Below are 288,358 nucleotides of genomic sequence, written 5' to 3'. Positions count from 1 at the left end.
GCCAGCGGAGACACTGAGGCCTATAGTACCCCCATTCAGTTCCACCGGTGCTTGCACCTCTGGAATTAGGCCAAGCACCTAGGGCCCCATCCCCTGTGGCATACAGCGAGGATGAAGGTCCCTATGACCCGTGGGGGGATGATCAGACTGAGTCCTCCAAGGACTCAGATGTTCTCCCATCAGACCCTTCTCCTCCAGATGAGTGAAGGAATTATCTGCTAGAGGACCTAACCTTTGCAGGATTTGTGAGGATAATGGAAGCAATCCCATTCCAGCTTTTGTCAGGCACAAAATGCTTGATATCCTTCAGTTTATGGAGCCTCCTAAGGGGAGATCATGATGGTCCTGGTACAAGAGAACCTTAAGGAGTTGCTGAGGATTTGGGAACACCTCCTCACAGTGCCTCACATTAATAAGAAGGTGGACGGGGTTTATCTCATCCAGAAGGCTACCGGATTCAATAAGCGTCAGCTGCCTCACTAGTGGGTGGTGGTCGAATCTGCCCTCAAGAGAGCCAAGCGTTCTCAGACTCATTCCTTGGAGCCTCCGGGGAAGGACCACAGAGTGATGAACACTCTTGGGAGGAAGGTGTTCCAAGGCGCCATGCTTATTGCCCGCATCACTGCCTACCAGCTCTACATGAGCCAGTACTCGCAAGACATCTGGAAGCAGGTACCAGGAGGTCATTGAGCAGCTGCCTCAACATCAGCAAGACACCTTCATGTCATTGGTGCACAAAGGTCTGGAGTATGGAAAACACAAGGTCTGTGTGACCTATGATGTTTTCAAGACAGCATCGAGACTCTCTATAGCGGGAATCAGCGCCCATAGACTGGCATGGCTGTGGGCCTCTGATCTCCAACCGGAGATAGAGGAACGACTCACTGCTGTGCCGTGTACAGGAGAGAATCTCTTCAGAGATAGGGTGATGGATGCTGTGATACTCTCCACCAGTACTCCGTGTCCTCCTCTTCCAGGAGGTTGTTGAGGCCGGGGTCAGGGAAGTTTTTCTTTTGCCAAAGAAAGTAGTATCCTCCGCCTCCTCACTCCCTTCAACACCATCAGAGCTCCTATGGTCATCCCAGGCAGCAGAGAGCTCCCAAGCCCAGCTGGCCCTTCAGTAAAATCTGGGAACGGGGTTTTGACTGGGCCACAGGGAGTGGAAGTCGGTCGCATGTACCCGGGACGATGGCCCCACTGGTCGGGGGCAGGGTGTGGTTCTTTGCGAACTAGTGACCCAGTTAACCTCGGACCAGTGAGTTCTGTCCATCTTCCGACAGGGGTACCAATTGAATCTATTAGGTGTCCCGCCAAATTGCCCTCTCTGCCCATATTGGGCCATTTGTGCATCAGGTGGTACTTTCAATGGAGCTATCCTACCTCTTAATGGCCAGAGCGGTCGAGCCAATGCCACCAGAGCAAAGAGGGCAGGGACTCTACTTCAGGTACTTCCTGATTCCAAAGAGAACAGGAGGACTCCGTCCCATCCTAGACCTCTGAGGGCTTTGAACAAATTTCTAAAAAAAGAAAAGTTCAAGATAGTTTCACTGAGCACCTTGATCCCCCACTTTTACAAAAAGGGGATTGGCTATGCTTTGTCGACCTAAAGGACGCATACACCCATATCAAGATCTTCCCCGGTCACAAGAAGTATCTCCGATTTGTGGTAGGAAAACAGCACTCCTAATACTGGGTGTTGCCGTTCGGACTCATGTCCACCCCATGGGTTTTTACAAAATGCCTGGCCGTGGTGAGGATGCACCTCCACAGATTGGGAGTGCATGTCTTCCTGTATCTGGATGATTGGCTGGTCAAGAGCATGCTTCAGGTGGGGGCCATCCGGTCCATGTGCTTGATCATTCGGGTATTGGAGTCACTAGGGTTTGTCCTCAACTACCCAAAGTCCTGTCTCGACCCATCACCTCAATTGGACTTCATAGGAGCCCTGCTAGACACAGCTCAGGTCAAGGCCTTTCTGCCTCATCAGAGGGCCATCGCTTTTGTGACCATTGCGGCAGAAGTTCAACAGAGTCAGCAGGTGACAGCCTGGCACATGTTAAGACTGTTGGGCCACATGGCTGCAACCGTCCATGTCACTCCCTTGGCACGCTTACACATGTGCAGAGCCCAATGGGCCCTGAGGTCACAGTGGCGCCAAGCCACTCAGAACTTCCAGGATTACATCCAAGTCACTATGTCTCTCAGGGACTTATTGTCCTAGTGGCAGGTATTTTTTAATCTGGACTAGGGGATCTCCTTTTGGAGTCCCTACTCAAATTGTGCTAACCATGGATGCATCTACCATGGGGTGGGTAGTTCCTGGCGTTCAGGGCGATCATTTACACACTATAGGCTTTCAGAGATCGGCTGTCCAACAAAGTTGTCCTGATCCAGACCGACAACCAAGAAGCCATGTGGTATGTCACCAAGCAGGGAAGCACCGGATCATACTTCCTGTATCAGGAAGCAGTCCAGATCTGGTCGTGGGCCCTGTCCTATGGGATGGTGCTCAGGGCCGTGTACCTGGGCGGGACAGAGAACATAGTAATGGACAGACTGAATCGAGCCTTCAGACCTCACGAGTAGTCCCTGGTAACAAATCGGATGTTCCACCTCTGGGGGAGCCCAGACATAGTTCTGTTTGCGTCCCCTTGCAACAGGAAGGTGCCTTGATTCTGCTCCCTGTACAGGTCAGACAGCAAACTAGCCTTGGACACCCTTACCCGTCATTGGGACAAGGACTTCTGTACACACATCATCCAATTCCCTTAGTGGCAAAGACTTTATTGAAGCTTCGCAAGGACAAAGGGCTATGATCGTCATAGCTCCTCATTGGCTGAGACACATCTGGTTTCCACTCCTACAGGAGTTGTCTATCCGGAAACTGATCAGTCTGGGGACTTGCCCAGAGCTCATCACACAAAATCAGGGCAGGCTGCAACATCCCAACCTCCAGGCCCCTGTCGTTCACAGCCTGGATGTTAAGAGGTTAATCCTGCAGCCGCCTGATCTTTCAGAGGATGTGTCTCGGGTCTTGGTGGCTTCTAGAAAGCCTTCCATTAGAAAGTCCTATGGACCGAAGTGGAGGAAGTTTTCCATGTGGTGTGAGCAGAAGGCCCTAGATCTATTCTTCTGCCCCACACAAAAACTGCTTGATTACCTTCTACACCTATCGGAGGCTGGCTTTAAAAAAAACAACTCTGTTAGATTTCATCTTAGTGCAATTGGTGCATACCACCACAGTGTAGATGCTATACCAATCTCTACAGCCTATAGTTGTATGTTTTATGTGGGGCCTACTTCAATTGAAGCCTCCACTAAGGCCACCTGCTGTGTCTTGGGACCTCAAAGTGGTGTTAGCTTGGCTGATGAAAGCTCCTTTTGAGCCACTGCACACGTGTGATCTGAAGTACCTGACTTTGGAAGGTCATGTTTTCGGTGGTGGTCACTCCAACATGCAAGGTCAGCAAGCTTTTTTATTTATTTATTTATTTAAAAACTTTTCTATACCGTCGCTAAGCTATGTAACATCGCAACGGCCTTAGTGACTTATCCACCTTATACTAAGTTTTATCATGCAGGGTGATCTTGCAAATGCACCCTAAGTTCCTGCCTAAGGTGGTGCCTGATTTTCATCTTAATCAGCCAATCGTCCTGCCAGTTTTCTTTCCTAGGCTTCATTCACACCAAGGTGAGCGAGCACTGCTCAGTTTGGACTTCCAAGTGAGCCTTAGCCTTCTTTCAGAGTGAACAGAAGCCCATAGACAGACAAGCCAACAAGAGGAACCTGGCTTGGACACATGGTATAGGGCATGCTGAGTATGCTCAGTGTGCCTACTTAAAGTTCTAGAAACTTAGACATAAGTTTTCTATATCAGGCTCCATCTGATGATGTCACCCATGTGTGAGGACTAACATCCTGTTGTCCCCGGAGAACACCTGTTACAGGTAAGCAACTCTGCTATCCCTTTGCTCGAGAGGGTGCTCCACTTCCCAGCCCTCATGGATACCCACCTCCCTCCTTCCCCTTCCCTTCCCTAGCCCACCACTGTTTCTCTCCCTTGCTCCTTCCAGTATTGCTGCTGTTTCCCTCCCCAGATTCTCTGTTATGGTTGGAATGGAAATCAAACTCAAGGTCTTAAAGATTTTTTTGCAAGATGAGATTTTTCAGAAGATATTACTGGGCGAAAGGGGTGTATGCTAGAATTTTTGTGTAACATTCACTGCTACCCAAGAAGAAAGGTTGTGCATCAGTGAGTCAAAATTTGTGAAGTAATTTTTTTTTTTTACAGTAAGATTGATTGCGTATGGGCCAGCCCAGCAGCTCAGAGCCAGTTCTGCATGCTACCATGCAGATGACCCGGATTTGATGCGCTGTTAGCATTCACAGTCCCCCCCAGGGCTCTCAATAAAAACACATATTGGTTGGACTTGGGTGCACACAGAGTGAATTCCAATGGAAGCTGCAATCTGCGGTCCCTAGCCAAGGACTCGCACTGCAATGGCTGGGATAGGTGGGGGCAAATCCCTGCAACTGTGAATGAAGGCTCATGGTACTTATCAGGCCAGAAAAAAGTCAAAAGAATGATTACATAAACATTTTTCTAGCCTTTTTATGTCAAGTCTGTTTCTTTCCATCTTATTGTTGTCTTTGTCTATCTTTTATTCCTTTTATAGTTTTTTACCCCTTTTATTTTCATCTCTCTCCCTTACTATCATCTTCCTTTCTTCTTTTCCAACCCTCCCTCACTTCCTTCTCTCCACAATTTTTTCTCTTCCGTTGACCTTTCTCTCTTCCCTCCATAACTTATTTCTCTTCCATTATTCCTTGTTCTTCAACTTTCTCATTCCTTCCCTTTTTCTTTTAAGCTTTTTGTTCCCTCTCTTCCTTCATTCTGCTAGTGTGGATGGGGGTGCTGTGATTTGGGGAGTAAGCTGTCCATTTTCTTTTAAGCTCTCCAACTTCTCTAACAATCCCCTCCCACCACCCCCATTCTAATCTCCGCCTATGCCTCAATCTCTTTTTCGGTCTTTTCTCTCTTCCCGTTTACCCACCCCATTTAGTTCTCTTCCCCTTCTTCCTCCCCTTGGTGTAGACCCCCTTTCAGGACCTCGTTCTTTTCTGCTTCAAAGATCTGCTTTCCTTCCTCCAGGGTCCTCTTCTCTCCCCTCCCCCTTCAAGCTCCTGATCTGTCTTCCCTCTCCATCACTTCAGGGTCATGTCCTTTCATCCATAGCCCACCTTTAGGGGTTTTACCTTTCTCCTACCTTCCAGGTCATGCAGCCTCTTCCACTTTCTCCCTCTTTCAGATTCCTTTCCTCCCCCTCCTCTTTTAAGGCCCTCTCCTCTCCTCCACAGCAGACTCAACTGGAGAAGGGGGCATCACAATTTATGTACAATATCAGTATGTGTGTGAGAGAGGGGTGTGAGAGAGCATGGGAGATGGGGGGGGGGGGGGGGATGCTTGTGTGTGGGTGCCAGAGAGTGGGAGCCTATATGAGGAGATTGTAAAGGAGTGTGGATGTGTGTGAGAGATTGGGAGCTTGTGTGTAGGAAAAAAGGGTCGTGTGTATGTGTGAGACAGTCTGTGTGAAGGGGTGCATGAGAGAGAGGCATAGGTAGCCTGTGTGAGGATGTATGTGTGAGAGAGAAATGGAGCTTGTGTGGGTGTGTATGCAGGAGAGAGGGACCCTGTATGAGGAGATGAGTGTGTGCGAGAGAGTGAGGGAGCCTGAATGAGGGGATGTGGTATGTGATCTGTACTGGGACCCATGCTTTTCAATATATTTTTTTTTTCTTTAACATTTTTTATATACCAATGTTAGTTGTGGACATCACATTGGTTTACATTAAACCTGAATGCAGCCGGGGGGGCTTTACAGAGGAATGAACATTATAACAGTGTGTAAAAATGTTTATAACAATGATTATAACAATGATTATATTAAAACAATGATTATAGCGATGATTCGGCACGGAGAGTGCAGACAGTGGGAGGAAGCTAACTATTATTATGGACAAAAGATTTGTACATACCGTATAGGGATATTTACAGGGGGTATTAGTCTATATAGTGTAATTTTTTTTTGTTCTATACAGAGTAGGAGGAACCCAGGGGTTTATAAATATATTTATATAAATATATATATTTATAAATGATCTGGAAAGGAATACGATGAATGAGGTAATCAAATTTGCAGATGATACAAAACTATTCAGAGTAGTTAAATCACAAGCTGATTGTGATAAATTGCAGTAAGGCCTTGTGAGACTGGAAAATTGGGCATCCAAATGGCAGATGAAATTTAATGTTAAGTGCAAGGTGATGCATATAGGGAAAAATAACCCATGCTATAGTTACACAATGTTAAGTTCCATATTAGGAGCTACCATCCAAGAAAGAGATCTAGGCATCATAGTGGATAACACATTGAAATCATCGGCTCAGTGTGCTGCAGCAGTCAAAAAAGCAAACAGAATGTTGGGAATTATTAGAAAGGGAATGGTGGATAAAACGGAAAATGTTATAATGCCTCTGTTTCGCTCCATGGTGAGACCACACCTTGAATACTGTGTACAATTCTGGTCGCCACATCTCAAAAAAGATATAGTTGCGATGGAGAAGGTACAGAGAAGGGCAAACAAAATGATAAAGGGGATGGAACAGCTCCCCTATGAGGAAAGACTAAAGAGGTTAGGACTTTTCAGCTTGGAGAAGAGACGGCTGAGGGGGGATATGATAGTTATTTAAAATCATGAGAGGTCTAGAACGGATAAATATGAATCGGTTATTTACTCTTTTGGATAATAGAAGGACTAGGGGGCACGCCATGAAGTTAGCATGTGGCACATTTAAAACTAATCGGAGAAAGTTCTTTTTCACTCAACGCTCAATTAAACTCTGGAATTTGTTGCCAGAGGATGTGGTTAGTGCAGTTAGTGTAGCTGGGTTTAAAAAAAGACTTGAATAAGTTCTTGGTGGAGAAGTCCATTACCTGTTATTAATCAAGCTTGACTTGGAAAATAGCCACTGCTATTAGTAGCATGGGATCTAGTTAATGTCTGCGTACATGCCAGGTACTTAAAGCCTGGATTGGCCACTGTTGGAAACAGGATGCTGGGCTTGATGGACCCTTGGTCTGACCCAGTTTGGCATGTTCTTATGTTCTTCTTAATTTATAAACAGCAAGCCACCTATTTACTTTATAAAGCAGAGTGCTATAACATCTAGATTGTAATTTTCCAAGGGACTTGTGCATGTAAAAATCATATTTTCCAAGTAGAAATGGTCTTTTTACAAAATTTCCCTCCCAGTATGTTGCTAAATTTAAGTACCTATATCATGTTCACACACAAAACCTGGTTCGAGCAGCATCCCTGTGGCAGGGTTGGGATTTGCACACATGAACATAAAGTTTCCCGAAAAGTTTCTGCGCACAATTGAGCAGGTAAATCCTGTGCAGGTAGTTCTGGTAGGATGCTTTTCCCCAAAGGAAAGCTTGCATGCATACTTTTCCCTTTGAAAAGTGATGAAACTATGTGCATGATTGCCATCTAATTTATGCGGACTGTTACAAATTTAACCCTTTTGTTTCCAAAAAGCTTCCAGTCAGCAAAAGGTATCTGCAGATGTGAAAATGGAATTTGTAGGTTCTACGAAAGCTTTTTCTTTAAACACAAGCCCAGCTTTTCTCACGTGATCTGATATATACTTATCAGATATTTGATTGTGTGTTTTTTGTTTTCTCTCTGGTTTAGCCTTCTTCAGAGCGCTGATAAAGAAGTGGCAATGAATGTCAGGAGTGGACTGAGGAGCCTTGTACCAAAACTGCAAAGCAATAAAAATATAAAAGGCATAGGTGCTTTACTAGATCGATTGAGTTCTTCATAATACAGCACAATGCGACAAGAAAGACTTTTTGTCTGTGCTATGTGATTTCCCTGCAGGGGGGGGGGGGGGGGGGAGAGCAAATGTATTTTTAGTCCTTATATGTAAAATTCTTATATTTATAAATAAACTGCTATACCAATATGAACTGAACCATTTATTTCAGTGTTTAAAGTTTCTTCCTTTTTGGCATCCTGTGGCTGACAGGATTAAGATCTAAATGTGCCTCATCCATGAGCAGATTACACAAGATTAATGCAAGTGTCCATTACTGAGCCATCAATTGCCTCAAACCAAATTAGACACCAGTAGTTAAATTTTTGTATAGAGAAACTGCTATGTAGCTACACAGCTCCAGCAAGGCCTGCACTACAGTATTTCCTATGGCCCACTTGCTCTTATCTATGTAATAGGAGTTTCTGTCTATGTAGAACAGACGTAGGGCCCAGTATGGCTTCCATTGACATCTACATGCAGATAATGCAGAGCAGAAACCTTGGAAACTAGATTATTCACTTGCTTTAAATACCGCAGACAACAAACAGATGGAATGTTTTATTCAGTACTTTTTACCAGTTGAATAAAAACAAAAATTCCTCTGAAATAGATTAAAACTATGTTAATCTCTATAATGAAGAAAAGCAGAGTTGAATGTAAGAATTGCATACTGTTTCAGAAGTGCTGAAGTCTCTTTCCTGTGCTCTACTCCAGTACCATCTCATCTTGCTCCCCCTCTTCCTGCTGCTTACAACTGCCTTACTAGCAAAACCTTTTTAGATTATCCAACTAGCAGCTAAAATCACAAAAAAAAACCCTCCTTGAACTCTTTTCACTCATTGTGTTTTTCATTCCAAATGAGATGTATTTTAAAGTTTTCTGAAAGCATCTGCTCAGGGGCAGCTTCTGTGCAACATGTAGCTGGCCTGGTGGCCCGGTCCTATGCTATGCATGGGCAGAGGACACACACAGACACACACACACACACACACACACACACACACACACACTCCTCTGGAAGCACAAGGGCAGCAGCAGCTTCCTCCTTTACCTTCCTGGCCAACAGGATGACTTCTTTAGATATAGGATTCCAAGCTTCTATGCCTTCTGCTTTTGCTTACACGACGACTCTTTTCGACTATGCCATCAATACTGCTCTTCCTCCTGCTCTTCTCGGCCCACACAGCTGACTCTGCTCTGGGGTCACCTCCTTTCAGCCAGCAAAGCAGATGCTGCTCCATCCCTTGCTCTTCTTGTTCTACGCAGCCAACACTGCCCTGGGGCCCTTCTCCTTTCGGTCCGCACTGCTCTGCCTCCTCTTCTCGGCCTGTGCAGCCAATGCGGCTCCGAGTCCACCTCCTTTCTGCTGCATGGGCCCACGTTGCAGCCTGCGCCTGCCAGCGACGGCATTTTCTTCCCGCCCGTGCCATTGCCGCCACCCACAGAACTGCGCCGCTAGTGCTTCTACCTGCCCAGTTTATCTGCTCTATCCCTTCAAGGTTAATTTAACCTGTTTTTGCTTGTGGAGGAGATCCTCCTTTTGTCTAGTTTAAATGTCAGTAGGACTTGAAGCCAACCCCTCATGGTTGGATGTAAACCATCCCATTTAGAAAGATCCCTATCGTCCCAGATACATCTCTGGTCTCTTCATTTACCCAAAACCTTCCCTACACAAATCTTTCAACTATGAACGAAAGTTCTTTGTGAGGGCAATTCCTTCTTCGACCTTGTTGGAGGCAGGTAACGGGCACTTCTGAGAAGGTCCTGTCCAGCATCCCTTTCCAAACTCGAAGCTTCAACAGTTTAGAACCTTTACTAAATTATTTGTACTTCGAGGTATGATATCCACTTCATCGCTTCATATTTATCTAGTTTAACTTCTGGCCTTTCTGCCCATCCCTGCAAACTGAGGCACCTGGAAGGCAAATACAATTCTCTGTCCCCACAGCTTTATATCCCTCACTAGTGATGTTCATTTGTTTGAAATTAAACTGAAAATGTTTAAAAACAAAAAATTCCCATTTTGTTTCAATTTATTTTTAAAACAAAAGAAAACCAAACAGTTTTGTTCCTTTTACTTCATTTCTATTTTAAAAAAAAGGTTGTTGCTGAGATAAAACAAAAAACCTATCTGGCCACTCCTCTGATTCCTCCCCTCCCTCCCCCCCCTTTTTTTTTTTCTTCTTTTTATGGGGTAGGAGCAATCCAGCAGTCGTTCTGGCCCCACCAGAGGTTTTCTTAGATATAATGCCGGCAGACTGAGACTGGCACAATTGTTAATTCTTCCATAAATGGTTCTGGCCTGAGTCTGGGTCTGCCTGGCGCCATTGTTAAATGTATTCATACAATATGGTGCTGGGCTCAGCCAGCCGGGATCCTTTCTAAGCATACCGCCTGCAGGGTAGGAGTAATCAGGAATAATCAGAAATTCTTGCCCTATAAAAAAAAAATATAATAAGGGTTTTTTTTCCAATGAACCTCATATTTGGTGTGGGTTTTTTGTTTGTTTTTTTAATTTCATTTGCTGTTTGTTTTGGGTATTTTCATTTAAATAAGAAATAAAACAGGAACAAAACCAAGAAAAATCTGTACATCTTTGCACACCCCTAACCCTTCACTATAAATCTTCTATCAGAATTTGATTTTCTTTTGGGTTCCTCTGCTGTCTTTTATAAAGTCCTTACTACAGCAGATTACCTCATCAACCGTAACCAAAGATGATCTGTTCTCGTCATCCTGTCATGCATTCCAGGTCCCCTATATGGATCTTCAATTTGGATGCACATTGGTGGTAGGAAATTTGAATCAAACAATTACCACCAAGGGTCCTGAACTTGGTGGGTGAAACAGATAAGTATGGGAAAACAAGTGTGGGAGCTTGCTGGGCAGATTGGATGGGCCATTTGGTCTTTTTCTGCCGTTGTTTCTCTGTTTGATTCCAAAGCCCCCAAACGTGCCCAGCTACCTTTTTATCACTGTTCCACAGGGCAGCAGTTCTCGGGTCTTACTGTCAAACTTTTAAAAACTGTATTTAGCATAAAATAAAATGCAGCTACTCACATTTTTGTTGGCTTTAGTGATATTTTTAACTTAATTATTCTGTTAATTTTAGCCTTCCCATGAAGCTGTGGTCACCCAAAAAAAAACCACTATGGGTGACTATATTTAAGAAATGCTATACTAAAAAGCATGGATTAGCAAGTTAAAACTAAATCAATGGGTAGAAACAAGAGGCATCTCTCCTCACAGCCAAAAAAAAAAGTGCAACACCCAAGACTTCTCTTGCTTCTACCCACTGATTAATTTAGCATGCTAATCCAAAGCTGTGAGTAGCTCAGTGAACAATAACATTCATTCACTAGCAGCAGTGCTCTGCACATTAGCTTAATTAAGAACTTTGGTGTGTGCATGAAAACTACAAATAGAACAAATGCATCACCCCATTAACCCAGTTTACATCTCTTCAAGGAGTAAGATTCAGCTAACTGTATCCCTGTGCTCCTATTTAGCCAAAAACCAAATGGCAGAAAACACATAAAGTTAATCCCACTTACATCTAACAGGTAGTGAGTGACCTGAAATGTGCAGGGCTCAGTTACCGCAGGGCTGTTTCAGTTCATCATCGCCTCTAACAGGATTTTCATTGCGACGGATCCAGATAAATTAATTGGCAGCAGCTAAGGAGTTGAAACTGCCGTAAAGTATTTTGCTAAGTCTTTTTTTTTTTTTATAGCCCTCCAGAACCCAAACCCAGCTGAAGTAATCCATGTACATTTTTAAAGCTGCAGCTCAGCACGTTGTAGGTGAAATGATTTTTTTTTTTTTTTTGGATGTTAAAACTCAGTGTAATGAACCTTTTTTACCTTTAATAGAAGGCTAAAGATTTTCAATAAAAGAAGTTGCTGGTTTGTGCAACACATTAGATTGCAGCTGCCTCTTTCCAAAACAACTCTGCTGTCATTTCTTTTGATATATATTTTTGTTTTTCAAATATCAATGTATTAACCGACCAGCTACTGCCATCATTGCTGGAATGGAGAAAAATACATTCAACATTTACTCTATGATCACCCTAAATTTAACCAATAGCTATCAAGCCAGAAGATGAGGCATATGGCCATGAATGTAGTCTAGGTTAAGCAAATTGTAGAAATAATGAAAAGGAATAATAATCAACCAAACATTTCCCTTCCCCTAAGCAGTGTTTGCACATTCTCAAATCCACACCACTTTAGTAAGGGTAATTTGCGGTAGGTAACTACTTCCCAATAAAGATAGAAGTTCTTCAGAGTTTAACTCTGGTTTTCTCACTTTGTTCCACTTACTCAAAAAATAGTCCCCATACTAACACACAATTGTAGGTGTGGTCCAGCCTTTGGTCAGTAAGCTTTTCTATAATGAGTGCCTCACAAATTTTACTGAACCAATTTTGTTCCCCAGGAGTTTGTGGTGTGTTCTAAAATCACACAAGTGTACGGTATAAGGCAACAAGGAGGTGAGAGTAATTTCTCTTCCTTCTATCATGCATCCTTCCTACGTCCAGGATGAAAAAGAATCTAGATTATCATTATACATATATATATTATATAATACATTATATATATACACACATGCAAGGAGCAATTTCAGTGAGGTGGTGTCTGTCTCTGGAATAGCTTACCCATTGCTCTTTGTGATCTGGCAGATTTTAAATTGTTCCATAAACATGTTAAATCAGCCATTTTTCAGTAAAGGTTTTGCTTCTTTTTAATTTTATGTATTGTTTGTTGCATATTGTTGGGTATCATAAATTGTAATCCGCTTAGCCTAACATTGTTATATAGGCGGAATAGAAGAATTTGTAGTGAATAAATTGTTTTCCAGCATTTCCATTTTTAGCTTATTAACCAACCACCAAAGCTAAGTGATGATGACACTACCACCAAATATATGCACCATTATACCAGTCTCCCCACAACCTCTCCAGCACAACAACTATCACCTCAAAATGTTAACCTGTTTGTTGAAAGATAGCAACTTATAAAGAATGGTATAATGGTTTCCCTTAATTTGAACATAGATGACAGTTCTCCTGATTCCCAGATGTCCAACCAGATCCCTCTCACTGGCAGATACCCCCAGCTCAGATTTCCACCCCCACCCCCTATAAAGGAATGGCCAAACTTCAGTTCTTGAGGCAATAGGATTTTGTACTGTTCCAAGCAGTTGTTTCCCCTCTCTCCGGTCATAAAAGATGCAAAGGGATTGGCCCAGAAGAAAATATAGAATATTCTATAGTATGGTTAGAGGAGGGGATGTTGGAAAGATTTGTTTAAGAGATGGAGTAATCCCACATTCTAAAAGTAAATTAGCTGATTACTATAATCTTCTACCTGAAACCTACTGAGCATTCAACAGAGGATATGTGCCCCCCCCCCCCCCCCCCTCAAGCAAACAGTAGCCCTCTGTCCCCCTGTCATGCATCCCCTGGCTACCCAGGCCCATGCCAGTAAGCCGCCCCTCTCCACCCACCTGCTGCAAACATCCTTGTCGTTCCTGCCTGCTGGTCCCACTGCCTACGTCTAACCCTGTGGCTGTTTCTGCTTCCATGTGGCTTCCCCTTTCCACTCTCCTGCTGCAAACAGTCTTCTTCCATCCTGCCTCTGGCTCTGCAACTGTTTCCCATCATGTGCGTTCAGCACTGGAAGAGCTTTGCAAAGAAACACTTAAGAGGATCACTGCACACATGTGGAAGTAGATTTTGTGATCTGATGAGATTGGATCTAAGCGATTATGTATGGTGTAAAAAAAAAAACAAAAGAAAAACTAGCATATCACCCTGCTGACCCCCTCTCTACAGAAAAAATAAAGTGGTGGTGGAAGTATTATGTTGTGGAGATACTTTTCAGTAACGGGGAAAGAAAGGCTTGTGAAGATTGAGAAAAAGATGGATGGTACAAAATACACTATCAAAATGTAGCAAATAAACTGATGAAAATCAATTTAAATATCATAATAATTCTCCTTTTTTGGTTTTTTTTTCTTTAGAATTTTACTAAAAGTCCTCATATTATCCCTTACAGATGGGGCTACACAGTTTCTGAAAAGGAAGAAACCTCAGATAGCCCATAACAAAATCACATTATTCTTCAGTGATTTGCAGACCGTGCACCAGCTACCATCATAGGAAAAAATCCTTTTTTATTGCAATACTTCAGTCTTTAAAATAAGATGTGCAATGTCCAATTTCACAATGTTAAATTTCCTCTAGTAAAAAAAAAATGTTTTAGTGCATTAATTATTTTCTTCAGACAACCATAGAAATGCAGTACTTATCTGTAGAAAAGCTAGATTGACGTGGGCACATTTCACTCACATAGGTTGCTTCAGGGTTAAAAAATTCACAGCAGCAATTCATGTCAGTGATGGTGTTTCAGCTCTGCTCAAATCACGGCAGCCATCTTGATTTGAAAATGGGAAAAGACTTCTGGATTCCAACTCTCTGAAAACATACTTGCCCAAAAGAGAATTCAAATGCTCCAGAAAGCAGTCTGAGCTGTTTTCTCCAACAGACATCAGCAATAGTGTTTATGCACATGCTAGACAATATGGCAACAGTCTCCAATGTCAAGCTAAACATGCACATGGCTAAATGGACTCTCAAGACACAGCAGTCACAATTTCTGCACCCTCTTTCTCAAACAATTCAAATTCCACTCAAACTGAAGTTGAATCTCTTTTGGTGATTAAATGTACAGAATCTGAAATTGGGAAATCCTTCCCATCCCCAAACTCCAACAAAATGCCTAGTATTTGATGTGTCTCTCAAGGGTTGGGAAGCACATCTCAACAATGTTTTCACTCAAGTTCTATAGTCAATAAAAGAATCCAGGTTACATATCAATCTCCTTAAAATCACAGCAGTTTACAAAGCTTTCCTGTCTTTCCAAAATTCTCTAACCAGTTCTCACCTTCAAATACAAACAGGTAACAATGTATTACATAAACAAGGAGGTACCAAATCTCTATGCCTATGCTCTGCAGCAGTAAAATTATGGAAAAACACTTTATCTCAGAGGACTACATTTAAAGCAGTATATATCCCCGGAAAACAAAATTTACTGGCAGATTTTCCGAGCAAATAGATTCTCTCACATGAGTGGGAAATATTCCTTTCTCAAGGCAATCTTCGACCACTGGGGAATTCAAGAAATAGATCTCTTTGCAACTCAGCAGAACAAGAAACGTCTACTATTTTGCTCCCAACTACCCACTCCAGGAGCTCTAGCAGTCAATGCATTAAATCCCAATTGGACAATTGATTTCTATACTCTTACCCACCAGTTCCTCTCACTCCAAAAATGCTTTAGAAGATAACAAAGGAGTTAGTAAAAATCATTCTAATAGCTCCTTCATGGCCAAGACAGATATGGTATTCAACTCTCCTATCCCTGTCTCAAGGCAATTCTCTCAAGCTTCCTCTCCACCAAGATCTGGCATCTCAAAATGTTACTGTATCTGAATATTCTTATCTTATGTTGACTGCTTGGCTCATTCTTCCTGAAACAAGGAATTTCAGTGATGCTCTGCAGAAGTGAAACAAATAATTGCAGCTTCAAGAAAAGACAATACACTGGGAGGGTGTATAAGTTTAAGTGGAATTGCTTCTTACAGTTCCTAAGTATCAATTTCTTTGTCCCTCCTTTGCCAGAATTGACTCATGACGTATTGTTTCTCTTCCTCTCGTACTAAATTAATTGATTATAATTTTCATTATATGTTAAATGTGGGGTTAAATATCCTTTTCCCTTCTCTCCTTCCCCCCTTTCCTGTCCATTTTCCCTCTGCCTTTTTCCCCTTTCTCTCCCTCTGTCTCTTCTTGTCCCCGGCTCCGTTCTCTCCCTTACTCCTCCCCCCCCCCCCCTTCCCCTTTCAAGACAAATGATTGATTGGTTTCACATTTACATGTCTTTTATTCATGTTTATAAGCTTTTACACACTTATATATTTATACATGCATGCCTTAACATAGGTTGTCTCATTTATATGCTTTTTGTATATCATTCTCTGCACGTGTAAGCAGTAGTATCTGCTGGTTGGTGTCCTTTTAGTGTTTTCTTTCGTGATGTATTGTGGATCCTTGATTTTACATCTCTGCTTTGTGTTTTGGTTTTGCTGACAGTTTTTCTGGGCAGCCCATGTGGCGAAACACGGTCCGTGTCGGGGGACCGAAACCTCTGTTTAAGAATCCATGAATAAAAGGTGTAAACGCTTGATCCAAGGCTTCATTCACATTTCTCTTGATTAATTCACCACAAAGATCCGTGAACTTTCTAGCGCTATACCTTCTCCATACATGGTTACTACCCTTAACCAATAAGCCTGATACTTTTGATGCAACTCCAACATTGCTTTCAGCAAAGAGGTAATGGGGATTGGATTCAAACAGCAACCAACAAGGGCCCTGACTTTGATGGTCTGGGACACTAATAATTATAAAGGTGACTTGTATGGAGCAGTAGACACTACCTTAAACTTGCTGGGAAGACTGGATGGACCGTTTGGTCCTTTTCTGCCATCATTTCTATGTTTCTGTGTTTCTGTGAGAACTCTGTAGTCTCACATGTCCTGCTGGCCCCATGCAGTTCTAATTACAGAGTGAAAAAGGCATAGAAGAAAGAAGCAGCACCAAGTAAGTGCTGCTGGAAGCGGCAGCTGAATTTGCTAGGAAGCTGGGGGGTATTGGGGGAGAGGGAAGGGAAGAGAAAGAAAGGGAAAGTACTGATGCCAAGGAGGGGAAAGGCTGGGAAAGGGAAGATGATTGATGGGAGAAGAGGTGGAGTAAAGTGAGAGGGTAGGAGAGAGGTTGATGAAGATTATATCGGGGAGGGGTGGCAGGAAAGGGTAGGAAAGGGAAGGTGATGGAGATGTCAGGGGAGGGTAGGAAGGAGAAGGTGATGGTGATGATGCCAGGAGGGTAGAGGAAGAGAGCAGAGAGAGAGCATGGAGAGAAAGGAGATGGTGATGATTCCAGTGGGGTGGAGGGAGAGAGAAAGGTGATAATAACATGGAGTGAGGGGAGAGAAAAGTAAAGAAAAGGTGTTGAAGCAAGGGGGTAGAGGGGCGAGAAAAGGGAAGAGAAAGGTCATGATGCAGGGGGTAGAAGGGAGAGGAAAGGGAAGAGAAGATGATGCCAGGGGGTAGAGAGAAAGGGAAGAGAAGGTGATGCTGGGGGATAGAGGACGAGGGATGGGAGGAGAGGGGTGATAACAGAGGTGGGGGGAGGGGGAAGAGAAGATGATGATGCCAAGGGTGGTGGAGAGAAAATGAGGATTGCAGTGGAGTGAAGGGGTGGGGAAGAGAGGGTAAAAGATGGTGATGTTGTGAGTGGGTGGGAGAGGGAAGAGAAAAGGTGATGATTTGGGGGTGGGAGGGAACAGTGAAGGGAAAGTGATGATGGCAGGGGTTGGTGGGGGATAGAGAAGGTGCTGGTGTGCCATGATGAAGCGAGCCCAATGCCAGGTGTGCCACGACAAAAAAGGTTGGGAACCACTGCACTAATTGTTCCTATTTTTCTCCTAGTTCAAGCAGGATGGTAATCCTCACACATAGATGACATCATCGGATGGAGCTCAGGAGTTTCTAGAAACTTTGACTGGCACACTGATCATGCCCACCATGCTACTATCCATGCATCCATGAGGGGTCCCACTTCAGTCTCTTCTTTTCCGTGGAGCTGTCGTCTTGTGGTGGTGGAGCTTGTGCTCTATTTTTTGTGGAAAGCTTTTCCCGATCACTTCTGCAACGGTTTTACTGTGCTAGGTTCCTCTCCCTTCCCCTAGCTTAGTTTAGTGAGTTCTATACGGTCAATTCCCGGCTTGTTTTCCTCCAGAGTCCGCTGGTCATCGGCCGCTTGCTGGGTTATTTTTCTATGGCATCTTTGTGTTTTCATCGGTGCCCCCGGTCTATGTCCCTTACAGATCTGTGCGATGTGTATATCCTCTGCCTGGGGCATTGCATGAAGTACAGGGGTGTCATTTTTGCGACCAGATGACCTCCATTGGCCGGCGCACCTGCCTGGATAAAATGGAGAAACTGTTCGGGTCGAAGAAATCCGAACTGTCAATGCTGTCGTTGGGGGCATCAGCTCCGAGAGGTCGCAGTGAACCTTTTGACACTGAGCCTTTGTTGTCCACTCTTCCACCAGGGCCTTCAGTGGAACAGGGTGCTGGTGATCATAAGAACATAAGAAATTGCCATGCTGGGTCAGACAAAGGGTCCATCAAGCCCAGCATCCTGTTTCCAACAGAGGCCAAACCAGGCCACAAGAACCTGGCAATTATCCAAACAATATGAAGATCCCATGCTACTGATGCAATTAATAGCAGTGGCTATTCCCTAAGTAAACTTGATTAATAGCCGTTAATGGACTTCTCCTCCAAGAACTTATCCAAACCTTTTTTGAGCCTACTACACTAACTGCACTAACCACATCCTCTGGCAACAAATTCCAGAGCTTTATTGTGCGTTGAGTGAAAAAGAATTTTCTCCGATTAGTCTTAAATGTGCTACTTGCTAACTTCATGGAATGCCCCCTAGTCCTTCTATTATTCGAAAGTGTAAATAACAGTCACATCTACTCGTTCAAGACTTCTCATGATCTTAAAGACCTCTATCATATCCCCCCTCAGCCGTCTCTTCTCCAAGCTGACAACCCTAACCTCTTCAGCCTTTCCTCATAGGGGAGCTGTTCCATCCCCTTTATCATTTTGGTTGCCCTTCTCTGTACCTTCTCCATCGCAACTATATCTTTTTTGAGATGCGGCGGCCAGAATTGTACACAGTATTCAAGGTGCGGTCTCACCATGGAGCGATATAGAGGCATTATGACATTTTCCGTTTTATTAACCATTCCCTTCCTAATAATTCCTAACATTCTGTTGCTTTTTTGACTGCTGCAGCACACTGAGCCGATGATTTTAAAGTATTATCCACTATGATGCCTAGATCTTTTTCCTGGTTGGTAGCTCCTAATATGGAACCTGGTATAGACTTAGCAATGGTAACATGGAATAGACTTAGTTTTTGGGTACTTGCCAGGTTCTTATGGCCTGGATTGGCCACTGTTGGAAACAGGATGCTGGGCTTGATGGACCCTTGGTCTGACCCAGTATGGCATATTCTTATGTTCTTAACCTAACATCGTGTAACTACAACAAGGGTTATTTTTCCATATATGCAACACCTTGCACTTGTCCACATTAAATTTCATCTGCCATTTGGATGCCCAATCTTCCAATCTTACAAGGTCTTCCTGTAATGTATCACAATCCGCTTGTGATTTAACTACTCTGAATAATTTTGTATCATACGCAAATTTGATAACCTCACTCGTCAGCCTTCATCGGTCTCATTGCACTCAAAATCTGGATCGTCTCCTTCCTCCTCAGTGCTGGGGAAAGACTGGGCCGAGCATCGTGGGAAATCCAGTAAGCATCGCCATCTTTGCATGGTACCGGGCTTGGGTTAGCACTAGCTTCTGCTGTGATGCCCCCGAAGCGACCCCATGGTGAGGAGTCCGATTCCAGTGCTGGTTACCGATCTCCCTGGGGGCGCCAAGAAAGGTTCGCTTATGCTTTCCCCATCTCCGTCCATCCTTTTGACGGCATCCAAGGAGGAGCTGGAATGCAGGGTGCAACTGGCGGTTGTCCGGTGCACCACCGGTGCTCGAGCCCATGTCCTCGATGTTGTCACTGCTGTTGGAGTGCTTCAATGTCCTCCTTGGCATTCTCCCCATGCAGCCGTTGCTGGTGCCCGGGGTGCCTTCGATGCCCCTGCGACCACCATTGCCTCCTCCTACCGGTGCTATCCCTGTGCTGGGTTCCTCCGAGGAGGAAGGGCCATCGTGGCCCATGGTGCTGTCGAGGCCCTTGGTCCCCCAGCTGGCATTGCCTGGGCTGGTGCCCGTTACTTCAGGGTCCTCGATGCCTTCAGTGCCCAAGCTGAGGGACCAGTGAAGGGGCCCCCCACCAGTGTCTCTGGGACATCTTAGTGAGGAAGATGCCCAATATGACCCGTGGGGGGGGGATGATACCTCAGTCTTCATCTGATGACTTGGGGGATCTTCCCTCGGACCCATCTCCTCCAGAGGAGCAGTGCCGGTCCCTGCCTGAGGTCCTGACCTTTGCAGAGTTTGTCTGGGCCATGGCAGAAACCATTCCATTTCAGCTTCTGATGGAAGAGGATGCCAGGCATAAGATGCTGGTGGTTCTCCAGTTTGTCGATGCCTCAAAGGAGGTGGTGGCTGTTCCCATTCATGAGATCTTCAAGGAGTTACTCCTTAGGATTTGGGAACATCCCATCTCTGTGCATCCAGTGAATTGGAAGGCTGATGCTGTTTATTTGGTACAGCATGCCTTGGGGTTTCAGAGATGTCAGCTCCCTCATTAGTCTGTCATTGTAGAGTCTGCCCTCAAAAAAGCCAAGCGTTCCCTCACCTATGCATCCGCCCCTCCGGATCAGAAGCACAGGGCGCTGAGTTGGAAGGTGTTTGAGGACACTATGTTGATCACCTGTATTGCTTCCTACCAGCTGTACATTATGCAATCCTCTTGAAACCTCTGGAAGCAGGTCCAGGAATTGTCTGAGCGCCTGCCCCAACAACAGCAGGATGCTTTTATGGCAGTCATCCAGCATTGCCTCGAATGTGGCAAACATGAGGTGTGCTCCACCTATAACATGTTTGAAACAGCAGCTAGGGTAGTGTACCAGGCATTGGTGCTCGGAGGATGGCCTGGCTCTGGGCCTCTGATCTCCGGCCAGAGGTCCAGGAGAAGCTCGCGGACCTACTGTGTACTGACGAGAATCTCTTTGGTGACAAGGTGAGGGATGTTGTGGCTTAGTTGAAGGATCACCATGAGACCTTTCAGCATCTCTCTGCCAGTATGTTGGACCCACCATCCTCTGCCAGGAAATCCTCACGACAGGCCCTCTTGTGCCCATTCTCAGTGCATGAGCTCTCGGGGCCGCTCCAGACAGCAGAGGACCCCCAGGCCTCAGCTGGTGCCCCAGCTGAGCCACACCATGGGGTTTTGACTGGCTACGAGGGAGCATAAGCCAATCATCTGTACCCTTTACGCAGGGCCCTTCAGTGGGAGGCCAGCTGTGGTTCTTCGTGGACCACTGGCCCAGTGTCACCTCGGACCGGTGGTTTCTATCCATCGTTTGTCGAGGATATCAGTTAAACTTCCTGAGTGTTCCCTTGGACTCTCCCCCGAGCCCCTCTTGGGGTCTGTCCTCACAATCAGGAAATATTCTTGATGGAGCTCTCCGCCCTCATAATGGCCAGAGCAGTCAAACCTGTTCCGCTGCAGCAGCAAGGGCAGGGGTTCTATTCTTGCTGTTTCCTGATTCCAAAGAGAACAGGGGGACTCTGCCCTAGTTTGGACCTGAGAGCTTTGAACAAGCTTCTAAAAGAGAAAAGTTCAAAATGGACTCTCTGGGCACCCTGATTCCCCTCCTGCAAAGAGGGAACTGCTCCCTCGATTTGAAAGATGCATATGCCCAGCCCACATCAAGGTCTCCCTCGTTCACAGAAAGTATCTTTGGTTCATCATGAGAGAGAGGCATTTCCAGTACAGGGTGTTGCCGTTCAGCCTCACCTCAGCCCCACGTGTCTTCACCAAGTGTCTGGCAGTACACCTCCGCCGAGTGGAGGTGCAGGTGTCCCTACTTGGACGATTGGCTGGTCAAGAGCACCACCCAGGAGGGAGTGCTTCGGTCCTTGCACTTGACCATTCGGGTGTTGGAGTCCCTGGGGTTTGTCATCATCTACCCAAAGTCCCATCTTACCCCATTGACTCAGTTGACTTTTATCGGCGCCCAGCTGGACATGGCTCAGGCCAGAGCCTACCTTCCTCATGATCGGGCGTCGGGCCCTCGCGCTGGTTTCTGTTGAGGGAGTGGTTCACTGGCGTCGGCAAGTCTCTGCCCGCCACATGCTCTGACTTCTGGGTCACATGGCTGCAACTGTCCAAGTCACTGCCTTGGCTTGCTTACATATGTGCAGAGCTCAATGGACCTTGCATTCCAATGGCAGCAGGCCACCCAGGGCCTCCACCTCTGTATCTGCATTACTCCACCTCTCCAGACTTCCGTGTCTTGGTGGGAGAGCCTGGCCAATTTGGAGTAAGGGTTTCCTTTTCAGTTTCCCCCTATCCAAGTTGTGCTTACCATGGATGTGTCAACCCTAGGTTGGGGTGCCCATGTGGAGGGACTCTGCAAGCGGGGTCTGTAGTCTGCTCAGGAAGCTCAGTACCAGATCAACTTTCTGGAGCTTTGAGCAATCCTTTACATGCTTTGGGCGTTCAGGGATTGCCTGTCCAACAAAGCGGTCCTGATCCAGACCGACAACCAAGTGGAGATGTAGTATATCAATAAGCAAGGAGGTACGAGCTTGTTCCTCCTGTTCCAGGGCATGCTGCTACGAGCCATGTATCTTGCCGGGACAGAGAATGTAGTGGTGGACCGGCTGAGTCAAGCCTTCCAACCCCATGAGTGGTCCCTGGACCAGGAAGTGGATTTGGGTCTCTGGGGAACTCCAGTTAAGGATCTCTTCGCCTCACCCTGCAACAGCAAAATGAAACAATTTTGCTCCCTGTACGGGGGGGGGGGGGGCAGCAAACCAGTCTCGGATGCCTTTTTCTGCCATTGGGGTAAGGCCCTTCTGATTGTGTATCCTCTGCTTCCTCTGGTGATGAAGACTTTCCTGAAGCTCCACCAGGATAGGGAGACCATAATCCTCATAGCCCCTCATTGGCCAAGGCAGATCTGGTTCCCACTTCTGCAGAATAAATCTTTTTGGGAACCGATTGGTCTGGGGACTTTCCCCGACCTTGTCATGCAGGATCTGAGCAGGTTGCACCATCCCAACCTTGGGGCATTGTCTCTGATGGCCTGGATGTTGGGAGGCTAATTGTGCAGCCTCTTAACCTGTCGAACGATGTGTGTTGGGTTCTGGTGGCTTACAGGAAGCCTTCCACTAGGAAGACTTATGGCCTGAAGTGGAAGAGGTTTTCCGTGTGGTGCGAGTGTCACAGCTTAGATCCGTTCTCCTGCTCTACACCAAAACTGCTTGATTACCTACTGCACATTTCGGATGCTGGTTTGAAAACCAACTCCATCAGGGTACATCTGAGTACCATCGGTGCCTACCGCCAGAGATGGTTTACCCATCTCTGTGCAACCCATATTGGGATGTTTTATGCTGCTTCAGTTGAAACCCCCCTGCAGCCTCCTGCTGTGTCCTGGGACCTCAGTGTGGTATTGGCTTGACCTTCCAGTTCAGTACCTGAACTTGGAAGGTCATGTTTTTGGCCACGGTCACTTTGGCACGCAGGGTCAGTGAGCTTCAGGCTTTGGTGACGTACCCAGCATGCACAAATTTCTTTCATGATAAGATGGTTCTGCGTATGCACCCTAAATTCCTGCCTAAGGTAGTGATGGATTTCCATCTTAACCAGTCGATTGTCCTACCCACCTTTTTTTTCCCCAAGCTTCATTCGCACCAGGGCGAATGGGCTCTGCACAGCTTGGATTGTAAGAGGGGCCTTGACCTTCTACCTGGAGCAGACAGCAGGCCACAGGCAATCCATGCAACTCTTCATCTCTTTTGACAGGAATAGATTAGGAGTTGTGGTTGCCAAGCAAACCCTATCTAACTGGCTGGCAGATTGCATTTCCCTTTGCTATATGCAAGCGGGTCTGCAGCTTGGGGGCCATGTTAAGGTTCACTCTATCAGAGCTATGGCAGCTTTGGTAGCCCACTTGAAAGCGGTCCCCATGGCTGAGATTTGCAAGGCTGTGACATGGAGCTCTCGCCACACCTTCGCCACCCACTACTGTTTGGACAGGGATGGCCGACATGATAGCAGCTTTGGCCAGTCTGTCCTCCAGAATCTTTTTCAGCTGTAGAACCCAACTCTTCCTACCTATGGCCCATTGTTTGGGGTTCAGGCTGTCTCCCTCTGTTATCAACAGCACCAGTGTTGTTGTGCCCATTGGCACCTGGTTAGATGCTGGTTGGTCTTGCTGTTATTCGGGAACAGCCTGTAGCTAGGGATTCACCCATGTGTGAGGGCTACCATCCTGCTTGTCCTAGGAGAAAGCAGAATTGCTTACCTGTAACAGGTGTTCTCCTAGGACAGCAGGATGTTAGTCCTCACGAAACCCATCTGCCACCCCGCGGAGTTGGGTTTCTCATACCTTTATTTTATTTTTTCGTGTTTCTCTGTTACCTGCTGGGATACATGGATAGTGGCATGCTGGGCATGCTCAGTGTGCCAGTCAAAGTTTCTAGAAACTTTGACATAAGTTTTCCATGCCGGGCTCCATCTAATGATGTCACCCATGTGTGAGGACTAACATCCTACTGTCCTAGAACACCTCTTACAGGTAAGCAACTCTGCTTACTCTTTAGTTTTGTATTATTTCTTAGTCTGTTTATCTTTATATTTAATCATTTTTTTTTTTTGCTTATTTAAATTTTTTGCTTTTATTATCCCTCCCTCTCCCCTCCCCACCTCACCCTTCTCTCATCTCTCTCTCTGCCCCTTCTCCTCCGCTACTTCACCAGCATTTTTTCCCTTACAGGCAGTAGCTGTGATCTCTTCCCCTGGAAGGGACCCAGTTGCAACAGGAACTTCTCCTGGGCTGGGGCTGGAGAGCGGCAGCTCCTCCTGGGCTGGGGCCGGAGAGCGGCAGCTCTTCCTGGGTTGTGGAATACCACAGCAGCAACTTCCATGCCTGGGCCTGCCACAGTGAAAGCAGCCCCTTTCCCAGGCCCACCAAAAGTAAAAGTGGCTCATTTTGTGAGTCTGCCACAGTGGAAGTGACTCTTCTCCTGAGCCCACTGAAAGAGTCATGTTGCTAAGCCGTGGTATACTTATGATGATGTCACTAGGATTCCTCCCTCCTGAACTTGCAGTGCATCTGCAATGTTAAGTCTGGACAACAACACCAGTATTTCTTTCATAATCAGCCAGGTGATATGTGCCCCCCCCCCCCCCCAACTTGGGATCATTCACGATCCCCTGGAGGGCCAAACCCCCTCCCCCCGCTATTTGCGCATCCCTGGACTAAACTTTAAATATGGCTATCTGGCTACTGTAAAGGAAGCCAGACAAGGGATTCAAGAGCCACCACCAATGGCTGATGCACTCAGAATCAACTTTATTGTCACTGACACTACAGCACCATCCCTGCGTTTGAACAGTCAGTTTGGAAACATGAACCGGTCCGTTTTCCTGACAAGCACACAGACAGGTGCTGACTTGTTAAGAGAGAAACTATCCCACTCTGTTTCAAGTGCTGAATGATTGCTAATCAGCGAGGTGAGGAAACAGACGTTTCTGAAAGTTAATGGAGAAATTACTTACCTGATAATTTCGTTTTCCTTAGTGTAGACAGATGGACTCAGGACTAATGGGTATAGTGTACTCCTGTTAGCAGGTGGAGACGGATCAGATTTCAATCTGACGTCAGCTCCTAGTACAGTATTCTCCTCGAAAAGCATTGTGGATATATGTGTGACTGACTTATTGATTGACTTAATAATATGATTAACTTAAATAACTTCATAACTTGTTAGAACGTTTAAAACATGATTAACTTGAACTAGTTGATTGACTATAGCTGGAGACCGCCAGTGTACTCAACCGGAAAGCGTCGACACCCGGCAGGGTGGATGCCCTAGGTAGATGAAAACATGGCTTACCCTTGATTCACTGACAAAAAACCATGCATAACGGAAGCCAAGGGTGGGATGCTGAGTCCATCTGTCTACACTAAGGAAAACGAAATTATCAGGTAAGTAATTTCTCCATTTCCTAGCGTGTAGCAGATGGACTCAGGACCAATGGGATGTACAAAAGCTACTCCCGAACCGGGTGGGAGGCTGCCCGTGGTCCACTTAGAATTGCCCTTGCAAAGGCTGTGTCCTCCTGAGCCTGCACATCCAGACGGTAGAATCTGGAGAAGGAATGGATGGAGGACCACGTTGCCGCCCTGCAGATCTCGGCAGGTGACAACATTCTAGTTTCTGCCCAGGATACTGCCTGGGCTCTGGTAGAATGGGACGTGACCTGTAGAGGTGGAGGTTTTCCAGCTTCTACGTAGGCCGCCTTGATGACTTCTTTGATCCAGCGGGCAATGGTTGCCCACGAGGCCGCTTCTCCTTGCCTCTTTCCGCTGTGAAGGACGAAAAGGTGGTCCGTCTTTCGTACTGGTTCCGCCATTTCCAGGTATCTGGATAGGAGTCTGCCGATGTTGAGGTGGCGTAGACTACGGGCTTCTTCTGAATTCTTCAAGCCATCCATCGTTGGTAGTAAGATGGTTTGGTTAAGGTGGAAGTGTGAGACCACTTTGGGGAGGAAGGAGGGCACCGTGCGTAGTTGGATGGACGCTGGGGTGAGTCTGAAGATCAGCTCACGGCAGGACAGTGATTGTAGTTCCGAGATGCGGCGGGCCGAACACACGGCCAGCAAGAACACCGTTTTTAAGGTTAACAGACGGAGGGACAGGCCTTGGAGGGGTCTGAAGGCAGATCCCGCTAGGACCTCCAAGACGACGTTGAGGTTCCATAGAGGTACTGGCCACTTTAGTGGTGGGCGGATGTGTTTGACTCCTTTCAGGAAGCGTGATACATCTGGATGCGAGGCTATGCTGTTGCCCTTGCTCCCGGAGCCGTAGCATGACAATGCTGCCACTTGTACCTTGATGGAGTTGAGGGACAGACCCTTCTGTAGTCCATTCTGTAAGAATTCCAGGATCACAGGGACATTGGAGGAGCGTGGCTTGACGTTGTGGTCTTCGCACCAGGCCTAAAAAACTCTCCAGATCCTTATGTACGTTAGAGATGTGGAGAACTTGCGTGCTTGGAGGAGAGTATCTATTACCGCCCATGAGTATCCGCTCTTTCTCAGGCGGGCCATCTCAATTGCCAGACCGTAAGAGAGAATTGAGCTGGGTCCTCGTGAAGGATCAGACCTTGTTGTGGGGGCAGGGGTAGTGGATTCCCTGCCAGTAGTCTTCTCATGTCTGCGTACCAGGGTCTTCTTGGCCAGTCTGGAGCCACCAGAAGAACTAGTCCCCTGTGTCGCTGTATCTTGTGTATGATTGCTCCCAGCAAGGGCCATGGCAGGAAGGAGTATATCAGGATCCCCGGTAGCCAGGTCTGTACCAGGGCATCGATCTCCTGGGACTGTGGATCCCGCCTGCGGCTGAAGTATCTGGATACTTGAGCATTGGATCTGCTTGCTAGAAGGTCCATGTCTGGGGTCCCCCACCAATTCACTATCATCTGGAAGGCTGTGGACGACAGCTTCCATTCTCCTGGGTTTAGACTTTCCCTGCTGAGGAAGTCTGCCGTGATGTTGTCTTTCCTGGCGATGTGGACGGCGGAGATCTCCTGGAGATTTGCTTCCGCCCATGCCATCAGGAGGTCTATTTCTAGGGACACCTGCTGGCTTCTGGTTCCGCCCTGTCGGTTGATGTAGCCACAGTTGTGGCGTTGTCCGACATCACCCTGACCGCTTTGTCTCGGAGTCTGTGGGCGAACCGCAGGCAGGCTAGTCTGACTGCCCACACTTCTAGGCGGTTGATGTTCCATCCCACCTCTTCTGTGTTCCACCGTCCTTGGGCGGTTAACTCTTCGCAGTGTGCTCCCCATCCGTGTAGACTGGCATCTATGGTGAGCAGGGTCCAGGTTGGGGAGGATAGTCTTGATCCCCGGTTCATGTGGCTGGTCTGCAGCCACCACCGTAGCTGGGTCCGGATTCTGCCCGGGAGTGGTAGACGTACGGTGTAGTTCTAGGACCATGGGCTCCACCGCGATAGAAGTGAGCGTTGTAGGGGCCTCATGTGGGCTCGCGCCCATGGCACCACTTCCAGTGTGGATGCCATCAGCCCAAGGACTTGCAGGTAGTCCCATGCTGTGGGACGAGGAACGCTCAGCAAGTTCTGCAGCCGGTTCCGCAGTTTTGATCTCCTTGTGGGGGTCAAGCTGACCTTGTCTTCCTTGATGTCGAATCGGACTCCTAGGTATTCCAGTGACTGTGAGGGCTGTAGGGAGCTTTTGTTGTTGACCACCCATCCTAGGCTTTCCAGTAGTGTTATGACTCTGCTGGTTGCTTGGTGGCTTTCCTCCGGTAACTTTGCCCTAATCAGCCAATCGTCTAGGTAAGGGTGAACGAGGATTCCTTCCTTCCTCAGTGTTGCCGCCACCACCACTATTACCTTGGTGAACGTCCGGGGTGCTGTGGCTAACCCGAAGGGTAGTGCCCGGAACTGATAGTGACAATCCAGGACCTTGAAGCCTAGGTAGCGCTGGTGCTCCTGATGAATTGGGATGTGTAAGTAGGCCTCCGAAAGATCCAGGGATGTAAGAAACTCTCCTAGTTGTATTGCGCGTATGACGGATCATAGGGTTTCCATGCGGAAGCGGGGGATCCTTAGGTGGCGGTTGTCCGACTTGAGGTCCAGGATAGGTCTGAATGTACCCTTTTTCTTGGGTACGACAAAATAGATGGAGTAATGTCCAGTATTCATTTCCTGTGTAGACACCTGGGTTATGGCCTCGAGGGCCAGAAGTCTGGATAGAGTAGCTTCCACTGCCGCCCTCTTGAGGAGGTCGTGGCAGGGAGATTCCACGAACCTGTCCGGAGGGGTTCGAAGGAAATCCAGGTAGTACCCCTCCCGGATGATGGCTAGGACCCACTTGTCCGAAGTTATCTCGACCCATCTGTGGTAGAATAGGGCTAGTCTGCCCCCTATGGCTTCTTCCCTTGGATGGGTCGGCTGATTCTCATTGTGGGGCGTGGCTGGGGCCTGTCCCTGAGCTGGCTCCCCTCTTGTTGTGCTTGGTCTGAAAAGACTGGTTCCTGCCTGTAGGGCGGGGTGCTTGATAGTTGCTCTTGTAAGGGTTGAAGCCCTGCGAGCTGCTGCCCCTGGCGGACCTGTGGAAGGGACGCTGGTTTCTCTTCGTCTTGTCTTTCGGCAGGCGTGGTAATGGGGTGTCGCCCCATTTGTTGGCCAGTTTCTCTAGTTCGCTGCCGAACAGGAGGGATCCTTTGAAGGGCATCCTCGTGAGGCGCGTCTTGGAAGAGGCGTCAGCCGACCAACTTCGAAGCCAGAGTTGTCTCCTGGCCACCACTGCGGACGACACTCCTCTGGCTGCTGTGCGCACTAGATCGGAAGCAGCGTCAGTGAGGAACGATACTGCTGGTTCCATGTCTTCTCCCAGAGTGTTGTTCCTGGCTTGTGATAGGCAAGCACGTGTCACCACGGTGCAGCAGGCCGCAATCTACAGTGACATGGCTGCAACTTCAAATGACTGTTTTAGGATGGCTTCCAGGCGCTGGTCATGTGCATCCTTGAGCGCCGCTCTTCCCTCCACTGGGATGGTAGTGCGCTTGGCGACCGCGCAGACTATGGCGTCCACTCTAGGGCATGCCAGAAGCTCCTTGGTCGCTGGGTCCAGGGGGTACATGGCTGACAAGGCTCGTCCCCCTTTGAATGTGGACTCCGGGGCATTCCATTCCAGGTCAATTAGCTGTTGTGCCGCCTGTAAGAGAGGAAAATGGCGAGACGTCTGGTGAAGGCCCTCTAGCAGGGGGTTCATTCTAGGTTCCCCCGAGGTGCCTTGGCCTAGGATAGCGAGTTCCGTTAGACATTGGGATACGAGGTCCGGGAGCTCGTCCTTTGTGAAGAAGCGTCTCTTGGTTCGGTGTGGCTCTGTCCCCGAGGGAAGTTCTCCCTCCTCCAGGGGTTCAACTTCCTCTTCGGAGAAATCTGTGTCCCCGTAGGCGGGGCTTCTGGGTGGTGGGAGCCTGTGCCTAGGCCTCGAGGGTCCTGGGGCATGAGGGTCCTCCGGTGGAGCATGTGGTTGATCAGCCAAGGTGCAGTTTGCATCTTGACAAAGGTGTGAATCCCCTTGAATAACTCCACCCAAGATATCGACGCTGGGTCTAAGTTGAGGGGCACAGGTTCTCTGGGGGGTCCCCGTCTGTGGGGGGGACCCACTGGGGCCTGCTAGGTCCGGGGTACCCTCTGAGGAGCTAGCACTGGGCCCTGGGTGGGACTGGCCCTGACCTGGATCTCCCAGGGCCTCCTCACAGTGTGCGCACAGGGCGTCTGCCTCCTCGCTCTGTGCGGCTCTGATGTGGCATGCAGGGCAGAGGCCTTGAGCTTTTATTCCTGTTTCTGGAAGTGCCATGTCTGTGGACGCGTAAGCTCTTGTGCGCTCCAGTGCGCCTGAGATGTGCGCGCAGATATGCGCCTAGCCGTAGATATGCGCCCGGTTCTGTGCGTGCAACTTATGCGCTCAAGGTTTTATGTGCGCTTAAGTTTATGCACACAAGGATTTTTGTGCGCTTAGCTCGATTTGTGCACTCGGATCGAACGGCGGGCGGCGCGATGAATAGGGCCAAGATGGCGAGCATGCGGGTAATATGGCGACCTCCTCGGAGGGTCTCCACGTGGGCAGACCCTTGGAAATAGCTGGGGCCTGGCCCTGCTAGGGCGGATCAACCCGGTGGCACTGGTTCTGATCGGAGACCTGTGCTCCTCCTCGATCCTCGGAGACCGGATTCAAACAGCAGATTTCCACCTTACCTTGTCTTCGGCGCTTTCCGGTTTCGTTCCGGGCAGTCTCCGGCTGTGGGGGGGAGAGGGCCAATACCTTCACCGCCACGCTCAAGGGGTGCACCCGCTGCCTCTCAGCCGCGCCCGAGGATCGGGGGCTAGGTCCTCGCCGCGATTCGGCCGCCGGACCAAGGCTCACCTCCGAGGGACCACGGAAATCACCTCGGGAATCTCAACTTGGGGAGGGACCCGAGGGTATCACCGCAGGAGAGCGGGGCTCATCTTCCGGTAGGTTTTCCCCTTTAATTTTGGTTTTCTTCTTTGGATTTGGTTCAAACGCTGCGAGAGCGTGCAGATAGTCCCTAACTGCTATGGAGACGGAAAATACTGAAGAGCTGCCCTTCCTGCAGGGGTATATGTACTAGGGGCTGACGTCAGATTGAAATCTGATCCATCTCCAACTGCTATCAGGAGTACACTATACCCATTGGTCCTGAGTCCATCTGCTACACGCTAGGAAATCTTCATTAATCTCAGGGGCTGGTTAGCCTGTAATTTCTATGAATTAACAAATCTATCTGTGCAAGGTTTTAGTAGATTGAAGTGTTAAATTAGTGTAGAAGCTGTGAAACAACTGCACGTAACTGTGAATGACTGAAGCAATTGCTATAGATGTAATATTTAATCAACTCTGTTTAATTGATAAAATATTAATAAACTCAATTGACAAATTTAAGAGATCCTTATTCTTGGCATGTATCTGAAAAATAAACTCTATGAAATAAATTCTTAGCGATTTCATGAGCTGCTCTCTCTTTAGAGCAAAACATTATTTGTTTGAAAAGATTTATTTCCTACACTTTCCACAATTCAAGGCAAGATACATCAAGACATTTATATATAAAAAAAAAAATGAAAGCGATATGAATAAGGGCAAACTTACAGGCCAATACAGTAAAGTGCGGCCGCGGTTACCCTGCTTCTAACCCGCTTTCTACTCACAATTTGGCCGCGTTAGTCCAACCTGCGATTCACTATCCCTTTTAACCCATCCTTACCTCTTCTTTAAATCAATGGGTAACCCTTTCCGCCCGCGGCATGTATATGAGATGTAAACGATCGGATTAGCTATTCCCTCCCATACAGTAACGTGCACCCCGATTATCGCTTTTTAAACCTGCAGTTTTGCTGTGCATTTAACCTGCTAATTTACCGCCTACCCTTACCCCTGTGTTAGAGGCAGGGGTAAGGGTAGGCGGCAAACTTTCCCCCAGCCCCTGCTCACCTGCCCTGGCCACGTCCATGGGTGCCGGTCTCCGGGGCAGCCCCAGTCCTTTCTCCCCTCCTCCCGAAGCAACTTTAACCAAAAGAAAACCTAAAAACCTAAAATCCCCTCCTCCCGAAGCGACTCGACATGTAAAGTATTGTGAATAAGTGTAACCAAAGTAAACTTACTTTTTCTTTCTTTCAGCCCTCTCTCCCCTCCTCCGGAGGCGCGCACCGCTGCTCCCCTGCCTCGGGGGCAGTCGGCGTCGAAAGCGGCTTCCAGTGGCCCCCGCCGGCGAAGATGGACGAACGCACGCCCGTATTGCACGGGCGCTCAAGCCAGCGAAAGCACATGGACGGGCGTGCGTGACGTCACGGCGTATGTTCATATGCTTCGCTGGCTTGAGCACCCAAATTGACGGGCCTCCAAGTCAGCAAAAGCGACGTAACGCACGCCCGTTCATACGCTTTCGCTGACTTGGGGGCCCGTCAATTTGGGTGCTCAAGCCAGCGAAGCATATGAACATACGCCGTGACGTCACGTACGCCCGTCCATGTGCTTTCGCTGGCTTGAGCGCCCGTGCAATACGGGCGTGCGTTCGTCCATCTTCGCCGGCGGGGGCCACTGGAAGCCGCTTTCGACGCCGACTGCCCCCGAGGCAGGGGAGCAGCGGTGCGCGCCTCCGGAGGAGGGGAGAGAGGGCTGAAAGAAAGAAAAAGTAAGTTTACTTTGGTTACACTTATTCACAATACTTTACATGTCGAGTCGCTTCGGGAGGAGGGGATTTTAGGTTTTCTTTTGGTTAAAGTTGGGATCCACTTCCTGGTACCTGTCATTTGAAATGACATTTGAAATGACAGGTACCAGCGCACCCAGGATACTGTATAGTGCCTATACAGTAAAATGGATTGCGCTTCATGGACGCGCGCTGGACGCGGTTTGCATTTGCATGCCATTTAAATAGAGTAATGAGCGGTATTTGATCCGAACTGTGCGTGCGGCAAACGCGGGTGCGCCCGGCCCTAACGCACCTCTTTCTACCGCACCTTACTGTATCGGAAGGTAATCGGGCCTGCCTGTATACCAGCAGCAAAGAGGACCACTGCATGAGGTGAACTTAGCTTGAATGGTGGTTTTGTTCTTTAATGGTCAGGGATGCAACAATGAGAATAACTAACGTATCCACAACCTCGATGCAGGAGCAAAGATACAATATTGAAGCAACGCGCTTGGCTTCTGCTGCTCAGGGGTCAGCATGGTCAGATAATCTTGCTGCTTCAATTTGTCTTACTTTGTTGATACCACAAGAGGAAAACAGAAGTAAACAATTCCAAGAAAGTCCCACTGCTCTCAAGGAAGGAGAAGAAGGAAGATGACAAAACATTTGTCCAAGTCATTAAAATGGCAGGTGCCTGACAGTGCATTTCAGTTCAGCTGACTTTTGGTTTTATTTTTCCTTTATGCCTGCCATTCTTTCCAAATTTGTGTCTTGTTTATATTTCTCCTTCACTCACTGCTGTTCTATATCTCCTATTTTTGCCCTGCCAGCTCACTACTGATGACAATGTAGGTCTCTCATATTTGTTCTGTAGAGTCAAGGGAACAGAAGGCACGGGCTATGATCAAAGGAAAAGTGAGAATAATGCCAGAAATTCTAAGCATCCTAAAAACCGAGATGTTTGACAAAATATGCCCCTGGAAACACTTCCAATGCCACTTGTAACTGATAGTCAAATTAGGATTTTATTAAGATGATACACCATCTGCTCCTGAAGCAAAAAACGACAGTTCTCTTAATTTTTTAAAACCAGCTTGTTTTGCACCAATTCCAAGAACTCTCCAGAATTTCTGACAATAGCAACCCTGTCTTGTTAGTGCAGTTAATAAATAAAATGGATTGCAATGAAGAAAACTATAATTCCAATTCACATTATCGGGACTGAATGCAAACTTTTAGCCAGACACATAACTATTGGTTCCACTGTTTCTTCCGTTCTGAAAACCCTACTCTGGCTCCCAGCTCTATACTGCAGAAAATGTAAACTGCTAACCCTGGCCTACGGCTCACTCAAAGACGTGGCACTGACCTAACTTAGGAGATCCTTCTCCTCCGCACTTGCCCGTGTCCTGAATTCACAAGCATAGGCTCGTCTGGCAGTGCCTTCACTCAGTATCATGTGACTCGCCAGCACCAGGAAGAGACCTGGACAGCTTCTGTCCCTGGACTATGGAAGTCAATGCCATCATGCAGAAGATGGACCCTGGATCTCCTTCAGGACACGGGCCCTTTGAATCAGCTTTCGACATCAACTGATGGCAGTGTCACCACGCTATACTGGACCATAAACAAGCTGCACTTTATCTATGCCAGGCTTCTGACTGAAATCCCACCAGTGCCTTAAATATAGCCTCACACTTAGTTACCAAGCTACACTGCATCTTCTAGATGCTCACTTCACTTAGCTAGAGACCCACAGTTTTCACCTTATACCTATTATGTAATCACTGCTTCTGTTGTGCTCGTCTTACAATTGTATCCCTGACCCTACTTTTCAAGTTGCTAATCTCACTGTTTACACTGCATGTTACGTCATACTGAGCTGCGCTGCGGTCCTACCTGTATTATTTGTAGCACTGTTTGAACTCATTAGCTGGTAAGGCATGTCATAAATAAACACTAATGAAAATGTGAAGGTCACAAAGATCTTATCAGAGTCTGAGCTGAGAACCATAGTTCATTCCCTTGCATTGTCCTCCTTAGATTATTGTAATGCCTTATATCTTGGCCTTTCACTAAAATCACTAAAGGCCCTGCAACTTGTACAGAATTCAGCTGCTAGGATAATGACTGGGACATCGATCCGCGAGCATATTTGACCTGTTTTAAAGAAATTACATTGGCTCCCTATTAAGTGGAGAATTTCCTTTAAAATCCTAATGTTAGTCTTTAAGGGGTTAATGGCCTTGTTCCTTCTAGCTTCAATGCTGCTTTAAAGCTTTATTGTCCAATTCAAACATTGAGATCCTCAAATCAGTTTCTCTTAAATGTTCCATTATTTAAAATTATTTGCTTGTATGAATCTCTCGAAAACAGGGTTCTGAGTTATGGAATGTTCTTCCACAAAATTTAAAGGAAAAATCTATATTTCTTGAATTTAGAAAAATGTTAAAGACCTTTTTGTTTACTAAGGCCTTTTCTGAGTAGTGCATAATTGCATGGCCTGTTTGTTTCCTTCATAACCACAACTGTGATAGAGCACAATTAAATGAATATCTTTTTATCCATCATAATGGTCATTGTGGCAGAAACTATAGATGAAATGATGAAACAATGTATAGATTGAAATCTTGGTCAGTAGAAATTAAGGCATTGTGAAAACCAGGGTAATATGGTCAGAGAATGATAATAGAGAAGAAAATGAGTTTTATTAATATTACATGTTTATTAAATTCATGTGATTTGTACTGTTTTATAAAATGGAACTGGGAATGTCCAACTGTAAACTGCATAGAAATTATGATTTGCAGCATATACATTTTTAAAATAAATAAATATCCTGGGATTTTATGAGTTAAGTGCCATTTGTGACATCAGTACTGAGTAATATGTGACTCTTGCTGAAGCAGATGCAAGGAAGTAGTTTACATTTCACTTTTCAGGTAGACCATAAAGAATGCAAGCTTAACGAAAAACAAAGAGAGAAAGCATTGCAGAGGCACAGCTTCAAGCATAGATGTTGGAATGAGGGGGCTGCAGGGGCCATGGTCCCCCACAAAATTTTCAGTGGAAGCCTCATTGGTGGTAGGTGGGATAGCACATTACGTCCTTTCCACTGCTGCCTACCCAGCACTGCTGCAATCTTCTCACTTACCTCCCGGCTCACGGAGGATCGCAGCCTTGCAGTGCCTCAGGTCGCCTCCTTCTTCTCTGCCGCCAGCGACTGAATGAAGTCATCAGGCGGTGACACAGGGCAAGGCTGCGACCTTCCACAAACAGTTCTGGCTGGGCCGCCAGGGAGCCCGTCCTGGGGAGGCCAAAGAGGAAGCCTGGGCATGGAAAGCAGGAGATTTTTAAATCTTTGGCAGTTGAATTTTTGGGTGTTATTTGAGGTGTCTGCTGTTTTTAAATAAATGGAGTTTTCTCTGAGGAAGGAGGTCTTTAAAATAGATGAGAGGTCTTGAATGAGTAGATGTGACTTGGTTATTTACACTTTCGATAATAGAAGGACTAGGGGGCATTCCATGAAGTTAGCAAGTAGCACATTTAAGACTCATCGGAGACAATTCTTTTTCACTCAACGCACAATAAAGCTCTGGAATTTGTTGCCAGAGGATGTGGTTAGTACAGTTAGTGTAGCTGGGTTCAAAAAAGGTTTGGATAAGTTTTTGAAGGAGAAGTCCATTAACTGTTATTAATCAAGTTTACTTAGGTAATAGCCACTACTATTAATTGCATCAGTAGCATAGGATCTTCTTGGTGTTTGTGTACTTGCCAGGTTCTTGTGGCCTGGTTTGGCCTCTGTTGGAAACAGGATGCTTAGCTTGATGGACTGACCCAGCATGGCAATTTCTTATGTTCTTATGAGTTACTAGCTGTGTGCCTCAGGAATTGTTACGCATGCCGTCCGCGGCAGACCCACGGCACGGCCCTTTCACCTTTCCACAAGGACTCCAGCCTCTGGTTCCTTCTCGATAGCGGCAGTGGGCTGCTAGCTCCAACCTCGGGTCTCCCCCGGTGCCTCCGGCTCTGCCACAGTCCCCAGTGTTCCAGGCCCTGATACTACTGCTCGTCGGGCCTCTCCGTGTGGCCTGCAGAGAGACACCACTACCCGCGCCGCACATCGCTGATCCTTATGTAGGGACCGCAGCGGGAACCTGGCTGCAGCCCCGGATGATGACATCAACCTCTTCATAGTATTTAAGCTCAGGCCTCGCTCCATAGTGTTGCCTTTGCAACAGGTCTTCTCGCTGGTCGGGTACTTATTGCTGCTAAAGATTCGTCTCTACTCTACGTTCCTGATCCTCGTTGTTCCTGTTTCCTTGTTCCTGCCCTGCCTATGCTTCAGATTGATTACACAGACTTTGACTCTGCTTTGCCTGACTACGCTACAGCCTATCTCTAGACTTAGACCTCCGCTTTGCCTGACTAGGCTATAGCCCATCTCCAGACCGTCGGCCCCTGTGACATAGTGAGGGCAAAGGCGATTGGCGCAATTTTGAATACTGGCATCCGTCGGCCGGAGTGCAGGATGCCAGTCCATATTGCTGGACTTTTGGCAAGTCTTGTGGGGGTCAGGAGGGTCCCCCAAGACTATGTCACGGGGCTACCGGTGCCATTGGTCAGCGTCTGTCACATGGTAGGAGTACAAGATGGCGCCGATGGCCATGTGACAGGGGCTGACCAATGGCACCGGTAGCCCCTGTGACATAGTAGGTCAAAGGCTATCGGCGCCATTTTGAAACCAGCAGCCGAGGGTGTGAGTGCAGGGGATGGCTCCTGGACCACCAGGGAGTTTTGGTAAGTCTTGGGGGGGTCAGGAGGGTGGGGGGTTGTTTAAATTGGCTCATTTAGGCGGCCGAATAATTCGGCGAAGATTCGTTGTATTCGTGGGGAATCGCGATACGTTTCACTTCCCCACGAATACAACAAATAGGGCCCTATACATTGCGAATTCCTGATTCGTAGGGAACGAATGCACAGCCCTATGTTCAGGTCAGATGGAGTACACCTATCGGATGTGGGTATTGACTTATTTAATAACGTTGCAAGAAGGATTGGAGCAGGTGATTAATGCATGTTAGAGGCCATGGGGGGGGGGGGGGGAGGGAATCAGGACAATATATGTTGTTATGATTTTGTGGCAGTTAACCCGAGCCCAATATGGTTGATTTTGTTATTGTGTTGTTAAAAGGCATTTGGGGGGGGGGTGAATCTTGTGTAGCGTGGCGCTGCTACATGAGATGGCCAATGAGCAAGAGGGGGGCCGATGCTCAGAGGCCGGGGTACTTACCCACGCTGGTGTGAGGTGGGGTAAGGCAAATGGACTGCATCGGAGTAGCTCTACCACTGGGTCGAGGTGGGGAGCAAGTCATTAAGAAGGTGGTAAATGGGGGTGGGGTATATTTGAATAGTGTATTAATTGTTAGGGGCTTGGGTTATGTTATAATAAACTGCGGCCTTTATTTAACCAAAAAACAAATATTGTTGTGGTTTTTTGGAAGAATTATAAAAGGGAGGGGTGGGGGATGCAAGGGGAAAGCGAGTCTTGCCTTTCCCAGTTATCATATACCATATCAAATGGCACTTCCACAATCATACTTACCCCTCCATTCATTTAAATCATATTAGAAACAGCAGCCTGTTAGGCTTTAAATATAGTACAAAGAGTATTGTACTTTAATTGAACAACAGTGTTTACTTCAAGTATGCTACATTTTAACATGGGGGAGGGGTATGTTTTAAATAGGGGTAATGCATGTATGAGGTGTGGTATGAATGGAGGGGTAAGTATGATTGTGGAAGTGCCATTTGATATGGTATATGATTATAATGTTTAAGGGTATAAAGACTGCAATATCTGTAAAATTGTGATCTCTATGTGGTCCAGATGCAAAAAATCTTTCTGATTTGAATATATGTTGTATAAAATATAATCAGGGGTATATGTTACTTTTGACCCCCGATTTTCATTATATCATATTGTGTATTTTCAGAGAGTATGCATGTTATATTTACCTGGAAGAAATGATGGAAAGAAATACGACAAGTGAGATAATCAAATTTGCAGATGACACAAAATTGTGCAGAGTAGTTAAATCACAAGCAGATTGTGATAAATTGCAGGAAGACCTTGTGAGACTGGAAAATTGGGCATCCAAATGGCAGATGAAATTTAATGTGGATAAGTGCAAGGTGATGCATATAGGGAAAAATAACCCATGCTATAATTACACGATGTTGGGTTCCATATTAGGTGCTACAACCCAAGAAAGAGATCTAGGTGTCATAGTGGATAACACATTGAAATCGTCGGTTCAGTGTGCTGCGGCAGTCAAAAAAGCAAACAGAATGTTGGGAATTATTAGAAAAGGAATGATGAATAAAACGGAAAATGTCATAATGCCTCTGTATCGCTCCATGGTGAGACCGCACCTTGAATACTGTGTACAATTCTGGTCGCCGCATCTCAAAAAAGATATAATTGCGATGGAGAAGGTACAGAGAAGGGCTACCAAAATGATAAGGGGAATGGAACAACTCCCCTATGAGGAAAGACTAAAGAGGTTAGGACTTTTCAGCTTGGAGAAGAGACGACTGAGGGGGGATATGATAGAGGTGTTTAAAATCATGAGAGGTCTAGAACGGGTAGATGTGAATCGGTTATTTACTCTTTCGAATAGTAGAAGGACTAGGGGACACTCCATGAAGTTAGCATGGGGCACATTTAAAACTAATCGGAGAAAGTTCTTTTTTACTCAACGCACAATTAAACTCTGGAATTTGTTGCCAGAGAATGTGGTTCGTGCAGTTAGTATAGCTGTGTTTAAAAAAGGATTGGATAAGTTCTTGGAGGAGAAGTCCATTACCTGCTATTAAGTTCACTTAGAGAATAGCCACTGCCATTAGCAATGGTTACATGGAATAGACTTAGTTTTTGGGTACTTGCCAGGTTCTTATGGCCTGGATTGGCCACTGTTGGAAACAGGATGCTGGGCTTGATGGACCCTTGGTCTGACCCAGTATGGCATTTTCTTATGTTCTTATGTTCTTATGGGCCAGTTCAGAAGCCTGGAGGGGCACAAAATGTACCATTTTTTAAAAAAATGGTCCATAGTAACCCAGATTACTGTGCATCCCTGGGGGGGGGGGAGTTCAGTTATAAAATCCATTGATATGTGGATCCATGTTTTTTCCAGGACTGGTAATAGTTGCTGGAGTCCCCAAGGGCGTGAATGGAAAGACTTGCTGGAGGTGCAGATTGGGCAGAATTCCATGTACCTCTGGTCTTCCTTAGCGAGTTGGGGCCTCCAATAGTGCCACGCTAGAAGCTCAAATGTTTTGTAAATACCTGAATGTTCAGCCAACCTGGAATTATGGGCCCAAAGAAGCACCTTCTCCCTGAGATGTTTGGGCACCACTGTTTTTCCGGGTTGTTCTATAATGGAGGTGATGGCAAGATTTTGGGCAGGAACCATGATGTGTTGTGGCATTTCTTGGATATCCAACAGCTTGAAGGAGCATGAGAATCTGTCTGCACATAAATGTTTCTCTGCTGGATGATAGGTCTGTGGGAAATCAAAGTGCTTGAAGAAGAGTGACTCCCTTGCCTGCTGAGAATTTAATCTATGAGTCTTCTGTAGATATAGGAGGTTCTTGTGATCTGTGACTATGTTGATGAGTGAAAAGCCCCTTCCAGGAGATGTCTCCACTTTTCCATAGTAGTTCTCGGTGGGTGTAAACTATTTTGAAAAGAAGAAACACTGGATCATTTTCCCTCTGGCGTTCCATTGAGAAAGCACTGCCCCAACCCCAATGGATTAAGCATTTACCTCCAAGAAGTGCTTCTGGTGGTCTGGGGGATCTTAGCCAGGAGGCCATTAGAAATGCTAACTTGAGCTGCATGAAGGATTGGATTGCTTCTTCAGTCTATTTTTGGATATTTGAATCCTTCTTGGTCAGGGCAGTGAGAGGTGCTGCTAGAGATGAGTAAATGAGGATGAACTGATGGTAGTAATTAGCAAACCCCCAAAATTGTTGGAGGGCTTTGAGACCCACGGGTTGGGGCCAGCTATGTATGGCAGCAATCTTGTTGGGGGTCCATCCTGAGACATTGACTAGAGATAATATACCCCAGGAAGGGAAATTCAATCTGCTCAAAGGAGCATTTCTCCAGTTTGGCATACAAACAGTTCTCCCTCTGTCATTGTAAGACAGATTTGACGTGTTCCCTACATTGAACAAGAGAACATGAGTAAACAAGGATGTTGTCTAGGTATACTGGAACACACAATAACAAGAGATCCCTGAAGATCTCAGTCACCATACGTTGAAACACCATGGCTGCATTGCAGAGTCCAAACAGCATTGAAGGTGGTTTTCCATTTGTCTCCCTCATGGATCCTGATCAGCTTGTACACCCTTCAGAGATCCAGCTTCATGTAGATGGAGTCTATCAAACAGTTCTGATATGTGGGGTACTGGCTACCTATTTCTTTTAGTAATGGCATTGAGACCATGATAGTTAATTCAAGGTCATAGGAATCCAGCCTTTGTTGGGGATGTGGAGAATAGAATGAACCCATGTTCTCCTTTATACAGTTGTACATAGCCTGTATTTCAGGAACAGAGGAAAGGTAAACTCTGCCACGAGGAGGCTCTTTGCCGAGAAAGAGGTCGATGGGATAGTTGTAAGGCCTGTGGGATAGTAGCACTTCCGCTTGTTTTTTGCCAAATACATCAAGGTAGGCTGCATATGCTCTTGGGAACACAATTGGTGCTGGGAGTGCAGCCAGAACAATGGTCAGCAGTGATAGAACTGGTATTATGCACGTCTGGAAATAGATGGGATGCTGCTGGGTGATCTTTGCCAATGCCCAGTTGACACTTGCGTTATGTTCCTTGAGCCAAGGCAGCCCCAAAATAATGTGGTTCAAGGACTTTGGCAAGACAAGGAAGAAGATTTGCTGGGACTAGGGATGAATGTGAAACAGGGGGGAGGGCAGGATTAGGAATGGGAAAAAGTAGAAATGAAAGGGAAAGGAGACCAAATTGGGGGGGGGGGGGGGGGGGGGGGGGGCTTGAAAATGGAAAATGACAAGGTGTTCATGTGCTTTCTAATATTGGGATTTATTGGTGTATAATTGCTATGGTAATATTGTTTGATATTTAAGAAGTGTTGGCACCACTGTATGTTTTGTTTTGTGTGTACATTTTGTTGAATAAAACAATTATTTATAAAAAAAAAAAAAAAAAGGAGATTTGCTTCAGGTGCAATGCTCTGGTCTGCAACATTAAGAGAGTGGTGGCCATCTGCAGGTTACCTGGTAGTGGTTCCCCATATACCAAAGAGATCGTAACTGGTGGAACCAACCAGACAATTGTAAGACTCTTCAATAAAATTTCCAGGTGCACCAAAATCTAGGAATGCCTCTGAAGCTAGGAATGCCTAAGTAACACCAGAACCAGCATTTGCATGGACAGAGGTGGATGTGAATGAACCAGGGCTGCCTCTCCTACCAGCCTTAGGCCTGGAAGTTTCCTGACTTTTCTGGGCATTGAGTGGCACAGTTACCTGAACCAGCACAATACAGGCAGAGATTGAAGTGTTTTCATCTCTGCTTCTCCTCCTCAGAGAGTTTGGCTCTTCCGAGCTGCATAAGTTCCTCCATGGCTGGGTGTTGTGTTGGCTCCCTGGGAGGACTTACAAGCAGTTTTTGAAATCGGGGAGCTAGTTTCAAGTGTTTGCGAGAGGAGTCCCTCTCCCGGGCTCATTCCTGGAGCCTTATGGCGATTTACATAGAAACATACATAGAAACATAGAAATGACGGCAGAAGAAGACCAAACGGCCCATCCAGTCTGCCCAGCAAGCTTCCCTCATTTTTTCTCTCATACTTATCTGTTTCTCTTAGCTCTTGGTTCTAATTCCCTTCCACCCCCGCCATTAATGTAGAGAGCGGTGATGGAGCTGCATCCAAGTGAAATATCTAGCTTGATTAGTTAGAGGTAGTAGGGGTAGTAACCGCCGCAATAAGCAAGCTACACCCATGCTTATTTGTTTTTACCCAGATTATGTTATACAGCCCTTATTGGTTGTTTATCTTCTCCCCTGCCGTTGAAGCAGGGAGCTATGCTGGATATGCGTGAGGTATCAGTTTTTTTCTTCTCCCCTGCCGTTGAAGCAGAGAGCCATGCTGGATATGCATCGAAAGTGAAGTATCAGGCACATTTGGTTTGGGGTAGTAACCGCCGTAACAAGCCAGCTACTCCCCGCTTTGTGAGTGTGAATCCTTTTTTCTTCTCCCCTGCCGTTGAAGTTATGCTGGATATGCGTGAAGTATCAGTTTTTCTTTTCCCCTGCCATTGAAGCAGAGAGCTATGCTGGAAATTCGTGATGTATCAGTCTTTCTCCCATGCCGTTGAAGCAGAGAGCCATGCTGGATATGCGTCGAGAGTGAAGTATCAGGTACATTTGGTTTGGGGTAGTAACAGCTGGTTTGGGGTAGTAACAGCTTGGTTTGGGGTAGTAACATTTGGTTTGGGGTAGTAACAGCTACTCCCCGCTTTGTGAGTGCGAACCCTTTTTTCTTCTCCCCTGCCGTTTAAGCAGAGAGCTCTGCTGGATGTGTGAAGTAACAGTTTTTCTTCTCCCCTGCTGTTGAAGCAGAGAACTATGCTGGATATGCATTGAAAGTGAAGTATAAGAATGGAGTGATCAAGCTAGTTGAAAGGCATCAGGAATAGAGGAAGGTGGAGGTAGTAATTTGGATATTTGGTTGATTTGATGGTGATGAGGTCATGCAATACTGTAGTTCATCCCTCCCAGCCAACTAATCTTTAATACAGTCAGTGAGACCCTGCCAGAAGTTAGCCACCAGGTCATCTTGGTACTACAGAAGCTCGGATGCAAGGGTCCTGACCTGGATGGCGTAGTTGCCTACAGTCTTATTGTTCCTCTACAGGCAAAGCAGATCCATGGCTGCAGAGGAGGCATGTTACAGTTCCTCAAATACCCTGCAAAACTGGGTTAGGAACTCTTCAAGGTTCCCCATGAAGGGCTCATACCTCTCCCACAAGGGGGAAACCCAGGCCAGGGTTGCATCAGTGAGCAGTGATAAAATGGACATCACCTTGGTATAATCACATGGAAAACTGACTGTTTGCAGCTGAAAGTGCATCTGGCATTGGTTTATGAAACTTCAGCAGGTCTTGGGATCTTCATCATACCTGGCTGGAGGCGCCAGTTGAGGAATAGATATTAGTGAGTGTACCAGTACTGGAGGAGGCAGTATAGGTGGTGGGATGTAAGCCTGAAGGGTGTCCATACTTTTGGCAGATCTTGAAGTAATCCAGCTATCTGTGTTAGTTGTTCCTATTGCTGCTGTACCCTGTGGGCCAACCCCAGAATAGCTTGAGATGAAAGCGTGTCCTCTGAACTCATGACCTCAGCAATCTGTCACGGAGTGTGAGTCCTTGGGCTCTGGTGTAGTTGGAATTACCCACATGCCAAGTTCACGCCAACAGCAGACGGGCACACTGTAGGCTGGGACAGAGAAGAGGCTTCACCTATGCCAGCCTCTTTCCCCACGGATCTTTGGGTTCTGAGGCCCACAGGACTTAGGCGAAAGTTCACATCAAGGAAAGTGGTTCACAGGTTGGGACAAGCGGTGGTCCAGCAGAATCAGGACCCAGATATGGGTCAGGGCACAAGAAATCAGTCAGTAGGAGATAAGGAAGGTGGAAGGACCAAGAAGTCAGGGCTGCAGCAACAAGCAGGCAAGGCAGGACTGGGATCCAGGAGCAAAGTAGGCCAAGGGCAAGGCAGGAGCAAGACAGGGAGTGGAACAAGGCAGGATCCAGATAGCAACAACACTGGCTGACCCAGGAGGACCTGGTGTTAGGCATCAGATTGTAGTTTAGATGGGGTTTAAATGACCAGATCGTGGTGACATCATCCAGTGGCATCATGGGAGCTTCCCGCTGTGGGGCCTTCTTATTGCATCAAGCACATGCACCTAGGGGAGGACAGTGTCAGACTCGGTTGGCATGGCAGTGTCCCTCGATCCATAGAAACATAGAAATGACGGCAGAAGAAGACCAAATGGCCCATCCAGTCTGCCCAGCAAGCCTTCACACTTATTTTTCTCATACTTATCTGTTACTCTGACTGCTGAGTTCAGGGCCCTATTGGTAACTTTATGGTTCTAATTTCCTTCCACCCCCGCCATTGATGTAGAGAGCAGTGCTGAGCTGCATCAAAGTGAAGTATCAAGCCTAATTGGTTAGGGGTAGTAACCGCCACAATAAGTAAACTACCACGATGTTGGTGGCATCCCTGGGTAAGTGAGGCCACCTGTGGCAGCTGAACATTACAGCTTTGTCAACCATTGCCATGTGCATTGTTTTTGCTCCTTTCCACAGAACCTCCCCTCTTACCTCACCCAGTTTCCTACAATAATGTCTTCCCTCTCCTTTCCTTCACCATTTTCACGCTTATATCCAGCCTCTCCTCCTGTCCTTCCAATATCCTCTCCAACAATCCCTTCCTTTATTTATACTCCCTTAAGGCTTCTCTTCTGTTCCGTCTTACCCTCCACATGGCCAGATTTAAGATAACGGCAGCCATAGGCAGAGAACTTAACGTAAGGGTGTCCCTTCTTCCCCTCCCTCTGGAAAACAGAAAGCAGCAGGTGGAGGTCCAGTTCTTGGGCACCTTCAGATTTTGGCACCCAAGGCACATGACTATGTTGCCCATGCCTAAATCCAGCCCTGACCCCCCATAGATTTTCTCTCCTATCACCCTCCCTTCATTTTTCCTCCTTCACCCCCTCCCCTCCATGCACATCCTTGCACCTAACTCTCCTCACCCCTGTGATAATCCTGCTCTACTCATTACTAATTTTGAGCCGTTTACTACCAGCACCATTTCCCATTCTTATCGCAACAGTAAGGAAATGCTGTAGCATTGACATTGTTGCAAGTAAGCAGGTGCAGTAAGGTTCACAGTACTGGCAAGACACACAGATAGGGTTCAGCCCCTGTCCTTCTGTCATCCTGCAGGACACAGCAGAGGAGCTGTGCAGCTGCTTTCTTCTATGTTGTGCGCTCTCTGGTCTTACGCATCCCTCCCCATGTTCCCAGAGTCTCCATGTTAACACTTTCACATTTCCTGTAAATGGTCTTATAGGACGGTAGATTGTTGAGCTTGTATGAGAAAGTTGTTTATTGTAGTTAAAAAAGATTTTTGAAATTCAAATGTGGTCTTCCTTTCTTCCCTTCCTCCCATCTTCTGCTTTTCTTATATAAATTGCTTCTGCGGCAAAGATTTAATTTGTAGCTGATTCACCAGTGAGGTAAACTGCTGATTCTTTACCACCTTACTTAATTAAAGCTTCTTACTATTTAAGCCTATCTGCAAGTCACCTTGTTTAGTTCCTTCCTACTCAGTCATGGCCTTGCTGATGTAACTCAAAACCTTTTGCATTGTTTGTCTGTCTTGAATAGACTGTAAGCTCTGTCCATTGTGTGTATCTGTACAGTGCTGTGTGCATCTAATATGTGCTATACAAATGACTAATAAAATAATGAATGGCAGGTTTTTATAATGTAGTCACTTGCATATGAAGGAATATAATGGGGTCACATAAAGGTTATAACGGCAAGCACCTGGCTTCAGGCTCTACGGAACAGCTGAACCAGTCCTGGCTTTTCAGAGCCTCTTTCAACTCAATCTATGTACAACTCGAATACTGAAGTCAACAGGTCAGGGCTCACTGGTGAAAACAAAAACGTGGAGCTGCCAGTTCCTGCAAGGAGTTTAGACCAGCCCTGGTTTTTGAACTTGCATCTCACTGAATTCTGGGATTTGTAGTCTCTGTTTCTAGTATTTGAAACCAGCGCTGAAGGTACCAGAATGCATCAGCAGGCTGGGGTTTGGTTGGCTTGAAATTTCCCTCCAGGAATTGACTGGGCAGCTATGCACATTCTCTTTCTGTGCCTGCATTATCCAACTGTAAACCATCTGATAATATTTCTAAGCAACACGATTTGAATGATAGGCACTAAGTAAATGAAGATGTGTGTTTTTTGTAACCACAATAAATGATATAGAGTAGTTTGGCTGCCATGCTCATCCACTTGAAGACATTGAAATAATGGTTAACATATAAAAACCAAAAAATGTAAGGTGACCTTTTTATTGGGCTAACAATACATTTCTTGACCTGCTTGCAGGAGCCAACTCTCGCTTCCTCAGCTTAGAACAGAACCTATACAAAAATATCACCTTACATATACAGTATGTACCGGTATGTATATATATATATATATATATTTTTTTTTTGTTTTGTTAATCTTTATTCCCACATAGTAAATGATGGCAGGTAAAGGCCAATTGCCTCAGTCAGTCTTCCCAGGGGGTGGGTTCAGTACAGTTAACAGTAAGAATTACAATCTGATTACACCCCTGAGTATTGGGTCATCCAATGCTGATAAACTGACCCGTGGTGCCAGCCATCGCAGACAGACTGAGCCAGGTAACAGCGACAACAGTTGAGGGGAGAGGGACAGGATGGAATGAGTGGCAGCGAGTGACTGAAACCGTCCGTCAGCAGCAGGGATGGGACAGGGCCAACAGCTGCCAGGTCATTCCTGTAATTCCATGACAAGAAGCAGATTCCATGGGAAGAACTAGAGAGCCGTTGGTAACTTACGGATTCTGTTTATGTCAAATATCTATCAGTACCCAAATGTAGTTTGTATTCCTTTTATCCAGTTCAAAAACTGTAAGCTTCTAAGTCATTTTTTCTAGGTGTTTAGTCTCAGTTGATACAGCTGGAACAGACAGACATCAGCACCATCCCTACAGCCTGAGTGATCTTCTGGTTAGAGCGCAAGATTACAGGGAGGCCTTTGCCTTGCACTATTAATACCAACATCATAATTCATTCCTTGTGTGACCTTGAACAAAGTCCCTTTCCTGTCCTGTGCATACCCTTCCAAATTACTATTGCTACTATGCAAGTCAGCAGTATTCTGTTGTAAGCCTCCAGAATTTCCAGATATCAGGCCAAGGATGATGATGATGCTTTTAAATTGATGGATGTCTTAAAACCTTCGAAGATCACGACCGTGTCTCGTGCTATCCAACTGTCTGATAACAATATGACAGCTGCTCTCTGCCCTTCTGAAACGAAGGTGTTTGCCAAGTGACATGACCATAAAATGCTCCAAGCTTCTGTGTGGAGGACAGATACTGCAGCAGAGATGGCATACACTGCTCCTCATATGTGGTAAACGAGTCTGGCTTTTAGGATAGCCAAACGCTGCAAGTTAATCTGGATCATGGACCAAGGGCATATCTCATGAATATTTATTGTAGAAGTCCTGAAAGTGAGACTTGTTTGTGGCAATCAAGGACCAGAGTTTATCATCTCTGTACTACAATATATACATTTATTTGGTACTTAAAAATATAAGAGGAACACTGGCATGGGATCATAACCAGAAATACCAATATAATCTGACATATAGCAAAACATTCATAACTATACATTTTTGGAACCATTACTTGGGAGTATCTTCTCCTTTTACTGGAAAGGCAGCTTATAAATAGAATAAATAAAAATGAAGGATAAGAGTCTAATCCTCAGCAAAGCCTCAGATTATGCAAAAGTCCCGCAGGAGATGCTAAGGGAGCCCCCAGAATCTCCCATGTGAGTGTCAAGGGTCAACACAGACAGAATCCGCGATTTCATGTTCACGTCTGGCAAACAGTCCTAATGGCTGATAGAGAGTCACTGATTTCTCAACATGCCTCTCTGCAAGGTGGGTTCTGTGACACTGATTATCAGCAAAAAGAAATGAAAACAATAAAACAAGAATAATTAGCTATATTTGTTGCTGTGAGCAACCGGGATGCACATTTTGAGAAGAGTTTAGATTGTCATGTGTAGTTATTTCTACTTTTTTTCTAGGAATTCTTCTGGTCAGTTTCTGCAAAACCCTTCAGGACTTTGTACCAAACATTAATACTGTCCATGATATGTTGGATCTCCTGTACAGCATTCCGATATTTTCTTTATTGCTCGTCCTGCAAAGTTTACCTTTCCTCTCTTCTTTCGTAAGGATGTATATTCGTAGGCCTTCAGTTTGCTGTAATAATCTGAAAATTTATTATAGAGTATGGAGATGGGCATTCCATTTAGGATTATTCCAAAAGCAATGCAGAGAAAAGCAAACAGCCTGCCAAGGTGGGTTTCTGGGAACATGTCCCCATATCCTACTGTAGAGATGCTGACCTGTAAGCAAAATGAAAATATCATATTATCCGATCAGCAGTATGCAACTATATCTACTCCAAGTCTACACAACATACTGGTGGGTTCTCCTTTTAAAACAGTGAAGGATGTTATGTTCCAGAGCTATTACCTAAAGAAATTATCCACCTGAGTTAAATGACTCTTATAATTCAAAAAATTTAATTTTGGGCATCTTTATACACGGCTACCACACACACACCATACAATGTGATATGCATAATAGAGATGTGAATCGTGTCATCAATCGTCTTAACGATCAATTTTGGCTGGGGGGGGGAGGGAATCGGATCGTCACGGTTTTGTTTTTTTAAATATCGTGTAAATCGTAAATCGGGGGAGGGCGGGATAACCGGCACACTAAAACAACCCTAAAACCCACCCCGACCCTTTAAAATAAATCCCCCACCCTCCCGAACCCCCCCAAAATGTCTTAAATTACCTGGGGTAATGGCCATTTTGCAATACGGCAACATGATTCGAGTGCAGGAGGTCGTTCCCGGACCCCCGCTGGACTTTTGGCAAGTCTTGTGGGGGTCAGGAGGCCCCCCCAAGCTGGCCAAAAGTCCCTGGGGGTCCAGCGGGGGTCCGGGAGCGATCTCCTATGCTCGTGACGTCGGGGGACAGGAACCAAAATGGCGCCGGCGCTACCTTTGCCCTGTCATATGACAGGGCAAAGGTAGCGCCGGCGCCATTTCTATCAACGCACCAGTGGCCCAAGAGTGGAAGATCACACCGGGACCCCCCCACTGGACCCCAGGTAATTTAAGACATTTTGGGGGGGTTCGGGAGGGTGGGGGATTTATTTTAAAGGGTCGGGTGGGTTTTAGGGATGTTTTAGTGTGCCGGTTTTCCCGCCCTCCCCCGATTTACGATTTACACGATATTTAAAAAAACAAAACTGCGACGATCCGATTCCCTCCCCCCCCCCCATCAGGATCCCATTCTTACACACACACACACCACCCCAGTCAGGTTACATTTCACACACGCATGCATGCACACACACACACACACACACCACACATCCCAGTCAGGCTCCCATTCACATACACACACCCACACACACACCACATACACACCAGTCAGGCTCCCATTCACAAACACACACAGACCCCCCCACACCTCAGTCAGGCTCCCATTCACATACACACACAATCACATTCCCCAGTCAGGCTTCCATTCTCACACACACACACCCCACTCAGGCTCCCATTTACACACATACCACACACTCCCCAGTCAGGCTTCCATTCACACACATGCACACACATACCACACACTCCCCAGTCAGGCTTCCATCCACACACACACACACACACACACGCATCACACTCAGCAGTCAGGCTCTCATTCACACACACACACACACATCACACTCCCCAGTCAGGTCCCCCTTTCACATTCACACACACACACCACACACCTCAGTCAGGCTCCTATTCACACACACACGCACACACACACACACACACACCCCCCTACCTCAGTCAGGTTCCCATTCACACTCACACTCACACACACACACACACACCTCAGTCAGGCTCCCATTCACACACATACACACACACACACACAATCACCACACACCCTAGTCAGGCTCCCATTCTCACACACATACACACACATACCATTGGAAGCAGATGGGGAAGCCAAGACTGCTGCTCTTCTATGTATGCCAGCCCCTGCACTACTCAAATCTTGTGAGACTAGCACTCCCTCTATGCTGATTTTGTGCATAGCGAGATCAACATAGAGCACATGCTAGCTGCCCATGTTTGTGATAGCGTATGGAGGCACAGTAAACGAGCAGGAAATCGGGCTCCCTCTTCTTTCTTCGACTGCCAGTGAGATGGGTTCCACTGGTGGCCTCTTCTTCTCACTGCAGACCTCCTCTTCTTCTTGGCCACCAGTGGGATGGGGATCTACCTACGGCCTTGCGGGCCTCATCTTCTGCCTCCATTGCCCCTGCAGGTGTTCTGCCCTTTGCAGTTACATGATATGCACACCCGTAGTACCGAGCTTGCTCACATGCGATTTCATCTGTGCCTGCTTCTGTAGCTGGGCCCGGAGTTTTCAGGAGTTCCCAGCGCTGAAAACAAAAATACAAAAAAGGTTCCCGGGCTCCTCCTACAGCCTGGTGCCTGGGGGCCTTGGCCCCCCCCTCCCACGCCACGCCACGCCACGCCACGCCACGCCACGCCACTATTATTCTAACACAAAACATATTTTCCCCTTATTATTTCTCTTCAAGGACCATCGTTCTCTTTGAGGAGAAAGCTGTTCCCAGATCATATTTTCCCATCAATGAATATTTAAGCTTGTTTTCTGACATCCAGAATGCCGTCCCATCATCATTCTGATCCATGGCAGAATGCAGCACCAGTTGTGCCCATTGCTAGTTTCTGAAAGCAGTTTTCACTGAGCTGAACATCAGATCCATCTGTTTATGCTGACACAATAAAAGGCTCTGTTATAAACTAATTCCATTACAACACTTGGCTCCAGAAAAAAGTACTACGCATTACATTTAGCCCTTTTAACACGGCGGATGTTGTGTTCTCACCCCTTTTACAGCTCTTGGTTCTAAATGCCAACTTGTAAGGCTCTGTTTTACAAAGGATTTCAAAGGAATTTCCCTGCACAAAAGGAAGGTGTGTGCTAGTCTTTGCCCAGCACTGTATTTTCTATCTGTTCATATGCAGTGCTCAGAGGCAGACGTAGAGAAAGAAACATGGCCAACTGAACCCTGAAAGAAAATCAGACTTCAGCTAACAAGGTTCTTCATACTGAATCCTGATTTTCCTTTCTATGCAAAATAAAACCATGATGAGGACTAGAACTCAACACACAATTAAGCTCTAGAATTCATAACATTCCTATTATCTTAGCAGGAGATTTTAATCAACCACTTGGTTTGCTTTTAGATAGGCAATGCAAATGTAGGCCTGGTCATTCAAAATCCCTGATATACAATCAGAGCTGGGTCTAGTGCAGGGGTGGGCAATTCCAGTCCTTGAGGGCCACAAACCTGTCGAGGTTTTGGGATATCCTAATGAATATGCATGACACAGATTTGCATACAACTGAGGCAGAGTGCATGCAAATCTCTCTCATGCATATTCATTATGGATATCCTGAAAACCAGACTGGTTTGTGGCCCTTGAGGACTGGAACTGCCCACCCCTGGTCTAGTGGATCCATGGCACCTGTTGCACCAGTCTGGAAGGAAGAATATATATTCTTTACCTTTCCTGTCACATTTATTCTCAAATAGATTTCTTCTTAATCTCTAAGACTCTTCTTCCAGAGATTATTAAGAGTGAAATTCATCCTATTCTAGAGTCAGATCATGCCATTATTACTGTTATGTTTTCCATGCCACAGAGTATGGGGTGTGCTGCCACATGAAGATTCAATACTACACTATTGATGATGATAGCTTTAAGGAAAAACTGTTCTGTTTTGTTCCTGAATTTTATTCCATAAATGATTTGGAGCAAATCCCTGCTCCAATAGTATGGGAAGTGTTCAAGCCTATGATACATGGTGAGATCATTAGTCATGAAGCATATAAAAACAAAGAAAATAATTTAATGTTGATTTTCCTGGAAGGAAAAATTGTGGAATAGAGGCTGAACATATTTGAAAAGGTTCACTGAATGTGCAAACAAATCTCATCAAACTAAAGTATGAATATAATACACTACTCACTACTAAAGTATGAATATAATACACTACTCACTATTTTTATAAAACATTCTCATTATCACATTAGAAATAAAGCAGGCAGACTTCTGGCACAATATTTAGCTATTAAAAAGAATAGAACTAGAATCCATGCAATGAAAACTTACAATAATTCTACTGTCATAAAAGATTATGAAATCCTTTGTCAATTTTAAAAATATTATTAGGAAGTATATACTTCAGAGACAGATATAAACCAAGCAGGTGAGAAATGTGATTTATTTCTTGAAAAATTAAAGTCTCCTTTAATGAACGAGGACCATGAATACCTAGACTCCAAGATAAAAGGAAAAGGAGATTGTATAAGCCATTGACTTTCTGCCCTTAGATAAATCTCCTGTACCTGACGTCCTTTAAAACCTGTTACTTCATAGGCTAAAAATAATATACTATCACTTCTCTCAGTCAGGGAAATAATCCCCCCCTCATTATAGGCTTAGCTGCTGCCAAAACAAAATCAGATTGTCCAGATGCAATCCATTGTCTCATATTTTCATTCCATTTTGCTTTAAGAAAGCCATGAAAACTGGAATCCACTGCAAAAAATATGGGAATCACCATTGATGACTCCTGCCCTTTCTATCCCCGCTAGCCAGGTCCAACCAAATAGGAGCATGGTCAGATAAAGTAATAACTCCAATAGGGGCATCCAATACTCCAGAGAAAACATTTCTAGAGACCAATAGGTAATCAATTCTGCAGTGCGAGGAGTGCACCCTAGATAAATAGGCAAAATCTTTCTCCAGCGGGTGAAGATGCCAAGCGTCAATTACCTATAGTCCTTTTTCCAAAAAATCAATTCCCCTATTTTGGCGGATCTTGTTTCCTCAGGTTGGATTGGATTTATCAACCATTGGATCCCGGACCTAATTAAAGACCCCTTCTATTATTAAACTTTCTTCCATATATGGGCAGAGAAATCTCTTCAAAAAACCTGTGCTCGTAATTGTTAGGCACATAAGGATTGCAGAATACCATCAATTTATGATTCAATTCAGCAGTTAAGATCACATAACTCCTCCTGGGATCATTCATTTCCTGTTTAATTATGAATGGCAATTTTTTTCAGATCAATATAGCCATACCTGCGGATTTTGTGCTTACTCAAGTGAATTTGACCTCCCCTACCCGCCAATGTTTCAACTTCTGGGGTTCCAAATCACTTAAATATGTCTCCTGAAGAAAGACCATGTCTGCTCTTTTTTTATTCAACACAGCCAGGATCTTAGATCTCTTAATTGCTGAATTTATTCCACACAAACATTCCAGGATACAATCTTTACCACACTTGAAGACATTTATTATCCCAACCTACTTAAGTCCCAAGCTTTTGTCTGCCAACTAACCTCTTGCAAGAGAGGGAGCTCTCCCAAAATGAGCTCTCAATCAGTCGCCCATTCCCCCTTTCTAGATTCTAAGAAGAAACAGAAAACCCAAAGTTGTGCCATCTGTGCAATAAAAAGTACACCCTTTCCCTTTTCCTCCCTGCCCCTTCCAAACCCATCATCTTCCTCTCTTTACCAAAACATAGCCCCATCTAACTATCTTAGAGATTTTGCTCCATGCTAAAGACCCTCCCCCTCTCCAACACTCCCCCCTCTCAATCACATCTGTCAGCACGCTTCCTTCCCCTGGTACTAAAATCATACCAACTAGTACTGCTTCATACAGTGCAATAGGTAAAATAGAAATAGCTTGGAAAAGCTTCTTCAAACCTCTGTTCAATGAACATAAGATTAACACACAACAGAATGCATAAAATTCAACTAATTGGCCTTGAGTATTTTTCCACCGTTCCACGTGTTATCTTCTACTAGGTGTAACATTCTGTGCAATTATTACCTCTGTATATTCCCTGGTTCCTGTGTATTGACAGAGTACATCTGGTATAAAACTGCAGTGCTGTGAGAACTTCCAGCGCAAAATAGCTCCCGGCCTTAAAATAAATCAAAGATCCACAGTCCATTCGCTTTCTATTTCAAGTAGTGGGCCAGGGTGGGTATCCCCCTCCCCTGTTTCCAAAGCATCCAAAAATATTTTTGCTTCCAAGGCCATGTTGAACCATTTCACATCGTCCTTGTAGGCCACTCTAAGTTTAGCTGGATATAGTAGGGCCGACCTGTAGTTAAGTTTAGGCATGTCTGCTACAGGACACTTCCAGTTCCCCTCCCACTTCACTTCACGATCCTAAGTTTAGGAAGAGATGACCTGCTCTCCACTGAATTTGACTTTTATTTATCAGATTTGGCAGGAATAGCATTAAGAAGATAACAACAATACATGTCTCTAACATCCTAGCCTCTAAGCACCAGTTTACCCTAAAGAAAGTTTTGTATCATGGGTGGTTTCAAACATGCCATAAACCTTAGCCTGCCTAATATATTATTACTTATGGCTAACTTACTTACCTCTGGTCCAAACTTCAGGCGATTTCCCTCTGTTTACCTCTGAAGCAGGCTCTGGCTGGAAGTCTGAAGAACCATCTGGGAAGGAGCCTTGCTTCTGGATTTGGTACTGGCAGAGCTGCTGGGCTGCTCTTGGCTCCTCACTGCCTCAGACTTCACGTTACTGTCTGACCCCAGGCAGGGTGCCTCCTTTCTCGCCGGTCTCCTGGCCATGCCTAATCTTCTCCCCCCTCAATAGCAAGGGGTGTTGGGTTGCTTTGGATCTGCTCTCTTTCTCCTTATTTGCCCCCCATCTTATACTTTCCCACTGATAAATATGCATAAGTGCATGCATAATCATGTAGTGGTGGAGGGTCTTTGCCGCATTGCAGGTCTTTTCCTCCCTCCCCTTTTCTTTGGGGGTCCTGCCACTAAGGCTGTCAGCCACATTAGCTTTTTCTCTGTTTCAGAATGCTCCCTCTTCATCCAAGGGTCGGAGTCCCTCTGACCTCTGATCTTCCCTTAACTGATCTGTGACTTCTGCTTATGAGCTTAAGTTGCTGCATCCTCCCTCTTCTTTGGTTTCATTTACACAAGAGCTTACGAACAGGCAGATCTTGATAAGTATCCTTAAGTTCTGGTTTAAAGTTCTTATCTGAGCAAAGTTTCTTTTCTTTAGCTGTGACAGTGTTTTAGCCTGTCAATATACTTGTCTGCATCCCTTTTTGGCTATTATGATTCATATTAGGTACTTTCAGTGGTTAAACATGGGATATCTCCCTACAGATTGGATGCCCAGCTGGAACAGTTTGGAGAAGATGGGAGCAAATTCTCTTCTCTGTGTGGATAATTTCGAAGAATAATCCTGAAAGACCGGGATCTTTTATCCGTTGTATGTTAACTATTTCCCAGTGTGAATTGCTTGTTGAATTTCCCATTTTTGGGCAAAATTGAACACTCAAGCTATTACCACTCTTGGACTGTCAGAATTCTCCTTTTTAGGCTCCGAATGATGGGCTTGCTCAATGCAGAGATCCCCGTATTTACTAGAAATGTTCAGCTTGCAAGGTAGCCATGATTCCAAAAAACTTAATAACTCACAGTCCTCCATCGTTTCTGGTATGCCCATGAATCTTAAACTATGTTGGCGAGATCTGTTTTTTAGGTCTTCCAGCCATTCCTCTTGCTTTTCCAAGGTTGTTTGCATTGCTATGATGTCAGTCTGCATTGTGTGGAGGCCATCATGCACATCTGATATGTTCTGCTCCATTTTGGCCATGTGCCACTCAAAACCAGACAAAGATGTGGAAACTTCATCTAACATATCAGCTGTTTTTTGAGCTCCGGTTCTAATATGGCTATCCCCACCAATTTAAGCTCACTGACCGCCGGCAGTTTAGCTCCATCCTGCTCATGGTCCACTTGTCCGTCGGCCATCTTGGGAGATGCTGGCTTGTACTTTTCCCTTTCTTTGTCCTTTTTAGCCAGCCTAGTCAACATTGCCAAGTCTGAATGATTCCCAGAGAAGTCTGGTCTTGCCCGAACTTTAAATCAAAGTTTTCGCTTGCAAAAAAATGCCAATGGCAGTGGGTAGGAAGCAGGGGGGCCCAAGAGAGCAGAATCCTATTCTGCTCCACTCACAGCAATTAGTGATCTTGTGTAGCTGAGTTTAAAAAGTTTTGGAAAAGTTCCTGTAGGAGAAATCCATAAACTGCTATTAATCAAGTTGACTTAGGCAAAAGCCTCTGTTTATTACCAGCTTTAGTAGCATGGGATCTATTTCATGTTTGGGGTCTTGCCAGGTACTTGTGACTTGTAAACAGGATACTGGGCTTGATGGACCCTTAGCCTGACCCAGTATTGCATAACTTGTGTTCTTATGTTCTTGCAGGTAGATTTTAAAAGCGTTGCTCACGCAAAAATGGCCCTATACGCGTGTATGTGGGCTGCATGCGAGCAATGTAAATTTTAAGAAATCAGGAAGTACACGCTTCAAGAATAAGGAGGCGAAACAGACGACTACTGGAAAGTCTTTAAGCTTCTAGCTCTGGGCAAGGAAGGGCGACAGAAAAACAGCTTCCTTCTCTTGATAGTTTGACAAAAATCAATCTGGGAAAACCTTCTCTTTACTGACTGGTCACTGCAATCTCCTCTTCAGTTGGGTGAAGAGGTTCACAGCCTGCCAGGAATAGCACAGGTCAAAACTGCAAAAATCTTTCTGCTTTTCTCTCCTTTCCCTCCAGTCCAGTTCTGGGGATCTGGCAGGACAGTGTCTCACCCTTCTGTGTTAAGCTGTGGACCAGGGCCGGAGAAACCACTAGGCAAGCTAGGCCGATGCCTAGGGTGCTGAGACTTAGGGGGCGCCGCGGCAGGCAGCAGAATTTTGAAAGGGCTTGCCCTGCCTCCCCCCCCCCAGTGCCACCCTCCCGACGCCCCCCCTGGTGGTCCAGCGGAGGGCTGAGGAGCGATCTGCCACTCCCGGGGCCTCAGCTGCCACTAAGCAAAATGGCGCCGGTGACCTTTAGCCCCTACCATGTGACAGGGGCCAACCAATGGCACCGGTAGCTCCTGTCACATGGTAGGGGCTGAAGGCCACCGGAGCCATTTTGGTTATTGGCAGCCAAGGCCCCGGGAGCGGCAGATTGCTCCTGGGCCCTCCACTGGACTACCAGGGGGGTGTCAGGAGGGGGGCACCGGGGGAGAGGTAGGGCGAGTCAGGGGCTTGCTGCCTGCTGCGGTGCCCCCTAAGTCTCAGTGCCTGGTCTCCGGCTGCACCGATCTTCTTTCTGTGTGTGAGTATGTGTTGTGTATGTGAGAAAGGAATGATGCTTCTGTGTGTGTGTATGTGGTGTGTATGTGAGAAAGGAATGGTGCTTCTGTGTGTGTGTATGTGGTGTGTATGTGAGAAAGGAATGGTGTTTCTGTGTGGGTGTATGTGGTGTGTATGTGAGAAAGGAATGGTGTTTCTGTGTGGGTGTATGTGATGTGTATGTGATGTGAGAAAGGAATGGTGCTTCCTTGTGTGTTTATGTGAGAAAGGAATGGTGCTTCTGTGTGTGTGTATGTGGTGTGTATGTGAGAAAGGAATGGTGCTTCCTTGTGTGTGTATGTGAGAAAGGAATGGTGCTTCTGTGTGTGTGTATGTGGTGTGTATGTGAGAAAAGAATGGCGCTTCTGTGTGTGTGTATGTGGTATGTATGTGAGAAAGGAATCTGCCAGTTTAAAAAAATGAAATGTGATAATACATATATTTCAACTTTTGTGCTGGTAGTGCAACTTTTGAAAAGTTGGATGAAAGATGAAATTACTGAATTTTAAGCATCCCTGTTCCGGAAAATAAAATTTAACTTAAAGTGGGTAGAGACCAATACTAAAGAAAAAAAAATTAAAGTATTTAAAATGTTCATCTCAGCAAAATCACAAATTTAAGATACTGATGCCAGGTGGGGCTTGTTTTTTGGGTTTTTTTGAAGCATAATTTAAGCATGAAGACTAGAATCTGAAACGGTTTTGCTTTTTTTTTTTTTTAGCCTTTAGAAAATGTATATTTTTAAATGACTAAGACTGGAATCTTCCCATTTAAAAGGGAAGCTGACTAAGGATGTCTTTCTGTTCCATATCTTCCACATGAATAATCATATGACTGATAGTTTGAAGAAAAACACTTGCTTTATTGCCTGAAAGCGTAGAACAAGAGAAGCTGTACGGTGTGGGTGGCTGTCCCTTGGGAGGACAGAACCTGAAGGAAGGGTGTCATTTCGCCTTCTGATAGGAATGTGGTTTTCTTATTTAATGGTTGGGAGCATCACTTTCACTTTTAGTAAAAGTGAAAAATGCTGCAAGTCTGAAAGCAAAGTGCTTCTGTGAGTGTAATGTGTATGTGAGACAGGGAGGGTGCTTCGTGTATGTGAGACAGGGAGGGTGCTTCTGTATGTGTGTGTGTGGTGTATATGTGAGAGAGGGAGGGTGCTTCTGTATGTGTGTGTGGTGTATATGTGAGTCAGGGAGGGTGCTTGTGTGTGTCAATGTGTGTGTGCGAGAGAGATGGAGCATGTTTTTGGCTGGCTTGTGGCTGTGAGAGAGGGCATGTGTGTGATTGAGCCTGTTTGTGAGATAGAACATGTGTGTGATTGAGAGCTTGTGTGTAAGTGAAATAGAGAGAGCATGTGTATGATTGAAAGCCTGTGTGTAAGTAAGAGAGAGCGAGGGCATTGTGTGATTGAAAGAGATTGGCCAGAGAGGTGATGTGTGTATGTGTGAGAGAAACTGATCAGGGAGATGACTGGTATGTGTGTGCTTGTGTGTGTGTGAGAGAGAGAGAGAGAGAAAGACTGGTTGGAGAAATGATTGGTGTGTGAGAGACAGAAACTGGTCCTGAGGGTGTGACTGGTGTGTGAGTGTGAGAGACAGAAGAGACTGATTGTGGTCCCTAAGGAAGAGGACTGTGAGGACAGCTTCAGCAGCTACTGCTGCTTCTGGTGTGGCCTGCAAGGGAAAGGAGTAGGAGAACTGATGGAGAGGGTAAGTAAAGCTGGCTTTTTAAGTTCATTTTTCTTGATTGACTACCATTTTAATTATTGGGTAGTATGTGATGTGTCTGCTGTTTGAAATATTTTATTGGTGTTTGGTAAAGCTTTCAAAATTTGCATGAGTCTTTATTATTGGATATTCTATTCATCAGCTGTTTTGAAATTATTTTATTTGTATGATTTTATAATTATGATTAATGATTTATATATCTTGATTTTATTGATTTGTTTCACGAGGAATGGTGACATTTTTGTTTTTCCATTGTTACACTGTATAGAGTCTGGTGTGATGCGTTTTACAGTTCAGTTTTTGTCTGCACATTTCTATTTATACTTTATGTGGCTTTATTCTGTATTTGGTGAGGGTTTGTGTTCTGCATGCAAAGACTGAGATGAAGCATTCTTTTAGCATGTGGTTTCTCTGTAGGGATCTGTAGTAGCTTGGCCTGTTCTGTTTTCCCGATAGGAGGTGTATTGATATTTTAGATTCTGGTGTAATATTTGTGGTATTCTTTTTCATAGGTGGGGTTGTTATTCTTTGAGTGTTGGCAAATAGTACTGTGTTGAAACGGGAGGACCATGCCGAAAAATATCACAATAGGTATGATGCCATATAAATTCCAAGATGCAAAGTTTTCTTGTTGGCATCACAACAGTGCATGAAATTATCACAACAACTTGTATATTAATTTTACCTCAGAATGTCATTTTTCATGTAAAATATGTTATAAATGCATAATTTAAAATTGTATATGGAGAGGGAGTGCCAGACTGTAAGGTTTGCCTAGGGTGCCTAATACCCTTGCACCGGCCCTGCTGTGGATCTATCTTGGAGAGCACACTGAAATCACTCTTTTTCCCTCAAAATCAAATGTACACTAGAGCTAACTCCCCCTAATGGACTAGTAGATCATCACTCATACATAAGCTTCTGGGGGAGGTCCTATGTAGGAATGCTGTCTGCACCTAAACTGATGTTAATCCTAAGGGCTAGAAGCTAGGGCCAACTAGTGGCTGACCAGGGACTTACCAGAATTTATTAAAGTTTTATATTGCTCTTTATATGAGTTTTATCTTTGGATTTGTTCTAATACAAATTCCTATGTTTTATATGTTTTAAAATAATGGATTTATTGCTGTACCCCACAGGGGGCAAGTATTTAGGACCTGCAGGTTATAAATGTTTTAAAACAAAATATCTAAATTGATAAATGCATAGATATCCATATTTTCATAGATTGAACATAAATCTAAATATACATAAAGACAAAAAGATTCATACAGATAAAAACAAATAACAATAAAGGCAGGCAAAAATAGAGATTAAAAAAAAAATGAAGACAGACAAAATAGATGTATAAAATGTATAAACCAACCCAATGAATCCACCTGATGAACAGTCACTCTACTAAACTCCATGGATCAGAACCAGACTGAACAATTTGCCACCCCATTGAAGCTATCCGCCGGCACACTCCCCTAAAGCAGGTGGAAGAAGACTCCTCTTTGGCCTGAATATCTGACGCCATCAAACTTTAATACCTTAGGCAGTTGCCTATATAACCTATTCCTAAAACTGGGTGTTAGGGAGTCAGCTCTCTGGCCACTTCAGGAGCCCTTTCGGATTGCTATTGGCGATGTGGATCCCCTGAGTCTAGAGGTAGCAGAATGCGCTGCACGGGTGAACCTGTGTGGCCACCCTGACCACGGGCGGAAATGCGTGGGAAGAAACAATAAGCACTTCATCTGTAATGGCCGCCGTTCTCACAGGTTGAGCCCTTAGTGCGGACGGTCGGCAGGATTTAGGCGGTTCTCAGTGCATAGCAAAAAAGAGAGGGTCCAGGTCCGAGTGCAGGTCGGGGCAGGCAATGAGCAGCAGGGTCCAGAAGGCAGTCCAAGGTCATGGCAGGCACTGGGCAAATCAGAAGTTGGTTCCAGAACTGGAATCAAAACCAGGAAGACAGCAAAGAGGAGCCAACTGACAAAGGGCAGGGAACCAGGAGCAGGACAAGATACAACCACAAGGACTGGAACACAGAGACAGGGCCAGGAAGACAGAGGCAGAAGACACAAACTAGCACCACACACTAAGGAGGAGGCTACTCAGGAGACCTGTTGCCAAGGTACCACCTGGTTGCAAGAGACTTCCTTATATTCTCCTGGAGGATGTGACATCATCAGCCAGCACCACAGGAAGTCCCTGCTAGAGGACCTATAAAGACCATCCTTGGTCCTTGGAACAGCATGCTGTCAGAGGCTATGTTGGAGCTGCTTCAAATCAGAGATGAGGGGCTTTGCACAGGGAGGCAGGTGGCGCCTAACATTGGGCCTGCCATGGATCACGAAAATTAAAACTAAATCTAAATAGTCAGGACTTTTCAAAACAATAACCTACATAAATTAAAGATAAATGGTTATTCATATATGTGTTAAAATATTCATTGCTTTGAGATGTCATTTTAACAAGGGCCATACCAACCTATCAGAGCTTCGGGCATGCCCTGGTGGGCTGGTGCAGCCAATCACATAGGTTGGTGTTGCTCACCGTGATCCCATGCCTGCAGAGCTGTTGCACCCAATACCAACTCGCAGCAGCTCTTCTCAGAGACTTGTAATTGCAGAGGTGGCCATGGTAGAGTGGAGCCTGCTCTTCCCCTCTCTACTCCAGAAGTGATCTGTTCCTCCAGGGCTTAAAAAATGTAAAAGGAAGCCATGTGAAACCCTAGTAGCGTACAACAATGGAAAAAAATATATGAAACAACAAACAATAAAATCAAGAAATGTAAATCAAATGTAAATCAACAATTATGATACATCCATAATAATAAAAAGAATAAATATTTTGAAACAGCTGTATAGAACTTCATTAATTAAAAACTCATATATACATGTTTTTAAATGTCCCAAACACAAATAAAATATTTTAAAACGGCAGGCATATCAAATAGCATCCACACAGCACCATGATGACAGGAAACATACCTGCTACTTCCCCTCACATTCCCCTCACATTCTGCCTCTGCTCTTCTCTGTTGGCAGGAGACAGCCAACAGATCTCCTCTGTTGCTGCCTCACCATTGGCTGAAGGCTTCCCACTGCTGTTATGCTCAGTGTGGCAAAAATCCCCCAAAACACCCCCCCCTCCCAGCCCTGCTAAGCTACCGCCAACAATTAATGCAAGTAAAAACTTTTTTTGCAATTTATTCAGAAGCCAAGGGGCTGAAGCGTGAAAGAAATTGCTAGTGAGTGTTTGAGCAAGCATGCACATGTGTGTGTATGAGAAAGCGCATATAAGCATGCGTGTGCGGGAATTTGTAAGTGTACATAAAATGTGTGAGTGAGCATGTGAGTGTGTGAAAAAAAGCATGTGAGCAAGCATATATCTGTATAAACTGAGAGTGTGTTAAGTGTGAAAGTGTGTGAGAGTACATATGTCTGTGAGTATGAGGAGCATGTGTGAGCATGACAGAGAACATATGAGTGTACATGTGTGTGAGTGTGAGAGAACATGTGTGAGCAAACATACATATGTGAAAGCATGAGAGAGTATGTGAGAGTAAGTGTGCATGTGCATGAGCAAGAGACAGAGTGGGCATGTGTGTGAGCATCTATATGTGGAAGCGAGCATGCATGTGTGGGAGAGTGAGTGTATATGTGAGTGCATGAGAGTGTGTGTGTGTGAGAGAGAGAGCACATGAGAAAAAGCATATATGGCAGCATGCATGTGTGTGTGTGTGTTTGTGTATTAGTGAGCGTTTGTGAGTAAGCATATGAGTGTAAGATTGAACATGTGTTTATATGAGAGAAAGTGGAGAAAGTTTGTGAGTCTGCCCCCTCCCCCCCCCCCCAACTAATCCATGACAATCTTCGGGTAGCTGGAATCAAAGGCTCCTAGATTTTGAGAGCGGGAATTTTTTTTTATCCTTATTCATTTTAATTATTGGATGCTATTTGATATATCTGCTGTTTTAAAATATTTTATTTGTGTTTGGGACATTTAAAAACATGTATATATGAGTTTTTAATTAATGAAGTTCTATACAGCTGTTTTGAAATATTTATTCTTTTTATTATTATGGATTTATTATAATTACTGATTTACATTTCTTGATTTTATTGTTTGTTGTTTCATGCATGTTTTTCCATTGTTGTACTCTATTAGGGTTTCACAGGGCGACTGCAGCTCTGTTTGCTCACCCCTGGTCTCAGGTATGCTTTACTACTTAGTAATTTAGAAAAAATGTGAAACTGATGTTGGAGATATTTTGACTCAATTCTGCCAGGCTCCAGGGCACATGATGTACCTCGCAAGGATCAGTTTGGCTTGCTTTTGTGAGCTGTTGAAGCATGCACTGCAGGGAAAGCTGACAAGGGAGTCATATTACCCCGTGGACTTGTTCTGAAAAAATTCCCTGATCTGATATTTTCCTGCAGTCCGCCTGTGCATTTTAACACAATTTGGATGCTAAACTAGAAAGTTTAAAAAACCTTGAGGAAGGTGTTTGCTGCTACAGAAACATGGCCCACATGGTAAATGTAATGATATAACCTAAAATGAATGGTTAAAAAACATAACAAACCCAAGGAACTGTCAAGGCACTAACTGGTCATATTTAATCTAAATGTCCCCAAACTGGCTCCAGCTTGGCATTCTTTAAAATGATGTTTGAGTGCCTTTACAGATATATACTACAGTCAGGATGCCATTTATTTCAGATTTGGAAAGGACAAGAAAATTATTTTTTTGTAAGAAAACAAAACAAAAGAGGAATATAATTATAGATGTGTGACCAGCAAAACATATGAGCTAAGCTAACCTTGCCTAAGTTACTAGTACATGAATATCCAATTTATCTTAAATTTATTAACATTATCGTTAAAAAAAAATCTTGGCTATTCAGCTTTAATTTTTGTGATTAACGGAATTTGGTAGATGTAGGCATAAAAATTGCTATTTATTTTGTCAAGTTTAAACACACTTCTTCAAAAGCTCAAGCTGAGGACAGTTATACAGAGAAACAGAAGAACTGCAAACATGTGTCTAAACACTTACTGCTGCCCACCACCAGGCATGGGGCATGCTGGTGAAGTTGGTGCCAGAGACGTCGTGCTCAACAGTGTAGACCATGGCAGAGAAAGCGAAGACGCCCAGGGTGATAAAGAGCAACAGGCAGCCCACCTGCTGGTAGCACTGGCGCAAGGTGAAGCCGAAGGCGCGCAGCCCTGTCGAGTGGCGCGCCAGTTTTAGGATGCGGAAAATGCGCAGGAGCCGCATGATGCGCAGCACCTGTCCCACCTTGCCCACGCGTCCCACAGCCTCAATCTCGTGCTCATGTGCCGAGCCTGCCCCGCGGGCATCCTTGTCCACAAAATGCTCAAGCAGCAGCTGGAGGTAGAGGGGCAGGATGGCGATGAGGTCAACTGCATTGAGCGCGCTGCAGGCAAAGCGGCGCAGGTCAGGCGTGGAGAGCAGGCGCAGCGCGTACTCAAGCGTGAAGAAGGCGATGCAGAGCGTCTCCACGTGCTCCAGGTAGGGGCGGCAGTGGCTGCCGTCGCTGCCGCCGTGCCGCTCCTGCATCTCCTCCACGGTATTGAGGGTCATGGCCCCCACGGAAACGAGCACGAAGAAGCTGGAGGCCACGGCCACGGCCTTGGCGGCAATCGACGAGGAGGGCTTCTCCATCAGGTTCCAGAGGCGGCGGCGCTGGCCGTGGAAAGGCAGCTCGTCCCCACCTCGCCATGCCTCGTGCGCCTCGACCTCGGCACGCAGCTCGCGCTGCACCTTCAGCTGCTCGCGCAGCTCATCCTGGCGCTCCTCGAACAAGATGCGGCAGCAGCGAGGCGCGTGCCGCAGGCGCACCCCCCAGTAGTGCAGCTCCTCCAGGAAGTTGCGTGGGCAGAACCTGTCCCGTGGCCACAGCACTCCCGTGCGGTAGAAGTTGTATACGTGATGGAAGACCGCCGGATCCCGGTCAAAGAAGTACTCGTCGGCAGGTGGCCCTGCATAGTCGTCACACAGGTCCAGCTGGCGCCGCCGGTCTGGGTAGGTGGCCAGACGGCCGATGCGAGTCTTTGGGTGGCTGGCTGCCAGTCTGTAGGCCAAGTGGTAGATGGTGCCACCCACATTCAGGTTCAGAGTGTGGCTGTTGCAGAGCAATAGGGAGGCTGGTGGCAGCTCTGGGTACTTGCTAGTGTTGCCGTCATCACCAACTTTCTCCTCCTCCTCCTCATTTTCCTCATTCTCATCCTCAATATAGTAATTGTCGTTACCCAGGGCTGGCTCCTTACGTGGCCCTCCCTCCTGTTGCTCATCGCCTTTTGTTTCTCCCTTGCCCAAGGAAAACTGGGAGATTCTCCTTTGGGAGAATTGGAGCATGGTCTGACCACTCTGAATGATTGGATTTTCAGGGGGCAGGAGCGATAAACCAGAAGATGGACTTTTTTGCAGGAAGGAAGGAAGCCCTTGGGTATAGTCAGTGTGTACTGCAGCTTAACTGCCCTGGTCTTCAGCTGTGACACCTCGCTTGCTGCCCATGTTATAGCCACAGGGGGTAGTGCTGTAATCTTTTGCTGACAAGGGAAGACCTGAGCTTTTTGAAGAGGATTTGGAGTGTGTATTATCCTCTTACAGCCTGGTTGTCACTGTGTTTGGTGACCTGCAGTGATACAGATCCATAAAAATGCCTTTCAATCACTAAATATGCAGAACTTGAGTAGTAAGACAGAGCCAGCGCACCTCTGATACATTGTAAGGAACACAAATTATTTTTTTTTCGTGCTGTTTTAGAAAGCTAGTCACATCTACATTAATCCAAAAGTTGTGATTAGTTATTTGATGCTTATTTCTAGATCTTCAAGATGACCACTAACCCTAGTATGCCAGTCTTTGGACGCATGGTCAGATCTGAGTTGTGGGGGGTCTTGTTATTTTCTGACAGCCTACTTAATTTTAACTTTTACAATACTTCTAGGAATCGATTCACTGGTGCAGTTGCACTGAGCATTCTACTAGAGTGATTGCTATGTCAAAATAATATTGTGCAAACACAGAAGCACACCATTTCCATCTCTCTCATTTCCTGTATTTATAATACCTTGTGGTTCGTCATCTGTAGGAATCAAAACCTTATTTCTTTTCCCAGTGTTTTCCCAACCAGCGTGCCTTCAGACCTGATCAGGTGTGCCATATCCAGATCAGCACCCAGGCACTGCTCTCAGCACCTTGCAGCAAAGAGATACCAGCAGTAGCTCTTAAATTTGTAGAAGCACCTTTCTGAGAACATGTGTAATCATGCACGTCTCTTTTTTCTAGCTATAACAAGAGGTCTGGAGTGTGGTAATAAATGGGCAGCATGCAGCCAGGCATGGAGAGCTGGGCCCCCTGGTTACAGCACACACAGGGGTAGATTTTAAAAGAAGCGCGATCAGCCTACTTTTGCTTGCGCATCAGACTCAAGCAAAAGTACGCTGGATTTTAGTAGATACGCGCGGAGCCGTGCGTATCCACTAAAATCCCTGGATCGGCGCGCGCAAGGCTATTGATTTTGTATAGCCGGCGCGCGCCGAGCCGCGCTGCCTAACCCGTTCCCTCCAAGGCCGCTCCGAAATCGGAGCGGCCTCGGAGGGAACTTTCCTTTGCCCTCCCCTCACCTTCCCCTCCCTTCCCCTACCTAACCCACCCGCCCGGCCCTGTCTAAACCCCCCCCTTACCTTTGTCGGGGGATTTACGCCTCCCGGAGGGAGACGTAAATCCCCGCGCGCCAGCGGGCCTCCTGCGCGCCGGGCCGCGACCTGGGGTCGGGTACGGAGGGCGCGGCCACGCCCCCGGACCGCCCCGGGCCGTAGCCACGCCTCCGTACCCGCCCCCAAAACGCTCCCGACACGCCCCCGAAACGCCGCGACGACTGGGCCCGCCCCCCGACACGCCCCCGACACGCCCCCCTCCGAAAACCCCGGGACGTACGCGAGTCCCAGGGTCCGCGCGCACCGGTAGGCCTATGTAAAATAGGCTTACCGGCGCGCAGGGCCCTGCTCGCGTAAATCCGGGCGGATTTACGCGAGCAGGGCTCTTAAAATCCGCCCCACATTGCACACAGAATCTCATCTTTCCCATAAGAACATAAGTTGTGCCATACTGGGTCAGTCCAAGGGTCCATCAAGCCCAGCATCCTGTCTGCAACAGTGGCCAATCTAAGTCACAAGTACATGGCAAGTACCCAAACATGAATTAGATCTCAAGCTACTATTCCTTACTGATTAATAGCAGTTTAAGGATTTTTCCACTAGGAGCTTATCCAAACCTTTTTTAAACTCAGTTATGCTAACTGCCATAACCACAACCTCTGGCAATGAATTCCAGAACTTAACTATGTGCTGAGTGAAAAAGAATTTCTTCGATTTGTTTTAAATGAGCTACTTGGAAAGCCCCCTAGTCCTTCTGTTATTAGAGAGAGTAAATAACCAATTTACATTTACCTGTTCAAGTCCTTTTATGATTTTGTAGACTTCTATCATATCCCCCCTCAGTCATCTCTTCTCGAAACTGAACAGCCCTAACCTCTTTAGCCTTTCTTCATAGGGCTGCTGTTCCATGCCCCTTATTATTTTGGTCGCCCTTCTCTGCACTTTCTCCAATGCACACAGAATTCAAGGTACGGTCTCACCATGGAATGATACATTATGACATCCACCATTTTATTTGTCATTCCCTTCCTAATAATTCCTAATGTTCTGTTTGCTTTTTTGATTGCCACAGCACACAGAGCCGCTGATTTCAATGTATTATCCACTATGATGCCTATATCTCTTTCCTGGGTGGTAACTCCTAAGATAGAACCTAACATTGTGTAACTATTGCATGGGTTATTTTTCCCTATATGCATCACCTTTCACTTGTCCACATTAAATTTCATCTGCCATTTGGAAGCCCAGTCTTCCAGTCTCACAAGGTCCTCCTGCAATTTATCACAATCTGATTGAGATTTAACTACTCTGAATAATTTTGTGTCATCCGCAAATTTGATGACCTCACTTGTTGTACCCCTTTCCAGATCAATTATAAATATATTAAAAAGCACCGGTTCAAGAACAGATCCCTGAGTCCTTCCAGCTTCTATCTTAAACCCAGGCTGAGTGTGTGTTGCGTCCGTCGGTCTCAGACGGCTTCGACCTTTGTGCCTCACCTTTCTCTCTGCTCTCCCCGCTAGCCTCAGGAAGATGGCTGCTGCCGTGTCTGTATGCCGCTTTCTCCGGCGTCCCCGGAACGGCAATAGCAAAGCCTCATGCCATGTTTCTCCTGAGGGCCTCCTAGGGTGCGCGTGCTCATGCCACCCACGTCTTTATCCACGTCATGGCAGGAACCTCGGGGGCGTCCCCCTTGAGTGACGTCACGCCATCCGGGTATTTAGCCTGCCCTTGTGTGCTAGATAATCGAGTTAGCAAGGATTGTGAATGGATGGAAAGCCTCCGGTCTGAACTACTCTGCCGCTTCCTTGCTGCCGCTGGAAGCTCTCTCTCTGCCCTTCGGGGTATTTCTCTAACTTGGGTACCCGCTCCTCGGGGGCCCTTTGCTTTCTTTCAGGTGCCTATCTGGGATCAGGTACTCGTTCCTCGAGGACCTGCTCTCCCTGGCTCGGTGCCTTTATTCAACTACTTCTGCCTGCTGGGATCTCCACCTATACAGCTACCAACTTAGGGGTAGATCTTAAAAGCCCTGCGCGCGTAAATCTTCCCGGATTTACGCGCGCAGGGCACTTGCGCGCCAGCACGCTTATTTTGCATAGGCCACCGGCGTGCGCAAAGCCCCGGGACGTGCGTAAGTCCCGGGGCTTCGTAAAAGGGGCGGAGGGGGCGTGTCCGAGGGCGTGTCGGCCGACTGTGGGTGTGTCCGGGGCGTGTCCGGGGTCAGGGGGCGGTCCGAGGTGGGTCCAGGGCGTGGCGACGGTTCGGGGGCGGGCCAGGAGAGCGGTGCCGGGGGATGCCGAGGCGGCACGCACAAGTTACGCCTGCCTCAAGCAGGCGTAACTTGTACAGCAAAGGTAGGGGGGATTTAGGTAGGGTTGGGGGGTGGGTTAGATAGGGGAAGAGAGGGGAAGGTGGGGGGATGCGGAGGGAACGGAGGCAGGCTGCGCGGCTCGGCGCGCACAGGCTGCCAATTTTGCGCAGCTTTGCACTCGCCGACCCCGGATTTTATAAGATTCGCGCGGCTACGCGCGTATCTTATAAAATCCGGCGTACTTTTGTTTGCGCCGGTTGCGCGAACAAAAGTACACGCGCGTACTTTTTAAAGATCTACCTCTTAGTGAGTAATCTAACATTGTCAGTCTGTCTCATCTACAGCCCTGCTGCACTGGGAACCTGCATCCGGATCTCCCTAAACTATCTTTGTGAGACGGGTCTCCTCTGCCGAGGGTCCCTGGACTGCTACCTCTGGATCACCTCACTACTGCCGCCTCTGGTGGTATCATCCAGCTGTATAATAAAAGACGAATCTCTGTGTTTGCGTGTCTCAAGTCTAGCCTAGTACTGTGGTCCCACATCTCCACAGTACCCAAGAATCCACTCAGACCCCTCAAAACCATAACAGTGTGATAGGAAGAGAGTGTGCTGAGCACACAATGTGTCTCATGATGAGTGTTGGGAGCAGCAGCAGTGAAGGAGTTCTGGCAGCTACATGTGGCAGCCAAGGTAACTGAGCTGGCTGCCAGCACCACACCAACTTCTCCCTTCTCCTGCACTTGTATATAGAGGGAGCATTTCCAATAAGGCAGGTTTATGTGTATCTTTGCGTTTCTCTCCCTTTGTTTTAAAATTGGAATGTTACGGTTTGTGGGTTTGTGGACCCTTGGCCCGAGGTGCGAGTTGTTACCACCTGTGGGGAGAAGCCGCACAGGCCCACACCGTCGGGAGGCGAAGTCGGGCATGGCAGGGAGCTCTGGGTGAGACTGCGGAGAAGTCCCGAGGTGTCAGGAGGAATTCCCCAGTAGACAAGCAGGAGACAAAACCTGGACTGAGACCCCCCGAGGGGGAAGGCGCCAGGCAGGCCATACAGTGGGAAGGCTTGAGACTGGCGTGCAGGAGGTATACCGGAGAGACAACCCCGAGGGGCGGAGCTGTGGAGCGAGGGAGGCTGTAGTGATGTAGGCCAACCCGCGGAGCAGGGAAGCCCGAGTCAGGTCTCCGATGATGATGTAGGTTGAAACCCGAGGATCGGGAAGCACAGACAGTCTTTGTATAATACAGAAGCACAGCCCCGAGGAATGGGGAAGTGCTGGCAGTCCTTGTAGCACGTAAGCGCGAGCCTGAGGAACGGGGAAGCATGGACTGCTGCAGAGTAGCACAAGAGCACTGCCTTGAGGAGTGGGACGGCGCTGAGAGTCTCTTATATAGTACGAGGGAGCAACCCCAAGGAGCGGGGAAGCACTGACAGTCCAACACAGCACGTAGGCACAACCCCGAGGAGCAGGGAATCACTGGAGTAACTCCTGAGTGGTAAAGGTGTTCTGGGGGCAGCCCCGAGGAGCAGGGAGCCTTGCAGAGTAGGACTTCAGGAAGCGCAGGGCCAGCCCGAGGAGCGGAAGAGGCCAGGAGACAGGATCCCCATAAAGAGCGCCCACTGGCCCCCCGAGGAGTGGGTACCAGACAGAGTCCAAGGTCCAATGGAACCCAATAGCGTAGCCACAGGAAGACGGAGGCTGGAGCTAGTAGAGACGTACAGAACTTATTATTTATTTATTTTATTTGAGTTTTTTTCTATACCGGCATTCACGGAGTTCGTATCATGTCGGTTTACATAAAACAAGGGGTGATCAATAAATTATAAACGTACATAACTATAACATGAGAGTATACATTTGCAAAATATACAGAAATAGACTTGTTACCAAAATATACAAAATATATTAAAAATATACAAATATTTAAAAAAATATACAAAATATATACAAAATATACAAAATATATACAAAATATACAAAATAGACTTGTTACCAAGTCGGCTAGCTGAGGGCAAAGGTGGAGCTTAAGTACCTTGATCCGATGACATCATCAAACAGGGATGCCCCTGAGGTTCCTGCCGAAGAGGCTTCAAAAGAGGGCCTGGTGGCGCGCACGCACGCACCTAGGAAGGCCCAGAGACAACGTGGGTGGCGGCGGCATCTCGGCCGCCACGAGGAGCCATGGGGAATGCGGCGGTGGAGGTTGGCCTGCGCCGTGAGCAGACCCGGGGAGGGCTGGAGAGCGGTGCAGGATGTGAGTAAATGCGGTTGCAGCCATCTGCGACCGACGGGCATAACATGGAAGAGAGACTGTTGGGGCTTTCTGAACTTTCCTAGCTCTTCTTTTGGTCATATATGTCCTGTTCACATTTGTTCTACATGATCCATGGAAGCTGATGTGCCACACATTATTTTTGTTAATGTAGGTGTGCCTTGGGCATGTAGAGGTGGGAAACACTGTCTTATCCTACTAGACCAGTCCAGATGCGTAGGTTTGTATCATCCTGCCAGTAGATGAAGATAGAGGACTGCATCTTTTCAGAGACAATATCATTGCTATATTGAGTAGGGATGTGAATCATTTTTTGACGATTTAAAACAATCGTGAGATATATTTTAAATCGTCAAAAATCGTTAGAGCCGCGATACAATAACAATTCCCCCGATTTATCGTCAAAAAATCGTAAATCGGGGGAGGGGGGAGGGCAGGAAAACCGGCACCCTAAAACCCACCCCAACCCTTTAAAATAAATCCCCCACCCTCCCGAAGCCCCCCAAAATGTTTTAAATTACCTGGGGTCCAGTGGGGGGGGGGGGAGGGGTCCCAACGCGATCTCCCGCTCTCGGGCCACGGCTGCGTTAAAAGAAATGGCGCCGGTGGCCCTTTGCCCTTACCATATGACAGGGCAAAGGTAGCGCCGGCGCCATTTTGGTTCCTGTCACCCGACGTCACGAGTGCAGGAGATCGCTCCCGGACCCCCGCTGGACCCCCAGGGACTTTTGGCCAGCTTGGGGGGGCCTCCTGACCCCCACAAGACTTGCCAAAAGTCCAGCGGGGGTCCGGGAGCGACCTGCACGCGGGACGTATTGCCAATATTCAAAATGGCGCCGGCGCTACTTTTGCCCTATGTCAACAGTGAGGGCAAAAGTATTCAAAATGGCGCCGGCGCTACTTTTGCCCTATGTCGACAGTGAGGGCAAAAGTTGCGCCGGCCGTATTGCCAATATTCAAAATGGCGCCGGCGCTACTTTTGCCCTCACTATGTCGACATTTATTTGTGGAATACCCCATGCCAGGCAAATTAGAATTAAAAGTTTCTTTATTTAAAGCCTATTCTTTTTTTTTTTTTTTAATTTATATTTTATTAAGATTTTCAACAAATTTTTACATTTGCAAAAAATCAAGAAATAGTCTTTTACACTAGAAACAAAAGGAATAAGTAATCAAAATACAATCTGTGTATCCGACAATTAGTCCCCAAAGCTGGGAGGAAGTTTCAAACAGATAATATGATTATTTAACAAACTTAGTAATATCTACTAAAATGAGACAATTGTTTATTCTTTAGCAGTTATTTAACCTCTAACACTATTCCTTATCAGCCAGGAATACCTCAAGGTGAGAGGGATCTTGGAACACAAATTTATTCTTTTGCAAAATAACTAAACATTTACAGGGAAAACGTAAATAAAAAGTAGCCCCCAGAGCCAAAACCCTTGGTTTTAATTCCAAAAATTGTTTCCGACGTAGCTGAGTAACTCGAGCCACGTCTGGAAATATTTGGATCTTATAACCACAGTATAACACATCTTTATTTTTAAAGAACTTTTGTAAAATCATATTTTTATCTTGTTCCCTACAAAATGAAACTAATAATGTTGCTCTTGTGGGAATCTCATCCACGGACGCCTCTAAAAAAGAGGTTAAATTTGGAGAATCTTGTTGTACTATATCCATTTCTTCCATCCCTCCCTGAGATTGTATCCTAGACTTAGGTATATAATATAACTTTGAAATATTCTTTTCATCTATTGAGGAAATACAAAGTATTTCAATCAAATATTTCTTCAATAGTTCTAGGGAAGATAACAATCTGGTTACTGGGAAGTTGATGAATCTTAAGTTTTTTACACGATTTTCATTTTCTAACATTTCTAAATGACGATGTATTATTACACTATCTTTTACAAAAGAATTGTTAACTACCTGTAATGTAGTTACTTGACTATTTATTACTTTATTATTTTCATCAATTAAATTTAATCTAGTTTCATGTTTTTCAATCTTGCTATTAATTTGTAGAACATCCTGCTTAAATTGTACACATGAATTAGCTAACGTTTTTCTTACATCAACCAAAACTTTCCATATATCACTCAATGTAACACTCTGAGGATCAATCAATTCTATATTCTCATTTCTATCTGGTAACAATTCTTGTGTAAACACTTCCCTTGTACCATCTTGTAACCTCCCCCCTTCCAAGGCTACACTGTTACTGGGTTGTTCAGTATTTTCTGAGCCCCCAGTCCCTGGTACCGTGGTTTGTTGAATAACCTCCAATGGTGTAAGTGGTAACTGCTCCTGGGCTGGACTGACGGTGGAACCCGAAGAGAAGGAAATCTCCGGTATAGAGTGCCTTTCCACTTGAGCAAATCGTCGAACCACATGGGAGTCCATAGGTCCTCTGCTTACTGAAGCTGCCGGCGATGATGTTAACATCTTTGTTTTCCTTTTCCTACCCATATAATGGCAATGGGAGGTAAGAAAATCTGGCGATTCAAGAGAAAAATCTCTGAAGAAAAAATTTAGAGGGGCGTGCCCCTTTGGCGCGCGGCTTCGGTAGCGCACCGGCGGCTGCGCGCCGCAGCTCCTCCGAATTTATTGGTCGGCACAGTCGCTGCTGGATGACGTCAGCAGGGTATGCAGAAGATGATGTTTCCAGCTCCCTGGGCGTCCGAATTACTCGGTTACCCCCGTCGCTGTCCTCCTGCCGTCCTCTCACACGGAGAGGTTCGTCTCACCAAGTTCCTCCGGATGCGTGCCGCAGCTCCTCCGAATTTATTGGTCGGCACAGTCGCTGCTGGATGACGTCAGCAGGGTATGCAGAAGATGATGTTTCCAGCTCCCTGGGCGTCCGAATTACTCGGTTACCCCCGTCGCTGTCCTCCTGCCGTCCTCTCACACGGAGAGGTTCGTCTCACCAAGTTCCTCCGGATGCGCGCCGCAGCTCCTCCGAATTTATTGGTCGGCACAGTCGCTGCTGGATGACGTCAGCAGGGTATGCAGAAGATGATGTTTCCAGCTCCCTGGGCGTCCGAATTACTCGGTTACCCCCGTCGCTGTCCTCCTGCCGTCCTCTCACATGGAGAGGTTCGTCTCACCAAGTCCAGCGGGGGTCCGGGAGCGACCTGCACGCGGGATGTATTGCCAATATTCAAAATGGCACCGGCGCTACTTTTGCCCTATGTCGACAGTGAGGGCAAAAGTAGCGCCGGCCGTATTGCCAATATTCAAAATGGCGCCGGCGCTACTTTTGCCCTCACTATGTCGACATAGCGCCCGCAACATGCAAATGCATGTTGATGAACCTATTAGTCCTGCGCGATACAGAAAGTAAAATGTGCAGCCAAGCCGCACATTTTACTCTCAGAAATTAACGCCTGCCCAAAGGCAGGAATTAATTTCGGCCAGCACCAGGAAAGTGTACAGAAAAGCAGAAAAAACTGCTTTTCTGTACATCCTCCGACTTAATATCATAGCGATATTGGGGGTAATTTTCAAAGGAGTTACGTGCATAAATGTAACTACTATTGTAGCAATTTTCAAAAGCCATTTACTCACGTAAAGTGCACTTATGCGAATAAATCCTATGGACGATTCAATGGCATATATTGTAGCAATTTTCAAAAGCCCACTTACTCGAGTAAAGTGCATTTACACGCGTAAAACCCAGTTTTACGCATGTAAATGCTTTTTAAAATCAGACCCATTAAGTTGGAGGCCCCCCCCCCCAAAAAAAAAAAAATCGGCCCGCGGATTGGAGAACGGATGCTCAATTTTGCTGGCATCCATTTTCCGAACCTGTGGCTGTCAGCGGGTTCGACAACTGACGCCGGTAAAATTAAGTGTCGGTTGTCAAACCTGCTGACAGCCGCCGCTTCTGTAAAAAAGGCGTGTCCCTAGCGCCTCCTTTTTACCGCAGGCCCTAATTTGCATACCTTTCCTTAGTGAATCACGTGCCCAGGAGAGTGGCTTGGGCGCACGTCGGGAGAGCGGGCGCTCGCTGACTCTCCTGCACGGTTTACTGTATCGGCCCGTTAAAAAGTAAAATATTGACTGGTTTATCTTATATCTATGAGTCATTTTCAGGATAAACCCACGTAATTTAACCAGATACCTAGAGATCTGAATCTTAATTGATTGTGGATAAACAATTTCCATCAGGATTTTATCCACCGAGAGGATATAAATATTCCCCAATAGCTCCTTCTTGAACCATTGAGGTGCTTATGCCTGGTCCTTTATCTGCTCTCTCTTCAAGGAAATAGGGTATTAAGGAATTGAGGACATGAGCTGCAAAACCTTTAACTGGCACGCCAGCTGTCTTTGCTGCAGCTTCAGTCTGAATATGTTTTGACACTGAATTGCTGGCCAAATTAAGCAAACTGTAAAATAAAACCATCCATTGTTAAGCATTTCTTAACAAGCAGACCATTAGGTATGTACATGTTGGGGTGATTAGGTAGGCAATGTGACAGCAGGTTGAGTATAGTTGGAAGAAAAAGTGCTAGCAACATCTGTACTGCTGACATAAATCCACGACCACCAGGTGTAATTTGGTTGAATGATAGCGCAAACTGTGCATCCTGAAGGAGCTACGGTATATGATATTTAGCACATAGGAATAGGAAGTTAAATTCATATCAGGCTGAATAAATTCATTCCATTCTGGGAACTTTTCTCCAAGTGCTGCTAAGGAAATATTCCACTTCTTGTTTTTCATTTGTCAGCAGATTTATTTGTGGAATACCCCATGCCAGGCAAATTAGAATTAAAAGTTTCTTTATTTAAAGCCTATTCTTAAGTGAAAGGAGTAATGAGATAGATTGGCTTGGCTTTCAGTGTTCCAAAGAGATGAGTAGTTGAAATATTTAATGGGTTTGCAACCAGTTAAACACTCAAAAGGGCTTTCAGCAGCATGCTTTTGCATCTTGTGTTGCCTTGTTTGTTGATATAGTCTGCCGAGACAGCTTTGTACCATCTGACTGACTGCAGGCCCTTTTATGCTGTGTATGGAATTGAAAAGTACTTTGAAAATTGATTGGCAGCTTTTTCTGACAATTTCCAGGACTGGAACTGAGAGAGAGGCCAAATGTTGTTCTCAGCCTGTGTGTGACTCTAATTAACTCATTTGGAAATGTTAGGCAAATTTTTTGTGTTCATATTGACATTTTTCTTCCACACTGGCACTTCTTTCCCTATTATTCCTTACTGGAAGTCTGTGGTTAGAACTCTCTATTTGTTTATTTTAGGTATTTTGTATTTTGTATTTTTATATTTCTGTTTATGATATTAAATGATGTGTTGTTTCTTGGAAGGGAGTATGATTTTATTAAAGCTATATAATACAGCTTTTCACTCTCCTAATGAGATTAGGGGATATCCTTGATAGGGATGTGAATCGTTTTTTGACGATTTAAAATATCGTCCGATATATTTTAAATAGTCAAAAATCATTAGAGCCGCGATACAATAACAATTCCCCCGATTTATCGTCAAAATATCGTAAATCGGGGGAAGGGGGAGGGCGGGAAAACCGGCACCTAAAACAACCCTAAAACCCACCCTGACCCTTTAAAATAAATCCCCCACCCTCCCGAACCCCCCCAAAATGCCTTAAATTACCACTCTCGCACCGGAGGTCCGAGAGTGGAAGATCCCGCTGTGATCTTCCACTCTCGGACCTCCGGTGCTTGTAGAAATGGCGCCGGCGCTACCTTTGGTTTTTCCATACGGAAAAACGATTCGCGGCAGAAGATCGCTCCCGGACCCCCGCTGGACCCCCAGGGACTTTTGGCCAGCTTGGGGGGGCCTCCTGACCCCCACAAGACTTGCCAAAAGTCCAGTGGGGGTCCGGAACGACCTCCTGCAGTCGAATCGTGTTGTCTACGGCCGGCGCCATTTTGCGACGCCATTTTGCGCAAAATGGAGCCGGCCGTAGACAACACGATTCGACTGCAGGAGGTCGTTCCGGACCCCCGCTGGACTTTTGGCAAGTCTTGTGGGGATCAGGAGGCCCCCCCAAGCTGGCCAAAAGTCCCTGGGGGTCCAGCGGGGGTCCGGGAGCGATCTCCTACGCTCCTGACCTCGGGGGACAAAAAACAAAATGGCGCCGGCGCTACCTTTGACCTGTCATATGACAAGGCAAAGGTAGCGCCGGCGCCATTTCTACAAGCACCGGAGGTCCGAGAGTGGAAGATCACAGCGGGACCCTTCCTCTGGACCCCAGGTAATTTAAGGCATTTTGGGGGGGTTCGGGAGGGTGGGGGATTTATTTTAAAGGGTCGGGGTGGGTTTTAGGGTTGTTTTAGTGTGCCGGTTTTCCCGCCCTCCCCCCCACTGGACCCCAGGTAATTTAAGGCATTTTGGGGGGGGTTCGGGAGGGTGGGGGATTTATTTTAAAGGGTCGGGGTGGGTTTTAGGGATGTTTTAGTGTGCCGGTTTTCGATTTTCACGATTTTCACGATATTTAACAAACCCAAACGGCGACGATCCGATTCCTTCCCCCTCCCAGCTGAAATCGATCGTTAAGACGATCGATCACACGATTCACATCTCTAATCCTTGATTGTAGTAGAGAGTTTTAATTACTATTATTTTATACTGATATATTATATAATTGTAACCCTTGGGTAGGACGGATCCTTTACTTGGCACCCAGGGGCACATAGAAAGAAAAGTAGAGATGGACCCTTTTTGCACTACTGCTCCAAGTATCTATTTGACTCATTCTCCCTACTGGATAGCTATACTCTCTGAGGGCCAGGCTCCTGATGTAGGAATGAACAATAGCTCTTCAACCCTGCTGTTTTGCAGTCGAGCCCAGTCTCCATCCTTTTCTTCACGGCACTGCCAATTTATACTGTCTTTGCATCCAAAAAACACACAGAAGAAGGATGGTGGTTTCCAACTTCTTTACTGATACTTTGATCAGATGATTGAATAATAATTACACTTCTTTCATTCGGTTGATTAGCAGCAATAAATAGTAAGACAGCAGATAGAATAAACTTGTGACTTCACATCTTCTAGCAAAGTTTCTTTATCACTTTGGAAGCAATCTTTATTTACACTGAATTCTCTTCTTCTCCCCTTTACTCAAATTTCTCAGATTATGTAGATTGAAATTGGTTCAGTTCTCCTTCAGATCTCAATTTGGCTTCTCTGGTGTGTAGCCTGCTGCTCTAATCACTAGGCTACTCCTCCACTCCCCATTAGGTTACTCCTCCACTGCACATTGATAAGGAAGACAAAGACTGAACTTGAAAAGAAGCTTGCTGTGAAGCAAAAACTCAAAATAAAAACTTTTTCAGGTACATTTGAAGTCAAAAGACTGCAAGAGAGTCAGTCGGCCCTTTAGATGATCAAGGGGTGAAAGGGGCACTAAAAGAGGTTAAGGCCATAGCAGAGAGATTAAATGAATTCTTTGCTTCAATCTTTACTGAGAAAGATGTAAGGCAGATACCCATGCCAGAAGTGATATTTAAAGGTAATGATTCAGAGGAACTGAAACAAATCTCAGTGAACCGGGAAGATGTAATAGGGCAAATTGACAAACTAAAGAGTAGTAAATCACCAGGACCTGTTACGAGCGCGCGCGGGCGCGGTCGTCGTAAGCGGGTGGTGAGCCCTTGGGCCACGGCAGGACTCAAGGAGGAGCCCCAAGCCACACCGTGGGAGGTGAGCTGAGCAGGCATGGTGAGCCAGGCAGGCAGGAACAGAAGCAGGGAGTCTGACCCTCAGCCGGAACTGCATGCCCATGGTGGCCAACACGGGGAAGTTGACTAATGAACGGTCCTCCGACTGTTCCTGGCCCTTTCGGACCTGCCGCTGGGAACGGCAATGGGCAGCAGGCCGGACAGAGGCGAGGGCAGACAGAGTCCTTTACAGAAGACATCAGACGGGGGCTGAAGCAGACATCCAAGACAGGCTAAAGCAAGACGTTGGAGACATCAGGGCAAGGGCTGAAGCGAGACATAGGAAAGATCCAGGCGGGCAGGAACTCCGATGCTGGGATACTAACATCCGAAGCCCCTTCGGCTGGCAGAAGCTCAAGAGCCCGTGGGACGAATTCCTCCTGTTGGCCACTCCAGGGCCCAACAGGACAGAAGGCTCAGGAACCGGACGAGGACGTAGGTCAAGGCAGAGACACGAAGAGATCAGGGTACGGTCAGAAACAGACATCGAGACAAGGTACCATCTAGACACGGCAGACCACGGAGGACCTGGATCGGGAGAGGCCACAGACAACTGTGTAACCCAATCCGAAGGCAAACAGGAACTAACAAGCAAGTCCTTATATACTGGAGGTTGTAGGCAACTCCCTGGGAGGAGTTAGACAGGACCGCCCCTTGCTGGCCCTATAACTGCGGTAGAGAGCTGCGAGCCAGCCCCTAGAGAAACGGGCGTGGCTGGAAACAGGAAGTCCAAACACAGGCATGCCTCAGGAGCAGCTAGGCCTCTCAGGCCCTGGAGCAAGTCCCGGATGGAGCGTAGGCAAGGTCCTGGCTTCAGAGCGGCCTCTGGAGGAAGGTAAGAGACCTCCTGTAGCGCAGCAACAGGGGAGATCGCAACAGGACCAGATGGTATACATCCTAGAATGCTGAAAGAACTGAAGAATGAAATTGCAGACCTACTATTAATAATCTGTAAACCAGGGGTAGGTAACCTTTGGCACATGTGCCACGAGTGTCATGCGAGAGGAATTTTATTGACATGTGGCAGCATAACCACAGTGGCACAGTGATGACATACCCACGGGGTACCCAACCCCTGCAGGTTGAAGAAGCAACTGCTGGGGACCCTCAACATAAAAATATTATCAGTGGACATGGTCCTTCAAGAAAAAGCATTGGTTTTCAATAGGACAGCTCCCTCCCTCCCCCTCTGGATTCCTTAACTCACTCTCTGCTATCCAAATACAGGAGGAGGAGAATGGGACCTTGCAGCTGCTTAGGCATCTCCTCCTTCCTCCCCTGTCAGGGCTAGACTGGCATGCTTAGAACCTTGTGGTTCAAAGCATAATCCTAGGACCCCGCAGGGGAGGAAGGAGGAAACACCTGAGCAGTTGCAAAGCCCCATTCTCCTCCTCCTGTGTTTGGATAGCAGTGGGTGAGTAAATGAATTGGGGATCATCAGGGAGAAGGAGCAAATAAACAAGGGAATGCCATGGAGAGGGAGTTAATCAACTAGGGATCACCAAGGGGGGGGGGGGGAAGGAGTGGACAGATTGGGGATTACCTTGAGGAGGAGAGGGGAGGAGTGAACAGACTGGGGATCGCTGAGGGCATGAAGAGTAAATGGACTGGAGATTGCTTGGTGGTGGGGGGGAGCAGTGAACAGACCAGGGATCACTGGGGGGGGGGGGGGGGGGGGTGTAGAAATGAATGGATCAGGATCACCAAAGGGGGGGAGTGAATGAATAAATCAGGGATCACTGGGGGCGGAAGGGAAGGGGTGAATGGACCAAGGATCTTGGGGGAGGAGAAGGAATGAAAGGACCGGGAATCACTGGGGAGTTAGGAATGAATGGACCGAGGATCACTGGGGGGGAGGGAGGAAGTGACTTAATGAACTGGGCATTGCCTTGTGGGGACCCCTTGGCATCTCTAGTAATCTCAAGTCCACTTCTTCCTACAAGTAACCAATGTACTCTTTGCCTGAGCCATCCAGCACCTGCCAATGCGTAATGTGTTTGAATGCATGCTGGAGAGAGAGCATATGTGTGTGATTGAACGTAGGCAACAGAGAGAGCATGTGTGTGATTGGCATGTGAGAGAGAGAGCGTGTCGCACTTATGTGATTGCAGGTGACAGTGTGTGCATATGATTGCATGTGGGACAAAGAACTTGCATGTGTGATTGCATGTGGAAGAAAGCATGCATGTGTGATTGCATGTAGGGGAGAGAGCATGTGTGTGATTGCATTTGGGGAGAGAGAGATCACTTATGCAGTTGAATGTGAGATAGTGAGCAAGCAGGAGGGGTTTTAAAGGGTTATGCTTGTAACCCTTTGAAAATCCGCCCCACAAGAAATAACAGAAAAGAAAAATCCATTCAGTGAAACAATATACATTCCCTAATTGAACAAGGAAAGAAAAAGCACCACTAAGGCACTATGAAGTAGCTGGAATACTAAAGTGGAAGGGTATGTACATTATACCCAGCATTACAGATATTAATAACAGAACTTAATATGATAAAATACCAAAGCTAAAAGAAGGGTACACTAGCCACATCTCAATTCAAACACAAGAGTCAAAGAAATGGTCAATTGACCTCCACTTTGCTACCTAACTAGCCAATCCATTATAACGTACCACTGCCACTTTTTCATATTTGTAGTACAAACAAACAGAATTCCACCAAAAGTGAACATGCAGTAGGGTTGCCATTTCCCAATTAGCCACAATCATAAGAACATAAGAAATTGCCATGCTGGGTCAGACCAAGGGTCCATCAAGCCCAGCATCCTGTTTCCAACAGAGGCCAAACCAGGCCACCAGAACCTGGCAATTACCCAAACACTTAGAAGATCCCATGCTAATGATGCAATTAATAGCAGTGGCTACTCCCTAAGTAAACTTGATTAATAGCCATTCATGGACTTCTCCTCCAAGAACTTATTCAAACCTTTTTTGAACCCAGCTACATTAACTGCACTAACCACATCCTCTGGCAACAAATTCCAGAGCCTTATTGTGCGTTGAGTGAAAAATAATTTTCTCCGATTAGTCTTAAATGTGCTACTTGCTAACCTCATGGAATGCCCCTTAGTCCTTCTATTATTCGAAAGTGTAAATAACGGATTCACATCCACTCGTTCAAGACCTCTCATGATCTTAAAGACCTCTATCATATCCCCCCTCAGCTGTCTCTTCTCCAAGCTGAACAGCCCTAACCTCTTTAGCCTTTCCTCATAGGGGAGCTGTTCCATCCCCTTTATCATTTTGGTTGCCCTTCTCTGTACCTTCTCCATCACAACTATATCTTTTTTGAGATGCAGCGACCAGAACTGTACACAATATTCAAGGTGCAGTCTCACCATGGAGCGATATAGAGGCATTATGACATTTTCCGTTTTATTAACCATTCCCTTCCTAATAATTCCTAACATTCTGTTTGCTTTTTTGACTGCTGCAGCACACTGAGCCGATGATTTTAAAGTATTATCCACTACGATGCCTAGATCTTTTTCCTGGGTGGTAGCTCCTAATATGGAACCTAACATCGTGTAACTACAGAAAGGGTTATTTTTCCCTATATGCAACACCTTGCACTTGTCCACATTAAATTTCATCTGCCATTTGGATGCTCAATCTTCCAGTCTTGCAAGGTCCTCCTGTAATGTATCACAATACGCTTGTGATTTAACTACTCATCTGAAAAGCTATAGACAAAAGAAAATCTAGCAAATAGGCTTTGGAATATGGTAACCTAGTTATATCGCCAATGATTCCAAGATGGCAATCAAATATGTTAATGGCAAGTTGGGCAAGGCGCAGTATTTAAGTGTCCCTCTACAAGCTACAGTGGGTGGTGGCTGTAGGGGCTTGGTTTTCCTCGAACCAAGCCCACAGGCACTTGATTCAGAGTTTAACCCAGTGGCAGGAGCCTTGAACTGAGCTTAGAGAAGCAAGGTGTAAACCAGAGGCAGGAGCCATGGGCTCATCACTTGGTGGCTCACTTTATGAACTACAGCTTGGCTGGTATAGAAAAGGCCAGACCTAATTTCAGAAGGGCCTGACAGGGAGGGACAGGTGGCGGGGAAGCCAGGTATTTTCTCCCACAGTTGTTGAGCTCTCTGCAGGATTAAAAGCACCCGTTCAAGCAGTGGCTGAGTTCTGAAGTGGTGACACTTCATAGAAGAGGTCTGAAGATGGGAATTAGTCTACGAAGCATCGCTGTGTTGGAACACAGGGGAGACAGGTGACGACAACAGTTAAGCTGATTCTGACTCCTACAACCCCCTGTTTGGCCTGGCACAGGCCTGATCTTGGGGGCTCTTTAATTATAGCCAAGCACATAAACAGGTTCCAGTAGTGCACTCACAGCTACAGTCCGGTGTATAACTCCTTTGGGTTCCTGCCCAAACATGCTGCCCTGATATTTGGTATCAAAAAGTGTACTTGTCTTTTTGAACTATTTTTTAAGGCTATTATAACTCCAGCCACTGTGAATCCTTTTCAGAGATTTTATCCTGAAGTGCTCTCCCCTGTTATGTGCTCAAAAATAAAATCGGTAAGCTCACAGAAATTATTGTTCAACCCATTCAAACAATAAGACCTGATGTTTGTTTTCCATTTTGGAACTTTTTACCTTTGCATCTAATTATATATTGGTAGAAATCAGAGGTTTAGAAAATGACTACCTTCCTAAAAACCGATGGTGCCAACTGACCATGCACTCCAGAGAACATACATTTGCAGACCAGTTGCATTGCTTTGCTCCATAGTAGTAAAAAGCAAGCATTATTATTTATCCTGTGCTTGGATGCCCAAAGCTGTGAGCTCTTCCCATTCAGGTAGGTATTTCTCAAGGGCATTCAGCTGCAGGGCTGTTTTATCCATAAGGCAAATGGGGCACTTGCCCAGGGCCCAAAGCCGAGAGGGGCCCAGCTTAATCCCCCAAAATAATTAAAGAAAGAATAAAATGGAAAATAAATAAATAAATAAATAAATAAAAGGGAAGGTAAAATAAGCTGAGCTAACTAACATGCCATATTATCTTTTTTTAGGTCTTAACAAGGATCAGCTATGCCCATGGCTTGTAAATTGCGCAAAACATTTATATGGTGGGGAGTGGGGAGAGGCCCAGTCTAGTGAGGATTGCCTAGGGTCTTATAGAAGCTTAAAACAGCTCTTGGTGAGGAGAGTAGCTTTGCAGCTTACTAAGTTTTACTAAGCCTCAATCCCATCAGGGTTTCATCATTTTAATCAAATATCCACAGCTACAGTAAATGCTGTAAAATTAAAGTAGCAAAAACTTTATCATGAGATATTTGATTGGCATTCAATTACTCAGTGTACTTGCCAAAGGCTCAGCAACCAGTTCCACAATTAATGAGAGAATTTGCATAAAATGTGTTTGGTTTTTTTGTATTTTAAATGTAAGCCAAGTATAGCTACATGTTTGTTACATTATGAAAGAAAGGTATAAGCATACATTAGGGGGGTTTAGTCTACTTTCCAAAGGGATGAAGACGCGCGCGTGTGTGTGTATATGTGTGTGTTCCCACCTAATTATTTTTTGTGTTTGAGGGCCTATCCACACCAAAGTTTCAGGACAAGTGAGGGAGAACAGCAAATCCTGAAAGGGGTATTGTTTTGCGATTTTTTTTTTTGGTATACAGGCAGACATGCATACAAGCATCCCAGAAAATAGTCTCCGTTTAATGCTGCATGGAAACTCCTTGCTCTTTTTAAATGTGAAGAGCGTAGAGGTTGAAGAAAATAGACTTTTTATTAAGATGGGGGCACTTTTAATAGAGCCCTCAGCATCAAAAAGATCATAAACGTAAAAGCCTATTAAAAACTCCCTTCCCCCCTCAATAAACACATTGATAGAGACTCGTGGACTAGCAGACAAATCCCTTGAACCATGTTTTTCCCCAGGTTCAGAGGAAGGTTAGCCAGAGGTGCTGGAAGAAATGAGAGAAAAGAGAAAAAAGGTTTGGAAGGAAAGGAGCGAATGAAAGAGCAGATAGTTGTGCAGGATGAAGACTATGGCACGGTTATACCGTAGGTGAGAAATCACCTGTTAACAGAGATGAGGACCCTAGGAAAAATTATTCCATCTCTTCTATTCACTTCAAGTTGGTTGCAGCATAAAACAGAAGGAAATACAAACAGAAATGAAAAGGAAAAAGCGATAGTTTCATGTGGCCCATGTTAGGATAAAAAACTTGTGGTCCTTCTTGTATCAGTGTACAATGAAGTATATTTTACTAGCAGACTCTTTCCAGGTATTATTTTACCTTTAGTTCCAAGAGGTTGAACATGAAGGAAGTTCTTTGGTACTACAATTAACACAATGAAACCGTACAGAGGATAAACCTTTTTTTTTTTTTTTTACATTTTTGTAAACTTCATTGAAATATTTTCAAAACACAGTAAACATTTAGCAAGCTTTCCTAGGTTGGCACTTTCTTGCATGTTTATAACCCCTCTCGGATGCTAAGCTCAGCACGTCGGGGTCTCCTCGAAGTCCCCTCACCATTTATCAGAAACCCGTGGCAAGGCGCGCTCTGGAGCAGGTCCCACCAGTCCCATCACTTGTTCTCCGATGGCATGGAAACAGTTGAAGGCATTGCTTGTTCAGACAGGTGGCTGTGATTGAAGAATAACATCTTGTAAATTTCCTTTAGACTGCCTTTCTTGTTTCTGCCTTTGAGGGGTTTTTTTTTTGGGTGATATCATGGATATGTATTTGTACACGGTGTTTTTATGTGTGTATGTTCGGATGTACCCCTCTTCCTTGAACCATGGATAAGGCAGGAATTAAATTGTTTTAAATTTATAAATAGGCTCAGAGTGATTATTTAAACACAGGTCTACATAAACTTATCATTTTCCGTATTTGTTACTGCTCTTCAGTAACCAGTTAAGGTCAAACAAACATCCTTTTTTAAGCTCAAAAGAAAAACTGCATAAAGAAAGCCATCCTGCCCACAACCCCTCAAACTCCTTAAACTAGTCCATAATTAACAGTGCGAGGCAATTTCACTATTATATGAAGTCATTCTTAAACCTACCCCATAATCCTACAGAAATAGGTTCTGCTTCTTACCATTTCTGGGCTACACTTTCAAAGCTGTCTCCGTGCATAAAACCTGGTTATGCACGCAAGTTGCTGTTACAAAATTGGCTGGGACTCGGTAGTCCATGGAGAAGTACTTTCGTGTGTCCCGGGCAAGGACGCAATGGGGGTGGGGGTGGAGCTTAGTTGGCACTTGTGCAAATACCTTTTGATCTGAAAAAGTATAAGTATGTGTGTTCAGGCACAAACTATGCCCTCTGAAGAGGAGCTGTAACGTTACATAAGTAAATGTATACACATCAGTGCTCTTTAAAACCCTCACTGAAGCCTCCATGTACAATATACACACACACTTTACCATCACGTGAGGAGTTATACATTTACCCCTCCCCCCCCCTCTGTTTTCTTCTGCCTCCCATTTTTCCTTACTTCCAATGTTAGTTTCCCAAATGAACTTGATCCATGCTGCCAAGAGGGGCTTTGCATCCATGCTCCAGTGCCATCCATTTCCAGTCCTCGTGGGCTGCAAGGGGGGGGCCAGGCTTTCAGGATTTCCCTAATAAATATGAGTGAGATAGTCCCTCAATTGTCTGCAAATCCATTTCATGTGCATTCATTCAACCTCACCTGCTTGCAGCCCTTGAGGACCGGAAGTAGATATCACTGTCCTAGAGTATAAACTTTTCATGCTTTTAAGATGGATTTAAGTTACATGGGATTCATTCATGTAATTTATGCTGCTTATTCTTCCCATGGAGAAGAGCTGCCAAATCAAGTGGAAACTCAACCACTGAGTGGGGAAAAAGGAAAGGATAAAAAAAAAAAAACATTTGAAAAGGACACATTTCTTTAATACCCCACGATTACATCCCTTGTGGATTCAGTTTGATACTTTAAGTACTAAATAGTCTCATGCTTGATCTGACTGACAATGAGGGACTTCCATGATGTGGTGGCTATGATTGGGAAACTGAATTTTTTTTTTTTTAAAGGATGCAATTATGATTAGCAAACATGACTAAGCAAGCAGTTCACGTCTTCTGATTTTTAACATTGCCCTTATGGGTAGCACAGAATGCAATATTACTTTCTTGAATCCAGCAGCTTGTCTAAAATCTTTTGGTTCAGGTCAGGATCTGACAGGATGCTGCTGAATTTTAAATGCTTTCAAACAGATTTTACCAGCAGATGTTGCTTATCAGCATTGCCAACCTTCTATGGAAAATAACACAAGGGGATGCTGTGGAAAATTGCAATTTATAACTATTAAACAGAAAATCATAAGAAACTGCCATATTGAGTCAGAAGCAAAGGTCCATCAAACCCATTATGCTATTTGCAACAGTGGACAATCCAGGTCACAAGAAACCTGGCAGATCCCAAATAGTAAATCAATTCCATGTTGCATATGCACAGGGACAAGCAGTGGCTTTCCTCATGTCTACTTGATTAATAATGGTTTATGGGGAGAGGATCCAAGATGGCTCCCTGACTAGACGCACTCTCAGACGCTCCTGCCTTTCGTTATACCTAACTGGATTTTCTTCAACAAATTTCTTTAATGCCTCATAAAAGAAAGGGGAAGGTGAGGGTTTATCCACCCGAGCCCTCACTTACCGCAGGACAGCGGGTAATTACTGAATATGCGTCCCCCATTCCATCAGGAACAATGAGCCCCGCTAGCGGTATGGGAAGAGGAGTCCCCTCTCCGCTTGGGGAAATATCGTTGTCCCCCCCAGAACCACGACTACCGCCGAATGCTACTTCAGCGTGTACAGCCGGGCAAGTTGAGTCGCCAGTGCGAAACGTCACAGGAGCGACTTCTTTGGGTGGACTCCCGGGAGGCACCGCGAATGTGGAGGGATCACCCGACGCCTCGAGCCCTCTCGAAACTGCAGCAAGGAGTGAGTACCGAAATGAGGATATGTTGCAGAGATTTAGAACAGCTGCGGGTGGAGGAGAGGCAACGAGTGGCCTAGTAAGAGGCCCCATAGAGGTGAAAAGACCGGCGGAAATCACAATGGAGTCCCTCTGGGACTTGGTTGCGGGGTTAACCACGGCATTTAATGAGCAAACCCTAAAAACGGAGGAAATTTCACTCAAAATGGACTCTATCGAAAAGCAATTACATCTGAGGGGAACAGAACAATTACAAGAATTACAGCAAGTAAAATCAGATCTAAAACAAATGTCTGATGTTAATGCCGTATGTGTGAAGGACCAGGCGGTTTTAACACGACGGCTAGAATCTGTGGAAAATTACCTCAGGCAGCTAAACGTTAGGGTTCTGAACTTTCCGAAAGTAGTGGGGGAAATTCCACTACTGACTTTTAAGAGATACCTGAAAGAAATCCTACAGATTCCAGAAGAGCAAATACCAGCTGTAAAAAAGATCTTATTCTTAAGACAAGGACAGAGCCAAATACAGATATCCCCAGTAGGGAACATTGGGAATTTTAACAACCTATCTGAGTACTTGGAAAGCTCTGGACTTGAAATTTGTGAAAGAACTGTACTCTTTGTTTCTCTGTTTTCAGAGTTCGATAGAGCCCTAATTATAAAACATTACTTTAAAGCAATTAATATAACATATTTGGGTGGATTAATCCGTATCTTTCCTGATCTTTCCAGGGTTACACAACTACGCAGAAAATCCTTCATAACTATGCGCCCTGAAGTTATATCTCTTGGTGCAAATTTCCTTTTGCGTTATCCCGCAAGATGCGTAGTAAAGTACTCTGGGAACACATATATATTCTTTAACCCAGAACAATTAAGGGGCTTTATAGATGCCAGAAAGGAAACCCCCATAACATAGAAGATCTGGTTCTAATTTATAAAGGAATGGGTTGTTAAGAGAGTATTGGTTTAATTTTTTCCTTTTCACTCCTCTTTTTTCCTGTTCCTCTCTCCCAATATTACCTAGAATAAAGGGGATAAATATTTCTGTTTAAAAGTAGTTGTATTATTACAATTAATGTGGTGTAACAATTTTCTTTTGTGTATTCCTCTTGATTGAATGCAAAGGATTCTTTGTGTATAATATGCAAAATTGATAAATAAATAAATGAAAAAAATAAATAAATAATGGTTTATGGACTTTTCCTCCAGAAACTTAGCCAAACCTTTTTTAAACCCAGCTATGCCAACTGCCTTTACCATGTCCTCTGGCAATGAATTCCAGAGCTTAATTGTACATTGAGTGGGAGAGAATTTGCTCCAATTTGTTTTAAATTTGCTACTTAGTAACTTCATGGCATGCCCTCATCATTTTATATTTTGAAAGATTAAACAACTGATTCACATATACCCATTCCACTCCACTCATGATTGTATAGACCTTTATCATATCTCCCCTCAGCTGTCTCTTCTACAAGCTCAAGAGCCTTAACCTTTTTTGCTTTTTCTCATAGTGGGATCATTCCTTTCGCTTTGGTTGCTCTTCTCTGAACTTTTTCCAGTTCTGCTATATCTTTTTTGAGATGTGGTGACCAGAACTGCACACAGTATAAATTCAAAAGATTCTCTCCTATCATTATACCATCTGGTTCAGAGCAACAATACACTTCTATACCCCACAAAGTACGTTGAGATCAGCAAATATATCTTAGGTATAACATGATACCGTGCCCATCTTGGTAAAGTCCGTGTCAGAGCAGTTGTCCAAGACTTTGGAATTCAATGCTTGAATTAAGAACTACAACTGATATGAAGACATTCAAGAAAACCTTACAAACCTGGCTTTCCACAACAGCATTTGATACTAAATAATTTCACGGTCCAAGATGGCAGCTCTGTGAAGATGCTGGTGAGTGGGGCTCTGTCGGATCCTGATTTCCTCTTTTGCTGTATTGCAAAACAATGTCACACTCCGGAGGAAATGGAGGGCACAGGAGTGCGAGTCTTTGACCGCTCCTCTTACCTCGATAGTTGTGGGTCCGATGGATGCTCACGTTGTCCGGGAGATCACCACCCTGGGAGTTGGCTCGCCGTCGGGAGAGCAGGAGGAAGCAGTACCTGCCCCCTTACAGGAGTCACTAACATCTCTGTCCCCAGAGGATCGAAAGGCCACAGTTAATCCGGCAGAGGTCCGTTACCCTAACTACCCCCAGGGAACATCAGAAGTGAACAGGGAGAGAAGAGCAACATGGACTTGGAGGATTTCAGCCTTTTAGGTGCAATGTTGGAGTCCCAAAGAGCTCCTGATGAACCTGGGGAAGCCACCGACAGCGTAGTTTTACCACAATCAATGGGGGAAAATGGTGAGATTCCAGTTTTGATCAGGAAAGAACTGGTAAGGCCTGAAGTTATTTCATTGGATTCCATATGTGAAACGAAACAGATTTTAAATGAAAATGTATTTCAACAGTTAAAACCGGTTACAGATATAATAAAAAGTATGGACTCTAGATTGAAAAAAGTGGAATATGCTGTTAAGGAAAACAAGGAAACTTGTTTTTCTTTGAAGGAAGAAATGAAGGCTGTTTCAGAAATCTCTCAGAGTGTTATAAAGGAAAATCTATTATCATCTAATAAGATTGAACAGCTCGAGAATCAGAGTAAAAATAAGAATCTCAGGTTTATAAATTTAACAAAGATCCTCTGATAACACCAAAGGAGATGTGGAAGAAATACTTGCTGGAGATATTGAAAGTACCTGAGCAGAATATACCTCTGGTTTCCAGAATGTATTATATTCCTCCATTTAAAAAGAATATCACATCTCAAAATGGCCTGCAAGTATTAACACCTATGACTGCGGATTTGGACATTACAAAAATCTTAGAAACAACTCAAATTGAACAGGTCAAACCTTCGACTTTAATTGTTACTTTTATGTTAGAATCCGATAAGGAATGGATTTTGAAAATGTTCTTCCGTCATCGTCAAGACATTTTTATGGGCCTGAAAGTTAGTGTTTTCCCAGACCTTGCCAGGGCAACACAGGTGAAAAGGAAATAGTTTCTTCAATTGCGTCCTCAAGTTCAGCAAACTGGAGCACTTTTTCTTTTAAAGTTTCCATGTAAATGAATGATTAAGTATTTGAATTCAACATATATTTTTTATATTCCTTCTCAATTAAAAAAATTTCATGGAAAATAAAGAACTGCCTGTAACCACCTTTTCTCCCGTAAATGCGGATAAGTGCTAATTACTCAATGGCTTTATTCGATGATGCATATATAAATACTTCCTGTTCAGTCGCCATATCCTAAGTATAAATGTAACTTTTTCCTGAGGTTGTGATTGGACCCCATGTAGGGGACTTGATATGTAGAAGTATTGTATATATTAGTTAAATATTGTTATTTTCTTTTTTCTTGTCAAATACTTATTCTGCTTGCAAATTCAAGTTATTATTCTTGAAGAATATTGTATAAATACTCATAAATAAAAAATGTAAAAAAAACTGTCATTTATTCCAGCCAGGAACTTTATCTCTCTAGCATGTCTCGATGATATATTTATCCAGTCAATATTGGGGTAACTGAAGTCTAAAAGTACATAACGAGCAGAGACTGCACTTAGAGCAATATCGCAGAACACACAAAGTGCAGATAAGTGTTCAATCCTGACAGAGCACTCACAAAGTGTGTACAAATTAAAGTTTTTTTATTTCTTCAAATATGGCAACTCCACTGAGATTATACAGGAAAGAGCTTAATGGCGTCCCCCGACACGGACCCGTGTTTCGCCGCGGGCTGCATCGGGAGGGCTCGCCACCAGGAATTCACATGAAAACTGACAGCAAACGTACTTGAAAGGTGACAGGGAGCGCCTTTCAAGTCAGGAGGCCCCCCCAAGCTGGCCAAAAGTTCCGTTTGTGTCCAAGGAGGGGTCCGGGAGCAGAACCGCGGTGGACCACGTGACGCGGAAGTCACGTGCTCCTCGCAAAGGAATAGAGGAATGGCTTCCTGACTCCCCGCTGGACCACCAGGGAATTTTGGTAAGTCTTGGGGGGGGATTAAGGAGGGTGAGGGGTTTAAATTTTTATTTAGGGAACCGGTGCACGTATGGACATAGACTCAACTTATGGAATTCTCCATATGTCCATATTGACCGAAATTGACCCCTCTTTTCGACTTATGGACTTATGAACATAAACGTTTTGTCTGCACATCCCTAGAGTCTATGTCATCATTCACTGCTATACATTCTAATTCTTCCATCTTACTTCTTAGACGTCTGGCATTAGCATACAAACATTTCAAAGTGTGTTTTTTGTTTGTATTTTCATTCTACTTTTTAATTGATAGGGATAAATTAGAATTTTATAGCTCAGGTGAGTTTTTAGTTACAGGCACTTGGACTACTTTTCTTATTATTGGAACCTCACTGTCAGGATGCCCTAATTCTAATGCATCATTACTATCCTTTGAAGAACCTCCCTCTGAACCATGCGCTGCTGAGTGACCGACGGCTTTCCCCTTTGTTCTAGTTTAAAAGCTGCTCTATCTCCTTTTTAAAGGTTAGCGCCAGCAGTTTGGTTCCACCCTGATTAAGGTGGAGCCCATCCCTTCGGAAGAGACTCCCTCTTCCCCAAAAGGTTCCCCAGTTCCTTACAAAACTGAATCCCTCTTCCTTGCACCATCGTCTCATCCACGCATTGAGATTCCAGAGCTCTGTCTGCCTCTGGGGACCTGCACGTGGAACAGGCAGCATTTCAGAGAATGCTACCCTGGAGGTTCTGGATTTAAGCTTTCTACCTAAGAGCCTAAATTTGGCTTCTAGAACCTCCCTCCCACATTTTCCTATGTCGTTGGTGCCCACATGTACCATGACAGCCGGCTCATCCCCAGCACTGTCTAAAATCCTATCTAGGTGACGCGTGAGGTCCGCCACCTTCGCACCAGGTAGGCATGTTACCAGGCGATCCTCATGCCCACCAGCCACCCGGCTATCTACATTCCTAATAATCGAATCACCAACTATGACGGCCGACTTAACCCTTCCCTCCTGGGCAGTAGGCCTTGGGGAGATATCCTCGGTGTGAAAGGACAATGCACCACCTGGAGAGCAGGTCCTTGCTACAGGATCCTTTCCTGCTGCACCCGGTTGATGCTCTCCAATCATGAGACCTTCTTCCTCCAAGGCAGCACCAGGGCTGCCAGTCTGAAGTTGGGACTTGGCTACTATGTCCCTGAAGGTCTCATCTATATACCTCTCTGTCTGCCTCAGCTCCTCCAGGTCTGCCACTCTAGCCTCCAGAGATCGGACTTGTTTTCTGAGAGCCAGGTGCTCATTGCATTGCATGCACATGCACAACTTCTCACCGGCAGGTAAAAAATCATACATGTGACACTCGAAGCAAAAGAATGGGAAGCCCCCCTCTTGCTGCTGAATTGCTGCTTTCATCTCAGATTTGTTCAGTTCCTAGTTAAGTTTTAGGTTGCTATGGGAGTAGGAATGTGTCTAATTAGCGTCCTTTAAATGTCTTAGTGAATTCACTATATATATCTGGTAGTGGCCTACAGGGGAATGATCAAATTCTCAATAAGGTGTGGGGAATTTGTGACGTGAAGTTAAAAGGCTGATATGATTTTTTTTTTTTAGTGTGAAAGTGGCACCTGCCTATATATTAAAAGATGAGCTAGGGGAGGGTGGGTGAGAGGTGGGAGGGTTGGGAAATACAAACACTCTAACTTCTGTTTATTTGCTGTCTTACTGACTATTAAAAGCACAAACACACAAATTAAATAATATACCCCAATAGTTTACTTCTCCCTAATACTTAAAAAAAAATTAAAAAAAAAATTTCCCAAGCAAAACTTACTGACTCCTTTCAGCCACTAGCAAGGTGATCTTCTCCTCTCAGTGCTCCCACTGTCTTCATAGATGGTGTCATCTTCTGATTCATTCATAACATTGCTAATGCCACATTTCAGAAATGACTTCTTGACTGTTTCTGCTGCAATTGACTCCCGAGCATCCTTTACCCATTTCACTACCAAATCAATGTCTGGTTTCATCAGGTTCCCTCCTTTCGTTAAATTTGCTTGACCAGAACACGTCCATTGTTGCCACATATGCCGCAATTCGTCCTTGAAAGGCCTGTTGAGACAGACATCTATGTGATTGCCATTTTCTTTGCATCATCCTTTGCATCCTCTGTTTTATGTGCGCGGAACATATCCCACACCAATAGTGACGCTCCTAATCACCTACCCCACAGCCACCATTTTGTTCTTTCCTCATCCATCCTGCTTTTAGGATAAACGTGAACAGTTATGCCTGCTGGAATTTTTAGGTTCTTTGACATAGTTTTCCTCTTGAATATTATCACCAGATGCAGTTTTGTGCCATCTGCCAGGCAAGACAGGACTACCATGAAATGGGTCTTTTTCTGACCAGTTGTTTTTACAATTATGGTCTTTTCACCAATGCCAGCTACGGTGCAATTGCCAGGCATATCAAATGTCATAGATGTTTCATCCATATGACCAATGTTATTCATATCGAAATGATTATTCTCTCCTGAATAATGAATTTGTGGAACAAACAGATCTTTTCATCAAGCTCTTTAGGCAGGTTTCTGTGAAATCTTTGTGTGCTGACTAGGGATGTGAATCGTTTTTTAACGATTTAAATTATCGTCCGATATTTTTAATATTGTCATTAATCGTTAAAGAGTGCGATACAATAGATGCATACTTATCCCTCCCTTTCCCTCATGGCTGGACCCAAGCCCAATAGTGGCCTGCAAGTGGCAGCAGCATTACTAATAAAAGTCAGAGCAAGCTGATGGGCCCTGCAATAGCGTCGATCCCTCTTCATGAAGGGCTCCTGTTACCACAGAAACTCATACAATGGCAGTGCCACTGCAGGGTCTATGAGTGTGTGCTAGCTCACAGGTCCCACGCCAAGTTCCATGATTAATGCTTCTGGCACTTGAAGAGTACTGCCATTTGAGGCACTTGTGACCCCATTTGGGGTCCCGACCCATAGTTTGGGAAGCCCTAATGTAAGTGATACTGGATTAATAATATAGCCAAATAAGGTCCCACACAGGAGGCTTGTGAATAAAATGAGAAGCTTTTAAGTGAATGACAGTGTTGTTGCGTGGATTACAAACTACTTGAATGATAGGAGACAGAGTGTAATGGTAAATGGAACCTACTCTGAAGAGAAAACCATTTTATTTTTATTTATTTATTTAGGATTTTTATATACCGGCAATCATGAAGACATATCTTGCTGGTTTACATAGAACAGGAGTGCATTATATACAAAAACTAGAACTGTGGTGACGGAAGGTACAGTTACATTTAACAAGGGAAGCCGAACTTGGAGAAGGAAGAGAAAGGAGAGAAGAGAAATAGTTAAACAATATACAAATTAAATATAGTGTACAAACTAATATACAAAATAGATGTTAAATACAAGAGAATGGTGTTTTTGGAGTCATTGGATTGTGTCATTGGGTTGTGTCCGGAAAAGCTTGCTTGAATAACCAAGTCTTGAGTTTTTTCCTAAAAGTTAGGAGGCAGGGCTCCTGTCTGAGGTCTGTGGGAATGGAATTCCACAGAAGAGGGCCAGCTGTGGAGGGTGGCGCGATCTCTTGTGGTAATGTGTCTGGTCGTTTTCGCTGGGGGAACTTGGAGGGAGCCTCTATAAGCATCTCTAGTAGGTCTAGTAGAATTATGTACTAGGAGGGGGAATTGAAGATCGAGAGTGGTGAGTTGATGTATAGTTTTGTAGGTGGTAGTTATGGCTTTATACATGATGCGGAAGTATACGGGTAACCAGTGAAGCTCTTTCAGGACGGGGGATATGTGGTCTCTTTTCCTTGCGCCTGACAAAATTCGGGCTGCAGAATTTTGAACCATCTGTAGGGGTTTGGAGTATGATGAAGGTAGACCTAGCAATAGGGAATTGCAGTAGTCCAGTTTCGAAAAGATAACTGCTTGGATGATCGTTCTGAAGTCTTGAGCGTGGAACAGAGGTCTTATCCTTTTCAAAACCTGGAGTTTAAAGAAGCAGTCTTTGGTTGTTTTGTTAATGTGTGCCTTGAAGTTAAGCCGGTTGTCAATTATTACTCCTAGGTCTCTAGCTTGAGTGGTAGGCAGATTTGTGGGAAGAGTACTGTTGGAGGTGTTCTCCGGAGAGATGAGTAGGATTTCAGTCTTAGAGGAGTTTAAGATGAGATGTAGACTGTTGAGTAGTTGTTTGATTTTTTTGTGGCATGATTCCCAGTAGTCAAGAGTGTTAGAGTATGTGTCTTTGATAGGGATGATGATTTGAATGTCATCTGCGTATAGGAAAAACTTTAGATTGAGGTCGGTGAGAAGTTGGCAGAGAGGAAGAAGGTAAATATTGAAAAGAGTCGGAGATAAAGACGAACCTTGTGGGACTCCTAAGGTAGAGTTAAATCTAGAGGATTCCTTATTTTGGAGTTTAACTTTGTAACCTCTATTGTTGAGAAAGGTTTTAAACCAGGAAAGGACGGTGCCGCTGATTCCTATGGAAGACAACTGGTTTAGGAGTTAAATGGAGTGCCACAGGGTTCGGTTTTGGGACCGATTCTGCTCAATATCTTGGCGAGTGACATAGCCTACCGGAGTTTAAAAAAAAGCTAAAACCTGGCTCTTCAGCCAAGCTTTCCCAGATACTTAATGCTACTGGGATGACATGATTTGATACCTTAATTTAAGTGCTATCTCCTTAAGCTCACTAAGCTGATTCTCTTTATAGGCGGTACTTCTCCCCTTGCCGTCCTCCTACTCTCCCCCTCTTTCTCTCCCCCCTAGGTCCTCCTTCCTCTGTAGCTAACGCTGATCTCCTCCCTTCCACGTTAATCCTCCTTCTCAACTATCCAACCGGATCTCTCCCACTCTTTCCGTTCCTCCCTTCTACACCTCCCTTTCAATTTTGAACTTCCTTCCTGGTACTCATTCCCTCGTTGCATTCAGCTATTACTCTCCTTTTGGCTTCCCCTCCACTACCCTGTTCAATTGTTTTCATTTTAACCAGTGGCGAGTTACTGTTTAATTTAATGTAAAGCCGTTAGGCATGCACTTAATGCCCCAGGCAATTTCCTGTTTAATTGTTAAACTGAGACTGTTTTTAATCGTTATATGTAATTTTACCATTTTATGTAAAAGCCTTGGGTGGTTATTTAAACCCCGGGCGATTAGCTGTTCCATGTAAACCTGATTGATTTGTATTTCATACAGGAATTTCGGTATATAAAAATTAAAAATAAACAAATAAATAAATAGAAATTTCCCCGATTTCCGTTAGTGCGCACTATTCAGAAAAACGATTTTTTTTTACCAAAACAAATCATGCCGATCAGATTTTTTTCTCCTCCCAGCCGATCCAGATCGTTAAAACGATCGGGCACACGATTCACATCCCTAGTGCTGACAAAGGCACAATCCATATCGATTTATGAATCATGAACACCAACCAGATGATGCTGTGAATTCTTTCAGACCTTCTGTTGGTCGCTGAATATTTTTCTTCCTTTGCCATTTGAAGTGCATGAATCCTAATGCTCGAGCGAGTTACAATGTAGCCATTCTGTCTGCATTCCATTACCCAGTCATTCAAATACTTTTCCATTCATTCAAAAGGTGCAATTTTGAAACTAAGGCATTTTTTAACGTTGGCACTTCTAGCAGCTTTTCTTCATTTTTTTCTCCAATCTCTGACAAGTTTTTCACTAATGTCAAATTCTCTTGCAGCTACACAACCATTGGCCTCCTTTGCACATTCTATAACCTTCAATTTCAACAATAAGAACATAAGAAAATGCCATGCTGGGTCAGACCAAGGTTCCTTCAAGCCCAGCATCCTGTTTCCAACAGAGCCAAACCAGACCATAAGAACCTAGAAATTACCCAAACACCAAGAAGGTCCCATGCTAATGATGCAATTAATAGCAGTGGCTATTCCTAAGTAAACTTGATTAATAGCAGTTAATGGACTTCTCCTCCAAGAACTTATGCAAACCTTTTTTAAACCCAGCTACACTGACTGCACTAACCACATCCTCTGGCAACAAATTCCAGAGCTTAATTGTGCGTTGAGTGAAAAAGAAATTGTCTTTGATTAGTCTTAAATGTGCTACTTGCTAACTTCATGGAATGTCCCCTAGTCCTCTATTATCCTAAAGTGTAAATAACCGATTCACATCTACTCGTTCAAGACCTCTCATGATCTTAAAGACCTCTATCATATCCCCCCTCAGCCGTCTCTTCTCCAAACTGAACAGCCCTAACCTCTTCAGCCTTTCCTCACAGGGGAGCTGTTCCATCCCCTTTATCATTTTGGTTGCCCTTCTCTGTACCTTCTCCATTGCAACTATATCTTTTTTGAGATGCGGCAAACAGAATTGTACACAGTATTCAAGGTGCAGTCTCACCATGGAGAAATACAGAGGCATTATGACATTTTTCATTTAACCATTCCCTTCCTAATAATTCCTAACATTCTGTTTGTTTTTATGACTGCTGCAGCACACTGAGCCGACAATCTGATCACCCCTCTGATCTCAACCAATCGCCAGCACTCTCCACTTCCCACCTCGTCTATCCTCTGTGATTCAAGATTCGAAATTTTTGAGCCCACATCATCTCTGGAGATAGAAAACATCCTCAAGAAGCTCAAACCATCCTCTCACCTATCAGACCAGATCCCATCAAATCTACTCATCTCCATCCCTAAAACCGTCGCTAAGCCCATCGCCAAAATCATAAACTGCTCCTTATCACAAGGGCTAGTACCAGACTCTCTAAAGCTCGCCATGTTCAAACCCCTTTTAAAAAAAACAAATCTATTGGCAGGTGATCCTGCAAACTTCCATCCTATAGCCAATTTACCATATATTGTTAAACTCTTGGAAAAAATCGTCAACAAGCAACTCACAGAATACCTTGAGGAACACAAGATCCTCGCCTCTTCTCAGTTCGGTTACCGCAAATCTTTGAGCACCGAATCCCTATTAATCTCACTAACAGAAACCATCCTTCTGGGCCTAGAAAATAGACAACCATTTCTTCTCGCCCTTTTAGATCTATCGGCAGCCTTTGACACAGTTAACCACTCAATACTCCTTGACCGCCTAGCAGACATAGGCATCACCGGAGTGGCCCTCAGCTGATTTAAATCTTTCCTAAGCAACAGGTTTTTCAAGGTCAGAATTAACAACAAAGTATCCCACCCGGTCAGCTCCACTCTGGGTATCCCCCAAGGATCATCTCTCTCCCCAACCCTTTTCAACATTTACCTCCTCCCGCTCTGTAATTTACTCGCAAACCTAAAGCTAACTCACTATATCTACACCGATGACGTTCAAATACTCATCCCTATCATGGAGTCCCTCACCAAAACCCTCAGCTTCTGGAACAGCTGCCTTCAGTCAATCAACCACCTCCTCACCAGCCTTAATTTAGTTCTAAACACCAACAAGACGGAGATCCTCATCATCTCCCAAGACGACAGCTACGGATCAACCAACATCCCACCTTCATCCCAATTAAGTCTCTCCCAACAAGTGAGAGACCTGGGTGTCATCCTGGACAACCACCTAAACCTTAAAAAATTCGTTAACAATACCACTAAGGATTGTTTCTTTAAACTCCAAGTCCTAAAAAAGTTGAGACCCCTCCTCCACTTTCAGGACTACCGCACGGTACTCCAATCCATCATTTTTTCAAAAATGGACTATTGCAACTCCCTCCTCCTCGGACTCCCAGCCAACCACATCAGACCCCTGCAGATGGTACAGAACTCAGCTGCTAGGATCCTGACCAACACCAACATAAGAGAACACATTACCCCTATCCTTCGGAACCTCCATTGGCTACCTATCAAATTCAGAATTCTCTACAAAGTCCTAATGACAATCCATAAAGCCCTTCACAATCTCTCTCCTCTCGATCTCAAGATCCCTTTACGGTCCCACTCCTCCTCCAGACCTGTGAGAAGTGTCTACAAAGGCACTCTATACTCCCCCCCAGCCAAGACTTCTCTAAGGAAATGCACTCTATCGACAGCCGGTCCCCCCCAATGCTCTCCCCCCAGACCTTCGTCAAGAACCGTGCCCACTGACTTTCAAAAAAAAAGCTCAAAACATGGCTATTCAGCCTAGCTTATCCCCCATACTGACGATCATTAAAGATGCTTAAAGATGATTAATACCTGTTTAATGACGCTTAATGGCGAACACTGATGTTTATTGTACGTTTTAAGGACGACAGTTTTAATGTACACTCCATTATAACTTATAATTTATTTGTTACTTCATTCTCTGAATCTACTGTTAACTTCTTGAACTATCATTATGGTTGGCATTACACCTGAATGTTATATTAGTAGTTTATATTTACTCCAGTTATTTATCTTCATGGACCCCAGTTACTTTTCCCCTGTTCCATGTAATGCTCTCATGCAACGTATATAACTTGTTTTAATGTAAACCGACGTGATATGTATTTGCTACATGAACGCCGGTATAGAAAAATTCAAAATAAATAAATAAATAAATTTTAAAGTATTATCCACTATGATGCCTAGATCTTTTTCCTGGGTGGTAGCTCCTAATATGGAACCTAACATCGGGTAACTACAGCAAGTGTTATTTTTCCCTATATGCAACACCTTACACTTGTCCACATAAAATTTCATCTGCCATTTGGATGCCCAATCTTCCAGTCTTGCAAGGTCTTCCTGTAATGTATCACAATCCGTTTGTGATTTAACTACTCTGAATAATTTTGTATCTTCCGCAAATTTGATAACCTCACTCGTCGTATTCCTTTGCAGATCATTTATAAATATATTGAAGAGCACAGGTCCAAGTACAGATCCCTGAGGCACTCCATTGTTTACCTTTTCCACTGAGAAAATTGACCATTTAATCCTACTCTCTGTTTCCTGTCTTTTAACCAATTTGTAATCCACAAAAGGACATCGCCTCCTAGCCATGACTTTTTAGTTTTCTTAGAAGCCTCTCATGAGGGACTTTGTCAAACAATGCGCTGTAAAATGCTCTCTTTTTCTTCTCAGCGCTCATTTTCCTGAGGGTAAGATGTCATTATTCTAATGACTGTCCCTCTTGTTTGAATCTTTCCCTCCCTCCCCCATGGCAGCCCCTCCTGTTTGAATCCTTCCCCCTGTCCTGATTCCTTAACTCACCCGCTGCTATCTGGACAATGATGTCACTTGCATTTGCTCAGAAACGTCTTTCCTCCTCTCCCTTGGTGTCCCAGTGCAGCGGTAGGACAGCTTCTCTCCCCAAAACTCCTCCAGATCCCTTAACTCGAATGCTCACTGCTGCTATGAGGACAACGATGAACTTGCGGTCGCTCAGGCATGCCCTCCCTCCTCCTCCACAGGGTCCCAGTGGTGCGATTGAACCACATGGTTCTAAGTGCGCCAATCAGATCCTGGCTTGGGAGGGGGGAGAACGTGCCTTTGAAATTGAAAGTGTCATTGTTGTGCTCATAGCAGTGGGCGAGTTAAGGGATAGGAGGAAGGAGCTTGCGAACAATTCACTCATGAATCTTGAATTATGGTACTTTCATTATGTGGATTGACCCATGGATAAGACAACCGCAATTTTAAGGACTGGTTTTGGGGGTAAAATTTTGACTTGTACACAAATATATACAGTAGTCTTACTTTGTTTCCTGCCTTTTAACAATGGCCTATTGTGCAGTCCACACAATAGGCCATTGTCTCCTATCCCAAGACTTTTAAATGATCTCAGGAGTCTGAGGGACTTTGTCAAACACATCTGAAAATCCAAATACATTTATTTATTTATTTATAGACTTTTCTTTGCCGACATTCGTGAGGCACATCATACCGGCTTACATTGAACTGAAAGGAGGAAAATACAATGAACAGAATAACATGTCATAGTTAAACGCAAATGGTGTAAGAACACAAATACATATGTGTTTCCCAACCTTTTAAAGCCCAAAGCATACCTAGTTTAACAAAAATGTTGTGTGGCAAACCAACTTCCATACAGCAGACATGGAGAGGACTCATATAGCCATAAGAAATGTTAGGGAAGCATTGAAAGCCCCCACCAGTCTCTCTCTCAAATTTTTAAACAAAGGAAGAGAGGGGGGAAGAGACACACATGAACCCATCACAATGGATCATCTCAGTCTGTATACAAGTGCAGGAGAAAGAAGTCATAAGTGTGGTGTTGGCAACTGGCTCCATTAGTTTACTTTAACTGCCAGATCTCTTCCATTGCACTGCTCCCACTAATCAGAGTGAGTCACATCCAATGATCAATGCACACACTCTCCCTATCTCATTCCCCCTGGGAAAAGATGGAGGTTGGAAGGATTCAAAGGAGGAGGCCTAAGAGGAGGAAGAAAAGGGAGCAGCTCTGTGCACCCTCCATGGGGCTCAGCAATCCTTACCCCACAAACTGCCTGTTAATGACCATACTTTGGAGCTCATGCTGTAGCTAGGAAGGAGAAATATGCTTGAGTGCATATATTCTTAGAAAGGAACTCCTGCATATTTAAGAGCCACTGCTGGTATCTCTTGTTGCTACAAGGTACTGAGAGTAGAACCCATGGACTATAGCTCCACCCCCTTGCTGATGTCATCTAAGCAGGGAGGGGGTCATGAGCTGGTAGGCAACGCTGACAGCAGCTCTGCTGAACTTGCCTTCCTGCTTCCTCTCTCTGGGTCATCTGGTGCCTTTCCAGCTTCTGCTGTAAAGAAAGAGATTGGGCCTGCAGCTCTTCTATTCTCCTGCTGGCTCAGCTGTCATCCACGGGATGTAGCCCCATGCCCCTACTGATGCCATCTGATCAGGGGCATCAAGAGCCAGCAGTCAACAGCAGAGGTGCCATGTGCCAGAAGGGCATACGCTCTGTCGCACTTATGAAGGAGCATAGTGCACATGAGGCCATCGTTCTAAGTGTTGATTTCATACTCTCAGAGGAGAGGATCACCTTGCTGGTGGCTGAAAAGAATCAGTAAGTAGGTCTTGGGAAATTTTGAAAACTGAAAAGTATTGAGGAGAAGCAAGCTAGTGGGGTATATTATTTTGTGTGTTGGTGTGTCTGTATTAAATAGCTACTCAGAAAGGCAGCTGCTACCTCATCCCTCACTTGCATAGCCTAGGCAAACTTGTAATCATGATAACTTACAAATCAGGTAGGTGCCAGCTCACCACAGCAAGGTTCAGAGCAAATAGCCTGTTCATTTAAAAATCTCCTTAAGGACAGATGAGGGACAGAGACTTCCATAGTCCACAAGTTGTCTAATGGCCCTAAGCAAGTCTTACAGCGTGCTCCCATATCCTACCTTTCAGGTTGCACAATGGCCTTCTATAATTCTTCATCAGAATAAGCTGCACCTGCAAGCAATCTGGGACAGAAGACATAGTGGAGGCACAGGTAGTTTGTTACTCAACACCTGTCTCAGTTCTTGCTGTTGATTAACATCTAATATGCAGATAGCCTCCATACAGGGTCTGATGACTGATTTACACATCAGGATCAATACAGACCTCCATGGGAAATAATTGTTCTATATGACCAGTCACAGTTGTTCGTTCCTGTTGTCCCTGGATTGGTGCCTTTGGATGGTTATGCAATTGTTTGCATCTTGTGCCCCTCTTCAGATGCTTTGGGGGTCTTCCAACTACTATTTGTACAACTGGGCCCACCTCACAATGCCCTGGGGTGTTTTTTTGCCACTGTTATTGAGACCCTTTGTCCCTATTGTGGTGCTTTGGACTATTCATGCCACTGGTTGCGTTGCTTTGCATTTTTCATGGTACCGTAGGGGGATTCATGTCACCGCTGTGCGACTTAGCCCCATGTAGTGCTGTGAGTTATTCATGCCACTCCACCCCACTCTTGGTGCTTTGAGGTGCTGTTTCCTCTGCTACCTACATGTATGTTTGATAAAAGCTGGATTAAGAACTCCCATGTAAAGCATCCAAAGCAAGAGACATTGCTTCCCCTAAAGGACTTTAATGGAGGAGGGAAAAAAAAAAAAAAAAAAAGCAACAGAACAAAACTACATAGCCTGAGGAATTAATTATATTCATGGAAATGACACAAAATGAACTTTTTCCATGCTCACCCCTATGTGTTTGCAGTAGTAACCCAATTAATTTTCATCCTTTGTCATTTTAAAAATTCACTCAGGATTAGGATTGGAGCACCTGGCAATCTTGCCATTCATCAGATCTTTACAGTGCTTACTAGGCTTCAGCTGTATGCAAAGCTTGTGATCTTAAGCCATTGATAGAAAAAAAAAATCAATACTGAGCAGGTTGGTCCATTAATATTAAATTGTTTCATGGCTCAAAACTATTTCACCTCTTTTGCAAATGTAATGGCCACAATATGATTAACCACTACAGGTATGCATTTGTTCACTAATGCACTGAAAAAAAAAAATATTTTTTTTTAAAGACAAAAAAAAATAAATAAACCAAACCCAATCAAATTCAATGGACTTTTCTTTTCAGAATGCTGCTGCTGTGACCAAACCCCTTCCCTCTCTCCCCAGAATGCAGCAATTAAAAAATAGAATTCCCTACCCTGATGTAATTAACCTCATCGGTAGGGTTCCAGTAGTCTAAATAAGGCAGAAATGATCCCCATTCTCTTGTTGTATGGCCATACAACAAAATGCACTGACCTCGGTGAGCCCCTATGGCAGGTGCTGTTGTTCAAAGCCATACAACCTGCAGCCGACCTCAGAGGCAGCCGCGCCAGCTCTATTTTCAAATTGGGACCCAGCCGAGGAATAGTAACTGAGGATCACTCCAGCCTCATCTGAGCTATTGGAGCCCCTTAAATAGGGAAAGCTATGACAATGGTGAGTGAGGGGGATTTGCATTTTTATTTCTGTGTACATGGGGGGGGGGGGGGGGGCTGGTAGTGACAGCATTTTAATTTTTTCTGTGGCAGGAAAGTAGGTAACCCAGTCCCTTTTTCTCTTTGCATATTTCCTATAAAAAAAAACAAAACCAAACTGAAAATTGGATTAAAAACCCAAATCTGTATTTTCTTCTGTACATTCTCTTCAATAGCATTACCCTTGAATTTGAATGGAGTAGCTACTTTTGCTTATAATAACTTAGCCACGAAAGCAAGATAAGAATATCTAGATTTTTTTTTTTTAATTTCCTGGTGGGGCCCAAAATTCTGTGCATTCTATCAGTCCTAAAATTGACTCTTTACATGCCATCCATTAAAATGCTTTAAGAACATAAGGTGCCATACTGGATCAGAATGAGGGCCCATTAGCCCAGGATCCTGTTTCCAACAGTGGCCAATCCAGGTTATAAGTGCCTGGCAGGTAGCCAAACATTAGAGCCCATGCTACTAATGCCAGTAATAAGCCATGGCTATTCCCTATAAGTCAACTTGATTAATAGCAATTTATGGACTTCTCCTCCAGACCTTTTTTTAAACTCAGCTACACTAACTTTCCTAGCCACAGCCTCTGGTGCTGAATTCTAGAGCTTAATTGTGAGTCAAGTGAAAAATAATTCTCTAATTTGTTTTAAAATGTGCTACTTTAACTTCATGGAGTACCCTCTAGTCCTATTAGCTGAAAGAATAAATAACTGATTCACATTTACCCATTCTATTCCTCCCATGATTTTATAGACTTATATCCTATTCTGCCATCTCTTCTTCACATGGAACACCCTAACCGCTCTAGCTTTTCCTCATAGGGAAGCCATTCCATCCCCTTTATTGTTTTGGTCACCCTGATCTGTACCTGCTCCAGTACAACTATATCTTTTTTTGATATGTGGTGACCAGAATTGCACACAGTACTCAAGGTGTGGTCGCACCATGGAGAGATAGAGGCTCCTGTAGCAGGGGTGGCCAACACTGAGCCTACAGAGTCAAAACCAGCCAGGTTTTCAGGATATGCACAAGGAACATGCAAGCCATAGATTTGCACATACTGCTCTCCATTGTATTCAAATTGTCATGCATATTTGTTTATACTGAAAACCTAGCCTGTTTATGGCTCTTGAGGACTGGCATTGACTACCCCTGCCCTGTAGACTAAAAATGAAAATATCTGCTGCACTTTGGGTCTTTGCCTCCACGGCATGAATGAACCTGACCCTGCTTTGGGATGCAGATAAGATGCTATACATGCTCTTTGTACAATGGCAAAGACTAAGGTGTAGAGAAAAGCCAGAGCAAAGCTATAGAATAGCACTGAAGGTTTGACGCAGGTATGCAGGCAAGTGGCCAAGTGATAAGAAAACAGGAAAATAGTAGAACACTCAGCAATCTAACAAGGAGGCTCCAAAACGTATCATTTGAACTACCTAGCATTTTCAAAATTGGTCATGCCATTTTCTCCATATTGCCCTAGATTTCAAACATTTTACTACATTTCATGCTTCACAGATAAGCATCTTGCTCCCATAACTTGTGCCATATTTAGTTTTGGAATAGGGGCAATTTTCAAAAGGATTTTCCATAGGCCATGCATGATTACAGATGGAGAACATCCTTTTGAAAACCCTTTGCCCCAAATGCTGGTAAGGTTTTAGGGCTGGGACTGTCCCAGCAAGGTACAAGCAAAGAGGGGAGTCCTCCCCCCAGTCTTGCTGGCAGGAAGTCTACAAGGTCCCTATGACATTTTCAAAGGGAAAAACGTATGGTACAAGATAACCCATGGTCTGCAAGTTCCCTTCTGTGAAAATTTGTCACTAAAAAGCAAAAAGAGGCTATAGAGAAAACTGGAAATATGTACTAGGCTTTTCTAGAGGAAAGTAGAGTCCATCCTCTTATGAAAAGCATAAGATTTTCAGATTGAAGACCCAGTACATGAATGAAGATCCTGAACACACACAGGTGGCTGTAGGGGCCCACCACACTAAATTTAGGACACCCTGGACTGTGCAGGAATTCATATTCTACTATGCTCTCTAAATTACATATGGTTTAATACATCAGCTCAAGAGATGTTACAAGAACTTAATATAAGACTTTTCCTAATCTCAGGGAAAGGAACCAATAGCAAGACAGTTTCCTTAGGGAAAGTTGCAGTAGGACCCAGTTTACCTCTCACACTGAGGACAAGTCTCCCAGGGCTACTGCCCAGGAGGGAAGGGTTAGGCCAGCCATCATCATAGTTGGTGATTCGATTAAAAATCAAGATAGCAGGCTGGTGGCTGTGAGGCCCACCTGGTGCGAAGGTGGCAGACCTCATGCATCACCTAGATAGGATTATAGAGTACTGGGGAGGAGCCAGCTGTCATGGTACATGTGGGCACTAACGACATGGGAGAGGTTCTGTAAGCCACATATAGGATTTTAGGTAGGAAACTGAAATCCAGAACCTCCAGGGTGGCATTCTCTGAAATGTTTCCTGTTCCACATGCAGGGCCCCAGAGTTTCAATACGTGGATGAGACAATGGTGCAGGGAAGAGGGATTCAGCTTTGTAAGGAACTGGGGAAACTTTTGGGGAAAGGGGAGACTTTTCCAAAAGGTAGGCTCCACCTTAACCGGAGTGCAACCACGCTGCTGGCACTAACTTTCAAAAAGGGGGAAAGGAGACAGTCACTCAGTGTATGGTTTGGAGAAATGTACTCTTGAAGGATACTACTGAAACAGAACAGTTAGGGCATCCCAACAGAGAGGTTCCATTAAAAGCAAACAGTCCATGTACCTATATGTGCAAAAATCACTGAAGCTAGTGATTCCTGAATTATCCCTAACAACTGAAAAGCAGGTTGTTAAAACAAACAAAACACACTGAAAATGTATGTATGCCAATGCCAGAAGTCTTAAGAAGTAAGATGGGAGAGTTAGTGTATGGCAGCAAATGATGAGATTGACATAATTGGCATCACAGAGACTTGGTGGAAGGAGGATAACCAACAGGACAGTGCTATACTAGGGTACAAGTTATATCGCAATGATAGGGAGAATCAACTTGGTGGGGGTGTGGCCTTCATGTCTGGGAGGGTATAGAGTCCAACAGGATAAAGATCATACAAGAGACAATGCTCAATAGAATCTATATGGGTAGAAATACCATGTGTGTTGGGTAAGAATAGTGATAGGAGTATACTACCGTCCACTTAGCATTTCATCTGTCTGACCATTTTGTCCTAAGAGAAATCAGGGAAGCTAACCAATTGACAGTGCAGTAATAATGGGAGATTTCAATTACCCCAGTATTGACTGGGTAAATGTAACATCAGGACTTGCTAGAGACAAAGTTCCTGGATGTAAAATGATTGCTTCATGGAGCAATTGGCTCAGGAACCAAGAGGGAGCTATTTTACATTTAATTCTTAGTGGAACACAAGATTTGGTGACAGAGGTAACGGTGGGGGGGGGGGGGGGGGGGGGGGCACTTGGCAACAGTGATCATAACATGATCAAATTTAAACTAATAACTGGAAGGGGGATAATAAGTAAATCTGCAGCTTTAACACTAAACTTTCAAAAGGGAAACTGATAAAATGAGGAAAACAGAAAAAACTGAAAGATGCAGCTATAAAGGTTAAAAGTGTTTAACAGGCTTGGACATTGTTTAAAAAACACAATCCTAGAGGCACAGTCCATGGAGAAAGGTGGAAGGCAGGCAAGGTGGAAGGCAGGCAAGACAATTACCGTCATGGCTAAAAGGTGAGATGAAAGGCTATTTTAGCCAAAAAACATCCTTCAAAAATTGGAAGGAACCATCTGAAGAAAATAGGAAAAAGCATAAGCATTGTCAAGTTAAGTGCAACACATTGATAAGATAGGCAAAGAGAATTTGAAATGAAGTTGGCCACAGTGGAAAAAACTCATAATAAAAAAATTTAAAAATATATCTAAAGCAAGAAAGCTGTGAGGGAGTCTGTTGGCCCATTAGATGACAGAGGGGTTAAAGGGGCTCTTAGGGAAGATAAGGCCTTTGCTTCGTGTTTACTAATGAGGATGTTGGGGAGATACCAGTTCCGGAGATGGTTTTCAGGGGTGATGGGTCAGACGAACTGAACAAAATCACTGAACTTGGAAGATGTAGTAGGTCAGATTGACAAACTAAAAAGAGTAGCAAATCACCTGGACCAAATGGTATGCATCTTAGGGTACTGAAGGAATTCAAATGAAATTTCTGATCTATTAGTTAAAATTTGTAACCTATCATTAAAATCATCCATTGTACCTGAAGACTGGAGGGTGGCTAATGTAACCCCAATATTTAAAAAAGGCTCCAGGGGCAATCCAGGTAACTATAGACCAGTGAGCCCGACTTCAGTGCTGGGAAAAATAGTGGAAACTATTCTCAAGATCAAAATCAGAGCATATAGAAAGCCATGATTTAATGGAACAGTCAACATGGATTTAGCCAAGGGAAGTCTTGCCTAACAATTCTGCTTCATTTTTTTTGAAGGGGTAAACATGTGAATAAAGGTGAACCGATAGATGTAGTGTATTTGGATTTTCAGAAGGTATGTGACAAAGTCCCTCATGAGAGGCTTCTAAGAAAACTAAAAAGTCATGGGATAGGAGGCGATGTCCTTTTGTGGATTACAAAGTGGTTAAAAGACAGGAACCAGAAAGTAGGATTAAATGGTCAATTTTCTCAGTGGAAAAAGGTAAACAGTGGAGTGCCTCAGGGATCTGTACTTGGACTGGTGATCTGGAAAGGAATGACAAGTGAGGCTATCAAATTTGCAGATGATACAAAGTTAGAGTAGTTAAATCACAAGCAGATTGTGATACATTACAAGAGTACCTTGCAAGACTGGAAGATTGGGCATCCAAGTGGCAGATGAAATTTAATGTGGACAAGTGCATGGTGTTGCATATAGGGAAAAATATGCCTTGCTCTAGTTACACGATGATAGGTTCCATAGTAGGAGCTGCCACCCAGGAAAAAGATCTAGGCATCATAATGGATAACACTTTGAAATAGTCTGCTCAGTGTGCTACAGCAGTCAAAAAAGCAAACAATGTTAGTATTCATGGAGCGATGGAGGCATGACACTTTTTTTTTGGTTTTATTAACCATTCCCTTCCTAATTCCTGTGTACAATTCTGGTCACTGCATCTCAAAAAAGATATAGTTGTGGAGAAGGTACTAAGAAGGGCAACCAAAATGATAAAGCGGATGAACAGCTCCCCTATGAGGAAAGGCTGAAGAGGTTAGGGCTGTTCAGCTTGGAGAAGAGACAGCTGAGGGGGAATATGATAGAGGTCTTGAATGAGTAAATTTGAATAATAGGACTAGGAGGGCATTCCATTAAGTTAGCAAGTAGCACATTAAGACTAATCAGAGAAAATTTTTATTCAATGCACAATAAAGCCCTGGAATTTGTTGCCGAGGATGTGGTTAGTGCAGCTGGGTTCAAAAAAAGGTTGATAAGTTCTTGGAGAAGTCCATTAATGGCTATTAATCAAGTTTACTTAGGGAATAGCCACTATTAGTTGCATCAATAGCATGGGATCTTCTTGTTTGGGTAATTGCCAGGTTCTTGTGGCCTGGTTTGTCCTCTGTTGGAAACAGGATGCTGGGCTTGGACTCTGGGTCTGACCCAGCTTGGCAATTTCTTATGTAAGGTAGTCAGGGGCCTTATTTTTCACAGGGTAAAATAAAAACCCAAACAAAAACCTGATACAAGTTCAGTTCCATAACTAACAAGGCTGTATAAAGATCTCACCTGCACAAAGTGAATCATAATCCCCCCTCTTTTCAAATATGGTAGTGTTTAAGTCACAGTATATTTACTTCAGTTGAAGGGGGCTAAGAATACATTACATGTGGAAGATAAGCGTTGCAATCTTGTTCTGGAAACCATACCCTGTTCAGATTTTGTTCAATCATTGGTTTCCCCAAACATGAAAGAGGCAGCAGGTACTAGAGGCACAAAACCCTTTGTGGTTTGAGGTCAGTACATGAACTAAGACAATTAGGTGCAAGTTTCTAAACTTTAGAAAAGTGGCTGCCATTTTACCCACAACCCCTTGGAAGTGGATTTGGGACAAGCTCAAATTCCACTACTTTATTCTGGTAAAGAGAGATTATGGGTAAGAACTTTAGTGAAGGCAGCTCTAATATTCTCACTTTATTCTAAAAGTAGATGTGCATATATCAAACAAGTGGTGCTAGGATGCCTACTAAAAGAGCAGGCCAAATTACTTATACTCTTCCAAATGAGGACTAGCTGCACAATGAGGCACCACATTTCCTGCAGCTGAACCAAGCACCATTTTCTGGGGTTCTGTAAGACTCAGATTTCTAAGATGGCATTTTACGTGTCCAAATTTCTGTATTTGAGAACAAGGTGCCTGTAACTGTCATGCTATTCATTAAAAGGAAGTAGCACATGTTAACTGCTGAAGAGCCTGTAAAGCATAGGTGTCACTCTTCTCATACATAGGGGCTGATGCAATACAGTGTGCTCAGCTGGATGCAGGTTGTATAGGCACTAACTAATCCCCTTATGGAATAAGGGGATTAGCACTTCTACAACGTGCAGTGAAACTTATAGCTTCATTCACATGCATGTGCTGAGCACTATTAGGTATTCACTCCCAATGCAAAAAAATTAAATAAAATGCATCTAGGATGCACATTTTAGCAATCAGAAATTAATACCTGCCCAGAGCAGGCATTAATTGCTGAGCACTCCTAAAACTAGTACAGAAAAGCAGAAAACTGCTTCTGTGTTGCCTACTAATTATTGGGATATTAAGTAGAAGGAACAACTTTAAAAAAGTGCCAGTCTCGTGCAGGAAGCAGACACTCAGTTGACAAGCATCCAGCTCCTGAATCCCTGGCACATCCACGAGTTAGGAAAACTACACTGATAAATTCAGTGTCCCATTTTCTGAACCTGACAGCCTGCACTGTAAAAGGAGTGACTAAATCAATATTGAAGCGTCAGGCACTTAATTTATTCACTCCACTTATTGCCCATTGGTCCTTTTCACTGACAAATGTCAGTGAAAGAACCAATCCCTTTTCAGGACAGCCTTCTGAAAGGTGATTGGTCCTTTTACTGACATGTGCCTGAAGAGACCAATCAGCAATAAGTGAAGGAGTGAATAAATTAAATGTCTGACAAATTGATTTATGCACTCATTAGGTGCCGGTAGTCAAGTTGGGAGAATGGGCGCTATATTTATCAGTGTCCCATTTCCCAAACCTGTGCATTGCACTGTTAGGAAAAAAACACTGAAATTCAGCTTCCATTTTAACCAGCTGACAGCAGACCTCTCTGACACTGTCAAGGAGGCAATAGGGGTTTGCAATCGCCCCTACTGCCTCCAACAGCACAAGCCCTAATTTAAATATTGCATCACACCCCCAGGAGACATGGCTGGGGGTGAGTTAGGTTGCGCTGAAAGTGGGCATGGTGTGTTCAGTACCAGATTTCCTTTTTGCATCGGCCCCATAGTGCACCAGGAGAGCTAACTGCAGCTCTGGAATAGAAATGCTGAGTGAGGCTGCCAAAAGGCCTACAACACTCTGCCCCCTTCTCCAAGGTTAGTCTTCAGATTTTTTTTTCCCCCCTGAAGTGCTTGTGATCAGAAAAATGGAAGGGCATGGCTTTAATAGTGTTAACACTATTCCTTTGAGCTCTAGGTAATTTGTACCACCTTAGTCTTACTCTTAAAACTAACTACAGAAGCATCCATGCGTAAGCTGGTGTAAGACTTCTTACAAGATGTTTTACTTTATAACCCCACCCTGAAGTTCAGCATTAGAAGGGACCTTTGTTTTTGCTATTTTTACCCTGAATTTCTCATGTTTTATACTGAACTAAAGGGAAGAATTGCAGTGAAAAGGCTTATCTACAGATCTCTATTTTTCTTCATTAGAGCAAACTGATAAGTTTCAGGGGAAAAACTGGAAACCAAGGTCTCTATGCAATGACTTAGGCAAAAACTTGGAGAAAAATCTATTAGACCCCTTGAACTGAATTACACATCTGGAACTATATTACTGAAGTCATTGCAGTCTAAAGCTAGCCACTGATGTATTAAGCTGGACCAATATTAAGAAAGCTACAGCCTGACTTCATTTTTACATAGCCGAGTAGATTTAACATGGTATCTACATTTTGGGAAATTGACATATTGAAAGTAGCTACAACTTACATGGACAGTGGGGAGCTGTGTCCCAAATAACCAGTGGGGAGAGCTTTGTCTGACCAGCCACAGGGCATAGTTTAAGGAAGGATTGCCCTGTGGACATGCAACTTGGGAAAGTTTGTACTGTTCTACAGAACAGTACAAAGGTGTTTCATCTAAAAACATAGGAGTTAGATTTGTACCTCCATGTGGAGCTGTAGTAGCTACATGTATATGGTATTAGCATAACAAGCCACATCTTGAAACCCCAAGAGTAGACTCAACCGAGATGTACTGCTGCCTGCCCATCATCCTGCCCAGGGCTCTGGGATACATGAAGTGTAAGCAGTATAGCAATATGTGCTCTCAGGTACTTGTTAACAGATGTGCAATAGATCTAGCAGAAAGTTAGGGATATGCATTACTATTGTGAGCATCCAAATTATGCTCTGTGTACAATACAGCTGACTGAAAATCTTTGAAATTATATGCACACACTGCAAAGCAGTGTTCTATCCAGATTGACATTGCTTTAAAAGCCAATTTTTAAATATTATAATTGGCTTCACATGGAATTCCTTGTGACATGGTTTTGTCTATTGTAGCTAACAAATCTCCTACAATCCAGGATTAAATCTCATTTGTGTACAGACTGGCCTTTTGGCTCAGATGAGAACAAGAGGTAATTCAATTAACCTGGCAGGTATTTAAACAAATTCTAATGCTGCCGAGAATCCAGATTTGGTCTTTGGTCAGTGCATTTTTAAATGCTTACTCAATCTAATGCTCACCTCCATTCATCCTGTGTTTTACATGAACATGCTTGGAATATGAAGTGTTTGTCTCCTTAGCAGTTCTGCAAGTACCAGCTGAGCTCTTGGAATTGAATTTCGGAAAAATTGTTGCATTGAAAATGCCCAAAGGATCTACTCAGTGTAGAGTGCTTACACAGAAATGCAGAAACAGGCACAGAAGAATCTCACTACAAGGAAGGTGTATTTTGCAAGCTCAATAGTTCTGTATAAATTACTTTATTTAATCATTTTGAAAAAACTTTACAGTGGTTCTGATATAGCCACTCACCCTCTGCACACCTCTAAAAAAAGGTCAGCGCCAAGACAAGTTCACAATTTCATTCACACATACAAAAATTACTTCTAATTTTAGAAATTTTTGGCAATTTGATCTATAACACCCGTTTTTTTTCTCCTATTGCCATTGCCCCAACCATTGAAAAAGCTCCCAGTGTATACAGTTACATATTTACAGAGATGTTTCAAAGTGCTTGAGAACAGTTGATTGTTCTGAGAAATATTTACAAAAAAGCCTATACAAATATGTACAGGAGGGTTTGATATAGCACATTTAGCTGTGGGAATATGGCTTTCTATGGAAAGTGCTTTATACAGTACTTGGCCTGTGGTGTTAATACTGACTTGTTCCAGGGATAGGGATGGGAGGGGGTGCTATAAATGGTAACCACATCAAAAGATTCAACTACATTTGAGTAAGATATTTACAGACATTACAATTGAAGTGTGTATAAAACGAGCCCCAACCACTGAGCAAAAACCCACTTCAGACATACAGAAGGTTCCTGTTACATTTCTCCAAAAGTTGAGGGGTATGATCTACTCAGTCATGGGCCTGGTTACCATCTAATAAAAAAACTGCAGAACAAGGGGGAAGGCTGAAGAATGGTCAATGTTGATTCAAGCTGGGTTATACTCAAGACAGATCATCTTCTGTGTTTACAACAGATATCTATAGATGAAAAAGAGGGAAAGCGTTACCTCTATTGTAACTTAGTCAAAACAAAAAAGCCATTCCCTTATACACATTCCAGATAAAGATTTAGTCTTAAAATCCAAATGGAAAGAGGTGAGATAAGTTACAAATACAGTCCCCTTGCATTATATATCTTTTGCTAGAGCCTTTAACAGTATGAAGTTGTCATGGCCATAATCCAGAAGCCCCAACATCTGTTCTGAACCATATATATATTTTTTTTTTACTGGCTCAGTTTTCAACTTTGCAATTCAGAACCAGATATATTCTTACTCTTGATATCTGTTAGTATCATGCATCTGTCAACATTAACCTGTTTTCTGGTACTGAAATGCTTGAATCTGGGCTAAAATGTGTTATAACAGGTTGTGAATACCTTCCTAATGTGGCCTTTTATTTCTGGTTTTTTTTTGGCACGAAAACCACTAGACATGTTCACCCCGGCGTCTAAAAGCTTGTCATCAGGGTACATAAAAGACAGAGTTCAAAGGAGCATTTCCTGTTTTATCGGGTGGAAACACCGGATGTGCCAACTTCAGCATTGTGCCAAGCTGATATATTATAACATTGTTTCGTGGTAAAGGAGGATTGAATGTGATATTTAAGGACCATTGAGAGCACTTTGCAGCCCCTGAGGCAGCTCGCTCAAATGAGCTAAACTCTGCCAGAGTCGGGCTATCACCTTCTCTAGACCACAAACAAATCCTGTTTAACAGATCATTTCTACTTGGATGCTACTATGCCCAATACTGGGTACACAATACCATCCATCCCCCTTTGATGCACTGCCTAGCACCCTGTCCTAGGAGCATGAGCCCCCATGTCCCACATGGGGAAGAAAAAACCCTCATTTTAAGCCAGTGATGTGGCAAAGATTCACCCCTGCCACCTCAACTACCCTTGCTAGAAGGCTCCAGCCTGCGTTCATTAGGAAGGATACCCACTTCCTAAGATATCTTGCTAAGCTTTCATTCAGTGCCAGATTCTTCCCCTACAGTACATGAAAGTCTGAAGTGTAATCACTGGGCAAGAAAGAATATGCCTTTGTTCATGTACTAGAGCAGTATGCATGCAGTTTTTATTCAGCTATGCCCCTTCCTAGTCTAAACTAAAAGCTAGAGATAATTATGAACCTTTTGTTTAGTGTCATCTATTCTGCTTTGAGCAGGTCTCCTTCCTTTATCCATACAGCTTCCTCCATTTGAGCTTTCCTTGTTTCTACCTATTGTATGTTTGTTTAAGTTCTCCCACCCCCTTCTAACTATGCTTTCATTTTATCCATCTCATTCTATCACTCCTGTTTTTTGGATTGAGGAGTACAAAATGTTTATCGCATGCCGTGGGATCTGTAGAAATGCCGGTTCGAGTTAGCACATCATTTGTATTATGTACATGTCAAAACCCCTCAGTCAGTTGCATTTGTGTTTTGGCAGGGGCTGGAGGAATTACTTACTGCTGGATAGGTGTGTCCCACTGTACTGCTGTGTCGACCAATATCTATTGTTAGATCCTCTTCTGTTGTCTTCAAGTACACTGGATTGTCAAAGTTCATGCTTTTCATATTTTTATGCTGCCAATTCCGCCAAAAGAAGTAGCCACCAGTAGCTGCCATTGCCAACAATACTTCAAGCACAAAGGAGGAAGACTGGTCACAATTACAGGTTAAAAGCACATTCACTTGATCTTTGCTACATCTTAAACTTTAAACCCAGCACTACACCTGAATGACAGGCTGGAGTGTCATTCAACAAGAGCAATCTCAGATTGTACTAGAGCTTATTTTATTCCATTTATGGTCACTTAAGGTAGTTTTGGCAATTGATTAGAGTAGATCCTAGTACACCTTATCTGAATTTTGTGTCTTAAGTACTGGTATAAGTGTTTAAAAGCCATGCTGTCTAGTTCTAACATCCAGGAGAAATATCCCAAAAGGTTACCTATAGAAGCCACTGTACATTAAAAGAGATTTTTTTAAAAAGTCAGGTTTAACATTTTAGAAGTATTTTTAAACTTAAGTGTGCAACTTATGGTAAAATGCAAGAACAGAAGTTCCAAAGTTCACCTCTGGACAAAGTTCTTGCAAAACCTTCAGCTACTTCATCCATGTCTGATCAGAGGCATGCTGTAGCTAGCCACAGCAGTTCCCTCCCATGGGCCAACCTGTGGTAACCCCCAGCTGCTTCATTACTTGTTAATAACTGCAGGTGCCTTACAGCCAAGTGACTGAATTAGAACCAGAAGTAGAGCAGATTCTAAATCCCTGGCCCAAAGAACTTTATGCTGTTTTGTACCTCTGTTGCCAGAGTGCTTTGAGGTTGCCACCCTACACCACCAGCTTTCAACAGCTGTGAAATGGAGCCCAATGATCAGTGCCACAGCACCTATAGAAATAGGCTGCAGAGACTGAGGCAGTTTCTTCAACAGCCAAATCCAAAATGTTTACTGCTTCTAGTGCTCTGCAGCACTTCACTTACATACTGACAGTTGTTTGGGAAGATTGAGGGGGAAACCCTGAAATCTGGAGTGCTAGATTAATCTTGAGCATTTGTACTTAAAATTTTGGTTACACTATAAGACTTTACAGAGTTTATAAAATGAGCTATTGCCACTCGTGATTCTAGACTGTTACAAGTTATAAAAGCTTCCTACTTACACAACGGCAGAATGGCCCATGCAGCTGACGGTCCATTTCCAGAGATGTTCGCTTCAGACAGTGGTATGCTCAGGTTATGTTCTGTTGATAGAAGTGTTCAGGAGGTTTGCAATACTCAACAAAAAGGATGCCAAGTGAAAGTAAACATCTGAGCCTGGAAAGTGCTATGGAGGACCTTAAGGATCTAGCCATAAGAGCCTTAAGCATCAGATCAAGTTTTCATGCTATCAATGAGATTTTGTTCTGGGCTTCAAATGTATTGAAATTGCTATTTATTGTGAACCCGAGGCTCCAGGACAGGGTTGGGAAACTGATCCACTTTCAGCTTTTGTCTACTTCCATTAAAAAAAAAAAGTTATATATAAATAAAATCTCAAGTCTACATAGTTTAAAATTGAAAATGGAAAAGAAAACCTGCTCAGTGTAACTTGTCACCAAAAATCACGACTCAAGTTAGTGTTCCCTGTTACTAACTTACTGAAACTGAAGTGAGCCTCAGTTGTACCTCTGGTTAGATTTCATCAATTCAAAGAGTGACTTTCAGATACCCACTGCAGACTGCTAGAGTGCACAAACCCTTCCCCAAAAAGGGACAAGGAAATTACTAAAGTTACATGACAGATCCAAGGTACAAGGAGAAAAGTGGCTTGCTCAGTTAAGAGTTTAAATGTATTTCAAGATTTGATCATAATACTAGATCGAAATTTAACATGGTGGCATACAGATAAGGGTAACTTGAGGAAAGTTGTACTACCAATGAGCTTTTAGTATGAGTTACTCTAACAAATTTAATAGGAAGCATCAGAATGACGTATAACTATCTGGTTTTAACGTTTGGGGACCAGGAGTTCAGTCCTGTCTGAGGTCCTTCCCCTTATATAACCCAGCCACTGGCAGTCCAGTTACAATGCCACTTGGAAGTACCAAGTTCTCAGAGGGAGAATAGAGATCTCCCTCTGAAGGAAGTGGGTTATGGATGCCACCCCTACAGCAACCCTAACCCCGATTAAGCTAATCATTTTTAGCTGAGCAAGTGCTAACAGGAACCCATGCTGCTGCATAGTAACAGCAAGAGCCTGCAATTCCTATCTGCTGAAGATCTCGATTGCCAGCTTGCTAGCTGGGTTCTACAAGATTTAAAGAGGGACAAATGACAGTAGTACAGTATGGATTCTTGCTCAGATGCAGGGTTTGTATTTTCATGGCAGTTAAACCTTGCCCCCTGCTTCACCAACTTTAGCAGTTATTCTAATCTAGCACCTTTGTTTCATTAGCAAGCGACTGTTAAGCTTCCTCATACACAATTTAGTTTTGCCATATATTAGCCAGATTGTTGCCTGCTCCCCTGTAAGCAATAAACAGATGCAAAACATTATGTACAAGAGGGTAAGGAAAAAACCCCAACCCATGGTCATTTTAAACTTGTCCCTGATCTGCAAGAGATGTACAGTCTTAAAACTGAATAGGTATTAAGGAGGTGGCAACTTATGAAAACTAAAATGTTATCTTGACCATGCACAACTTTGAAGGGGATGGGAATGAAAGGGCAATTTCAGTTCAAGCATTTTGGTACCTTAATGTATTACATAAGTGGTAGGACTCATGGTTTGCTTTGGCTTTTATAAGAGGTGATTCCCCATAAAAAAAAAACAGAAGCATGAATCTATTTGTAGGAGATTTAACAGATTTTTTTGGTTCTTGTCCTGTTTTATCATTTCAGAAAGTGGCAGATATTTTCACAACCCCTATAGAAAGCTGCACCCCCCCTACATGCAATGTTATGAGTTCTAGAAATGAAGGGAATATTTACAAATCTAAAGTTACAAGATAGTCTTCCACTATTCAATTTCTAGTTGCAAGATCCTCTTAAACTGGATAAAGAGGAAGATATGTACTAATTAAAAAACTGGATAAGAGTTTAGTCTTTTTTTTTTAACTCTAAAAACCAAGATTTAAATGACTGATCCATTTACATTTCAGTCTGTCAAGTCAATCCAATATAACTGCAAAGCCTTTGCTAGATCAGACAGCCTATATTCTGAATCCTCACATCAGGACAGATATAAACTAAGCCTACATTCTCTTGCAAGGATTTGGTCCTCTCATTGCATTCGTTTGATAAGGGTAATAAGTCAAGGAATGATCCAATTACCTTGGAGAAAAATCAGAATGCCCCTGGTACTGAGTAAATGCTTCATTCACATTGAGAAAAAATGGTCAATAGAAGGGAAACTAATTGAAAATTCATAACCTATGGGTTAGTTCCACTTGTGATTTTTATTTGGGTTGGCTTTTCAAGATTTTTATTCAGATTGTACAAAAAATGTTACTTTATGCTCTGAAAAGAATTCACAAGGGGTAAGTGTGCTTGGGAAAAATGAGAATTTGTAGAACTTAACCAGATTGCATTGTTAGACTTCACCCCAGGAATTTTAAAGTCTTGAAAAGCAAGTAGCTACAAGCCAGCAGGGATTTCATTTGATACATAGTCACTTTATGCTAACCAATTTAAGATTTTTTTTGAAACCCAAATTAAGAAGTTAGCAGCAATACCTCCAAGAGGCGTTCCAATAGTTGACGACTTGCCTGTGTCGACACCCCTTGTATCAGAATACACCATAGTTCTTGTACCTTTAATTAAAATGAAGATCCCAATTAATACTGATGCTTCAAAATGTTAAATGCATTAACTAAATACACAGTTAAAAGGCAGTTTGTGTTAAGATTAACCCTTTGGATACTAGCATCTTATTTTTAGAAGCTATGTAAGCCAGTACCAGACTAAAGGGTTGAGGATGCTATTCAACAGCATTTATCCAGATAAAAGCTAAGAATTAAATAGGGCCCATAATCTGGATAAAGTTTATTCAGAGAAGACTTGTTCAGGTGGAGCTGAGATAGGCTATTTAGCTCCCAGCATATCAGAACTAATCTCTGGCTATGCAACCAATTCAGAGCTCCTGGTTACAGAGAAGAGGATATTGGGGGGCAGCTAGATACCCTTCCTGCTGCAGGCCAGCAATTTTGTTGGGACTAAGATGGCATGAGGGAAGGGGGATTGGCCAGCAGGCGTGGAGGTAGAAAAATGTGGAGGGCCACTTTTTCCTAGCACTGCTTAAGCTATATTTGAATATAGCCAGATTATTAAAAAAAAACAAAAAAAGACACAAAGTTACCCAGAACATGTTCCTAGGTAATTTTGAAACCTTACTGGTGATATTTAAAGACAGCCTGTTAGGTTTCAAAGGTATCTGCGTATATACCTGGATAGTTATTTGTTGGCTATTCTCCAGGCTTTTGAATATTGATTTTCAATGCTTTTCTTTCTAGTGGATTAAGTTTTTTTTTTACCCCCAGTTACACTGAAATTTTACGTTAATAGCCCAACTTGTAGCTGCAAATTTACAGAGAATCTTGTCATTTAGCACCTTGATACAAGCTTCCCATTGTAATTTCAATAAACACTGCTTGTTCAAGGCAATTGTCTATAGAAGGGAAAATTTAACCTGAAGGTTCCCAGATTTAAGGATTAGATACCAAAGCACTAACTACCCAAGTGACCTAGTACACAAAAGTCTTAAGCAAGGTGTTAAAAGGTTTAAACTATGCAGGTGCTAAGTTTGAATAGGGTAGCATAGCACCAGGTGGACTAGTAGAGATTGGCTTGGCAAAGCAAAGCAAGTTGATTCTTTAGCTACTCTGAACATGGCAGAGTAAAGAGTCAAAAATGCCTGGAGAAGTATAAAACATGTGAGTGTGGTAGAGAATCAAAAACCCTTCCATCACCATGAATAGAAGAGGCCATTCTGGTTAAAAAAAAGCCCCAAGAAAAGTGATCACTGGCCTACTGAAGGACACTCAACTGTAATGAAGACTAGCATAAAAAAAAGTTATGCCTGAGTAGGTGGTTTTACTCTGCACCTCCATCTCAGAATGGGGGCTGATCTGGCACCATAAGCTTTTATTAATAGCTCTGGGTGTTTTCCCTTTAATATTCTCCCCCACCTCACTTAACCTGGTCCTTAGTGACAATCCTTGGCCAGGCTCCTAAATCCAGAAACAGTGTTGCTGTTGTACAACCATATGGACTTTCTCCTCAGACTAAAAGCATGGCCTCTGCATATCTCGACAGCCTTGGGGGAAGGAGAACAGAAAACCTGACCCAAGAATCTAAGTCAAACCCAATAAGAAAATAACAGGATGCTGGGCTTCATGGCCCCTTGGTCTGACCCAGTATGGCATGGTTCCAACAGTGGCCAATCCAGGCTACAAGTACCCAAAAACTAAGTAGATCCCATGCTACTGATGCAGTAATAGCAGTGGCTATTTTCTAAGTCAACTTGATTAATAGCAGGTAATGGACTTCTCCAAACCTTTTTTTTAAACCCAGCTACACTAACTGCATTAACATCCCCTGGCAACAAATTAGAGTTTAATTGTGCATTGAGTGAAAAAACTTTCTACGATTAGTTTTAAATGTGCCACATGCTAAGTTCATGGAGTGCCCCCTAGTCCTATTATCCGAAAGAATAAAATAGATTCACATTTACTCGTTCTAGACCTCTCATGGTTTTAAACACCTATCACATCCCCCCTCAGCTGTGTCTTCTCCAAGCTGAACAGCCCTAAGCTCTTTAGTCTTTCCTCATAGGGGAGCTGTTCCATCCCCTTTATCATTTTGGTTGCCTCTGTACTATGTCCATTGCAGCGGTGACCAGAATTGTATACAGTATTCGAGGTGCAGTCTCACCATGGAGAAATAAAGGCATTATGACATTTTCCATTCTAGTCACCATTCCCTGCCTAATAATTCCTAGGATTGTTTGCTTTTGACTGCCATAGCACACTAAACCAATTTCAATGTATTATCCATTATGATGCCTAGATCTTTTTCCCTGGGTGGTAGCTCCTAATATGGAATCCAACATTGTTTAACTATAGCATGGGTTATTTTTCCCTATATGTATCACCTTGCACTTATCCACATTAAATTTCATCTGCCATTTTGATACCCAATTTTCCAGTCTCACAAGGTCCTCCTGCAATTTATCATACTCTGCTTGTGATTTAACTACTCTGCATAATTTTGTATCATCCACAAATCTGATTACCTCACTCATCGTATTCCTTTCCAGATCATTTATAAAGCTATATTGAAAAGCATGTGTCCCCCTTGTGGCAGTAATGCCACTAAACTAGATTGGCTCTTGCCATGCTTGTGCATCTTATGCCTGCAAATATGGCATCTCACTACCATGTCACCACATATGAAGGCTGGGTCAGCCCAAAGTCCATCAAGCCCAGCAACCTGACTGGCTAGTCTGGGTCACAAGGAGATCTATGTTATTCTCAGGAACAACTTTCCCCAGTCTGTCTGGCTAGAGTTATGATTTTTTTCCTCTAGACCTTGAGCAAACTCTTTAAAGCCCCACTATGCTAGTTTCTTCAATTTTCTTCTGGCAGATTCTATAGTTTAATTGTATGTTCACACATTTTCCAATATGTGTTTAAAACTTATTTCATGGGGCCTCCCTTTGTTTTGCTATCTGAAGAGGGTAAACAACTTCCACCTCATTCATGATTTTATAGACTGTCTGCTCTCAGCCATCTCTTTTCAAAGCTGAAGACCCCTGATCTGTACAACTTTCATAACAAGTGGTCACAGGAAACATTTGGCTCTCTTAATTCTAAAGTCAGGCATTGGAGAATTAGTTTAGAGCACAGGAAGACAAGCTTCATTCAGAAGCTACAAAATACTGGAGTGGGGGAAGAGTGAAAGATGAGCTGCAGAGAAGGAAGACCATAAGTTTAGAACATTGTCCATGCCCTTCCTGCCCAGAGAATCTAGTCATCAGGAGAGGGCATGGACAGACTAAAGCAGGTTAAGGCAAGATTGAAAATATTAAGTCAAAATGGTGGCCAATTCCAAAATGTATATTGGCATTAGTTGCAGCCAAATACATTTTTAACCAATCCCTCTAACCAAACCCATTTCTATTGGGCAAAGTTAGAATTTTGGCATGATTTTTTGCACCAGAGGAAAGCTTTTTTTTTTAGTATAATTTGAGAAAGACTGTACCGAAGCCTGAATAAACAGTAACAGAAAACCTCAGAACTAGACCTAGCACTTGTCCTCCATTCATTCCACAGAATCCAGCTATATATCAAGAAAAGGAGGGGAAAAAAAAGTGGAACAGTGGAGACCTTTTCCCACAATGTAAAATATCCCTGTAACGAGAAGAGAGTTTTGGGACCACCCAACTCCTGCTGTTGTAATGATTCTAGAGCAGAAGAGCAATTCCTTCTTCCAATTTTCAAAAGGTGGGTCAGCACTATGCCATGCAGATAAATATTTTCTTTCCTAGGGCCAAAGTGACCACCAAAAATCTTACCCCCCCCCCCCCCCCCCCATAGGTAGTAACAGACTTTGGGAATAAATGTAAATAAAACTTCCCATCCCAGCAAAGTTTGTTCCAAAATAGCATCCAGTAATTGCAGAAATGGCCTCCAAAGAATTTGCATTCTGTGACATTCAGAAGATGAGACAAGTTCTCCACCACATTTTAAACAAAGGTTGGAGTCCCAAAGCTTCCTATGGGCACCCTTCTCTGGAGATATGTTCCCCGAGACCAGAAGTAGAAGCCTAGAAACACAGGGGCACGAGTTAAGTTGTCCTCAGTCAAACGCCTACCCAATATCATCTGCCCACAGCAAAGCAAGCTTAGCAAGATGGGCAGAGGGAATTTGCTGTTTAAGAGACCTCATCCAGATCCACACTGTATTGGCATCTCAAGATTTAACAATTTCTACATTACTACCTTTTTGACACCTTCGGCCTCCATCAGACTCTGACCCATCAGGGCAGACGCAGGTATATTTCGGGGAATTCTCGTTTATCTGAGGAGCAGGTAAACACAGATATTCACAGCCTCCATTTGCCTTGACCTCGTTGCACCAGTTCTTACCTGTTGGTATAAAAGTACATTTAGAAAATTTTGAATAGAAAGACTGCTGCATCCCCCAACTTAAGACTACTTGTGCATAGCACCAAGCAACAGCATGACAAAGAAATGTAAATCTGCTGAAACCTGTTTCTAGCAGAACTGACTCCAAGAGCAGTGTACATTCAGTTTGTCCCAGCTGCTCACCAAGTGTTTATTAATCCCAAGCAGCAGCAGCAGTGAGTATTTGTGTCTCTTCTGCCCTAAATCTGTCAATTGAAATATGATCACTTAGTAACTAAATCCATATTGTGGCATATTAAAGTCAGAGTAGAAATCTAGATGCTCCCTTCTTGCATTCTTATTGGCTGGTGTCAAATGGTTTCTCAGACAGCCTACAGTTTCAGGAGTTGGCATTTCTACCTGTGCTTAATCCCTCTCTCAAATGAAATAGACCGTACATATTGTAATGTGTATTAGTATGTTGGTTAAAGTTGCCAGCTCCAAGGTGAAATTTAACATGCCAGTTAAAATGGCTTGGCTGCAGTGCAAGAAGTGGCACATTCTAGAGCCAGCAGCTTGCCTGCATTTGGTTTTCTACTTTATTGGGTATTGCTACTTGTGCTCCAGATGAGGCTTGTACATCAAAAGGCCACATTTAGCACTGAAGGATGCAAGCAGGACAGCTATCAAGCATTAAGCCTCAGCCGAGAGATCAGTCACCTGGGCAGCCCTCATATTATAAAAAAGTCAGGCCTGAAAAACCACAGAAGCAGATTGAGAAATAAGATTTGATAAGAGGCTTGTGGGGCCACTAATACATAAATATGAAAATGAGTCAGCTGATCAGTTTTCTGCACACTAACAGATATGAAGGAAAGTCTAAATATCTTACTGACCCTTTGAATTATTGCAGCTTCAAATGTTTACTTATAGGTCTAAATTGCAGCCTTATAGGCAACTGGCTTTTCTAAAACCTTGATATTAACAGAATCCAGGACCTTGGGGCTGGGCTGCTTCGGAGGAAGTGGTGTCTTGAGTATAAAATGCTGATTAGGAAGTCAATGAAAGCAGAATCAGTGTTCTGGTCAGTTCAGGCTTGCACTTTGTGCCATTTAAGTGTAAAGAGGTCAATCTTCCCTGTAAATGGCTTGTAGGGACCAGGCTGAGGGTTAGCTGTTATAGGACAATGTGTGAGCAACCTAAAATGTAAAAGTGATCAGGTCAACCAGTTTCTTGGCCTGTAAGGTGCTGCACTCACACTTCAGAAGTTAAACCCAGCATGTGGCTGGCCTCAAGGGGGGGGCGGGGGGGAGAAAGTTTGGATCAGGTTTTAGACAAAAGTCTTTAGAACCTGGAAGGACATGAATACTGAGACCGAATCTTGTTTCTGTAAGATTAATTCTCATATTGACTGTTTAAAAAAACAAAACAAAAAACAAACGACATCAACTCAGTATGTTTGGGACTGGAAGGCAACAAATTTGGAGGAGAACACCAGATTTTATATTCTAATTGCTAGGCCCTCAGCCCTGGGGAAAACTGACAGGGCAATCTGCAAAGACTGGAGGACTTCTAGATTAACACTTCACCTTTGCAATATCTACAGGGGCATGGCTGGCCTAAGATTAGAGCATCTGCCTCAAAGCCCAAGACATTTATGCACAGGATGTCAGAGTGCTGGTCTAATGTTGGAGCTAAAATTATAGTGTTCACATAGCCAATAAGCAAAAAGATTAGCAAACTCCCATTTGGCATGGGGTACATGCTGGATAAACAAGGATTTAAAGAGGCCTAGTAACTCTGCTTTTCTGTCAAGTACTGTTATGCTATACCTGCAAGATGAAATAGAGATCAAGAACCAGAGTGAAGTATCTCTAGAAACCAAACCATAAGCTACCTATCAAAGTTATGTAAAATGGCAGATCAGCCAAGAGTTATACAAGGTGCAGCATGGACAGATCCAGTGTCCCTTCTTTAGATAAAGACTATGTATAGTAAGATGAGCCAATCAAAAAGTTACAGGAAGCTACCAAGTCATAGGAAGAGAACATTTGTCCTGCCCCCACTTATTAGGATGGGCACAGCTCAGAAAATCAGGCGTCAGCTGAACAGTTTGTTGGCAAGACCAAGACTTTAAAGAATCCTCTGCAGCTCCTGAGATCTCCTTCAAAAGGTCCCTCTGGTCAGGGTAGCTGTGGCAGTGTACCTCATCTGAAGTGCCCATAGCTCTTAAGATTTGAAAGGGGTGCACCCATATGGGCACCCCAAATGTCTGACCCCCTTTACGACATGGGCATGTCAGATGGGGGAGCTAAAAACTTGATACAGGCTGCACAGTTTCAGCTCAGGTTCTCAAAATGATAGCAGAAAACAATGGTCAGCTAAGAACCTTTTCTATTTTGCAGTAATAAAAATCCTTGGTTATGAAGAAACATTGCATCTCCAGTTCTGTGCTATGAGGCTGGGTGGGAGAAGTACTTTCAGCAGAGGCTGCCAAGTTTGCAGCAGCTGCTTGAGGGCCTAAGAATCATAGTGGCTACTGGCAGTATAAGTGGGCTCATTTAGTAGCCTAGACAATTGCCTAGCATGCCAAATTATAACCAGACCAAAAGGAGCCCGTCTATTCTCTTTAGGGCCATGTATGGACAGCTTCAAAGGGGTACTACCATGACACTGTATGGGCAACAAAATCTTAAACCTGAGTGGTAGAGCAATGGGAGGGCAGGGGATAGAGAAAGTGCCTAGGAGGAAACAAAAAATGCAGAAAGTTTAAACTTTTAACTTAAGACAGCCAAAGTGAAATGTTAGGTTCTGGCCACTTTTTACCCCTGGGTAGGTAATCCAATAGTCACAAGTGGGAGGGGGAAATTGAATGAGCTGGAGGGGAGGATGCCTGCTTGTAGCTGCTGGATATTCTAACCCCCCCTTAAATTGTTGTGTATTCTGGTTCCTTGGTGTGACAGGTTGCCCACCTAACCAACCACACAAGTATAGAAATGCATTTCCACTTGTATTGTGCAAATAGACAAAAGTTAAGATGAATGTTTCCCAGAGCTGATTGAAATCTTATTCTAAGTGAGCATGAATGAACTGCATAGTCTTTGGGGAAAGATCATAGGATATGAACATTTTTACCTATTTCGCTGCTATAGCCACTGTTAAGCTCTGGTGATTCTCTTGCTGGCCTCTTCAGTACATAAGAGGCCCAAAGGGATCCTAACAGGGGTATGGTTATCCATATATATGTGGATGGATATGCACACTAGACTCCTTTAGTTCTGGGTGAACTTTACTCTGCACAAATTTGAGTCTTAAAGCCACAGTGCTTGTCTGTCCTATCATCTGGCAGAGGCTGACTGCTGCAGTGCACTTCATGTGCTTACCAAGGAAGGGATTCTACATTTTGAAGACATGCAAATCATAATCACATGCACTTTGAATCTATAGAAACTGCAGTTTGCGGCTTTAGTTTCAGTAGGTAGCAAAATCTCGTTTCACTTTTGCTCAGGGGATGCTCACTGCATCTACCCACAGAAGAGAAGCTGTTAGAGGGCTGTTGGTCATCCCTGTGCTGTACTAACTCTGGTCCTCAAGAGCCACATATAGGTCAGGTTCTCATGTTAACTGAGTATACATGGAGACTTGCCTGCACTGCTTGAATGCAAATATACTTCATGCATATTCACTGTGGATGTGCAAACCAATCTATTTGTAGCTCTTGAGGAGTTGAGATGGCCACCCCTGACAATGAAACACCTTTACAAAGGATAACCTAAGTGGCTATAGAAGTCTGATTTTAGACTTGTGGCTATTTTGAGAGTGGGCAAGGAACCAGCCTTATGTATTCTGTATTCCATTTTCTCTTTATATTCTGTGAATTTAAGCATAAGTTTCTACCTGGGCCTCTCTGGTTCCATCGGCACATCTGACCAATTCATGGTTTACAGTATTTCTAGAAGGTTCATATAACTGCTAGGAAGCCACAATCCAGAGAAAAATGCTACAGACATTCTTGGTTCTGCTTCTGGCTTTTATGAAAAGCCATTCAAAGATTTTTTTGTAATTAGAGTCCCAATTATGACAAGTCTGCCATGCTTGGAAGGAAATGAAAGGTCACCACATTTGAGTAGTGATATCTAGCACAAGGGTGAGCAAGTCCAGTCCTTGAAGGCTGCAAGCTAGTGTTTTCAGGATATCCCCAAATGATTTGGTATAAGATTTGCACACACACACACACACACACTGCCTCAGCTATATGCAGAGTCTTTCATGCCTATTCGTTAATATCCTGAAAATCCCAGCCACTTTGTGCCCCTTGAACTGAACTGCCTAACCCTGATCTAGACAGTTTAAATATCACAAGAACCACACATTTAAGTCCCCAGTTCAAGTTTTACAGATAAAAATATTCCTTCCCCTTTGAAAGGACAAAGCTTAAATATTCATTACAAATGAAGTTTGTCACCTGAAGGCTGTATAAGTTCATGATATACAATGATGTCCTGAGCATCGTTAAGATTATTAACCAGAGTTGCCAATTCAGCTCCAGAAAATTTATTGGCACTATAAATAGCTTCGTTTTCACCATCAATCCAGTAGACACGATCCTATAGAATTGGGTTGAACAGAGTGAATTAGACAAAAACACAAAAAAACAGGCCATTTCAATTAGCAATTGCAGAGAAAAAAAAAAGTCCATGCTAACTTGTCCAAACATGCCACTTCAGTACTACTAATGCTGCAACTCCACAGCAACATACAGCTTATACTTCCCTTTGAAGTCTAAAGGGACTATTTTATTCCATCTCAAATATTTTAAATATCTGATCCAATTTGTCTTGTTTCACTACATTAGCAAGCATGAGCTTACTTGAAAAGACTGCAATTTGATTAAAAAAAAATCCAGTAAGGTTAGTGATAGTTCCCCTGTGGATGATGTCAGTCCTAGAATATTAGAATCTTCCTCTAAGATCCCTCTGAAAGCAGATCAGACTTCCTTTTAGGCTATTTTGATTTTTCTGGACACATTCTGTCATCAGCTGTGTTTGGGGATTGCTAGGATATGTGACCTTGGTCTAATCTCATGAGGTATAGACCACCACAGAAGTCACTGGGTACTAAGTTATAGTTTACATATTTTCTCTTTTCTAGATCCCAGTTATTTACTTCCCTGTTTTATTGTAACTATTTCACTCTCCTAACCATGCTCTTATTACTGTGGTTTGAGTTCTCTCTACCTTACACACATTGTTAAATGTAAACCAGTTTGATGTGATTCCCGTTATGAAAGCCGGTATAGCAAAATAGATAAATAAAATTACCTAGCTTGCGTAAGCTATACAGTCCCTTTCCAGCTTACATCTAAAAGCACACTGGAATTCAGCAGAGTACCATGTTTAACTCACCATTCCCACCCCCAAAGCAGTACACCTTACCTCAAATCAGAAAACGAGCCATATCAGTAGCCGGCCCCACTTTATGGAATTCTCTTCCACCCCATATCTGAACAGAACCCTCGACTCAAACCTTCAAAAAAAACACCTCAAAATGCAGCTATTCTTGAAAGCCTTCCCACCAGAAACCTAACCCACTCTCACCCCCTCTTCCAAAAATTCTTGCCCAGGCCCACCTATTGCCTGTAAGCAAACCATCTTTTGTCCAGCTGCCCTTCTCACAACAGCCCCATTCCATGAATGTTTCTCCCTTTAAGCCTTGTTCTCTACACGTAAGCCACATGCCCTCCTTGGCACACTTAGCTCTCTGTTAACTGCTCCATATGTTCTAAAGCAATCTGTAAATAGTTAAGTTTCCTCCAAATCACATTTTACAATGTTACCTGTTCTAAGTTATACTGTAAAGATAAGCTGCTCCTGCCTTTACTGTTCAGTTTTATGTGAACTGATGTGATATATTGATCAAATGTCTGTATACAAAAGCAAACTCATAAGGTTAATTGGGTTGAGACTAATCCATGGGCATGAACACTATACACCAAGAACTGCATGTTGCTCCATTCTGTTTGTATGGATAAATGTTCCATTTTTTAATATATGCCAGTGGTATGACATGTTTTGCATCCCTTAGATTAAAGGGGTAGCATCCAGCTAAGCCTACTCAGAAGTCCAGTGTTCCAACTTTGGTGTGTTCAAAATATGAGAACTATTACTTGATACCTTGCATTAAGTAATTTACACAATATTGGATTTTGGATTTCACCCTTCCAGTGGACATTGGAGCTGTAGATAAATTATCCTCCTTCATTTACAGGAAACAGGCAACAGTTAATCCAATATGCCAGTTATCCAAGAGCCCCCCCTGCTTCCCCACCCAGGCAGCAGTGAGAGACAGGAAGAGAGGGTGAGGTTGGAACAGAGCTACTCTATGCCCTAATCCAGTCCTTCCTCCACCCCCAACCAAAAGAAGCTGCCAAGGTGAGAGGCTGGTTGACCCCACACTCTGTGTTGGTGAAGAGCTGAATAAGTGTTTCCTGCCTACTGATCTGCAGGGCCGACAGCCCCACGACAGTGTTATATCAAGTCTTAACTGGATGTCATGTTTCAAAGCTAAGAAAACACTTAGTACAGAATAGTTCTGAAATTCAAAAAGAGGCAGGGGATAAACAAAAGGATTCTGTGTAATTGCTGTGGTGCTTTACCAGAGAGTGGCAGTTACAGCCCTTAGAACCCTTGCTGGCCAGACTTGTGCATTATTTTGCTGGATGGAAAAAAACCTGACATGTTGAAATAGATATTTTTAAATCCAACTTATGTATAGTGAGCGGCCCTGGAACAGCACAGAAACACAGTAGAAGGTATTTAACAGATTTATAGCCAACCATTCATCTTCCAAGAGTCAATATCTTACATTCAGGGAAAAACTGTAGTTTTCACAACCTAAATTCAAGTAGGAGTCTGTGTAAAGCAAATATTTAAAAGCATGAAGCACAAAATGCTTTAAAGCCTACCTCAAATATTGTCAGAGCAAGAGGATGAGCAAGAAATTCATGAGACTTTAACACTATTCTGCGGTCTTGGCCATTGAGAGCCACGCTGGAGAGCATGTGCAGCTTAGAATCAAGCCAGTAGAGGCGACCTTTTACTAGGTCTAGGGAAAAAAAAAAAATAAGTTTTAAACACTGAACGTTAAGAATACATACAATTTTTAGCAGCCAAACATTAAAGACTCCCCAAAGCAGCTTATGTTATTTAAATAGGAGTTTGATACAAACACAGGATTACAAGACTAACCAGTAAAATGAAAAAATAATTTTAAGGTCACTGAGGGGTGTCTTCATTAAGTCATAGCTACTACAGAATAGTGATGTGCTTTTTTTTTTTTTTTTTAATGAAACACACCAAAAAGCCTTGTTCTCCAATAGGCATTAGTCTGCATCCACCCTTCCAACCTTGGAGATGAATCCACCAAGTTTTGAAGAATGAGTACTCCTAGACTATCCCCCTTATCTTATCCTATCCAACTGATCCAAAGAGCAAGTACAACTGGGGATTGATCCTGTCCCTTTTGGCCACCACGGATTAAGATGTGTGTGTGTTGGGGGGGGGGGGGGAAGGGGAAGAAATGTAGCATCCAAAGAGCTTGCTTTTAAATTGTGCCAGCATGTAGTTTAATGCATACTGTTATATGCTATTATATACAAGCACCCCCAAAACCCTATTATAAAAATGAAAGCAAACCTCCACATCCTTGCTACAGAAGTCATGATTTACACCAAAGTGTTTTAAATTGAAGCCTTATAATGTAAGGACCTGAAAGTCATTTGGTAGACAGTGGTATTGCTTCTGTTCTACTTGTGGTAGATTGTGCAATTATCCTTGGCAGGTCAAAAGGGAAGTTAAGTGATTTCCATCAATACTCCAGCCCTCACTCTGACATACTCCTGTTTAAGAGTAACCTTATTCAAACCCTCAACTAGTGATGAAAACAAGCTGAGTGACACTGCTGAGTGGCTGTTACCATTTAATGGAGACTAGTTAACACTGTCTCATTTGTGATAATTATCTGAATATACAAGGATTTTGTAAGAGGCTGCATATGGTTTTCCAGGTTTGTGGATTTGTAATTCAAAACCTTCACCTATGATCCCTGTTACCTTATGCTGGGCAAAATTAAAGTGATCTTAGACTGAATACAAATAAGATTTAGACTGTAGCTATTTAAGCTGCTAATTAGGATATAAATTGCTCAGTGACTTAGTCCAGGTTATAGATGGCAAATTGTTTGCTGGTTTATTAGAGTCCATGAACATATAAAGATGGCAGATAAGTAGAGCATTAGTCTAACTTGACTGCATCTTCTGTACGTGTGTACAGTTTGTCTGCCAAGTTATTTTATATCTTATTTTAGGAAACAGATTCTCTATCCAGAGATGAAAATATGAGGACAAGATTAGCAAATACCTAATGTAATTCCATTGGGCCACTGAATGTCTGTTGTCACAAGCTGTTGTCGGTCATAGCCATTCATTCCTGCTTTCTCTATTCTGGCTGGTTCACCCCAGTCTGACCAATATATAAAGCTAAAAACCCAAAAGCAAAGTGTTACATATAAAAACATATGCCGTTTACATACTAATTTTTGTAGTGAGTTTACCATTTGAGTAAATTCTAGTCAAATACAGATTTCTAAAGCTTATCACTGAAAACAGATTATAGTAGCATGAAAGATTATACTAACCTATCAAAGTATTATTCAAGCCTTAATATGGACAAAGATATTCAAAAGCCTGGCAATTTGAAATTCATACCCATGTTGGATTTAAAAACTTTATTTGGTTCAGGTCAATGAATATTATGCCTGAATTATTTTTGCTATGCACAAGTATTAACTAAGCTAAAAGATATTGTACTGTTTGTTCTCTTAGGAGAACATAAGAAATTGCCATACTGGGTCCATCAAGCCCAGCATCCTGCCCCCAACAGTGGCCAAACCAGGCTACAAGAACCTGGCAGGTATCCAAAACACTAAGATCCCATTTTCAGCACATTGAACCTTCCCTTTAGGATAAAGGTTTTTAGTTTCCAGCCTCAGTATAGTGTTTCCTCTGGAAAACAATGGCTTGTGCAAGCCTAAGACCAGAACCAGATTTCACAAGCGTGGCAAATACTGAAGCCTTATGGCATTCATATGTTAAAACAAGCCAAGCATCCCTGCCAGTCTGAGAAGTTGAAAAGAATGAACTCCTTTACCCAGAGAGTGGATCAACAGCAATAGATGTAGGCTCTCTAAGATCTTGGTTGAACAGGGTCTTTTTTTTGGAGCCATCAAGGCTTGCCACAGAAATAGTCTTTAAGCCCACATCTGTCCAGTAAATATTCTTATAGATCCAATCAACAGCAATTGATGCAGGACTGTGAAGGTTTTCAATTATTTTAGAAGGGACACCAACTTTATCACGAGCATCCACAGCAGCTCTAAACAAAACAAGCACACAGTATGTTATATGGCAAGTGGAAACTAAAACTTCTAGTATCCAGAATTAAACAGTCATGTAAAGATACAAGTATGCACATTCATATCAACCCAACACCTCTCTTCAGTATAATAAGTCCTGAAGGAAGTAATTGCAACCTTACTATAAAAAAAGTACAAACCCATAACATTTCCCGAGATTTCCATAGATAGTTAAAGATTTCGTAAAATGGTGTTAACAGAACAATGTAGTGTGAAATAGTTGTGCACAGACAAAAAATGACTAGTTGAAAGGTTGACTATAGACTGAGCAGCAGACTACTTTGCCTTAAATCTTAAGCCATTTTTGATATTTTGACCTTGGCCATGATAAAGTCTGACTATATAATCCGTCAAAGCTGGCAATTTATACTTTGCAAGTGTCCGAGAACTGCTTAGTTCCCTTAGACAGGCTATACTTCAAATGGCTGAGGGGAGGAGGCCAGGGTGTGTGACGTGTAAAATCCAGTGTGTGGCCCAATGTGTCATCTTAGCAATAACCAGCACAAAAAAAAAAAAGTGCTTGATCTGTTAAACTGACCTACCATGCTGGAAGGCTAAGAAAAGGTGCATGGCTTATGTAGGTTTCTTGCTTTAAGAAAGCATCTGAAAACCGAAGACCCTCCAAACTGCTAGAATACGCTTGCATTTTGTTGTATAAGTAGTTACTCCTTAGTATTTCGTGTGATGCATTTTATTTAGCTTTTTTCTTTACTGGTCTGATTTTAAACACTTGGTGACCTGATTTTAGCTATATTAAAAATCAGAAGCATGCACTTTTACAAAGCACTATTAGCACGCACCATTAAGTCATTTTAAAGTAGTGCACCAGCCATATGGTTTTAGTCTTAGCCATCTACACTAAGTAGATGGCTAGCCTTATCCCCTTTTTGATTACTGTATGAAAAGCCTAGGACTCAGTAATTGAAGAGTAACATTTAGGCTAAGTCATTAAAGCCTGTCCCTCAGCCAAGGAAATCAGTTTTTATAGCAGAATCTTAAGAGTTCTCTAGTATAAGTTTTATACCTGTACTATGGAGATTAAACAAATCTTGGCAGACCCTGGGAATAAACCCATAGTCCTTAGTGTTTGATGTTCTGCCTTTTCCTGAAGATAAGCCCATGGGTAGATTACATAAACAAGGCACTGCATGCACAAGTAATGCAAGTATACCAATACGACAGATAGGAGACAGATAATGTGTCTTAGAGCAGGGTACAGTGGGTATAAATTGCATTAAGTAATACAAGTTACACTAGCGTTGAGATTCGGAGCTAGTTGCATAGACATGGCCCCCCCCCCCCGCCCCCCCAAATAAAAAGACCAGCTTTATGGGATTTCCATCAGGAAGACTTAGAGAATGAATCTGCTGTGGAGGTTGGGGGGGAGGCCTAGCTAAACATACATACAAATCTGGCTTCCCTGCACCCCCTCAGAGGTAATTTCCATGCACAGCATTACATTAAAAAAAAAAAAAAAAAAGTGTTCCATGTTTTAGGAGCAGAGCAGTTGAATACTTGGTCTCAGTCTAGCTGGAGCCAGGAGGACAAAAGCTCCCAGGGAAGGGGAGGGCTATAGGAGAACAGAGTTGGGAAAGATCTGAGGGCTGATTCATGCATTTTAAGACAAAACATGCATGTTAAAATGTTAACTATACTCATCGATGAGCAGGGTAATGCAAAACTGGTACATTGTGTATGGGTCAAATACTCAAAGGGCAACTGCTGTGCTCTGGAAAGAGCTGGCATTTGTGGTTGTGAACCAGTGAGTAGACTCATGGAATAATCTGAGACAGTAACTAGGTTGTTTCTCAGATACAGCTGAATTTGGAGTATGTGCATTAAGTGCTCTTTACCACCCCTGAGATACAAGTCTCCACTGCGAGACGCTGTCAAGTTGTACACCCAAACTCTGTAGAGGGATCAATATTTAAAGCAGTTTATCTAGCTAAGTTTAGATTTAATCATTTAAAGAGATTTCCCCCGTCATAGCTGAATGTTTTTAGCCAGCTTTAAAGTGTGTTCTGATACAAATACTCAGATTATGTACATCATATTGATATACATATGCAAGAAATGTAATTCAAAATAAGTTCTGGTTAACATGCCAAATACTTTTAGGACTCTGCAGTTCTAAACTTGTGTAGATAAACAGAGCTGGCTAGCATGCCTTTTAGGACAGTTGGGTATACTTGGCATCATGCTTATAGTGCTGAATATTAGAGATGTGCATTCATTTATAACGAATTAGGCAATTTCAACAAAATTGCCTAACTAGTTGTGGTTCGGGGGGGGGGGGGGGGGGGGACACCAGAACCACGAAACAGATTTCCCGAGCTTTGGGGAAAATTTGTTTTGGGTTAGTGCAGGGGGGGGGGCACATTAAACAAAGAAGACCCACCCCAACCCTTCAATTTTACTTTTATACCCCCCCCCCCCACCATCCAAATCCCTCCAAGACTTAAAGTCCCTGGTGGTCCAACGGGGTCCCACGAGCGATCTCTCCGGCCTGCTATGACTCAATGACGCAGATAGCCTTGCCCTTACGATGTCACAGGGGCTACCGGTACCATTGGTCAGCCCCTGTCACAAGCATGTGGCAATATGCACCCGAACTGAAACCTGACCAGAGCTAGAAAAATGAAGCTCATCTCTACTGAATATCCCAGTTAAAAACTTCTGGCTAACTTTACAACCTAGAGAGACTGCCATCCACACAGTAGCTGAAAACAGATCTCAGAAGTTCTAGACATTAAGGGTAAAGTTTGAGAACATTCTTGTTTGTGTAATCAGAGGAGATCTGTGAGTGAGTGTGTTGAGCCATATGGCTACCACCGAGAAAGTCACTGAGATTAGCAACATCTGCAGTTTGGCCCCATCACCGTTTTGACACAAAAGCTGCATGTCAAACAGATGAGATTTGATGTTGAAAGCCTGGATGTCACAGATCAGGTACACATTTCCCCTATTTTATATAAATTGTATTGGGTAGCTATCAAATATCGGATTCTGTATAAAATAACCATAATTTGTTAAACCCAAATTCCATATGGCTTTGTTCCACTAAGAATTTACAAATCATGAGAACTTAGATCCTCAAATGAGCCTTTTAGATATTCCATCTGTAAGATTAGCAAGACTGAATGTAACTTGACCAAGAGCATTCTCTGTTGCAGGAGCCATACATTGGAATGCCTGCAATATGTCAAATTTCTAATAGCAAGGACTTTAAAAATTTGTTTAATGATTTCTTAGAGAAGCATTTAGAATTACAGAATAAAAGGCCAGGTATTTCTTTTTTGCTGCTATAATCATGTTTTACTTTAACTTTTCTGTTTTATTAAATTGAATATATATAAAATTAGTTTATATTGATATGTCACTAATGTATTTTTTTCTCCAACTTTAGTTTTTTACTTTAAGTTTTATTTTGGATAATCAATTTGTAGACAGTTTTGTTCAAATTTGTCATCTATTTTATATTTAATTTAATGATTTACGTTTTTTGTTCAAAACTGTTTAATGTAACGCCTTACCCACGACAGTTTTGTTCTATGGAAACAGACCTGATTTGATATTTATATTGAGAATGTCGGTATATAAAAACCCTAAATAAATAAGACAGTATATAAAAGTTTTTAAATATACATAAATTAGAGGACTGGGGAAAGTATAGCACAGGTGAGAATGCCTAGGTGTGGATGTTTTGCTGATCCAGGAGACAGATTGGTTCAAATAATTCCTTATCAACCATTCAAGAACAAATCCCTCAATACCCATAGTTCAAGCATGGTGGTAGAGGCAGGTAGCTGAGAGGGGCAATTTTTGCTGAAAAGGTCTAGGGTCAGGAGGGAAGTGCCACCTTAATCAGCATGAAGGTGGATGCTGCTGAATGCTAACCAGACTTCTCCAAGGCCTTTCCTAAAGTCACATTATGGTTATAAGTTAGGGACCTTAGTTTTCAGTTTTATCTGCAGATTTTACTGTGATAAGTCAGAAAAATACATAAAGTCACTTTCCACTGATTGCTATATTGAAATCCCCAAGAAAGGGACTTTATTTCTCAGTTTTTCTGTTATGAAGAGATCTTAGGTAGATGCTACAACTACAAAGCAAGCTTTAGTCCTGTTGACTATTAGTCTAGTTTATACCCAATTTGTGCAGCACTGTACAGATATATAATGTAAGTCCATGTAAAAAGTCCAAGAGTAATATCACATCTTCATTGTAAGAGTTGGATACAGCTTCTTGGGGGTTCAGGAGTTTAAAATAGGTTTGTATACATAGTGTGCCTGGATCTGCTATGAGAACATTTATGCATTCAATGTTTTGGAAGGGGAGAGCCTTCACTCTAGAAGTAGAGAACTGGTGAACTGCAGACTTCTAGAATGAGAGTCCAGTTTTTCATCTGCTTAAATGTTCTCAGCACTAGTATCTCCCTCTATATTACCTAGTTTCATCTCACTTTAATATCTGAAACTTTAGTTCATCTCTAAAGTCTGTAAACAAGGTATCATCACTTCTTGTGAGAGGGCAGGGAAGATTAGAACCAAATACTGGAGTTGTTTTCTAAGCATATCAATTAGGCAGATAATTGTACATACTACTTACCTAAAGATAGTCTTTAGACTTAGATCAGCCCAAAATATGTTCTGTCCAACTATGTCTGCATCGAGTGCTATGGTATTTTTTAGTTGCTCTACTAACTGGATGTATTCTTTTCTTTCCAGTCCAATTTTCCTTATGTCTCTCCGATTTGTGAAGATTAAACATGGTTCTCTTCCTGTGATAAGGAATTGCTTGCAGTTAAGATTGCCTGTCAGTTTACTACAATTCATGTCTTGCTACTTGTTAATGCAAAGCTACAGATGTCACAAGTGTAGCCCATAAACCTCTAAGAGGAACCATTCAGTGGCCTAATAAACTGCTGTTTACAGTTTACATTGCCTTCCAATATATAGGTAGGACAACATCTAGTACCTGGATGGCTTCAATATTATGTACATTTGTGTAAAAGTTATTGTAAAGAGCCACTAAATCACATACTTTGTGGAAGAAAGGAAAGTCATCTTGTGCTGCACTGAGTACATTTTTACAACCATAATGTATTTGATCAATTCCTCAAAACATCACTGAAGTTGGCATCAATTATGTGAAGACTTCTGAGAACATTCATTCAATGTTCAGTTATTTGTGCTATTTAGAAAAGAATAAGTTAGACATGCAGGTAGAAGCATTGGCCAGAAACTGAGGAATAATTGTGAGAAGACAGGAGATTAGCCTTACATTTTCCCTTTACTTGCTTTTATAAGCAGGATAGGTTATATCTATGGTGAGACTCTAGGGTTGTTCTGGTTTTTCCATTTAAATAGCTTTATATAATTAGATTTTTAGCTGTTTCAAGTATACCACAGCAAGCGACTTCCAAAGCACCTTAGTATATCCTCCTCCCATACTCATCTATCCTAATGATTTTTTTTTTTTTTGGGGGGGGGGGGGGGGGGGGGGAGAATCTGAAGCACTGCAGCCTAGGCAGTTGAGAACACCCAGATCTTCCTCACATGAGAAAAGGAAGGGTGTTGAATCTACCAGACACTTGGTAGTCTGAAGAGAGAAGGGCTAAAATTTGCAAAGGAAGCAGGGGTATATGTTTGAGTGAGGGATGGGACAAACAAGCTAGTAGGCCAGGAAGGATTCTGGGGTGGGTGGGGGGGGGGGGGGGGGAGAAGAGAAACTGGAAGGCAAACATCAAGGAAAGGGGTGGGGTGTGCTACACCAGTTATCCAGAACAGCTGCTTGCCTGCAGGCTGAACCCACTGTGGTGGGAAGTATGGTCAGGCAATAAGATTAACACATCTACACTGTAGTAGTCTGGCTGCAGTGTACTGCATTGCACTTTAGCATTTTAAGGCATGAACATGGCAGGGAGTGTGCATGGGTGAATGGTCAAGGCTTCTGTCTACAGTTATATTCATAAAACTGACAATATAAGTCACATGAAACAGAAGTATAGCTATACTATATACCCAGTAAACAAGTAGTTAACTAGCTAGTGACTTATAGTATCTAAGTTTCCAGATAAGCCAAATAAGTGTTTTATTCATCTGGATAAGGTAACCTAGGTGGGGTCATTCTGATGCAATGATCAGTTTAAAGCAGTGTCAGGGTTATAGAAGGGATGCTAGCTTTGAGTAGAAGAGATATGATAAGACAATAGAAGTGTGAGTGAACCAATAAGATCAGACACCAGAGCAGTGTGTATGTATAAAAAAAACTGGAAACAGTCCATTAGGCTTTTATAGCTTCAATGTGGCACTAGGTACTAGTGTAATGCCACTATTTGGCACATGAATACTGACAGAAGATGGTACCAATGAAGAGAATATTGCCCATTGTCTGGCTTGTCACATACTTGACATGTGGGAAAGTAGAGTATCTGTATGCATTCAGGTTGCATCTGTAGCTTGGAGTTTAAGATTACAAAAGCTTTGCTCACAAGTGCATACCAATTGCTTCAACATCTGGAGAGCAAGTGTTACTTACCTGCTGTATGATGTAGGATGTATATAGGTGTAAACCACTTCATTTTTGAAGTTTTAGTCAAAGTGACTACTGTACAGAACCTGTCAAGTAACAATTGCATATTTTCTGGGTATTTCAATGGGGAAAAAAAAAAGTTTTGCTATTTACCTACTGCCTTGCAAACACCTATGGCCAAATCCATTTGATAGCCACGGCTACATTCACATTTATAGCCCCCTTTCAAATTAATACAAATTTGACTGCAGATTCCAGGATTCTGGCATTCATCAATATCTACAAAGACAAAAAAAAAAGTCAAGTTTATAAGCTATTTGTACCATTGCCCTTGCTTGGAGTGTTTTATATACTGTCATTCCATGTGAGAATCACATAACTGTTTACAGCTTTAAACATTCAAAGGATGAGTTACAAAGGCAGGCATACATACATACAGGTAAACGTTCCAAATCTAAGGGTGTACTTCAAAGATTAAAAAAAATGTTACCTCCACATGTTTTTCTGTCAATCAGCTCAAATCCAGCTGGGCAGTCACATTCATAACCAATAACCAGGTCTCGACAAATATGAGAGCAGCCACCACTATTAACCATGCATTCATTTACATCTGGAAATGAGCAGAGACATAATACTGTAATGGAGGAGAAAGTATTATGATAGGCAATAGAAGCTGTACACTTTAGATTCTCTGGCAATTTGACCACCACAGTGGATGATTGCTAGTGTTTGTGACAAATGCTTTTGAAGTGTCCATTTAGATTATTTGTAGATTGACACTTCAGGTTTGAAAGCTTGCTACTCCTACCAATATGCAATACCAGGTGTGGTGATCTATGAAATAAAATATGAACAGCTTGTAGCAGAAGAATGAACCTAGGAAGCCAGTTTAAGACAGGGATGTATACAAAAAAAAAAAATATAATTAAGTTTCCCAAAAGTAGTGTACATACAGATGAGTGCAAAGTTTAGGCATTCATGGTCAAATTGTATTCCAGGTGAACAGAAGCAGACAACTTACATGGTACCAAGTTAAGAGATTTTCTTCCACTTTATATTTACTGCATTTTATACATATAAAAAGCAAAATGCCTTGCATACAGAAAATTAGCATCTATATTAAAGCCACCATAAGGAAACAATGTTATTGCCTATTCTTAAGAGAAATGAGGGCAGAACAACAAAGAGCCATAAGGAAACTTAAATGTTAAGTAGCTTAGTGTGAACCGGACTGAAAATAAAATTACACTTATTGGGTTGCTAAAGACTGGATTTTTTTGGCCTCTAGAGGCACTGCAAAACTTCAATTGACCTGGAGGTGGGGGGGAACCCACACATGATATCTACAGGGATATGCAAGACCAAAAGAACATCCTAAAGAGGAGATGGCTTTTCACTTAAGAGCAAGAAAAACCTCATGAGTAGTATGGGCAAAAGCTAGAATTCAAGTTAACTGACCATGAATTAAAGAAAAATACCATTACTTCACTTAAATTTTACTCCAAAATAAAGGACACAAGTAGTGTCTAGTGTTCAATTTCAAGGCCTGAATTTAAATAAATGTTAAGTTCCAGGTTTTATATTGTTCTGCACACTTCACCACCTCAAAATGATTGTCAATTTTCCTCTGACTGCTCTCCTGTGTGGATCACTTTGTGAAATACTGTAGACCTTGAACCCTAGTGGCAGCTAAAATTTCAGTGTTTGCAGTGATCTGTGGATTGTTTTACAGATCAGACCTGTTTCTGGTCTATCAAATCCTTGACTTCAGCAACTTTAAACTATTCCTTAAATTGGAGTTGCATGGAACTAACAAGGCTAGCTTCTTTTACAGCCTTTCCCTGCTTTGTAAGTGCGAATTCTCTTCAGTTTCAAATGGTCAGCTGCTGCTTAGAGTCCATTGTTGAAAGCAGATGTATCAGCCTGAAAAAGGTTAGAAGGCTCACTATTTCAATTGCAGTATTCTCTTCACCTAAAATAGTGGAGTCCCAATACATTCATGAATTTTGGGTCTTAATGTAGGTAGATCAGCAGTATCTTTAGTTTATATATAACTATGTGGGTTGCTCTGATGCTAATGTCCTGGTTTTGGCATTTTGTAATGTGGATTTTCAAAGCTGTAAGAATTTTGCCTGCACCTGCTTGTGTCCTTTTGTTTGGTGAAGGATACACTTGGGTCCTTAGAACAAGACCTGGGTAGACAGGAAAAGGGCAACTGAGAAACTGATTTTACCTATTTTTGGACTTTGTCTATTTCCTTCATCTTTTGTTGCTTTTGGATTGTTTTCTTTAATCCAGTAACTAAATTCCCCAGGGCTTAGGGAATTAAGTCGTTGACAGGAAGGGAGTTTAAGGAACCTCATCTAGAGGTTTCAGAGGCCTTGACATGTCAAAAAAATATTTTCATGACTTGAGAAGGTTTGTGGCACCTGTGTTAACACCTCAGCCCAGGGGATACACACATTTGACTAACAGGCTGAAAAGTTTCACTTTGAAAGTGCAGAAAAGGCTTCTATTTGTACCACGCAAAGAGCTGTCTGCTTCAGATTCACCAAGTTTGACAAGAGGGGGTTCATAAACTGCAAACGAGTCCATTAGGAAAAGGATTGAAGGTGAAAAATAGATTTAGTATCTAGTACCTGCACTATGAACTAAATTGTTTTCCAATAAAGTTGGAAGTCAGGTAGTACAGTCTGGTAGGTTCAAGTTTTCCTTGTGTCAGAAGGAATGCTCTTTGGAGAGACCGGCCTAGGAGTGTAAATCTGCAATCTACATACAAAAGATGCTTTCACCTAGCCAAAACATGTTTGCAAGTTTTCTTGGAGTGAAGTTGCCATTGCAAAAAGCAGTTTATGAGCTGGAGTAGATATAGGCAAATAGCTTCCTACTCACCACATTCCTTGAGGGGTTCATCACTCCAGTCTTTGCAGTCACGTTGCTGGTTACAGACCTTGCTGATGTCGATGCATTCGCCAGACTTGCATTTGAATTTACCAGGTCCAGAACACTGATTGACTGAAATCAGGATGGGGGAAATAAAGTGAAACAAAAACTCCTGTATTAGGATGTATTGTATACAATTATATATACATACACCAAATGAAGATCTAGGCAACTGATGGAAGAAGCTTGCTATGGTGAACAGATTACAATATTTCAACCAAAAGAAGCAGAGTAGAAGATTAAAAAAAAATTCACACATGTATTCAGTTGCAACACTTGACAGACCCAACTTCAAGAGTGGAGCGCAAAAAAGTACTACCCACCATTTTTGCAGTTAACCTCATCCGTGCCATCTAGACAGTCTCTCACACCATTACACTGCCGGCTGCCATGGATGCAATTCCCATCTTCACATCTGAACTGGTCTGGCTGACAAATGCGTGACGCTGGAAGAAAATGGAGCTCTTATCAGCCCCTGCTATATATAGAAGCTAGTCAAATGTAAAAGATTCAGATTGATACACCTTATTTAAAAGTTCTTATATACCACCTATACAATTTGTGGTAGATTTAAGTAGTTTACAAACTAAAATGTCATAGTAGGTGGAAAAGCAATAATTTAATCCTCACATAAGTCAACTAGCAATATATAGAAACAGCAGTTAGTTAAATAAGCTGTTTAATTTGTTGTATGCAAGGGTACATAATGCTTTGACGTCTTTGGACTTTGCAATAAGATGGATGTGATCTGTGTGAGAGTTCTGGCAGTATGCCTGTTGACGGAGATCATTCTTAGAAAAACAAGCCAGCTAAGTAAATGCCATACCCAGTGGCTAGCTCATGAGGAATACCAGCTTGGGTTATTCTGGATTGTACCTAGAACCAGTTTTCCCATGCTTGAATACCATATGTTACAGCAGGTTCTGGTCTTGACAATTATACAAGATATAGCTAAAAATCTAAATATCCACACTCTTTATCCCAGTGTGCAAAACACTAAGTTCTATGGCTCCAGCAGGATCCTCTAGTTAATTCTGTATTGAAAATGATCTAGGTGTTCTAGCTAGATCAAGCAAGTCCTTAACTTCCACTCATTTTTCTATTTCATTATAACCAAGATTCAGTCTAAAACCACACATTGCAATCATCATGTAAACAATATCTTAAACCAAAGTTTAATTTTTGGCTAGTTCCCTTTGGTTTTCTAATCTGCCTGGATCTACTAACTGACCACAGCTGTTTTAGATAGCATTTTTGAGGAGTGCGAGGTAGGAGGGAGAGAAGAATTGTTTAATAAGGTGCCAAGAGCCTTCATCTTTCCTTCTATTCCTCCAAAGTCAGTCAGTGGCAAGTCTCCAGCTGAGAAAAAGAATAAGAGCACCTTGCAGCAGTATGTTATTTCTATCACCCAACTCTGGAGAATCCCTCCAGCAGCTGGGCTGTAAAGGCATCATGCTTGAATAGCATCTGGGTCATGGAGGTAAGCTTTGGTTCTCTTAGTATTACTAGGCCATCAGCTCAGGATATTTAACAAAGTTAGATTACACATTCTCTGAAGAGCTGATCTGAGCTTGATAAGTATGCCTGAACAGAAAGCCAACATGGAGAAGGAAAGCCCCAGAATCCTTTGCTCTTGACCTATGTGAACTCTGACTTGCTGAGAATGACTTGCAGTTTCTCAGGACAGCTGATGGGTAGACAAGATGGCTCCACGAAGGTGATGCCTATTAAGGTCACAAAAGAAACCAATTGAGGCTATCTGGTCACAATAAAAGGCACTATTCATGAGTTTCTATAAATACAGCCACAGATGTGTTAGAATCTTGCTGGTCAAGGTAACTAACAGAACAAAGGACTACCTAGAGTGATTGGTAAATGGGCCCCACCTCCTGGGAAAACAAATCAGGGTAGTTCAGAGATGTGTAAGATTATACTGAAAGGGAAAGCTATCAGCTGCTAAAATCCTCTATATAGTTAGACTGAGATTAAGGGAAACTAATGATATTCATGTACATTAAAAAGGGAATAAGCTGGTAGTAAACCTGGTTAAACATCTGTCAGGCTAAACATGCAGAACAGCTATAATGGCTGGGTGAAAAATTCAGAGTATCCATGCCTTTCCCAAAATACTTAATTGAAAGCTGTAAGTCACAGTATAAGTTATTTTACAGCAGACTGAAATTTAATAAATTCAGCCAAACAAGATTTTGACTAGTCACCATGCAGAAGCAGCAGACAAGTTGGGGGCTCTTCTGGTCCTAAATTAGTTTTCTGCCAGCTACAGTGGGACCAGCTTCTGTTACAAGTAACAGCAGCGCTGTGGCACATTGCAGAAAATTGGGAGATTGTGCTGGCATGCTGCTTACATGTTAAGATGTAGAGATCAGCTTCCTACATATCCCCTTCATGCAAAAATCAATGCATAAGCTTCAGATCAGAGACTGCATGAAACAGCAGGTAAAGTCTGGCAGTGAGGCAGCAAAAAACCCAGAGGAAAAAAAAAAGTCTGCCCAAGCCTTTGGATAAAGGGAGAACCTGGGATTTACAAATAGGACAAAAGTCTGAAGTGTTAGCTCAGTAATTATAGAAGAGGATGTGTCCACTTAAGACAGAATGGCATTAAATGAAGTTCACTTCTGTAAACAAAGTGGTTATAACAAAATATGTCTAGACCATGGGATTGGTGCACACCTCAGGAATGTTTTGATGGCCTCCCTGAATTCTGTTCAATTTGTCATTGAAGACAAGAGAGCTCTGTGGACTCAGTCCTATAAGTTTGGTAACCAAGGCAAACTAATGGGTCTGTAGTTGCCTGCTTATCTTTAGCAGAGGACAGAGCCAGGGATGCTAAAAGTGGTCCTCCTTGTGCCACCCCCAGCCAGTCAGGTTTTCAAGGTATCTTGAATATGCATGAGAGATCTGCATGCACTTTGTATACAAGGTAGTGCATATTCAATTTGGGCTATCCCAAAAACCCAACTGGTTGGCTCTCCTCCCAGGAGCTGTTTGAGCACCCCTGAGCGCAAAAAATATATATATACTGAAACAGTGCAGCACCTTGGGACCCCAGGTAAGTTTCACAAAAGGAAGATCAGATGAATTTAAACTCTGTAGTGACAAAATAGTGGATTAGAGGTTGTGCAGGAGATATTGCTCATCTGGACTTGTCACAGTTTCCTATAAAGCAAAGCTAGATCTAAGGGAGGAAGACTGTTTTAAAATCAGGTGAGGAGCTGAGCAGTGGTGAGTGAGGCACCCCAGGGCTCAGTACTAGAATTACTTATAAAGACTGCAGAGGAATGCTAGGGTGTCAGACTATGAAGCTGGAAGGCCTCTGCTGAGAGAGAGAGAGAGTCAGATGTTTGTACTAGGGTGGAAAGCAGAACTCAAGCATGTCTGGGATAAGAGGACAGCAATAGAAAAGCATTGGGATGCTGCAATATGAAACTACACTGCTTCCTTGAGAGAAGAGGAAAATCAGGGGGGGCAGATAAAGCTACAGGTCAGGAGGCAGCAGGCTACATCTCCCTAGAAACTTGGTGAATGCCAGGCTGGTGAGAGCTGGGTACAGTCCAGTTAGGCCACCAACATAAGCGCCTCACTAGCCATTTAAACAGACTACTACAAAGCTTTGTGGCAAGACATCGAAGGTGGTAGGAAATCAACTGCTGGGTCGTTATTTGCTTCCTTTCCAAACATATGCTCAAAGTTTGGAATTCAGGAAAGTAGGTAGGTCCCTTCCCCAGCAAACTTACAGTTTAAAAGCTGCTATCTGAAGAAATGAAGAGCAATGTTCAGAAGGCATGACAGTGGAAGAGGAAGATTTGAATCCTTGTTTCCCTGGTTCTCAGCCTACAGCTCTAGTTGCTAGGCCACTCCTATACTCCAAAAAGGGTATGAACTTTCATGCTTATGTATGCAGGACAGAACTGATTTGGATAAGAGCACCACACTACTGGTAATCAGGCTTCTAAAGCTGCCAGCTAAGATCTTTAGGCATGTAAGTCAGAATTGGTCAGATTGTTAAGAGACCAATTGGCCCCACAGTAAGTTAACTTAAAAGCACATTGGTGGTGAAGTTTCTATAAAAAACTCTACAGCTAGTTTTCAACTTTATCCTGATCCTACACTTTGCTTCCTTGCAACCCCGCCCAAAAAACCAAAACACCAATGCACTTCAAGTTTGAGACTCACATTAGCCTTTAGGCAATAAAGGCTCAGAGCTGGTAACTTACGGCAATTCATCTCATCACTTCTGTCCTTGCAGTCTATGTCTCCATCGCAGCGCCATTTCTTGTGGATGCATTCTCCCGAGCCACACTGGATGTCACTGGCGGCACACGTCACGGGAGGGGAAGGCTGGCGGCCGCACTGCTCCAGAGACTCGTCCGACTGGTCTGAGCAGTCCGCGTCGTCATCGCACACCCAGTCCAGGAGGATGCAGAAGGAGTTCTTGCACTGGAACTCGTGCGCCCCACACGTGGGAGGGCTGCACGCCAACTCGTCACTCCCATCGCCACAGTCGTCATGGCCATTGCAGAAGAAGTTCTTAGAGATGCAGCGACCACTGGTGCACGTGAACTCTGCTGGGCTGCAAGTTATATTGCCTGCAAGGGAGCAAATGGACAAAAAAAAAAAAAAATCTATCTAAGCACCTATTCTGCAACAAGCCATGCTATAGTAGTGTAATTAAGACTAAAAGCTCCTCACACAGCTGCAGGTGGTAGTGGTGGTGGTGGTGGGGGGGGGGGGGGGGGGGGGGGGGAAGTGGGTATTTTGCACCAGCCTGATGGAAATTTGACTGCATTCACTAGCAACACAAGTGGACATTTGAGACAGGAAGGCAGAGGGGCTAAGCAGGTTGTGTCTCCCCCTCGTAACATTTTGAAACACCAATGAGCACAGTGCTGCCAATACTATATTTCAGAGTTTTGCATGTGTTTTTTTTACTGTCATTTTGTGCATGTTTGCATTTGTCATGCAGAGATGCCACCTTTTTGTGTATGGATGTGATCCCCTGCTCTCCTGGTTAACATTCCTGCCTCCTCTTTTGGTCCACAGGGTCAGTGACCATGTAGGCCAGAAAACTGTGTACATACTGGGGGGTGGTGCCTCTAAGAGCCTTCAGCTATGTGGTGCAAAGCCTGTTTCCATTCTGGATCAGGCAAACATAGCAACCACATGATTAGTAGTCACCAGCTGTAGCCAGTTCCGATGATGTGGCATATAATGCCACTGAGATGGACCCACCCCCACTGAAGCAGTGCAGAGATGCTCTACTGATGGTCACAAGTGGCAAATGAGAATGCTGTTGCATTACTGAAGTAGCAGACTGCCTCCAACCCTTTGAGCTGCTGACAATGGTCAAACTGCAGTTGCTCTGGGAGATGCATGAACTTGAGATACTGGTTGGCCATTCATTAGATTATATCTTTATTAGTTCTTGGTCTTACTAGCCTCATGTATGCATACCTATGGTATAAGCTTGGGTAGAACTTGCATAGATAGAATTCTAAACACTGCAAATGGAGGAAACTCTGAAGTCATGTAGCTAATTAGATGTCAGGGTGAGGGGGATGCCACAAAAATACCCACCCCTTAGCAGCTTACCACAGTTCTCTTCATCTGCTCCACTATCACAATCAATGCCACCATCACATTTCCAAGGCAAAGGGATGCACTGTGTTGATTGAGGCCCACAACTGATCTCATTTACCCGGCAGGTTCTCATATCTGAGCAAAATAAAAGCACATCAAGGTTGGGAAGGTAAAGCAGAGTGCAAGGAGGGATTTTAGAAGTCTAAAACACAAATGAATTCAAAGTGGCTAGCCTCACTAAATTTAAGTGGTGCATATAAACCAGAGAACCCTGCTAGTCATGTGGGATTTGTATGTTCAGCATGTCATGTGACAGAATATAGCAAAGACAACATGTATAGGATGTTAGCAAGCCAGGAGCAGCCAACAGTATTTGAGTTAGGCTTCCCTTTTCTATGCAAAATAGGGAACATCTAGTCTACACTGAATAGCTGTTCCATTTATCTGGCTCAATTTATAAATTGCTACTAGGATTGGACATTAAATTGTTCTAGTTCACCAAGTCATCTGATGGAACCTATGGTCTCAAAAGATCATGTACTCTAAATGTGTATAGTGATGGCTTAATAGCTAGTTTAAGATTTCCACATGTGCACTGCTGTTTCTCAGTTAACCGAAGATGCTCCCTCAAAAGCACCATCTACTGAAGATGTTGAAAGACATGTTGGGCTATTTTTTTTTTTAAACACAGAGCTACCATAAGTGTTAGTGTCTGCCTGTAGGAGATTATCTACATGGAAAGCTGGCTTTTCAGGAAGCTCTGCAGAAGGCTGGTGGTTTTCTAGCATTCTCCCACTCTGGTTTGACTTGCTAGTTGTGTGGTGCAGAGAAGGCTAAAAAAAAAAAGTTAAATTGTTACTGCATGTTTTAGAGCAGTTTCTCCCAAGTACTTCCCCTCCAGCATTTGCTTACAGTATTCTTACATGGCTGGATATTTGATGTGATAAAGGAATCCCACCATTTTAGTTAGTGCCTTGAGATTGCTTGGGTGGTGATTTCAAACAGTTATGAGCCTTAAGCTTGATGTATGAATAATTTGAATTAAACAGCAAACCTGTGCTAACAATTGCACTACTGGGTCTCACCAAGAGTCCATCAAGCCCAACATTCTGTTTCCAGTAGTAGCCAACTTAGGTCACAAGTACCTGGTAGGATCCCAAAACAATAGGTCATATTGCAAATGCATAGGGATAAGTAGTAGCTTCCCCCCCCTCCTCAAAGTCTCTGGTTGAGCTTCTAAGGATTTGTCCAAACTTAAACCCAGCTATGGTAGCTGCCTTTACCACATCCTCTGGAAATTAATTTTAAATCTTAACTGTGCATAGAGTTTTAGATGTGCTGCTTACTAACTTCATGATGTCCTAGTTTTTGTATTTGAAAGACTTACATTCAAGTATTCTATTTTGTAGAATAATTGCTCCCTCAGCTGAGTTTAAGCTGACCAGCCCTGACCTCTTTTGTCCCCTTTGAGGAAAAGGCTAAAACAGCTCCCATGTTTTAGCAGCCTCTACCACTAAATTTAATGATCTGTTACAATTCTGAGATGTGGCAACCACAATTGTACTGCACAATTGTACATTGACATGCTCTATTTTATTCTCTATGCCTTTCCTAGTTGTTTGCTTTGACCACCTCCATACACTGAGCTGAGGATTTCAAAGTATTGTCCATGATGCCCATATCCTTTTCCTAGGCTGCAACTCTTAATATGGAACTATAGTGTATTACTTTATGTGCATCACTTTGTACATGTCCACATTAAAATTTAATCTGGGCATTCAAATGACAATCTAAGGTCTCACAATTGGCTTGAGGTTCCTACTCAATGATGAGAGGTTCAAGTTTGCAGACAAATCATTTTTTCATCTTTAATAAATATAGTATAAAGTACCTAGTACAGATCCACATCATTATTTACCATTCTCCACTGACAGGGGGGGGGGGGGAGACAGACACTAAGTAGTCAACCTCCTTTTAACCCATTTGCAATCTACAATAGGACATCGCCTATCCCATGGGGAACTTTATCAAATGCCTTCTGAAAATACAAAAGCACCAATATACTGAATTGTCATCTACATGTTTAAGCCCCTCGAATAAAGTCACAGAACATACAAGGCATGGTTTAATGGGACACAGCCAACATGGATTTACAAGGAATCTTATCACCAATCTGCCTTTTATAAACTATTAAAAAAAAAAAAAAAAAAAAAAAAAAAAGTTTCCCAGTCAGTTTTATTTTCCTGGATAACCCTGGAGCTTTTTAGAGATCAGCATAATGGCCTCTAATCTTCAGGTACAATAGAATTTAATGTTACAATTTCCAGAAATAGGTCTGCAATTGTTTGCATTTTCAGATAAATGAGTGTAGCATGTTATCAATCTGCTTTTACATCTACGGTCACTGATTTGTTTCAGTTCTTTTGAATCACTATTATATAGTTTCTGGTCCAGGTAACATCTTCTTTAAAGAAGAAAGCAAAGAATTCATAGTCTTGCCTTTCCTAAGTACCCTTAACCCTTCAATCATTTAAGGTCCAAGACTTACAGGCTTTCTGCTGCAGATATGTTTAAAAAGGTTTTTATAAGTTTTTGCCTCTACAGTTCGCTTCTTTTCAAGTTCTTTGCCTTCCTTATTGATTTTTGTATAGCTTGCCAATATGTATGCTTATTTTCTTCAGTTGCATCCTTTCCATTTTTGAAAGCTTAGTTAAGCCTTTCACCTCACCTGTTAAGCCATGCTGGCAGTTTGCCTTCCTTCTGGTTTTTCTAATGCATGAAAGTGTTTGAGTCTCACAACTCCCTTTTTTAAAAAGGGATGTCAAGACTAAATTCAGATTGCTCTGGTTCAAGCAACTTGAAAGGTTAAACTTGAATTAAGATCTATTTATGGGACAGGTATATCAAGAAGTAGGGTAGTTTGCACTTAGTACCTGCACTCCACCTGACCCCCTTCAGAGTATGAGTGTCCCATACCTGTTTGTAAGCTAAGCATCAGTCTCATGGGCTCACACAGGGGACTTGGCACAAAGTTAGTATTTATCAAGCTTGAGAGAGGAAATGGTTTGGCATTTCCCTATTTGCACCCCAGCTTCTTCCATGGACTTATATATCTTTGAACCCACACCTTTAGGTAGAAGTTCAAGAAGTTTCTGGGGTTTCAGAGATGAATGTGTTCACAGCATTGATTAGCAGCACCACCACCACCACACTTCCTTCGAAAAGATTTTAGTTCTTTCCCACACAGATTTTCAATACTCTAATACAGCTCACCACCTTTTTCACAAAGAGGTGTCTACAAGGCTGTTGAGGCCCACAATCCTCCTGGGTTGCTAGCACCACCCAGGGGTTACTGGTCTCATGCCTGGCCCTTGGTGGTCTGAGTAGACTATTTGCCCTCCAAAGGGCTGTAGAATATCCACTTCAAATGTGAATCAAGCTAGTCGTGCACCCTGACCATCAGGTTATATTGACCCAAGAGACCTTCCTAGTGGTTCTCCCTCCTAGGCATTTAGCAAATCCAAAATCCCTTTAAGCCACTGGCCACAATGACATCACTAAACATTTTGGCTGGGCACAATTTCTAGTTACCAGGCCTGGATTTAGGGTTCCCTTGTCCTATAATACAAGTAGAGCTTTGTGTAAGGTCATAGCCAGACTCTAGAGGTTGTTACAAGAGTAGTTATATGGCCCAAAATGTGGACCAGAATGGTTTTGTCATCTGGCCATTTGGTGTGCAAATTGGGCAAGGTGAGCTTACTGCCAACTCTTAACTGGGGTTAGGGGACAGAATGAGTTATGCCACTTTTCACAGGCAGAGCAGGTGGTGTGTTCTGCTCCAACCCCTTCCCCTCTGTGCTGCTTGAAGAGGTGGAGGGGAGGAAGTGCACTTAGGTCTTACATAGGGTGCAGCAGGGGTGTGCCTCCTGCCCCCACAGGGAACAGGAGAGGAAGGTGAGATACTTAAGCAGATACTACATTAGCACAAGTAGTAGTGAAGGCTTCCACCCTGGCCTTCATGATTGGCAGTACAGCTCACAAGTTTCAAGCTTGTGCCAGTTTGATGTCTTATTTTGTTACCCAGGATTTAGTTTCTGGCAAAAATGAAACAGGAGTGCTCTGGGACCTGATGTGGAGCAGAGCCAGTGGTGACCTAATTGTTTCTGGCCCTTCTGCTCTAGGGAGGAAGCAGAGCACGAGACCTGCTTCTCCTGAGATGAGAGAAGCCGCATGGCCTTGATTTTTGCAGGACTTTCTGGTACAATGGAGGTTGTGATGGAAAGCTGCTGAAGCCTTGCCCAGGAAGCTGACAGGTATTCTCCTTGTTTGCTACACTGGGGGGGAGGAAGGATGAATGAGAAGAGCTCATTGTGCCACTTGGCCTCCTGAGGCTGCAGAGAACAAGCAATGCTTTTGTAATCCAGATCCTTCAGCCCAAGGAAGCAGAGAAGAGTGGGTGGTGCCAGCTAGTCTACCCCATTCCAAGGCAGATCAAGTCAGCTGATTCTGGCTTGGCCTTGCCTCTCAAGGAAGGCTAGAATTAGAGGATAGTTTCCAGGCAGGGGGGCCCGTGTAGTCCAAGGTAATTAGGAGAGGGAAGAGGATAGTTGTGAGAACACGCCATTCTCTTTATGAAGACCTGGCTCTTCTCTTTATGAAGACCTGGCTCTTCTCTTTATGAAGACCTGGCTCTTCTCTTTATGAAGACCTGGTTCTTCTCTTTATGAAGAACACTCCATTCTCTTTATGCAAGTGATCTTCCATTCCTAGCCCGTGCTCAGAATGGCTGGGACTGTGCACTTGTGGATCCAGGGGGGGGGGGGGGGGGGAACAAAACATGCACTTGTATCCAGCTGTGGCCTCACTCCCTTACCCTGCTTCCATCTGTCATGTCCCCATCCCATTTTTAGCAACAAGTTAAGCCCAGGATACTGCTATTGATAAGTCTCTCTAAAGCCTGCTACAGACATGGAGCAAAGGGTAGCTAATTAGTTAAGATCTACAATCTAAAGCCTATACACACACACACATTCTCCCAGACATGCAGTAGGGTCAGCTGCAGGTTCTATACAATTGCTTACAATGGAGATGAGTACTCCTAGCTGTTGGGAAAAGGAATAAGGAACTCCTACTGGAATTCATTGCGTGTTCTGTACACCAAGAATATGTTTGCTGTGATTAAAATGTTGAACAAACAGACTCCAGATTCTTTAAGCACAAAATGAACTCACGGCAGAGTTCAGGATTTTCGTCAGAGCCATCTTCACAGTCCAGGTCTCCATCACAATGCCATCTGCTAGGCACACACTGCCCATTATTGCAGACAAAGTCCGACTCCGTACAGGTCTTCTTTGCTGTAAAGAAAAAAAGATTTCCAGGATTTACACTCAGTGCCACAGCGTAGCTTGGTATTTGAGCAGATGCAGAACAAGGTCAGGCGGGGGAGGAAGGTGGCCAGAATTTCCACAGATTTGATTATAACTAAAATCAATTTTTTGGTACTCTGAATCCAAACTGTTTTAAACATGGATTTCTAAACATTAATGTCCCTTCACGAGCATGTTTAAAGGATACATTAATATAGTTCCTGTAGAACGGGTCTTGCAGCTGGGGAATAAAGTAACTTCAAGTTATCCAGTCATGCTGAGGAATCAAGCATAGGACAGGTTACCACCACATAACTGAGTCAATTTGCGGTTACAGCAGACATTAGAAAGGGTCATTTTGTGATGCAAGGGATCCTATTCTTAATGGGAGAGATGGCTCGTCACTAGTTATACTCAAACAAAAATCAAGGTGAGCTATTAACTATAAGGTGAGTGAATACAAAATGGATGGAGATGTTTCACCAATGAACTGGTGCAGACAGGCATGGGGGCTAAACACTCAGTCAAGATTCACACCGACTCCTAGTTTTGGACCAAAAAGGTATACAAAGTTGCCATGACTAGTGATTTACATCTGATGCTGTATTCAGGGGCATATAAAGGCAGAGTGGTAAAGATTTTGTAAGGCTTGGGAGGCACAAAGCTGTTCTTCCCCTCCCCCCCCTCAGGATTTAGGGTAGTTGTGGGAGAGCCAGCGCATACATTTACTCCTCCATTTGTGGAAAGTTACAGTGCATAATTCTGCCCAAAAGCTTTTACAATACACCAAAAGAATAAGGGTTCTCTACATTTTAAGGTAGTATTTCTGTCCAGGAGATTCTTGAATTCTCAACTATATATATAGCAACATAAAAGAAGCGATATGAGGTATACCCTAAAGGCAGAGAAAGCCATTTTCTTCCTAAATGCCACTAAACTGTTTTAGAGGATCCATAAAGCTGCTGAGTATGACCAGAAAGTTGCCAATTCTAGTCTGGGCTGGAATATTTTTCTCAAATCAGGTAAGATTCAAGAGGATTATGCAGTAACCAAGATTACAAGACATATTACAAGTCTCCTGGCCACTCAGCTGATGTAGCTATAAGAATTAAGCAATGCAACCGATTAAAGCTTCCTGAATTTAAGCTGAATGAAATAGCAGCTTGTCAGATTTTACTTGTATGTTTAAGGGTTACTGGATTAAGAAAAATTCCAAGTTATTCTATAGAGCTGCACTAAGGAAAGTGACCTAGGCTGACCAGAGGAATGACATGCTAACCCAGGAACATGAGTAGCTACAATGAAAAGTCTTCCTCCAAAATGTGGTATTTTAGACAGGTTGTGTTCAACCACCCTCTTACAGATCAGTGTTTGTGTGCTGTGGTGGTAGGGATTTTTTTTATTTTTTAAACACATGCCTCATCCTTCAGCTTCATTTTGAAATCTAAATGCATAGAAACTGCTGGCACCACATGGTCAAAGAATGGGGAAGGAGGTGAAAGATCATGACATTTGATTCTGTACAAGACTATCAAGTCAACTTGAAATTATGCTTTAAAATTATTACATACCAGTGTAGATAATTGGGTTAAAACTACAAACCTCTGGTCTCTAAAGCATAGGGCAACTGATGTCTGGGCTGGCAGTGCTGTGCTATACATTGCCATGTGATGGCCTGAGATTCAATTCCTGGGCCAGCTGAGGAGGCTGTGGAGGTGGTGCTCTCAGCCTTGGCAATGGTGTGAGTTATGTTGTGGCACATCCCTAGTTGATAGATTTAGGGCAGGATTAAGGAGCCTTGTGTGCGGCCTCTAAAGGACAATCATGAAAACTGGGCTATAACAGAAGATAACCCCAGGTTAAGGCCTAAGCTGACAGATCCCAGCCTTAGTGCCAATTGAGCTAGAAGCCCAAAGGAACTGGGTGCATCCCAATCCCATTCTCCCTGGGGGAAAAAAAAAAAAAAAAAAAAAAAAGCCTGTCTAAACTTGAACTGCCCTCCAAATAACACTTAGAAAACAAATTCCAGTTAAAAGATGACCTACAGTAAGCTAATGCATAACTGGTAGGGATGTGCATTTGTTTCACAAATTAGTCAATGATATTGTCTAATTCATCATGGTTCAGAAGTGCCGAAATACAAAGTGATTGACAAAATTTTGGCAAAATTCATATTAGTGTGCACCGAGTTACTGCACAGTAATACCAATTAATGCACACTTTTTCTAGCTAACTCCCTCCTCTGAATGGATACTTTTGCATTTTTTTTAGTGTGCACTAACATTACAGCACTGTAAATTCTATTAGGGCGCATTAACTAATGTTAATGCGCATTAACATCTAGCTAGTGTGCTCTCATTCGTCTACTGTGCATCAATGCTGAGTGCGCACTAATGCACTTAGTGGAAAATTGCCAAAAAACAAACCGTGCAAAAATGAAATTTTCAGAGTACCCGATATCTAAACAAAGCACATCTCTAATAACTGGTACTAAGTTTGTCATTTAACACATCCACAACTGAACTACTAATCATTTGTAAGGCACTATTAGAGAGGGCAATTGTATACTCAAGTGCAATATTAATTCTTAACTACTGATGGATTGTACCAAGTAATTCCTAATCAAGATAATATGAAGGCAGAAAAATAAAGTTCCTAGTTACATTCAGAATCTGTGCAAGAGCACAAGGTCATGGCATTTCAGTTCAATCCCCTTTGTCAGCTCTCTGGAAGCTAGTACTTATTTTAATTTTAGACACTGCATTTTTACTCAAACTACAGAGCTGCATTTTTACACTGGGTCATTTGGTCAAGTCAGGGAATGGCAAGATGTAGACAGGATTTCTGTACATATTTAGTACAAATATTTTAAAGAAAGAAGTTCTGTATCATATTAGGGGCCAGTCAGTTTATTGTGCAGCTTGCAAAAAAAAAAAAAAAAAAAAAGGTAGAGTTCAGTTGACATACTTTAAAAACTGGTCCTCAGATGGATCCCAGGACGTTTACATGTAAACTCCCAAAAAGTCCAAAGCATATTTTAAAAGGTTTCTAGCATTGTATGAGCACAGTAGTATACTGCTATATAGCTTGCATGAGAGTTCAGGCCAATACTACAACTGAGATTAGAGGCAAATAGTTCATTCATAGCAAAATGTTCAGCACTGCTTTTAATTATAAAAAGAGATCTGTAGTTTTTGTAATTAGCTTGCAAAGGGTAAAATAAGGGACTGATTTCTAGAGCCAATAGGATTCTTGCTAATTCACATTGTCCAAGTTACAGAAGTGGCAGAGACAGGAGTCTGGGCTGAGTCCATGTCTGTTAGTACCATTGGTATTTAATACTTGCCAAGGGCTGAGGTTCACAGAGTTCCCAGAACTGAATAGATTTCTACAATACTATTATAAATTGCTATTGAAAGACAGAAAAAAAAAAAAACCAAACACAAAAACACAACCACAGACATGTTAAGTCAGACTTGCACAATTTGGAGATTCCCCACCTTCTAGGGCAAAAAAAAAAAAAAATAGGGATAGTAAATAATCCAAAAAAGAAAAAACTACTGAAATCAATAAGTTTAAGAAAAGTCTCCAACCCCAAATCCATACTTTGTGGGAGCACCCAATGCAACAATTGACAGTTGTGAGAGTTGATGTAGGTCTTCACTTTTGCATACCTAGCATTTGTCAGACTTAAAATTGTCAAGCTCCTTGGGTCTGTGACACTAATCTTAGAGTCATGCCACAGATTGGCTGACTTGAAGCCCTGACATTCTAGAATATTTACCTTTCTATTTTAGCCACTGTAGTACTGTTTTGACTGCCATGTTGAAAAGTGAATTTCCATCCCAGTTGCAGCTTTCTGCAGGGTTTTTCCTTGATTTTTGTACTTCTCCATTCATTGTCCCTATCTAGGGAAGTGCCCTAGTCCCTGCTGCTGGACATCCTGTAATTATGCTGCCATCACTATGGTGTGCAGTGTATTTAGTGCAAATGTAGCACAACACTTTGCATTCAAGCCAAAAAGAATGTTTTGTTAGATTAATCTTTCACACAGCTACAGTATCTTGAGTGTTTACATACTTACAGGCTTCAAGGTGGGCTCTGAGTAACAGCTTCTCTTGCCACAGGTCAGATTTGTGGAGTTTAGGATAGTGTCACACACTGACCAGTCTTTACCATGGAACCCTATAGCTTTCAGAATTGCCATTGGCCTTTTAAGTTGCTTCCTTGCTTGGTCAAGTCTGGAGGGACAGCCTGCTCTCTAAGAAGAGTCTGGGTGGGCCACACCCTACAATGTTGATCGGGGCAGTTTACAATATAACATTCACAATATTAAAACAAACTACTTAGAGGTTAATAATATCATAGTATAAAACTTTGTCTTGACTGCGCCCCAAGGACATTTAAAGACATTGCAATTTATAGCCATCCTATCTGTGCCTTTCTGCAGCTTTACTCAGGAGTTTGACGGCTTCTTATTGTTCATGGTTGGGTCATTGCTTTGAAAAAACACTACCCAGCAGGGAACAGAACTAGTGAATTTATCTATCCATGTGAATCAGTACAAATTATTAAAGACTGGTGAGACAAATTCACCTGGTGTGTGCTTTTGAAGGCAACTGTTTAGAATGGATACAGAATTAAAAAGAGGTATGAATCTTTATCCAAAGATGGACTTATTTTACTTCCTCTTCCACAGAATTTTGGTATGTTTCACTGGACAGCTGGGGGAGGGGGTGGTAGGTGTGGATACATGGATGTCTTGATGCATTTTCTTTTAGGCTAAGGGTCAACATTTTGAAAGTGCATATAGGAAGTCTACACCACCCAAGTGCTAGTCCAAAATCATGTGGTGCCTGCAGAAATTATGGACATGAATCTGAACATTTACTGTAGCCTTCTCCTAAATAGTTTGAGCAATGTTCATGGAATCTGCCAAAGCAGACCAATTGTTTAAAGGAGAATTTTGGCTAAAGTGTTGGCACTAGTTTTATTCCATGCTGCCAATGCCAAATCACATGAATTAAATGCAAAGAGGGGTTTTTTTCCACTATCATTTGTAGGTTGATGAATATTGGCCACTAGGGGTATGCATGGAGTGAGCAAGTTGCTTCCTTCATTGATGTAAATGGAACAGGAGGAAGCACTGAATACCCTTTTGGACATTGCCACTGGTGGTTTTTTATCCAATGAACCTTCCAGGCAGGCTTCAGTAAGAGGAAGTGAAATCCCATGGAAGAGTGACATGAAGACCCACTAAGAGGGGCAAAGAGGTAGAAGCTAGCCTGAAGACAAAGGCACCCAGAGGAGGGAAAGGAACACAAACTGGCAACACCAAGGCAGAGTAAAGCAGTAAGAATGGCAATGCAAGTGGTTGAGCCAGAAGAGACAGGAAAAAATTTTAGGGGGTCAAAACCCACTGCAGCATAACAAGGAAGAATAGGATGGGCAGCAAGAATAGCTACTAGCAGAGCAAGGCTCAGATACCCAAAAAGTGTAGAAATTGTGTTAGACATTCAGTCTTCCTGCCACTCATCGTAGAAAAAAAGCCAAGCTTACTCTACTGGGTTTCCCTGAAATTTTAGCTGTTCATAACTGGTGCCAATGTTCCCTGCCATTCATAATCTGTTCACTAGGCATGTTAATCAGAAAAAAAAAAAAGATACTGGGCATCCTTGGCAAGGACTGGCCTTTTGTCCAACAGACCACAGGTCTGTCATGTAGTGCCTTCTGCAAGGCACTACATAACTGCAGTTTGTGCTGGGGACTGAGTGACTGCTCGCTATGGCCATGTGAGGCAGATTGAGGTGGGGAGGGAGTGGTAGTTTTCAGGGGGTTGCTGATGCTTAGCAGTATTGTACAGGAGATGTTCTCCCCCCCCCCCCCCTACTCTACACATTCTTGCACCCCAACCACCAGCTTCTCCATCCAGTAAGGGAGATTAACTGGATGGCAATTCTCCCAATACTTGGCAATAGTGAACATTACATGATCAAATTTAAACTGGAAGGGGGACAATAAGTAAATCTACAGCTCTAACACTAAATTTTCAAAGGGAAGCTTTGATAAAGTGAGGAAAATAGAAAAAACTGAAAGTTACAGCTGCAAAGCTTAAAGGAGTTCAGGCATGGACGTAGTTTAAAAATACAATCCTAGACAGTCCAGATGTATTCCATGCATTAAGGTGGAAGGCAGGCAAAGATGATTACCATCATGGTTAAAAGGTGAGGTGAAAGGCTATTTTAGCCAAAAACATCCTTCAAAAATTGGAAGATCCATCTGAAGAAAATAGGAAAAAAGTATAAGCATTGTCGAGTTAAGTGGAACACATTAAGACAGGCAAGAGAATTTGAAATGAAGTTAGCCATAGAGGCAAACACTAAAAATCTTTAAATAAGCTTGAAGCAAGAAACCTGTGGAGGGAGTCAGTTGGATCGATAGATGACTGCAAGGTTAAAGGGGCTCTTAGGGAAGATCAGGACATTGCAGAAAGACTAAATGCATGTGTTTACTAATGAGGATGTTGGGGGAGATACAACCATTAAAACCTCTCTGGAACCAGTATTTAAACATTGGGCACAACAGGGGCATACTCTGGATAGTGAGGGAAAGCCTCTCATTTCCACAACTACAAGTGATATATGGGGTCAAACTAAACTAGGCCTTTTTCTATCTACAGTTGCGACACTATGTACAGTCATTGCCAGGCCCTAGTCTGGCCCCTTCAGCTTTTGAAGTGGTGTCTAAGATTTACAGTTGGAAAAATCAACCAAAATAACTTTGGCAGGGTTGCATAAGAGGTTAAAGGGCCTTTTGATCAATGACCCAGCAGAATTATTGGCAGAGAGATTGAACTGGGATGGGATATTTGGGGCGACCCGTCATGTTACAGCGAAGTTTGCTTGATCCCTAGAGTGACAGGTAGTACGAGTCTCAGAGATGCAGTACAAATTTTTGTGGAGGGCTTATCACCGCATATGTTTAAGGCCCAACTTCAGCCCTCTGATCAGTGTGATAAGTGTCTGGTGGCAGCCGGTACCCTCATGCCTTCTGGGCATGCCCAAAGGCTTGCTCTTTTTGGACCTGTATTACCCAATATATGGAAACTTTACTGGACATTAGGGTTCCATTCTCTCAGTCTTTGTTTGGCTCGATAGGCCCCTCCACAATTAGAGGCTCTGAATCTTGCTTGCTTTTTCTTAAAGCCTGTCAAATGGGGAAAAAATTGCTTTTGCTTCACTGGCACTCTTCTGACCCTCCTTCCTATTGGATGTGGAGAAATGCTTTCCATAAACTGCTGGAAATGGAAGGTTTGGCATCTAGATCACCACTACATCGCTGCAAATTTTTGAAGACGTGGGATGTCTATTACAGTTGCTATCCCCCAAGGCGTGGAGTTTGATATTGAATGACTGAAGGGGGACACTCAGTTGGATTCAGTCAGACCAGGGACCTTGGGAACTTTACAAGTGGTCAGGTGTTCTTGTATTGCTCAACCTCCGTGAGTAGGAAAATCAGGAGCCTGGAAGGGGGGGAATTTTCCATATCTGTAAATGAGTTACTGTTTGCTGTTATTTGTAATAAGTTCCTGGGCTGTGGAAGTGTCAACACGGCCTGGGTGGAATGTATTTGTCTTACTCAAAAATTGTTTGAACATAACATCTTTGGTCTATCAATCCTAAGTGTGCACAGCATCAGTTCACGGCGCTAAGGAAAAAAAAAAAAGTCATGTGACATTATACTAACTTGTGACTATTACCTATTCTTGCATGCAGAATGAGGCTGCCCTCTAAGTCACTGCAGTGCAGACTTAGCACTGACTAGCTAGTTCTCATCTGCTACACTAATCTTGAGATTCTACTAGGAAGCACTCTGAGCCACAGCTAGACATTGAGTGACTAACAGCACACTTTCTCCTTTAAAATGGTTTGTTTTGAAGATCCTTCAGAATCTGCCTTCTGAGATCCAGAGTAATAAAGTGACCACCACTCAGTACTGAGAGTGATTTCCAGCTAAGAGATTAAGTCATGACATACAGCTGACAACTAAGATGGGCTGGTTGAAGATGCTGAAGACATGGTTTCTCTTGCTGCTTCCTTGTCCTATTCTATTCTTCTCTTCAAGTTTGCATTTCTTGCATACATTTCCCTTCTCCCATACAGGCTGAGTCAAAATGGTTTGATTTCAGGGACTGCAGCCATTTTATTTTGAAAAATGGAAAAACAAAAAACCCAAACCACAGAATGACCAGAGTAAATAAAAGCTCAGTTCTCCTTTTACTACCTAGTCTTAGAGCCTAATTAGTTATATTAAGTTATATAAAAATGCTAAACCTAAGAGACTCAGGAAAAAGCATTCCTACTACATTTGTTGTATAGTGAGGCTAAATATGGATGCCAGTCTTCTCCTGAAGATCTCCCTACTGAGCACTTAAGATTGCTTTATGCATGAGATTTTGGTTTATAGATATTACTAGAAGTAGACAGTTATATCTACCTCTAGTAGATGTATGTAAATGTTAGATATCTGGTCAGATTTGTTTGGCCTCATCTCCAGGAGCTGATAAGATTCTGCAATACAGGTAAGGTTTGCTTATCACAGGGTAACTGAATCTCTCAAAGCACCCTGCTAGATTAGATGAGTCTTGTGCTACCTCTGAAGCACCAATATAGTCAAAGTTAATAGCATGACCAGCTACTATCATTTCCAGATAGGATTTTAAATGCCTAGCCACAAGATCAAGAAATGAGCAGCTGTTTTGCTCAGTCTGGGAGGTACAAGACCAGGACCTTATGCAGGAACTGTTACATCCTGGTGGTCCACATCTGAAGAACTGATGGGCACTGTTGTCTGTGGTTTTAGGAATTAAAAAAAAGTGGTTATCCAGTAAAAGTCCGTGATGAGCCGCTTTAATTGCTGAAATTCCTAGGGTGGGGGACCTGAAAGGGAAAGTCCTACTAGAGATGGGAGACCAGTTATGGTACAGTGGTTTGTAGCAGCCCATTCAGAGCTTACTAGTAAACAGAACAAGTCCTGGCACTTAAATGCCCTGCTGCAGGGGGAGGTTTCTAAACTGTTTAAGTTTTAGAAAGTTTGAATATTGGCAATGAAATTGCTTCCCCCCCCCCCCCCCATGAGCGATGTGCTAAGAGGGTGCTTTCAGAAGCCCATTAGCTTATGGGGTACTAATGCAAAAAGAGGCAGCATACTATGCGAAAGTTAATTTGAATAGGTCTCAAAGTCGCTATCATGGTGCATCAGGGAATAGGTTTGTAATTCAGCTTGTGTACAGTTTTTATACTGCCAGAGTGCCATGGAAAGGTCTGCAGACTGATCAAACCCAAGCTGTAAAGCTAGCCAACTGCCTGTTCTGTTGGCTGCATGGTTTCTCTAATGAGCTGTAGAAATTCAGAGTCTGGCAGGGCATTAGATCAGTTTGCATTGCAGTACTGTAGACATCTTACTGCCCAGAGGGAGACCAAATATCCACCTTAAGGTAGTAGGTGGACTTTTGAAATTCATTGTCTTACAGCAGCCCAACTAAGAACATAATTGTCATGCAGGTCAGACCAAGATCCATAAAGCCCAGCATCCCTGAGGCCAATTCACATTACAAGTACTTAGCCTTATTTTTGTAATCACAAATGCCAACAAAAAAAGCTAAGCTATATTGTCAGATCCCAGGATTTACCTGCTTGTTGGAGCAGAGGGAGTTAGCTCCTGAGAGCTGGTGAATCAACTGGCCCCTGGATCTTTGCCAGCTTCTGTTCATGTATTTCAATGAAAATTTTAAATCCTCCCTTGACTTCCTGCATGAGGCTGAGCCTTCAGGTGCTCTACCCCAGAGATATGGAACATTAAACCTTTGGCATTGTACCAGCTTATTACTTTACCTTCTGGAGGAAGAGCCAAAGCTTGTGTTTCCTTAGCCTTTCCCTAGCTCCACAGCAGAGAATCATTAGCAGTCTACCTAAACCTCAGCTACAAGTCAAGGTTTGCCTACTTCCATTTTGATCATTACTATTTGTACCTGGTGCTTAAGCCTCTGAACATTAGATATGCATTTTTGCATCTAGAGTACCTTGTTTTTCTATTCAATGCATTTATATCTTGATATGTACTGCAATTTCTCATATCTGTAGGCTGTATATGCACACATATGAAGTTAAAGCCCATGAGTAATGCCATATGTCTTGTGGCAGCCCTTGAACAGCCAATTTTAAATAAGTTAGGTTAATACATTGTGTTTTCAAATATCTGAGTGAACATAGCCATGCAGTTTAAAACTAGAACCTTCTGTACTAAACTCTGGAAATCTGCACATTCCAGGAATGTCCAAAACCTAGAAGGCCAAGCCAATATTAAATCACATTAATCAAAAAATATTCAAGTCTAAAGTCTAGTTTGGACCTAGTTACATAATTCTGTGCTATGTTTTAGAAATTGAGACAATATGTTCCTGAAAGCCTTGCTACTTTATCAGCTCTCAGCCAAAAAATGCCAGCTGTAAATTAAAAAAAATAATCTGGTTAATCCAGTGACTCCAGATCAGAACCAGTCTCAAATTCAGATCCCACTGCATGCCAAGATTTGTAGCACCAAGCTTTCAAGAATTGTGGATTTAGATCCCTTAAGCCAGTGGTATGGGAGCAAGAGTAAAGGATTTCATTTTGCCTAAGGACTATTCTACCCTTTGGGGGCATTAGCTACTATGGATTCAAGCCCACTTATCTGCATACATCCCAGACTATACTTGTGTGGAAATAAAGAACTAGAACAGCAATTCTCAACCAATTCCCAGGGTCCCACTGCCCTGGTTGTGTTTCCCTTCCTCTCCATTGTGGCGAGTCACAAATATTCTTCTACTAATACTGCTGCCATTCTGCTGGGCAGGAACAGCAGCAGCGTTAGTGGAAGCCAGGGGGTGTACTGAAGGGGGTGCTATCAAGAGCATTTTGTAGCACCAGTCAGCTGATTTTACATATAAAATGGTGGCACAGCTGTAGAAGAGGAAATAAAATACATGCTTTGCCTACCCCCGAGCGTGCACTTCATACCAGCTCTGCCGAGCTCACTGGCTCCTCCCTTGCTGTGGCAAGCAGGGGTTCCCACCCCATAGCCAGCAATCAGAAGTCCCCAGCACAGTATCACTGTGGTGTCCTGCAAGCAGGCTTCTTGCACCTTGCTGGCAGGAAGGAGGAACACCTTGGGGCAGGAAGTCAGTCACATGGTTTGACAGGAGAGGGTAAGAGTGAGGGATGGGAAGGGGGAGGATAGTGACAGGAAAGGGGTGGGAGGAAGGAGTATAGAAGAGTGACGAAAGTGTGCCCTCCACTAATCCATGACAATCTCAGGGTTACTAAAAATAAAAATTCAGGTATGGTGTGGGGGGGGGGGGGGGAAGTTATCCTTAGTTTTAATTGGGTATTTGATATGTCTGTTTAAATATTGGATTAGGAAATTTTAAAGTTTGTACAGGAACTTGTTATTGAAAGATCACCCAACTGTTGATAGAATAAAACATACTAAATATACATATTTAAATTGTTTTGCTTTGAGGAACCATGATCTGCATACAGAATCTAGCTTGCAGTGTCTGGTTCATTTTTGAATGAGAGCTAGAGGGGATCTGCATGCAAATGTAAGCATGCCCCCAGTATGATCATCTCAGGGTGACAGATTTGGAGAGGGTGTTTTGATTTGTTTGCTGTTTAGAAAAAAGTTTTTAAAAAGTTTATATATGGGTTGGGGGTGCCAGAGGAAGTATCCATCCCAGGTGCCAAATACTTTAGGTATGCCACTAGTGGAAGCAGTAGTGCTCTTCCTGCCCCCACAGCCCAGAACAGAAGTGATGCAACTGGGATGTGTGGGAAGACAGCCATCCTGCAGAAAAAGTAGTGGCAGAAGCATGGTACTGGATCAGAGCTCAGCCGGCAATCAGTGACAGGAGAAAGCAGAATTAGCCCCTGTAGTTGATGGGATTCTTTGTTCTCAGACTGCAGGTGGCAGCTACTTCAGGGCCCATGACAACCATGAGAGCTTCAGCAGCCACTGCTGTGTGCTGTTGTATGCAAGGGAAAGGAGTATGAGAGTTGCTGGAGAGGTAAGTAATGGTGGCTTTTCTTGATTTGCTACCATTTTAATTGGGTATTATGGGATGCATCTGCTGCTTGAAATATTCTATTATGTTTAGAGAATTTAGTTATGAGTTTAATTGTTGAATGTTATTCTGTTCAGCTGTTGTAACATTTTACTATGGCTTTACATTTGTGGGGTTTTATAGCAGCTTGGTTTATTTGGTTTTCCTAATAGGTGGAGTATACGTGTTTAAGGCCTGGTGTACTATTTGTAGCATTGCTACTGTTAGTGTTCCATAATGCTGGAATAATTTTGTGCACTTTTTGCAGATCCTGAGACTATATTTGTTTCCATTTCTCCAGTTTTGCACTGCACTGCATGCAGAGAGACTGAGTTCCATATTTGTAATCTGTAGTCTTTACTTTGAAGGTCTGTTGTGTGTAACAGAGGTAATGTATTTTACTAGCATGCAAGCATTTGTATCACTTTTCTCAATAGTAGATGCATTAGTGGTAAATTGCTGTCTTTTCATAAGGAGGGCTATTGTGCCTGCTAGTAAAGGGAGTTTGTTTTGCTTTTACTGAGATATCAGAACCAGAATATCTTTTGTATGGTGAGTTGTACAAGAAATGCCCTAGTTCTGCTCTGCATCCAATGTTGGGGTTGAGGGGGTTCCTGTGGATGCAGAGTGTTTACATTTAGCCCTGTGACAGTTGTGTTCAGTATCACATGTGATCACTTTTTTTGGTTGGGACACTTGGTCTAAAAAGGCAGTCTTCTAGTTTAATTTTACACCTTTTGACTAACTTTTTGGAGCTATACCTCCTTCAGATACAGAAAAATCTTCACAAATATCAGGCCAATGCAATATTCTAGAAACGTGCATCCAAACTGGACTTTTTGAATGTGCAGTCACCTTTCCTAGGTGCTTGATGCTGTGCTAAAAAGAGGACATACTAGGGACAACCTATTGCTAGCATTTCCATGGCATCAGGCACCAAGGAGAAGTGGCTGTGCATGGGCTAAGAAAACAGATGCTTGTAAATTGATTGTCCTTTTTCCTAGCCTGACCACTGGCAAGACTTCATGTTTTTAATTTTCTGTAAAATGTTTGGGCTCCTTAAGACTTAATGGCAACCTGTTTTGGACATGCTAATTCCCTTATTGTATAAGGGGTTATGGCCACATCATAAGAACATAAGAAAATGCTATACTGGGTCAGACCAAGGGTCCATCAAGCCCAGCATCCTGTTTCCAACAGAGGCCAAACCAGGCTACAAGAACCTGGCAAGTACCCAAAAAGTATATCCAACCCTGGGTTAACTGGTGCATTAGCCCAAGTACATGGTATTGCATTGAAAAAAAAATTAGAATCCACGTTACTTGGAAAGTTGATATACAACATTTGAAGATCAAATAAGTTCACAACTAAAAATAAAAGGACAACCAAACTAGTGTACATTGTGGAACAATTATATCCTGTAATGTCCCAAACACCAAGTGGAATCTTGTACAGTAATGCTTCCCCCTGCTCCAAGGGGCTATGAACATTCATTTCTAAGCCAGCTAGAGATGCAATGAAAAACCCAAATCTTAAGGCAATATGCTTGTTTGCTACATGTTATCACATTAATATTTGACACCACTTTCCCACAAGTCTACATGTGCCATACTTAAACTCATTCTTCTCCACAATGGTGTCCAAAAGTAGTGCTCACATCTGAATTTGCATTACCTACAGACATCTGTAGTTCAGTTGAGCAGAAGTCTACCACCAAATGGTTCTCTTACAGATTACTGCATTCAGCCACAATATGCTAGTTAGCATTTTGGATCCTAGCTATTTCCTCTTGTTCCTTAAAGCTTCCAACTTAAACTGCCCTTAAGTTATGCTACCAAGAACTCAAAAATCACAACTACCCAGGGATTTTTAATATATCTTTCCCAACAAACAGTATTCTAGAGGGTGCTGTGGTACATGGCCCCTTGCTGAGAATTGTAGTGAGAACATAATCGTGGGTCTCCAAGTCTGGCCAAGGAGCTGTGAAAGTGACCAAGCAACGTCCCAATCAAAAAGGAGCAGCTGCCTTAAATCCTCTGGTCTGCTGCATCAGCAATATTTGACATCTGATATGTAACATCTGTAGTCTTGATCAAAGGATTCTATCCATTAGGATGATCACTTATGTCCCTGTGGTGCTCAGACCATTAGATTTCTGCAACCCCATCCCTTATTTGCCCTGTATAAGGGCATATGGGAGAGATTTAAGAAAATGGGGAACTTCCCCTGAGAAGGTGGACACAGAACAGAAGCCATGATCCACATCCATCAATAACTTACGACTAAAACAAATTAGTTAGGCTCTAAATCTCAAAAGCTAAAAATGTGCTAGGTTTTAAACAAAAAAAAAAAAAAAAAAAGCCAACTTACCACAGAAAGCCTCATCACTACCATCAGAGCAGTCTTCGTCCCCATCACATTTCCATAAGGAGGTAATACAGCGGCCATTGGTACACTGGAACTGTGATGCTTCACATTTTGTCTTTACCCCTTATATTAAAAACAGAAATACAAGTAGAATATCAGTGGGGAGATTCACCTAGTCTAAGAACAAGAGAAAAAAAAAGTTACTTAAGCAGGTTATTTGCTGCTAGAGACTCCCAAGTGAGCCCACTTCAAAGCCTGATTCAGCAAGGCTTCCCCCCCATTCTTGTTTAATGAATTGCACCATTTTTCCTACAAAATGTTGACCAAGTATTCAAGTGCCTGTTTATCCCTACAAAACCTTGTCTATCCTATAGAGAGCATGTAGCCCCCTTTGATATATGCAGATTGAGATTAAGCCTATAGCACTCAAATTCTGCATGGCTGTGAACTGGTAGGCTGCTTAGTGCATTAGTCTTCAATTTTCCCTCACCACTAAACAGAGGCAAACATCCTGGTTTTTAAAGGCATGTCAATTGGGAACTTGTGCCACCATGCCAGGATTCATGGGCAACTGTGGGATTAAAGCAGGAGGTTATTCAAAAGTAAAGTCAAGTTGTTTGTAAAGTGAATAGTCAAGTGAGGAGACTTACTATTCTTAAATCTTCAGGGTTGAGGTGCTGTGAGTAATTTGGAGTTTAGCAAAACATGAATCTAAGCTTAATCTTTGTGTCAGGCACATATTAGATCATTGTAAAGAGTGATTAAAAAAGGTAGATGTAGGACAAGAATGGATATTTTGAGGAACCAATCATGGTTTAAGGTCAAGATTTAGGGACAGTGTTATGAGACCCATGATCTGATTGCATGAAGGAATAGTGAAACTGAAGGATGGCAAACCAGATTGATAAAAAAGTTTTACTTCCCAATGTAATCTGTGTATAAAAATTGGTAAAGTAGAAAGAAAAATGGTAGAAAGTAAGAAATAGAGCACAGCTGAAAGGGCAGACCCTGAGGGACTCTTGTAAGGATAGGGTACCATTGCAGTAAAGGCGGCACAATTCTAACTTATTGACTAGGTAAGAAGTGAACCATGAAAGTACTGCTCCAGAAATAGTAATGTTGACAAGCTGTGAGAATGAAAGGTGACAAAAGCTGCTGTGATATCTAGAAGTATTCCCATAGGAAGTTCCAGAATCAAGACCCTTTCAAATTCTATTTGAGAATAGTGTTTTAGTATTATGGAATTTTCTAAAGCCAAGTTGTGTGTGGTGGCAATCTAGTAAAGCAAAACACTAGTTCACTAAATGTTATAAATATGGATAATAAATCAAAGTACCACAGTAAGCTGTACATCAATACAGATAAATGGGAGACAAAAGATTAATGTTCTTAAGGTCAATCAAGAACACAAAGAGCACCCTTATGTTCTTGTGTATAAGCCGCTATACTTAGAAACCTGGAGGATACTGGCCCAGGGACTAAAAAAAAAAACAAAACAAAAAAACACACAAAACACAACTTCCTCTGTTCCTTTCAGCTCATCCAACTAAAATAAGCAAAAGCAATGCCTTCTCTATCCCCTCAATGTTTCAATTTGCACTTTTATCCAGGAAAGCATTTCAGTACCAGTCTTGATCTCCTTTTGGGGAAAGACAAATGTTTAACTCATTATCAGCTCATTGGTATCTGTACTAGTCTTTAGCATTTGATCTTCCCAGGTGTTCAGATGCCAGATGTTCCTGGAGCCATTCTAGCTCATTGTTGCCAGAATGTCTCAGGAATGAAGGGATCAAATTGTGATTATGCATGCAATATTTTAATCCACACAATCATTGAATCTGTTCCAATCCATAGCTCTATATTTGCAGTACAAAGTCTTCTGGGGATCTAGCTAAGCTCCCTAAAATCTAACTTTCAGAAAAAGTCATGTTTTAAGACCATGGCTTCTATAATTTAATGGCAGAGATTATATGGGACAAAAAAAGTTTGCATTGTCTGTACGATCTAGTAAGCTTTTAGTCAAGGCAATCAGATGTTAAGCTATTCTTGTGGTGGGTTTGACATTTGTGACAGTTTATGTAGAGTAGAGCATGGGTTCAATGGCAATAAGTTTAGGTTCAGATCTGCACATCTTCAGGCTATGATATATTCAAATTTGGACCAACATTCACGTGCTGGGATCTTGTTAGAGGAAGGTGGTGTGTAAGCTACCATACAGATTGCTATAAAAATTTGCAGAAGACTTGCAGATAAATGAGGTTTTGCTTGTGGGAGGGGGATAATACATGGTTATGGGGTTAAAGTTGTTTCAGTGTGAAAGTTAAGAGTTGACAGAGGCCTTAATCCAAGAGCTATAGCATATTTTTGCCAAATTTATGGCTATTCATGTGCAAGAATGTGGTGAATATATAGTCTATACCCCAAAACTTGCCATTATTCAGCTCCGTTATGCCTTTTGTCAAGTTGTGACTATACCAGGGAGCTTTGGATCTCCATCTAGGATGTCTTAGTTTTAATTGAGCTAGCTTTACATTTTGACTAGAATTATACTAGGTACTATCCATGTTAGCCATTTGTGTAGGTTGGGGGAAGAAAAAGCTAAAGTAACATCTTTAAGCTGATTGGGTTCAATGAATGAGTTGAAGAGCCAATTTAAATCTTGAGTGTGGGAGGGATTTAGGGTAACTTGCTTAAGAGTGACTGAACCAAGGTAAGTCATAACAGATTTGCAAGGTTCAGTAGAAGTGTATTTGGTTTAAGAAATAGGTCTAGAAATGATTGGCTTTGTGCCTAGGAAGGTGCATTACTTTTCCACCAATTTTCACTTAATAGCTCTAGAAAGTTTTTGTAGGACTTATATCTGTATGTAATTTAACGTCACCAGGTAGTAAAGTTTTTGCAGGGTCAATAGGGATAAGAAATTAAAAAAAGAACAAAAACACTGTTGTGACTCAGGCCAGGAAGGACAGTAGGTCAAGCATATTATATTGAAGTGTTTTTGATAAGAACCATCACCTGATAGGGAAGAGCAACTGTAAATGTAAGCTTTAATTACATTAACTCAAGTCAGTTGTATAAAGTAAATCTGGTTTAGATTTAGTAGATCATGCAATATTACAGACTTTGCAAGATTGCACATTTAATGTGCCAGTAAGCAGTACAGTTACTCAGTTTGCATTGCTGAAGTGGAATGTTAAGGCTGACAGAATATTTTTGTAGAAATGGACCCATAAGCAACCATGTCAGATAGTGGGGATGATTGTCAAGATCAGGCTGGAAGAAATTAAGGTTACTATAAGGAGCAGACCTCACAGATTCACATGAAGGGGTACATCCCAGCCTTTCCAGTGTCCTTGGCTAGATTTTAAAGTTAATACCCCTGAATGTCATGGGGTGGGACTCCAGCACCAGCAGCCAAGCAGGAATCTCCAGCTGGAACCAGGAGATGTGGCAAGTCCTTTCAAAGGGGCCTCAGGTAGCAGGAGAGATGCACCTAGATGGTTCTGAAATGTTACCTGATCTATAGTAAAGCACATTCTTACCTGAAACAGGATGTAGTTTAAGAACTTGAGTGCAAATTTGTTTTGCTTAAAGAGAAAATCTAAATGGGAAATTAAATTGACCTAGTAAGCTCTTTGCCATAGTTATGTTTCTCCTCATTAAAAAGCCACAACAAGTGAGTCCTACTGCAGTTCAGACAGATGGAGTGGTAGTCACTACGAACAACTGATTCAGGCTAGTCACCCCCCCCCCCCCCCCCCCACCGATGAAGATTCAACTGAAAAAAAAAAAAAGTTAACAGCTTTTACAAGATTATTTTTGGTCAACAGGATAGAGCAGGGGTCGGGAACCTTTTTGGTGAGAGCCATTAATGCCACATTTTAAAATGTAATTCCATGAGAGCCATACCAACTACAAACCCCCACCCTCCTGACCCCCCCCCCCCCCCCCCCAAGACCTGCCAAAAGTCCCTGGTGGTCCAGCAGAGGTCCAGGAGCAATCTCCTAGACTTGGGCTGTCTGCTGCCAGTAGTCAAAATGGCACCGACCCTTACTATGTCACAGGGGCTACCGCTGCCATTGGTCGACCCCAGTGACAGTGAGGGCAAAAGGCCATCAGTGCCATTTTGACTACTGGCAGCCGACAGCCCAAGTCCAGGAGATCACGCCTGGACACCTGCTGGACCACCAGGGACTTTTGGCAGGTCTTGGGGGGAGTCAGGAGGGTGGGGCGTTGTTAGACAAGAGTTAGGAATTGAGATAAGTATTGGATACATTTGAACTGTGTATACTGCCTGCAGAATTAGATACAGACTGGCTTCAAAAAAGGGCTCTCACTCCAACAGCAAATGGAGCCCACAAGGGAAGGGGGACCATACTGGACTGGATTAAGACCCAGTTAGGCAGCCCTCAGAGCACCAGTGATTAGTCTCAACAGCCAAGGCAGAATCGTACAAGAATCAATGCCTCAGTTTAAACATGCAACTTTGGTATAATAGGGGGGAGGGGCAGAATTACTTTAAGGAGCTAGGATAAGAAAGAGCAAGTGAAATGTTCTGTAGCCCACTGGGTTATTTTTGTTTAAGTGGCCCCCAAGCTTGCCACTGTCTGCCATAAACTGCAGAAGCAATAGTACTAACAAAGCTGCTACAGACTCCAGGAAGAGGCATCTCAGCATTTTAGCCTGAAGATTGTCACACTGCAGTAGTAAATACAAGGTGGGGAGTCAGGTCTCTCCCCTCCTCCAGCAAGTCAATCCTCAGTTTTGCTGTAAAAAAACCCATAAAACCCCACCCCTAGAAGTGCAATAGTCAAAATATCAATGCAATCTCACTTAAATGATAAATATAATGGTCATTTTATGAAAGTGATATTTAGCACTGGACCACCAAGTGCTATATAGTACTATTCTTGTGCTTAATATCAGCATTGTCAAAATGCTTTTTTTCAGAAAAAAATGTTTAAACTGTGAGACGTGTGTGCAATTTCTTATTGCACATAAAGTAATCATATGTCCGAGCGTGGCTTGTGCCTCCAGAAATCACCTTTGTGTATATTAACCGGCACAGATACCCATGGCAATTCCCAGAGCACTAGTGCTCAGGTGATACTTCTATCTGTAAGTACAAGAATAGGACTGTAACACATGGTAGTCCAGTGCTAAATGATAGTTTTCATAAGATGAAAAATTACTTTTGTAGTTTAGAAGTGAGATCACATGCTTTGAGCAGGCTAGGGAGATTTTTGTTGGTCTGGGTCAGCCTGAAACCGGGGGGGGATATTTAGCAGCATAGAGAAGGTAGAACAGGATCGAGTGGAGGAATTTGTAGTTGTCAGTATGCATTTTTCAGCATTTCACAGTTACAAAGTTCTCTCATCTGTGCATTGTGTATTCCAGCTTTTGAAATAAAGCCTGAAGTTAGTTTAAGACCAATGTTCAAATGCATTTAGCTGGATAGCTTGAATTGAGTATGAACATTAGCTGGTTATACAGGCATTTCTGGGGAAAGTTAGCTGAGAAACTTAATCCCTAATGGAGTTTACTGGAATATGAATAAGTTTTGGCCAATTCTAGCTGCCACCAGAGCAAGTCTAGAGATACTTGGGAATATGTTCTTGGATAACTTTAGACTTAACCAGCTAAGTTATGAGTGGGTGGGGAGGAAGTTTTGTGTTCAGGCCAGTAGCTTGATTCCCCAGCTGTTGTCAGAAATAGACCCTACCAGCCATGCCCCCAACCCAAGCACCTCCAAGAAAAAAATATATAAGTGTTTGGTAAACTAAGTAGTACCCCCTTCCCCATCTGGTACCTTCAGGAACCCCTCTTACCAATCCAGGAGTTTACACACTGATCTAGCTCGTCCCAAAATGCCATAAAAAGATCTTTATTGGGGCTGCTTCCAACTGCCCTTGCCCCAAGGGTTGGGCTCAAAATTGGATGACCTTCCAGCTCCAAGCAGATAGTGGGGGGGAGATCCAGTCTTGTGTTTCTCTGGCTCCTTGGGGCAGGAACATGGACAAGTCAGGCTGGACGTACAAAGTTTACTGTGTGATTTGTTTATGGTTAGATACCTTACAGTGTCTAGATTCATATCATAAACCAGGACGTGATTACAGGTTTAATTCTATCCTTTTATAAATGTCCTTCAGTGTAGGAGTTTAGATTATCCTCCATGGGGTGGCATAAGCTTTACCAGTGTGGCTGAGGCGTCCTGACAGTGGATAGAGTCTCTTCCTTCCACTGTACCTCAAAGTCCACTGATGAAGCCTGATATCCATCCTGGAGCATGAACTCTGTTGGGGGTCCTCCAGGTGGTCTCTTCTCTCCCTTGAACGTTTGACCTCAGATATCAGGGGACATCCCTGGAAGGGTCTAGACTGGAAATAGGTCTTAAAAATCCCTGCTCTGGACAAGAAGTGTTTCTGCCCGCCCCCAACTCCAGGATAATTCTAAAAGAAAATACTGGAGCCTCCTCTTACTGTGGCAAAGGGGTGTACAGATCCCTCAGAAACTAATGGAGAAGGTTTTCCATCCAGAAGGTGGAAGTCTCTCAGCCAAGATGGCTACAATATCTTGCTCTTTCCCAATCTTTATCCCAGGCAGGACAGTATCTCCCTTATCTAGACCCTAAACCATGAGCATGCCAAAGCCACTCTTCCAAAACTAAAGATATACTGCTGCACACTACAATCCAGAAATGGGGATTAGCCTAGGGTAATTCTACCACCTTAGCCATCCTCTGAGGGAGGTGCTGTAGGGCATGGCATCTTCCTCCTAGCTGTCTAAATGTAAGGGGTCTCTACAACTATATGCTTCTAGTGCACTCCTGGTGGCTTTCAACATTGCTGTGACAAGCTTTCTGGCGCACCAGCTTCAGCAGCAGCCATGCATACCTGTTTGCTCCCCTTATCACACTGCCTGAAGCAACAGAGCCTCCTCCCTTTGCAGGTCTTGCTGAGAGCTAGAACCAGTGACCTATCAGCCATTTTTCAGTTCCAGTCTAAGAAACGTTTCACAGTGATAGCTTGTGAAGTTATGCACAATTTACATTAAAAAAGGCTCTACCATGTTAAGGCATTCCTTGAAACCCAGCTCATTGCAGGACTAGCATGCCTGCTATGCACATATAGAAAGGTTAAGCAATTTAAGAAAAAAAAAGTCACTTTTGGAGCTGCAACAAGACAGACATGGAAGGAAAATCATCCTACCATTTATAATGCACTTTCCCAGCTCTGAACAGTGCAAGCTTACAAACACCCCATTGTTCTGGAAAGGTCACAGTAAACTATCCAACTTGACTCCCTTCTAGAAAGGCAATGCATACATTTTTAATCTGCCTGACTCTTCATGCCATGGTGTCCATGTTTACCTATTACATTGAAGTGGGACCATCTCAAAGCTTATGTAGAGATGGAGCCCCTTTATCGTAGCATCAGCTTTTAAACACTAATTACTGTGAGGTCTTTGAGATAAGTTAAACCAAGTATATAAGAAACTATGGGCCATTTACATCAACCTGAACTAGTCAATACCTGAAGTTGTAGTCTGACATGCAACTTAAAGCCCAGTTAACACCCCTCAAAGTGTATGTACTAGAGTGGAAGTTCCCTGCCCCCCCCCCATTTATATTTCTACGTTGTAATTACAAAGTGATTTACTCCTATGTCGTGACATTCAAAGTTGTGCTCTATGAAATGCAGTAATTTACCAGTAACACCCAGTTTTTAAATCAACTTTTGGGGAGTTTATATCTTGCCTCAACCTCCCATACTTAGAACACATTGAAGAGCAGACTAAAGTTGAAACCAGGGTCTACAAGAATTAGATGATTGCAGAGTGCAGTGAGAATGCTAGCACTGACCCTGCCAAACTGCCTGTGCTGTCCTCTTTAAATGGAATTTTCCAAATAGCCTCCAGCTCTGTACCAGACTCCCTTTCCCTGCCTGAAATAGTACTCATCCCTCCAACAATCAAAGCTTTCAAAGTTAGTGCACCCCCCCCCCCAGTACATCTTACCCCATCCACAGATTTGTAAACTGTAGGAGTGATCCCCAGGTGCTCTTGCCCCACCAAGGAAACACGTAGATGGATTGGTGTAAACAAGTATTTTATTGAAGCTTGCCCGACTCTGGCAGAGTTTCGCTCAAAGAGCTGCCTCAGGGGCTTATAAGCCACATGAATTGGCTTTAAATAACGCCAGGTGCAATCAAGAGGAGGTTCTTTAGGTTTCAAAGCAGAGCTTTAAGAATCAGTATCACATACCAATTATTGAAGGCAAACAGAGGAAAAAGCTCTCTATTTACGAGAATCCGCTGTTGTGCGTGTTTCCTTGCTGACAGCCACCTTGGATCGGCTACCGGTTTGTTTTCTTGGACCAGCTCTTGCCCCACCTACTGGTGTATAAAAATGGCACCAGATGGGCCTTGTGTCTGTTCCACAAATAGTGCTGTGATGCCTCCCAGTAGAACGAACACACCAACCACACCACACCTATTGTAACATTTGTTAGGTGCAGGTTTGGCCCTTGGACACCCTTGAGTAAGTTGACAATATAGTAAACTTACAATAAGATTAAAAAACTAACTAATTAAATTGATGAAAAAATAGCCACCTACTCCCCATACCTTGAAGAGTTTCTAGTTATCCTGAGCTTGTCATACATTGGTGGTGTGGTACAAGCTCTCTCCATGCACCCATTCTCCATCCCCTCCATGCAAGCTGACAGTACTGCTTCCATTCTTCATCTTATGGGCCACCTGAATGGTCTACTGCTTCTGTGGCTGCATGCAGCTCAGGTGCTTCCAGTTCTTGGCCTAAATGTCTGATAGCCCCTGCTACTCAGCCATTGCCTGTGGGGTGGCACAGGATACAACTAGCTGAATATGAAAAAACTACTTTGAGGGTTCTGCAATGATTTGGGATGAGCAGGGAGTAGTCTGAAATCCCAATCTCTGGAAATAAAATACTGCCTTCAGTGACTGGTGCTGTGTGGGAGATGGGAGAAGTGGTATGTACACATGCTCCCTGAATCTACAACACCTGCTCTGGTTGGTACTGGCACCAGCCCACTGAGACTTGGGAGAATGAGGAAGCCTCAGATCTGCTTGCTACTACTGCCACCCCTCTGCAATTGCACAGTAAGCATATCCAGTTGTGCTAGGCCACTTGTTGGTAGGGTCCAGGAATAATTCACCAAGAGGCAGAGGTCATATGCTTAGAAACATGACAAGGGATTCACTTCCATTTTAAGGGGTGCAATAAATACTCCTATGTTGAGATTTAGTTTAGGAATCCTTTTAGTATTCATGTTTGTTACAGGGAGCATTTCTAGTGTTTTACTAGAGGCTGTCACTACATAAGTAGTGTTTAACCCTGCAAGCCTCAAAACTTGCTCTAAATTACATAATTCAGTGATGATCCTAACCATTCCAGTAATTTAAGTGAAAATGGCAATTTACAAGCTTCAGTTTTAATGACTTAATTGTACATAGTTAAGTATAGGGAGGCCTCAAGCTGAATGTAAGGAAACTAGCATGCATGGTTTCCATGAAGAAACAAATGCAATGCAAAGTATAGCATAGTGTTTGTCAATGGCTGCAGTAGCCTTTTGTTTGCAAAGGCTCAAATGCACAAGCTACAGTGATATCCCTGGCACAGATATCCAGTGTACCAATTCTAGTTTCAGGCCACAATGGAATAGAGTTAACCCTAACCATTTTGGTTCTGCATAGAGGGTATAAGCAACATCTCATCTACTTCAGATCCCTCTGGTATACATAACCTCACCTACCATGAACATAGAGAACTATGGACTGGACTGGCATTAATGTAAACAATGTTCAATGGCAGAGAAGTTAGGGAAGCTGTTTTTAAAAATGAGTCTTCAAGTGGCAGGCCACAGATGAATTGCATGGGCTAGTTTTAACACCTCAAAAGTTGCACCTCTACCCTTTCTAGCCAGAACTCATGGCATTTACTGCTTTTAAGATGTTAGAGCATGCAAACATGTCTGTAGTACTTGCATGCATTGCCATAAGCTCTTGGTACTTGTCATGTAATATTGAGCATCTAACCTCTAGCACCAAGTTAACCTGCTACTGTAAGCTAAGCTTTAGAAATGGAACCTTGTCAGGAGTTAATTGGCTCCAGGCAAACAGAATTCCAAAGGCAAACTTAAAGGGACGAACCAAGCAGAGAGCATATTAAAATAAGTCCTAATATAGAAGTCAGCCTGGTGGCTCAGTGGTAGCACTGGGTTTGATCAGGATGCTTTGGAAACTAAAATGCTGGACCAGTCACTTGAAGCTTTAAATGTACCATGATTCACAAACATTGATTTAAAGATACACAGAAGTATATTGCATGATTATAAAAGTTCAAGAATATGCCAGTTTTAACAGCATATTGGGATTTCCTCTGCCATTGCACACCAATAGTGTCCAGGTGTGCTGAGGACAGTCACTGTAATGACTAGGCTAGATTGGGAGATGTTTTACAGCTAGGTGCAGGTAGCAGTGAATGAAGGTTTGTGGTCTGCTGTACTAGAAAGAAAAAAACTGCCAGGCATAAAGATGGCCATGTCTACCTAGAAGTCATTAAAATTGACAGCTCCGATCTTTGCCAGACTGATATTTTAACCTAGTGCACACCCATGAAGCATTGAGACATTTCCAAGCTAGTGCTAGGAATCCAACATGCTAATACAGTAGTACCCACAACAAAATTGATGTTTCATAATCTTATCTTGAGAGCAATTAGCAAGATAAGTTCTTTGCATTAGAGTCAAGCATTAAGAGATTCTATTCTATATCCACAGTCAGGAGTTCCTATATAGTGTGATGGTACTGCCATTGATCTTACCCAAACTTAAATCTGTGCCTCCTCCACTTTTCAGCAAGACCAGATTTAAACAGTTTAGTTACTTAAAAAATCCCTAGGTTATCTAGTATTTGATTACAATGTTGTCTCCCTCTATCCTACTCACTACATACTAGGGGGAAGACAGCTTGGACCAAGTCAAAGCAGTGTTTCAGGATATTCACACTAACCAATAAAACTAAAATGCAAGCAAATCTTCTTAACAGCCAGGCTACTTTACCTATTAACTTAAAACTGGGATAGCTACCAGCTATAGCACAAGACCCATCCTCATCAGGTCTGAAACAAAAAGCATTTGTTATCCATATGAGAATTCTAAGAAAAACCACTTGAGATTCCCATCCCCACATACAAGGCTAGGCTGAGTGATATTTTATATATTAGAACACTACACAAGCTGTTAAGACAAACTTGGTTTACTAAATATGGAAAGTATATAGTATAACCTACAGAGTTATCCCAGCAATATTGTATAAATCAATACCAAGTATAAGAATACAGAAACTGTATAAATTCTTAAGTACTATCTAGGTCTTCCTGGCTATGGAATGTATTCTCAGAAACAAGATATGAGCTTGGGAACCCCAAACTGTTTGTTCTGTCTGTTGCTCATTCAAAAGCTCACTGATACACAGCTCTCGCAGATGCTGGATTAAAGTCCAGAATGAGAAAGTTAGGTGTTTTGCACACAGTCTGCTTCAATGGAAAGGAGAAAATGTGGAAGAGGATTTGAACTACACAGTCTGAGTAAACAAATAAGTGTGGAGGTAGTTTGCTTATTGCAGCAGTTACTACCCTAAACCAATTAAGCCTGATACTTCACTTTGAATGCATATCCAGCATTGCTCTCTGCATCAATGGCAGAAGTTTGAAACAGATACCAACAAGGGTCCTAAACTTGGTGGTTGGTGAAACAGATAAGTTTGGGAGCCCAGCCAGCTTGCTGGGCTGTTTGGTCTTTCTGTCATTTCTATAGCAGACATTAGCCAGGCCATCCACAGCTCATTAGTACAAGTGACAATGTCCTACAGTGCCTGAGGCTTTAATTTTTTGTGCTGTGCTATGCCTTGCCATTATAATTTGATCCACATTTATCAATTGGGAACTATTTTGATCCATAGCAAGATGCCTTAAAATCTTACACCCCAAAAAAAAAAAACTGCTCAGGAGGGGAGAAAGACAGCAAGAACACCAAAGTCTAGCATTTAACTAGTTCAGAAAATGGCTTATGTTACAGAAATTTGGCAATAAATGGTCCTAAAAGGCATTAAAAAATGTTGCCAAGCCACAGAAGCTACTGTATGTGTAGCCTACAGTTGTGAACAAGTAAAAAAGTGTCTGAGACAAAACATAAGATGTGGGCATTAGAAGTGAATGTTTGATCTATCAAACCTGTCAAGTACTGACCTGTTATAATAGCACCACTCAACTTCACTTGCTTTCAGGATCCAGACACTGCTGTATAGTTTACTAGTAAAGCCCAACATTGGACAAGGGTGATGTAGCCAATTTACCCCCTATTCCCTCCACACAGAGTGAATGTGATGGGATTCCCTGACAAAGTCTCTACCAGGAGTTATATGGGGGAGGGGGGGGGCGGCACTGCATCCCATCCTCAGGTTCTCCCTTTGTCCCTACCTCAGTTTTGAGCAGTCTTAACCTGCCAGCCATTACTCCTGGATTCCATGCCTATGCCACTGGCAATCCCTGTCCATGGTGCTGCTTGTGAGCGGACTGCATATCTACTGTGTCAGGAGGGACTGACTCCTTGCAGGTAGCATAGCTTACTGCCACGTGTTTTGCAACAGGGCTCCATTTTCTTGGTGTTGCACCTTCCATCTCTCCTGTCCAGCTGACTGGCTTGATCTGACATGCAGTTTGTACATTCCTCTAGGTTTTGGAGAAAAAAAACCCAGCATGCAACTATTACCACCATCTCTTGTTATATCTGATTGCCATAGCAGGATGTTACATTCAGGTTAGGTTCATTAATACCATCTGCTGTTTTGCATGGTTTCATAGTTCACGTGGTCCAATTCTGAACATCTAGTGCAGGTGTGGGCAACTGTCCTCAAGAGCTATAAACTGGCTTCATTTTCAGGCTATCCTGATTATGCATGAGAGGTCTATGCAAATGACCTCTCATGCATAATCAGGATGGATGGGGGGGGGGGGGGAAGAGAAATTCTGTATCAAAAGTTGATTCTGCAAGTTTGTCTAGTATCTTTGCAAGTCATCTTGTGTCAGTGCAAGCCAGTATTTAAATTGTTTTCTGTACTAAGAGCCTTATGCTCACTTAGGGCCAGATTCAAAGGCTCCCCCCAGACAAGATACTTAGATTTCCTTCTGGCAGAAGGAAGGAAACTGCGCACAAACTGTTAACCTTCGTTTGAGAAAGACAGCCTCTTCAGCTGCCAGTGGGAAGGAGTCTGCTGTGGCCCCTGGGTCCTCTCTACTTTGGCATGGTGACCTACATGGCAGGAGTGACATTTGACCAGTCTCCTGCTGCCACAGGGTAGATCTTGCCATAGCTGCGAGACTGACCCCATGGCAGCAGGAGAATGTTTAGTTGATGGCTATTCTTGTTGCACTCCAGGATTTCCTAATCTTCAAGCTGCTTGGTTGGGCTGTGGTGGAGAAGGCCCCGACCCAACTCTTCTGGCAGGATCACAGAGATTGGCAATAAATGCTGTGTAGCCTCCCACAAACCTGGCCCATGCTTCTGATATTTGAGTCCTATAGTTAAGAGAACCTCTGGGAAGCTTGTGAAGCCATTGGCACGATCCTGCCTGCATTTGAGATCAGAGTGACTAAAGTCACAGAAGCAGCAAATTCTGTAGTAACATGGAATTTCCCCAGGACTAGATGAGGTAGTGCATGCAAGTCTCATCCATATTTGAGAATGTAGAGAAGTCAGACCTGATGGGTCACCACAATAGTAAAGCCAGTGAAAGATACATGAAGACCAAAGTCATGGTTTTCACTCCAAGTCTAATAAAGCTATGCATCTGTTGCCAGAGGATATGGACAAAACTGGAGTTAGAGAGGGTTGGACAAGTTCCTGAAGTAGAATCCATAGACTGTTAGCCAGGTAGACTTGGGAAAGCTAGTGCTTATCCTGGGAGTGAGATACAAGATTGGGGAGAATCTGCCTTGTACTTGTTACCTGGACTAGCTACTATTGGACAGGATGCTGGGCTCAAGGGACATATTTAGAGGAGCATAAGAATATAAGTACCACACGAGTCAGACCACATTGTAGACTTAAGCAGGCATATCAAAACACCAGCTGGGTCCTACCAGCATCCTGTTTACAGTAGTCAATCTAGGTCAAGTTGATTCCATGTTGCTTAACACCAAGGGATAAACAGTGGCTTATGAATTTTAGTAACTCCAAAGCCTTTACCTTGTTTTCTGGCAAAGCATTCCAGAGCTTTGTTATGTATGGAGTTAGTATATAAAACAAATTGGAAGAAGCTATCAAAAATAATAGTATACACTGATATTTAAGTAGTCCATTTAAAAAAAAAAAATCTATGGATTTCAGTTTACCTATTCCACTCATGATTATAAAACTTCAAAGCATGGGTTAAGGCACTATTTCATAGGGGGAACCATTCCATGCTCTCATTTTGGTCATCCTCAGAATATCACACTTCTGTATTACTCTATATATGCAGATACTATGGAGCACTGTGTGACCAGATAACCAAATTGGAAAAAAAAAAGATTCAATTTTATTCTCCATTCTTTTCCTAAACCTAGGATTTAGGTTTTTGAACACAGTCACTGAGCTGAGGATTTCAACTTCTTGTCCATGGTGACATCTAGATCCTTCTCAGTGATGACTTCTAGTATGGAACCCAATGCTGTTTAGCTAAGGTTTGGTTTACTTTTCCTTATGGGCTTGACTTAACACTTGTCCATGGATTTTCTCTGACATTTGGATGCCTCTCTCAGATGGTGCTCCTGTGATTTCTTGCACTGTGCTGCAAATTTGATCACTTGTTTCCTTTCATCTGAAAGTAATGAAGCACTGATCCCAGTACAGATCTGACAGTCCTTTTTATTTCTCCCATTGAGACAGGCAGGCAACCATTTAAGCCTACTGTTTCCCATATTAAGCCTGTTTTGCAATCTACAATAGACAAGTCCCTCAGGAATTTGAGGGACAAGTCTGAAAAAGCTAGAGACTATATCTACTAGCATATTAGTCACATGTTAACCCTTTTCAAAAAGGAAAATAAAAGTTGGCGAGGCAAGACTTCCCTTGTGTCCCATTAAGCCATGCTATGTTCTATAACTTTTGCTCTTTAGAATACTTTGTTTTTTCAAATCACTGGTATCCAACTCACCATCTATAGTTTCCTGGATAGACTCAGAGCCCTTTAAGATTGGAGGGTGGCCAACAATGCCAATATTCAGATAAAAGTGACTATCAAGATGGTCTATTGTAACTCAATAGGTCTTAAGTTTGCAGAACTTTGGGGTGCATAAAGTCTGGTCCAGGTGACCTGCCTCTAGTTTGTCAGTCTGCCCTATTATATTTTCTAGGTTCACTGATTTCAGTTCCTCAGATTGCCACTTAAGTTTCTGTGCAGATCTCCCAACATCCTCTAAGCCAGTGGTTCTCAACCCTGTCCTGGGGACCCCACTAGCCAGTTGGGTTTTTATGATATCCACAATGAATATGCATGAGAGAAAATTTGCATGCTATGGAGGCAGTGTATGCAAATTCTCTCATGCATATTCATTGTGGATATCATGAAAACCCGACTGGCTAGTGGGGTCCCCAGGACAGGGTTGAGAACCACTGCTCTAAGCACTTTAGGAAAAACTAAATCAATTCTTTGCTTTTCTGGAATAGTCTTCAAGCACCTCCTTCTCTCTTGATTTAAAAGCCTCCCACAGACTTCCTGCTTCATATCTGAAAGTTATGAGTTTGTATGCATGGCAAATTTTTCACCTGCCTCATCAAGGTTTCTAATTTGCTATGAAAGAGCACACTGTGGATAGCTTTTGGAATTTTGCTATAATAGCCTCTTTCACCTTACAGCCATGCTATCAGTCTGGCCTTCCTTCTGCCTTTAAGCATATAAAGGCAACTGGTCTGGGCTTACAAGATGGTGTTTTTGAACAGTGTTCACATCTGATGTAACCTTAAACCCGTACCATTTAGTTTCTTCTATACTTGTAAAGAAGTTCCCATCTAGCCACTGTTCTAGGCATTTTATAAACTACATTCATAAAGTTTATCATAAGTCACCAATATGGTGGCAAGCTAAAACCAGACCACTGTCAGTATAACAAGATTCAGGAGTTCCTATAACTAATCACAGTGGCTTGCAAGACTCATCTTTTTGAAAGTAAAGCTTGTTTTCCTTGAGGTCCTTCCTCCAACTAAGGGGAATTTGTGTTCCCACTGCAGCTCAAGTGGCCCTACTATAGTTACCTCAATCCTGTGTTTCTAGTTGTCTAAAATAGTTCTGCCTCATTTGATCCTGGACCAGCTGCCCCTGATTCCTTAGCAGGTCCTGGGGTGAAGTTTAGCCAGACAATATTGGGATAATTAAACTCATTGCACTGCAAACATTTGTTATTTTGTTGGCCATATGTATAGTAATATGCCCACCATTATATAGTCTTCCCCATAACACTTTAAATGCACTGGAATCTCTTGCATATAGTTTCCTGCAGGATCTTAATCCTGCCAACTATGCCACTGAACCCATGTGATGCACCCTATAGTTGTACCTTGGTATTACACTTTCCCCATTGTGTATATCCCTCTCAACTGCAAGAATTGTTATTTTGAATCTTAATTCTTTTAAGGACATCTGGGCTATGCTTACTTTTAGTGGAGCTTGACTTGAAGTTACAGTTTCCCTGTTGTCTTTTGTGAGCTAGCAGCACCTCTGTTCAGAGGGAGGTAATTGTCAGCTTTCCTCCCCTCATGTTCAAGTTAAGTGGCTCTCTCCATTAAGGGTGCCAGAAGCCTGGTTGCACTACAGCCCAGGCCTTTTGGAATAGGCTTCTGCTTCCCCAGGATGCTGTCTAGTTCTTAACTATCTAAAACCCACTTCCCTACACCATCACCTCAGCCTGTGTAGAACAGGGAGCTTTGTCTCACCTCTACCTATGCACTCAAGTTTAGCTTCCAAGATCTCCCCCTTCCAGTGTTGGTACCTATATGTACCATAATAGCTAGATCTTCTCTGCCTAGGATACTAGAGTTCATTGAAATGCTTGGTAAGGTTTTACCTGCACAATTGTTCTCTTCATCCAATAAAGAGCCTGAAATGTTTTTATAGCTTAAGATTAAGAGTATTAAACAAGCTATATATAAGATACAAAGCTTTGTAGAATTCGTCATGCTACTTCAAAAATTAACGCAAGAGCTAAAGCTTATAGCTGTGCTCATGCTTCAAAGTACAAAATTAACCATGCCAGCATTCAGGGTAGATTCTGCCATGTGTACAAATTTATATTTTGTTGCAGAATTTGGCAGGCTGATATAGGGCCCCCCTGCCCCCCTTACAGTACATACCTGGGAAGCCTTAACTAAAATGCAGTCAGGTAGGTTTCTCAATTGCAGTCCAAGAGCCACAACCTAGCCTAGTTTTAAAAAAGTATCCACAATGAGTTAGAGGAGAGACTTGCATAATTGTATATTTTGGTTAGTCTGAAAGGCTTGCTAGCAGTAGCTGAGATGCCTTAGGTCAAGGTATTTGCACATGGGGGGGGGGGGGGGGGGGGGAGGAAGAAAAAAATGCTACTTCTGGGAACCAAGAAGTGGATCACTTGGATAGAACCTAGTTTCTGGAAGTTAAAGACTAAAGCATTATAGAATAGGCACTGGTTCTGCTAGCCTTCATTGAGCTGACTACTAGTCTTACATGAATATAAAGCCCTTAGGGTAGAATTGGGATAGTGTATGGTATACATATGGAACAGTGAATTGAGATGCTGACAGTGCTGAGCAACCTGTTTTTTCCCCCCCCCCCCACTAAAAACAGCAAGTTACAAAAGTTTACAATAAGCATAGACCATAAGAGGATGTAGTGAATATTCAACTACACACTACAGTTTAACCACCATCAAGGTAGGCCTACAAGTTAGTTCAGTGTACTTAACATGTTGCAAGTTGCAACAACTTAATTGTAAGCACCAATACCTCTAAATAAAACATTTAAAGTGGATGGTGGTTAGTGAGCATGCCCTTATTCAGCTCAGACCAAGACTAGATTTTATGGTTCTGCTGTGCACTGAAGATTGCTACAATTACTTCCTATTAGTAAGGAGATCAGATGAGTGATCAATGTCTACCAGTGTTTGAGGGTAGAGTGATTTGGAAGATGTTCTTGCTAGTGCTGACAATTTTGTTCCCTTAGGAGTTGGTACCACTAGACAGGCTTGAGCTAGTGAGTAGTAGCTAGGAGAGTGTGTACAGGTGTTATTGAGTAGAGTGATGCCAGATCCAGGATTTAACAAGTTGTGGTAGTGTGCAGATGCCAGTATAGGGTTTGCTGATAAGCTTCTAGAACTCAGCAGCACAAGAGTCATGCTAGCTACCAGTATCAGCTGCAAGCCATTTTGCTCCTTGAGTAGTCCAGAGGGTTGCAGTAGAGGTAGATTACACAGGCCTGGACAACTGTTGCAAGGGCAGATTAAAGAGGTAGAGCTGGTTCAGTTGACAGTTGCAAGGCTAATCATGGTATTTGGACTTCCTAGATTCCAGACTTACTGAAGCAGCCTAGATTATAGACTTGATGGCTAAAGGAAATATCATCCACTCTAGTGACTTTGGAAGGTAAAAAAAAAAAAAAAAACACAGATGTGAGCAAGGGGGCACATCCTTGGACCATTAGCCAATGCTTCAAGTCACATGCCATAAGTCTAAGAGGTCCAAGAGCAAGTTGAAATGTAGATTATACACAAGATTCCTAGTAATAGCAGCATAGTCTAGGACAGTAGCCACTGATGGCCATGAGTTAGAGGTTTTATATTGAAACAACCAGCAAGGAGAGAATTGCACAGTCTGGGTAAACAAATAAGCATGGGAGTAGCTTGCTTATTGCAGTGGTTACTACCCCTAACAAGTTAAGCCTGTTACTTCATTGGAAAGCATATCCAGTGCAGCTCACTGCTTCAAACAGCAGGGGGGAGAAAGGATTTACATTCAGACATCTATAACAAGGCATTGATCTGAGTAGTATGTGTATACAAACATCGGGGTAACTTCTTGTTATGAAGGTTACTACCCTCAAACATTAAGCCTTATACTTCACTTAGATGCAGCTGCAACACTGCTCTCTGCATCAATGGTGGGGGTGGAAGGAAATTAGAATCAAAAAAGTTACAATAAGGGCCCTGAACTCAGCGGTCAGAGTAACAGATAAGTATGAGAAAATAAGTATGAAAGCTTGCTGGGCAGACTGGATGGACCTATTTGTCTTCTGCCATCATTTCTATGATCACAACTCAGTTCACCTTCAAATCAAATTGTCTTCTAGCAACAATGGGCACTTACCAGTCAAACAGGAATGACTGAACTAAAATGCTAATGCACACCATCAGAAGGCACCACTCATCCCCATTTGTGCTGTGCATTTAGCAGGTTAGAAGTCTGGTACCATTGCTGGTCAGCAGTTGCACAGAAACAAGAGGCAGTCTTGTGACCCTAGTCTGCCTGGTTCTCAGATCCTGCTATCTATAGCTTTACCTCTTTCCAACCAAGGAGAGTTACTCTTGAAATTCTTTTCTGCTCACCTCCACGGTCATCTTATGCCACTGGATTTGACTCAATATTTGGGCTAATGTGGAGAAGCAATTGAGGTCAGTCATGTGGCAGGTGTGGAAATAAGAGTCTGCATCTAACAGCTTCCACCAGTTGACTCAGAAGACCATGTAACATTTCAATCTACCAAGTCCTGCAAGCAGCTATAAATCTCCTACCACCAACTCCTGGTAGAATCAATGAGTTACAACATGAAGTGCCATGCGTCTCCACCTGAATGCTCACACCTTGCACAGCTTGGGGTGATGTCACTTAAGGCCTAAGGCCACAGTCTCTAGATGCATATCACAGCAAGGGCAGTAGTGCTCTGTCTAGTAGTAGCACAAGAAGTTTGATGTCAGAAGACCCTGGGCATAAGCAACACAAGTTCTTCCCCCCCCCACTAATTCCAGCTACTTCAAGAGCAGCTGCTTATAAACTCAGCAATTCAGTCATAGTGATCACTGCTCCCTCATCTTTCTACAGCAGAGAGCAATAGAATGGCTTATTGTATTTTATGTCCCATTTGGCATGAGAAGCCTTGTAGTAGTTGGCACGACTCACCCAGCTCAGTGGCTTCTTTGTTATATTAACTTGTTCTGCTGTGCAGTGGTACACGAGGTTATGGTAAGACCAGGCAAAACAATGTTTGATAGCTCGTTTTTATTCATGGCACATTGAGGATTTTACTGCCTGCTGCCCCCATAATGTCAGACAGGGAGCAGAAGACCTAAGGCACAGCCCCACAGTTTCCTGTGACCAAGTTAGAAGAGATTGGAAAAAAGTGCTTCCATCTTTTATATTGTTATAAAATGTTTATAGCCTTGTATCTGCATAATTTTACTGTTTCGTGGGTGAGAAAAGGGATCTTAAGTGCCACTACAGGGAGATTTCTGGAATAGGGTGAAGAAATGGAGAGCAGAAAGGATTAGGAAGGGTGAGAAGGTGAGGACAGGGGTTCCCAGGATACAGTAAGGAGGACTGTGGAAGGAAAGGAGTTTCAGAATATGGGGACAAAACTTTATGAAGGGAACATTAATCCAAATTGCAATTGAGGGAGGAATCCCTACCATGCTCCAATCCTGCTCCCCTCCAATATGGTATGCACAGTGCCAATACCTCTCAGACAGCCCTTCCTAGCCTCCCCAAAATGAGGCTTTGTTCTATCTGCTCCTGGCTCATCCTCTCCTGTCCCTGAACAAGAGGGGGATGCATTACAAGCAGAGTGGCTGTTCTTTAGTCTATGCTCCAGACTCACGTTTTCCCTTCTTGTTCCTGAAGGGCAGGAGAGAGTGGCTCTTCCTTGCTCTGCTAAGGTCCCAGGTCCTTTCCTCCTGTTACCTGAGCACTGCCTGGGGAATGGTTTGAGCAAGAAGCAGGTGGTCTTCTCAATCACACTTAGAGATCAGCCTCTTCAGCCATCCTGCTGCCCCCTCCCCACCCCCATGATTTTGCCATGCTAGGTACAGGCCTATTGGAAAATCCAGGCCTCTACATTCAGATATGCTGGGGGGAACCCACACCCCCAAGGCTACCCTTGGGGGTGTGGGTTAAAGAGGAAGCTAAAGAGGATGGGGCTGTTCAGCTTAGAAAAGAGTGACAGCTGAAGGGGGATGAGATGTCTAGAACAGGTAAATGTGACTCAAGTTATTTACTCTTTCCGGATGATAGAAGGCCTAGGGGGCATATCATGAAGTTAGCAAGTAGCACATTTAAAAGACAGATCAGAGAATGTTCTCACTCAATTAAACTCTGGAATTTGTTGCCAATGTGGTTAGGCTGGTTGGGTTTAAAAAGGCTTGGATAAGTTCCTGGAGGAGTCTATTAACTGCTATTAAGTTGACTTGGGGAATAGTCACTGCTATTAGTGGCACGGAATCTACTTAACATTTGGGTATGTGAAAAGAATTTTGGGCAAGTTAACTAGATCTCTGGAAGACTTTGTACCATGAATAGACAGCTATGGATCAGAACAGGTTCCAATGATGATTAGGAATCAATATATTGCATGTGATTTGAGTGCAAGGATTGTACAAAGGCATAACACTGTCTCAGGAATGCAGGGAACAAATAGTGATATTCTGGCAATGAGCTGATAAAGAGCTGGGATGGCACCAACATGCATTTGGTATCTCTGGGGACAAAGATAAGAAATAGCAAACATCTTATCAGCTAGTAAAAAATCAAATGCCAAAGACTTGTGCCCATATCAGTGAGCTGATAGTTAAACAATTGGTGTTTACCAAAAGGGAGATCAAAGGACTGGTACTGAAATGCCTTTGAAATAACTTGCAGAGATGAAACATAGCATTTACTTATTCTAATTAGATAAGCTGAGAACAACCTGCAAATAGCTGGTTCTTTTTCAGAGTCTCCAGGCCTGTAAAAGTCCTCAATTTCCTATGAACACTGGCTTATGAGGGAGGTGCTTGCTTTGTTATTTTGATTAGTGTTTATTGCTAGATGGTATATAAATTTTAAACAATCTAGCAATAAATTGATCAAAACACAGTATACATAGAAAAGTTAAATTAAAAAAAAAACCAGTATACATAAACAAAAATAAAAGCAAGAAATGTGTCCATTTACCTGTACTGATGTACAGCATACTGAGATACTGTATTCAGTGTTGCTATTGCTTTACTAAGTGTCATAAGTATATGGATAAATCAAAGTGTTTTTTGTAATTTGTTTCTGCATGTTCTATGGACATAATATAGAATATACCCTCACACAACCACTGTGCACAGGGTACTTGCAGTCTGGATTGGCCATTGTTGGAAACTATATTGGGCTAGAATGAAGTTGTTGAAAACAAGAGGAAGCAAGCAAACATTAATTTCTTGTAAATGAATAAACTTAAGTTTGATTGAAAAGTGTCAGTCTTCATTTGATACACAAAATCAAAATATTCCTGATAAGTTGTGTGATGTTGCTCTGGCAAGTCCCCACAGAGAAGTGCAAGAGAGAGTACACTTGCATACTCTGACTAGGTCAGCATGAAATAAAGGCCAGCACCCTAAAGCATCTGTACACTAGTCTCCATACTACATATAGGAGGCATTTACCCCAGCTTCATAGGAAGCAAGTCACCAGACCTTGTGTAAGTACATGCTAGTCAAATGCATGTGCCTTATGTTGCATGCCAATGAAACTTCTCAGACTACAAGGCCAGCATGTGGACACATGCAAAGACTCCTCATTCTGATTTTACCCACTGTGCTGCAGCATTCATGTCTTCCCCTTGCACCATGCAAGTCTCAATCTCTGCATTGCAGCCATGGCCTCAATCTTGCAACCCCTTTCAATGCAGACCAGCATTAGGAGCACAAATAGAGGACTCCCATTCTATATATTAACTGCTGGAAAGGCAATGAAAGGTCTTCAGTTATGAGCACCCTGCCATCTACTATAGCCATCACACCTTAGAAGACTCTTGGCCAGGAAAAGAGTTTGTTTAAAAGTAGTTCTTAGATATATGGTATTCCTTGTGTACAGAGACCATCCCAACAGTGGAGACAGTGAATGGATAGCCTGAAGTTACATGGAGAGGTACTGATTGCCATTATTTAGAATACCATCACTATTACAGTGGTTTTTAAACAGCCATGCTAAATTTTAGGGTCCTCCTCCCCATCCTATGCCAATAAAGGTTGATGGGAGAAATTGAGACAAGATAGCATGCTACCTCCTCTGGTGAGCAGATGTGGTATAGGCTCTGAGAACTAAGCATTTGCAGATCCCTGGACTTTGATTTTTATTGCAGTCCACAGGCAACACTGGAACCAAGCAAGAAAGGTAGGCTTTAACCTCTCCTGCTCCAAGTAGTGGTAAGTCTATGCAAAACAGAGGCCTCAAGGAAGCAAACAGAAGCTAAGTGGGTGAAAGCAAAGCAGAACTAGTGTTAAGTTGGGCATGAGTGTGTACACAAGAAGTCCTGCTTTTTGCATTATACTGGCTCAGTGCACAAAATTTGAATCTGGCTTATAAGAGTTGCCAAGTCTGCACATGCAAGCTTCCAAAAATGAAAGAACACTACCAATAACCCAATTGGTTTTGCTTCCCTTGAAGCATTTGGGCCTTTGCAAACAGCTTAAAAAGTTGGAAGTTAGACAGTTAATATTCAGAAAAACCTGGATTTGGCAATTTCCCCTCCAAGAGGGGAAGTAGTGGAGAGTATAATCACCCCATATTAATGCTTCAAAACAGATTCAGCACTGAACATAAATGTATCAGATCAATTCATTGGTGTTTTAGCTTTAGGAATGAAGCCACCACCTCTTAAAAACCTGAAGCTTTCCATCCATTCAGCAAGCAGAGGTAAAAGCCTCACTAGAAAAAAAAAAAACTGACAAATGAAAGTTATGTAAAGCTGTAAACAAAGCCAGCCAGGAATAGAAGATATAGTTTACATCTTACTGCATCTATGAAGTCCTGCAGAAGTTAATAGTTTTTAATCTTCCCTTTGAAAACTGTTTGTTCCTATTGTGCTCTGCATCTTGAAAAAAAGATCCCAAGAACTAGACAGGAAAGGTGATCTCTATTACCATGTTTGCTGCTTTGCAATATATGGTGTAGCATAACCACAAGTAAATACAGCTTGGCTATCTAAGGTGTTGGCTTTCAGTAAACATGTCTAAGCGGCCACTCATCCCTCCAACAAGTACATACAGGAAATATTCAGCACACCAACATTAGGATTACCTGCACAGTGGTGCAATTATGTGCAGAAAGAGGGCGCTGAACAGTCTGTGCCTGCTTTAATGCATCTCTCCTGGGGGGTGCCATGCAATATTTAAGTTAGGGTGTCATGTTAGCAAGGAGGCACTAGGGTTGCTTGTGTGCCCCTAGCACCTCCTTGCTAAGGAGAGCCTGATCTGCATAGCCAGGCGTTCAGGAAATGGATGCTTCTCAATTGAGTGTCCGTTTCCCGCACCCAACTGCTGGTGCTTTATTTTTTTTAAATCTTGCTAACTTAATTTTATTAAGTAGGAGGCAGTACAGAAAAGCAGTTTTCGGAGTGTTCAGTTATAACACCTGCCTGGAGTAGGTGTTATTTCAGATTGTGGCCTAGACTTAGTATTGGGAGTTAATACCCAATAGCCTCATTCACATGCATGTGATCAGTGCTATTAGATTCACTCTGTTGGACATGTTGTAGAGGAGTTAATCCCCTTATTGCCTATACAACCTGTATCCACCTGCGGGTTATGCAGTGTGCACTGTATTGTATCAGCCCCAGTGCTTGTATATACCCTTCCCATGAGAGGTTGCAAGACCATGCCAGTTTGCATTAATGGTAAACAGCCCTCTTAATATACCTAGGACCAGCAGTACTTTAACTGGTGGTTTGTCTACTCATGTTTGTGAAAGCAGTATTTAATTTCTACTTTAAATTTGCTTTAGAGCAATTCATGAAACTTAAGTTATGCATGGGACAAAAAAAAAAAAAAAAGCAAAAAAACACTAAAATTTGTGTGTTACACCTTGATGGTATTTTGTTTTGTAAGATGAGTTGATAGTTTTAGAAGAGGCCAGTTAGTCCGTTGTCCAGAAAGTAGCTTCCCTGGAGGAGTTTTGACTGGGCCAGATCAGAGAGTGAATGATCTAATTAGGGTATTAAGTGAACAGGGAATTTGATAGGTAATTTGTTGAATAATCCTATTGTTAGAAAAAAAAAATTTAGATACTCAAACTCAGCCACCACAGTCATGTCCTCTATGGAGTAGAGGCTGCCAACTGCATCATGAAATAAAACTCATGAAAGCAGGTAGTACCTGAAGAACCTAAGATAGTGACTCAGGAATATGCAATTCAAAAGAATGATTTGACAGACTGGTGAAATTTTTAGAGTTTCAAGGGAAGTTTGAATGACAGCTTGCCTTTTGGATCCAATTCCCTCTGGAGGTGGGTTTAGAGACAGACTTTTGACTGATTTTGTTATTTTGGATGAGTTTGCAGGAAAAAAGTTCTTAGGAGAAATTTGTATCCAGACTACTAGATTGTATGACTTGCTAGTATCTAATCTTCCTTTTCAATGAGTTGAACACTTGGCAGCAGGAGGGCTTTTTGAATGCGTCATTAGCACTTCACAGAAGTTGATTCCAAAGAGAATATGGCAGGAGTCTATTGTGCTCTCACTAATGCATATTAGCATGCAGGCAGGTGTGGTTCAGACCGACGGCACAAGTGCAAGAGAACATGTGATACTATTAATATTGGTTATTGTACTAGGTTGGTGCATATCCAGTTATCCCAACACCATGTCCTTAGCAAGGTATGAACCAGGGTTCAAATCTCACTGTTGCTCCTTGTGACAAGTCATGTAATCCTCCACTGCCTTGGGTACAAGCCCTCGTGGCATAGGGAAATACCTCCTATATCCGAATGCAATCTGTTTTACAGAGCCTGAAGGTGGAATGGATGTCTTGCCAATGGGATGCCATGGAGTTCCTGCCTGTCACTAGTGTGTACAGCACCACTTGGAGAGATCTCAGGGCATGTTCAGCATCATCTACATACATATAATCTGCCGGATTGGCAGAGGGAATAACTTGACTATATTTAATGGATGTGGATAGAAAGAACCAAGCTCTGTGTATTGGTATAACAATCTGAAGATGGGGAGAGTCCGACTCTAGATTTGCCATCCACCATAGAAGTCTGTGCTTCTCTAGTAAGGCACTGTAATCACTAAATGAAAGAAAAAAAAAAAACAAAAACCACACCTGGCTCAGTTTAACTAAGCTACTTGTTAGATTGGACTGCTATAATGCTTGACATGTTTACCTTTTGAATAAAGCAGGCCAGGGTCCTAGTTTGAGCAGAGGCAAGGACCATGTGATGCAGCAGCTCCCTCAAGTGTCAGATTGTACAATATAAGAGTATCCAAACTATTTGGGACTAGTCTAGCATGGAGATTGTAACTTGTATGGTATGGGTAGCTCTGGTTCTATGGAACCTAGTTCCATATGAGATCTAGTTATGTTAAATCAGGGTTTCCCCAATCAGTGCACCATAGCATACTACTGTGCCATGGCTGAAGTGCAGGTGTACTGCAGCTGCAGACTATTTTGCCTCTGGGCCTGCAGGATGTCCTCCCACCAGCTGCTCTTGCAATGAGAACTGTGTGTGCTCTGTAGGCTTCAGACTTGCTGGCCCTGTGCAGTTCAGATTGCAGAGGGAAGCAAGCAAAGTTGGAATAAGCAGCACTGGGTAAGCCTGCTCCAGGAATGGGAAGGGGGGGGAGAAGAGAAGAGGATTGGCATGGGGTGGAAAGAGGGAAGTTAGTAATGACAGGGGTAAACTGTTAAGGAAGGTCATTTGTGATGCAAGATGTAAGGTGCTGCAGGCTAGAGAAAATGCCATAAAACAAAAGATTGGGATGTACCAAGTTAAAGCTTTAGTGTTTTCTGTATAATTTTGATGTGGGAAGCCCTTTAATCTGATGCTGAGAATTTAAGGTGGGTAGGCTAATAAAATAGGGTATGAAGCATGTAAACCTTTGTATAGGCTAATAAAGTTGGCAAACTTTTTTGGTTGCCTGATTAGTCAATTATAGCTTTTGACCAGAACTAATAAAGCAGGATCTCAATTTAAACACACTGCTGGCTGCTAGCCACTGTTTGGGCTTGGAAGGCAGCTGGAGTTACCAGTACTTAATAGGCTATACAGTCAAGCACATGTCTTTAGGTTTATTATTTCATGGCAGCCCATCTGGGACAAAACAAAAAAGTTGACTACATCATACATCTAGTAAGACTTGTATAGAATGTGCAGGGAGTCCTATATTTATTTATTATTTTGAGTTTTTCTATACCGGCATTTGTGATGGGAATTGCATCATGCCGGTTTACAATTTAACAAGGTGTGACAAAGGGAATATAATAAGAACATAAACCGGTGCTGAATGAAGAAGTAGTAACAATAAAAACAGGGAAACACAACTTTGAGTAGTGGAAAGGCGATAGTAATTTAACAGAGAGAACAAACTTGCCAATTAAAAGGTGTTTGCAAAGTTATGGAATTGGCAAAGTTGTTTACCACCATGTTAAGATAATCAGAGTTGCTTAGGTTGAATTACGGTTCAGTTGGAGTCTGGAAAAGACTAGAGGTCTTCTACTCAAGGATGCTAAAAAAAAAAAATATAGATTAAGATGCATATGCTAAAAACTGAACAGGTTAACTGTTCTCAATTGAGGAAGGAACTGAAGAGACAGGACCTATAAGTGCAGCTTGTGAGTATTTTGAATCCTGGATGTGCACACCAGTTATGAGTGTCAGTGTTTTGGAGTTTCAAAATTAAAAAGAAAAGTTACAGAAAGTCATTCCTTTCAAGTAATTCCAGGAAAGATGTTTTAACATGTACATACAAAAAAGTAAAGTTGAAAGTACCACAATGTTTAAGCATATTGTAAACTCATGCTTTTTACTGAACTAGAAGTGAGGAACTCTAGTTCTTTACTCTATCATGAGAGTTTTAAGTGCTTAAATTGGGTTATAGCTCCTACATGTGGGAGGATTTAATACTAAGTCCTAGCCTATGAAAACCAAGGCACCATTTTGTAGATGTGGATTTTGAGTTGCTTTTTCAAGGACAGCAGGCTTGCAATTTGCTTTAGTTTTTTGTTTTTGTTTTTGTTTTTTTTTAAGAGGAACTTTGAGTTTATTGGAAGAGTATTTGAGGTATGGACTACATACTAGGATGGTGAACTCCAAGCTTCAAGTGCCACATACAGGCCAGGTTCAGGATATCTACAGTGAATATGCATGAAATCTGTTATAGATCTCTTACAAACCTAGCCTGTGTGTGGCATTTGAGGACTGGACTTAGATATCCCTGACTAGAAGAAAGAGGCCTCCTGGGTTTGGGCATTTTTGTTGTGGGGGGCAGGTGGTGGTGAGAAGAAGTTTATCCAAAATTTAGTCTCCATTGTCTTTGGCCCTAGTATTTAAAAAAAAAAAAAAAAACCAGATGCAATTCTATATTCATTTTCTAAGTTACTGTAGGAATGAGTTTGTTCCTTTTGGGAAGGATATGCAGCTTTTAGAATAGTGGTCAACACCGAAAAGGTACCTCTGATGTTGAACTCAGTACTATTTTTCTCCAGATGAACAAAGTTATGCAATACAAGTTTATGGTGTCATTAAGAAGCGTTGCATCTAGGAACAGAAGACCCTGCCAATCCAGAATCAGCTGAACATAGTCGGACTACTCCCACTCTCCTGGATCTAGATTGAGAAGTGTCCTTAAATTGTCTCTTCCTGCTATGTGTGAGAATCTGGTGATATACTGCCACCACAATTGTCCCAACATTTGGACTGATTGACCTTGCAGCCAGAGTTGTAAACATGCCAACCACATAGCCCTGGCTTCCAGCCTGAGTTATATTCCAAAGCATCTTCTGCATTCCAGTGTCCTTGCATTGTCGACTCCTGACAGTAAGCTCCCCAACCAAGGAGTCTGTTATAATTACTAGCCAGTACAGTGGGGCTAGGGAACCTCCCTTCCTTAATTCCACCATTGCCGTTGGGAGATCTCCACTGAGAAAGAGTGCTGTAGAGGATGCATGTGCACCCTTGCCCATGGCACCACTTTCAGGGCTGCTGCTATTAAGTCATTTACATTTATTTATTTTATTTAAAAAAGTGTTTGTATACCGTCTTTACAAACAGTGTTTAATCAAAACTGTTTACATAACTAAATAAAAAACGATTTAAATTTAAACATAAAGATTATCAAATTATAAAAGCTCAAAATTACAAAAATATATAATAAAAATAAAAATCTGAAACAATGAATAGTTTACATAAAAAATAAATCAATATATAATAATGTTGTGCCCTGTGTGATGGAGAAGTAGTTATGTTATTTAGTGTGTGATATATGGAAAGCAGATTGAAATAAATGTGTTTAGGGATTTTTTGAAGTGTTTGGAGTTGGATATGGATCTTAAAGAGTCTGGTAATGCGTTCCATAAGATTGATCCAATGACAGAGAATGATCTTTTTCTGGTGATGTCAAGATGGGCCTGTCGTGGTGATGGGATGTCTAAGAGGTTTTTGTCCAGTGATCTTAGATGTCTGGTGGGTTTGTAAATCCGGAGAATGGAACATAAGGTAATTGAATTAGGAGTGTAGATGAGAGAGTGTATAATGGACAGGATCTTTAATTGTATTCTGTATTTAATTGGTAACCAATGTAATGATTGAAGTATCGGAGTGATGTGATTTTTTATGGAAGAGTTTGTTAAGATACATGCTGCTGCGTTTTGGATCAGTTGAAGTGAGTGAAGTGTGTTATCTGGGAGACCTATATAAAGAGAATTACAGTAGATTACATGCAGATTAAGGCCACATGGTTGGGCATGTAATGTTCAGACTGAGCTGTGCCAGCAGCTTCTGAATTCAAGCTTGCCAAGCTTAGAGATAAACCTAAGCTTGAGGTATTACAATTGAGCAGGCTGAAGACTGCTTTTGGCCAGGGTCAATACCCAGCTGAGCTCCCACAACAGGGAAGTCACCTTGCAAGTCAGGCAGCTCTCTTCTAGTGATTTGGTGCAAGTCATCCAAAATACAGGTGTACTTGGGTTCCATCCCTTTTCAACTCTGTTGCAACTACACCATTAGCTTGGAAAAGGTTCAAGGAGCAGCAGCAGCAGCATCTCAGAACTGGGATCCACAGGAAAGATGTGTTCTAGTTTGATAGGAATGTGGAGCTATGCCTTGGGTAAATAGAGGTCAGAAATTCTCAGCTGCATGGCCATTATCACAGAGTGCAAAGTGTGTGCAAAAATGCTTTACTTGCAGAGAACAGCTGATGTCTAAGGTCCAGGATGGGATTAAGAGCCCTCCTTTGGCACAACAAGAGTATGGCCCAGAATATCCTTGAGACTTGGTTACTGGGACCACAGCCCTCAGACTGTAGAGCCTTGCTAGTGTACCTTCCACTGCCTGTGACTTCTGCAGGGAGTCTCCATAAACATTTCCTGAGAAACTCCATCTCCAGGACCCCCCAGGGGTGGGTTGGCAAACTTCATTGGGAGGCTCAAGAGATTTCACTGCCCAAGCCTGCACCTCTTGTCCAACCTAGAAGGTTCGAGTCCTTTGAACTATTGCTCCTCTATAGGGTTGACATGCTTGATCCATTAGCATGACCTCATGTTAAGTGAGTGCTGTGCCTCTTATCCTCCAGCAAAGGAACCACGGATTTACCCTACTCAGCCAGTTTCTCCAACTTTCTTCAAAAAAACTAGCTGTTAAGGGCAGCTTTGAGGCTAGCCCGAGAGGTCATACCAGCTGACCAATCTCAGAGACACCTGGCTGCTACTGTTGAACCCACCCCCCTGGCTAAAGTACAGATCACAGCCCACATGTGTCAAGGGGCAGCAGCTGGTTCCATAACTGCCCTGGTATTTACTTCAGGGACAGCCACCACCTGGGAGAGAAGCAAGCTACAGTGAGCCACCAAGGAACAAGTGAAGCAGTGGCAATGTCCTTGCAAATCAAATGCTTGCTGAAGGATAGTCTCAATCTTTACCATTAACATCCTTCAAGGCCATTGCCTTCCACAGGAATAGTTGTCTGCTGGGAGACTGCACACACGAGTGCATCTACCTTTGGAAAACATAAGTGCTCTTAACCACTGGATCCAGAAGTTACAGGCCTTCCAAAACCTGACCCTGGAGCACGCCACTCAAGAGCAGTCAATTCTTGAATGGTTTCCATCATGGATTTCTTTGGCTCAGACTGAATCTGACCCAGGCACTCCAAGCATTTCAAGGTCTGGGAAATAAGACCTGGTAATACATCTATGAAAACTGCCACAGTTCTATGTAGTTTTAATTGGGGGGGGGGGTATTTTGACATGTGTCAGGATTAGTGTCATCTATGCCTCAAGCCAGAGGTCATGCTGCTGCTCAGAATGTCTAGGCAAGGTTCCTACCTGAGCCTCTGCTGTGGGAACATTGGACAGGGCTGCAGACTGCAATCCATGGAAAACAAAGTTCTACCCATGAAAGACTAGAAGTATCCAGACCCAAGAGGTACCTAAGTACTCACTGAGCAACCTTCCCCTGCTGAGGAACCAGCTAGGGAGTGCCATAGTCAGGCACCCCACCTGAGTTTTTATCTAGACCTACACCTGGCTGGGAAGAACCAGGTTTAGTGGAATCAGACAGACAAGTCTCCCTGAGCCTCCAAACAGTGCTAGCATAAGTTAGCAGGCACCTGTAGCTGAAATGCCCAAATGACAAGTAGAGCAAAGAGGATGCTAAGCCTTCTGAGGTGCAGGTGCTACTATGGCAGACAGTGTGCTGAGCTGCAGCTGTTCATATGTGCACAAAATTGTGTGTCCACTTAAGACACCTACCTAGGTGGTAAAAAGTGAGTCTCAATAACTTAAGCACACAATACAAGTTGTGCACAGAGGTAAGTGTGCAGCCACTAGTGGCACTTAACGGGCAGCCTTAGAAAGCACAAGAGATGCTGTTGCAGCCTACTCATGTGGTATTTGAGGAAAAGCCTTAGAGCAGGGCCTAGCCTAAGGAGGCTGCTCAAATCTCTTGGCCTCCCACAAAGCAGGATGAACACTGGAATGGCACACTGAGCATGGAGACAGGGGTGGGGGGTGGGAGCAAGGAGGAAGCCCTAACCAAAACTTCCCAAGTCTCTGTATTAAAAAAAACAAACAAACCTGAATGAATCTTCAATCAAGGCTTCAGCCCAGGTGGTTTACAAAGAGTCTAACAAAATACTACATGAACAAGAGTCATGGCATTAGGTAAGTTGGCTATTTAATTGCTTGTCTCATGATCCCTTCTGTGCAACTTAATCATGTTCACATTTACTTGAGGGGGAACCATTCTGGGGCATGAACACTTCCAGCAAGAATGCCTACAGGACCTGGATGTACCCTTGCTTTGAGTTATAAGGTGTGAGCCAAATACAAATAGCAGGTGTCGTTTGTGACTATACCCCTCCAGAAAGGGGTACAGAGAGTATATTTTAATTGTTACTACTTGAAGTTTGTGATAGTTTTAAGTTGTGTACTACTGCTTGGGTGATGTTTTATAAAGCAGGTTATAAAGTTAATGAAATGTACTCACTAATTTTCAGAGGGAAGTCCATAGACTGTCTGAAGATGGTCCCTATATGCACAAACTAGAATTTTACAATTCTTTGAACAAAGTTGATGTGACTGCAAAGGCATAAAAAAAAAAGATCATGCCAAGAAGTAGAATGTGGTTCATGCAGCTGGGTTTAAAAAAAAAAAAAAAAGGTATGGGTAAGTTCTTGGAGAAGTCCATTAGCAACTATTAATCACGTTGACTTAGATGTCATTCCCTATTACTGGCATGGTATCTTCTTAGTTTTGGGTACTTGCCAGGCTTGGCCTCTGTTGGAAACAGGATGCTGGACTTGGACCATTGGTTTGTCCCAGCATGGTAATTTGTGTTCTTAAGCTACATAGGGAGTTAAAGTGAACTGAATCTTTGTACCTGTAGTTGGGATAGTGGAACAAAGCCATCACCAATAAGTGAGGATAAATATATATTGTATAGCTTGGCACTGAATTGTTAGGCATGGTACTAGAGCATGTAGTCTTTTCCTTATCTCTCCCTGTTACTAAGCAGACTAACATCTGATAAGATGTAGTGCTCGGTCTGAAGTTATACCCTAAGTAGAAGGCATCTGTTACAGCATAAGTCTTGAAGTTGTAAATTCTAATTAGAACTGGCCTTGCATGACCTAGACTACAGCCAGAAAGGAAAGTATAAAATTCTAATTAGCAGTATTATTTAGGTTTGGCAAGGAGTGCCTTTAACCATTTCTTGATGTCTCTCTGGCCTGTATGTCTTGTTCCCCCCCCCCCCCCCCCACATGTTGATTCAATAGGGAAACATCTTTGTATAAATCTAATTTTAATGCTTTGATAGTATTTCAATGAATTTCTGATTTTTACCATGTTTTACAATTTAGTAATGCTTTTGCTTTTCCAAAGCAGTGTTGCGTTCCAATGTAATATCTTTACACCCTAGGTGAAAGTTTGGAAGAGTGTAATTTTGTGTTTATCAAAAAAGACAAAACCATCCTATATGATGTAATTCTACAATTTCTTGTAGAAGTGTCTAATTTAACAAGCTTGTCCATCCTCTGGATCGTTTTTCTCATAATGAAGCTTGAGCAGAGACTAAAATTGCATGCTAGTTCTGTAGCCCACTAAGACTTTGCCTCCCTACTTCAAGGCATCTGCTAGCTAGTGAAGTCTTTTCAGATTAAGTGTTGATAAAACACCTTAGAATCTCTAAACTTACCACTAAAATTGATCTAATATATTAGGTTTAGTTTAGCCAAATCCTTCATGTTGGTATCATGAACACAGGTTGACTCACATTTCCACTCTATACTAGAAGGCAACCTGCAATCACTTACAGTAATGAGATTGTAAGGTCTCTTGGGTATGGACCTTAAATTTGTACCTGAGGCAATGGAAAATGAAGTGACTTGGCCAAGATACAAGGATCATCAGTGCACAGGATTTGAACCCAGGCTCCACAGCCTCTTGCTCCAGCCATTGGACTATTCCTTTGCTCCTATTTTCCTCCATTTAGGAAGTATATCCTCTCCAGTGGGGAAATATTGTACCCTGAATCAAATAGTAGTATTGCTTATTTGTGTTTAGACAGCTTCATCTCCTGTAATGCAGGCTACCAGGAGCTCCCTTAATTGTCAAACATGGAAATTCTTCATAACCAGAAAGTATAAACATTACATTTTTCATCTTAATTTTAAGTTTTGATAGCTTGGCTGAAACCCTAAAAAAAATGCACCTCAGTGTTTGCAGTGGGGTCTACCCAAGCTAGCAAAGCAGGAACTGCATGGTGGAATTGCATACGTGAATGGGTGACTCGAGCACTGCAGGATGGAGGGAATTGTGCTTCTGATTATAGGAAGCTTCATGAATGCTTTTAGAAGGCAGATTAGGAGAGAAGAGAACATACAAGCCAAAAGTATCACCATTCTAGCTTTTAAAAACATACCAGTTTAAAATTCAGCAGTAAATGCTGTATTCAAGTACATATGATATACCAAGTAGTTTTCCCCTGAGCTGGGAGTGGGTAAAAATGATACAGAGTTACTTAAAAGATCTCAGCAGGCACAGGTTCTTCAAGTGTTCATCTTACAACAAATCCAGTTACAGGCTGCATGGCAGCGCAGGAACCTTTGAGATCTGGTAGGTCAGCAGCTGGTTCTTTAGCTGCATGCAAAGTAACCATGTAGTGCAGTTTGGGGGAAGAGATGCAAAGATTCAGATCATGCCACGCAGAGTACTAATTCCTCAGATGAAGTAGCACTGAGGATACCCCTTCCCCCAAAACTTCGTTATATACCTTAAGCAGAGGTTCTTTAATCCCATCTCCCAATTTTGATCAAAAATGAATGCTACTTCTATCCCCTGGGAAATTGACAAATTACCAGAAACTGACCATAACATTAAGCTCTGATCTCACAACCATCCCAGAGTACTGATACACTTCCTAATTCATGATGTTTGAGGCTCTGGCAACATAGGATGTCTAAATATTTGATAGAGACCTCTTGTTTCAAATTAGAAACGGAAAGGCAGTTTAAGTGACATGCTTCCAAGCTCTCATGCACCTAGATGTGCATGAAGTCTGCCCAACAAGAATGCTTTTGGGATCACTTGCTCTCCCTAGCACTCAATTGTTAGTCTCCAGCTGTTGGGTAGAAGGGATGGCAGTTTATGCACAGCTGCACACTGGTTTGAGAGACAGGTGTAATCTGAGACTGAGTGCCACCTGCTACTAAGGGCAGTCTCATCAACAGTCTGTATGCTGTGCAGGACAATGGGGATTGTTCCTCCCCAAGTGGAACAGAAACCACAAGTCAAAAGCTTTTACTGCAAGTCAAGTAGAAAGGGGGTATCAAGAAGTTGAGCTCTGAAGTCTTTGCAGACTCCAGGAGATGTAAACAAGGCTGCACTCTCTGAATCCTTTTATGTAAGCTTTAGTTCACTTGTGGTTAGTTTTAATATGAAACTTTTAATTTTGAAAAAAAAAAACCCCACAAAGCTGTTAACATGCAAGGTTTAGGATAATCCTTGCTTTGCTGTATCTCAGCCTTCTGGGCTGAAGGAGCAGAGTTACCCCCTGCCTCTGTTTTAAGAATTCTATAGCCTCACAAGTGATTATTGGACTCACCTGTACCTTTGGGTCTTCTTTGGACCCAAAGAACTGGGCATCAGCAGGCTGCAGCAGTATACTACAACTTTAGAGTACACAGGGGAAAAGTTCAGATGCAGCTGAAAGCCAAAGTTTAAAAAAAAAAAAAAAAAGTGGCTAGCCTTGCTAGCAGCAGAATGAGGTCTGGTGGACGGCTTGAGGGAGTGGCAGTAGTTGAAGGGAGGAGGTATGATTAGTAAGTGGCTGCAAGAAGCCATATCATTTACAGTTAGCTAAATGAGTCAAGAGCAGCTTAATAACCTGGCACCCCAGCGAGCTGATGCTGAATTCCATCAAGGGCTGCAAAACTGCAGGTAGCACCCAGGCCTCTTCCTGCCGCAAGAAGCATCGGGTGACGAGCTGGACCTGCTCCGGGGATAGGGGGCTCACCCCTTCAGGAGCTTTGGAGACTGCCTTTGTGTAATCGTGTGCCTCCTGTGGTGGGACTGGAGGAAGCTGGATGGGCTTCTTTGGGGGTTTGCTGTTCTGAGGTCCCAATTAATGGAATTGGGAGTTCGGTGGTGGTGGGGTAGAAAGTAGAAGCTAGTTTAACCAAATATTTAATAGAAATCAAATGCATCGACAAAGGATGTATGAAACCTAATCTAGGTTAGAAATTAAGTGAGCTAAGCACACAGGGAGTTTGCTGCAGCCAACCAGTACTCATGTTGTACTGGGTAAGAGTTTCATGTCTTCCCTGGGGGAGCCAGGGCAAACCGTGACAATGAGCACCTGAGTGTGGCATATCAAGCATGCACTAGAAAAACTGCAGGAGGTGCTCCCCACCCCCTGCCACCAGTAACCTAATCCTCCAACATCTGCCTATTCCCTCACTCTTTTACAAGCATGTTAGGGAAAGTTTGCAATAAGGATGGTAAGGCCAAAGATAAGGACTAGACTGTTACCCTGCTAGATCAGTACACCATGGTACATCTTGGCCAGAGCCTGATAAGAGTGTGTTGGTAGTCTTTCCCCCCTACAACTGGTCTGCAGGATATTTCCTGCCAACAAGGGAGAGAGTGTTGGGGCACTGCTCATCTGTTGCCCCTTCCCTCACTCCCTCTTTGTAATTAAGAGCTGCATGGGACCCTGTAGTCCTGTGAGCCTTCTGGCTCCATGCACCTGACTGAACAGGGAAGCCGGCAGCTAAGTAGTGCTCACTGACTTCTGCTGTTTAAGACATGGGGGATGGGAATGTAGAGATTAGGGTGGTAGGAGACTGAAGTGATGGTATAACACCAGTCCCCAAATTTGGTGCTTTATCTTTCACTTTGGGATGGTACAGATCCAGGCTCAGTCTGGATGGGGCAGAAGATTAGCCTTCAGCAGCCCTCTGGCACATCTACTAATGCTCACATTGAAGGTAGGGGGTGCCAACAGGTGCCAAGCAGTCCAGAGAAGGAGCCATGAAGGCAACAGCAGCAAGGGTAGGAAGAGAAAAATCAGACCAACACTCCCCTGGAGTCCAGAGAAGATCTAGCCTTTACTGCAACCTTAATAATCTAAGCCACAATGCCAAAAAATAAGGACAGCATCAGAAATAAAGATTAAGTTTGTCCATCTTGGGAGTTTCTCACATACCATTATCCATGGAGAAAAAATGCTCCCCTTGCAAGTCTGGAAAACTAGAATGGGGTTCCAGTATATATATATATATATATATAAAAAGTCAGCCAGCAAACAGAAGAAAATCCAAAATACAGAACTGCAGGACAGTTGTCCCCATGTACAAACATCCAACTGCAATTGGTCCAAGTTAACTTTCCTTCAAAAACTAGAAAAACTAAAGTCTCACTTGAGTGTAGCCCTTTCAAGTTATATATCAAGAAGGATCAAAGCTTCTTATGGTCACCTCAGACAAACACTTACTCCAATCTTCTGGGATACTGTGATACACCCTTCCCTTGAAACTGGTCAAATCAAAGTCCAAATGTAATTTGAGTCAAACTCTCCCAATATCAAAATTGAAAGTGATGAGCTGAGGTCCATTGAAGTACTGTAGTCCTGAGACCCTGTGGAAAGTAGAGACTTCAGATCCTTGGATCCTCCAGAAGTAGTTTGTATCTGATATTCCTTCAGGATTTCAACTCCTTTGCTCTGAAATCCAGGGGGGGGGGGGGGGGGGGGAATCTCTTAGCTAGAGTGCCACACCCCCAAAAAGGTGGCATCACAGGAAGGAATCTGATACAAAACCCCTGAATATTGGACTTAAACTGATGTGATATTGGAAGCTTGGGTTATTGCTATGGTTCAAAGAACAGAACTTACTTTTTGCTGTTATTTCTTATTTTGATATTTGGAAGTGTATTTTATTTCCCCAGCCTCCACACATGGCACGGCTGATATGGGGGAACTCATCTGGTAAGAAGAACTAGGAAGTACTGAAATTCAGGCTGCCAAGTTTTAAACAGAGGGGGAATGAAGACATAACATGAACCTATCATAATGGACCAGCTCCTTCTATAGAGAGGTGCAGAAGTGGAGAGAAAGTGCTGTGTGGACAGCCAGCTAGAGTTACCGTAACTTGGCTACTGCTCCCAAAACCAAGTCACATCTACTGCCTGCTCTGTTTCACTCAGCTTGGTGATAAGTGGCTGGAAAGATGGGATAATGTGAGCAGCACAGAGTGGGTCCATGCCCCGCATACTGCAGCAAGAAGTGGCATGTTCAAGTGTTTCTTCATGCAAGAGCCACTGCTGAGAGCAGAGCTTGGGCACTGGCCTGGATATCAGCTTCAGGCAGGTGCCTTCCCATTTTGCACCTGATCTGAAGGCAAACAAGACTCACTCCTGATCCTTGAAGATCTGATAACATGGAAAAGCCTTGCAGGCAAGCTGGGTGTGCCTGAGGCCCAGATTCAGGGAAATTAGTTACTCCTATCCAAGTTTATATGGGTTGCTTTAGTAGCTTGTTCTGCCAGTTAATATGTTAAAAACTTGCACTCTATTGCACTGTTCAGGACTAATCACAATGCAATACTGATTTAGCTGTTAGACACCACTGAGTGGAGTGCCACATTTGGTTGGTCAAAATGATTCCACTTTTACATCTTTTGGTTACCCAGAGAAGATACCATTTGCAGCCACAGGGACCAGAGCTGAAAAGTTAAGTTGCAGGAGGACCTTGGGAGACTGCAAAATTGGGTTTCCAAATGGCAGATGAAGTTTAAGGTGGACAAGTGCAAAGTGATGCATTGCATATAGTTACAATGTTAGATTCTTAGGCATTATCCCTCAGGAAAGATCTAGGCATTAGAGTGGATAATACATTGAAATAGTCAGCTCTGTGTGCTGTGGAGAACAAAAAGAGCAAACAATGTTAGGAATTAAAGAAGGGAATGGCAAACAAGTGATAGATGTCAGTGCCTATCACGCCATGGCAAGACTGCGTGCAGTTCTGGTCACTGCATCGCAAAAAAGGATATAGTTGCACTAGAGAAAATACAGAGAAGGGCAACCAAAATAAGGGGCATGGAACAGCTGCTCTGAGGAAAGGCTAAGGAAGTGAGGTCTGTTCAGTTTGGAAAAGAGAAAACTGAGGGGGGAGGAATGAGGTCTACAAAATCATGAGGGGACTTGAGCAAGTTTATATGTCTGTTTACTCAGATTATGGAGTACCCCCTAGTCCTCCTATTAAATTAGCAAGGAGCTCATTTAAACAATTTAAGAATTTTTCTCCACTCAGCACATAGTTAAGCTCTGGAATTTGTTGCCAGAGGATGTGGTTACAGCAGTTACTGTAACTGGGCTTAAAAAAAAAGTTGACAAGTTCCTAGAGGAAGAGTCCATAAACTGCTGTTAACTAATAAACAGCAGCTTGATATTTAGTGTTTGGGTACTTGCCAGGAACTTTGACTTAGATACTATTAGAAACAGGATTTTAGGCTTGATGGACCCTTGGTCTGACCCTGTATGGCATCTCTTATGTTCTTACTCATGAGAACATGCTACAAACCCCATAGCCTCTATTCCAGGACTGCAGTATGCAATGCAGTCACTCAAACCAGCTCAAGTCCCAGATTGAAGCCTGAATATATACTACCTTTAACTATGCCTAGAGTTGATCTCCAGGATGACCAAACTAAAATGCCAGATAAAGTATCCCAGGATATAGTTTCCTAGGTTGACCTTCATATCACTTTCTGAAGTGACCATGCATATAAAAAACTGGTACAGTTACTAATTGAGGCATAGTGGTTTGTCATGCACATCTAAAAGTGACCTGCAAGATTAAGCCAGAATTAGAAGCTAGGCTGGATTAGAGTAACAGGGGTATTGGCAAATAAAAGTTGACTATTTGACAGTAGACTTAAGTGAGGAAGACAAGTGAGGGTCAGCACTTTCCTCTTACTTGGGCGGGCTCCCAGCTCAATTAGAAGCAGTCTTTTGGGCTACTATGTGCCATATCAATGACCATGAACAAAGCCTGTTAAAACCTGGCTGATGTGATCACTAAGCACTCTACTTAAGACTCAAACCCAGATCCTCTGCACAGCAGTAGATATCACTGGCCCCAAGGCAATATTGTGTTCTATTAAAGAAACCCCTACGTTTTACAAATCACCAACCACCTTTGAAACTGCAGGACTCAAGTGTCCCTCAGCGAGAGAGAGAGGGACATGCTCTGGTCATGGCAGAGATAAATGAGAACCTTATCCCCTTCAACCACAACTCTTACAGGCTGGTCTCAGGAGAGACTTGCAGTAACCAGGGAACTGGTTGGATTTTTTAGTTCCATAGGCTTTATATTTAAGTTTTGAATGTTTATGCAGGATTCATCCTATGCTTAGTAAAGGATGGGGGGGGGGGGGGGGGGGGGGGGGAATTTTGAAAAAACAAAAAAGTTGGGAACACTGCACCTAGAAAGTCACTCAGATGCTTAGACCCCAAAAGGCCTAATTACACCTGTTTTTGACTTGGTTTTCCCTTTTTAGCACTCTGGCAGGGCAGGCATGCTCTGTGCACACCTGTCCAATGTAATGTGGTGCCAGGCCCTCCCTGCAGCTAGCGTTGTGTCAGTAAGGAGGGGGAGGGCCTATGGGCAGAGCGCTCTGACATGCATGCCCATAGCCAGGGTTCCCATGGGAACTGCACGTTTCTTTTTGAATCAGCCTGGATTGCAGGCCCCATTGGGCTGTGGGTGGGGCACGTCAGCAGAATAGAGAGGAGTTAGCTCTGAGCAGGAGGCTTACCCATCTCTCCAGTCTGCCGTTTCCTCCCACCCGATTTATTATGGTTGTTTCATGGGGCAAGTTTTGTTGCAGCTGGAGAGGGCGGGCAGCTTCATGCTGATTGATCACAGGGCTTGCCAGGAGCCAAGTTCCAGTTGAATAGGGGCACAGCTGTCCCTGCAGGAGCTCCTTGCTGGGTGGTGGTTGTCAAATGAGTTCACGAATGGAATGGCTAGGCAGGTGACCTAGCAAAGACCATCTTGCTGGTGTGATGCCGATTGTCACTATCAAAGCAATGGGGTGTGTGTGTGTGGGGGGGGGGGGGGGGGGGGGGGGAATGATACACATTTTGGCTCGGGCATGACTGATTGTTAAATAAAGCTGCGGCCTTGTTGGTTCCAAATGTTGTCCTGTAGTGTTTTTGAGTGGCTATATTTTAAAGGACATTGGCAGAAGGAAGAAGTGGTCCTGGCTGCCTACACTATACTATTGAACAAGCAACTCCCAATTTCCCCTTGCACAAGCAAGGTAATGACTTATGTCATGATCAGAGCCCAGCAGGTGGTTTTCATGGTGCAGTAACCAACCTGTTTGTAATTTAAGGAGAGCAAAGCTGATCTGGAGCCCTAAAACAAAATGTGACTACACAGAACATGAGCATAGCAGGACTTAAGGAATCCAGACACAATAGAGGCACAGCAGAATAAAAAAAAAAAAAAAAAAAAAAAAAAAAAGAGTTAGACATGTTCCACCAGACAGCTTCCTTACAACGTTAAGTCAGATGTGCGATATCTAATCTTAAATGCCCCTTCTTAACGCATGATTCCTACGGCATTCAACTGCCAAAGGCACATAGTAAGACTGGTTTTCAGGTTGTAGGTTTCTGTAGTGTGGCATTTGCATGCTTATTGCTAACAGTGCAGGTTTTTTACTTCAGTGAAAATATTGGTCACAACAGGGAACAAGTCAAGAAAGCCTGCTCAAAGTCTGAGGGGAAGATGTCTAAAACCAGTTTGCCCCATGTGGTCTCAATGCTTGTGCCAAGCACACTACATCTATTAACCCTTTGCCTCCCATCAGCTGAAGGGGAACAGACCTTGGCAGCTAATGCAGTGGACTTATGTTTTACTATTTTTATAAACAAATCATGGAGAATGCACATTCAATTTGCAGGACCTATGATTTGTAAATGGCCATTGCTGCTGGATTTTGGTTGCAGTTACCTGTCTTCCCCCTTATTTACAGCAGCTAATCCATGGGGGGCCTACACAAACTTTTATAGGTCGTCAAGAACCTCATGTTTGTATTTTAAGTTCAGTAAGGTGGTACTTTCCAAAGCTGTTACCAATGTGGACTAATCTTTACTCTCCTGCTTTAAAAAAAAAAAGTCAAGTAACTGCCTCAAAAAGGTATGGCAGCCCCCCCAGTAATGTATAGGCTCTGAAGATCAGCCAAAAGACCAAGGGTCCCCCCTCTCAACTCAGATCTTAGTTTACCCAATATTCCTTTTACCAGTGCTTAAGTTAAAAACTCAAGTGCTGCAGATGACTGCAGCATCCATGGTTAAGAAATAGCCAAAACTCAAAACTTTATTATGGGAAGAATGAGCCAGTGGTACTAATTGAGATGTTTAGTGGAGCCATGCATTTAAAAACATAACATGCCATACTGGGTCAGACCAAGGGTCCATCCAGCCCAGCATCCTGTTTCCAACAGTGGCCAATCCAGGCCATAAGAACCTGGCAAGTACCCAAAAACTAAGTCTATCCCAGGCTACTGTTGCTAGCAATAGCAGTGGCTATTTTCTAAGTCAACTTACTTAATAGCAGATAATGACTTCTCCAAGAACTTATCCAATCCTTTTTTAAACCCAGCTGCACTAACCACATCCTCTGGCAACAAATTCCAGAATTTAATTGTGCGTTGTGTGAAAAAACTGATTAGTTTTAAATGTGCCACATGCTAACTTCATGGAGTGCCCCCTAGTCTAACTTCTTTAGTCTTTCCTCACAGGGGAGCTGTTCCATTCCCCCTCCCCCCCATCATTTTGGTGCATTCTGCATACAATTTAGATGTCATGTATTTGTTCTTCAGTCTATAGATTCTGTTCTGCCCTACAGGTGCTCAAACCAGGGAGCACAGGAAGTACTGTAAGGGAAAGGCATCTTTAGCCAGAGGTAGATTCACTCATCCCCATGCTCCCTAAGCCATAGTCAAGAGAAGCATGTTAACTTTCCCACACTGTACTGTCATTTACATGGAGGCAGTACCTGCAGGAGATTAGCAGGTACTAGTACCTGCAGGAGATTAGCAGGTACTAGTACCTGCAGGAGATTAGCAGGTACTAGTACCTGCAGGAGATTAGCAGGTACTGCCTCCATTACTGTAGAAATGCAGACTGGATTGTGACCCTCAAGAACTGGGATGTCAGAATCCCTGCCCTAACCCAGTGCACCACTAAGATTGCCTGATGCTTAGATCCAGGCTAGCACTTGAGCTAAGAGCAGAGCTCACCACAGCAACAGCTCTCAAATACTTACAACTCCTTTGAGAGCATGTATAATCATGCACACCTCTTCCTCCCAGGTACAAGAGCCCTTGAGCATGGTAATTAATGGGCAGCATGCAGAGCAGTGATAACTGGGCCCTGCTTTGTACTATATGTGTTGCACAGCACCTAATCAGCTTCTGTCCTATTCCCAGGCTGAGAGACTGATCAGGGTGGGGTGGGACTAGTGTGCACTGACCATTGGATGCTACTTATTCTGAATACTGGGAGTACAGTGGAGGAAATCTGGAAGCTGCATGCAGCAGTTAATGTAGCTAACAGAGCCAATGGGTAGCTTCTCCCTTCTCCTGCACTTGTATGTACAGGAGTTAGCTGTTTATGTCTGGGCACATCTCACCCCTGGTTGAGAAGCTTTGAAGAGACTAGTAGGGCTTTGAGTGGTTCCCTTGCTTCTCTTTTGGCCATAGAAGTCCTCTCCGTGCTGCACTGCCTGCCCTGTGGAGGCTGGTGTGCCACATGATGTTTATTAATGTAGGTGAGCTTTGGGCTTGAAAAGGTTGGGAAGCTGTGCTATTAACTCTTAAGCTACAGCAGGTAAGAAGCAGTCTGGCTCCTTGTTCCTTACAGCTGCTCCACTTCATACTGCCCCTTTTAGGTTATTAAGTCTGCATGTCACGTAGAGAAGCCACAGGCATACTGAAGAGGGAGACTGGGGAAGAGAAAGGAGACCCCAATTAAATGGGTAATATGGAGTGAGAGGGAAATCTAGTTGGTGAAAGGGATGAGGAGAGCACCACAGTTACAAACTTGGGGGGGGGGGGGGGAGATGAAGGATTAGTAAATTGGTGATGGGGGAAGCATATTTACATTCAGAAGAGAAATTAAATTGACCACCACAAACAAGGATGTGAGTTGAAGCACCTGTTTTCCCAGCAATAAAGCTTTGTATACACAGTTCTGTGTAAACAGCAATTAAGAGTTAAAAGTATTACTGCTGAAATGAAGAAAACAAAACCTTGATCCATCTGGTATGTCAGAGTGGAGTCCATCCTTGCTTGGAGCAGCATAATGGACAGGGCAGAAGTGGAAGAGACTGGCATATAGGCAGCAAGACATGACAGTATACTGGGAAGGTGGGAATTAAATACAGGTAAGTTAGGTAACAGGAAGAATGGCATGAAGATGAAGCCTGTTCTTTGGAAGAGAGACTTAAGACTGAGTCTAGTTCTTGTATGTTGTCAAGCTCAGCAACAATCCTTGTTTTAGTACTCAAGTTGGAGCTTGGATGGCCAGTGGAAATCCCCCTCCTATCTGGTAAAGCATGAAAGATGTCAGTTAGCGAGTACTTTGCCTGTACAGATCAGGGACACCACAAAATCATTCCAGTGTACAGAGAGGCCTGCGTGCAGTAACAGGCTTAAAGGAGATTGTATATGCACAATTGGGCTCATGTGTGGGTGGGGGGGGGAGCAGCAAGGCAAATATAGAAAGGATGGTGGTAGTAGTCCTGCGATTCCAGTAGGGGGGGGGGGGGAGGGCAGAACTGGCTTATTGGAAACACCCAAGTGGTGTTTGCTCAAGATGATAACTCCATCCCCATGAGAAGCAAGATGGGACAGTATTTTATCTCATGTAGTGCAATAGACAGTTAGTACTGCTACTCAGATAAGTCTGTGCAAAGGAGCAAGAAGCTGCGGATTCATGAGAATAGAGCCCCACTCACTGAGAAGCTAGGCTGTTACTCCGGGATGAAGGGTAGAGCTGGTGACTTGCAACACTTAAGACCACTCAAGCAGGACTAACAGATCCTTGGCCTCCAGAGTTGCCAACACGCTAGTTCTGCCATCCCCTACTGGAATCACAGGACTGGGCAGACAACTCCATTCTTAGGACACATTAAGTGATATTTTGAATAGTTCACAGAGCACCAGATTTAAGATTACAAACACCCCTGGATCAAGGAATGAGCGTGTGCTTTCACCCCCAGAGCAGCAGCAGCAGCAGGTGTGTTTTTGGGTGCCCTTAGAATTTGGCACATGCCTATCCCTAATCAGGACACGAATATAATCCACGAATCTATCTTGGCAAAAAAAAAATTTGGAAGTATTATTTCTGATTACGAGACTGTTCGTTCAAATTAAATGCTTTGGAAAGCAAAGCAAGGACAGCAGATAAGTACTAGACTCCTGTCTGCTCACTCTGGCATCGTACACAAAACCATCCACCTTGATTTCTGGCTTTTCCCCTACTCATCTCATGTTAACTGTTCTATTACTGAAAGGATGGTGATGTGTGGAACGGCTGCAAGTTATTTTCTGCTATTACTCCTAAGATCTCTGCTCCATGGAACCTCATGTTCTAGAACCCTTCCCCCCCTCCCAGAAAGCTTCCTGGGTCCTTTTTATGCCTTTTAGACATCTGAATTTTCTCCTTATCAGCAAACAGTCTTAAGTCTTTCCATAATGCTTTTGGTGTAGACCTTGCACTATTTTCAATAACTTAGCTGGCCTGCCGCCATCCTTTTCATATACAGTTGGAAGAGAACTGTTTAGCCTCACTTGCCAGTAGGGGGGGGGGGTATTTCCATGAAAGCCCCTTTAGTGCAAGAGAATTTGATGAGGCTAGCCTTACCCAATGTGCTTCTGTTTCCTATGCCACAGGAAAGATGGCTGCTATGACCTGCTCCCAACAGCAACTCTTGCTCTCACCCAGCCCCCCCTGCTGGGAAGAACAGCCAAGACGTGCTCCTCCACTGACGTCCCTTCTGCTTGTGTGGGGGGAGGGGGTACTACGGCTTCACAAGACCTGCTGACCCCACACAGATCCAACTTCAGTAGGAAGCAGCAGGTAAGTGCTGCTTGCCATGGAAGGGAGGAAGGTAATTGCATGTCACAAAAAAAAAAAGTTAATCACTGCCACCGACTAGTCTTGCCCTTTCATTTTCAAAGGAACTTGCAAGCATACTGTTCTCTCCATTATCCTAAGTTATTATTGCTTCTACTTCCCTTCAAAAAAAGATTTAAGAGGAGTTCATACATGCGACACTCAAGATGTTTTCTAGAGTTACTAGTTTACTTTGTAATTCATGTTTTAAGCCTTGAGTTAGTTTTTCTACTGAAAAAAAGTTGTGCATTATGTCAACCCATGGCATACCGAAATGCCCATCATATCCCTTCATCTGTAAGGCAGTGTACCTCAACCAAGTCTGGTTTCCATGAAGTCCACAGCGAGTATGCATATGAGAGAGATACATACAATTGAGTCAGTGCATGCAGCTTTCATGCATGTCAGGGAACTCCTGAGATTTGAGGACTGGGTTAAGAAACAGTGCTCTACCCTACATTAGGATCTAGAGGTGATTATCAGATTAAAGGCGAGATATGGATGCTAAAAATAGCTCCCCCCCAAGAGGCTATGCCAAGGGTTAGATGCTGGTTTCTTTAAGTGCTTGCAGAGCATAATAATATGAAAACCCTGTATTCTTTAAAAAAATATATAAAAAACACACCAGGGGTAGGTATTCTATGTATTTAAACAGAGGTGAACTTAAGAGGGGAAGGGGAGAATAAGAGCAGAGTTTGGGGGGAGCAACCTAGAGGAGAGAACCACATTAAGAGATGATATGATTCAGATAATGAAAGACTGATGCTAGCAACTGGAAATCAGAGTTCAGAACCCATGAAGGAAGGCAAGCCTTCAGACACTTAATACAGAAGAAACGTTTTACTTCATACTGCTGGTCACAATAGGTTTTGGACATTTGGAAAGCCATGAATTTTGGCACAAAGTAATACTTAGACTAAGTTATATGGTTATAGTCCAAAATGATAGAAATGTAAGAAAAAAAAAATCTGCATGTATTCCCAGCTGGTAAGTCTCTGGTGTATTTAAGCCCTACCCTGCACTAGCAGAATATGAGACAGGTTTGGCATATTAAAGAGTTAATACAAGGTAGAACTTTTTCCTCTCGCCGAAAACTCCTTGACCTCGAAGAACAGACTTCACGCCAGGAAAACTGATGCAATCCAGGGCAATATGAAGAGATTTAAGTTTAAAAAGCAATATACCTACGTGCCAGTTTCTACACATGCACTCAGCAGCACGTCCTGTATCTTTCGCATGAAGTTCAGTCCAGGAAGACAGGACAAAGGCAAACACCTGGGTATCCTCTGATGCAATCAGAGCCCCGCTACAAAAACAGTTCTCTCTCTATCACAACACGGTAGAGTATATCGGACAATATTTGCTTTAACAATTAAAAAAAAACTGTTGACCTTTCACCTGACTGCAGACCCAGCGCAACATACATAACAAATCTTATGTGCCTTCTCCCTCCCCCCAGCGAACTAGTGCCCCCCTCCCGCCACGCACGTTCCAGTTAAACGCGCTGCTTAGAGTCTCCTGCCGAGGACTAGGAAGACAGCAGCTTCTTTACAAGAAAAAGGGAGCAGGTTACAAATGCTTAAAACCTACGCCGGTCCCTCTCGATTAAGAGACCCGCTGGCACGTGAACTCTAGCTGGGAGCCAAGTAGCCACATTTCCACCATCTGAAAAATGAATGGGAAGGGGGGGGGGGGGGGAGGTAATACACAAAAAAACAAAACACCCACCGATAACGCGCATTTCCAGTCTTTTTAGGCTTCGATGCCTATTTTTAGAACACGCACCCAATTCTACCACAGACCCTCTGAAGAAGCAGGGCACAGCATCCGCCACCACCCAACACACAGCGTACAGGCAGAGTAGGAGAGCCCGATCCCCGGGGGATGCAGGAGGGAGCCCGGGCCCAGTCACTCCCGCCCCCCTCCCCAAACACGTACAACCCGAACCCGTCTCCCCCCCCCCCAACTGCTACAAAGGTGCCTGGCGACGCGCGTTGGGCAGAAGAGCCTAGGCGAGATTCTCAGCTCTGACGGACAAGTGCGATATAGCAAGCTCCCCCCACCCAATAATAGATGAAGCCTCCCTTAAAAGAAAAAGAAAATGCGTGCCGAAACACGCGAGTAACCTCTACTCAACCCTGGAGAAGAAGAAGATTAGAGTCCTGGGAAAGGCAGCCAGCTGTAGAGATATGTGCGCTAAATAGAGCGCAACAAGGGGGAACCCCTGCACCCACCACAAGCGAGCAGAGAGGGGCAGCCCCACTGGAGGGGGAGGGGGGGGGGTCGGGGGATAGCCAGCAGCAGCAGCGCAACAAATGGAGGCAGCGCTCACTCACCGTGCAGACCCCGAGACGCTAGCAGCAGCAGCAGCACCAGGGCGGAGAAAAGCCACCGAGCGGGGAGCATGGCGCCGAGCCCGCCGCACGGCAACGTCCCGATGCGGAGAGAGGAGGAGGAGAAAGGGCCCTTCACCTGGACCGCCACCTTGCAGCACGCCCTCCACGTACGGCCGCGGCGAGGAAGGAGGGGGCGTGCGAGAGAGAGCGCTACCGAAGTGACCGGCGTGGCGCTCCCTTATAGCGGCTGCTGGGGGCGGTGCCGGCCGCCGCTTCACTACTCCCCCGCCCGGCCGCGCCGCCGCCGCCGCCGGCCTCATTTCCTGATCCGCGCTCAGCGGCGGCCGCTCAGCGCCCGCCATCGCGCCCCGATCGCTCCTTTCCCCGCCGCCGCGCTACGCGGCGCTGTACGGGAGGGAGCCGAGCAGCGCTGGGCTGGCGTGTGTGTGTGCGTGCGCGCAGGTGGCAGGTGAATCCCAGCCCGATGTCTCCTTCCCAACTGTATTGTTATTTTATTATCATTATTAATCGTTTGCATAGAGAGCATACCAGATGCACGACTACCTGTACGGAGGTACACAAAAGACAATCCTTACAACTTGGAGTTTACACTTGAGTCAGGACAAGGTAGCAAGACTCACAGACAAGTAAAAAAAAAAAAAAGGGGGTTCAGTTAATGGGGGTCCATGATTGGGAAAAACTAAACCGAATGGATTATAGTTGGGGAATAATTAAAGATGGGGGCAACTTGAGTAAAACTATAAGGAATGAGGGTTCATATTTAACAAAACCCCGGCAAAGTGGGTCGGACTGATTCTACGTTTAGTAAATCCTCTTCCTGCTTCTACCTTTACATGAACGCACAGCCACCCCCAAAGCAGACACAAGAAAGGACCGCTTAGACTAGAAAGCAGGCCTGTCCCCCAAACACACCTTTCTACGGTAAGAAATGAATGGTGCATTTCTGTATCTTTATTATTTTGTTGAGCTGCGTTTGCTAGTTGTGGGAATGGCTTGTTGGGGGGTGGGCCTCTTCTGTTGAATAGAAAAGTAGTGAGCTGGAGCACACTGTTGATGGGGAAATTACAGGGTCTGCATTCGCCTGGTAAAGGTTAGAGTTAATTTACCAATTACACTAAATTATATATGGTAGATCTACAAATAAAAGCTTTTTAAGCTTTGATCTTGGAAGAGCCATTGGCGAATGGGTAGTTTTGTTCCTAGTGTGTTGTAGATGAGCTAATTATAAGGTTTTCTGAAGCATTTAGGTTTGTGGGAACAGGAGGACTGTAACTGAGGGTGATATATGACTGCTCTTAATTGTTTTAAAATATGTACATTTCTTATGGTAGGGACACAGTCTTTCATTTTAGCCTTATATTTTTATATATAAATACTTTTAGGACAACTGTTACCTTGGGGACTGTACTACTCTCATGGTAAATTACAATAAAAATACCAGACTGGGTGTAGCAAAATGCATAAAGCCCGAAAAGCTGGGTAAAAATGGGAAAGTCAGGTTATATATATATATATATATATATATATATATATATATATATATATATATATATATATATATATATATATATTTATAGATACCAGAGTATAATTTACATTACAGACCCTTTAAAAACCTAGTTTAATGTAGAAGCACTTGAAAAGTTTAGTACACAACATGTTTAAAAATAAGGATTTATCCTATCAGGAAAACCTGCAATAAATGAGTTTTCAGTAGAGCGGAGGCACCTTACAGTCAATGGTGTGCATAGTAGAAATTCCAGCCACACCTACAGTGACGCAACAGCTTTGGATGATGCTCGTGATTAACCACACCACAGCCTACAAAGACTCCAGGTTGCTAATCTGAAGGCATGTGGTCCAAAGTTTGATCATTTACATCGGTGTTGCTGTTTCAGCTTTCCTAGTAAGGCATTCTGGCTAAAGATTATTTTTTTGGAATTATTTTTATTAATGTTCAGCTATACAATCAGTAGTAATATCCTGCTAGAAGAAACACAGGATGAAAAGCAATATAACATAAAACTATACAAGAAAAAAACAATATAAAACTAATTGAATTATCTATCCTACCATTAGAAAAATGGAAAGTTGTAGGAGGAAAAAAAAGGAAAGAATCTGTAAGGACATGAGAAAGGTAAACACCTAAACTTATAATAATCAGGCTAAGATCATAAGCATGTGGCCTTCATCTGCACAGGACTGCGTCTGGTAAGTTTCATAGAATCTTGGGAAAAGCTAAGTAAATATACTGTGACATACTGCAGTATTTCCCGATAACATTTACGGGGTAAGGAAGGAAAAAAAAAACCCACCTCCATTGCCTCAGGTACAAAAACTTAGATTGTAAGCCCTCTGGGGATAGAGAAATACCTACAGTACCTGAATGTAAACCGGTGTGATATCTCAATTGAGATCGAATGTCAGTATGTATAAATAAATAAATAAATAAATAAGTAAGTAAGTAAGTAAGAGCTCTGGTTTCCTGGCTATTTTGGCTAGAGCTGGGAAAATACAGATTCTTTGACCCAAGACGTTTGAGCCTTCCATTAATGCAAAAGCCCGATCGTGCTCACACATGAGTCCTGCTCAGAAAAGTCAAATGAAACCAAAAGGAGTGGCTCTTTGCTGTTCTTCCAGTGTGGGCTGTGCCAGCATAGCAGTCAAGTCCAGACTGTCCAATGTGATCGGAGCAGATGCATGTTCTTCCCTCTTTCCACCCACGCTTCTTCCACCAGGAAGAACAAATACCTTATTGACCAGGAAGTGTAAACTCAGCTGGAATTCTGAGAACTTGGAAGAAATACTTCATAAAGGTATCTGTAGGTGTGGTATCAGGAATCTTACAGAAATTAAGGAACTTAAAAGTCCAGTGTCTAGTATTATGCCTCAACTACTGTAGTTTCCAAAGTAGCTGAATTTTCTCAAGGACCATAGGGGCATTCACCATCTTCGCATCCTTAATATCTTTCTCCAGTATTTCCACTTGTCCTTTGAAATCTCTTGGATAGGACTCCTGGTCGTGATTAAGCGTTTTCATGGACTGAGCTAGGAAATTAATGTCTGAAGAGCATTTAGTAAGCGAGGAGTCAAGTGTCACCAGGGCATAGTCCATGGAGTCTAAAGTCACCACCACAGACTTTGCCGGAAGAAAGGTAGATGCACTGACTGGTATTGACGGGGTTTAACTCAGAAGCAGATCTCCTCACATTCCCCAAAGGCATCCAACCAAACCTAAAGCTCTCCTCATCTCCAGCCATGGAGGAGGCACCACACTCTGACTTCAGACTCACTCTCTCCTCCAGCTGCAACGTTGTTCGCATGAGCCTAAGCACTGGGGCAGCCCTGTCCTTACAGATCCCGGTGCCCGCATCATCCAGCTGCGATGGGGGCCAGCACCAAACCACGGTCGAGGTCTCGATGCGATGGTGGTGGTCTGTCTGGAGGGGGGGGGAAAAGAAACCTCTTCCACATGCAGCTCAGGTTGGCCCATGGGGGTCAGCCTATGGGCCAACCTGCTCCAAGTTCCCGGGAGACAAAACAATTGTTCTTTTGCTGCACCAGTGGGTTTGGAGAGAAAGGATCCCATAATCTCCTTTCTCTTCATAAGGCATGCTGAAAAAGGAAATCCAAACGCAAGCAGAGTGACTGTTTGCTCAACCGCTCACGCCGCCAATTCTGGCTACAAACTTGTTGAAGCTATGGCCCTAGTTATGTTTCTGAACATGTTAGCTTGCCTGGTTTATATATAATGTTTCTTCCTTTGGTCTTATTTACTACATCTCCCTTTTATTTAATTGAGTATACTTCAATCTTTCATATATTATAGTTTTAGGGAATCAATGGCATATATGAATTTATAACTATGGCTCCTAATTTTATAAATATCCTTAAACATCATTCTGGCTGTTTATACTGTAATTATACATCATGGGCCTGATTTTCAAAAGCATTTACATGTATAAATGCACTTTACCCGTGTAACTGGGCTTTTGAAAATTGCTGCAATATTTGACATTGAATTGTCCATAGGATTTACCCATGTTAACTGCACTCAATGCGGGTAAATTTAATTTTTAATTTTTAAAATTATAATTAATTCTTTATTGATTTTACTAATGTAATGCAAAAAAAAAGTACATAAAAAAGAAAAACATAAAAATCATTAATAAATCAAAATAAGGAACTGAAATATAGTCCACATTATTGGAGCTGCCACATATAACTCTCAACTGACCACTAGTATCTAAAATTACCCATTAGATTTATCCAGCAAAAACGTTTCCAAATGTAAAAGATCCACAAATACAAACATTTCCCTGAAAAGTAATAATACATTTGCATGGAGATCATAGCACTAATTGAGAGAACACGAGGCTTTAATTTAAGAAATTGCTTTCTTCTGATCTGTGTCTCCCTAGATACGTCGGGAAAAACCATCACTCTATGGCCACAAAATAAAGTCTCCTTATATTTAAAATGTTGTTTAAAGAAAACATCTCTATCCTTAAACAATGCAAAGGAGACGACAAAGGTGGTTCTTTGGGAGTCTCTGCTTAAGAAGCCTCGCCCACTAATTTCTCAGTAATGGAATCCAGGGCTTAATTTTTAGACAAAAGGAAGTGGGAGAGATAGGCAGGGTCAGAGCCAGGTGTGACCTATGCAAAGGTATGGGACCAGGGCCAGGTGTGAATGCTCTCACTCACACACACACACACACATATATATATAGCGAAAAGAAAAGAAATAGGCAGTATAACAAAATTTAAGTGTCAATAAATGAGGCTATATCTAGTTACAGGAAACGAACACTAATGAACCAGTTTACATCCCACACATTAAAAAATATTTATTTTTAACAAGGGCTAAAAATATTTTTACAAAAAAATAGCATACACAACATCAAAGTGACAATCATGTAGATATCAAAAAAGCTTATTTAAAATTCATGAAAAATTATCGAAAAAGACTGAAGGTACTGTATATTGAATCACCTAAATATCCCCAGAATGTGAAAACAGAACAAATCTAAAAATTGCAATACTATTATGTTCCAAAAAGTAGCCACAATAAGGCCTATTTAATGTTTTGTTCAAACCGAGGAACAATCCTCTACAGTTAGCTCAGGTAGAACTTATTATATTTCAAATGATGGCCACATTGGGCACTATTAAATGACCTGTTCAAACCAGGAGTGCAGCGTTGAAAACAGAAATACAGTTGTTCAAGAATGTCCCCAACAAAGGCCTTTTTGTTTCGCTCAACGAGACTGCATCAGGGGGTAAATAGTGCACCAAATAAGTTTCTATTAAAAAAAATTAATATAAAATCCAAAAACCATTAATAAACGTAACTGAGCGTGAATTAATTTTTGAATTTTTAACTGCTTACCCACAGTTTCTGTATTGCAAAAATATTAAATCCCACAGCCAAAGTCAATCAAATGTAAGTTATCAAAGGACAGTTTTTTTATTATCTGAAAAAAAATATAATAAAAAACCACTGATCTTAAATCATATACTTCTAGAGAAGATAAAATTAAAGAAAGTTACTGGAATGGAGCTAACCTGAGCCTTCCTCTCGCTGTCACTATACGCGGGAATCAAAAACAAGGCTGCTGCACTCAAAAAAACTAAGACCTTAAATACCCGAAGCATGAGTGGACAACATTTATTAATTATTTAAATTAAATTTAGAGCAGCTTTTTTATGAAGAAATATTCAAAGTTGGAAATTAAAGCAGCTTAAAATTAGGGCAGCTTTTTTATAAAGAAGTGTTTAAAATTAGAAAAATATTTTCTATATTGTGTGTATATATGTATAGAAAAATATATAATATAGTTGTTATAAAAAGACTTCCCACTCAATAGCTGAATTTAATCCATGAGGCATCAGGGTTTGCCATGCAAAAATAAAATGTTGCTCCTGGCTCCGTATGAGGAGTGAAACATTGCCTCCAGGGAGATTTTGAAAACGACACAGAACAAAAATTTTGACATCTGTAACTGAATGAGAACAATCCAACCAGTGTTTGCACAATGGGTGCATCAACTTTTCCAGTGCGAATACAGCTTTAATGTTGTATTATTCATGTCTTAACAGATAGCCTAGTATGGCCCAAATAGATCTTCTGACCTTTTGCTCCACTGAAGCATTTGGACAATTTGCTTCTCAGAATTGAGTTGTGTGCCATAATGTTCTACAGAATCGAAGTTTTCGTCATCCTCACCTTCAGTTTGAATTTCATCTTCATGGTCCTTTTGGTTGCCTGTCGTCTCAGGTGATATATGCAATTGTTTGTCCTTTTCAGAAGATCTATATGGGCCATACTAAACTATCTGTTAAGACAGGAATAATACACTTTTATGTTGTGTATGCTATTTTTTGTAAAAATATCTTTAAATTTTGTGAAAAATAAATATTTTTTAATGTGTGGGATGTAAACTGGTTCATTAGTGTTTGTTTCCTGTAACTAGATATAACTATAACTATATATATATATCTAAAACCAAGCCACGTGGCTGCTCTTGTCTCAGGGTAAGCGGCTCCAACACCCTGTTCTTCTCTGCTTCCGCCAAGGACTGGAAGGGGGACATAAATATTCCATGCTACTACCAGCTCTGTTTCCTCAGGGGAGTCAGAATTGATATGCACTGCTGATTCTGCTCCACTTTCTCAGGTCCCAGAAGAAAGGTGGCAGAATGCTATTTTGGGTTGTTTTGCCAGAAATTAAGCCCTCGGTTATGGACACAAAAAGGGGTTGAATTATAACAAAATTAAAAGTTGCGAGCAGCAGTGCCATTCATCAAGGCCAGAGTTGAAGCCCTGGCAGTTGGCACTGCTGCTCACAAATTTCAAATTTGTGCTAATTCAAGCTCTTTTTGTGTCCGTTCTTTGCTCTGCAGTGTCTGCTTCAGTAGCACCCCTTCCCCTTCTGTTTCCTGTAATGCAGGAGGAGAGGTGGGGGGAAAGGTGGACAAGAGGGAAGGGGCTGGATTAGGGAACAGAGTGGCTGTTCTCTTCTCTGGGGTACATTTTAAAAGAGAGCGCGCGTGCGTACTTTTGTTCGTGCATCAGGCACGAACAAAAGTACGCTGGATTTTATAAGATACGCGCGTAGCCGCACGAATCTTATAAAATCCGGGGTCGGCGCGTGCAAGGGGGTGCACATTTGTGCAACTTGCGCGCGCCGAGCCCTGTGCGCGCTGCCCGTTCCCTCCGAGGCCGCTCCGAAATCGGAGCGGCCTCGGAGGGAACTTTCTTTCTACCACCCCGCACCTTCCCTTCCCTTCCCCTACCTGGCCCTATCTAGACCCTCCCCCCACCTTTATCGGAGAAGTTACTACTGCCTCCGGGCAGTAGTAACTTGCGCGCGCCGGCGTGGCAGGCCCCGACACAGGCTGCTGTGTCGGGGCACTCGGCCACGCCCCCGGACTGCCCACACGCCCCCGAACACGCCCCCGATCCCCCTGGCCACGCCCCCGACCGCCCCTTTTTGCAAGCCCCGGGACTTATGCGCATCCCGGGGCTTGCGCGTGCAAAATAGGCTCGGCGTGCGCAGGGGGAGTTTGGGGTAGGTTTTCGGGGGGGTATGCGCGTATCTTACGCGCGTACCCCTTTGAAAATCTACCCCTCTGTGTACTCCAGGCTTGTCCCATCCCTTTCTCTTCCCTGCAGACAGCCTGGAAGAGAGAGACTGAAACAGAATATCCCTGCTGCTCTGCCTCTTAAGCCTGAAAAGAAGTGCCCGAACTGCCTTCCAGGCTATTCCCCCACAGATTAAGCCCTGATGCAATCACTGAGCCCTGGCAGTACCATCAGTTACTGAGGATGATTACGTATTCTCACAGGCCTGCCTAACAGGTGACAGCCATGTACACTCACTCAGCCTTTTGCTATTTGTGGAAAAGAAGATTTCACAACCCAAGATTTGTCAGTTTCTGCTCCCAGGTATGGTAACTTTCAAACCGGCGCATGGGTGCACTTTGGCATGTGTGCACCCAGATACGTATCCATTTTTTAATTTGCATGTGTATATGTGCACATGTTCTAAAGTAGCCTGACCACATGCACATCTGCGCCCGATTTTAAATCATGCTTCTACTGAGTAAGTCGCGTTTTAAAAGGGGCGTGCATCCACATTGCCAGTTTCATCAGTTCGTCCACCAGTTTGCCCAGTTAACAACTAGATCTTCCAATGCCCCCTCTAGTTGAATATCTTACACGCCCCCCCCAGTTACACCAAACCCGTAAAACCTCTCTGCTATGGCTAGTGTCCTTTTTTTTTTTTTTTAAACTTACACCTAGTCTCTAGCAGAAGTAAACTTACATGGCAGGAGATTTGGGCATTTGCCCAAGCGCAATTATTTACATGCATATGTCTTGGCCACGTCCCAAAACTCCCATGTCCTACCCAGACCATGCCCATACCTTGCCCCTTTTTGAAAACTTTTGAGATATGTGAATATCTGGGCAGCTTTTAAAATTTGGTGGCGCGCCCAAGCCCAATTTGTGCACGCATCTCTGAAGTTTGGGGTGTGCCAGGCTTTTAAAATCTAGCTCAAGAGTGTAACACTGTTCTGGGGCAATTGCCAGAACTGTATTCTTTCAATACTGTGGGGGTCATTTATCAAAGTGCTATAAGCCAGAGAGAGAGAGACTATGAGGGTCTCATACTAGGTAGGTATTTATACCTCTATCGGAGGCCCACCTAGTTACTCGAGGTGAGGTTTAGGTATTAGTGTAGGGGTTAGGGGCCACTTTGACATTTTGAGTGCGACGTATGAACAGAACAGTGCACTCTTGTGAAGATTTGATGACCCTCGGAGTGAGGAAACTCACCCAAAGATGAGGTTTGTGCAATGTTCTCAACCTAGCTTGACAGACTCTCTACCTGTCAATGGTGATTCCTAGGTTTCGAGCATGCGTGTCAGGGGAGATTGATGATTTTGGGCTGTCCATTTTGAGTGGTTGCGTGAGAGTGTTGTTGTTCTTTCTATCTAATATGATTATCTCGGTTTTGTCAAGGTTTATTATGAGTTTTAAGGTGGATAAGCATTGTTTGATTTCCGTAAGAATGTAGGTTAGTCTTTTGTAGGTTTCATCTAATGTATTCTGTATAGGGATAAGTATTTGTATATGGTCGGTGTATAGGAAATGAGTCAAACCATGTCTTTTGAGAGTGTGACAAATTGGTAGAAGGAGGATGTTGAATAATGTTCCTGATAGGGCAGATCCTTGGGGAACTCCAGTGGTAAGGTTGACTTTGTTCGAGAGGGTGTTGTTGAATAGTACTTGGAAATTTCTGTGCGATGGGTAGGATGCAAACCATTGTAAAGTTATCTCTGAGGTTCCTATTTCCGATAGTCTGTCGAGAAGGATGGTATGGTTGACTGTGTCAAAGGCGGCCGATAAGTCTAGAAGGATTAATAAAAAACTTTGTCCTTTGTCGAATCCTCTGAGTATGGTGTCATTTAGTGCTAGAAGTAGTAATTCTGTGCTTAAGTTTTTCCTAAAGCCGAATTGTGAAGAGTGAAGAATGTTGTTGAATTCAAGGTGGTCCGAGGCTGTGAGTGTACAATTTTTTCCAAGATTTTTGCAATGAAAGGTAGGTTGGATATTGGGCGGTAGTTTTGAAGGTTCGCGGGATCTAGGTTGCTCTTTTTGATTAGAGGTTTAATGATTGCTGATTTTAAGCATTCTGGGTAGATTTCTTCTGCGAGTGAGAGGTTGACAATGTCTGTGATCGTTTTGTTTATTCTATTTTCAACTAGTTTAATTGTTGAAATGGGGATGCTGTCAATGGGATGGTTTGCTGGGTTCACATTTCTGATGATTTTTTGAATTTCCAGTGCGGAGGTGGGGTCGAAGTTCGACCAGGTTGTGGTCAATTTATATGGTATTTTTAAGGTTTGATCGTGTGTGGTGGGGCTGTTGTTTATTATTCTTTTTATTTTTTCGGTGAAGAATTCAGCGAATTCGTTGCTTTTGATGGGGTTGTTAGGTATTCCAGGTCACTTGTCTGACGCTGCATTCGGGAGCCAGTTCTGGGGGAATGTGGTCGCGGCGTCCTATCTGTTCCTTTGGTGCTGGTGGTCTCCTCCGTCGCTGGCCAGGTAAAATGGCGTTGAATTGCTGTTGGAGCCTTTAAAAGGCTCTGTCTCCGGCTTTGAGCCTCACCGGCGTCACTCTCGCTGACGTCGGGGGTGGGCGTGGCCTAGTCGGTTCGCCTTGCGTCACTTGTCCGGCGCTGCGTTCGGGAGCCGGTTCTGGGGGATGCGGTTGCGGCGTCTTCCCTGTCCCCTCGGCGCTGGTGGTCTCCTCTGTCGCCGGCCAGGTAAAAATTAAAATCGTCTTTGGGTCTGAACTCTGGAGGGTTACCATTGTATCGCTGATTTTTAAAAAGGGCTCAAGGGGTGACCCAGGAAACTACAGACCAGTGAGTCTGGCATCAGTGCCAGGCAAAATGGTAGAAACTATCATAAAGATCAAAATTGTTGAATATATAGATAGGCTTAGTTTAATGGGACAAAGCCAATATGGATTTAGCCAAGGGAAGTCTTGCCTCACCAATTTGCTGTTGTATCTGTGGACCCTTGGGCTGAGGCAGGATTGGTTTAACCTGCAGGGAAGGCCCCTGCAGGTTCCTACCATTGGCATGCAAACCCATTGAAGCAGAGACCCATCAGGACCTCACCTATACCAGCCCTCATTCCCTTTTGGGTTAAGCCTTTCAGTGCCAGGGCTGGCAGGACTTAGGTGGGGTCTCAACTGATGGCAGGAGAGGTCCGTAGTAAGCTGGGTCATAGGCAGGTGGCAATCATGTGTCTGGGGTCCAGGCAATGGTCAGAGGCAGGCAGTGCTCAGTCGTATCTGAAATCCAAGCTGAGGTTAAACTGGGTATCCATCTGAGAGAAGGGGAGAGAAATGGATAGGCAGGGCAGGCAGGTGAGGAGAAGAACTAGCAGGCCACATGGATCTAGATAAACAGGATGAGAACTGAAGGCAGGCAAGACTGGAATTGAAGGCAAGCAGGTCTGGAACTGGAATGAAGACAAGACACTGGGAAGCAACACACACTACGAAGCATAGCTGGACCTGTTGCAGAGGCAAGTTGTGTCTGGAGCCCTGCCCTTTTATAGGGCCTTGGTACTGTTGTCATCAATAGGCCCATGGTGGATTTCCTGCCGCAGTCCCTTTGAGTTCCTGCAAAAGGTGCACACAGGCACCTAGGGAGAGGCACGGCTCTCCGAAGTTGACAGTGTCCTGCAGCATGTGTTTGCAGCGTCCCACCGTGGTGAGGAACAACAGCTGCCCAGGGGAACCCACCGCTAGTTTAGCCTGGCTGGAGGAGGTGAGAACGGCGGTTCGAAGGGGTAGTCCACAGACCACTGAACTCAATATTGCTACTTTTTTTTAGGGTGTTAATAAACGTGAATAAAGGTGAGCCAGTGTATCTGGATTTCCAGAAGGCATTTGACAAAGTTCATCGTGAGAGATTTCTTAGGAAATTAAAAAGCCATGGGATAGAGGGCAATGTCTTTTTGTGGATTACCAACTGGTTAAAAGATAGAAAACAGAGGATAGGGCTAAATGGTACATTTTACCAATGGACAAAGGTGAATAGTGGAGTGCTCCCGGATTCTGTTCTGGGACCACTGCTTTTTAGTATATTTATAAATGACCTGGAAATGGGAACAACAAGTGAGATGATCAAATTTGCTTATGATACCAAATTATTCAAAGTTGTTAAATTACAAGAGGATTGTGAGAAATTGCAAGAGGACCTTGTGAGACTGGGCATGAAAATGGCAAATGAAATTTAGTAGGGAGAAGTGCAAAGTGATACACATAAGGGTAAACTTTAATAGGGATGCGCCAATTTTATAACATGCGCACATCGCCACGCACATGCTATAAAATCTGATACCCATGCACGTGTGGGCGGGTGCTGACTCGGGCGCCTCCCAGTCTGCTCCAATAAAGAAGCAGACTGGGGGGGGGGGGGGTGGAACGTCATTAATCCCCTAGATAACCTGCCTCCCTTTTCCCCTCTCCACCCAACCCCTAAATCCCCCCTAAGTAACCACATTTTTTTTATTTTGGAACTTTCCTGCTCTCTCAAGCAGCAGTAGGTTCCGCGCACCGGCCCAGGCCCCACCCCCGCCCCTCGCCTGGCCCTGCCAGTTTTTGAAACCCAGATCTTCTGTGTGTACCAAGAGATACGCTCGTGGCCGGGCCACTTTGAAAATGCACGCGTGCGCGCATGGCCCAGCCACGCACATATCTCCCAGTATCGGTGCGAACTGTGGGTTTAAAAATTAGCCCATTAGGGAAGAGTAACCCAAATTATAGCTACAAAATGCAAGGTTCCACATCAGGAGTCACTCTTCAGGAAAAGGATCTAGGAGTCATCATTGATAATACACTGAAATCTTCTGCTCAGTGTGCAGCAGCAGCCGCCAAGAAAGCAAACAGAATGCTAGGGCTCACTAGGAAAGGAATGGAGAATAAAACAGAGAATATCATAATGTCTTTGTATTGCTCCATGGTGCGACCTCATCTTGAGTATTGTTATGCTTGCTGGTCCACTGTCTGCTGCTGTAGACTGCCTGACTTGTCTCTCCAGCTAGGCCCTTCCTTCCTGCTGCCGATGCGCTGCCGGTGCACCATGTGGTGGGCTGCCATTTTCCGACATGGCTATATGCTGCCAGCTCCTCACGCGGCAGGATGCCACCAGCCCAGCATGCACGTGCCAGACTTTATCCACGTGGCAGGATGCTGCCAGCTCAGTGTGCTCGTGCCAGACCTCATCCACTTTAAAGGGCCTGAGGCGGAAAAATCCCGCAGTGCTGAATGATGATATCACACGCCAAGCTCTATAAGGGGCTTCCTCCCTCCTACCCTCTCCGCCTCAGCAACAAGTGCCACTGCTCCTGAGTGCGGTGTGTATTGCTTCCAGCATTCCTGTCTTCATCCAGCTTGTTTCCAGTTTGTCTTCAGTTCTTTGTACAGCTTGTCTCCAGCCTTGCCCTGCCTGTTCTTGTCCTTACTTTCCTCCCCTGCCTAGCCGTTCCTTTCTCCTCCCTCGAATGGACCTTTGGCTTGACCTTTGCCTGGACCTCGGATACAACTGACCACTACCTGCTTCTGACCATTGCCTGGACCTCACATATGCCTGACTGCTGCCTGCCTGTGGCCCTAGCCAATCACAGACCTACCCTTCTGCCATCGGCAGAGATCCCACCTAATTCCTGCTGGCCCCGGCACCCAAAGGCTCAAGCCGAGGGAAACAAGGGCTAGTATAGGTGAATGTCCTGATGGCTCTCTGCCTTGACTGGGTCCACCTGCCGACAGTGGGAACCTGCAGGGCTCCTTCCTGCAAGTAGAGTCAATCCTGCCTTGGCCCATCCACAGCTACAACAATATTGTGTACAGTTCTGGTCACCACATCTCAAAAAAGATATAGCAGAATTAGAAAAGGTACAGAGAAGGGCGACCAAAATGATAAAGAGCATGGAATGATTCCCCTATGAGGAAAGGATAAAGAGGTTAGGGCTGTTCAGCTTGGAGAAGAGACGGCTGAGGGGGATATGAGAGAGGTTTATAAAATAATGAGTGGAATAGAACAAGTAAACGTTAATCAGTTGTTTACTCTTTCAAAAAGTACAAAGACTAGGGGACACACAATGAAGTCACTGTTGTGATGCTGCCCACAGCCGGTGCTACGGGTAGCCTCTTACCTCCGCGGCCTGGAGGCTGCCATCTTGCTGGCGCGGCAGGAGCCGTGCCGGGGTTCTCCTTCATGGCAGGAGCCGCCCGAGTGTCCTCCTATTGCACAGGAAGCCGCCGATGCTTCCTGACCCCCTCCGTGGGGAGGGGTCTTCAGCCCTGGCTCTGCAGCGGAAGGGAGTCACCCTTGTTCCACCTTCGCAGCTCCGACGCCGCCACTCCAACATCGGGCCTGGTCGAGGCCTGCTCCAGCTCCTCCTCTCCTCAGCGGCAGCATGGCCGCTGTCCAGGGTCCTGCAGTCTTTCCTCTTCCTGTTCCTAAGGGGCGAGGCCGTGTCTCTTTTGCTGATTTAAAGGGCCCGTGGCCGGATATGCCCCGGGCTCCACCTGGACTCCTCCCTGGGTGTCTCCACTTCTCCAGCCCTACTTAAGGGCCCAACTTCCACTCCAGCTTTGCAATTGCTAGGAGTTGGTCCTTCTCGGATTTTTATCTCGTCTGATTTTAATCTGTCTTCGTCACTGTCAAGTCCTAGTGTCTTCGTCTGTTCCGCTGTCTTCAATATCCACGTTCAAGTCTTCATCCACCTCTGCCTCATGTCCGGCCTGCCGCCTCGGCTGTTACCCAGTGGCAGGTCCGAAAGGGCTTGGAGTGGTCGGTGGACTACTCAGAGGCCAACCTTGCGTGGTTGGTCTCACTGAGGCTGTGCAGGTCGGCAGGGGCTTGGTCTTGCTCCATTCGCAGATGAGGCCCATCTCACCGGAAGGGCACACACATCTCGTCCCGCAATGAGGAGCGCCCCCTAGCGCTCCCTTCCATCACATTGCAACAGTCACTAGGTAATACATTTAAAACTAATAAGAGAAAATATTTTTTACTGAACACATAATCAAACTCTAGAATTCATTGCCAGAGGATGTAGTGAAAGTAAAAGTGTAGCTATATTTAAAAATGGCTTGGATAAATTCCTGGTGGAAAAATCCATAAACCATTATTAAGGTAGAGTTGCAGAAATCCACTGTTGATTCTTGGGATAAGCAGCTTGGAATCTATCTACCCCCTTGGGATCCTGCTAGATGCTTGTGACCTGGATCGGCCAATGTTGGAAACAGGATACTCGGCTTGATGGACCCTTGGTCTGACCCAGAATGGCAAGTCTTATGTTCTTATGTTCTAATTTGGGGAATTTTAAAAGGGGCGTGCATCCATGCCATTGCCAGTTTTCATCAGTTTGTCCTCCAAGCCCCCCCCCCCAACCAGGTTTGATAGCCTGCACTCCCTCCCCTCCCCCTGATAACCCAGACCCTTTAAACCCCTGAGAAATGGCTCTTTCTGTTTATTTTTTAACTTACACCTCATTCCTAGCAGAAGTAAATGCATGCGCCACTGGACTGGGTGCGTGCCCAGGAGTGGAAGGATTTATGCGCACATCGCTTGGCCGTGTCCTGAAACACTCATGCCCCGCCCCTTTTTGAAAACATTTGAGATGTGCGCACAGTGGGAGATACACGCGGCTTTAAAATTCAGTTGGTGTGCACCAGCCCGACTAGTGCACAGCACATCCCCCAATTGATGCGTGCGCCGGGCTTTTAAAATTCACCTCTTAGATTGTAAGTCCTCTAAGGTTAGGGAAATACTTACAATGCCTGAACGTAATCTGTCTGAAGTGTTGAAAAGCAGAATATAAATAAATAATAATAAAAAAAAAAAGAATATTCTAGCACACCCAGAGATTCAACAATGCTGAGTAGTCAAGCGTATTTATGCATATCTCTCAGAACTGCAGGATATGAAATTATGTTCCGCATAATTCATGAATGGCGCACATCTGCGTAAAAGAGACTATATCGTCTTTGATGAGGAGAACTGTTCCTCCTCCCATATTCACCATATCTCGGTATACCAGCCAGAAAGATTAGGGCAAGCTATCATAAGTCTAGTTCCAGATGGAAGTCCAGTTGTAAGAAGTAAATAATTTTCCAAGCTTCTTATCTCATGAGCACTATGTTTTGGCTTAAAGCAGCATCCCAGTAGTAACAAGGTGTAAACCTTTAAGAGTACGGCCTCTTCAGAATGTATCTGGTATATCACACCATATCTTATGTAATTTATTTGAGTCAAATACAATTGATAAAGGATTTTATGCCATGTGTCCACATGTCCAGTGCATGCATATACATATACTATAAGTATTTTTCCAAATTGCAGACCATTGTGCCACTGCAGTTGTTGACTGTAAATTTGATTCCCATTTGTATTAAATACTTTTATTTGTTATCTTTGGAATTTGTTATCTTTGGAATTTCAGACCCCTGTGTCTTTGTATTTTGTTAAATAACTTTTCCAAATTAGTCAGTGACCTAATTAACTCATCTTTATTCATAGAGAAGAAAGGCTCCAATTGTATAAGAGAAAAGAATTGGAACAATTAACATACCAAACTTGTCTCTCAGAATTTCTCCACAACAAAATTGAAAGTTCTGGACATTCACTTATCTGTAAACCATTTAAACCAGTTTGGGCTTACCAACCCAGGAGGAAAGGGGGAATTAAAATAAAAAGGTGACAGTAGGGAGAGGGAGAAATTCTACCTTGATAGCCTACCAACCTTGGCCCATGTATTGAGAATATTTAAATTATCTCTCAGAAAGAGCACAGGCTGATGCAGTAATCTTTGCGTTAAGAAACTCTGCAGTAGATTTCAGCACACAGTTTTAACACTCAGATTCAAATATTTAACTCCCAGTGCATTAAGCTAATGCTATGCAAATGCAGCAGGAGTTTAATAAAGTGTGTTGTCTATAAAATGTGCATTCGGCACAGGCTGAATGCCCACAGATAGATGCCCGATACTTATCCGGCTAAATGTTGGCAATTAGCCTGATAAATCCCGATTTCTTATTTTTGCCTTTTTAAAAATGTTTTCAAGGGCTTTAAATGCCAGCGCAGCAGCGCTGAAACTTACCTCCCTCTTTGACCATGAATTACGTTTCCAGCATTAGGAAAACCTGGGTTATTGCAAGCACACCTCTCTGCATCGGGGAGCACTGCTTAATGCCCTCATTTGCGAGGGATTTCCCTGCGAGTGCGCTAAGTAGGACTCACCGTTTGGAACGCACATTTTCTGCACGCGAAACTACTTGCTGCATTGGCAGTAAGCCTTGGCACAGAAAATGCACATTCCAGAGCGGGTAAAAAAAATGGCACTGGCTGATCCTGAGAAGTCATCATTTTAAATGTCATAGCATGGTACTGGGTCTTCTGGTACCAATTTAATCATCACAGTCCATCACTGGTCAGCCATGTCATTGCCTGCTATGTGGATTTCATTGGTGCAGGAGGTGAGTGGGCATCCCCCCTGACCATGCTGACCCCCTCAGATGGAGTAAGTAGGATCTGGGGTGGTTAAGGTGAGGGGGCGAGGGGAGGCTCCATTTTGGGGAGGGGCTGTTTCTTTTAAATGTTTATTTTAATTTTCAAAAGAGACAAACAAAATAAGCATTCAATGAAACAAAATCCAGGGGGGCGAAAAATGAAACAATATTTTTCAGACTGCACACCCCCTAAAGAACATATCTTTCTGCTGATGTTGAGGCAGTTTTAGCATAAGAAACTCATAATGCACTTGAAAAGCCAACAAAGACTTTCTCAAAAAAAAATATAAAAAGGATGGTAGCACTATTTCAATTCAAAACAAAAGTGACAAGTCTCAGTTAAACATTTGGAATTTATGGGGCTGGCATTCATCCACAGAGCAGCTAGTTAAGTTAGCTGGATACACCTATAACTTAAGCGACTAACTCTGCTCCTTCCCAAAATGCATCCCGCCCACCCCCGGAATGCCCACAAATTATGCAGGTAGAATTTAGCAGCAAACGGCTTCCAATATCTCCCCTTTGCCATTTAGATGGATAACGTTTCAGTTATCCATCTAAATGGCTTTTGAATATTGACCTCAGTATGTCTTACTTGATAAATTGTTGATTTTTGTACTTGGTACATTAATTATTTGTATATAGTGTAAACACTGTTTAAAAACAAACAAAATGAATGGCGTTCAATAAAAATAAGTGACTTTTTTTTTTTGCATAGTCAGAGGTGTGAATCTTCATGGAAATTTGTCACATAATTGCCACAGAATCTTGAAAAATCTGGATATATACAGACAAGAAGCAGATTGCAAATAAATAGCTAAGAAGCAGGGTACATTAGGTAGGAATAAGGTGTAATAGGTATATATTGCATACATATAGTAAAGAAGTTAAACACCAGCGGTATGAGATACTAACAAATGGATAAATGTAGACCAGAAGTGGATGAACCTTGTGAACGACTTCCAGTGGGCAGGTGCTAGAGGATATCTCTGTTGTGGAGTCTAGGGGAAGGCCTGACTAGTTTTAAGTCACACTTATATATATATGACCAGCAAAATGAATCCCATTTTTATTAAGCTGACTTTTAGCTGGTAATGCAGAACCTTAATCATTTTCCAAAAGCCCAGGACAAAGTTTAACTTCTTTAGAAGTCTGAAAAGATATGGACATTCAGTCATATTAAAGGCCTTCTCAGTGTCTAAGGATGTTAGAGATTTTTACCACAATTTTGCTTAGAAGAATGAATGCCTTCTATCAAGAAATTATTCTCTTCAGGTAACTTTACATTTTCCAATGCCATAAAGAACAATAGAAAGCTAAATAAACACATTTTATTTGAAGCAAAATAACTTCTGAAGGCTATCACTACATAAGAGCATAAGATATGCCATACTGGGTCAAACCAAGGGTCCATCAAGCCCAGCATCCTGTGTCTAACAGTGGTCAATCCAAGTCACAAGTACTTGGCAAATACCTAAACATTAAAAAGATCCCAAGCTACTGTTCCTATTGATTAAAAGTAATTTATGGACTTCTCATCCAAGAACTTATCCAAATCTTGTCTAAACCCAGCTACACTAACTGCCTTAACCACATCCTCTGGCATTGAATTCCAGAGTTTAAATTTGAGTTGCGTGTGAAAGAATTTTCTCTGATTTGTTTTAAATGAGCTACTTGCTAACTTCATGGAGTGCCCCCTAGTTCTTCTATTATCTGAGAGAGTAAATAACCAATTTACATTAACCTGTTCAAGTCCTTTCATGATTTTGTAGACCTCTATCATATTCCCCCCCCCCCCCCCCCCCCTCAGTCGTCTCTTCTCCAAGCTGAACAACCGTAACCTCTTTTGCCTTTCCTCATAGGGCAGCTGTTCCATGCCCCTTATCATTTTGGTTGCCCTTCTCTGCACTTTCTCCAGTGAAACAATATCTTTTTTGAGATGTAGTGACCAGAATTGTACACAGTATTCAAGATACAGTTTCACCATGGAGCGATACAGAAGCATTATGACATCTTCCATTTTATTTACCATTCCCTTCCTAATAACTCTTAACCATGGAATTATTTGCTTTTTGTTTGCTTTTTTGACCACCACAACACACTGAGCCAACAATTTCAATGTATTATCCACAATGACGCCTAGATCTCTTTCCTGGGTGGTAACTCCCAAGATGGAGCCAAACATTGTGTAACTACAGCAAAGGTTATTTTTCCCCATATGCATCACTTTGCACTTGTCCACATTAAATTTTATCTGCCATTTGGAAGCCCAGTCTCCCAGTCTCACTCACAAGGTCCTCCTGCAATTTATCACAATCCACTTGAGATTTAACTACTCTGCATAATTTTTGACATCAGCAAATTTGATCATCTCACTCATTGTACCCCTTTCCAGATCATTTATAAATATATTAAAAAGCATTGATCCAAGTACAGATCCTTGAGACACTTTACTGTTTACATTTTTCCACTGTGAAACAGACCATTTAATCCTACTCTCTGCTTCCTGTCTTTTAACCAGTTTGCAATCCACAAAAGGACATTGCCTTCTATCTCATGACTTTTAATTTTCTTAGAAGCCTCTCATGAGGGACTTTGTCAAACGCGTTCTGAAAATCCAAATACTCCACATCTACTGGTTCACCTTGATCCACATATTTATTCACCCTGTTATGCCTGTCGGTTGCAGATGGCAGTGACCGTGAGTACTTACTGCTTGCACTGCTCTCCTGCCCTCCCCGGGTCTGCTCGCAGTGCAGGCCTGCCTACACTGCTGCGTTCCTCGGGACTCCTCATGGCGGCATGGATGCCGCTACTTCCTACTTTGATGCCAGGCCTTCCTAGGCGCATGTGCGCACACGTCACAGGTCCCACCTTTGAAGCCTCTTCGGTGGGAACCTCGGGGGCGTCCCTGGTTGATGATGTCATTGGACTCCTGTACTTAAGCTCCACCTTCACCCCCAGCTAGCCGACTTGGCAACAAGTTCCATACAAGCCCTCAACTCCTGCCTTGTGTTCCTGAGACATTGCTACGTGCCTTGCTCCTGGACCCTGTCTGGCACCCGCTCCTCGGGGGTCAGTGTGCGCTCCTACAGGGACTTGCTCCTCTGGCCTACCCCGCTCCTCGGGCTGACTCTGCGTCTCTTGGGTCCTACTCAGCAACCAGCTCCTGCTACTCGGGTCTCCCTTGGAACACTGTGGCAACCTGTGAGTTCCTTGGCTAGACTTCCCCGCTCCTCGGGGTTGCGCCTGTGTTCTAGCAAGACTGTCTGCGCTCTCCCACTCCTCGGGCCACACTCACTACTCAAGAGACAACCTAGAGCCTCCCCGCTCCACGGGGCTTGCTCCGGGGTATTCAATGACTGTCAGCTGTCCCGCTTCTCAGGCCTGCTTCTCTACTAGACTGCCGGTACTCCTCCGATCTCTAGGTTCCTGCCTACATCAGCACTGAGACCGGACCTGGGCTTCCCTGCTTCATTGGTTGGCCTGTGTCTCCAAGTCTACACCCACTACATTGCCGATCCACCCTTCGGGGCTGTCCTCCCGGAGAACCTTCTGCACGGCTAATCCTGTGCCTACCACTCCGCAGTCTGTCTGGCGCCTCTCTCTTCAGGGTCTCACTCCAAGTACTACCTACTGTCTGTCACCCTACGGGGGTCACCTACTGGTCCCTGGGGATCTCCCCACTACTGTGCCCAGAGCTCCCCGCTGTACCTGTACCTCGCCTCCTGATGGTGCGGACCTGTGGGGCTCTTCCCCACGGGCTGTAACAACTCGCACCTCAGGCCAAGGGTCCACATACCCACAAACCATAACACACCCCTTCAAAAAATGTAGGAGATTTGTGAGGCAAGACTTCCTTTGGGTAAATCCATGATGGCTGTGTTTCATTAAACCATACCTATCTAAATGCTTTGTGATTTTAATCTTTATAACAGTTTCCACAATTTTTTCTGGCACTGAAGTCAGGCTTACCAGTCCATAGTTTCCTGGAGCACCCCGGAGCCATTTTTAAATATCGGGATCACATTGGCCACCTTTCAATCTTCAGGTACAACGGATGATTTTAATGATAGATTACAAATTAATTATAATAGATCTGAAATTTCATTTTTTAGTTCCTTCAGAACCCTGAGGTGTATACCATCCAGTCCAGGTGCTTTACTGTTCTTCAGTTTGTCAGTCTGGCCTACTACATCTTATAGGTTCACCGGATTTGGTTCAGTTCATCTGAATCGTCACCCTTGAAAACTATCTCCAAAATGGGTATCTCCCCAACATCCTCTTCAGTAAACACCAAATCAGAAAATTTGTTTAGTCTTTCTATGATGGCCTTATTTTCCCTAAGTGCCCCTTTAACCTCTCAATCATCTAACAGTCCAACCGACTCCCTCACAGGCTTTCTGCTTTGGATATATTTTTTAAAGTTTTCATCATGAGTTTTTGCCTCTATGGCCAATTTCTTTGCCAATTCTCTCTTAGCCTGTCTTAACAATGTTTTACATTTATCTTGCCAATGCATATACTTTTCCCTATTTTCTTCTGATGGATCCTTCTTTCAGTTTTTGAATGAAGATCTTTTGGCTAAAATAGCCTCTTTCACCTCACTTTTAACCAAGTCAGCAATTGTTTAGCTTTCCTTCCACTTTTTTTAATGCACTGAATACATCTGGACTGCACTACTAAGATGGTATTTTTTAACAATGTACATGCTTGTTACACACTCTTAACCTTTGTAGTTGCACCTTTCAGGTTTTTGGGTTTTTTGGGGTTTTTTTTTTACTGGTTTTCTCATTTTATCTAAATTTCCCTTGTGAAAGTTTAGTGCTAGAACCATGAATTTACTTACTGTCCCACTTCCAGTCATTAATTCAAATTTGATCATATTATGATCACTATTGCCAAGCAGCCCCACCACTGTTACCTCTCTCATCAAATCCTGTACTCCACTGAGAATTAGATCTAAAATTATCGCTCTCATTGGTTCCTGAACAAATTGCTCCATAAAACTGTCTTTTATTCCATCCTGGAACATTATCTCTCCAGCATGTCTTGATATTATACTTAGTCAATACTGGGGTAATTAAAATCTGCCATTATTACTGCACTATCAATTTGGATATCTTCCCTAATTTCTTTTAGCATTTTACTGTCCATCTCATTATTTTGGTCAGGTTAACGGTAGTATACTCCTATCACTTTACTCTTCCTCAACACGCAAGGGATTTCTACCCATAAAGATTTGATTGTGCATTCAGTCTCTTACAGGATCTTTATCCTCTTGGACTCTATGCCATCCCAGACATAAAACACCACCTCACCACCAACTTGCTTCTCTCTATCATTGCAACATAATTTGTACCCTGGTATAGCACTATCCCATTGGTTATCCTCTTCCCACCATGTCTCTGAGATGCCAGTTAAATCTATGTAATCATACACTGCTATACACTCTAACACTCCCATTTTACTTCTTAGACTTATGGCAATAACATACAAATATTTCAAAGTGTTTTTTTGTTTTAATTAACATTCTGCTTTTCAGTTGACAGGGATAAATTGGAATCTTTTAGCTCAGGTGATTCTTTACTTATAGGCACATGGACTACTTTTCTTATTATTGGATCTTCTTTGTTGGGATTCCCTAACTCTAATGCTTAATTAGTATCCTTCGAAGATACTTCCCTCTGAACCATGCACTGCTGAGCGACCGTTGGCTTTCCCCTTTGATTTAGTTGAAAAGCTGATCTATCTCCTTTTTAAAGATTAGCACCAGCAGTCTGGTTCCACCCTGGTTAAGATGGAACACATCACTTCAGAAAAGACTCCCCCTTCTCCAAAAAGTTCCCCAGTTACAAAACTGAATTCCTATTCCTTGCACCATGATCTCATCCATGAGACTCCAGAGCTCTGCCTGCCTCTGGGGACTTGCATGTGGAACAGGGAACATTTCAGAGAATACTACCCTGGAGGTTCTGGATTTCAGCTTTCTGCCTAAGAGCCTATATTTATTTATTTATTTTATTTAAAACTTCTTATATACCGTTATAGCAAATAAAATTTGATCAAAAATGGTTTACAAATATTTCTAATTTAACTAAATAAAATATAAAAATAAAATAAAGACAGAATTTTTAGAATAGTAAAATAAAAATAAAGTTAGAACAAAACTACAATAGATAACATATCAATATAAAATAATAAATTTATATCTATAGAGATTAATAAATAGAGATGTGAATCGGAACCGGAATTGGTTCCGATTCCAGTTCCGATTCACATCGTTAATTTTGTTTTGTGCGGTCTGATCGCGGTTTTGTTTATCAGCTGCGCCCGAGCCGATAAACAAAAAAACCCACCTGACCCTTTAAAACTGTTCCCTTAGCTTTCCCCACCCTCCCGAACCCCCCCAAAACTTTTTACAAGTACCTGGTGGTCCAGTGGAAGTCCCGGGAGCGATCTCCCGCTCTCGGGGCCGTCGGCTGCCACTAATAAAAATGGCGCCGATGGCCCTTTGCCCTTACTATGTGATAGGGTATCCGTGCCATTGGCCAGGCCCTGTCACATGTTTATTTATTTATTTATTTAAATACTTTTGATATACCGATACTCAAGACTAGTGTCTTATCGTACCAGTTTACATTGAAACAAGGGGTAACCGGGAGTAATGGACGGCCGGCGCCATCTTTAAAAATGGTGACAGCACGAGCAGAGACTGGGCGAACGGCGACCGAGTGAGCAGAGACCGGGCGAACGGTGACAGCATGAGCAGCGACTGAGCGAACGGTGACCGAGTGAACAGCGACCGAGCGAATGGTGACTGCGCGACCAACAACACAAAAAACACAAAAGAGGGAGCAAGGGAGTGGAGAGCAAGGGAGCGGAGAGCAAGAGAGCTCAAGGAGAAAGAGAGCAAAGAGGGAGAAAGCGGAAAGTGAAGGGCGAAAGAGTGAAGAGGGAGAGAAGGGAAATGAGGGAACGAAATGCGGGAACGAGGAGGACGGAAAAAACACAAGCGGAAAACAACAAGCGGGAAACAAGACAAACAATGAACAAACAAAGAACAGGACAAACGAGCAACCAACAAAGAACAAGACTCAACAAGCAACAAACAAGACCCAGACAAGAAGCACCACGAAACACCAAGAAGACCTGGGGGAGGGAACCCAGGGCGGGCAAAACAAAACCCAGCAGCACCAGTAGGGGTGTAGGCGCCTCCTGCAGGTCGTAAAGACCCCAAACTGGCCAACGAGATAAAAAAGTCTGGATGCAGGCGCCTCCTGCAGGTTGTTACAAAAAGAAATCCAGACAGCTGGTGCCTCCAGCAGGTCGTAACAGTGGCAAAACTGGCACCTCCAGCGGGTCGAGAACACAAAGTCCTGAAAAAATTTTTCGGTCCCATAACCAGTCCAGGAACACAAACAAGACTCTGGAACAAGGCAGATCCATCGGCGGGGCACCACTGTCGGGCACATGGCCTTGCATTCTGTTAAGAAGGGGGTTTTAGTGTGCCCTTGGGCCTCAGCCAGACCCCAGATGTGTCCAGGACCGACCCGAGGGTTGATGGCGGGCTCCAGCATGGCTGACAGTCTGACCCTCTGTCAGGCCTGCAAGCTCCCAAGGCCAACAACAGGATGATGTTGGAAGTTGAATGGTCCTCCGACCATTCCGAGCCCTTTCGGACCTGCTGCGTGGAACAGCATGGAGCAGCAGGCCTGGCCTGAGGTTGAGGGCAGACGGAGGCCTTGACACGTAGACAGGACTATGATCGATGCGACGGCATCAGAGATGAAGACACTTGGGTTGATGCAACGGCATCACAGACGAAGACATTTGGATTGATGCAACGGCATCACGGACGAAGACACTTGGGTTGATGCAACGGCATCACAGACGAGACTTGGAACTTGACAACAACTGGGAGGGAGGACACTGGCACTGTCTCTCAGGGCGCCCTACTCAGCCCATTCGCGGGACTGAGTCACGGACCACCCTGTCCCACTATGCGCCCTACACAGCCCTAAGAGGCTGGTCACGGACCACGAGGAGAGCGGGACAAGCGCGGGGAAGATCCAGGCAAGGAGGAACTCCAATGACGGAGCCGATGTCATCCAAAGCTTCACCTATGACTGGCGGGAACAGAGGCTCAGGAGCACAGGGACCAATCCCACCTGCAGGCCACTCCATTCTCGGGCACGACATCATCCGAGAACCACAGCTCTACAGGAACAAAAGGCTCAGGAGCACCAGACGAAGACACAGGGAAGAACATCCTGGAAGGCAGGCACATCAGGACATGGAAGATCATGACAGAACATCTGGACATGGTCAGGGACCTCAGGCAAGACATCAAGACACGAAGACGTGGTACGAAGGCAGACAAGACGAGGAGCTCCACGAAGAACAGAAGACCTTACAAGGCTCTGGCAGGCAGGAGCCTCCAGAGGGATGTCACTCCGATGCCAGGCCCAGACAGACTGACAAAGCAGCCCTTTATAGGGCTGAAGCAGGAAGTCCACTCCCTAGGTGGGGCCAGCACACTTCCTATGCCTGGCCCTTTAAATTCAGTGAAGAGGCACGCACCGGCACCTAAGAAGCAGCAGAAGAGCTGTGCAGGACCGCGGACAGCGGCCTCCACCAATGTACAATGTGAAAGGAAGCAGGGCTGAGCCTGGGCGCAGGCTCCGATGTGGCTCCAGCTGCTGCAGGAGGCCCCGGGGGCGGCTCCAGCCGCCACTCGAGCCCGGGGATGCGGCCTTGTGCCACGAAGATGACACTGGCGTTGGGGGCAGTCCCGGCCCTGCGGTGAGAGGCAGAAAGTCCTCGGCTTCGACCGCGATGAAGAAGACGATCCAGGGCGGCCTCCGGGCCGCGTGGTTGTAACAAAGTCCGCGGCTCCTGCCGCGTGGAGAGGCCCGACGGCGGCGTCCATGCCGCATGGGGTGAAGAAGGACAGCGTGGTAAGTGAGCCTGCTCGTGGGGAGATCCGTGGGCAGCACGATCATAACAAAGTCAATCCTGAGTTTAAGTTCTTTTTTTTTTTTTTAATGTGAAAGTGTTACTTGCCTATAAATCAAAGGATGAGCTAGGGATGGGTGGGATTGGGGTGGGAGGGAGGGAAAGAAAAACCCACAAACTCTTGGTTTTTGGCTGCCTTCTGACTAACTATTTAATAATCTTAAAAAATGGTGCAGGCCATCCATTGCTCCTACCATGTGACAGGACCCGACCAATGCACCGATAGCCCCTGTCACATGGTAAGGGCAAAAGGCCATCTGCGCCATTTTGATTAGTGGCAGCCGATGGCCCGAGAGGGGAGATCGCTCCCGGGACCCCGCTGGACCACCAGGGACTTTCGGTAACTCTTGGGGGTCGGGGGGTCGGGAGGGAGGGTTGCAATTAATTAAATTTGAAGGGTTGGGGTGGGTTTGGGTTTTTTTTTTAATGTGCCCTTTCTCCCCCCCCAAAAAAACGATAAGAAAACCACATGACATTTTGTGGGTTTTCTTATCGTTTTGTCGCCCCCCCGAAACGCGACAAAATAGGAAATATCGTCTCTATTTCCTATTTCATCACAAACAAATGCACATCCCTACTTCTGAGTAGCTATTTAATACGAAACACACAAACTCCTGTTTTGTTTTTGTTTTGCTTGCCTTCTGATTAACTATTTAATGCAGACACAGAACCACTAAAGAATATACCCCAATGGTTTACTTCTCCCTGAAACCTTTAAGTTCTAAAATTTCCCCAAGCTGTACTTACCGATTTCTATTCAGCCACCAGCAAGGTGATCCACTCCTCTTAGTGCTCCCACTGGATTAATTCTTTATTCCCTGTCTTTTTATAACCAGATGCAGGGGCCATTAAACTGTCACAAATAAAGTGTAAAGCTATAAAACTAAGTTTTAAAAATCTAAGAGATTAGGACTCTTCCCTCCTAGAGACCATAATGGGATGTTTTGAAACAGGACTTCCAGCTTCAATAAACTACTTTTAAAATTACTTATGTGAGGCAGAGTTGGAAAGCCCTCATCCTAAGCTTCAAAATGAGCCCTTGTTTGATTGTTAAACAATATCCAAGTTGCTGGCAATGACTGTTTTGTAGCTCACTTTGCTGTAAGCAAATGTAACCTCAAATTGACATCAATGCGGGGGGGTTTGTGTGCCGTGAAGCTGATGACATCATCAATGGCCCAATTGCGAGTGTCATTAATGTAGGATTCTGGTAAAATATTCTTGCCTCTGGGCTGCCTGAAGCATTTCCCCATAATAGTGGCTGCAGCGACCTTTACAGGCATAGATGTGACCTGATCTGAACCTTGATGTGGCTTGAAGTTGCCTTGCTGTCTCTGCTATATTGTGTGCCCCAAACCCTACTAGCCAGCTATGTCAAAAGCTTGCCCTGGGAATGTCCCCAGTGCTGCCTTTTTTTGCCTGGCTGAATTTGCCCATCTTGTAAATTTAGGAATATCGGGCATAGTCCTCTTTTTACAGAGATACATAAGAGGTATTGATAGTCCCTGATTCTTGGAGCTTACAATTTATTGAAGAAGAACAGACAAAAACATCAATAAGATAATGTGAAATAAAATAATGAGGCTCATAGATGCCAGTTCTGTGGCATTGAGTAAAATCCTTCGCTGTGTTAAAGAAGGGGTAATTTGAATTGAGTTTAGTACCCCCCTATCATTTTGAAAAGTTTGGTCCTATGGTGAGGCCATGACTGGGAAGAACAAAACCAGATGGGTTATAGGGTGGGATATATATATAGATTATGGGCCTGATTTTCAAAAGCATTTATACACTTACAACTGGATTTTGCACGTGCAAAAGCAATCTACCCATATAAGTGGGCTTTTGAAAATTGCTGCAATATATGTCATTGAATTGTTAATAGGTTTTACTCATGGTAAGTGCACTTAGGGGGTAATTTTCAAAAGGAGTTACATGCGTAAATGTAGCTACTATTGTAGCAATTTTCAAAAGCCATTTACTCAAGTAAAGTGCACTTATGTGAGTAAATCCTATAGACAAGTCAATGGCATATATTGTAGCAATTTTCAAAAACCCACTTACTCAAGTAAAGTGAATTTACCCCAGTAAACCTGGTTTTTACTCGAGTAAATGCTTTTTAAAATCAGGCCCATTATGTGGGTAAATGGCTTTTGAAAATCGATACGACAATATGTTACATTTACATGCATGACTTCTTTGAAAATTCACCTGAAAGAGTACTGCATGAGCAACTGAAGAGTAAATATCAGGAAAGAGATTTTTTTTTAGTATGGTGCATGCCCATAATAATATAATAATAGTAGACAAATCTTTCATGCCCAAAAAGTGTAAAAATGTAAGAAACAGAGACAAGACACCTAGGGATGAGACCAAAAGAGAAAGCAACAGAGATAAGAAAACAGGCAAGCTGAAGAAGAAAGCAAATATTGCCACTTTAAATGTATACTAAAGGGACTAAGCTGTAAGAAGCACACTATTTGCTCTCTTCTGTTATGACACAGTCATGAAGGGCTCCCCTGGCAATACTCCTGTAATAAAGCATGGCCATCTTTCCACCTTTGGTGAGCTGCACAGTTCAAGTGGCTCCCAGGGCCTGAAAATTGGCAATTTCTCCTATAAAACTTGAAATAAATAATAAAGCATGATGATGCCAGCAGATAAAGGTAATTTTATGGGCTTTAGGAGTAAGTAGCATGTGCTCCAAATGTAATCCTATACATTCAGCTGTGGGAGCTTTACAAACCATAAACGAGTAATGGCTTTTGCCTTTAGGTTGTCTGACGTTCCCGGGTATTCCTTTGTAGGCACTGTTCAGTAAATTCACTCTTCCTTGTTGCTATTACCTCTTACGCTACACCTTGGGGGTCTTACTGCCACTCTGGCCAGCTCAGGTAAAAAGCAGGAAATAAGAAGTGCATCTCCAGTAGGGAGAATCTCTTCTCCAAAGGAATGCACGCATGCATCCACCGGTGGCATGCCTGATCTGCAGGAGCCCATCCCTCGGGAGAAGCTATTGCATGCTTTGACTAGTCAGAGGAAATGAGAAGAACTGGGAGCAAAGTCAGCTACAAAGGGGGTAACAAATACACACATTGAACAGAAGCAAAGAAAGGATGTACAGAAGAAATCAACTATACAGTGTAACCAGGAAAGACAAGTAGCATGGTAGACACTGCAACAGAGAAGACACACATACAATGCATCCTTCTGCATTGTGTTAAAGTTGGGCTAAATGACAGACAACAAACAAAACAGGTGAACTTGGCAGACGCCATGTAGGCATGCCAGACACAGACAACTTAAAACGAAACACAGAACAGAGCTTTGGGTGATTATATCTGATAATTTTAAAATAGCAAAATGATGTGACAAGGTCATGGCTATAGCCAGAGAGACACTAGGGTGCATAGGGAGAAACATAAGAAGTTAAAAAAAAAAGGATGTGATTAAGCCATTGTACAGGCTGTTAGTGAGACCTCACCTGGAGTATTGTGTCCAGTTCTGGAAGCTGTATCTCTAGAAAGATATGGACAAAGGTGTGGGATATACAATGCACTAAAAGCCTTACGAGAAGAGACTAAAGGAACTAAAGAGGTCTGTTCTCTGATGGAAGACTGGATGCAACCTAACAGACTGAAACTCAATCCAGATAAATCGGAGGGTACAACACAAAGGAGGAAGATGACACCAATTTGTTGGCTTCGTGGACCCTTGAACCAAGGTGGAGTAAATGCAGGTCCCTACCATTGGCAGGCGGATCTGGATGAGGCACAGGCCCAACTGGAGCTTGAACTTCGCCTATACCAGCCCACGTTCCCATCAGGTTGAGCCTTTGGGTGCCAGGGCCAGCAAGTCTTAGGTGGAGGCATCTGTTGATTAGATGGAGATCTGTTGAGGGAAGAGCAGATATGGCACAGGCAAATCTGGAAGCAGGCCAGGTCAATGGTAGGCAGCATTTAAGGAGGTCCAGTAAGCAGGCTATGGTCAGTGGTGGTCAGAATTCAGGAAGGTCCAGTAAGCAGGTTGTGGTCAGTGGCAAGCAGAGTTCAAGGATGTCCAGTGAGAAGACTGTGGTCAGTGGTAGGTGGCATTCCAGGAGGTCCAAGAGGCAAGCTGAGGTCAATACAAGGTAACCGTCTGAAGGGAAAGTGGGACAGATAGATAAGGCAGGAAGGTGAGGGGCAGAACAGGTGGACAGACAAGGAGAAGTGGAACACTGAAGAACTGAAGGACTGAGCATGAGAACTGAAGATAGACACAAGAACTGGAACTGAAGATGAAGACAAGGAACTGGAACTGAGGATCACAGGAACTGAGAATACAGAGACAGGAGCATTGAGGCAACTCACACTACTAAGGCAGTAGGGAGACCTGTTGCTGAGGTGCCGGAGAGATGTCTGCAGTGGCCTTATATAGGCCAGAGATGGTGATGTCATCACATGGAGCCTGCCAGGTTTTCTCGCCGCTGGCCCTATAAGACTGAGGAAGTCAGCACGCACACGCCTTAGGAGGAGAGGGGCCTGACAGTGGCGGCGACGTCCTGTTGAAAGGATCTTCGGCAGTGACCTGCTGCATCGTGGCATGACCTCTCGCTGTGCTTGGAGGAGAGGAAGACTGATGCATCCTGGAATGAGGGGGAAAGGCCTGGCTCAAGTGGTAATTGTGGCGGTTAGTGGGAAATTGTCTTGGATAAGGAGTGATATCTTACAAATGGTCACACTTTAAGCCTGGTAGCTGGGATAAATCCCTTGCAAGTGTAAACAGGAATAACTGGGTCAATTGGTCTTTTTCCTGCTATCATCTACTATGTTTCTATGTCTCTTCTATATTTAAAGTCTCTTCTATGATTCTTAAATTTAACATTTTTGGTCAGAACTCTCACAATGCTTTTTTTTTTTTTTTCCAAATATATTTATTAGGATTTTCACATAGTACAATAGGAGCATCCAACATAATCAAATACCGAAATAAGGACAGTAGGGTTTTTCCCCTTTCTTGACATTGCGAGACATAAAAGTTGTAATATTCAGCCACTGGCTGGCTTGCAATGTTAGCCAAATAAACTTATCTAGTTAACTTTTGCAAAATATTCAGCGGCACAGCTATACTATCAAATATACTCAACCATCTTAAAACTAGCTGGCTAACTTTAAGAGTAAGACTATTCTGTGGCATGACCAGAGTTAGCAGGATAAGTTATCCAGCTAATTCTGAATATCAGAGCTAGCCCCAATAACTTTTCAAGCTAACTTATCTCTGCATTGGAACACCTCTTTGTTATTTGGAAAAATTTTATTCATATAAATGGCAGAAATATTCAAAAGTCAGCATTTAACTGGATAACTCATGAATTATCTGACTAAATAGAAACATAGAAACATAGAAATGATGGCAGAAGAAGACCAAATGGCCCATCCAGTCTGCCCAGGAAGCTTTCACACTTATTTTTCTCATACTTATCTGTTACTCTTGGCCCTTATTGGTAACTTTTAGGTTCCAATTTCCTTCCCTCCCACCATTGATGCAGCGAGCAGTACTGGAGCCGCATCAAAGTAAAGTATCTAACTTAATTGGTTAGGGGTAGTAACCGTTGCAATAAGCAAGCTACTCTCACTCTTATTTGTTTACCTAGCATGTGCAATTCAGTCCTTGTTGGTTGTTGTCTGAATATAAATCCTCTTTTCTTCATTCCCCCTGCCATTGAGGCAGTGAGCTGCGCTGGATATGTATTCCAAATGAAGTATCAGGCTTAATTGATTCGGGGTAGTAACTGCCACAACAAGCAAGCTACTCCCCCGCTTATTTGTGAATGCAAATCCTTTTTTCCACATTTTCTCTTGCCGTTGAAGCATAGAGCAATGTTGGAGTCACATTAACCATGTGTGTGTTTATGGAATAAGGGTATTAATCACCAGGTAGTAGCTGTCATTCCCGCAAGCCACCCCCATGCCTCTTCTCCTCATTCACATCCTCTAGATTTTATGGATCCACAGTGTTTATCCCATGCCCCTTTGAAATCCTTCACAGTTTTTGTGTTCTCCACTTCCTCCAGAAGGGCTTTCCAGGCGTCTACTACCCTCTCCATGAAGAAATACTTCCTGACATTGGTTCTGAGTCTTCCTCCCTGTTGCCAAATATGGGCTCCTAAATTCTTGGGCAAAAGACATGCTTTTTCAAAATTGTACAAGCAACTCAAATTAAAGGTTTTCTGTACTTTTGTATTCTCTTTCCCAGAAACTTTAATCCAACCCTGAATATGCAATGGTGATTGCATTAGTTAGGAAATTACTTCTAATATGCTTCTCCAATGTGTACTTTATCATCTTTGGCCTGTTTAAAATTGCAAAAATATTTGCTTTATGGAATAGTTCACTTAGCTGAGTATGCAAAAATACACAACTCAGCCTTATTTATTTATTTATTTGTTTTTCCATACCGATGTTCAATCAGACATATCACACCGGTTTACAGAGTAACAGAGGTTCTATAAGAAGAATAGCTTCTTATTTTACATTGAAACTTTGTAACAAATGTAACAATATGTGTAACAACACGTGTGCCTTTTGCACACGTTTTCTTTCTGGAAAACAAAACCCAGGAAGGATAACTTTCAAAGAACTCTGTGCAACCCCATGTACCCGTGTATATGGCCCCAAGCAGATCTTCTACAGTATTTTATATCCTGCACACAATAGGTACACACCGATTATAAAATGCGAATATATCTACCCCCAACATTTGTGCATATGTTTCTTTATGCACAAATATCTGCAATGCATTGAAAGCAAATATTTTTCTTATCTAATGTAGAAATATACACGTTTACATTTTACATGCAAAAAAACTGTAACTTGCTCTCATAAAACCATGTTTATGCATGGAAGTCGGTATATTTTAAAACATGTGCATGTAATTTAAGTCACCATTTTGCCCAAACCTCCAGTTATTCACCCTGTCCTTCTCCAGGACATTAAGATCCTTCCAGTTCTTCACCCAGACTTCCCACCCAAAAACAGCAGACAACAGATGAGTTGTGCAAGAATAAAATTGCATGAATAAGTCGCCAAGGGTAAGCATCTCTTATAAAATGGCAACTTGCACAGCTACCTTTTGGCCCCTCCTTGGAATGCCCTTAGACCACCCCTTTTTTCATGAGTAAATGTGCATACAAGACTGAAAATATGTGCATAGTTTTGATGTTTATAAAATAGTGCATACATGAGTACAAGCAACTTACGTGTGCATATGCTCATTTTACACGTGTAATTTCTTTTCAAAAATTCATGTTTTAGTATAAGGCTTCCAAATATAATGATGTGCATGAGATAAATTTGCTTTTGGTAATGTATGCAATTTTATCTCAGAATTATACATTGTTAGCCTACTTTCTGAAGAAAATAAGACATATGAGATTGTTATGTGTGTGTGTGCCTAAGGTGTTTTATTTTTGTGCCCTTAGCCACATCAAATTTCAAGACCTGTCAGAGAATACATGAGGACTCTGGCAGGGGTGTTTTTTATTCAGATCCTCACATATGTGCGGACTGCAGATTCACACATGTGCATCCTAGAAAGTAGGTTTCTTTTTCTGGGTGGAGTATCTTAGGGATATCTTATAAATCCGACTAGCTGTGGGATCACCAGGAAAGGTTTGGAAAGCCCTTCTCTAGTGCTTTCACTATTCTTTTTCTTATTATTTTGAAACATTTCCTTGCATATTTTTGAATGATACCTATGCTGCTATGTCTTTAGGATAAGTATAAGGATCAAGGCTGATTCTGTTTTTCCATTCCACCACAGGCCAAGGGAAGGGTTGCTGCCTCTGAATTCAGGAGTTGCCAGTTTGCTCCCAAAGTGGGGGAAAAAAAGTCAGTACTAGTTGAACATTTAGGTTGAGGAGACTGGATGTTGACTTGTATGGGACCTTGTTTGCAAATCCATCCATGTTCTGAATTATACAAAAAGGAATGATCGATCCATGATAGAACTGCACCTTTTGTTATGTTTGGTGGATCGCGGGAAGGTTCCACAAGTTGCTGCACTCACCCCTGCACCTTATCATGGCTTGGATGCCACCCACCATCAACCACTGCTGAAAGTGGCCTGGAACGCTGTCGTGCCGCACCATCTCCTGCGCTTCCTAGGTGCATGTAGGCCCAACTTTCCAGCATTTAAAAGGCCTACGGTAGGAAAAGTCCACGGTACGGTACCCTAAGATGATGTCAGCAAGCTTGCACTACTTAAGGGTTTCTCAGACTTCCTTACCTTGCTCAGCAAAAGGAAGCACGTGTTGCTTCTGTTCCTGCTTGTTTCATCCAGCCTTACAATTCCTGCCTGCCCCATATACCTCATCCAGCCCAGCCTTGTCTCTCCAACCAGCCTTGCCTCACCTCTCCTGCCTGTCAAGCTTTGTCTCTCCAGCTTGCCCTGCCTCATCATATCCAGCTTCTCCTGCCTCCCAGCCCATCCTGCTTTGTCAGTCCCTCCTGTCTTCTTTGAGGACTGACTCCTGGATCTGACCTTTGCCTGGATACTGACTATGCCTGTTTGCCGCCTGCTTCTGACCCATTGCCTGGACTCTGACTATTCTTGATTGCCACCTGCCACTGACTTGTTGCCAAGACATTGACCTTTCTTGCTTGCTGCTTACCTCATATCCTTGCCTGGCCCTGGACCACCTCCTATGCCGTACTCTAAAAGACTCTCACCTGTGTCCTGCCGGCCCCCGGAACCCAAGGGCTCAACCTGAGGGGAAAGGGACTGGTCTAGGTGAAGCTCTAGACCAGTCTTTCACCAGCAAACCTCCGCCAGCTGTTCATGAGTGCCTATAAGGTTCACCACAGCAGCAAAGGTCCACATCCATGACAGTTTGCTGAGGTCATGAACCTAGCGAACCTAACCTCACTCCAAGCCATTCAGGGCCTGGCCCAATGCATCCAGGAGCAGCAGAGTGTCCTTGATCAAGTCACTGGGCTTCTCGAGAGATTTTTTTCCTGCGTGGACACCCGGATGCCAGTAAAGACTCCTCCTCCTGTGGCTCCACCCCTGCCGAGGCCTGTTTCTCCTCCAAGACCAGTACCTCAGCTCCCTCTACCACCACACTATCATGGGAATCCCAAGGTGTGCGCAGCATTTTAAATCAATGCTGTGTGCACTTTGAACTCCAATTGGCCTTATTCCCTACTGACTGTACCAAGATGACATATCCTGTTATTGCTGGGCGGCACAGCCCATCCCGGGCATCTCCACTGTGGGGGCAAGCTGATCCTCTTCTTCAGAGCCTCCCAGACTTCCTAAGAGGAACCAGCCCAGGCTTCCTCCATGGCAGCAGAGCTTCTCCATGTTCATCAAGGATCGCATACTGTTGGGGAGTATGTGATCTAGTTTCAAATTCTCATGTTGAAACTATAATGGGGAGTGGACAGCCTCACAGCCATTTTCTGGCAGGATAAAGGACGAGCTGACAGGTCATGATGTCCCCACTACCTTGGACTCATTAATCATGCTAGCTAACAGCATCTACTGCTGGTTCCAAGAATGGGCCCAGGAGACTAAGGCTACCTAGCGCCCTCTCCTGTTGGCTCCCTGCTTCCAGAATCCTCCAGTGCCGGAGTCCACTCCCAAACTGAGGATCTTAGAGGAGCCCATGTATCTGGGCTGCTCTAAGCTGTTCCCAGAGGAGAAACTCGATAGAAGACCGCTAGGCTTATGCTGATTGAAGACACCTTGCATCCTAATGTTCCGAGAAATTAGGAAACTCTCATGTCTAAGGTTGTTCAGGGAGGCAACCCTAGGTTGAACTCTCTCCTCTCCACAACTACTGGTTTCCATCACCATTTCCACAGAGCACTGCCACCTTACTACCAAAACATTCCTTAACTCTGGAGCAGGCGGAATCTTCATTGAAGAATCTCTTGTTTGGTAACAGCAGATTCCAGCCACCTTCCTGGAGCATCCAGTTACCATCTCCTCTGTGTATGGGGATCCATACACAGAGGCTGCCTCACAGAGTAGGTGGTGCCACTTATGATCCAGACCATTCTTCTCTACAAAGAGACCATTTCCTTCCATGTGATACCCACAGCCATGAATCATATTATTCTCGGCTTGCCTTGACTTCAGCAGCACCAGACTGGAACACCTTGGAGTTGGCATGATGGGATTCCACAGTGTTCCCTCCAAGAATAACTAAGTGTGTGCACATTTTTTTTGTATGAGCAACAATTTTTTTAAACCAACAATTTTTGAGCACCAGTATTAGCAGTGCAACTCTGTATACAGCACAAAGAAAAATGTATGTGAGCAACCATGTAAAACCTGTGAGCGACGCTCCAACATGTATGAACAATTGCTCACATGCTGAATTTAGAGGGAACTGTGGTCCCACCTGTGCTACCACCTGTCTCTCTACTATTTAGCCTCCATCCATTTTGACAGTGGCCACGACTATGCCAGGGCTGCCGCCCAATACGCTGCTTATATGGATATCTTCTCTAAGCAACAGGCCAAAATCCTGCACCCACATCGGTCTTATGACTATGCCATAGGCCCTCTGCCTGAGAAGGAGCCTCCACATGGAAGAGAATAGAATCCTTTCTCAGTTCCAGAAACGGAGACCATGAGTTTGTACATCCAGGAATGTATTATCTGCAGAGTGAGAGACAGCTCTAGCAGACATATTGCAGCTGTGTTGGGAAAGGACTTGACTACAAGGGCCTAAACACCATTATGAAAAAGAACCGTTATCTATTGCCCCTCATTTCAGAACTTTTTTTTAATTTTTATTTTTTATTTATGAATTTTCAATAATCAATTACACACACAACAAGAAACGAAAAATAAACATCAAGGAAAAACATAAAAAAAATATGTCTTTACAATAGTAACAATAATTTTTCCTTGTTCAACACTAACTACAAGAAAAAAGAAGAGTAATCTCTGTGAGAAATACCATGAGTGAAATTAATAATTTGTAATCTACATCCAATTGGTAATGTTATGGGGTTCCCCATTTATTTCTATTCTACCTGGATGTTTTCCCCCCAAGAAAATTTCTAAGCTGCTCTGGGTCTAAAAACGAATGTAATTTTTTCCCTCACACTTGATAATACATCTGCAGGGGTATTTCAATAAAAAGAATCCTCCTTTATCCAGTACTTCTTTTCTTAAATTGAGAAAGCTTTTCCTATCGAGCTGGGTGGCCCTAACCAAGTCTGGAAACATCCAGATTTTTTGTCCGTAAAAGGTTTTAGATCTATTGCGGAAAAAAGGTTTTAAAATATTGCCCTTATCTGTAATAAAGGCAAACTGTAACATCAATGTACCTCTATTTTTTATATCTAATTCTTCTTGTGATTTTTGTATTAAATTTGAGATGCCCGTCTTGACATCACCAGAAAAAGATCATTCTCTGTCATTGGATCAATCTTATGGAACGCATTACCAGACTCTTTAAGATCCATATCCAACTCCAAACACTACAAAAAATCCCTAAAAACACATTTATTTCAATCTGCTTTCCATATATCACACACTAAATAACATAACTACTTCTCCATCACACAGGGCACAACATTATTATATATTGATTTATTTTTTATGTAAACTATTCATTGTTTCAGATTTTTATTTTTATTATATATTTTTGTAATTTTGAGCTTTTATAATTTGATAATCTTTATGTTCTTTTAAATTTAAATCTTTATTTACATTTGTTTTTTATTTAGTTATGTAAACCGTTTTGATTAAACACTGTTTGTAAAGACGGTATACAAACACTTTTAAATAAATAAATAAATAAATATCAATTGAAGATTCTAATAAAAGACCCTGACCATAACCTTCTTGATCTTTCTGTGGTATTACTTGTATTTGTTCTAATCCCGCCTGTTCTTTTTTCCTTATACCTACAAAAAAGGCCCTCACAATAACTGGATAATTTCCATCTGGTATTTTAAGGATCTGCGTAATATATTCTTTAAACAATTCCCTTGGTCCCAACTGTTTTAATATAGGGAAGTTTGTTACCCTTAAATTTAAAGCCCTAATATTATTCTCTAAATTTTCAAACTTTTTTTTAAATTCATCTTCTATTTTAATTTGATGTTGTTGAATTTTTTCTATATGCTCACATCTCTTATCTAGCTCCTTGATTTTCTTATGATAACCTTATGATGAATTTTCTTTAAGAGAGTTATTTGTTTCTCTAACTTCTCGAGTGAGTTTAACAATTGAAGCACCTAGCTTAGCAATAACGTTCCATAAATTTTCCAATGTAATACTGGGAGGCTTTAGTATCACAGTTCCAATAATATCCTGTTGCATGGCTCCATTTGTCTTCACAATTGGTGTACTTTCTACCTTACAGGCCAATGCAGTAAAACCCACGGGAGAGCAGGTGCTCCGAGGCGAGCGCCCGCTCTCCCGACGCATGCACAGGCATGGGCCCGCGGTAAAAAGAGGCAGCTGTCAGCGAGTTTGACAGCCGATGCTCAATTTTGCTGGTGTCGGTTCTCAAACCTGCTGACAGCCACGGGTTCGGAAAACGGACGCAGGCATAATTGAGCATCTGTCTTATGATCTGTGGCATGATTTTACATTTTTTTTAAATTTTGGGGCCTCCGACTTAATATCGCTATGATATTAAGTCGGAGGGTGTACAGAAAAGCAGTTTTTTCTGCTTTTCTGTACACTTCCCCGGCGCTGTCAGAAATTAATGCCAGCCTTTGGGCAGGCATTAATTTTTGAAAGTAAAATGTGCGGCTTTCTGGATCGCGCGGGAATAACTAATAGGGCCATCAACATTCATTTACATGTTACGGGTGCTATTAGTTTTCGGGGGGTTGGCTGTGCGTTTTCGACGCGCTATTTCCCCTTACTGTATAAGGGGTAAAGCTAGCGCGTCGAAAACGCACGGCCAAACCCGGGTTAACAGTGAGCTCCACCGGAGCTCACTGTACTGTATCGGCCCGTTAGTGAGTAACCGATAGGTATCAATATCAGTTTCTTCTAGAGATTCACTTGAGACTTGTGCAAATTGTAATTCAGTCTCTGAGCGCCTGGATGGACCTCAGAGGTCACGGCGTTCGCTCATGCGCCTTCGCTGCTTGAGCGCCCAAATTGGACGTGCGTTCATGCACCTTCGCCAGCATTTGGGTGCTCAAGGGTCAGGGGTGACGTCACAAGCTGCAAGATGGTGCTGGGGAGACAGTGAGTGGCGGAACGGAGGGAGGCAGGCGAGCCGGAGCTGCCCCGCATGCAGGAAAGGTAGGGGAGCCACCGCCCCGCCCCCTCCCATGCACACCCCCCCCCCGCCCCCGGCCCTGGCTCCGCCGCTCTGGCAATCTTCCAGTTGCCTGCTGGTGCAATTTTTTTGGCATGATGAGCTCGCATCGCCTGTATGTCCCATTTGGGTGCTCAAGCCAGCAAAGGTGCCTTGAGCGCCCAAATTGGAAATACAGGCATGCGTTCATGCATCTTCGCCGGCGGGGGTTGCTGGAAGCCGCCTCGCGGAGAGCGCCCGATCCGCCCCGGTCTGCTGAAGCGGGAGAAGGAATGCTGAAAGAGAAAATGAAGGGACAACATGAGCCAAAGCGGAAGAAGGAATGCTGGAGGAGAGAGTGAAAGGTTGTGAGCCAAAGCGGGAGAAGGCATGCTGAAAGAGAAAGTGAAGGGACATTTGTGAGTCAATGTCCCTGTCGCTGTCAGCGCGGGCCCGTACGGGAGACCGGCATCCATGGACGCATCCAGGGCAGGTGAGCGAGGGCTGGGGGAAAGTTTGCCCATGAAATTTCACGGGCAAACTTTACCGCCTACCCTCTAACGCAGGGGTAAGGGTAGGCGGTAATTTAGCAGGTTAAAGATGCGGCTAAACTGCAGGTTAAAAAGGCGATAGTTGGGGTGCACGTTACTGTATGGGAGGGAATAGCTAATCAGAGCGTTTACATATCATATACATGCCGCGGGTGGAAAGGGTTACCCGTTGATTTAAAGAAGTGGTAAGGATGGGTTAAAAGGGATAGTGAATCGCGGGTTGGACTTACGCGGCCAAATTGCGGGTACAAAGCGGGTTAGAAATGGGGTAATCGTGGCTGCCCTTTACTGTATCGGCCTGTAAGTTTGTACCTGAGGGTAAAATGACTTGCCCAAGGTCTCAAGGAGCGACAGCAGGACTCAAACGCTGGTCTCCTGGTTCATAGCGCACTGTGCTAACCACTAGGCTACTCCTCCACTCTGTGGAAATGTCATAAATAGAAGTTTTCCAAAAATCAGACAGGTCTAAAATCTCCGTAGGAGGTTGTCTATTACCAGAAGGCAAAGAGTGGACCTTGTTGAAGGAAGAAACTGTGTCCAATGGAACTAACAATGTTTGTAAAAGTTATCTTCTGAAAGTACTGGTGGTGATTCACCCACCACCTTGGGGAAATTAAGAAGCCAAAGATTTAAATGCCTCAGTCTATTCTCAGTGAATTCTACCCTCCTATTAAGAATCCTATGTTCTGAGTAAGAGTGGCATGCATGGATTTCAAAGATGTAACATCATGTTCTAATGTGGGAATCCTGACAGTTATTTCTCGCTGATAGTTTTCAAGGGAGGCCCAGGATTCCAGTCCTTTGGAAAGATCATCCACTTTAGCCAAGCAAACAGAAAAGCAACCCCAAATTTTGCCATCAGGTCCCATAATGAATCGAAGGTAACCACTGATGATTCCTGGGGGATCAAACTTGCACTGGGAAGATGAATCAAAGATGGAGACTCCACTTCCAAGCTACCCATTCAATTCTATTACGTTCCCAGCTGTTACTCTCACAGACCCCCTGCAGAAAATTAAAAACAGCATTGGCTTTATTTTCTACAGAGGCTCCCTCTACTGCAGCCCTGCCTATGACATCAATGGTCTGCGATGCTGCTGCCCCAAAGTGAGAGGAGCTGCATTCCATTGGCGGCAAATAATCATCAAGAGGGCTGAGTGACATTTCTTCCTCCACCAAGTCCAGCTCTCCTTCATCGTGCTTGACACTGGGGCCAATAGTCCCCTCCATTGAAGCAGAGACCACAAACTCTGAGATGGATTGCTATCCTAGGGTAAGTGAAGGCTCTGAGGGATAAGACTTAGCTTTCCCTTTCCTCTTGGAAGGCTTTATCACTCCAAAGAAGAAACAGCAAAGGAAATTTCAGAGAGCAGCTAGATCATGGCTAATTCATGCCACCATCTTGCACCTGCCTCCTTCCACATTTTTTTTTAAACAACATTCAACAGGTCACGTGATGCGGTGAGCCGGATGGGCTGATCTTGCTGCGGCTCCAGGTGTAGCCCCCCTGAAATCGCAAAAAAGAGCCATCAACTTTGCAGCTTGTAGGTGGAAGTTACGACCAATCGGCTTGGGAAACGCTGCTGCAGTTAACCGCGACGTTGCCTACTGTCGGGATGGCGGTGAAACCGGCGAAAAAAGAAAAAAACAAAAGTGGAGAGCAAGAGCTCAAAATGGCCGACACATGCGGCAATATTGAAGGATCAGGCCTGGACGACGCGATGCTCAAGGGCCTAGAGCCAAAATTTGAAGGAATTTCAGAAAATTTCCGGGTACTCAAAGAATCTATGGGAGATATCGGTAAAAGACTAGACATTGCGGAAGGGCGGATCGCGGCAGTGGAGGAGGATGCACAAGCTCTCATGGAGCGAGTGGCAACCTTGGAAACAGAGATAAAAGCTGCGGCGAACAAAGTAGAAGATTTGGAAAATAGGGCCAGAAGGAACCATCTAAAATTCCTTGGGTTGCCAGAAGCGATCAGTGAGGGAGATCTGAAATCAATGCTGGAAGATTGGTTACCAAAGGCCCTGCAGCTTCCGGAGCTTACAGGAAAATTGACTGTTGAAAGAGTACACCAACTGGGGCCAAGGCGCGAAACTGACCGTAGGCCCAGATTGGTGATTGCAAGGTTTCTCGATTGGACACAGAAGACAATGATTCTGACCGCATTCCGAAAGTAAAGGGAATTGAAATATCAAGAACAGAAGATAATTATTTTCCAGGACTTATTCAACAGGAACATTCAATTCTCCCTGTTATTCCTTGCCACTCTGAAAGTCTGGAGAGATGGAAAGGTTTTCTCATTTGAAGGACCGGATAAAGCTGCGGAATGGCTAGCTAGCCTGGAAGGTCAGTGCTGACAGGAGTGTGGTGGCTAAGATCCAGGCGGAAGCGCACCAATAGCAGGGACTACATCCCTTATCAATGGCTACTGTGGGTTGCGAAGACAGTATAGGCCACTGTGGTTTGTGTGGTTTGTTTGATTATGACTAATCCAGTTAATGACCAATATTTAATGTTTTAGTGATGTGGGTATGAGAAATGACGTGTTCTGAACCGAGGGACGAGGGGGGCTACACCTGAACGCATTTTAGACACTGACCTCATGCCCCGTTTTAGGGTGGCAACTGTTATTTTCTTGTTACTATGGGTAATTGGGGGGATGGGGAAAAGGGGTTTTGGGATGGGAGACAGGGCCATGGGGGGGGGGGGAGGGTTGGGGGGACTGCTATGGGAGGGACTCGAGGGTTCGTTTTTCTCGATGGAGATTGCACTATCTGTATAATTGGCAACCATATAAGGCTACTGAGGATACTATTATGTGAATGTAAAGTTCAAGATAAGAGTGGGCTGGAGGTCCAGGCTGGGAGGTCTCTAGCTATAAGCTGGCAAATGATGCAAGAGCTATGGCTAAATGATTGCCTTGGGGATGGGTAAGTTGAGATACTGTACGTGGAATGTGGGGGGGCTTGAATTCACCCATTAAACGTCAAAAGGTGTTGAGTACTCTTAGTAGACAAAAAGCAGAAATAATAGCCTTACAGGAAACACATCTCTCTGACCATGAGAGTAAAAAGTTAAAACGTGGTTGGGTAGGCTACTGTTTTTATTCTCCAGCAGTGGGGCGCAAAGCTGGAACAGCTATCCTAATTCACAAAAACTTACATTTTGAGCTTTCCCAGCAAGCCACTGACAACACGGGACAAATTATTATAATTACAGGAAGGCTACAGGGCAGTGACATGACTATCTGTTCTACATATGCCCCTAATGCGTATTCACATCAATTTTTTCAAAACCTGGTGAGTAGGTTGATTCCTATTCAAAAAGGACCACTCATCCTTATGGGAGATTTTAATTGTGTACATGAGCATAGCATAGACAGATCCCTAGCACAACCTCTTATTAGGACCTCAACGGAAAGGGGGATATCCTATTTATGTACAGAACTTCACTTATTGGACATATGGCGCACCCTACACCCTACCGAACATGATTATACGCACGTCTCGAGGGCCCACGCCAGTATGTCTTGGATTGATTATATACTTGTTTCTGATACCTTGTTCCCTAAAGTGCAGAGTGCGCAGATCGGGAATGTAGCAGTATCTGACCACGCTATGGTGTGGCTAGACCTACTAGGGGGTATAACTGAGACGAGTCGCCTATGGCGTTTTCCGTCCCAGTTGGCAGGTGACAAGAACTTTCAGGAGTACCTGAGAAAAAAATGGCACGAGTACGCAAACCACAATCAAGGGCACCTGGATGACCCCAGTTTATTCTGGGAAGCCAGCAAGGCGGTACTGAGGGGGACATAACTTCCTATCTCATAGCAAAAAATAAGGCACTGCATAAAAACATTCTCCTTTTGGAACAGAAGGTAGGATTGGCAAAACAAAAATTGGCTCAACAAAAGACTAGCAAGGCTCAAAGGGAGTATAATGATCTCCTGAGTACTTTGAACACGCTATTACATGTCAGAGCAAAAAAATGCTTCAAAAAGGTGCACATAAATTTTTTCAATTTGGAAATAAAACTGGGGGGCTGTTGGCTAATCTGATACGGAAGCAACAGGGCAAAACCTATATTGATAAACTTAAAAATGAAAAGGGTGACCCCATCACATCTAGTGCGGAGGTCTGTGCGAGATTTCGGACTTTCTATGAGGCCCTTTACAAAGAGGATAGACTAGGTGGTTCCAGTGAGGAAACTGAGTTCTTTAAGGACCTTCACATTCCTCAGGTTACCGGCGAACAGCTAGAGCACCTGAATGCACCAATCATGTTGGAAGAGCTCATGGATACCATTAGGGGTAGTAAGAAAAATAAGGCTCCCGGCCCAGATGGGATGAGTGCCGAATATTACAAAGTATTACTTAACCAAGCGTCAGGGGCCCTGTTAAAATTTTTCAGGACGCACAACAAAAGCGTCGTTTTCCTGTAGGGGTTACAAAAGCTTATATTACTGTCCTTGAAAAACCTGGTAAAGACCTCTCCTCCCCTACCTCCTATAGGCCAATATCGTTGCTTAATTTTGAAGCAAAGTTATTCACCAAGATTATGGCAGATCGTTTGAGTGCTGTGTTTCCAGATATTATCATAGCCCAACAGGCCGGATTCGTTAAGGGGAGGACTGTAAATGCAAACATGACTAAGCTGCTTATAGCCATGGAATCTTGCCAAAGACGAGGACAGGAGGCCATTGTGGTGAGCTTTGATTCGGAAAAGGCCTTTGACAGGGTCTCCTGGCCGTACCTGTTTTCAGTCTTGGCTCGCTATGGTCTAAGGGGGGCAATTGTAGAGAACATTGCTTTGTTATACAATAAGCCGTACTCAGCGATATGTGCCAATGGGCAGGTATCTGAGGATTTCCGTCTTTACAGAGGCACAAGACAGGGATGCCCACTCTCCCCGTTGTTATATGTGTTATCCATTGACCCATTGTTGAGAAAAATAGAAGAGGACCCGAGGATAACTGGGTTTCAGGTGGGACACCAAGTTTTTACAGTGTCTGTGTTCGCAGATGACATGTTGGTGGTCTTAACTAAACCTCAAAAATCCTTATCACACGTGCTTCAACATCAGGCTGCCTTTGGGGCCTTTGCAGGTCTGAAAATTAACACAGACAAATCGGAAGCCATGGCTTTAGGTGGTTCGGTACAATTTAGTTGGGAAGGCCCATTCCCATTGAGGTGGGTGGGTTCTGAAATGAGATATCTAGGGGTGAGACTTCCTATAGAGGTGTCTAATCTCTATGCTGCGAATATTGGTCCTCTGCTAAAGGAGAAGGAACAGACTCTTTGTATGTGGACTAATTTGCCCCTTTCCCTGACCGGAAAGATATGCTTATTGAAAATGGTGGAATTGCCCAGATGGTTTTATGTTTTACAAAAACTCCCCCTATGGCTAACGAAACCTGACCTGACTCATATTAACCATACAATTTGAGCATATTTATGGGGTTCCCATAAAGCGAGGTTACCTTTGCAAACTATAATGAAGCCCAAAGGACAGGGAGGTATGAGTTGTTCCAACTGGAGGGAATACAACTTAGCATATCTTCTCCGACATATATGTGATTGGCTGAACACTACAAGTATCTGTACGCCTATATCATTTATTGCGGAATGGTGTTCTCCTTTAAGGCCAGGGAACATTCTTCAGGCTAAGCGATCAGAATTGCCAGGGCTAATAAGAGATAGCTTGATTTTTGAGTCAGGAAGGGCAGCATGGAGATTTTTATGTGTGAACAAACTGGGAATGAAGAGTATGTATACGCCATTTTTAACGTTACTAGGAAATCCCCAGTTTCCGGGTGGCATGACCTCGTCAATGTTCGGATCATGGGCGGCACGGGGTTTGACTAATTTATATCAATTCTTAGATCCCCGTACTTTAGGGGTCAAATCCTTCCAAGATCTTAAGGATAATTTTAGTATAGACTCCAGGGAGTTCTATGGGTATCTGCAAGTGCGCCACTACATACAACAGTTATGGCCTACAGGGTTGGATCCATACCATGCAGCCATTTTGCGGGATTTTTTCTTGCAAGTGGGGAACAAAATCAATTCTAGCGCTATATACATGAAACTTCTAAACTCTATCCCTAATGATGCTATATTGGCTAACATTCAAAGCAAATGGATAAGACAGGCCAATATTGAGGAAATCAGGCAAATCATAAAAGGATGGGATGTGTTTTCTGAGAATTCCAGTATGTCTTGCAATGTATGTATATGTCTCCTACCAGGATGTTTGCTGCAAAACTATGTGAGTCCGATCTGTGTTTAAAATGTGATCAGGAAAAAGGAACTTTTTTCCATTGTATATGGGAATGTGCAGTGATTGCTGGTTTTTGGACAGAACTTTTACAAGAGATGACCAAGATACTGGGAAAGCATATACCCCGGGATCCGAAAATATGCTTATTCCGTCTGTTCAGTAATATTGTGACCTCCCTTACAGAACCTCAAGCCTTGTTTTTAGGTAAAGTGCTATTAATTGGCATACAAACCATTATGGCAAATTGGATCTCCAAGGACAGGCCGCAAGTATCACACTGGAAAAATCGGGGGCGCATGCATATGCAATTTGAATACATGACTGCTGGAGCCAGGTCGTGGAAAGCCTATGCCACATGCGAGGCTATCTGGAGGGAATATTGGTGTCGACTCCCACTTTCCACGAGGGACTCTATCGCACAACTTGCCCAGACGGTGTATCAACCTTCTTCTTCATCTTGAACGATGGCTTGAGACTCCATCAAGTGAGACGATCTCTGCGGTGTAGGGGGGAGAGGGGGGAAGGGGGGATATCCCTATGTTTTTTCTTTTTATATTTTTCCATGACTCTGCATACGGTTAGGGATGGGAGATGCATGGGACTGTGTGAGCTATTGTTGACTCAGTGTTTGCCTTTTCCTGTGTGTTGTTCTTTGTAATACAAAATGTTAATAAAGAAATCATTAAAAAAAAAACCAACATTCAAAGGGAAATCTTCAGATCTATGTCACTGAGAATTACAAAAAACGTAGGGATAAAAAGAGTACAAAACATCATTAAAGAAAACGCATATCAGAGACTTAAAAAGAATATATAATAAAGACAGTGTGAGGATCCTGGCTGCAGTGCAGCCCGGATGACAGCAGGGGCCCTCAGTGGGCTATCAGTGGGCTATATTACTTGCTACCTCAGTCCTCCAAGTTTCTATGGCTTGGAGATCATGCTGGCAGCCATTTTGGCCATGGCTCAGCACTGCCACTCCTATTTAAGCCTGCCTCGCAGTAAGCTCCCTGCTTCTGCTTGGCATTCTTTTGCTCCTAGTTCTGGCCCTCTGAGTTCCAGTCTTGTATTTGGTATCTCTCTCTAGATGCCTTCTTTCTCCTTGTAATTCTTGTTACTTGTTCCTGTTTGTTTGTTCTGTTTATTTGTGGACTTAGTTGTGGCCTTCTGGTTTTCTTTGTGTTTGTTGGTAATAAGAACATAATACTTGCCATACTGCGTCAGACCAAAGGTCCAACAGTGACCAATCAAGGTCACAAGTACCTGGCAGGATCTCATAGGGGTAAATATATTCCATGATGCTTTTGTCAGAGATAAGCAGTGGATTTCCCCAAGTCCCCCATAATAATTTTATATGTACTTTCCCTTCAGGAACTTGGCTTTTTTATATGCAACTTCTCCTTCCCTCCTTCACCACATCCTCTGGCAATGAATCCCAGAACATAATTATGCATTGAGTAAAAAAATATTTTCTCTTTTTAGTTTTAAATGTATCACTGAGTAACTCCATTGTGTACCCCTAGTCTTTGTAATCTTTGAAAGAGTAAACAACCGATTAACGTTTACTCATTCCACTCCACTCATTATTTTTAGAAATCTATCATATCTCCCCTCAGCTGTCTCTTCTCTAAGCTGAAGAGTCTTAATCCCTTTAGCCTTTACTCACAGGGGAATCATTCCATCCCTTTTATCATTTTGGTCACCCTTCTCTGTATCTTTTCTAATTCTGCTATATCTTTTTAAAGATGTGGTGACCAGAACTGCACACAATATTCAAGATGAGGTCGCAGCATGGAGTGATAAAAAAAGCATTATGATATTCTCTGTTTTATTCTCCATTCCTTTCCTAATAATTCCTAGCATTCTATTTGCTTTCTCAGCTGCTGCTGCACACTGAGCAGAAGAGTTCAACATATTATCAACAATGATGCCTAGATCCTTTTCCTGAATGGTGACTCCTAATGTGGAACCTTGCATTGTGTAGCTATAATTTAGGTTACTCTAAGTGCATTATTTTGCAGTTGTCCACATTAAATTTCATTTGCCATTTGCATGTCCAGTCTCTCAGTTTTGCAAGGTCCTCTTGCAATTTCTCACAATCTTCTTATAATTTAACAACTTTGAATAATTTGGTGTCATTGGCAAATTTGATCACCTCACTTGTCCCTATTTCCAGGTTGTTTATAAATATATTAAAAAGCAGTAGTCCCAAAACAGATCCCTGGGGCACTCCACTATTCAGTTTTCTCCACTGGGAAAATTTACCATTTAACCCTACTCTCTGTTTTCTATCTTTTAATCAGTTCATAATTCCCCTAACCCATGACTTCTTAATTTCTTAAGAAGTCTCTAAGGGATTTTGTCAAATGTTTTCTGGAAATCCAGACACACTATATCAACTGGTTCACCTTTAGCCACATATTTATTTACACCCTCAAAAATTGTAGCAGACTGGTAAGGCAAGACTTCCCTTGGCTAAATCCATATTGACTTTGTCCCATTAAACTATGCCTATCTATATGTTAAGCAATTTTGTTCTTTATGATAGTTTCTACCATTTTGCCTGGCACAGATGTCAGACTCACTAGTCTGTAGTTCCTTATATCATCCCTTGAGTCCTTTTCAAAAATTGGTGTTACATTGGCAACCCTCCAGTCTTCAGATACCATAGATGATTTTTATGATAGTTTACAAATTAATAGAGATGTGATTCGTCCGAACCTTTTGGTTCGGCCTTAGTTATCGGCCTACCGCAGGAAATTTCATTTTCCCACGGTTCAAGCCGATTTTATTTCGTCTGACCCCGAACCATAGCATAAAACCTGCCCCAACCCTTCCAATGTAATAAATTACAATGGGGGGTTGTAAAAAAAACAAACAAAAAACTCACCCCAACCCTTCAAATTTAATTAATTGCACCCCCCACCATCCCGTCCCCTCAAGACTTGCCTGCCCCCCCCCTCAAGACTTACCAAATGTCCCTGGTGGTCCCGGGAGCGATCTCCCCCTCTCGGGCTGTCGGCTGCCAGTAATCAAAATGGCGCCGATGGCCCTTTGCCTTTACCGTGTGACAGGGCTATTGGTGCCATTGGCCAGCCTCTGTAACATGGTAGGAGCAATGGACGGCCGGTGCCATCTTAAAAAATGGTGCGGGCCATCCATTGCTCCTACCATGTGACAGGGGCCAACCAATGGCACCGAAAGCCCCTATCACATGGTAAGGGCAAAGGGCCATCAGTGCCATTTTGAGTAGAGGCAGCCGACGGCCCGAGAGGGGGAGATCGCTCCCGGGACCCTGCTGGACCACCAGGGACTTTCGGTAAGTCCTGAGGGGGGGGGTTTGGACAAATCTTGGGGGTCAGGAGGGTGGAGGGTTGCAATTAATTAAATTTGAAGGGTTGGGTGGGTTTGGGTTTGTTTGGTTTTTTTTCTCTTTCTCTCCCCCCAAAATATGATAAGGAAACCACATGAAATTCATGGGTTTTCTTTTAGTTTTGTCGCCCCCCCCCCCCCCCCCGAAATGCAACGAAATAGGAAATATCGTCTCTATTTCCTATTTCGTTGAGAACGAATACACATCCCTACAAATTCATAATAGCTGGTCTGCAATTTAATTTCTCAGTTCTTTCAGCACTCTGGGATATATAACATCTGGTCCAGATGTTGAATATCATTTCTGGCATGGGTATCTCTCTTACATCTTCCTCAGAAAAGACTGAAGCAAGGAATTCATTTAGTCTTTTTGCTATGGCTTGTCGTCCTTGTCTTCCTCTTCTGGTTTGTTTGTACTATCTGTCTTTCTCTTCTGGGCACCTTGTTTTGTTATCCCTGCAGTTGCCCTGCTCTTGTCAGTGCCTTTTAGTGTCCTGCCATTGGAACATTTAAGTTCTGTTGGCCACCAAAACCCAAAGGCTCAACCTGAGAGGGAGGTGGCTGGTACAGGTGAACACTCCCTTCCTGTCCTGTTCCTGCTTCAGCCTGTCTTGCCTCTGAATCCAGCCTGCCAGCCGCTCCTGTCCTGGAGGTCACCCTTTATCGGCAGTCAAGCCCTGACACAAAGCAGATGCAGCAGACATGCTTTGCCAGGGGCCCTTTTGGCAATATCCGGAATCTGTCACCCATTGCACTGGATGATTACTACCACTGTTGAGGTTTACCATCTCCCCAGGTTAACCCAAACTAATTGATCCAGTACTGGTTTTGCTCCATTGCATGCATATCTGCAAAAAAGGACCATTAGGTTAAACCCAGTCTGCTACTTTGTACCTGCCTGCTTTGTTACCACAGGTTTTTCTTGATCTGTGTTCTTCTCCTTTCCTCTGCCAATAAGGTCTCTTTGTCTCTTCTATGTAAGCTTGGATTTTGCCACTGTTTCATCTCCTGTAACCTCTGCTGGAATTCTGTTCCAGATGACTACCCCTCTCTGAATAAAAAATTATTTTCTCGCATTCCTTTTGAGCTTCCCTCCTTTCAGCTTCCTATGATCACCCCTTCTCCTTGAACTTTTCATTCTATGGAAATGCTTCCTTCTGGTATTTTATTGAGTCTGCTAGATATTTGAATGTTTGTTATCATATCTGCTTCTTCCCTTCTTGAATGAGCGCTGATAGCAGAAGTTGCATCTGCTGATAGGTGAGCAAGATTTGTGAATGTTGGCAGACTGGGGAAAGTTTAAACCTTGAAAAAGAAATTGTTTGAGAGTTGAACTATTGCTGTTTATGAATATTATGTGCTGGGGAAGCAGTATTGAACTTAAATTAATCCTATGTGTAGTTTGATGTTTAAATTTAATTCTGAAGGTATGTTTCTGTTAAAACAAATAACGAGTTCACAGACATAAATAACTCTACAATGACTGTATCATCTGCTAATGAGCAGATTATGAATGCAAAAAAAATAAAAACTGTACTTTATTTATTTTTTTATTTATTTATTTATTTATTTACTTTTATATACCGGTGTTCGATTTTACATATCACATCGGTTTACATTTAAACAAAATTTGCAGGAACTTATGCGTTACCTTTGTCAATAAATAAAGCAGGGTGGTTGCCATGTTAGTCCACTTGAATGCACAGAAATAAAGGTTAACAAATTAAAACAACAACAAAAAAAAAACAAGGTGATACCTTTCTATTGAACTAACATAATACATTTCTTTATTACATTTTGAGAGCTAGTGCTTTCTTCTTCAGGTCGGAATAGAATGTGCAAAGGATGACATTTACCAAGAAATATAAGTGAATGCCTTTTAAGAGTCACTTAAATTTCCTGCTAATGTCATCCTTTGCTCACTCTATTCTAGGGATGTGAATCGTTTTCCATATCGTCTTAACGATAGAAATCGTGTGGCAGGAGAAGAAAATCGTGTTTGGCACGATTATTTCATTGAAAAATCGTTAAAAATCGTTTTTTCCGATTAGTGCGCACTAACTCGAGTTAGTGCGCACTATCTCCCCGTTAGTGCGCACTAACTCGAGTTAGTGCGCACTAACTCAAAATGATACAAATAGACACTTTCCAGGTCACTGAAGGTCAGTTAGGAATGAATATGTGTTCCTATTGGCTGGCAGCCCTCTTATCTATTGATGTTACCAAGGTTTCCACTGAGGTGATGGTTGGGGGGATGGGAAATGGAACTGGAAACTCATGAACACCAACAGAAAATGAAACAAAGTGTTCACACTTCCCAGGTCAGTAAAGGTCACTTAGGAATGAATATGTATTCCTATTGGCTGGCTGTGCTCTTATCTATTGATGTTACCAAGGTTACCACTGAGGTAATGGTTGGGGTGATGTGAAATGGAAACAGTTGGAAGCTTGACATGTGATGATCAGCACTCACGTGACTAGAACTTCTTTGTTTATTATTTTTGTTAGCAGGCACCTGAAATGCTAGTGCATGTTGAATTTGCCAATCACTGTGCATTTTAGAAAGGTGGTCCTGGCTGGAACTGTACACAGTTCAAATATATGTAATTGATTGTTGGTAAGTGTATTTTTTAAGTAGCCACACTGGCACAAGTATGTTTACTTTTCCTCCTACTTAACTCACTAGCTCAGCTTTGTAAGAAGGGCTTCTCTGCTTGAGTGAGGGTCAGGCAGCTCCCCCCTGTCTGTGAAGCCAGCCTCTCACTAGTAATGCAGGGAGGGAGCTGTCTCAGACTCACCATCCTCCTCCCCCTCCCCCCCTCACCCACACACCATTCACTAGCTGGGACATGGGGGAAGTCAGGAGTGAGGGTCAGGCAGCTCCCCCCTGTCTGTGAAGCCAGCCTCTCACTAGTAATGCAGGGAGGGAGCTGTCTCAGACTTCACCATCCTCCCCCCCCCCCCTCACCCACACACCATTCACTAGCTGGGACATGGGGGAAGTCAGGAGTGAGGGTCAGGCAGCTCCCCCCTGTCTGTGAAGCCAGCCTCTCACTAGTAATGCAGGGAGGGAGCTGTCTCAGACTTCACCATCCTCCCCCCCCCCCTCACCCACACACCATTAACTAGCTGGGACATGGGGGAAGTCAGGAGTGAGGGTCAGGCAGCTCCCCCCTGTCTGTGAAGCCAGCCTCTCACTAGTAATGCAGGGAGGGAGCTGTCTCAGACTTCACCATCCTCCCCCCCCCCCTCACCCACACACCATTCACTAGCTGGGACATGGGGGAAGTCAGGAGTGAGGGTCAGGCAGCTCCCCCCTGTCTGTGAAGCCAGCCTCTCACTAGTAATGCAGGGAGGGAGCTGTCTCAGACTTCACCATCCTCCCCCCCCCTCACCCACACACCATTCACTAGCTGGGACATGGGGGAAGTCAGGAGTGAGGGTCAGGCAGCTCCCCCCTGTCTGTGAAGCCAGCCTCTCACTAGTAATGCAGGGAGGGAGCTGTCTCAGACTTCACCATCCTCCCCCCCCCCCCTCACCCACACACCATTCACTTGCTGGGACCTGGGGGAAGTCAGGAGTGAGGGTCAGGCAGCTCCCCCCTGTCTGTGAAGCCAGCCTCTCACTAGTAATGCAGGGAGGGAGCTGTCTCAGACTTCACCATCCTCCCCCCCCCCCCCCTCACCCACACACCATTCACTAGCTGGGACATGGGGGAAGTCAGGAGTGAGGGTCAGGCAGCTCCCCCCTGTCTGTGAAGCCAGCCTCTCACTAGTAATGCAGGGAGGGAGCTGTCTCAGACTTCACCATCCTCCTCCCCCCCCCCCCTCACCCACACACCATTCACTAGCTGGGACATGGGGGAAGTCAGGGGTGAGGGTCAGGCAGCTCCCCCCTGTCTGTGAAGCCAGCCTCTCACTAGTAATGCAGGGAGGGAGCTGTCTCAGACTTCACCATCCTCCCCCCCCCCCTCACCCACACACCATTCACTAGCTGGGACATGGGGGAAGTCAGGAGTGAGGGTCAGGCAGCTCCCCCCTGTCTGTGAAGCCAGCCTCTCACTAGTAATGCAGGGAGGGAGCTGTCTCAGACTTCACCATCCTCCCCCCCCCTCACCCACACACCATTCACTAGCTGGGACATGGGGGAAGTCAGGAGTGAGGGTCAGGCAGCTCCCCCCTGTCTGTGAAGCCAGCCTCTCACTAGTAATGCAGGGAGGGAGCTGTCTCAGACTTCACCATCCTCCCCCCCCCTCACCCACACACCATTCACTAGCTGGGACATGGGGGAAGTCAGGAGTGAGGGTCAGGCAGCTCCCCCCTGTCTGTGAAGCCAGCCTCTCACTAGTAATGCAGGGAGGGAGCTGTCTCAGACTTCACCATCCTCCCCCCCCCTCACCCACACACCATTCACTAGCTGGGACATGGGGGAAGTCAGGAGTGAGGGTCAGGCAGCTCCCCCCTGTCTGTGAAGCCAGCCTCTCACTAGTAATGCAGGGAGGGAGCTGTCTCAGACTTCACCATCCTCCCCCCCCCCCCCCTCACCCACACACCATTCACTAGCTGGGACATGGGGGAAGTCAGGAGTGAGGGTCAGGCAGCTCCCCCCTGTCTGTGAAGCCAGCCTCTCACTAGTAATGCAGGGAGGGAGCTGTCTCAGACTTCACCATCCTCCTCCCCCCCCCCCTCACCCACACACCATTCACTAGCTGGGACATGGGGGAAGTCAGGAGTGAGGGTCAGGCAGCTCCCCCCTGTCTGTGAAGCCAGCCTCTCACTAGTAATGCAGGGAGGGAGCTGTCTCAGACTGGTATCAGGGTTAGGGCACTGTGTGCAGGAAGATCACAACACTCCTGGTATTAATAGGGATAGGGCACTGTAAGAGATGACTGTAGTAGACTGAATAAAGATCTGATGTTTCTGCTCTCCTCACACCAAACAAAAACAACACACAAGCAGAGAAGCCCTTCTTACAAAGCTGAGCTAGTGAGTTAAGTAGGAGGAAAAGTAAACATACTTGTGCCAGTGTGGCTACTTAAAAAATACACTTACCAACAATCAATTACATATATTTGAACTGTGTACAGTTCCAGCCAGGACCACCTTTCTAAAATGCACAGTGATTGGCAAATTCAACATGCACTAGCATTTCAGGTGCCTGCTAACAAAATAATAAACAAACAAGTTCTAGTCACGTGAGTGCTGATCATTACATTACTTTTTTTGTCAAGCTTCCAACTGTTTCCATTTCACATCCCTCCAACCATTACCTCAGTGTTAGCCTTGGTAACATCAATAGATAAGAGCACAGCCAGCCAATAGGAATACATACATACATATTCATTCCTAAGTGACCTTTACTGACCTGGGAAGTGTGAACACTTTGTTTCATTTTCTGTTGGTGTTCGTTAGTTTCCAGTTCCATTTCCCATCCCCCCAACCATCACCTCAGTGGTAACCTTGGTAACATCAATAGATAAGAGGGCAGCCAGCCAATAGGAACACATATTCATTCCTAACTGACCTTCAGTGACCTGGAAAGTGTTTATTTGTATCATTTTCAGTTAGTGCGCACTAAATCGAGTTAGTGCGCACTAACGGGGAGTTAGTGCGCACTAACTCGATTTAGTGCGCACTAACACGATTTAACGATTTTTAACGATAAATCGTTAGAATTTCTATTGTATCGTGTTCTATAACGATTTAAGACGATATAAACATTATCGGACGATAATTTTAATCGTTGAAAAACGATTCACATCCCTACTCTATTCTGACCTGAAGAAGAGATTATTAGCTCTTTAAAGCTAGTCAGGAACCGTATTGTTAGTCCAATAAAAAGGCATCAACATTTCTTTTTATTTTTGCACTTTAAAATGTCTATATGCGAATGCCAAAAGTCTGAAAAATAAGATTGCAGAGCTAGAATGTATGGCACTAAATGAAGATTTGTAGACCTCTCAGAGACCTGGCGGAAGGAGGATCACCAATGGGACAAATTACAGTGACCTGACAGGAAAGATCTGAATGTAGCTGGCAGGGTTGAAGCTATCTGGGAAAATTTATCCAAGATAATTCTTAAGTCCCTGCTGCTAGTTGTCTGTACCTTGGATATTTGGCTGGGTGGTCTTTTTCTTGTTGGGAACAGAGTCTATCGCAGGCTGGGGGGAGAGACTCTTTTTGTAGACTTTGTATTTTATTTTTTGTTCCATGATTGATTGAGGATGACTAAAGGCAGTCTTAGAGTATCTTCTTGGAATGTAGCAGGTTTGAGTCCACAATCAAGCAATCTAAGATTTTGAAAGCCTTGGCGAAGCATAAGTCAGATATTGCTATGATCCAAGAAATGCATTTGACTGATAAACAGCACAGTAAGCTGGTCAGATGGTGGGAGGGGAAATCTCAATGGGCTTCATCTGGCTCTCATAAAGCTGGGGTCATAAGGCCCTGACTTTTCAAATTCGTGATCTTATTAAAGATCCTGAGGGCAGGTTTTTGATTCTTAGGGGTGATTTGGATGGGGAACCCTTAACATTATACAGTATTTATGTGCCTAATGATTATAATCATGACTTCTTTAAGAATGTTATTCAAAAAATGCAAGATTTGGGTGAGGGCCCTATTTTATTGGGGAGGAGACCTGAATACTGTTTTTGATACCATTCTGGACAAGTCTTTCGGGGGAACAGCTAATGAAGCATTAAGGGATTTCATGGGTGTGTGATCGCCAAGACCTTCTAGATTCGTGGAGGGTTTTGCACCCTACTGAACGAGATTATACGCACATCTCTAGGGCTCATGCTTTTCAATCAAGAATTGACTATTTGTTGACATCATCATCTCTGTTCTCTCAAATTACCTAGGCAGTAATAGGTCCCCTTGAAATCTCTGACCATGCTATCATCGGGGTTGTTGTTCATTGAGGATCTCAGAAGAAGGTACCAGGTAGGTGGAGGTTTCCTGCCCAGTTGTATGGGGATGAGGGTTTTTACAGCGAAAATGGAAGGAATTTCATGAGCACATTCAAATTCATATGAATGAGCCTGCCTTTTTTGGGAGATGTCAAAAGTCGTCTTACATGGGGATATAATTGGATATGTGAGTTGGTATAGCAAGATGATGGACAAGAGAATTCTCTTGTTGGAAAAAGAGGTGCGACAGGATAGGTTAATGTTTGCAACTTCTCCCATGCTTAACACCAGATCAGTTAACTTTGCTTCTCAGGTGGCCTTAAATTCTTTATTGCACCAAAGGGCCCACAAGTCTATGTTTTATTACAAATATCAATTATTTTGGTTTGCGAATACAGCAGGAAAGCTTTTGGTTTGTGAATACAGCAGGAAAGCTTTTGGTCAAATGCCGGGAGGGGGCTTGTCACATTGCAGCAGTTAGAGATGGGCGGGGTAGGCTAGTGAATTCTCCTGAAGGGCTTAATAAAGTATTCTGGGATGTTTTTCAGTCTCTTTATGCTAATGATAAAAGTGATGAGGGGAATAGGGCTGATTTTTTTTTTTAAGAAGTTCATCTTACCTCAACTTACAGTGTCTCGGTTGAAAGCTTTGAATGTGCCAATTACCACCATGGAGATTCAGGTGCAGATAGACCAGGCTGTAGACCAGTGTAATCTATTGGTTCATCTTACAAAACCACATGACTCCTTAGCTGGGTTGCTTGATGAAATTTCTCAATATGGGACCTTTTCTGGTTTTAAGCTTAATATGGGAAAATCTGAAGCCTTAGCATCTTCTCAGTCTGTTAAATCTTTGTGGGGGGAGACTTTCCGTTAAGATGGGCACCTGGATCCCTTACATATTTAGGTACAATCCTTACAATGGATCTTGCTCAATTGTATGATCTAAATGTTCTTCCTCTACTGAAAAGACATCGCCTCCTATCGATGACTTTTTTTCTGTAAACACTGAAACAAAAAATTCATTTAGTGTTTCCACAATGGCCTTATCTTCCCTAACTGCCTCTTTAACCCCTTCAATCGTCTAACGGTCCAACCGATTCCCTCGCAGGCTTCCTGCTTCGGATATATTTTAAAAAAATGTTATTATAAGTTTTTGCCTCTACAGCCAACTTCTTTTCAAAATTTCTCTTAGCCTGTCTCATCAGTGTTTTACATTTAACTTGCCAATGCTTTTGCTTTTTCCTATTTTCTTCAGATGGATCCTTCTTCCAATTTTTGAAGGTAGATCTTTTGGCTAATATAGCCTCTTTCACCTCACCTTTTAACTATACTGACAAACATTTGGGCTTCCTTCCACTTTTCTTAATGCGTGGAATACATCTGGACTGTGCTTTTAAAATGGTATTTTTTAACAATGTCCATGCCTGTTGCACACTTTTAACATTTGCAGCTGCACTTTTCAGTTTTTTAAAACTATTTATCTCATTTTATCAAAGTGTCCCTTTTAAACGTTTTGTGCTGGAACCCTGGATTTATTTAATATCCCCCTTCCAGTCATTAATTCAAATTTGATCATGTTATGATCACTATTGCCAAGCAGCCCTACCACTGTTACTCTCCCCAAGAGGTTCCCCAGTTCCTTACAAAACTGAATCCCTCTTCCTTGCACCATTGTCTCATCCATGCATTGAGATTCCGGAGCTCTGCCTGCCTCTGGGGACCTGTGCGTGGAACAGGGAGCATTTCAGAGAATGCCACCCTGGAGATTCTGGATTTCAGCTTTCTACCTCAGAGCCTAAATTTGGCTTCCAGAAGCTACCTCCCATATTTTTCTATGTCATTGGTGCTTACATGTACCACGACAGCCGGCACCTCCCTAGCACTGCCTAAAATCCTATCTAGGTAAGCATGTTATCAGGCGATCTTCACGCCCACCAGCCATTCAGCTATCTACATTCCTAATAATCGAATCACCAACTATGACGGCCAACCTAACTCTTCCCTCCTGGGCAGTAGCCCTGGGAGACACATCCTCGGTGCAAGAGGACAAGGCATTGCTGGAGAGCAGGGCCTTGCTACAAGATCATTTCCTGCTTCATCTAGCATAGTGGGATTTAAAAGGGGTTTGGGGAAGTTCCTAGAAGAAAAGTCCATTACTACTGAAAGTGTGTCACCAAAGTGTCCCTTACTCTATACATCTGTCTTTTCAGATATATCCTAATAATGTATCCTAATAATGACTAGTAGAGAGAACCTATACTGACTGTTAATGTCTTTCTGGAAGAGCTCAGGATCTAAAGTAAAGCTGACTGGATTAGCTAGTATTTGCAGGTAGAAAGATGGGGCTGATGCAATAAGATGCACATTGAAAATGGGTGTTTGTGTTGAGCACCTTTTTTTTTTAATGCACACGCAGCTTCATCCCCTGGGCGCGCGATACAGTATTTAAATGAGGGGTGGGTAAAAAAGGATGTGCTGGGGAGAATTGTGGGTCCCTAGCACTCAAATGCATTGGGCTCCCACAATTGCAATGGGTGCCTCAATACAGGCGTCCATTTTTATCCCACTTCTGACTGATTTTGCTCAGTTTGCTGAAGATTAGGGATGTGAATCGTTTTAGGACGATTAAAATTATCGTCCGATAATTTTAATATCGTCTTAAACCGTTATGGAACACAATACAATAGAGATTCTAACGATTTATCGTTATAAATCGTTAGAATCGTGAGCCGGCACACTAAAACCCCCTAAAACCCACCCCCGACCCTTTAAATTAAATCCCCCACCCTCCCGAACCCCCCCCAAATGAGTTAAATAACCTGCGGGTCCAGCGGCGGTCCGGAACGGCAGCGGTCCGGAATGGGCTCCTGCTCCTCAATCTTGTTGTCTTCAGCCGGCGCCATTTTCCAAAATGGCGGCGAAAAATGGCGGCGGCCATAGACGAACACGATTGGACGGCAGGAGGTCCTTCCGGACCCCCGCTGGACTTTTGGCAAGTCTCGTGGGGGTCAGGAGGCCCCCCACAAGCTGGCCAAAAGTTCCTGGAGGTCCAGCGGGGGTCAGGGAGCGATTTCCCGGCGCCATTTTCCGTACGGAAAATGGCGCCGGCAGGAGATCGACTGCAGGAGGTCGTTCAGCGAGGGTTCCGGCGCCTCGCTGAACGACCTCCTGCAGTCGATCTCCTGCCGGCGCCATTTTCCGTACGGAAAATGGCGCCGGCCATACGCGTATGGCCGACGCCATTTTCCGTACGAAAACGATTCGCGGCGGGAAATCGCTCCCTGACCCCCGCTGGACCTCCAGGAACTTTTGGCCAGCTTGTGGGGGGCCTCCTGACCCCCACGAGACTTGCCAAAAGTCCAGCGGGGGTCCGGAAGGACCTCCTGCCGTCCAATCGTGTTCGTCTATGGCCGCCGCCATTTTTCGCCGCCATTTTGGAAAATGGCGCCGGCTGAAGACAACAAGATTGAGGAGCAGGAGCCCGTTCCGGACCGCTGCCGTTCCGGACCGCCGCTGGACCCGCAGGTTATTTAAGTCATTTGGGGGGGGTTCGGGAGGGTGGGGGATTTAATTTAAAGGGTCGGGGGTGGGTTTTAGGGGGTTTTAATGTGCCGGTTTTGCGATTTTTCGATTTTTCACGATTTTTCACGATTTTTCACGATATTTTACCCCCCCAAACGGCAACAATACGATTCCCTCCCCCTCCCAGCCGAAATCGATCGTTAAGACGATCGAGGACACGATTCACATCCCTACTGAAGATGCCTATAGCTAAGCACCCTTGCTATGGGCATCTAAATTATGCGTGCAGAAGATATTTTTTTTTTTAAATCAAGCCAATAAATTTATTTTTGAACATTGCAAGCAGTAAATTTAAGTGTCGCAGCGATACTAAGTAGGAAGAACCACAGAGGACCATATTTTTTATTTTCTCATGAGCCCTTGTGAATTGTCTTTACACCACCTCCAGGGCTGGATTTAAATTTATTGTGTTTATTGTGTTTGGGCGAGTGTTTTGGATGAGCTAATCTCCTTATTGCATCGGGTGCTAGTCTAGTGCGTCCAACTTGTGTAAACCTGTGCGCTAGGCTGGGTGCACTTTATTGCATTGGCCCCAATGTTGGTATCTTCATACACATTCCTGTTCTTTTTCATGAGTCCCAGTCCCATTTCCTCTTGCTCCTTTTACTCCAAGAATCTTTCCCTCCTTAGTACATAGTTATGACAGCAGGTATAGGACTGTAAGGGCCCATCCATTCTGTCCAATCTACTGCTTCTTACAATTTCATAAACCCAACCTGGTCTCTGGCTTTCCCCTCACTTCTTCACAAGCAGAGATCTTCTATGCTTATCCCATGATTTCTATTGCTTTTTCCCCTCTCCATCTCCTCCACTGGTAGGCTGTTGTTGGAGTCATCTTTTGTTACTTTGGTTGAGGATGTATGTGTATGTAGAGTTTAGGCCTTGTGGATTCAGAGTTCTCACCCAGACACAGACTAGTTTGAAGGCCACAGGCCAACCTCTGAATGAACTCACATTTACTCTTTTGCACTGTGAAATGCTTATGAACAGGCAAGAGTCTGTTTATTTTAGTTATTCCAATAGATCTATGATGAGAAAGCAAGAAATTAACTTATACTAAAGCCTGAGAGAGAGTGAAGGCCAAATAGCTTTGCCTGAAATAGATAAGAACTCAGAGGGAGGGAACATCCATGGTAAATCCACGGCTCTCGTGCTAAACTTTCAAAAGGGAAACTTTGATAAAATGATCTGGAAAGGAATACGACGAGTGAGGTTATCAAATTTGCAGATGATACAAAATTATTCAGAGTAGTTAAATCACAAGCAGACTGTGATACATTGCAGGAGGACCTTGCAAGACTTGAAGATTGGGCATCCAAATGGCAGATGAAATTTAATGTGGACAAGTGCAAGGTGTTGCATATAGGGAAAAATAACCATTGCTGTAGTTACACGATGTTAGGTTCCATATTAGGAGCTACCACCCAGTAAAAAGATCTAGGCATCATAGTGGATAATACTTTAAAATCGTCAGCTCAGTGTGCTGCAGCAGTCCAAAACGCAAATAGAATGTTAGGAATTATTAGGAAGGGAATGGTTAATAGAACGGAAAATGTCATAATGCCTCTATATCGCTCCATGGTGAGACCACACCTTGAATACTGTGTACAATTCTGGTCGCCGCATCACAAAAAAGATATAGTTGCGATGGAGAAGGTACAGAGAAGGGCAACCAAAATGATAAAGGGGATGGAACAGCTTCCCTATGAGGAAAGGCTGAAGAGATTAGGGCTGTTCAGCTTGGAGAAGAGACGGCTGAGGGGGGATATGATAGAGGTCTTTAAGATCATGAGAGGTCTTGAACGAGTAGATGTGACTCGGTTATTTTCACTTTCGAATAATAGAAGGACTAGGGGGCATTCCATGAAGTTAGCAAGTAGCACATTTAAGACTAATCGGAGAAAATTCTTTTTCACTCAGCACACAATAAAGCTCTGGAATTTGTTGCCAGAGGATGTGGTTAGTGCACTTAGTGTAGCTGGGTTCAAAAAAGGTTTGGATAAGTTCTTGGAGGAGAAGTCCATTAATGGCTATTAATCAATTTTACTTAGGGAATAGCCACTGCTATTAATTGCATCAGTAGCATGGGATCTTCTTAGTGTTTGGGTAATTGCCAGGTTATTGTGGCCTGGTTTTGGCCTCTGTTGGAAACAGGATGCTGGGCTTGATGGACCCTTGGTCTGACCCAGCATGGCAATTTCTTATGTTCTTATGAGAAAAATTGTAAGAAAAAAACTGAAAGGAGCAGCTACAAAGGTAAAAAGTGTGTAAGAGGCGTGGTCATTGTTAAAAAATACCATCCTAGAAGCACAGTCCAGATGTATTCCACACATTAAAAAAAGTGGAAAGAAGGCAAAACGATTACCGGCATGGTTAAAAGGGGAGGTGAAAGAAGCTATGTTAGCCAAAAGATCTTCATTCAAAAATTGGAAGAAGGATCCAACAGAAGAAAATAGGATAATGCATAAGCATTGGCAAGTTAAATGTAAGACATTGATAAGACAGGCTAAGAGAGAATTTGAAAAGAAGTTGGCCATAGAGGCAAAAACTCATAATAAAAACTTTTTAAAATATATCCGAAGCAGAAAGCCTGTGAGGGAGACAGTTGGACCGTTAGATGATCGAGGAGTTAAAGGGGCACTTAGAAAAGATAAGGCCATCGCGGAAAGATTAAATGATTTCTTTTCTTTGGTGTTTACTAAAGAGGATGTGGGAGAGATACCAATTCCGGAGAAGGTTTTCATGGGTAATGATTCAGATGGACAGAACCAAATCACGGTGAACCTAGAAGATGTGGTAGGCCTGATTGATAAACTTATGAGTAGTAAATCACCTGGACCGGATGGTATACAGCCCAGGGTTCTAAAGGAACTAAAAAATTACATTTCAGACCTATTAGTACAAATTTGTAAACTATCATTAAAACCATCCATTGTACCTGAAGACTGGAGGATAGCTAATACAATCCCAATATTTAAAAAGGGCTCCAGGGATGATCCGGGAAACTACAGACCAGTTAGCCTGAATTCAGTGCCAGGAAAAATAGTTGAAAGTGTTCTAAGCAACAAATCACAGAACATATAGAAAGACATGGTTTAATGGAACAAAGTCAGCATGGCTCTACCCAAGGCAAGTCTTGCCTCACAAATCTGCTTCACTTTTTTGAAGGAGTTAATAAACATGTGGATAAAGGTGAACCGGTAGATGTAATGTACTTGGATTTTCAGAAGGTATTTGATAAAGTTCCTCATGAGAGGCTTCTAGGAAAAGTAAAAAGTCATGGTATAGGTGGTGATGTCCTTTCGTGGATTACAAACTGGCTAAAGGACAGGAAACAGAGAGTAGGATTAAATGGACAATTTTCTCAGTGGAAGGGAGTGGGCAGTGGAGTGCCTCAGGGATCTGTATTGGACCCTTACTTTTCACTATATTTATAAATGATCTGAAAAGAAAGACGACGAGTGAGGTAATCAAATTTGCAGATGATACAAAATTGTTCAGAGGAGTTAAATCACAAGCAGATTGTGATAAATTGCAGGAAGACCTTGTGAGACTGGAAAATTGGGCATCGAAATAGCAGATGAAATTTAATGTGGATAAGTGCAAGGTGATGCATATAGGGAAAAATAACCCATGCCATAGTTACACAATGATAGGTTCCATATTAGGTGCTACCACCCAAGAAAGAGATCTAGGCGTCATAGTGGATAACACATTGAAATCGTTGGTTCAGAGTGCTGCGGCAGTCAAAAAAGCAAACAGAATGTTGGGAATTATTAGGAAGGGAATGGTGAATAAAACAGAAAATGTCATAATGCCTTTGTATTGCTCCATGGTGAGACCCCACCTTGAATACTGTTTACAATTCTGGTCGCCGCATCTCAAAAAAGATATAATTGTGATGGAGAAGGTACAGAGAAGGGCGACCAAAATGATAAGGGGAATGGAACAGCTCCCCTATGAGGAAAGACTAAAGAGGTTAGGACTTTTCAGCTTGGAGAAGAGACGGCTGAGGGGGGATATGATAGAGGTGTTTAAAATCATGAGAGGTCTAGAACGGGTAGATGTGAATCGGTTATTTAGTCTTTCAGATAATAGAAAGACTAGGGAGCACTCCATGAAGTTAGCATGTGGCACATTTAACACTAATCGGAGCAAGTTCTTCTTCACTCAACACACAATTAAACTCTGGAATTTGTTGCCAGAGGATGTGGTTAGTTCAGTTAGTATAGCTGTGTTTAAAAAGGATTGGATAAGTTCTTGGAGGAGAAGTCCATTACCTGCTATTAATTAAGTTGACTTAGAAAATAGCCACTGCTATTACTAGCAACGGTAACATGGAATAGATTTAGTTTTTGGGTACTTGCCAGGTTCTTATGGCCTGGATTGGCCACTGTTGGAAATAGGATGCTAGGCTTGATGGACCCTTGGTCTGACCCAGTATGGCATGTTCTTATGTTCTTAACATCACTGCTTTTCCCAAGCATTTAGTGTAGAAAGAGAAATAACAGCTAGAGAGAGGGGAGAGCGCGCTTCCAGACGTGTTAGCACAGGCTGATCCTTTAGAAACACGTAAACTTTTTATATATATGTAGCAATTGTTATTATCTACCATTATTTCTTCTGTATGATCTGATTTTATTTGTTCTATCCTCCTATTAGACAAATAAACGTACTTTCCTAAGTACCTGTAACCATGATGTACTGAATCAAAGTTTTTGTGTGTGGCTATTGTATAGGGAATAAGCTCCTGGGTTCAAGCCCCCAGATATATTCCCAGTAATTGTGTATGTTTCTATTGGGTAAGCCCTCGAGGTAGTCCTGTGTGCATGTAGGCAATAAGCCCCTCAGGTAGCCCCCAGTATAGACCTCAGTGAGATTAGCCTCCCAGGACAGAGCCCCTGGGCAGATTGCCAGTGTGCACGGTCTGAACCCAGAACTGTCGTACAACTGCATAATGTTAAAGTCTCACCGGAATAGCTGGCAGAATACTGTTCTGGTAAATGCCCTGCGCGCGTAAATCCGGCTGGATTTACGCGCGCAGGGCATTTAAAATCCGCCCCTAAGTAAACTTGATTAATAGCTGTTAATGGACTTCTCCTCCAATAACTTATCCAAACCTTTTTTGAACCCAGCTACACCAATTGCACTAAGCACATCCTCTGGCAACAAATTCCAGAGCTTTATTGTGCATTGAGTGAAAAAGAATTTTCTCCAATTAGTCTTAAATGTGCTACTTGCTAACTTCATGGAATGCCCCCTAGTCCTTCTATTATTTGAAAGTGTAAATAATCGATTCACAGCTACTCGTTCAAGACCTCTCATGACTTTAAACACCTCTATCATATCCCCCCTCAGCCGTCTCTTCTCCTGTTATGCACACAACTGTTGTGCCACCATGAGCCACTGCAGGAGCGATCACAGTCAGCAATTGAGGGATTTTTTTTTTTCAGCAGAGAATATGCTAATGTTATCTCAGTTCTGTAATGGAAAAGTTAATAAGATGACTTAGTGCCAGAAATGCAAACCGTCACACTCTCTGGAGAACACTCAGAGACTTGTTGCCAGTAATCCATGGGTATTATGAGAGATATTAGAGAGAAAGTCGCTTGCTGAAGGACTGAGCGTTGTGCCTCGCCATGCTTCAATAGACTGAGAATCATTGGCGTTGAGGAGGAATGGTATCTAAGAACATAAGAAATTGTCATGCTGGGTCAGACCAAGGGTCCATCAAGCCCAGCATCCTGTTTCCAACAGAGGCCAAACCAGGCCACAAGAACCTGACAATTATCCAAACACTAAGACGATCCCATGCTACTGATGCAATTAATAGAAGTGGCTATTCCCTAAAGGGTAGATTTTAAAAAATTGCGCGATCGCGTACTTTTGTTTGCGCACCAGGTGCAAACAAAAGTATGCTAGATTTTATAAGATACGCGCGTAGCCGCATGTATCTTATAAAATCCGGGGTCAGCGCGCGCAAGGGGCCCCATTTGTGCAACCTGCGCACGCCGAGCCCAGCGCATGCTGCCTGTTCCCTCCAAGGCCGCTCCGATTTCGGAACGGCCTCGGAGGGAACTTTCCTTCGCCCTCCCCCCACCTTCCCCTCCCTTCCCCTATCACGTCGATGACGCGGCCGTCACGTGGTCCACCCGGTTCCGCTCCCGGACCCCTCGTTGGACACAAACGGAACTTTTGGCCAGCTTGGGGGGGCCTCCTGACCTCCCCAAGCTGGCCAAAAGTTAAGTTAAAAAAAATAAATAAGTAGCGTTTTACATATAAGTTCAAAACGAATGCACACCCCTACTGAATACTGGGCTCATGACAATGGCTTTCAGCGATTAGAGTCCATATAAAGTTAGTATGGAATTTTGTCTCTCCTCTGGAAATTTGGATGTTCCATATTGAACTAGTACATAGCTCACGATAATGGCAGTTAGTAATTTAGGAGTCAATGATTATATTACTGTTTTATCATTTTTATTTTATTATTTTTCTGCGTTCATCTGATTGGTTTAATTTTTGTTGTAAATCGCTTTGGAAGTAATCAATAAATAATTTCAAATAAGTAAATAAATAAATAAATAGCAAAATATGCTTTTTGTAGTGTAATACTTCAAATGTCATGTTGCTGTATTGATCTGTTTTTCTTATTTCAAGTTGTGTACTTGAATGATTTATTTGAAAAGTCATACATAAAAAGTTTTTTAAAAATAGGGAGATGGAGAATATCAAGAAGAAATGGAAGGATCTTTGCCATAAAACCAAGCAGACTTGCTGCAAATCTCCGTGAACCTCCTGCAGCTTGGATGCCATGCAACGCATGGGAATAGCTTGTCCTGAGGACCATGGGTAAGGTGACCGTGTGAGGGTTCATATACGCTAGCGGAATGATTAGCTACAAAAAAAAAAAAGGGGGCGGGTGATAGTGTGTGGCCGGCCCATCGCGTTATGAAAAATAACCCTGTTTCATTCCTAAGTTTTGGGCTGAAAATTTTCCTAATTTAGATGCCAAAATAGAGATCATAAAATTTAGGACTGCAATTTATTTGTCTACACTTAGATACCTACTTTAGGTGCCTCCCACTGAAAATCAGTTTACTTCCTAGAAACAAAAAGGGTAGATTTTCAAAGCAGCGCGTGCTCGTCCAGGTGTGCGCGCTTCCCAGCATGCACACATGGATGAGGCAATTTTATAACATGCGCATGCCGGCTCGCGCATGTTATGAAATACGTGGGCCGCGTGCACTTGTGCGCCAGATTTCATAATCCGCACGTATATGTGCGGGCGGTGTGCGCAAGGGGGGAAGGATTTCTGTAAACTTCGCACAGCGACGCATTTCGGCCTTCCCCAGTTCCTTCCCAGTCTGCTACAATTAGGGAGCGGACTGGAAAAGAACTTCCTTACCCCCACCTAACCTCCCTTCCCCTTTCCCTCTCCTCCTCACCCCTTCAACCCTACCTATCTAACCATTTTTTTTTTTTTTTTATACTTACTTCAGGGCCTGACCTGAAGTACGCAGCAGCAACTGGCCAGCACACGAGGCTCCGGGACAGTGATCAATGGTACTGTCCTGGCCCGCCCCTCCCCTCCCCCTCTTGGGCCACCCCTTCAAAGAGGCCCGGCACTTATGAGTGTACCAGGGTTTATGCACGTGGCTGGGCCCCTTTGAAAACGTGCCCGGAGTGCGCAAGGTCTGGCCACGCACGTAAACCCTGGGATTTACATGCATGGCCCTTTGAAAATCTACTTTAAGGGTATTTGGACAACCACAAAAAATAAATAATTAAATAAGAGTGAAAGTCATATTTATGATTTCATAAAAGCCCAATTTTTATCAACCATTTAATTATAATTTACTAAATGTGTATCTAAAGTACAATTGTATAAACAGTATACATATATATGACATCAATGGCTTCCTCTACTGTAATTGTAAAAGGTAATGTCCAATCCAATTAACTCTAAGCACCTAAAAAAAAAGGACACAATACAAATATTGGAATGTCCAACAGCATGTAAAAATCTGCTAGTGGGCTTATAATTACAGAACCCTACTGGGTCTATACAAAGAAGACTAATCCAACAATGTAGGTAGAGCTCCCCCTTGTGGGTGGCTGCAGTGATTGTTGCCTAGCTCTATAAAAGGTGAAGACCCCTAGTGACAGTGTGGATTCTTAGTTTGGTTTTGAAAGAAGCAAGTGTGTTCCTGTTTCTTTTCATTCTGATTTTGTTTCACGAACTTATTTTCCATTTTTGCATTGAGTTGAAGGACGCTTTCAACCCACCCTTCCTTCTACTATGGATTTTGGCTGATCGGTCTTGTGCATTGAACTGTGCTGAACCTCTTCCTCTGAGAGATTTTAAGTACCCAGCCAAGGTTTTTGAAGGAGACTTGGACTGCTATCCAATGCCCAGGAGAAGACGAGGAATAGTAAAGGAGAAGAGTGGCATTCTTCAGGTGAAGATCCATTTAAGATATTCAAAGGATATTTGGGAAAGAAGGTGGAATGGTATCCTTCAGATGCAAACATGGAGTGAAAGGAACCAGAGGACTGTGAGACTTGACTACCAAGTCACCTGATCAGAGGTATTGTAAATTGTGAATTGAATTTGATCCATCATCACACCAGTGTAGAGATCCTCCAGGAAGAAAGCTTTAAAACTGCCCCTAAGCTGAGAGGAAATCTGGTTGGGAATGTATACTGAGTAAGAGCCTACAGAGTCACAAATGTATACTCAGTAAGTTGTGTTATGGAATATATGGACTTGTACACAGAACTATGGGGGTCATTTTCCAAAGGTATCGCATGCAGAAAGGGACTTTTTGCATGCGATATCTAAATCGTGGCGGAGTCCGCACCGGAAGGGGAGGAGTCGGGGTGGACTCAGGGCGGACTCCACGACGACTTCGCTGATGGCGAAAGGTAAGACTCCTTATCGCCGCCAGTTTCGCTCCCAATAGCACCACCTTTCACGGTGGTGCTATTGGGTGCAAACGCTGGCAGCAATAGCACCGCAGAGGTGCGATAACTGCCGGCTTTCACAGGCCCACCCCCCGCTTCGCCACCCTATCCCTCATTACTGCCGGATTTTCTAAGTTCTACGAACTTAGAAAATCCAGGCCTATATGTCATTTTAAAATAACCTATCAGTAAAGTTATGTTGGAAACTTATCATTGAGTTCAGTGTGTTTCTTATTCTGTGCTATAAAGACTGTGGACAATCAATGACAAGGGCCTAGTAGAGTGTTCATCCCCTACGAGGAATCCTGAAGAATCTGGAGCTAATGCAGCGCGTCTCTATCCGGTCCTTGGGGCACACCTAGCCAGTCAGGTTTTCAGAATATTCACAATGAATATGCAAAAGATATATTTGCATACAATGGAAGCAGTGCATGCAAATATATCTCATGCATACTCATTGTGGATATCCTGAAAATTTGACTGATTAGGTGTGCCCCAAGGGCTGGGTTGAGAAACACTGGACTAATGGACTATAAGGGAAGTGGAGATAGAGCCCCAACATTTACTTTGTGCCTTTGGATTCCTAGAGAGGAATTCTTCAGCACAAAGGTTGCATAATCTTAGGCTTGTAATCTCCAATAACTTCTGGAGACTGGTGGACAAAACCTAGAGGGCCAAGAAGACAGCCCTTTTATTATACAGAGGTACTTTTGTGGAGAGATAAAACTACCAGTCCTGGGGAATTCTGTGCTACTGCAGAATTTGTGCAGAAGTCCTTTATGCAGAGAATTGCCAAATTCTGCGCAGAAAATGGCAGGAGACTCCGGCATGCAGCGAGCGGAGCACATCACACTCGTGGCGAAGATGAAGACTCACAGCATGTCTGGGTGTGTGTGTATGAGAGAGAGCGGTGTGTGTGTGTGAATGAGAGAGCAGGGATGTGTATGTGAGTGAGAAAGCATAGGGAGTGAGAGAGAGCAGGGGGGATGTGAGAGACAGCATGGGGGTGAGAGAGATTATAGGGGTGAGAGAGCATGGGGTGAGAGAGAGAGCAGGATATGTGTGTGAGAGAGTGCAGGGGGTATGTGAGAAAGAGCAGGGGGGTGAAAGAGAGCATGGGGTGATGAGAGAGAACAGA

General features: G+C 43.5%; 3 protein-coding genes and 1 long non-coding RNA gene across 7 annotated transcripts in view; 2 read left to right on the top strand and 2 right to left on the bottom strand.

Moving 5' to 3' along the window:
* The window catches only part of PUM3 (pumilio RNA binding family member 3), a 139,842-nt gene extending 131,847 nt beyond the window's left edge, over positions 1-7,995 (top strand). For 2 of the 3 annotated variants that reach the window (XM_029613347.1, XM_029613337.1), the window contains exon 18: positions 7,760-7,995. In XM_029613347.1, the coding sequence (XP_029469207.1) occupies positions 7,760-7,892 (133 nt within the window). In that variant the 3' untranslated portion in view covers positions 7,893-7,995. The remainder of the gene's footprint in view (positions 1-7,759) is intronic. The other variant, XM_029613327.1, reaches the window with a different exon arrangement.
* Positions 7,996-48,514: 40,519 nt separating this feature from the next.
* On the bottom strand, positions 48,515-65,844 carry KCNV2 (potassium voltage-gated channel modifier subfamily V member 2). The gene is made up of 2 exons (XM_029616063.1): positions 64,522-65,844; positions 48,515-48,787 (listed from the first exon to the last, which is right to left on the bottom strand). The coding sequence occupies exons 1-2, from the start codon at positions 65,842-65,844 to the stop codon at positions 48,515-48,517; spliced, it is 1,596 nt and encodes a 531-aa protein (XP_029471923.1).
* Positions 65,845-114,567: 48,723 nt separating this feature from the next.
* VLDLR (very low density lipoprotein receptor) lies at positions 114,568-218,381 on the bottom strand. Of its 2 annotated transcripts, none has more exons than XM_029613304.1 (19): positions 218,155-218,381; positions 169,362-169,481; positions 154,718-154,840; positions 149,499-149,621; positions 148,124-148,495; positions 144,212-144,334; positions 143,838-143,960; positions 141,436-141,555; positions 141,099-141,224; positions 139,020-139,191; positions 134,147-134,371; positions 133,358-133,476; positions 131,905-132,044; positions 129,406-129,547; positions 124,815-124,961; positions 120,550-120,627; positions 117,997-118,077; positions 116,797-116,966; positions 114,568-115,319 (listed from the first exon to the last, which is right to left on the bottom strand). In XM_029613304.1, the coding sequence occupies exons 1-19, from the start codon at positions 218,222-218,224 to the stop codon at positions 115,284-115,286; spliced, it is 2,610 nt and encodes an 869-aa protein (XP_029469164.1). In that variant the 5' UTR covers positions 218,225-218,381; the 3' UTR covers positions 114,568-115,283. The 2 variants fall into 2 exon arrangements, with proteins under 2 accessions (XP_029469164.1, XP_029469173.1); XM_029613313.1 differs by having other exon boundaries at positions 120,583-120,627.
* Positions 218,382-218,737: 356 nt separating this feature from the next.
* On the top strand, positions 218,738-287,256 carry LOC115081435. The gene is made up of 3 exons (XR_003853801.1): positions 218,738-219,096; positions 284,971-285,105; positions 286,521-287,256. It is a non-coding gene; the product is annotated as an uncharacterized LOC115081435 (long non-coding RNA).
* Positions 287,257-288,358: the final 1,102 nt, after the last annotated feature.

Source organism: Rhinatrema bivittatum, chromosome 1 (assembly GCF_901001135.1).
Source record: "Rhinatrema bivittatum chromosome 1, aRhiBiv1.1, whole genome shotgun sequence".
In the NCBI taxonomy this organism is placed as follows: domain Eukaryota; kingdom Metazoa; phylum Chordata; class Amphibia; order Gymnophiona; family Rhinatrematidae; genus Rhinatrema; species Rhinatrema bivittatum.
The sequence above is the reverse complement of the archived record's forward strand: the minus strand, read 5'-3'. Positions and strand labels throughout refer to the sequence as shown.

What these genes read in the sequence shown, in the direction of transcription:
- VLDLR (XM_029613304.1), bottom strand. Translation starts at nt 218,224, where the DNA reads ATGCTCCCCGCTCGGTGGCTTTTCTCCGCCCTGGTGCTGCTGCTGCTG. An exon ending in TGAGGTTAACTGCAAAAATG is followed by an intron (nt 143,961 to 144,211) that starts GTGGGTAGTACT and finishes TCCTGATTTCAG; the next exon opens with TCAATCAGTGTTCTGGACCT. An exon ending in TGAACCCCTCAAGGAATGTG is followed by an intron (nt 141,556 to 143,837) that starts GTGAGTAGGAAG and finishes GCTCATTTCCAG; the next exon opens with ATGTAAATGAATGCATGGTT.
- KCNV2 (XM_029616063.1), bottom strand. Translation starts at nt 65,844, where the DNA reads ATGCTCCAATTCTCCCAAAGGAGAATCTCCCAGTTTTCCTTGGGCAAG. An exon ending in ATGCCTGGTGGTGGGCAGCA is followed by an intron (nt 48,788 to 64,521) that starts GTAAGTGTTTAG and finishes TTTTGCTTACAG; the next exon opens with GTCAGCATCTCTACAGTAGG.